At 40.7% G+C, this 282,312-nt stretch overlaps 25 protein-coding genes and 1 non-coding gene across 43 annotated transcripts; 14 read left to right on the top strand and 12 right to left on the bottom strand.

The window, feature by feature from the left end:
• Positions 1–6,593: 6,593 nt before the first annotated feature.
• Positions 6,594–20,003, bottom strand: trpv4 (transient receptor potential cation channel, subfamily V, member 4). The gene is made up of 17 exons (XM_018669749.2): positions 19,752–20,003; positions 18,430–18,511; positions 17,245–17,693; positions 16,546–16,721; positions 15,345–15,497; positions 14,456–14,596; positions 12,657–12,955; positions 12,374–12,553; positions 11,993–12,151; positions 10,987–11,079; positions 10,773–10,846; positions 10,270–10,435; positions 10,111–10,177; positions 9,412–9,716; positions 8,413–8,540; positions 8,198–8,319; positions 6,594–8,070 (listed from the first exon to the last, which is right to left on the bottom strand). The coding sequence occupies exons 2-17, from the start codon at positions 18,436–18,438 to the stop codon at positions 7,997–7,999; spliced, it is 2,595 nt and encodes an 864-aa protein (XP_018525265.1). The 5' UTR covers positions 18,439–18,511; positions 19,752–20,003; the 3' UTR covers positions 6,594–7,996.
• A 730-nt stretch (positions 20,004–20,733) lies between these two features.
• Positions 20,734–26,233, bottom strand: gltpa (glycolipid transfer protein a). The gene is made up of 6 exons (XM_018668348.2): positions 26,057–26,233; positions 25,649–25,778; positions 22,965–23,023; positions 22,725–22,858; positions 22,487–22,637; positions 20,734–22,364 (listed from the first exon to the last, which is right to left on the bottom strand). Exons 2-6 carry the CDS (start codon positions 25,749–25,751, stop codon positions 22,182–22,184), a joined length of 630 nt encoding a protein of 209 aa, XP_018523864.1. The 5' UTR covers positions 25,752–25,778; positions 26,057–26,233; the 3' UTR covers positions 20,734–22,181.
• Positions 26,234–27,107: 874 nt separating this feature from the next.
• tchp (trichoplein, keratin filament binding) lies at positions 27,108–32,404 on the top strand. Its single transcript, XM_018668925.2, has 13 exons — positions 27,108–27,278; positions 27,643–27,837; positions 28,954–29,164; positions 29,251–29,307; positions 29,655–29,723; positions 30,058–30,231; positions 30,317–30,429; positions 30,524–30,590; positions 30,688–30,860; positions 30,952–31,033; positions 31,125–31,310; positions 31,504–31,647; positions 31,762–32,404. The coding sequence occupies exons 2-13, from the start codon at positions 27,647–27,649 to the stop codon at positions 31,792–31,794; spliced, it is 1,500 nt and encodes a 499-aa protein (XP_018524441.1). The 5' UTR covers positions 27,108–27,278; positions 27,643–27,646; the 3' UTR covers positions 31,795–32,404.
• A 137-nt stretch (positions 32,405–32,541) lies between these two features.
• On the bottom strand, positions 32,542–47,370 carry git2a (G protein-coupled receptor kinase interacting ArfGAP 2a). 8 transcript variants are annotated; one of them, XM_018668918.2, is made up of 20 exons: positions 46,943–47,370; positions 43,874–44,007; positions 43,437–43,549; positions 43,183–43,288; positions 42,977–43,063; positions 42,754–42,884; positions 42,550–42,644; positions 42,218–42,263; positions 41,684–41,732; positions 41,515–41,587; positions 41,265–41,362; positions 41,055–41,166; positions 40,814–40,956; positions 40,570–40,719; positions 38,197–38,445; positions 37,225–37,314; positions 35,545–35,627; positions 35,154–35,345; positions 34,200–34,263; positions 32,542–33,944 (listed from the first exon to the last, which is right to left on the bottom strand). In XM_018668918.2, exons 1-20 carry the CDS (start codon positions 46,992–46,994, stop codon positions 33,732–33,734), a joined length of 2,280 nt encoding a protein of 759 aa, XP_018524434.1. In that variant the 5' UTR covers positions 46,995–47,370; the 3' UTR covers positions 32,542–33,731. The 8 variants fall into 8 exon arrangements, with proteins under 8 accessions (XP_018524434.1, XP_018524433.1, XP_018524431.1 ...); XM_018668917.2 differs by having other exon boundaries at positions 41,684–41,735; positions 46,943–47,362; XM_018668915.2 differs by lacking the exon at positions 46,943–47,370 and adding an exon at positions 46,002–46,889.
• An 849-nt stretch (positions 47,371–48,219) lies between these two features.
• Positions 48,220–55,467, top strand: ankrd13a (ankyrin repeat domain 13A). Of its 2 annotated transcripts, XM_018668924.2 has the most exons (15): positions 48,228–48,782; positions 49,692–49,827; positions 50,144–50,268; positions 50,380–50,425; positions 50,690–50,833; positions 50,948–51,137; positions 51,834–51,900; positions 52,017–52,098; positions 52,228–52,289; positions 52,377–52,507; positions 52,608–52,765; positions 52,853–52,984; positions 53,091–53,251; positions 53,399–53,463; positions 53,661–55,467. In XM_018668924.2, exons 1-15 carry the CDS (start codon positions 48,675–48,677, stop codon positions 53,857–53,859), a joined length of 1,806 nt encoding a protein of 601 aa, XP_018524440.1. In that variant the 5' UTR covers positions 48,228–48,674; the 3' UTR covers positions 53,860–55,467. The 2 variants fall into 2 exon arrangements, with proteins under 2 accessions (XP_050931289.1, XP_018524440.1); XM_051075332.1 differs by having other exon boundaries at positions 48,220–48,782; positions 52,608–52,984.
• A 4,924-nt stretch (positions 55,468–60,391) lies between these two features.
• slc6a4b (solute carrier family 6 member 4b) lies at positions 60,392–68,310 on the bottom strand. The gene is made up of 13 exons (XM_018668639.2): positions 68,085–68,310; positions 66,935–67,069; positions 66,487–66,706; positions 66,206–66,344; positions 65,965–66,099; positions 64,596–64,699; positions 63,907–64,034; positions 63,703–63,815; positions 63,198–63,329; positions 62,903–63,002; positions 62,649–62,749; positions 61,933–62,100; positions 60,392–61,827 (listed from the first exon to the last, which is right to left on the bottom strand). The coding sequence occupies exons 1-13, from the start codon at positions 68,308–68,310 to the stop codon at positions 61,747–61,749; spliced, it is 1,782 nt and encodes a 593-aa protein (XP_018524155.1). The 3' UTR covers positions 60,392–61,746.
• A 4,707-nt stretch (positions 68,311–73,017) lies between these two features.
• On the top strand, positions 73,018–99,348 carry sgsm1a (small G protein signaling modulator 1a). 2 transcript variants are annotated; one of them, XM_018668638.2, is made up of 25 exons: positions 73,018–73,096; positions 73,225–73,268; positions 80,162–80,237; positions 84,837–84,999; positions 85,302–85,454; positions 85,550–85,617; positions 86,482–86,627; positions 87,148–87,285; positions 88,040–88,164; positions 88,783–88,850; positions 88,986–89,149; positions 89,602–89,737; positions 90,569–90,698; positions 91,230–91,294; positions 91,378–91,523; positions 92,389–92,517; positions 92,609–92,791; positions 93,191–93,262; positions 93,513–94,697; positions 94,799–94,923; positions 95,472–95,554; positions 95,702–95,811; positions 95,974–96,070; positions 96,442–96,609; positions 97,591–99,348. In XM_018668638.2, exons 1-25 carry the CDS (start codon positions 73,078–73,080, stop codon positions 97,677–97,679), a joined length of 3,882 nt encoding a protein of 1,293 aa, XP_018524154.1. In that variant the 5' UTR covers positions 73,018–73,077; the 3' UTR covers positions 97,680–99,348. The 2 variants fall into 2 exon arrangements, with proteins under 2 accessions (XP_018524154.1, XP_018524153.1); XM_018668637.2 differs by having other exon boundaries at positions 93,450–94,697.
• Positions 99,349–100,049: 701 nt separating this feature from the next.
• trnak-uuu (transfer RNA lysine (anticodon UUU)) lies at positions 100,050–100,122 on the bottom strand. The gene has a single exon. It is a non-coding gene; the product is annotated as a tRNA-Lys (tRNA).
• A 352-nt stretch (positions 100,123–100,474) lies between these two features.
• Positions 100,475–102,809, top strand: gatc (glutamyl-tRNA amidotransferase subunit C). The gene is made up of 5 exons (XM_018668649.2): positions 100,475–100,860; positions 100,950–101,000; positions 101,808–101,977; positions 102,153–102,256; positions 102,365–102,809. The coding sequence occupies exons 1-5, from the start codon at positions 100,660–100,662 to the stop codon at positions 102,424–102,426; spliced, it is 588 nt and encodes a 195-aa protein (XP_018524165.1). The 5' UTR covers positions 100,475–100,659; the 3' UTR covers positions 102,427–102,809.
• Positions 102,810–103,150: 341 nt separating this feature from the next.
• LOC127138921 (polyubiquitin) lies at positions 103,151–104,618 on the top strand. Its single transcript, XM_018668654.2, has 2 exons — positions 103,151–103,316; positions 103,417–104,618. Exon 2 carries the CDS (start codon positions 103,429–103,431, stop codon positions 103,900–103,902), a length of 474 nt encoding a protein of 157 aa, XP_018524170.1. The 5' UTR covers positions 103,151–103,316; positions 103,417–103,428; the 3' UTR covers positions 103,903–104,618.
• A 2,212-nt stretch (positions 104,619–106,830) lies between these two features.
• On the top strand, positions 106,831–107,885 carry isg15 (ISG15 ubiquitin like modifier). Its single transcript, XM_018668653.2, has 2 exons — positions 106,831–106,965; positions 107,081–107,885. The coding sequence occupies exon 2, from the start codon at positions 107,093–107,095 to the stop codon at positions 107,588–107,590; it is 498 nt and encodes a 165-aa protein (XP_018524169.1). The 5' UTR covers positions 106,831–106,965; positions 107,081–107,092; the 3' UTR covers positions 107,591–107,885.
• On the bottom strand, positions 107,665–110,783 carry pxmp2 (peroxisomal membrane protein 2). The gene is made up of 5 exons (XM_018668650.2): positions 110,581–110,783; positions 110,095–110,217; positions 109,668–109,830; positions 108,474–108,593; positions 107,665–108,383 (listed from the first exon to the last, which is right to left on the bottom strand). Exons 1-5 carry the CDS (start codon positions 110,688–110,690, stop codon positions 108,315–108,317), a joined length of 585 nt encoding a protein of 194 aa, XP_018524166.1. The 5' UTR covers positions 110,691–110,783; the 3' UTR covers positions 107,665–108,314.
• Positions 110,784–112,098: 1,315 nt separating this feature from the next.
• Positions 112,099–114,838, bottom strand: unga (uracil DNA glycosylase a). Of its 2 annotated transcripts, XM_018668647.2 has the most exons (7): positions 114,581–114,838; positions 114,047–114,247; positions 113,869–113,964; positions 113,140–113,237; positions 112,934–113,022; positions 112,651–112,829; positions 112,099–112,556 (listed from the first exon to the last, which is right to left on the bottom strand). In XM_018668647.2, exons 1-7 carry the CDS (start codon positions 114,677–114,679, stop codon positions 112,416–112,418), a joined length of 903 nt encoding a protein of 300 aa, XP_018524163.1. In that variant the 5' UTR covers positions 114,680–114,838; the 3' UTR covers positions 112,099–112,415. The 2 variants fall into 2 exon arrangements, with proteins under 2 accessions (XP_018524163.1, XP_018524161.1); XM_018668645.2 differs by lacking the exon at positions 114,581–114,838 and having other exon boundaries at positions 114,047–114,404.
• Positions 114,148–116,965, top strand: alkbh2 (alkB homolog 2, alpha-ketoglutarate dependent dioxygenase). Its single transcript, XM_018668648.2, has 4 exons — positions 114,148–114,285; positions 115,392–115,726; positions 115,809–116,007; positions 116,087–116,965. The coding sequence occupies exons 2-4, from the start codon at positions 115,447–115,449 to the stop codon at positions 116,394–116,396; spliced, it is 789 nt and encodes a 262-aa protein (XP_018524164.1). The 5' UTR covers positions 114,148–114,285; positions 115,392–115,446; the 3' UTR covers positions 116,397–116,965.
• A 414-nt stretch (positions 116,966–117,379) lies between these two features.
• Positions 117,380–123,586, bottom strand: usp30 (ubiquitin specific peptidase 30). 3 transcript variants are annotated; one of them, XM_018668641.2, is made up of 13 exons: positions 123,455–123,586; positions 121,426–121,535; positions 121,161–121,334; positions 120,959–121,062; positions 120,745–120,843; positions 120,459–120,504; positions 120,273–120,367; positions 120,115–120,174; positions 119,920–120,006; positions 119,615–119,695; positions 119,199–119,421; positions 118,993–119,101; positions 117,380–118,771 (listed from the first exon to the last, which is right to left on the bottom strand). In XM_018668641.2, exons 1-13 carry the CDS (start codon positions 123,523–123,525, stop codon positions 118,504–118,506), a joined length of 1,527 nt encoding a protein of 508 aa, XP_018524157.1. In that variant the 5' UTR covers positions 123,526–123,586; the 3' UTR covers positions 117,380–118,503. The 3 variants fall into 3 exon arrangements, with proteins under 3 accessions (XP_018524157.1, XP_018524159.1, XP_018524158.1); XM_018668643.2 differs by lacking the exon at positions 123,455–123,586 and adding an exon at positions 123,117–123,408; XM_018668642.2 differs by lacking the exon at positions 123,455–123,586 and adding an exon at positions 123,176–123,408.
• Positions 123,587–123,662: 76 nt separating this feature from the next.
• Positions 123,663–131,871, top strand: svopa (SV2 related protein a). The gene is made up of 16 exons (XM_018668640.2): positions 123,663–124,582; positions 125,833–125,990; positions 126,128–126,213; positions 126,314–126,412; positions 126,911–126,982; positions 127,227–127,351; positions 127,438–127,501; positions 127,631–127,756; positions 127,845–127,973; positions 128,086–128,159; positions 128,256–128,332; positions 128,906–129,010; positions 129,571–129,682; positions 129,764–129,845; positions 129,980–130,069; positions 130,154–131,871. Exons 1-16 carry the CDS (start codon positions 124,548–124,550, stop codon positions 130,364–130,366), a joined length of 1,647 nt encoding a protein of 548 aa, XP_018524156.1. The 5' UTR covers positions 123,663–124,547; the 3' UTR covers positions 130,367–131,871.
• Positions 131,184–136,237, bottom strand: LOC108878198 (D-amino-acid oxidase). Its single transcript, XM_018668644.2, has 11 exons — positions 136,127–136,237; positions 135,399–135,594; positions 135,192–135,306; positions 134,746–134,822; positions 134,447–134,512; positions 133,913–133,967; positions 133,653–133,757; positions 133,469–133,551; positions 133,045–133,162; positions 132,621–132,719; positions 131,184–132,280 (listed from the first exon to the last, which is right to left on the bottom strand). The coding sequence occupies exons 2-11, from the start codon at positions 135,590–135,592 to the stop codon at positions 132,155–132,157; spliced, it is 1,038 nt and encodes a 345-aa protein (XP_018524160.1). The 5' UTR covers positions 135,593–135,594; positions 136,127–136,237; the 3' UTR covers positions 131,184–132,154.
• A 713-nt stretch (positions 136,238–136,950) lies between these two features.
• Positions 136,951–156,765, top strand: ssh1a (slingshot protein phosphatase 1a). Of its 2 annotated transcripts, XM_018668866.2 has the most exons (15): positions 136,951–137,164; positions 139,613–139,650; positions 146,417–146,517; positions 149,246–149,310; positions 150,025–150,146; positions 150,640–150,708; positions 150,921–150,986; positions 151,240–151,434; positions 151,555–151,648; positions 151,915–152,043; positions 152,284–152,330; positions 152,448–152,594; positions 152,849–153,049; positions 153,164–153,866; positions 153,986–156,765. In XM_018668866.2, the coding sequence occupies exons 1-15, from the start codon at positions 137,084–137,086 to the stop codon at positions 155,093–155,095; spliced, it is 3,168 nt and encodes a 1,055-aa protein (XP_018524382.1). In that variant the 5' UTR covers positions 136,951–137,083; the 3' UTR covers positions 155,096–156,765. The 2 variants fall into 2 exon arrangements, with proteins under 2 accessions (XP_018524382.1, XP_018524385.1); XM_018668869.2 differs by lacking the exons at positions 136,951–137,164; positions 139,613–139,650 and adding an exon at positions 143,900–144,210.
• Positions 156,766–163,609: 6,844 nt separating this feature from the next.
• coro1ca (coronin, actin binding protein, 1Ca) lies at positions 163,610–197,344 on the top strand. Its single transcript, XM_018668872.2, has 11 exons — positions 163,610–163,769; positions 178,659–178,855; positions 189,941–190,063; positions 191,443–191,572; positions 191,756–191,937; positions 192,254–192,373; positions 192,716–192,820; positions 192,944–193,089; positions 193,303–193,360; positions 193,503–193,745; positions 194,500–197,344. Exons 2-11 carry the CDS (start codon positions 178,661–178,663, stop codon positions 194,617–194,619), a joined length of 1,422 nt encoding a protein of 473 aa, XP_018524388.1. The 5' UTR covers positions 163,610–163,769; positions 178,659–178,660; the 3' UTR covers positions 194,620–197,344.
• Positions 197,345–199,253: 1,909 nt separating this feature from the next.
• Positions 199,254–204,551, top strand: tmem119a (transmembrane protein 119a). 2 transcript variants are annotated; one of them, XR_007814475.1, is made up of 3 exons: positions 199,254–199,387; positions 202,266–203,073; positions 203,643–204,551. XR_007814475.1 is itself a non-coding variant. In XM_018668310.2 (2 exons), exon 2 carries the CDS (start codon positions 202,275–202,277, stop codon positions 203,016–203,018), a length of 744 nt encoding a protein of 247 aa, XP_018523826.1. In that variant the 5' UTR covers positions 199,254–199,387; positions 202,266–202,274; the 3' UTR covers positions 203,019–204,551. The 2 variants fall into 2 exon arrangements, 1 of the variants encoding a protein (XP_018523826.1); XM_018668310.2 differs by having other exon boundaries at positions 202,266–204,551.
• Positions 204,552–206,724: 2,173 nt separating this feature from the next.
• LOC108878483 (leucine-rich repeat transmembrane protein FLRT3) lies at positions 206,725–208,074 on the top strand. Its single transcript, XM_018669233.2, has one exon. It carries the CDS (start codon positions 206,725–206,727, stop codon positions 208,072–208,074), a length of 1,350 nt encoding a protein of 449 aa, XP_018524749.2.
• Positions 208,075–208,097: 23 nt separating this feature from the next.
• On the bottom strand, positions 208,098–209,813 carry iscu (iron-sulfur cluster assembly enzyme). Its single transcript, XM_018669236.2, has 5 exons — positions 209,655–209,813; positions 209,365–209,478; positions 209,152–209,262; positions 208,977–209,055; positions 208,098–208,805 (listed from the first exon to the last, which is right to left on the bottom strand). Exons 1-5 carry the CDS (start codon positions 209,754–209,756, stop codon positions 208,714–208,716), a joined length of 498 nt encoding a protein of 165 aa, XP_018524752.1. The 5' UTR covers positions 209,757–209,813; the 3' UTR covers positions 208,098–208,713.
• On the top strand, positions 209,778–217,915 carry sart3 (spliceosome associated factor 3, U4/U6 recycling protein). The gene is made up of 19 exons (XM_018669232.2): positions 209,778–210,194; positions 211,704–211,830; positions 211,932–212,036; positions 212,127–212,311; positions 212,517–212,622; positions 213,165–213,289; positions 213,390–213,545; positions 214,152–214,290; positions 214,543–214,650; positions 214,745–214,822; positions 214,904–214,962; positions 215,274–215,383; positions 215,486–215,598; positions 215,687–215,763; positions 215,850–216,021; positions 216,123–216,577; positions 216,813–216,965; positions 217,115–217,302; positions 217,399–217,915. The coding sequence occupies exons 1-19, from the start codon at positions 209,778–209,780 to the stop codon at positions 217,589–217,591; spliced, it is 3,066 nt and encodes a 1,021-aa protein (XP_018524748.1). The 3' UTR covers positions 217,592–217,915.
• Positions 217,916–219,969: 2,054 nt separating this feature from the next.
• On the bottom strand, positions 219,970–222,675 carry ficd (FIC domain protein adenylyltransferase). The gene is made up of 2 exons (XM_018669234.2): positions 222,084–222,675; positions 219,970–221,601 (listed from the first exon to the last, which is right to left on the bottom strand). Exons 1-2 carry the CDS (start codon positions 222,352–222,354, stop codon positions 220,520–220,522), a joined length of 1,353 nt encoding a protein of 450 aa, XP_018524750.1. The 5' UTR covers positions 222,355–222,675; the 3' UTR covers positions 219,970–220,519.
• A 16,780-nt stretch (positions 222,676–239,455) lies between these two features.
• cmklr1 (chemokine-like receptor 1) lies at positions 239,456–242,006 on the top strand. Of its 2 annotated transcripts, none has more exons than XM_018669680.2 (2): positions 239,456–239,621; positions 239,752–242,006. In XM_018669680.2, exon 2 carries the CDS (start codon positions 239,771–239,773, stop codon positions 240,803–240,805), a length of 1,035 nt encoding a protein of 344 aa, XP_018525196.1. In that variant the 5' UTR covers positions 239,456–239,621; positions 239,752–239,770; the 3' UTR covers positions 240,806–242,006. The 2 variants fall into 2 exon arrangements, with proteins under 2 accessions (XP_018525196.1, XP_018525197.1); XM_018669681.2 differs by having other exon boundaries at positions 239,465–239,608.
• A 1,436-nt stretch (positions 242,007–243,442) lies between these two features.
• wscd2 (WSC domain containing 2) lies at positions 243,443–280,027 on the bottom strand. Of its 3 annotated transcripts, none has more exons than XM_018669541.2 (10): positions 279,372–280,027; positions 261,506–261,814; positions 260,882–261,367; positions 256,791–256,905; positions 253,678–253,862; positions 251,367–251,488; positions 251,097–251,271; positions 249,001–249,165; positions 248,695–248,895; positions 243,443–245,321 (listed from the first exon to the last, which is right to left on the bottom strand). In XM_018669541.2, exons 3-10 carry the CDS (start codon positions 261,264–261,266, stop codon positions 244,969–244,971), a joined length of 1,701 nt encoding a protein of 566 aa, XP_018525057.1. In that variant the 5' UTR covers positions 261,267–261,367; positions 261,506–261,814; positions 279,372–280,027; the 3' UTR covers positions 243,443–244,968. The 3 variants fall into 3 exon arrangements, with proteins under 3 accessions (XP_018525057.1, XP_018525056.1, XP_050930941.1); XM_018669540.2 differs by having other exon boundaries at positions 260,882–261,814; positions 279,372–279,529; positions 279,793–280,027; XM_051074984.1 differs by having other exon boundaries at positions 260,882–261,814.
• Positions 280,028–282,312: the final 2,285 nt, after the last annotated feature.

Here is a 282,312-nt window from a genome sequence, read left to right as displayed (position 1 = left end):
CTGGTTTTTGACTCCTTACTATTCTATGACATTTTTTGGTGGTTTTTCATGCCCTAATATACTATGACATTTTTGCTGGTTTTTGACTCCTTACTATTCTATGACATTTTTTGGTGGTTTTTGACTCCTTACTATACTATGATATTTTTGACCATTTTTCATGCCTCACTATACTATGACATTTTTTGGTGGTTTTTCATGCCTTACTATACTATGACATTTTCTGACCATTTTTCATGCCTTAATATACTATGACATTTTTTGGTGGTTTTTGACTCCTTACTATTCTATGACATTTTTTGGTGGTTTTTCATGCCCTAATATACTATGACATTTTTGCTAGTTTTTCACTCCTTACTATACTATGACATTTTTTAACCATTTTTCATGCCTCACTATACTATGACATTTCTGGTGGTTTTTGAGTCCTTACTATACTATGACATTTTTTGGTAGTTTTTCATGCCTCACTATACGATGACATTTTTGGTGGTTTTTTACTCCTTACTATACTATGACATTTTTAAACTATTTTTCATGCCTTACTATACTATGATATTTTTGACCATTTTTCATGCCTTAATATACTATGACATTTTTGCTGGTTTTTGACTCCTTACTATACTATGACATTTTCTGACCATTTTTCATGCCTTAATATACTATGACATTTTTTGGTGGTTTTTGACTCCTTACTATTCTATGACATTTTTTGGTGGTTTTTCATGCCCTAATATACTATGACATTTTTGCTGGTTTTTGACTCCTTACTATACTATGACATTTTTTGACCATTTTTCATGCCTTACTATACTATGACATTTTTGCTAGTTTTTCACTCCTTACTATACTATGACATTTTTTAACCATTTTTCATGCCTTACTATACTATGACATTTCTGGTGGTTTTTGAGTCCTTACTATACTATGACATTTTTTGGTAGTTTTTCATGCCTTACTATACTATGACTTTTTTGGTGGTTTTTCATGCCTCACTATACTATGACATTTTTGGTGGTTTTTGACTCCTTACTATACTATGACATTTTTTGGTGGTTTTTCATGCCTCACTATACGATGACATTTTTGGTGGTTTTTTACTCCTTACTATACTATGACATTTTTAAACTATTTTTCATGCCTTACTATACTATGATATTTTTGACCATTTTTCATGCCTTAATATACTATGACATTTTTGCTGGTTTTTGACTCCTTACTATACTATGACATTTTCTGACCATTTTTCATGCCTTACTATACTATGACATTTTCTGACCATTTTTCATGCCTTAATATACTATGACATTTCTGGTGGTTTTTGACTCCTTACTATACTATGACATTTTTTGACCATTTTTAATGCCTTACTATACTATGACATTTTCTGACCATTTTTAATGCCTTACTATACTATGACATTTTCTGACCATTTTTCATGCCTCACTATACTATGACATTTTTTGGTGGTTTTTCATGCCTTACTATACTATGACATTTTTGCTGGTTTTTTACTCCTTACTATACTATGACATTTTTTAACCATTTTTATGCCTTACTATACTATATTTTTGACCATTTTTCATGCCTTAATATACTATGACATTTTTGCTGGTTTTTGACTCCTTACTATACTATGACATTTTTAAACCATTTTTCATGCCCTACTATACTATGATATTTTTTGACCATTTTTCATACCTTACTATACTATGACATTTTCTTACCATTTTTCATGCCTTACTATACTTTGACATTTTTGGTGGTTTTTCATGCCTTACTATCCTATGATATTTTTTGACCATTTTTCATACCTTACTATACTTTGACATTTTTTGGTGGTTTTTGACCCCTTGGTATTCTATGACCTTTTTTGCTGTTTTGGACATCTTACTATATAATGACATTTTTGATGGTTTTTGACATTTTACTATACTATAATATTTTTTGAAAATTTTCAATTCCTTATTATACCAGCAATATCATAGTATAATAGGGAATTGAAAATTTTCAAAAAATATCATAGTATAGTAAAACATCAAAAAATGACATTGGTGGTTTTCAATATCTTACTATACTATAACATCTGATACCTAAGTATACTATGACAATTTTTGGCAAATTTTATGCCTCTCTATAGTATTGACCATTTTTGTTAACTTACTGTAGTATGACATTTTTTGTTGCATTATCTTACTACGACATATTTTTGACTTCATTTTGATGCCTTTGACATTTTTTTTCTACATTCATGTGTCTTATTATGATATGCATTATTTTTTTAATTTTGATTCCTTACCAAGTAATTTTTTTGGTTAAATGTTTTATGCCTTACTATACTGTCACATTTTCATCTTTCTTTGAGATTACTATTACTATTAATTCTTATATTATATATATATATATATATTACCTATACATTATCTTTATATTGGAGATTACTTCTATCATTACACTTTTCTGATATACTGAATACTGAACAGAAACAGTTTAATGTCAGTGCTTTGTGTTGGACAGTTGATGTAAAGCTGCTTGTGAATTACCTGGAGGCCTCTGTCCTGGTCTCAAAGAACTTCTTCATTGTACGAAGACTCTCTGTGATCGTGGACTATGTCTCTGTGATCGCGGACAATGTCTCTGAGATTATGGACAAAGTCTCTGTGATCATGGACAATGTCTGTGTGATCGTGGACGATGTCTCTGAGATCATAGACGCCGTCTCTGTGATCATCGACAATGTCTCCATGATCGCGGGCAATGCCGTCAAATCGGTGACCCCCGTCTCCGCCGATTCTATCGCAAGGTCTCTACGAAGCATGGGACAATGTCTCTGATCATGGACAATGTCTCTCTCGTCTTTGACAAGGTCGCTCCGATCATGGACTAGGTCTCTGATCATGGACGATGTCTCCCTCATCCTCAACAATGTCTCTCCAATCATGGACGAAGTCTCTGTGATCGTGGACGATGTCGTGGACAAAACAAAGTGGTGTCATCTGGAGGAAATCAAAGAGAAACATACAAAGGAAAATGATCAACACACTACTAGCTATTCCTCATCAACAGTTTAACCATGAAAACACAGATAAATATTCAACATTACAGCTGAAACTGAACATTTGATGGCTTTACATGCCTTACTATACCATGACATTTTAGTGTAGTAAGAAACATATCATGGCCTTTTTAAATGATATTTTTAACAACATACTATTGTACTTTTTTAACAACATACTATTGTATATACTATGTTATGACATTTTTTGACATTTTTATGACTTACAAACTACTTCTAGTAATAGATTACATTGACCATTACATCTTACTTCTGATATTGCTAATTACTTTTACATTTCTTCTATTAATATATATTACTTATACATTATCTTTATATTGCAGATTACCTCTATCATTACACTTGTCTGATATACTGAATACTGAACAGAAACAATTTAATGTCAATGCTCTGTCTTGGACAGTTGATGTAAAGCTGCTTGTGAATTACCTGGAGGTCTCTGTCCTGGTCTCAAAGAACTTCTTCATTGTACGAAGACTCTCTGTGATCGTGGACTATGTCTCTGTAATCGCGGACAATGTCTCTGAGATTATGGACAAAGTCTCTGTGATCATGGACAATATCTGTGTGATCGTGGACGATGTCTGTGAGATCATAGACGCCGTCTCTGTGATCATCGACAATGTCTCCATGATCGCGGGCAATGCCGTCAAATCGGTGACCCCCGTCTCCGCCGATTCTATCGCAAGGTCTCTACGAAGCATGGGACAATGTCTCTGATCATGGACAATGTCTCTCTCATCTTTGACAAGGTCGCTCCGATCATGGACTAGGTCTCTGATCATGGACAATGTCTCCCTCATCCTCAACAATGTCTCTCCAATCATGGACGAAGTCTCTGCGATCGTGGACGATGTCGTGGACAAAGTGGTGTCATCTGGAGGAAATCAAAGAGAAACATACAAAGGAAAATGATCAATACACTACTAGCTATTCCTCGTCAACATGAAAACACAGATAAATATTCAACATAACAGCTGAACCAGGGTATTTAACAAACATTAGAGGGCTGTGTCAGAAAATGAACAGTTGACTGTCATCACCTACTGAAGAACCAATAGCAACACATATTTGGGTAAAAGTAAAATGATTATTAATTTTTATTTAATCACTGAGGCAATCATGTATGTTACTGTGAACTGCACAACAATAATCAGTTAAGTACATTTTTGAATGCAGGATTTTAACTTGTGTTGATTATTCTTCTTCAGTAAAACGTTTAAAATGTCTCTGTTTTGTGTTGTTTTCATTTAATGAATAATAATCAAGTTTACAAAGGTCTTAGCAGCAGCTTATGTGAACATTTTTAAGTAAAAAGTAAGTGTAGAACTGGTTGTTTCATACTGTAAAGATATTGTCAAAATCACTTTCTGACCAACAGTTAAAATTAACACACTTACAAACAACTCACTCCAATATGGTATTTGTAGAATTGATATTGTTTTGTACAGTGTAGTATAGTGTGTCTAGCACATACACATAATCAAGAATTTGTTATCATGTACAATCAAACTGAAATTAAGATATTTTTCAGTCCCAGTTTGACTGATCCTTAACAATAACATTTGTTAATGTTGAAAATTTTTCTACCTTCCAATATAAAAACATTTTTTTTTACATTTTTGATGCTTTACTATACTGGCATTTGATATTTTTGACAACATACTATACTGTGATAGTTCTGATGCCTTACTATAAAGTGACATTTTTCCTTTTATTTTGGATTACTATTACTTTTGCATTGTTTTTATATTACAGATTACTTTTTTTACTGTTACCTCTAATATTAGATTACTTTTCCCATTACATATTACTTTTCTTATTACATATTAATTCTAAATTTACAGATAATGTTTACTGTTGCGAATTACATCTAGTAACAGATTACTTTGACTATTACATTTATCTTCTGATATTGCTAATTACTTTTACATTACTTCTATACAGACAGCCTGAAGTCAGGGATGGGTATCATTAGGGTTTCATCTTTGTCCATCCAGACCCTTATCAGTCCAGCTCATCCTCGTTCTTTTTCATTACTAAATGATTGTGAAAATGATTTCTTAATTTTTCATTTTTTTAAAGAATAAATTCAGAGCAGTAGTAGAGTTGAGTCATATTTTAAACACAACGAAATAATGTTTCTAGAGCAGCAACAGCAAAATCACTGTAAATTCAGTATATCACTGAAAAGAAATCTAAAATGTCGAGAGGCTAGTTTATCTTATCAAGTGAAGTTTACAGGAGTTTGCCAACTTTTCAGATTAGTGCCAAACTAACCAGTTAGACTACATACAGATACCTTTCGTTAAGACAATTCGCCATTAGCTTAACCAGCACACTGTGGTTGTGTTAAACATTTCGTGAGACTGCGAACAACTGTTGAATATATCGCTTTTCTAAGGGCTTGTTGAACATGTGATTTGATAAAGAAAAGATAACGGTCAGTGGCTTTACTTTTTAATGCACTTAAGAGTAACGGGCATAGTCATCGTTAATGCGAGCTGCCTAAATTCACCCGGTTCACTTCCGCTCCGTGTGTCCATGTCCATGCAGCCTCGCCCCGGGCAGCGTGGTCAGAAAAGCAGCGTGAACATAAATGATATAGGCCGCCACAAATAAAATATTGTTTAGGAAACAAGGAAATAAGGTCAAAAAAGTAATTACAAGAGAAGGCTACTGCTAACGCCCGCCGCTAACGCAAATGCTAACGCTAGCTGCTAGCTAGCTCCTTAGCCTTACCTTTGCGCCGCAGGTGTGCTCGGCGTCCAGCCACACTCGTGTTAGACAAAAAGGCAGCTTCAAAGCTTGGTTCAGCATCCAGGCTTCTTCAGCAAATAAGTTTTCTCACAGTACTGACAAACCGAGACGACGGCTCAAACGTTGGTTTACATCTGTTTTCCAACTTACTTTCTCCGCCTCTCTGCGCACCCCCGTGGCCAATGACAACACACACAAACCAACAACGACAAAAAAAAAAAGTTGCCCTCCTGATTGTGTTCCGCCTAGCAACCGCCTCTGATTGCTCTCATAATACATCTACGGGGAGGGTAGGATAGGAGGTCTGGACCGTCAATGTATTAACTTCTAAAATTTTGATTTGAGGGGACAAGACATTTGTTTGGGGGAGCGCTGCTGGTAGAGCCGGCCCCGTTCTTGATTGTAAGTATGGTAATAGAAGATTAGTGTTTTTCACCCAAAGCATTACAAAATTGTGGTGATAGCTAAATGCTATGACCATAACTGTATATGTTAAAAGGCTTGTCCATCTATACCATTATCACTCTTATTAAAGCAACGGAAACATCATACAAAACCATACTAACAAAAAATGTTCTTTCTTTCATTCTTCTTTCACTCTGCCTATTCATTGTAGAATGGATATGCTCCTCCATGTCTGGTTGATTAGTATCAAATATTCTCAGATAAAATAATTTAATCAGTGATTCAAACACTGATTGGAAAACATCTTATGCAGAGAAAAATCTATGCAGGAACTGCAAGACAGACTACTCTGTGCTTTACAAAATAAATTCAGTGTTTATTGTTCTGTGCAGCAATGTACAGACCATATAAAAATGCATAGACACGTCTCTTTATAAAAGCAATGTAAACATAGTGAACAATGACCTGTGACCTTCAACGGCAATGAATCAGTGGAAATAGACTGCATGGTCTATCTGCTCTTAATCAAACCCTGTCATGTAGTGCAATAACACAAATACATGCATACGTACAGTAGAGGCGCATAAACAAGACGCTGTATAGGGCAAGGAGCCAATTGCAATGAAAACACTGCAGCAAATAGAGGGAAGTACATAATGGCAAGGCCTGAGACTTGATTATGCAAATACCCCAGCTGCAAAGGAACAATAACTCTAGAAATTCAAAGACAAACCATAATACAGAAGGCTATTGTCTCATATTTGCACATTTGCTTGACAACTACAACCTGCTCATCATGCCCATCTTGTTCAGAACAATGTCTTTGTATTCATATAATAATGCACACATCAGAAATTGGCACAGTGCATTGTTTCAGTTCAAATGAAAGCTGTGCTGCCTGAGTTGGCATTCCAAGCCTGAGACTTTCATAGTTTGGAAACTATTTGATTGATACAAAATAGAAAATGGAAAGAAAATATATACTGTATAAAGTAGATATGTCCTGTTTCTATACACTCCCCCAACCCTAACAGCCTGAAAAATAAACATTCAAATCAGCATATACAGTTTACTCTTTATGAACACATCATTGAGGATCTTTTTAAATATTAATCAAGCAACTAAAAGCTGAATTCTATTCACTCTATAAATATGTATTGCAATTATATTCATAAATGGCATTTTTATCAAAACTTTTGTTTACACTGCTGATGCAATAATACAGTAATTGTGCTTCTACTTGCTATTAGAGAAGCCATGATTCTCTTCTCTGTAAAACTGTAATGAGACTGGAAATGCTGAAATACTTTGACTCTTCAATCCCTGAGTGATCAGCTTCTGATGTCTAAAATGTAGAAATACAGTACATTTTCATGACATGTTCCCTATTCTTTGTGAGTAAAAAACTGATTATACAGCTTACTGTTTCATTAATGCCACCTTTTCCTCCTTTTTTTTTTTTTTTTTTTTAAATGTCAGGGCTGGTGTTTTTTACTCTCTTTATTTTTTTTCAGATCATGGGTTGAGTTATTTTCCAGACACTGAACATTCCAGTGTTTCGGTGTGGGCACAGACCTATTACACTGACTGTCTTACTGTAATATTTACAATACGTTATGTGAACAAAAGGCACATGAGATTTGTGCAAATTAGTGCACTTATTGGCCAAACTGTCCCCAGCAGAGTGATGTCACTGATGCTGATGGCTCTCTACTGTCTCTTTACAAGAAGGACTGCCCTAGTCATCTGCAGGCGTCAGCACACCTCTATCACTGCCTCACGTCCCTTACTTAACTCCACCACTCGTGGGACCACTGTGGACCAGCGATCTGGAGGGGTATAAAAAGAGGAAGGAATTTCTTTAATCAGTGTGAAACTCAATGAGCGTGTGGTCCATTTGAATATACACCATATTTGTCTATGCATTTATTCATGAGAGCACAGCAAGAATCTCACCTCTCCTCAAGACTCCAACACCCTGCTGCAACACATTGGCTTGGCTGGTTTCGCTCTTGCCTGGATCCTCGTTGATTATCGCCAGGTTCTGATTCCAGTGACACCAGTGAACCTCATCCACCCTGATATAACAAGACACGGCCAGGATTGACAGTTTGCTTTGAAGTGGCATTGGTACCGCTGAGTGACGGTGACTATGAATCATGCAGAAATACCTGAAGCACCAGCGTCGGTCAGGTGTGCCATCCCAGTTCTTCCCTACAGTCACTATCTCCCCAGCTCGAAAAGACTTGCGGAGGCAGACTGGGAATGAGCGCTCGATGTCCAAGATGGTCGTTGCCCACTGTGAGTATACATTATTATTATGTTTAATTAGAGTATTTATTCCACTCAAACTACAGAAACATATTTCCTCACTAACCTCTTGTGGTATCCAGATAGCTTTGTCCTTATTTGTCCTGGCTATGAGATATCTACCTCCACCCAAAATACAATGGAGGTGAATGGAATTTGTTCTTGAGTTTGTACTGCTCAGTGAAAATGAAAAGGAATTTCGTACAGAAATCATGGTCCCCACAGGATGAATCCCTATGACTACAGTGGTCCTGTGATTGTTCCTCTAGTGCCACCATGACATTCATATTTGTGTTTTTGAGGGTAGTAACTCAACATCTATTAAATGGATTGCCTGGAAATTCAGTGTACACTTTCACAGTACCCACAGTATTAATTGTAAAAACTTTGGGGATTCCTTACTTTTGATAAACCTGCACCATTATCAGGTCGAAATTTCAATTTGATTTATGACCAAATACCTGCAAAACTAATGACAGTCCCATCAGCCTCAGCTGCAGTTTGTGTTTAGAGCTAATTAGCTAATGTTAGCGTGCTAGTATGCTAAACTAAGATGGCACACATGATAAACATTATATCTGCTAAACAAAAGCATGTTATCATTGTCTGTCTGAGCATGTTAGCATGCAGTCTCACAAAGCCACTAATGTGGTTGTAAACTCTTAGTCTCGTTTAAATGTCATTGTTCAAAACTGCAAGCAAAACAAAAGAAATGTGATTCTCCCTATATGAGACACTGACATTAACACTAACCCCTTTTGATAATCAGAGTGAACTGGCCCTTTAGTATTGAATCAGACTAAATGCTGATGTTTAGGATTGACTCCTCAGTCACTGCCCACCACAAGCAACCAGCTCACCTGAAGCTTCCAGATCTTCTTGCTCTCCTTCGACACCTGCCCCACTGTCTCCCCCATCAAAGCGATTAACATGTTGAGCAGCAGCACAAAAGTGAGGATGATATAAGTAACCAACAGGATGAGGAAGACTGCTGGATACTGTGCGCTGTGGATCATATCCAGCTCTCCCATCCCAATGGTCAGCTTGAAAAGGTCCAGTAGGAAGGTACTAAAAGTATCTGGGTCCCTGCAATGGGGGTAGGTGGGGCAATCCCCATCACACACAGCGTCTGATGGAGGACACACCGGCAACAAGGACACCAGGGCTGTGGGGTGGGAACAGAGGAGGCTGGGTTACGCATCTCTAAGCACTTAAAGGAATATACAACACTCTGATAAATACACTAATTCACTCTCTTGAGTGAATTAGCTGAGAGTTAGGTGATAAAATCCAAACCACTCTCATATCTGTCCACTAAATATGAAGCTACAGTCTGGAGAAGGTACACTTGGTGTGAAGACTTCAAGCAGGATGAAATAGTCAGACACAGGTACAACCCCAATAAAACCACACAGTTACACCACAGTTTTTGTAAGGATCAAAAAGAAATAACACCAACTTTAGAGGTACTAGAGTTTATTTTCTTTCTTTCTTTACCTTTGAAGTGAGGCTAGGATAGTAAGTAAAATAGTAAGTAATAACACATCCTGTAAGCCTACCTGATGCATATCCAATCATGAAGAGCACATACACCAGCAGAAATCTGAAAAGGTCTTTGAAAAGAATCTGAGAACAAAAAATAAAAAGTAGTGTTAAGACTCTTGAGTGGTGATACTTAAGGTTAATTAATTTTCTGTTAGTTTCCTCCTGTGTCTAACCTTCTGTATCATAATGCTGTAGGTGCCAGTGAGCTTCAGGCCTCTGGTGAAGTAAAGTGTGTTCATCCAGCCCAGGACAAGTGCAAACACCATCACAGACACATAGGCTTTAATGCCAGACAGGTAGAGAGCAGCTGTGACTACAATCAGTACAGAGTAGATGAAACTAGAGAGGACAGAGAAAAACTTTGTCAAACAACCAGCTCCAATGCTAAAGTCTGTGATACTGAAGTAATACATGACAACAGAATATAGACATCACAGCCATGTTGCTAATGATTTAAATCAACATGGTTCAGAGAGGTGCTCGACATCCTCTGCTCTTTGTTTGGATCATGGGTTTAATTAAAGATGTAAACTATAAAACATGCCAAGGAGGGGGTTGAGATATTAATTAGATGACTCAATTAAGAGGATGCAAAATTTGCCTCAGGTAAAAATCAGCGAGAGCTGCGGCAGACATGAGGAAGAGGGGGAGGAAAGGACCGAGGATGGGGACTTACTACAGCAGCTGAAAGGATCCATCAATAAATAAAGACTTCACCCCAGGACACTTCTTGAGGAAGACGTCTTTAATCTGCAAAGAGCAGGAGAAACATTTCCATACTGACAACAACACTATCGTTACAGTTTAGAGTTTGCTGCAAGAGACTGAGAACTGGGGGTGAAACAACCAGTGATCAGTCCGTAAAGATGCGTCAGAACTTGTTTACCCACATTGGTGAGGAAAAAGAAGATTCCTGATGCCAAGGTCACAATCTCCCCCGCCATCCGCAGGTAGTCTGAGGATGTTTTGTAGGGGTACGGGGGCTGGATGGAGAGAAGACGAGACTTAGCGATGACATTCATTTGATTTAGATTCAACTCAATCTGAATGTCTTAGCAATAAAACGTGATTTACTGTAGCCTATATAGGCTCACAATTCACCATATACAGGAATACTAGTTGATAAAACCAAACTATACATCATCAAATTAGTTAAACTTTTTAGGGAACCACATCTATTCACTATCATGCAGACAGTTAGATAAGAAGATTGTTATTAATATTTGTCTATTAAGATTAAAGCTGGAGCCAGCTGCCTGTTAGTTTGGTTTAGTATTAGCATGTCACCCTCCATCCATATTCACATTTCAGTTCGCATGCAGATTAAACTATTAGAATATAATGTGTTAATTAGAAACATTTATAATTGATAGTAGGTGGATTTTGGTTGATTTATTTGAAGTTTGGATTCCTGCTTCTGGCTTTTATGCTAAGCTAAGCTAACCAGCTGCTGGCTGTAGCTCCATAGTTAGCATACAGATATGAGAGTGGTATCAGTCTTTTCATCTACATCTTGGGAAAAGAGGACATATGTGTATTTCCCAAAATCCTTAAATATTCCTTTAATATAGTGCAGCAAAAGGTCACTTGATGCAAAATTCAGGAAATTGAGAATATAAATTTGCTGCTCTGGTATATAAGGAAATTAGAATTTGCTGTGAAAACAGTATTAAGCTCTCTGATGTGCAGCACATGAGGCCTACATTAAAAAAAAAACAGAACATACATTTTGAAAGAAAGAAAATATTGAAAACCTGCTATGGTATAAATGTTCATGTGGCGTATTGAAAATTCAGTGCTGCATTGGTACATTTAACAATTTCACATTATGAATCACTGGTTTGTTCCCATGCAATCTAGCCACTCTGTGAGAACAATCTACATTGCCGTGCCCACCGTTCCCTGTGTTGGGTGGTAATAGGCCACCAGGGTGAAGATGATCATGGTGATGAGGTAGGAAACCACGCTGATGTAAAAGGTGACAGCACCAAACTTCTGCCATTTTGCCCTCAGCAGCTCATTTATGGGCTCTACTGCCAGCATCTCATGGCGGTTCTGACAACGGGAACAGAAACATGACAGAGATACAATGTAATAAAAATAAAATAAAGAAATTCTGGTCTTTGTACACACACAGAAGCTTTTATTGGACATTTTCATATTTTGTTTTGATGTTTTTTATATTAAGCCTGGTGTTATATTGCTCTTCATACTCTGATCTTGAAAAACATCTCATTTCATTTCAGCTGTTGGAATGACAAAATTGTCTATATTCACCTCATTGCGACTGTTGTAGACAAGGATTTCCAGCACAGACGGTTCCTCTCCACATGTGTCCAATGAAGACAGATCATAGAGGGAGGAGTACACCGGACCATACGCCCAGTCCTTAAACTTTCGCGACAGATGACGAACTTCCTCGTCTTTGATCTCACGTCTGATAATGTGCTGAAAAACCTAGGGGAATATACAGAAGCTCACCTTATGCAGAAATGTGATGATAAGTACTTTTTATTACACTGATGCCGCTTGACACACTGATTTGACACATTATCCCTACCCCTATCTTGCCCAGCTTGGCAGCCATCATGAGGGGTGACATGCCATCACTGTTGAACACTGTCTCCAGGCTGCATTCTGGGTAGAGCTTGGCGCTCTTGATTAACAGCAGGTCGTACATCTTTGTGAGGAAACGTGTGTTGTCCTTGGTGTTGTCCGCGATGTGCACTAGGGCATGCAGCACCGTGTTCCCACGTGAATCCTGGCGCCGCAGGTCGGCTTTCTTGTGCGGATTCTCAGTCAGGTAGTGCACTATGTCAGGCTGGTTTGTGCATGCAGCCAGTGAGAGAGGCAGCTCACCTGGGCAAACAGAAAGAGAGAGAGAGAGAGAGAGAGAGAGAGCACTCATTTCATACTGAATTCACAGGAGATTAAGAGAACTGCATTTCAGATTAAAAATAAGCAAATCAACAGGAGGGTTAATTAAGAACTGTAGCTGGCGTCTGTATATTTTTGCAAAGCATGCTAAACATGGATCAAAGATTTGACTTAAATCCCCGCTATGAAAACAGCACAATTAGCAGTTGTTTGAGGGAGGGGCGCAATGGGGCCAGGGTGCCAAAAGCAGCTGCTGAAAATGAGCCGTTGCCATGGGTGACAGATTACTTTGTCACCTCACATAGAAACGCTCCTCTTCATGGATTTGCACGGGTGCATGCAGAGTGTTAGCGTGAGTCTAAATCCCATTAGCCATCAGCCCTGCCAGGTTCCTGTTCACCTCACTGCAAAGCTCCGCAGCAAATTACTCACACTGTGCCCGGACACGCTGGGATTTGGGAATGACAACCGTGCTAAGTGCAAATAGAAATCATCTCCTCTGTGATGGGTGAGGAATATAACACTTGAATGTAATCAAATAAACAATTCTTAAAATTGGGTTGGGTAAAAAATAAAACAGAGTCCATAACAAGCCATTTCTACCTTTCTTTTAATGTGTTTGGAGAGTGACATTAAAATCAATTATACCTGCTATAATCATCATCAAAAGGTTAAGATGACATGGTGTTATAAATAAAAACATATTTTTCTGTGGGTGCCATACAGTATACTATGATGGAGGAGGTAGGGCCCTGACAGACGCCAGCAGAGGGCAGTGTTGAGTTTAGTTTACAGGCTCTGATTTATTTATCCTCCTTGTCTTAGAGGTCAGTGAAGTCCTTCCCACCAGCAGAGGAAGTTTACTTTTCTTCACTGCAGAACACAGACACCTTTGACTGGTCGCCCCTCTTGAACATATGACATAATGCTTTGCTTTTCATGTGTTTTTGGAGCATTACTAATGATGGTTTCTCATATGATACTTCAGAAAACACTTGGGTGTAAGGTGGAGTTCACCGCTGGACCACAGGAGTATCCTGACTACATTAGTCCAGCCAAAAACTGCCACGTTAAGAAGAGAAAGGGTGGGGTCTAATGTCAATTCATTTCTGCATGGAGATTTCTCTGCCAGGAAAATGTACCATGCGTTAACTATTTTATCTTGGCAGTTGCTATAGTACACATTACAAGACTTTGATGTCAACTCCAGGTTGTAAAAGACACAACAGCCACTTGTGGGTGAAGCAGAAACTTAGAGCCAATATGGAAATTGAAAAAGTGACCAGTGAAGTCACAGAAACCTCAGACATCATTATAACCACATGAGGCAGAAAATACAGTAACAGCTTTCCAGGCTTTCCCCTAAGTCTGAATGTGTGTGTGTGTGTGTGTTTTATCACCTAAGGTCAGAGTATAAATAGATACAGCACAATGAACTCCTTTGTTCAGAAACAAGATTTACATCCTGACAAAGGTCATTACCGAAGTAGAAGTAGCCCCCCTCATCTTTGGGCTGGAAGAAGCGTCCCCTCGCCTGGGCGTGAACATCAGCCCCCTTCTCCACCAGCAGCTCGACATACTGCTTACAGCGCCGCTCTATAGCAATGTGGAGCGCCGTCTGGCCTGACAAAACACAGCACAGAAACATTATTTCATACACTGCTTTGTGTGCTGTTTTTAAATGAAAAACAGTTTTCCAAGAAGCAAACTGACTTGTATGGAGTTCATTATGTTGACAGGCATTGTGTAATCAAATACAACAGGGAGAGAGAATGTTTTTCAGAATTTTTTTCTTTTGCGAAACTGTTGCCCAATTATGAACTTGAGGGCGGAGGTCATAAAAGCTGTGAGGGGTTAGGGCTACATTTATGTGCAGGTGGCGTCTACAGGATCAGCACCCACAGAAACTGAGCACTTAAACATTTTTATGTCGTCACATAAAAAGCGTTTCCTGCATGAGCGAAAAAAAAAAAAACTTGCTTCAAACTAACATACTTGTGAAAAATACACAAATTGAGAAATATGCAAGCTAACAATGAATAGTAACGTCACATTTTTTGGTGTGTTACAAGGTGAGAAGGCTTCTGTCACTGTTATCCCACAACCAAGAACGTGAAGAATGAAATCCAAACAAAGCTGTTTATCAGAGCTGTATACAGTCAGTGCAAATACATTCCTTCTCCCTGTAACTGGGCCTTTGCCACCGGCAGGCAGAGTAACAAGCCACTATCTCTGTCAGCTTCAACTCAGCTCAGAGATGAGCGGATTGTAGTCCTCTATATGAGAAGCTTATTTCTTTAAACAACTCCTGACTAAATTACTAATGAGTTTTATGTAACTGCATGTTTTCATTTTTGGGTTATTTCCATACCTCTGTAGTAAAGATCCCTGAAGGGAGAGTTTATGAACTCTCTGAGGTTTCCAGTCTTCTCCGCGATGTCAACCAGCAGTGGGATGGTGTTGTTCTGTCCACCGTAAAGGTTCATCAGGGCTTTGGACAGACACGTCTTACCTGTGGATGGCTCTGGTAGAAAAATTTGATAAAAAATAAAGAATATTTTTGATTTACATAGGCTTGTTTAGTTTATGATTTTTTTTTTTTTATAGTCCTATGTTGTCCTACAGTAGTTCCCAACATTTTTTCTTTCAGACACACCCTCACAGTCATGTCAGATGAACTCAAGTACACCCTTATCAACACTGCTCTTCATGTTTCAAAGATGTTCATTTGAATTGATTTTGATGTTATATATATGAATAAACTATAGAAAGGTGGATGCTGTTGTTATAGCTTATTTGAACCATTCATTCAGTATTCTTTCTGCTATTTAAGCAATATTCAAAGTGTTTGTCGTTACTTAGCTATCTGTTATTTAAACCGTATATTAATTAGCTTTACGCATCTCAATTATCTATTACTTTTAGCTAACTTGTGCTGAGCTACTCCACAATCTTTCCAGGTAACTTGTGGAAAAAAATTGGGTGCCCTGGTTAAGATCTACTATCATGTAAAACATGTTCCTTGAAATGTACTGTGAATTAGTACATATCAAAATAAGATACCCAGAGTTTTGGGAATTGCATTGGCATGCAGTTAAATGCAGTTAAAAACAAACTGTTTAAGACAGGGGTCAGGCCAACCCCTCACTATTTTTAGTCTCTCAGTTTTGAAACGAAGACCATAAACCCCCATTTAAATCAGGGGGACGACGGTTTGCTGTGATTTTTCTCTGCTCCCTGTTACAAGCCTGGAAAAACTCCTCAGACAGACAGGAAGCTGTCTTTGGGCCTGCCTCTGGTGGGACAAAGACTCTGACATCACTCCACATTTTCCCTCTCACATCCTCTGAACTGAAAACAGCAGAGAAAGGGGAGCAGAGGAAAATAAAAGGTCAAAGGTAAAACCGTCAGACCGTCGGCAGAGTTGAGACTTAAGAGCAGGGTGAAAGAGCGAGGATTGAACCAGTGTTTTAGTGTCTTAAGCCCTTTTTATTCCCTTGTTGTAATTTTCTGTGGTTGGTTTAGAACAATACAGATATATAAATATATATCTCCACTCATTTTAGTCTCACCTCTAAACTCCTCATCAGTCAACCGCTTTTCCTGACTTTGCAGGTACTCCAATAGTCCCTCGAGGGCCCCAGGGTCGCCACGTGACACACAGTCAAAGAGCAGAGAGCGGTTGAATGTTTTCACTACCTTTGGTGGATCTGAGCTCTGGCCGTCATCACATGATGTCTCAGTTTTACTGTGGAGACACAAAAACACTAATCCAGGAATTCTTTTTTTTTTTTGACATTTCATTGAGAGAACATTTTGATCCACAAACCATCACCCACACCCTTCAGTGCTTCAATAAATGGACCTCTGTGTACAGTACATGGGACAGGTATGGCAGCCAGAAACAGGCAGCAGCCTAAATATTACCTCAACGGCTGCAGAGGAACCAACAACATGCTCTCTGTTAGATCAGTGAATGAGCTGAAAGACTGCAGTATGTGTGTGTGTGTGTCTATGTGTGTGTACATAGTTCCTTATGTGGCACACCTCTGTATACAGAGTGGCAGTTGTGGGAGGCTTTTGTTTTTATGACAACATTTTTCCAAACCAGCCCTTTTGTTCCTGGAAAAAAAAACATCCAGTCTAGGTTTACTACTGTTAAGACAAAAAAATGTAAACCCCTAAACCAAGAAGTGTAACGGAACACAAAATTATTAGATCCTGGAAACACAGATGAATTATAGTTTAGATACAGTGAGGCCCCTTCTCACCCTCTTGGAAGCTTCTTCCTGCGTCTCTTCTGGTTGCTCATGTTGCCGTAGGTACCATAGTCAAAGAGGGAGTCCATGGGCGCTTTCTTGGGGCCTGGAACCACATTTGACTCATATATGGTAGATTCCAGCAGGTCCATGGGGTTAGAAATGCCCTTCTTGAAAGCGCCCTGGAACTTCATCCGCAGGTTCTGTCTGCTGTCCGCGGGCTGGCCAGGCTGTACCACCTCCAGGGCTGAAACCTGACTCGTGTCTTGAGTTGACGGTGAGCCATCCTCGCTCTCGAACAGGTGAGAGAGCTCAGACAGGGGGAACGCCGCCTCGCTCTCAGGCTGAGCGGCCGCGGGGTCGCCCGCATCCACAGAGAGAGCAGCTCTGGCAGGATCAGAACTGAGGGTGTTGGCCTTGGACAAGGCAAGGTGGCACCTTCTGAAGCGAGCAGAACGGCCCTGGAATAAAAACCATTACAAAATCTTCTCAGTGAGCTGCATGGCCTTTAGGTAGTTGGGAAAGTCTTGTACAAACAGAAAAAGAAGTCTGTTCACATTCAGATGCAGCCCAATTTTTATCATTTCTATCCTTTCTTTCCTTGTGTATGTGCTCTTGCTTAAGCAGCATTAAGAGAATTGAGATGTCCCTGATGATGTTCAATCTCCAGGCCATGAGGAAGGAGGATGTACAGAATAGAGGAGGGAGATAGGCAGGACAGGAGAGATATACAGCAGGATATACAAATAAGAGATGAGAAGTGCAATAGGTTGTTATTGCCAAAAGGCCAAATTGCATACTGAAGGATATGACCAACAGCTCAGTATGAAGAACTATGACACCTTCTTTACCTTTCAGAGTTAATCTTATTATATTGTTGGTAAGATTTTAGATGAGGTTTTCAAAAAGAGAGAAGTATAAGCTCAAAAAAAAATCAGCTAAGGTGGAAAACCACCCAGATCCTGATCCAGATTCAAGCCTAAAAAACAGCCACACTTTTTTTATTTAATAAAAATCTGTGAATATTCAGGATCTCAGAAGGTGTGGTCTCTGCTATAGATGATGGCCAAAAAAAATAAAATAAATAAATAAATAAATAAATAAAACACACAATTTAGCTAATGAGAAACCATTTTAAGACAAGAATCACCAAAAGGACCCTGGAAATTGTACAATTGACATTTAACCCCTCTGTACCTCATTCATCCCTTTTATCACAATGATGTGCCAAATTCCTCTTCAGGGGAAACTGGAAATGACGCTGAAGCATGTGGGCACGCTGAGGAAACAGGAAAGAGTAACCATCATATACAAAAGCAATCTGTACGTTCTAAGTGTTGTAAAAACAGCTCTGGCGTTTGGGGTTGGGATCTGTGGAAAACATAGCAAAGGACTGATGCCAAAGCTAATATGAGTCTGTCCACTCATTGGTCAGAAGGACATGTTTTCTCTAGCAGACAGATCACACCACCTGTCTGTTTAACACAGGACACACACAAAAACTAAATCAATGCCCTACCCATGTAGTCATTACAAGCTGTACAGCCATACATTTTCCAGCCTCTCTGCGTACCACCACTTCACTGCTACAGCACGCTATCACAAGGGAATTAGTACAACATGACATCTTCACATGTCTCTCCACAGACTTTGTTCATGACATTGTCAACTTATCTCTTCCAGACTCTGCTGTAAGGGGGCAACACAAACAGTGGAGCTGGGGTCCCGCTAAAGGGAAGAGGAATGACTAATAACCCCGTCTGACACATGGGATTACCATACCTTTACACTTCAACAGGCATTTGATAGTAAAAAGATAGAGGACCAAAGAGAGGCTGCCCTTGCTAAACTATTACAACAGACTAGGAGCAAAGGATTAAGTTGTGTAGTGGAGAAAGGACCCACTGTGTGTTAAACCTGTCAGAGTGATAGAATGGGATCATAAAATATCAAGTAGACCCAAAGCTCACATATTATCCACTTATTGGGTCAGGAAGTTTAAATCCACTTGAGAAAGTTCATAAATGTGGATGAATCTAATGTCCCCTCGGAGATGTGGGACTTCCTGTTCTGTCATTGCTGATGTGACATTATCCAGAGCCAGAGAGGCTGGAGGTCTCTACATGGAGCCCAGTGTCTGCTGGGAATGATATAAGCAACGTTTTTCCGCTAAAACATAAGATATTAAGGCTCTAAAGGCAATAGACTAGATTTACTAAAAAGACTTCATGCATTTATGGATTAAGCGGGCATATATAAAAATAAGCATAATGCCAACCTTTTAAAAACGCAAAGTGATATTAAAGTTATAAAGAAAACCATTAAACATTAAAAACGTGCTAACGAAACTTAATTTTGGCAGTATTCCTAAACGTGAGTAATTATTAAAAAGTTCAGACTTCGTTCTCAGTAATTATTGAACTAATTCCAAAGTAAGATACAGCAAACTATTTTTGTTAAACACAAACCTTTAAGAAGAAAGCATCTAAAGAAGGATGGGAATCAGATGTGTTGCTTACCTTGATCTAGTAAGCGAATCTTATACTTCAAAAAAAAAAAAAAAAAAGTCTATTGGAGCACAGTTTTTCCAACTCTTGAAAGAACTAAAACTCAAATGTAATTTCTCTCTCGGTCGTTGAGCGCTTCTCTGCTGCCTCTGTAGGTTTGATGTGACTCCAGCCAGATGACTCAAAGCGCTTTTACTAAACTGCAGCTTCTCTCTGCCTCATGTGTCCGATTAAGTCCAGCAGAACAACAGATGCTTTCACTGATTTTGGGTGGGACAAGCTCATTACCTTGCGTGCAGTCAACGCGGAAGTTTAACACGCAGTACCGGAATGGCCGCTAGGTGCTGGTTCCAAGAAAAACCTTGAAGGCTCTCGCTTATACCTGGAAGTAAAAAAACAAGTTTGCACAGGTGACATGTCATTACATAACATTAAGGTCTCAACACGATATTTCTCATCTTCTCGTGGGTGTTGGTATAGTCATTAAAAAAGTAAAAAACTCTCACCTGAATATCCATTTAGTAGCAATTTGCCTAGTTGTAGTCAAGCCCTACCTCTTTATATACAGTCTATGAGTCCTACACACATTTATATTTTTATTTTACCGAGAAAAGCTGAGAGTTAAGGTTAATTCTTTTCCTTTCTCTCTATCCCAGAGTGCCCTTCACTGGTGGCTGCACTGCTGAACCTTCACACCTACAGAGTAATATTGAATAAATACTGAACCATTTCTCAGCTATTCAAAATTACACAATGAGGTAGAGTACTGTTATAAATAAATCACCTGGGGGAGGGTGCGGCGAGCATGAGCAAAGAGAGCATGAAGAGGCACGCACAAAAAGAAAAAATAAGAATCCTTGTTACTTGCTGTAAATACTCAATTAAAGGTAAAATTCCAGCATTTATAATTCTAGTCAAGCAGATGTTTTAGCAGCAAAATGTCCTTAAATTTAGTAAGTAAAGCACTCATTAGACAGCAGAATGGTCACATGAATTGTTGCACTTATGTTTTATTGCAAATTATGGTTTAACATAAGTTGAAAATACAAGATTTGTTATTTTTTCAGCCACAAGAGACATCAGACAAGTATTCCAGCGCATGAACTCAGAACAGAACAGACTAACCAGGGCCCATCAACATAAGATATATCCAAGCTTATTGCATTTGACATCTGGCTTAACTTTGCCAGTCAGCTAAAATTTTCCATCTATCTATGTCCAACCATGTAGGAGGTAAGCACCTGAGAGCAGAGTGGACTGAAAAAAAAAAAAAAAACATTGGATGAAGCTTTGCTTTGGACAAACAGTAAAGCAAGTCCTTCATTACAATGACGTGACCAGAGCCTCAGGAATAATTGACATTTTGTTCTTAATTGGCCAACCTGGTTTACATACGGTGACATTTATAAAAATATATATGAAGGCAGGAAATCTGATGTGGTCTCTTTAATGATCTGCACTTCCACTTCAAGGCACAAACAGATGTGCAATATTAAAAGCCATTTACAACAATGCACAGACATCCTCTAAGTAATGTAGGGCGTTTTAAAAAAAAAAAATCTATCCAGTATGTGATGAGGGGAATCAAACACTACAGGTTTATGATACTGATTAAACTGGCTATGCTTTGCACAACTGGTGGTAAAGGTAATAATTAGCTCAGTGCAATGTAATAACTTAGTAATAACAACTGTACAAAACAGCATATGTTGCATAAGATAAAACATATGGCTTCTTCTCTGAAATATGTGGGATGTGTTCTGGATTTTCCTTTGCTTTATTCAAAATAAACCATAGCCCTATATTTTAATATGAGATATTTTAATTTTGAACCACTGCTTAAAAGTACCATTGTTAATGTTTTCTTCAGTATATACAACATTAAAAAACATTAGATACAATATCACTATAAAGTACCAACTACTGTAACAAAGATTATATTTCTGCATCGTGTTCAATTTGATAGTTGTGTGGCTTAAATCTGTCAACATCAAACACGTCACTTGTGTACTTGATGCGTTTGTAACAGTCCTGTTGCTGGTTTAAAAACATTTGTCCAGTAAGTAGTGCTTTGATTCTTGGATAACTTTCTTAAATATCTGACAGTTATTTTAAGCATATATGTTTGTCCTATAAAGAGACATGACTCTTCAAATAGAGAATAAAAATGTAATGTTTAAATTTGCTGATGCATTGGAAATTTTTCCCCAGAATCAAAAACAACAGTGAGAAAAAGGCATACCAAGAAATCAGAGCAGGCACACAGATAATTAAATGTTTGACATGTAATGACAATGAGTATTATAATACACTCTCACAGTTAGCTGTCAGGTGACCTGAAGGGAGTCAAGTCAGGATGTAGACTGCACAAATGTAGACTACATAATGTAGATGAGGCTGTAAACTAAGTGAATCACTGGAGAAAAGAGAAGCATCCAGCAGTCACACTGTGTAGTCAAGGTCAGCATTCATCTTATTGTACATCTCATAAATAGCATTGACAGTGGCAGTGAAGTTGATGAGGAATTTTTTGATTTTCTCCAAGCATTCCTCCTCCTTGACGTCCCGACCCTTGGAGAGGGCCTTCAGGAAATCTGACTTGTATGGAGCAGCAAAAAGAGCTGCCTAAAAGCAAACGAAAATGCCAAATTTATACATCACTACCTGCATTTTTTTTTTTTTTTTTTTTTTACAAATTATTAAATTGCAATACAAATTTCCGATAAAATAAATTTCAGACAACTTACCTTGAAAAGCTGTTGTACCAACCAGCCATGGTGCCTCTTCAGGGCTATTTCATAGGCTTTGGTGACATTGACTCGAATGAGGTTTGGGTTGTTATCATCCTTCTCACCATCCACCAGGCTCTGAAGGAAGATTTGGATAAATCGTAGACCCCTGTTGAAAAAGAAGACATGCAGAGTGATTATACAGATACAGAGCTTGCCAACAATAAAAAAATAAACCCCACAAAGTTTCTCAAACCTTTTCAGCCACATGAGAGCCAATGTTGCTCCAACTTTGGGCCATTCTGCTCCATGCATTTCCTTCTCTGCCTCCAAAATCTGCTGGAGTGTCTTGAACCGCCCTGGGTTGGTATCATAAACTGCCTTGATTTTCTAGTAGTTAAAACAATATATTTCAAAGTATTACAAAATTAATGAGCCTTATAAGAGCAGAGTGACATATTTGACTCAAGTCACTTTACAAAGCAGTCGTACTTACTGTGATGTTCCCACATATGTCAGCTTTAATTGGTGCAAAAATTGTAGAGCCAAGGCAGTCTGAGGAGAAATATTTACAAAGGGTATGGCTGAGAACTGTAAAGAAAAACTGTTTCCATTTTAGGAATATCAGCATTCTTCTAACAACCTTGCTAACAAATGTTTTGCCGGGTTTTACTCTCATTTCACTCATCACATCAGTACATAATTTACAGAATCTAGAGAAGGTTCTTGGGGTCCTTTACAAGGTTGTAGTGATTACTGAGGAGGTACACAGGATCGTTTAGGATGTTTTGGTGGTTGATGGGAAGGTTCTTGAGGTCCTTTAGGTTGTTCTAGGGTTTTTTAAGATTTAAGTAGTCACTGAAGAGGTTCTACGAAGGGGTTTTAAGCAGCTTTAGAAGGTTTAAGGTTTAAGAAGGGTCTAATGGTTCTTTAGGGAGGTTATGGAGGTTGTAGTGGTTCGTGGTGGGGTTCTAGAGATCCTCTAAGAGTTGTTAGGGGTCTTATAGAGGTTCTAATGGTCACTGAGTAGTGTCAGTGGTAAATGACAAGGTTCTAGGTAGTTCAAAACATTTGAAGAATTAATGACAAGGAACACTGTAGATGGTTCAATGCTCGTGGTGAAACATCACATTACTACTAATACACTTTGGTTTCTTTTTCTTTTATGTGTCCCCCATCTGTAATTCAGAAGTGACTGTCGAAGCTCGACTTAAGTATAGGTCTATATCTATACATGGCTTTTGTTGGAAATCATGAGAAAGTTTTGGATTTCTGTTACTAGGTTGTGACCAAGACAAATGCCAAATATCTAAACTTGTAATTGACTCACACATATTTTGATGCACTACTGAAAAATGTCACATTTTCGGTTGTAATAGCTTTCCTTCATTATTCTTTGGTGGGTCAGTTTTCAAAAAAAATTTTAATCAAAATTCCAGTGCATCAACAAATCCAAAATACCTTACATACAGGCTACATTAAAGGGACATATTTATAAAGTGATGTCCAAAATGTGAAGAGGTGCAGTTACTAAGTTGGTGTCTTTTAATTCTGTTCAACATATTTATGGTGTGGCTGCAGCAAAGTGCTAGACCAATCAGATACAGACTCTTGCAGCCTACAGTGGCGCTAGAGGGTAAAGCCAATGTACCTTATTAGGCCTTATCAGGCCAAATACATCATCACAGTATTATCATTAGGTGTCTTTTAATTAGGCTGCCAGAGGATCTGAGTATTTGGTGACAGGACTGTGAACAATGAGACATCTCGAGTCCTGACCACACACGGCTCCTGGTTGACCCACTGACACAACAGACAGCTTTCAGCTCCTGAGCTGATAGTGGAAACTACTCATGACAAAGTCCACTCTGTTGTGCTGATGTGATGGATTGCCACAACACTGATGGCAACATATCTTGTTTCGGAGAGACATCCTCATGGTCTGTGGTTCTTTCTGTATTTTCCACTCAATTCACAAAATAAGGATTTTTCACTATGGATTCAGTGCTTCTGGAAGCTGCAGAGAACAAAAATGAGCCCTTGAATAATTTTGTTTTAACAAACAGCATCATTTGTTCAGCTCTTGGCTCATGAACAGCTCTGCACACCCACACAGTTGTTAATTATTCTGGGTAATTAGCCCTCTTCTCAGGTTGAATTTGGAGAGAACCACAGTGGGAGTTTGCTGATGTCCCTGAACCTCATAGACTTAAAACAATCATAAAAATATATGTTGAACTGCTATGATAGGCACAACAAAACACAGAATAGTGAGGAAGTTGTCAATCAAGTATCATCCACACAACCAAGAAGAAGGTAAAAGGCAAAATCATTTAAAATACATGTGTGACTGTACTATGAGTGTGCAGGACTTTAATGGCTTGAGGGAAAGTTGGCCAAGAAATTTCTAGGTCAGGAAAAACAATGGTGGCAAGGAGGAAAGAGCTTAATATCGACATCAGACTTGGTTCCTCTCAAGGGTTTCACGTGGCAAATTCAATAGAGGACCTTTGGCATATTAATACAGAATGAAGTCACACAAAGATGCCCTGGTGCACCATGCCACCAGTGAATGGGCAAGGGGAACTCAACACCGTACTAATCAATTTTCACAACTTAAAATCCAGGCCAGTGGATTAAATTATGCATGCTAAAGGATTGTGGACAGCTTGATGGGGAGAAATACGATCCAAAAAAAAAAAAAAAAAAGATTATCTCTTGGAAAGAGGAAGATCGTTTAAAGTGTTGTGACAGATTTCCCTCACAACAAGTTTTATGTTTATTAATCAAAGTTGAACAAATCCCACATAAAAAATGTACAATGGTAGAAAAATGTTTCATTGCATCGAGCTTTTAAAATAAAATCTCACATTTTTTGTGCCTATTCAGCCAATTTAACAGTCAGTAGCACTTTAATTATACAGCTCTATAAATCTACATGCTTAAAACTAATTATGACTTGGTCAGTGCCATCAATCTGGCCTGTACTGTGACTATAAGTCTCTGACAACTCAATCATAATAAGCCGAGTAGAAATAAATTTGTGTATAGAGGAGCACGATTTCTCTGCAGGCAGTGACATCTGAGAATAGCTTTCTCACATTTATTTCCACATAACTGCATATCCAGGACTGTCACTACATGGTCTCTACTGTGTCACACTGTGGAAACTTCACTTACCAAAGAATGGTGGAAGGTATGACACAGCCTCCAAAAACGGTCTTGTTTCCACCTGTCTGTCAGCTGGCAGCTGTCTGAACTGGTGCTCCATTAGCAGAGCCATCTCTTTAGTCCGGACACACTCTTACCACTGAAATGATAGCAACAGGCTGTCAACTCTCCACTGCAGATTTACAATGACACCAGGAGAAACGGTGTATGTGTGTGTGTGTGTGTGTGTGTGTGTGTTGGTTCTCCCAGGGTGAGATATGGCCCACACACACACACACACAACACACACAAAACCTCTCTCTCTCTCTCTCTCTCCTCTCTCTCTCTCTCTCTCTCTCTCTCTCTCTCTCTCTCTCTCTCAAACACACACACACACACACACACACACACACACACACACACACACAAGTCACCTACACTGAACCCAGGTGATGGTGGAATATCCAGCCGTCGGCTCATGTGATCGACTTGTTACTGATAGATCCGGGTCATCGCTACCTGTCGGGTAAACGTGCGGATAAACGGCGCTTAGACAGAAGTCTAGAAGAAACACAAGAACAGCACCTGATGTGCTCCAATCAGCTGACACTAGTGTTCCTCTGCGTTTAATCACATATGCAGCTTTACTGCCAACTAACGGAGTTTTGTGGAACATCTCTTGTACAGTCTAACTAGAACAGTAAATTGTCAGCCAGATACACTTCAGTAATTGGATTTATTTATTTACACACACAAGGTCATATATATATATATATAATTGTTAAATTCGTTTTATTTGAATACCTGAATAAATGTGATTCAAAAGTCTGGAACCATATAATGTATTACTATTAGGCTATCATGTATAATTCTAAAACAACAGCTCACAAACAGAGAGAGAAAAGAGTAGCGAACACTTTCTGATTAGGCACCATTTAGAGTTTATAAGATGTAATTTATTAATTCTTAATATTATTCTATTCTATTCTAATATTATATATGGTTAATATTATTAACGCTTTAAAGATCAGTTTTAAGTCATTGATTAGAACAACTTAAGGTGCCAGGTTGTTTGTTTGACTTTTTTAGCTTAGCTTAGAGACCCCTCCAACAGGCGTATCCTCTGAAAAAGAGCTGCACAATCTGGCAACCCAAAGTTGTTCCTGTTGTTTGTTTATAATTATATATAGCATTAGTACATTTTTATATACATTTAACTATTGTTAAAGCCATTCGTTACGTCTTATAAACTCAAAAAGTCGCATCGAAAGTTAATAATGGTACATAGACATTCAATCAATAGTTATAGTATACTTATAACAGCTACACCTCTTTCGTGACGTTTATTGGAAATACAGGCTATATAAACTAACCAGCAATACATTTATACTAAAAGAATAACTTTGGACTTATGAAGCTCATAAAAACAAAGAAAACAGAGAGAATGAGAAATTCGTTTTCGCGTTTTCGTCTACGAGTATCTTTGACCTTTGCTTCGTTCCGTAGCGTCGGAGTAACCAGGAAGTGTATCTGTAACTAAGGGAAATTGGAGGGTTACATCTATGGGTTAAGTAAAGGCGAGTTTTCTCTGTGGAAATGCAAAACATCCACTGAATACCACAAATATCGAGAGAAGATAGCTTTCTTCACTATCGAAAGGGTGAGTACTTATTATTTATCGAGCTGTGGAGGTTTTTTAACTAAGTGAGTGTTGCTGGGTAATCAGAGGTATATCAACGCTTTGTTCATATGGTTTTGATTTGCTATCGAGTATAAAACGTTACATACACATCAACACATGTAACATTAGTAGCAGGGTATAGGCAGCTGCGTTCGTGTAAATGAACACAGAGTGTATCCAGAATGTGAATGGTCTTTAGCGTCGACTTAACACACAATTAGCTGGTGTTTGGCTAAGGCAGTGTTAAGTTGGCCAGGTAACTAATCAATTCTAAAACAAGCAACGTTAGTCAGGATTAGGTCCTAGTTATTTCTGCCGATGCTGTATGTTTTTTATGATCCAGGTTTATGGCTCTGCCGACCCTCTCGGCCCATGTACCCAGCCGGTCCCGGGTGCTGGCTGGACAGCTGGCCCGGCAGCGGGAACAGGAGGCCCGGTGGCGGCAGCAGTGGGAGCTGCATGCTCGGTACTTCAGAGAGCAAAACGTCTACAGCCAGAGACAGGCGGCGTGGAGCTCCCGTCACTCCTACCAGCAGAGGTAACTTGTCACATAATTTCTCAATTTGACAGCTGTTTTGATAATCATTTAACTAATATTTCATGCAAAAATACCAAACATTTCATGGTTCCTGCTCCTGAAATATGAGGATTTGCTGCTTCAATAAGTTTTGATTGATTTTAATAAGTTTGACTTTTGGTTTTACAAAACAAAACATTATGAAAGGTTACACTAAATTATTATTACTTTTACCTAAGTAAAGGTATCTGAATACTTCCTCCACCACTGATGCAATCGAATTTAAATAATTAAGTGACAGTTATTGCTTTATATTGTTTTTGGTGATGTTTTCTGTTGTCTTCAGTCTTCATGTTTGTAATTAATATAATTGGTAGGGGCCATCTACACTATTTTTACAGTTTCTCTTTCACTGCCCCTCCTTAGATGAATCTGTAAGTAATCATCCTATACATACACAAGGTCTTTGTATTATGAAGGTAACAAAGCAATTTTAAAAGAGGCAATGATTTTTTCAATTTAAGAGGAAAGAAATTAGTTAGAATTTTCCCTCATGTGAAACAAATCACCAGAAGAGTGATCTTCAGGTATTTACCATGAATAAATACTTACACCGTACATGTGGTGAGACACACTAAATACATGTAATCAACTAAAAGTAGTATAATTTTAGATGTACAGTTCATTTTGTTTAAGGTGTGGTTTCTCTGCCTATTATGTCTATAAATATTGCTGCCCAATATAGTCACTCTCTTCCTTACTCATGTGTGTAAACAAAATTTACTGTGCACTGACGAATACAAAAAATATCTTAAACACTAATTATATACTGAAAGTAATAATGCACAAGTCACTGCCTCTTTTAAAGCATGTAGTTGCTTGTTAATTACTCTGTAGCCATACAGAATATCAGTGTCTTCCCTTAAATCTATGCTCTATTAATGTGCAATGGTAAAATGTGTGTGTGTGTGTGAATAATATAAAGACACTGTGAAGGCATAGTCTTGTAGTACTTTGTCTCCAGTGTGTTCACAGCCTGTCAGTTTCATCAGTAGATGCAACTCAAAGACAAAGATAGCAGAAAAAGGCAGCCTAAGTATTTTGTTGTTGTTGTTGTTTTTTTCATTGTTTTGTCAGTATGTCAGCGTACCATAAACAGAGACTGAAGGAGGAAAAGAAGGCCAGCCTGGAGCAGCGCAGGAATCGGCTCCGAGCCATGCTTCAAGAGGAGCAAGACCGGCTGGAGGCGGAGCTCAGGGAAGTGGTCCCAGACAGGAGCACGCTGGCAAGTCAACTGGTACAAAAAACTGAAGAGCTTCGTACAGCAAGAGAGGAAAGAAGAAAAAAGGTAGTGGCATTGAATTAGTTGCATATTTCCTTTTCAGTACAGAGTGCAGTTTATAATCCCTGTTATTTCTGTTTTTTTATCCCTAGCTTGCACAAGAGCTGTTGAGAGAGCACTGGAAGAAAAACAACCCAGATTTGCGAGAGGTAGCCAAGTTTAAACTATTAATGCAAAAGTTAGACAAGTTGGCAAACCTCTTACTTCAAAGTCTGACTGTTGATGAAGCGATAAATGGCCTAAGGAATCTGGTGACCATCCCGTATGTCTGAAGAGCCCAGCAAGTAAAGAAAACAGAGTCTTTTTGTCAAGACGTCCATCTGATCTGGAAACAAATAGGGCTTGTGATGCAGATATTCCATGACTTTCTGTTAACCTGAGTCCAGTGTTGACATAAGAGAATAAAATGTTCTGGTATCCCTTCCGCTAGGGCTCAGTTCCATCGGTATCTCTGTCTCTGTCTGTGTCACAACTCACCCTTTTAATCTGTCTACAGGTCGAGTCGGCATTACATAAAGATCATGTTGTCAGCCAGTGGCAGGAGCAGATATCTGAGAAGAAACAGGTAGGAAATTCATCACGGCTATCACATTTTTTTTTTTTACCTGTAGGAGTTAGCGTATGATTCTCAAATTTAATCAAACCATACAGTGGAGAAGTTACTCCCCAGCACTGTGAAGTATTACCTCCTTCAAGCCTGTGAAGATACATAGATTATCAAAATTTTTGCCATTATCCTTTTATTTGACTTTTTTTTAAATGTAACAAATCCATTTTTTATTTAACAGTGCTCATGTCATCTGTGAGCACAGTATCAAGTCTGAAATCTACTCGACGTGGTACATTATTTAGAAAGTTTAGACACCTACTGTAAGTGACCCATCTCTTCAAACATGCAGCACGAAGTGGCAGAGCAGGAGGAGAAGAGGCGCTTCGAAAATGAGTATGAAAGAACTCGAAAAGAGGCTCTGGAGAGGATGAGGCAGGCGGAGGAGACGAGAAAAGCAGAGGAGCGCCAGAGGGCAGAAGAACTTCGCAAACAGATGGAAGAACTGAAGCTGAGGGAAGAAGAGGTACAAAGATCTTGGATAAAGTTTTTCTACTTTGAGGAATGATCTTGCAGATTTAAGCATTTCTCATCTCTTTTTATTCTCTCAGGCCACTCGTCTTAAGAAGGAGCAAGAGGCTCTGCTGGTCCAGCAGTGGGAGCTGGAGAAGATAGAAGGGGACAGGAGGAAGGTGGAGGAAAGGCGGAAGAAGTCTGAGATGGGGTAAGGGAAGCTGTCTCTGCAGATCAGTGATTACAAGTGAGATGATACTTGATGCTGGTGAGGTACTGGGCTAATCAGATTTGTGTTCAACCAGGCATTTCTTGATCCGTCAATATCGAGCTCAGCTGAAGAGGAGAGCCCAGCAAGTGCAGGAGGAACTGGTAAGTCTGCTTTTTCCATGCTGATACTAGAGTGTATTACTCCTGATGTAATCCATCTTTTTTGGTTTTGACGTTTGAATTCCTCTGTGCCCACCAGGAGGCCGACCATAAGATCCTGGCAGCCTTGCTGGAAGGAGAGCAGGAGGACAGAAGGTTGGAGACTGCACGAAGGGAAAGGGCCATCGCTGACGCTGCCTGGATGAAACGAGTGATTGAAGAGCAGCTGCAGTTGGAGCGGGAACGGGAGGCCGAGTTTGACATCCTACACAGGTGGGCACCAAGATTCATGTAAACTCTGACTCTGCAGGAGGGGGCTCCTGCTTCTCCTCAAACAAAAAACAACATATCTCTTCCATTCTAGAGAGGAAGCTCAGCAGGTGTGGGAGAAACGAGAAGCGCAGTGGGAGAAGGAGAGAAAAGCCAGAGAGCGGCTCATGCATGAGGTAAATTTGTTTCAAATGACTGACACTTTTGAGTGGAATTTAAACAATCTGATTGCAGAGTAACAGCTTTCCTGTTTTTTTTCTTTGAAAGGTGCTTGCAGGGAGACAGCAGCAGCTGGAGCTGAAGATGCAGAAAAACCGTGAGGCTCAGGAGGAGTCCCTGAAGAGACGAGAAGAGCTGATCCAGGAGCTGGAGCTGGAGAAAGAGATGAGACGGCGGGAGAAGGAGCAAGAGGAGGGCCGCAGGACAGCACGGATACAAGAGTTAAATGCTCAGGTTGGCACATGGCAGCAGTGTTTTATCTTTGAGATCTTAGAAAAACTTATTTTGAGCTGCCACAGTCGCAACTTACTTATGTACCATTTGAGTAAATTGTCAGACATTTAAATTCACAGCACAGCAGCAGACTATATGCTTTTTATAGTACAGTATAACAGGCCCTAAAGCTGTTTGCATGTATGCACTGTAGGTGGAGCAGCAGCACCAAGAGCACTGGGAGGAGCAACGCAGGATAGAGCAGGAGGAGGAGGAGGAGAGGGAGGCTCTTCAAATCCAGGAGGAGGATCTGAGGCTGGAGATGCAGAGGATGACCAAAAAAGGGTACCAGGAGAAGGTAAAGGATGAAAGTCAAGCTGCAGGAGACTGATAATCCTGAACGTTGATATTCCAAGTTCCCAAATGCTCAAATCCCAAAGTATTAAAACATGCTTGAAACCGTCCTTTACAGATTCACAGCAGACCTCGATCAGCCTGGACATGAGCAACCTGCAAGACTGAAGTCAAAACAGAATCGTGAGATGTATATTTTTCTAGATGTGATTAGCCTTGAAGGATAGGTTAACATTTTTTCAAATGTGTCTTAAAACAATACTCACACACCCATATGTTCCTCCTGTCCATACTGGTCCTGAAGAGATTCCTTCCTAACATGATTGCAGTGTAACATTCACGGGACAACATTCACAGTCTTGATTCAGTGTAAAAATAGAGAGAATTTCATATCAAAAAGCAATTAAATTCTGAAGCACGATATCATTGTTGGTTACACTTTAAAACTCATTTTTACACAGATTGAGGGCTGTAAATTTTGTCCCTGAACTCTTTTCATTAGAATCACATTGTTCAGGGATCTTTTCATTGCCAGTATGAAGAAGATGAGCAATTTCATCAACCTTTACCTCTTTCAATAACTATGTGGACGTCTGAGTATAAAAAAATGTATGAATCTATCCTTTAATGCCTTTTAAAGAAATGAAGCATTCATGTAGGTTATGAGGCCATACATTTTGCCATCTTGATATTTCAATGCTCGTTTGTGTAGAGAGGAACTGACAGATTTTTTTTTTTTTTTTTGCACTTTTAGAGGTGTTCAAGGAATCTATTTTATATCTTGAATTTTTTGGACTGTTTTCAATAAATTTGTTCCAATCAAATCAATTCAGTGTTTTGTATCCAGGCATCAAAAATTGAACATGATAAGTACAGAATCTGGTAAACCACAACAGGCTATAGTTATAAATTAAGTTTATTTAGAAAATAATTATTTTTCCAAAGTGCAGCTTAACAGCTGCATCACCTACATTACCTTGACCAGATTTCAAAATGACAGATGAACTCTGAAACACTTGGTGAAGATGAACATTGGGGTTGTACAATAATACAGGAGATGTCTACGGTTCTATCCCACATGTTGCACATTAAATACAAAACTAGCAGCAACGGAACAGGGCACGAAACACATGGACGTACGTACAGAATGGCTCTTAGCTCTAAATATCATGTAACATCACCAACACTGCAATGGCACACAAAACCACAGGATACAGTGCAGTGTGGAGCCTGTTTGAAAAAAACACACCAAATCATGACAACCTAATACAACAACACTTGGTGCTGGTGAAAAATATAACTTGCCCCCTGAACAAGTGTTATTTGTATTCACTGACTTGGCAAATGGACATATACAAATAGCTGCAATAGGTGTACTGCAGACTGGATTACACTGGGACAGGGGATAAACCATATAAATAGCTTTCTCGAACAAACATTAGCATTGCAGAGCTACAAAGAGTGCATAAATGACATTCCCAACATTTGATGAAGGTTAACTAAACCATTTGTTGTTGAGGATTAAACTTTACAGGATGATCATGCTTGCACAGTGCAATTAATGAGAGGAAGCTCCTTTAGCTACAAGAGTGTTTACAATAGCATTCAATGACAGTGGTCTCATGAATCATTTATGGCTTTTCAGCATCTGTGCCCAGCTTTGGCCTGATAACATTTACCTGTGTCACCATATAGGTTTACTGTACTGTGCTCAATTCCTTCTCTCAATGAAAGATATTTACATTGTGGACTGATTAAAGATTTACTGTAAGTAAGAGCGAGTTGTACTCTAATTCTTGAAGAGTAATCTAGAAACCATCATATTTCCCTGGCCTGCTAGCTGCTGCATGTTGTCTTTACATCAAGTGTAATTGTGCTATTACAACAGCTGAATATCCCTAAGTAAAGCTGCTGACTTTTTCCCTTGACATTGTCCAGAGTTGGCTTTAAATATTGTCGATACTTATTCATAAATTAAAAAAACAAATGCATGCATATACCACAAATACAAAAAAATGACAAAATGATTTTAAAAAAATATAAGAATAAAACTGAGATGCTAACGGCTCAGCAGCCTCGTAAGTGCTGTTAGTTGGTATTCTCCTTTGTGGTGATGGTGACAAGCTGCTTGGCGGCCTTGGCAATGTCATAAGCACATTGGATGACCTGCTGCGTGACCAGCTGCATGTCCGGTCCCGGGCAGCCCTCCGAAGGCACCGCCTTTCTGCACTCGCTCTGAAGCCGGTACGCGCTAGAGGTCAACAAGCGCAGAGAGCCTCTCACAGTCTCTGAGCGTGGCCTCTGCAGAGGAAGGTTAAAATATCTTGATACTCATAGTAAGTGAATGTTAAAAAGTCAGCAGATTTGTTTAATGCAGACCATTTAGAACCGCATTGACCTCTGCTGGCCAGGGGCTACTTTGACCCTGGTCACCAAACCCTTCTTTGAGTACACACCTAAGAATATGTATATTTAACCCAAAAGATCATATATATTTAGCAGCACCTCACCTTGAAGATTTCTGCAAGCAAAATGTATAGAAGGTTGTTTCCTCACCTTAGGGAAGAGGGCAGCCATTTCTGTTACAGCCACATGTATTCTTTCTGAGCAGGGTATGAAGCTGTGAGGAGAAGAGATTTGTCGATTAGTTCAACATACTGATGTTACAGTCACACAGTTGCAAAGTTATAGAACAAATATTGACCACATATCAATTACATGCAGGACAATTTACAGAGTAAGGCGCTATATTGTGTTCACAACACACCATGCGTCATCATCTTCAGCCTTAGGTTAACATCAACTAAAAACATGCTGTCAAACAGACATTTTCAGCACTGTAAGTACAATTTTGCATTTAAAAACTTTGGTTACATAGTAAAAACAACATCAACCTGAGAAACATGTTACATTTAATAAACTGTTGGCTATATCTATCAATGCTTAAAGAGGAACAATTAAATTAGGGTAAGTTTTAAACAGAGACAATTCAAGCATTTAGTAGCACGTCAAAGAAAAAGCTCATTAACAGGTGAGAGAGGAAAAAGGGTAGCAAGGTAGGGAAGCAGAAACTGTGAGGGAGAGGAAAATGAAACTGTGCCTGGGAGGCAGGGACAGAAGCCAGAGTACCAGGAGGTGGGGTCAGGGGACCGGAGGCTGAGCGGCTGAAGGGGAGGGGGGGCCTTCTCAGCCCAGGGTACCAGAGTGCTGAAACATCCCAGGCTGTGCCTGAGCCGACGCACACCTTCACGCTCACATGGTCTGCTCACAGGAGTGAGGATGGGGGGGGACACACACACCGTGACACCGAAACAACATGATAACAGCAGAGTGGAAGTAGAATGAGGGAAGAAGAGTGAAGATTACAGAAACAAAAAGGGAAATGATAGAAGGTAAACGCAACTAAGCATAACAGAATAATAATGAGGAAGAGGAACTTAGGGCTTAAAATGGCAGTAAGAAACTGAAAGCTAAAAACAAGATTTAAATAGATCTTTTTCAGACTCTGACCTCTCATGTTTGTTCTCCTGAGCAGCTCGCAGCAGCTCTTGGATATTCTTGGTGATCTGCTCGGTTTTGCGGATGACGTCCTCTGTGCTGGGAAGAGTGGGGTCTGACTCCATCTCCAGATCATCCAGCTCAGGGATGGAGCTGCCCTCCCCCAGCCAGCCACTGCTCCTCAGCCTCCCTCTCCTACACAAACTGCAGGGGTAAAAAAAAAAAAAAAAAAAAAAAAAGAAAATCAAGAAATTATGTCTACTGCCAAAACCCCTGTTTTTTGTTTTTAGCCTTAAGGGGAAAAAAAACTGCCCACAATTTTACTTAAAAACCCTTTTAAACAGTATTTAGGAGCCAGAAAACACAGTTATTATTTTTCACTCGTCAACTAGTATAAACGTACCCTGAATCATCCATCTCAGAGTCATAAAACGTGTTGTCATAGTCACTTTCTGGCATGCTGCTTTGCTTCTCTAACTTTGAGGCCTAGAGGGAAGAGAAAAGACAAAAAACTGATATTGTGTCTCATGCAAGACGTCCCACATCACTGATGATATACAAATCAGAGACAGCTGTGGCAAAATCACAGTTTCAATGCTACATGTCAAATTCACAGACAAAAAACAAAAACATGTTGTAAATGTAGACATTTCGGTTTGTTCATCAAACAGTGTGACAATGTCAAATTGGAAGATAAACATGTAAAAGTGACGCAGATGACGGAAACAAGCCGATAAAGCTGTGAAGCAAGAGCACATAATCAATTTACAGCATTCATTATAGGATTAGTAAAACAGATTATGTGGAGTTCAGACAGTTTATTTATGGCTTAATGCTGACTTGCTTGAAACTGACTTGATCTTCATCAAATGTGGCAATATCTTAATTCGTGTGTGAAAACTTTTGAACTTCTTAAGTAAGGGCGGATTCTTGGATGGTGATTATCAAAACAGTCAAACAATAATCAGCAACACAAGGCTAGAAACATTACATCAGAACCATGACACACCAGTTCTACTTAATCTACAGATTAAAGAGAACTAAACCCCCAGAGGGTCATTATTTGAAGATGGGACGTCAGGGTTCAGATGAGTTCATAAATAAAATGAAATCACACTCAGCACAACTATTAAGTGTATCACACAGAATAGGGATGTCTCATCTTCCCACAAGATAGGCTTCACTGTGTTCATTGTAACTTCATGCACATTCAGACCGAAAGTTACATTTCTAAACAGGAAGCAGAGACAAACAAGTACACTCATGCCGCTACATAGGCCCAGCGTACAACATGTTCAGATCCTTTCAATCCAATCACGTCCAAAGAATCTAAACAAAACCCTCCGCTTGTATGTAGTATGAAATGCAATGCAGCACGTGTAAGCTTGCCTCAGGGGGGAGAGCGATTTGTTCATACAAGTTTGGATAAGTCTTTGCTGTGCCTTAAGAGATGTTCAATCCTTTTAGACTGTAAACAACTTCTTACAGTGTTGAGAGCATGCTGTTGGAAGCTGATAGTGCAAAATGGCCAAGCATTTGTTAGAAACAGAGTGAAAAGGACTTCTCTTTATACTGAGAGCATGTGAAATGAAAAAACATGATGAGTTTAACAACTTAATATTTGTGAAATATACATTTAACAATTCACCAAATGCTCACTTAATTTCCCTAAATAAAAATGGAACAAGTGCTACTAACAAACTTGCACAATCAAACTTTTTCAGCATCATCTGCTATGCAGTTTTCTGGAGCAAAGAAAGGAAGCGTTAGATTTAGCAGATGCTGTATCAACAAGCGCAACTTTCTGCTCAACGTTCAGGCAGAGGTTTTGCCTCCACAAAACCACACAATCCTGCTTGTTCAGCCGCGCAGTGATGGTGCTGCTGACGAAAGGCAGGTGTCTGGTGGTGAGGGCAGCCGGTGGAGGGTTGGCTCATGCAGCAGGACAGATAAAAGGGGGGGGGCATATGGAGGACAGAAGGTGAGTGAGTGAGGAGGAAGAGGTAGAAATGGTAAAGGGGCTCCGAGTGGATTTGCCGTGTTTCCCCCCGCAAGGTGTGGACCGAGCAAGGATGTACTTAACCTTTTGGCCACTTTCGTCCTTCGACCAAGACAGGGTGGATGGAAATGAGGGGAGGGATGAAGAGGTGGTCACAAAAGCGCCCCTTTCCGTCTAAAGACAGGGTTCAAATCACATTTTAAGGACATTTCTTAAATTTAAAAAAGAAAACAAACGACAACGCGAGATTGATGAGATTAGATGTCCCACAAGCTTCTTCAAGCCAGCTGTGACTTAACCAGACACTGAATATTGAGAACAGAGCTAATGGAAAATTATATCATGACCATGAAGTTCAGGATTTAAAAATTTCAATTATTCTAGAAGAGTTAACCGTAAGATTAATCAATGTTAGGCAGACAATTTAAAAGAGTTTAGTTGTATTTACAGATCATCCTCCTGGAGAAAAACATGACTGGAAAGCCTGGAAGTTAATTCATCAAGAGAAAAATACCAGAAAACTATTATTCAGAGGCTCAAGTTTAACTGCGTAAACATATTATCTGAATCAAAGAGAATTAAAACAGATGAGAAGGTAGAGTGGAGTGAGTGTGTGAATTTATCATGCATTACAAAAACACAGAGTATTTGTATGGTAGTTTTAATGCTTCATCAACATAAAACACAGTACAAACCTTCAATGCTTATCATAATAACAGCATCTCCTTGCTTGTACAACTAAGTTTTGTCTAACAAACAAGCAGCACTCCAGTAAACAACAGATATATGCAGATAATGGTCTTGTGTATGTTTCAAAACTGGACAATGTAAGGATGTGGCTGGCTGTATCTAAATGCATGGTGTTGTGCTTTATGATGACTCAGTCTCTGGTGCAGCAGAAAACTACCTAGTGGCAAAAGAGTAAGGAAAAATGTGGGGGAAAAAAAGAAGAAACAGGTTTGCAGACATGGTGAAGACATGAGGGAAAGTCATGGAAACAGGGCAGTGGAGAGGAGAGGAAATGGCAAAGGAGAGCAGGGAACAGGTCTTACTTACATGAGGCGGGAAGGGTTGCAGGGTGGGGATACCCTCCTCTGGGTAGGGAGTTTCCCCTTTAGGGAGATAGGGCTTCAGGCCCGAGCCGGTCTCATACATAGACATGGGCCGACTGGCCCGCGCAGACTGCCGGCGTTTCAGGGCTGAGGGACTGGAGGGGTCAGGGTAGTCTGAACCGCTGGGGATCTGATAGATATTGGTTGTGACCTGCCGCCTGAGAGAGGTGTTCTCGCTTTGCAGAGATTGCAGCTGGAAGAGACGGTCAGCAATACACTAAGAGGTGCTCTCAGCAAAGCAAGCTTTGTTCCCTGTCCTGATCTATTCTGCCTTTACAGCATACCATTACCACCTCAGCTTTTCTCCTGTTGTTCCTCTAAAAGTTTATCATACTGTCTGCCACTGTCAGCATGTTAAAAGTCACTAAATTATGCCAAAGTCTGAATTCGGCAGGAATAAAACACGTCTTTGTGGATACTGTATTAAAGAATTTAAAAACCTATCCTTTGATATACACACACATATATACATTTGTTTTGTTATTCCCATGATATAGAAAGTAGTCAATATTTGGATACTGTGCTCACAAAGAAGCAGCCAAAGTTTCAAAACCTGAAGTTGCTTCAATCATAATATATTACAGCGAGACTTAGGTCTACTGGCTATGTATTTATAGCATGCTTGCTTAAGCTTCAGGGAAATATTTTATCAGGTATTAGCTGAGAATGCTCCTATAGGAAAATGTAACTGTGTACATTATCCTATAAGAAAGTTGTTCGCAAAGAAAAGCTTCCAGTTTTCCTGATGACACAGTCCTATAAACATGGTCTCATCTGAACCACCTAACATCACAGGAATAAAATTAATTTTGCTTTGAGAGAGGGAATTTTCCCTGAGTCTAAAAATGCAAAGCAAGTGATAAGCAAGCAAAAGATTGTTGCACAGGTAAGCAACACAGGTGCAGTTTAAGTCAAAGGTGTAGCTACAGTACAGACAGATTGAGAGGCATTAAAGAACGAACAAAATCAAGGAGATTTTGTCAAAGATAAACTGGCCTTAATTAATGCAACTACTTGCATTCAATGCAGAGAAAATGGGAGATCTTGTGTACGTGGTCTGTTAAAGTGGGGAAGTGAAACTATTAAGATGTAGAATGTCTAAGTTACTAACATCTGCTGGTTTGTTAAAGGTTTTGCTTCCCATTAAAGTGAAGACTGTGCTGATTTGTTCATGAAAGTGTGTTTAAATATGACAGAAAGCTGCATTTGAAATATGGTGTACATCTGTGCTGTGAAATGATTGGTAAGGACTTCCACAATATGTCACAACAAGCCGCAGGTCCTGCGTGTTATCTCCACCACACCTTTATCTGAATGTGGTCTTTGTTGAGAATCCATAAGTTAACACAATATAAGCTACAGTGCTGTGTCTCTCCTGCAGGGGGGTGAGAGAGTGACCTCAAGTGCAAACAAGAGAGTCACCCCCCCAAAAACATGAGGGGACAAATGATCTGCATCCTCCTTCCAAACAGCAAAATTAAAGCAATTTTAAACATAAGTAAACACAAATGTAACCTCACTGTAAGGGGTTCATTTTCAAAAAATACGTAGCTAAAACATGTTTAGAACCTCTATGGCCAAAAATATATAATATTTAAATATATCATATAAGTCAGCAGAGTAACACTATTCCAGGTTTGTATTGACTCAGGAGTACGCTTTCTATGAAATTTCTATGAAATGTGACCACTTAGAAAACATGTCAAATGATAAATCCACATGTACTAAAGGTTGTTACCAAAATCAACAGCTGGAAATTATCTAAAAACATTCTATGACGTAAACACAGTATATGTGATGAAGCAAGGCACACACATACAATTTAAGTTAGTTACTATGTTCTATGAAGGGATTAAAAGTCACTGTCAATTGTCATGCTTAAAAACATGCTTGTTAGTAACATTAGACAGCATAGCTTTAACTATAATTTATACATAACAAAAAAGGTGACTAAACTGTGTTTGTTACTAACTGGAGCAAGGGTGCATTTGTTCTTCTCAACTCTACAAAACAAACCAACACAAACAAAACAAAAAAAAAAAAAAAAAAAAAATCTCCAGTTTACATTCAAGCTTTGAAATTGAACATGCTGGCCAAAACAGAGGGTGGACCAGCAGGGTGTCACAGCAGCCTCGTCTTGCAACAGAGTATCCCTGTTCAGGTAGCTCGGCCCTCATTACAACCCACAGGCTGGGCCTCCACACCAGAGAGCGATCACACTAGGCAGGAGAAGAGCTCTGCTGACCGACCCGCTGTGGCCCCCCCTCAGTCTGGCCCCCCGGTGTTAGTGATCTTATTGATGGAGCTCGGTGGATACCTTTTTCTGCATCAGCCTCAGCTCATCGCTCAGGTTGTTGTTGGCTTTCATGAGCTGCTGGATCTTGGCTTCAGAGGCAGAGAGCGCATTTTTCACCTCCAAGTATTCTTGCATAGTAATAGGGCCATCTGAGAGGTCAGAGTCCAGACTCTGCGGGGTTAAAAACAAAACAGTAAAGGCACCTAGAGAGATGGGGGGTGGTGTTCGTCAGGGGTTTAATTTGTGGTCAGGGATGCTAGGATACCTTGGTCCTATCTCCTTTGCTTGAGGGCAGCTCTTGATCTGTATCCTCATCAGACGCCACACTGTCATAGTCAGGCTGATCATTGTCCTGGCTATCACTACAATGCCTGACAGCCACACTCTTCAAGATAAGTTCGACATTGTCTGGAATGAAGGAACACAGAGTGGAATACTTACATCTGTGCTCACAATCAACAAATGTCCACTAAGACCTTAGAATAAAGTAACAATTAGACACTGACCTTTGGGACTGGCTACTGAATTCCCTTGTTGTCTGCGCTTTGCATCACTTAGTATGTCGATCACAAGAGTTGCAAATTCATGTGCGTTAAATCTTGCAAGCTTCTGTCGTCCCTAATTTGAGAAAACCAAAAACAATCTAATGTCAAAATGAATATGTAAAAAGAGAAACAATAAAGCGTTAGCATGGGAGCTCTGTAAAGCTAACGTGCCTGGTTTCGTGTCGATGAATACTCTGGATTCACAGGGAGGAAAGGCACCACGGTTGTCTCCGTCACCAGTGTGCTGTGATTCTGCGTGGCCAACCACACTACGAGTAATACAATGAAATCAATATTGACCAGTGCAGATTTCTGAATTTAGCACAAGAACAACTGCAATCTTATTTTCAAAGCACCAGTGTAAGCTACCACCACCACCACAAATGTGCTCTCAGGATAAGACACAAAAAAAAACTTTTACCTGCATCCGTCTCTCGTCTGTCCACCTCATCATACACATCCATGGCCAGCTCCTCGAATAAATGATTACTGAGCTGCATTACAATCAGGAAATTAGTGAACATTAGTCAAGGGAGGGAAAAAGCTCAGTACAATGAAATTCTAACATTTAACACTACAACAATACTCACAGACTGTAGTTTCTTCTTTGCTGCTTTTGCCAGTTCTGATAAATCTAAACTGCTACAAACAGGAAAAAAGTCTCATAATTACATGCTGTTGAAATGTTAGGTCAACATGATGCATACTTCATTCTGATTAATACTTACATATTCCTTATTCATCACAAGAGAGCAATAAAAGAGACCAAACGTCAACATTTCAGTATAAGAGGAACACTGGTTGCTCTGCCACAATACACTTCTTTGGAGTTCAAGTTGAAAATTAAAAGTTGTATGATGAATTATTCACAGCAATTACAGAGCTTCTGGGTATATCAACTACCTCACTGGGTCTGTTCTCTCCAGCTCAGATAATAAATGCTGCACGGAGCTCAACAGCGTGTCAGAACAGGCCTCAGAGCAAAAAAATACAACCATAAACAACTGCCTGGCTGCACTTAACTCTGCTGGCTCTATTCAAGTTAAACCCAATCACTTAGGCGCACGTTACTACAAAGACATATCACTTACATCATGCTGACTTACAGCTTATGCCTTCCTTACCTGTCGGCCATTTGCGGAACGATGAAGTGCTGGCCGTTTTTATGATCTGAAAGGAACAATAAGAGAGTTCTGGATGACTGCCAAAATCACAGTCGATACTTATGGGAAGAGTAAACATTTTTTATTAAGCATAGTGCACGGTCAGTATTTACAAGGCAAATTAAATACTATCTGTGGTTGTTTATATTTGCTTTGAGCGCCACATGGATGAAGTTTTCCATCAGGTTTCAGGTGAATTTATAATCATGCTGAATTACAGGCATGTATTCTTTGTCCTATTTCCTTTTAAATACATATTCATTTCAATTGCAGATCTTTCTCTCACTGCATACCTGGTTTCCTCCCGCACAGGTAGAACGCCAGTCGATCGGTTAGTTCATACTGAATCTCCACCAGTCTATCTGCCAGGTCATGGTGGCCAGCTTCCCTACAAAGGCACAAAAAAAAAAAAAACACTTCAAAAAGAACAGAATTACTCAAATTGGGCCCATAGTATTTTGTGTTTGAATTTTAAAATATTACTGAAAATAGCGCACCTTGCATAGTCAATGGGAGTTTTGCCATTGCTGTCAGGGGCTCCAGGATCGGCCCCGTAAACAGTTAATAGTTCAGCCTGAGATACTTGCCCTGCCTTTGCAGCTACATGCAAGGGAGTGTTTCCTTTTTCCTGGAGGAGAAGCAGATTGAAGAGCTCAAATCAACAGAAAGGCCAAAGCACAGATTAAAATGAAGGTTTTATTTAAAGCAGGTGAATCTTACAGGGTGAAAAAAATTAGCTTGTGCTCCAAGGGATAGCAACCTCAAACAAGTCTCGAGATTCCCGGTGCGTACACTAGAGTGAAGTTGCTGAAAAAAAAAAAAAAAAAACACTATTAATATAAACTGATCAAATTCAACAATGAAGCTTTGTAAACAATCATGTTTCAGTTTTCTCCTAATCATGGAGAGCAGCTATTTTTCTTCACCTTGCTTAAATCCTTGGCTGTCGAGCTGTCATCCTCCCGGCAAGGCATGCGGTGGACAAATGCCAGCATTTGATATTTGGCTCTTATAAACTCTGATTTGTTTGGGCTTTTGGGGCAAAATGAAACATTGAGGTTCAAAAAGGAAAAAAGAGAGAGCAGCACATATTAACACTGGAAGATCAACAATCAATTTTGTGTTTATTAAATGAACACACACAAAAAGTATTCTGTAATTATTTTCAATCATGACTCACTGCAGTTTGTCCTGAGGGTTGGCCTTGCGTTTTCCACTCATCACAGATGCAGGGTCCAGAAGGGAGTGCTCCCATATTGAATTAGCACCATTGCTGTATAACGTCTGGACCATCTAGATGAAATCGAAAAGAACCCCATAAAATGTGTCTCATTGATTTAGACTGTACAATGCTGACTGGTTGTTAACAGCTCCCTTCCTGTACAAACGCTTTCTATATTTGGACAAAATCAATACACCTCAGTGGGATCTGATGCACAGCTGCTGTCAACAGATTTATCTTGAGCAAGGAGACAGGGCTGCTGGATTTAAAACTGCAGCAGTACAGATTGTGTGCAAGGATAACGTGACCTTAAGGCACTTCAGGCGACAACCGGTGACAAGAAGTAAAGGTTGATATTAATCTAAATCAAAATTTTTCCTGGGTGGGGTTATTACCTGTAGCTGTGTGGGGGGCCATGGTGTGTGCGTCAGGTGACGGACCTGGGAGCTATGTCTTCCCAGACTTCGATGAACACTGCAGCACTCATCGCAAATCAACACACCTCTGTTCACAGAGGCCCAGCGAGGTTCTGAGAGGGAAGAGAAAGAGAAATGTGTCACAAGACATCTCCTCTCTTCACATTCAGTACCATTATTCAAATCTCTTACATGCTGAACTTAACATCTCACTTCTCCATTTTTTTCAGCAATACATTGGACCCCTATAATCTACTATTAATCATGCTCTAAACTGACTATTACAGATGGACGCTTAAAGGATAACCAACAATTAACAGGTCCTATAAACAAGTATTGTCTGTGTAGCCAAATCATGATACCACATATTGTTCTGTACCATACGTACATTGTCCAAAATGATCATTGTCATTGTCCAAAAGTAATTAAAAAGACATTAGTGAGCTACATTGTTGCTCTATATTCCTTCATTATGACGTAGTTCATTTTTAGTCAATCCCACGTACACCACTCTGCTGCCACAAATACTCACTAGAGCACCAAATGTGTATTAATCCACAGCTGAAAATAGTCCCTAACAAATGCACTATTTATACCTGCTTGAGTAACATTTGCTGAAAACTACATTGTCCAGCTGTTCTAGGAAATAACTGAGCCTTAAATGAAATTTCATATTTTGACCCATTAGGATTTTTAAGATTACCTCCCCATTCAAATCAAATGGGCTTGGAGTTGAGTGCCATAGACAGGGAAGGAAAACAGAAAGTCTTCAAGGATGGACTGACAAATTGTTGGTTTTGGTCTTTTGATGAGATTTGTTGACAGTAAGAATAACACAGAATGATGCTGGTCTTATTCTTTAAAGCCTGTTAAGTGCCAAGCTCACATCAATGGAAGCATAATTGAAGCTAATTTGACATGAACAGTTAACACAAAGTAGAGTGCAAATAGTGCAGACTGTGAAATTCAGGTTAGACTGACACAGAAGCAAAAGGCCAAATCCCCAACAGGCAGTAATACAAGGGGACATAATAGGCATAGAAGGTGTTTTTTTGACCCTAGGTTTAGGTGAGGCCTTGCATTGTGAAAAAAGGAAGTGAAGACTAGCAGTTGTAGGCTGAAGCACCTCAACTTTATTGTTGAGTAACAGCGCAGCTTCCTCTTTCAAAACACTGTAAGAGAGACAGACATATGTTATCAAGAATTTTAGTGCTGCATATTCAGGTACTGCGTGGTGTTATAAATTGAGACCGAGTGCACTTACAAGATAGAATATACCAAAATAAACATATGTACTTAACCTTGACCTATTTAGCACACTTCTTCTAACACATATGTCACAGAGTTATGTTGTCTTCCGCCTGTACCGAGACTCATCTGGCAGCAAGCATCTCATGACCAAAAATACTGTAAATTCATATGCCGCTCCGATAGCCAATAAACTGTTGAGCAGACCGAGTGGCTGGCACTGTGACAGGACAGACAGTGAAGACAGTTAAGTGTCTTAGCAGCAGCTGAGGTGTAGGAGGAACAGCTGCAGGAGCTGCTGATCAGATTCTGGCACCTGGTCCTCGTTTTCAGTCTTCTCCTAACACACTCTCCAGCAAGACCTGAATATTAGTGCTGACATGCCTCTTTTACCCTTTCTTCAACAAGTGCTGCTAAATTTAATCCCACATCTTTGTAACTCTAAATATATTCACACCCAACAACTGGTGTCAGTCGTGTGGAAGGGCAATCCAGGCCAGCTGCTGCAGAGACCTGGGGGGGGGGGGGTAACTAGTTCAAATGACGTGATGAGAAACAAGGTACTAAAATGGTACATTGGTTAACAATACACCTCTAAGAACAATGTATGATCTGTTCTCATAGTATGTCACTTTTACAATACATTGTGGTGCCACTGTAGAAAAAAATTCTTCTGCATCGAAAGCATGCGGTCAATTCACTCAGCATCCTGTTTTGCTTCCTGTGCCTGCTGAAAAACATCACGTCACTTCTATATAAATGGGACTTCTGAAAGTACCTCAGACACAATGCAGCTTTTAGTTGTTCAGCTTTCACAGAAACATTTTACTGTAAAGGCTCAATTCCATTTTTCACTCACCCCTGATACTGTTTAGATCTGTTAGACGATGCCAGTGTTGTTCTGGTGGAATATAATGGACACAGTGTTGCCAATCACTACAGATAGTACGTAGATACCATAGATACCAGTTCAATCTGATAAACATTTTTAGATTTGGATTCAGGATGTAAAAATGTAATTCTTTGTTATATCTTTTCACCAAGCAATGTTTTAAAAAGCAGACTCTAATTCAAGTAGTGGAGTGGAGGAAGAAGCCATTCCTTTACGAGTCCTTTCACACAGGCAATCCTCATCAACACAATTAGTTTAGTCCAGTTACACATTTTTTCACCATGGGACACGCCTTTCTTTTACTACCAATATGACTGTGTGGTGTACAGAAAGCACCATGGCAGCAGACCACAGCACCCACTGCCTTTTTTATGAACGATGCAGTCATCCTAGATATACTTCAAACATGACAGAGAGCTTACAAAGCAGTTTCCTGCTGATCTAGAATGAGATTTCATAAAGGAAAGATTCAATTTCAGATTTGTTAGAAACCTCTGAATGTCGCATACGCAACACACATATACACCTGTCACAAACCTTCGTAAAACAACTGTGCGAGTACGTTGGTACACATCAACGTAGAATGATTTTTAAATTCAAGCTAGCAACACCGGATGGAAACAGTTAAAAAGACAGCTGCTACAGGTCTAATTGCATCCTCAACCCGGGGAGCTGTAACGTTAGTGACCTGTCAACAACACTGACAACTTGCCCTGTCAAAATAACAGTAAACTGCATGCCTACATTACTGCAAATAAGAAAGCAGCGTGAGCCACTACCGATAATCTGCTTTAAGTCAGAAGAGTGAAGTGCAAGGCTTTGGCTTTACTGAGCTTGGAGGACCAAACGTCAGTAGATAGATAGTGGCTAACAGCTAAACCCTGCAGGAATGGTCTAAATTTGCTTACCTGGAACATTGCAATCGGCGCAGACCTCAGTGTTTCGCAGGCGTTTAGACATCCTTAACTCAGGAGGAAATGCCTTTTAAAATGAGCCGAGGGTTGAGTCCGTTAAGCTAATCATTGATTACTATGTGCGGACACCTTCCGCGTTAGCTACACCTAAGTTAGCTGATTTTAAAAAAACAATCCAAACAACGACCGGCTACTTCATTTAACTTTGGGCTAGCGTTTGCGTTACGACCATTATAACGTTACCCTACGGGAGTAAGGTACAACACTGCCGCCTGCAACTTAGCTGACTTAGCACCTGACTAGCTAACTAGCCTATGGCCGTTTGGTAGTTTACTCTTATCTGTGGTAGACGGCAGGGCAACATAGAGCTACAGCAAACCCAGTGGCAGCTGCTGCCACTGTGACCTATTGTGGTTGTAGTATAATTGTGCCCTCAGTTTAGCCTCTCAGGAAACATACGTCAAGAAATAGTTACATACTAGAAATAACCATGGATGTGTTAAACCCTCCTTGACTCTGATTTTTACAGCTACAGTTAAGAATAAAATCTATACATATCAATATATTTGGTTAAGTTTACTGTGGGTTTGGAAGATGTACACCCTGACAGACCTAACTGAGGGTGATTAAATACAAAGATTAAAAAAGGCGCTGGAGGTGAGTTCGATCTATGCACCATTTGACACGGTAGTTTATTTAAAAAGTACAATTTACAGTTAATAATGACGACGACACTCGCTGGATTCCGATCCACCGGCGATCACCTTTTAAAACACACCTTCCATATCAATATCATTCTTACACTTTAAATAAAATTAGTACAAATCAATAAGTCCATTGTATTACACAACTGAGATAAGCCTTAAAACAGAATGGGAGAATAATAGACCCGTGACAAAAGCAACTCGCACCAAAAATACGGTGATAAAATAGACCACCACGGGTTATTCAATATAACCTGTGACTATATGGTTAAAAAATATAGTTTTAAACTACCGTGCGTCGTTATGTACATCCAGTCCACGTTAGTACGCTGGCGGTAAAGTTTTAGATTTTTAACCAACCTCTCCGTAAAAGAGTCGAACTCATTTAGATGTTTTAGATATCATTTAATGTCAACATGCAGTATTTACAGCGTTTGTTCTGTTAATGTTTGCAGGATAAAGTTGCGTTAAAAATCCTTTATTTAACATATCGAAGTGTGACCCGGAGTCAAGTTTAAACAGGCACCACACTCAGATTAAATGTTTTTCAACCCCCGTGCGGCCATGATGAATGGTTGCGTCCAAATTGGAACTGACTATTCCTTCTGTTTTTTCTAAAAGCGATTATTTTATCAACAAATCATACTGCTTTTGTGAATTTACCAAACACACAAAGGTCCGTATACATAGGTGAAGTACCGTTTTGAAGGGTCCTGGCAAGCTGTCTTAATTAGATGTTATTAGTAAGATTGTGAGTCTGTTTTCATGTGAGACACCCCTGCCATTATTGGGCACTGCTCCTGGCACTTCCTTGTTCAAAAGTTTTATTTAGGGGAAGGCTTGGCCGAAAGTTGGTCACCGGTTTGGATATTTTCGACGTCGTTGTTGTCAGATATTAAGGATATGGATTACATTTAAAGTACATTTGCCATCACTAGCGTGTAGCTGCAGCAGTTTTTTCCCATGGCTGTAATTATTAGAAGCTGGCTAACGTTGCACTGAGAGGCTCCGTAAAGAGGAAGATGTCCACGGCTAACGTTAGCGAAGACATCCAAGTGAAGTTTCCCCTGCACTCCGCAGTGTGGGAGAATGATTTCAGGAAACTGGAAGAACAAATAACGCTACCACAGGTTGGTAAATACACTGAACATGCTGCTAACATGACACGCTCACGTTTGCTAGCAAGATGAAGCCAGGAGTGAGCTGTTAAATCTCCGTAGCTGTGCGGTTAAAGTAGGCCAGTCGTGTTTACAGATGCTCGGTAATATCACACACACACATAACGTTTAAAATGTTTATGAAGACAAAAGGTTAGCTGCTCACCGATCAACATGTTTGCAAGTTTACTTTAAAAAAACATATTCCAGTACAGACCGATTGTCTGTTTCCAGTTATAATCTATAAGCACAATTTAGTCGATTATAGTCAAACGCAGTGTATATCTGAGTAAATGTTAAAGCCTAAGAACTGCTTTACCTAAATATGTATATAAAATGGATACATTTGTGGTACATTGTGCACCTGACTATTACACGAATAGTGTCATTATTATCTTCAGGTGTTTATAAAGGTGATTAAATCTTCACAGTCTCACACCTGTCAAACATGCCACTGACTTATCTAACAAGTTTTTACTAAGAAGTACACATTTCTCAAACGCATCTCTAATGTCGTGGTTTTCCTCACAGTAACTCATCACAGTTAATGTGTATTGTTGCTGTATAGTTACTATGATCCAGTCTAACTGTTCCTGCTCAACAATGCTGATCAATACCACATTTACCTCAGCACCATGACGCATATGAAGATCAGACATGATGTTCAGTCTTGTCACTGTACCAACTACTGTGCTGCAGTCCTGTATTATTATCACTGTTGACCTAAATGCAAATGAGTTCAAGCCCACAGTTACCAGCAACACGCTCTTTTGTTCATATAACAGGTTGTCAGGTCCTTACTACATTATTTAGTCTAACTAGGTGCCTAGATTTTATTACACAAATAAAAGTTTTTTGTTTTTTTTCCTTTGATTTTCTCAGAATGACATCGAGGCTGTGGATCCCAGAGGTCGGACACCTCTGCACTTGGCTGTGTCACTTGGACACCTGGAGTCAGTCAGAGTCCTTCTGAGACACGGTGCTGCAGTGACTAAAGAAAATGCCAATAACTGGACAGGTTAGTTATAAAACTGGTTACAGAACAAACACGAATTTGCCCCTCACAGTTCTTGCGTGTATGCTTCCTGAGGATTTATGGGTTGTTTGATCACTTAGATCCCTTCGCTCATAAACCTACACATCATCTGCTGTTAATGGGGTTTCTGGTAAAAAATGAGTATCCACTCCTCCAGCTGCAGTAAAATAGTTTCACTTTCCTCGGGTATTACCGTCACTGTTGAGGTTTTTTAATGGATAGTTGCCACTCCTGGGGAACAGATGCGGTTACCTTAAAAGGTTTTGTGGTTTGTTTATACTCGTCTGTCTCTGTGTAGTGCTGCAGGAGGCAGTCAGCACCGGAGATCCAGAGATGGTTCAGTTAGTGCTTCAACGCAGAGACTACCTCAAAGCCTCCACTGCTCTGGGAGGAGTGCCTGAGCTGCTGTCAAAGATCCGAGAGGTTTTTACCTGATATATTTTCTAATAGTCTTGTAATTCATCTGCATGTGTGAATGGAAACATTAACTGGCAAAATAAATAATTGGTCCATTGTCTATTGTTCCATCCACAGTCTCCAGACTTCTATATGGAAATGAAGTGGGAATTCACCAGTTGGAGTAAGTTATTGTGTGTAAATGTATGGATATATATCATAAAATGAAAGTAGAAGTGTGTATGCATAGTAAACTGTACAGACTGGTTATGAGGTCATATAGCTACACAAGATACAACATTTTTCCCAGCAAGGAGGTTGCATCAGGTCATACAGGAAAAACTACATACCTGCCTCTTGGTGAACTATTTGCTTTGGTTTAGCAACATGTTACATTGTTTGTCAAGTGTTTTTCATTGTGGGAGATTGACATGTTGTTGCTTCACAGTCCCTCTACTGTCCCGGGTTTGTCCAAGTGATGTTTGTCGCATTTGGAAAAGTGGCGCCAGCCTGCGAGTGGATGCCACTCTTCTAGGCTTTGAGAACATGACCTGGATCAGAGGACGTAGAAGCTACATCTTCAAAGGAGATGGTGTGTGTTTTAACTCTCTTACACACAAAAAACTCTCTTGATGATTTGTACTATTTGTGTTAAATCATTTTATTTTGTTATATATCTATCCCTGACTGCTTTTTTTTTTCCCAGATTCATGTGCGGAGTTGATGGAGGTGAATCATGATGATGAAGTAGTGGACACTGAACGCTTCAACATCTCCCAGGAAATGGAGGATGTCACACTAGAGTCAATGCAGCCAGCTGAGCAGGAAGTTGCTAAAAGGCTGACTACTCCTATTGTCAACACCTACTTGGATACCAAGGACATTGCTTTTGAGAGGTAAGAGTCACATCTTTTTCTGTTATTTCTCACAACATGCACAGATTTAACGTCATTGGATAAGCAGTATAGATAATGGATCAAACCCTGCAGTGCTAGTATTGCATGAGAGTTGACCTCTCAAGGCATTTTCACACTTGTTTTTAATGTCCTCACTCACTGAGGGAGGTTACTGTGTAAACAGTGTTTCTATTAGGCTTATGAATCATCATTTTGCACTGAACTCTGGATGATGTTTTCAGTGTCACTCTATTATCTCATCGTCTAAAATCCAATATTTACACTGACTTATTCATTAAAAGGGTATCTCACAGTCAATCTTCTCTTTTTAAATAAGCATCCTGTGTAACCCTACAAACTTAAAACTTCAAGATACAATAAATATTAACAAAGTAAATTTAATTAATGTGTTAGTTCTCTCTCATGTAATTAGCATGAGATTTTATAGTGATATCATTTTGTCTTGCTAATCTTCATCCGGATGACTTCCTGAAACACGGGTGACGGTTTTTCTCCACAGAAAACTGTGATGATAGTTGTCTTTGATAATAAGCCTTTCTTACAATGGACGTTTTGACTTGTCAGATACATAAAACATCAGTGACTGGCTGCATGCCATATTTGTGTTAATCCTTATCCCAAACTGAAGGATGTGATAGTGAACTTTGCCTGTCATGATAATTTGTGTTCTCACAGGAACAAGTCTGGGATATGGGGCTGGAGAACTGACAAGACTGAAGTGGTCAATGGATTTGAAGCAAAGGTTTGCAGAAGTTACACATTTTATTTTTTTTTATTTATTTTTTAATTAAAGTTTATCTTCAGTGAGAACCAGTTTAGTTTTTAGTATCTGACATTAGATTCTGGTTGTTTTCTCAGGTTTTCAGTGTGAACAATGTAAATGTTGTGATCAGGACAAGGACAGAGCATCTTACAGACGAGGAGAAAGCCAGGATAAAAAGTAAGTGTACCATATTCTTCATGTGTTACTTTACTTATATATATTCATGTTCATATATATTTAATTATTGATTTCAGCTTTGATTGAGAGAACTAAAGCTAGGCTTTTTTTTTTTTTTTTTTTTCAAAGGTGAGAGGAACATCCTGGAGTCTCTGTTGGGGACTGTGGAGCAGCACATAAGCGCACAAGGGGTAAGACATGTATTCAGGAGTTACATTTAAATTATGTATTTTGCTCCCACCTGGCAGTTCAGTTGACATGTCTGCTCGACTTCGTAGGACCTTACTCTTGAGTATGCAACTGCTACCAATCCCACTGCCATCACTCCAGAGGAATATTTCGATCCCGACTTTGACCTTGGGAACAGAGACATCGGCAGACCCATTGAACTAAGCATTCGTACACAGAAGTAAGACTCACCGTTACAAGGTTACAATAATCTCATACTTTATTCCTCATAGCTGTGTTTTATCTGTATCATACATTTTCTGTAATCGTCTCTCACACAGGTTCAAAGGTACGTTGTGGATGAGTGAGGAACATCCCCTGTCCCTGGTGGAGCAGGTAACCCCCATTATCGACCTCATGGCCCGGACAAGTTCCCATTTTGCGCGGCTACGAGACTTTGTGACCTTAAAGTTTCCTCCTGGATTTCCTGTTAAAATAGGTATGCAAGGTTTTCATAGACACTGCACTTTAGCATTTTCATTCCTCTTGTGTCTGTTTTTACATCTTACGTGTTATTATCTTCCAGAGATTCCCCTATTTCATGTACTGAATGCCAAGATTACATTTGGTAATGTAAATAAATGCAGTACTGCAGAAGAAGTGAACACAACGCCAGCAGCCACACCAACATCCTCAGGAGAGGATGAAGAAGCTGCCGGTAGGAATGCATCCAGTGTGTTGACCACTGTGTTACAATACAACTTGAAAGTCTGTGAATTTTTTTTACACTGTTTTTTTTTTTCTTTTGGTTTCCTCCCGTCCAGCACCACCTCCATTTCAGGTGTGTCCCTCAGTGTTCGTGGTGCCTGCCAGTTACCACCGCCGAGGAGGCAGCCGCCACACACCCATGTCCAATAATGACGAGGAGCTTTTGCAGTATGCCATCCATCAGAGTCTCCTGGAGTCTCGCAGAGTCCCAGGCCAGGTCAGAACAGCTATCACTCAGCTCCCTTGAAAATACCTTTCCACACACAAATCTGGTCTTACAATTTTCCCATGCTTTCCTTGATTTTGCAGCCCATTGCATCGTTTAAACACCCCCCACCCCCCCATTATGCTTGTGTCATTGTAGGAGGGGATCTTGGATGATGCTGATGGGGAATTTAGTGATGTAATCCCCAGTAGCCAGAGTGACAGGTAGGAACACAGGTCAAGGTTGCTTGCATAGCGACTGCATAATTACATGTGGTAAAAGCAACAGTCCTTGCTACTTTCAACTCCCACAGGGATTTAGATGACACTGTGTATCTGTTCACCGCCTGCATGTGTCAGTAAAAGCCACAGAACAGAGGTGGATCTCACTTCCCCCCCTCCCCCCCTCAATGTCATTCTAGGAGCATCCCAGAGGGGGTGCTAGTGGAGTATGGAGACACCTCCAGCCCCGCCAGCTCCATCTCTGCCTCCAGCCCCGACTCAGACCTCCGCCTAGCCATGGAGCTCTCGGCACGAGCTCAGGAGGAAGAGGAGAGGATGAGGAAGCAAGAGGAAGAGGAGCTGGAGAGGATATTGCAGCTGTCTCTCACAGAGAAGTAAAAGGAATAAGAGGGAATAATAATAATACAACTTTTTCCAGATCCAGAAGCAACCACCACACCTCAATTTTCCTTCCTAACCACTGTAGTCATCTATGCAACCGCAGATTTCTTTCTGTACCAGATCATTCTTGCACAGGCAATATCAAACTCTCAGTATCCAATATTTTCCAAAAGGTATTTTTGGTAAGAGCATACTACTTTATATATTTCTATCTCAGCATAACTGCTCCATCCTCAAGCTTGTTTCAAGGACTCTTTGAGATTATTTCTGGTGGGTTTTACTTTTTATTTATTTATTTTCTTTTCCAATTCAGTATCACAGCAGCAACCCACATGTGTTGATCGTATTGTCATCTTGGAGTGCGGTCGAATCAGTGTAATTAAGGTTCTGTGAACAAAAGTAATTGACTACTCAAGGAGACTTCATATAGTGTTGGTGCGGTAGTGATGTGGTACTGAAGTCGTCCTGTAGAGTCACTTTGTTTAGGACCATGGGCTCACTGAATAACAGAAATCTCAGGGTTCCAATTTTACACATTTTCACTTTGGAATTAGTTTTTTAATCAGTTGTAAAAACTATTGGAAATTGTAGCCTGGTAAATGTTTCTTTGGTGCAAAATGGTATCATTCATACATATCATCTATGCCATACCAATATTAATTCAGAAAGTTGGAATCATTGAGTCTAAAAGGTCATAAGTAAATGCAAGTTCCTTGTACCAAGTGAATGTACACTCTACAGATGGGTAAACAAAAGCATGTTGCTGTGAGAGAAACTTTAAATCGGCTGCATGGTAGCATAATATCTTTAAATTTCCTGGCCTGTTTTTTTTTCCTGTTCTAATTGAACATTTTCTCCGATTTCATGGTGAGAAAGAACATATTTGTGTTAACTGTCACCAAGCAACTTTAAGCACTATCACCTCAGTTCAAAAACGCAATAGTAGAGACCAGTCCGTCTGTGGATTTACAGCCGACATGCAGTATAGAAGCAGCCGCACAACCAAGTGTTGCAGAGATTTTTTCTGATTCCTAAGGGCAATCTGCCTTTTGTAGCCACGAACAACTCTAGACCTCTGAGCAAAAGAAAAGACAGCACAGGTTCAAAGTGTCAAGCATGTCCGCCATACGTAGGATTAGTTTCTTCAGCATGTGCCAACGGATTGCTTTGCTCCGGTAACGCTTGGTGGGAGCGAGGGGTGGTGACAGTTGTATGTTGTGTCACTCGGACTAAACTTTCTGAACAGATTTCTTAAACATTTTGTAACTTAAAGACAGGCTGAAGAGGGTGATGCTGAGTAACATGCATTAACCACTATAGTTGATTTCACTGACAACCAACCACTTATCTAAGGTTTCTCTGTGCGTTCCTGCTTCTGACTTTCAGGGGCTTCAGCTGAAAAACTACTAATTATAATGATCAAATTGCCAAACTGCTGAACAGTCGACTTAAAAAAACAAAAACAAAAGGCTAGCTTTGGTTAATTTAATGCAGATCTTTGTAATGCACCGTTCAAGCTGCAAAGTTTTTTTTAATATGTTTAAATTTTAAGAAATTGTGTTGGTTTCAAAATGTTGTTTCTAAAATAAAAGCACTTTATTTCCATGAGGACTAAATGTTGAGTTTGCTGAAACAGGTTTACATTGTCAGGTGACCAGTGTCTACTGTTGGGCAAATGGACCGTCCAGGACACAGTGCAGCCAACAGAACAGATGCTATTGTTTACATAGTGAGTTTGAATGGGTGCCAATTTCAATGGGAAGATTTCTAAATTTACTCTGCCTCTATCTCCTGTTATTGTGTATTCATGTTGTTGTTGTTTGTTCAATCAACCTAATCACTGATGGCAGTTCATTTGTAAACCGCCTTTACCACACAATCAAGTATAGAGCGAGAAACTGCCTCATTGACTAATCAGTTACAGAGCATGATGATGATGAGATGATGATGATGATGATATCTTTCACGATAGCGTTTCATTTTAACACAAACAGGAGCCCCTTTTTAAATACTTGAAGGACATGCTTGTTAACAACTTCCCTTTTAAAAAGGTCAATAAGAGCAAACAAATTACACCTACCTACAGCATGTGTTATACAATCAAATACATAAAGAAAGGAACAGGGCTGCAGTTAATTTCAGTTTCAGCTATTTTTTTGCATTTAGACAAGAAACTATGAGTAAACTCTGGTTTAACTGATGAAGCTCTAAGCAAAGACAACTCTCACTTTGTAATCCTACTTCAGTTTATTTTTAAGAGTGTGGGTCTCCAGGTTTATTGACCAAATTTCCTTCAAATGAGCTAACAAAACAAAATACTCCTACTTACAGCATTTCCTTTAAATGTGAAATTTTAATTTTAAAAAAATCAAAATAAAATGTGACAGGTAGTATACTCTAGTAGCCCATGTTACTGAGTGTAAAATTAGGTAAATAAGTTATGGCCTGTCAATCGCATATTACGCAGGTCATTTCAAATTAAACAAAGAAATTGCAGCGTATCAAAAACATGCGTAAACATTTCAAACACAGTCATTTTTAAATGACCTGATTTTATGACTTAAATAAACCCCAGGTGATATGGGATAGTTGTGCAGCCTGGGTGTTTTCAGTGAGACTTCTTGGCAGGTGGGTGGCAGAGCTTGCGGCTCTCTTCTCAATTACCTCCCGTCAGGAGGTGGCTGTTGTACCGGGGCTCATCTGAGGAGCTGCTCGGTGCAGGTGTCACTTTGCACCGGGTGGGTCTTTGTCTCCTCCAGGATTCGGGACAGTGTCACCGACGAGACAGCGGCTTGTAGACACAGACAGCCATGATGATCATGAGCAGCAGCAGGACAGCGAAGACACTCCCTAATGTGACTGTGAGGACGAAAACACAAGCTGGTCACAGCCTGTAACGACAGATAAACAGGCTGGCAGGCTACTGGTTTAATTCTCCTCTTTCTTTAGCAAGTAAGTGTCTGTAAACACCTCACAGGAGCCTGTGTGTCAGCTGCATCAGTGTCTGCTCTGAAAGGCCTGACATCAGTCCAACATCAAGTCTTACCTAAATTCTGCTTCTGTAAAACCACATACGCTCTCTCGGTCAGTTTGGAGTCCTCGGTTTGTCCGTTTACAAGCACACTAAAACACATTATTAGGGCTTGTGAGATGAGATGCAGCATCATAGCGGTGGAGTCTGGGGGATGATGGTGATGATGATGATGATGATGATGAGCGTGAGGTGTTTCTTCTTCCGCTGTAGGATCTGGGTCCTAAAGCCGTTGTATTATTGTACTGACTGTACTGAATTGTAATGAAGCCGATTAATCGATTTGTCAACAGACTGAAAGTTATTCTAATTAGTCATTTTTGGAAACGCTTTCATTAACCTTTTTTTCCTGGAAGTATTGTATTAAGTATACATTAAATATACATCAGTCTATTTGTGTGTTATTTGTGTGTTATTATTCATGAATTTTAAATTGTCATGAATTTTAAATTGTTGCTTGTTGCTTGTTGTCTTCAGCTGCTCTTAATGTAGCACTTAGGTGGAGTGAATCAGTTACAATATCAACAAGTGAACACAGTCTCTGTTAATCCTGTATTTAGTATATTATTTAGTATATGTTTCCAGGAAACATTTTAGGAAATTATTCTGAAATAAGGGAAAAAATAAAATGTTGCCCATTTTATTTAAGCAAAACTACCTACATCTAGCTGGACTTCTCAAATGTGAATATTTACCAGTTTCATAGTTCACTTTAATGGTAAATTGAATTTTTGCAGAAACTGTTGTCATGACAGCTTGTGTGAATGTTTGCTAACTTTTTATGGAACAACCAATTTATGATTTTATCTAGTAATTAAATATGAGCATGCAGTTAGTGTGTACTCATATTTAATTACCTGTTGTAGGGCTGTGATCATTTCTGAATTCTCAGTTGACTGATTGATCATTTAGTCTATAAAAAAAGAGAATAATTCCCATCAGATTTTCCTAGAGCCCAGAGTGACACCTGCAAAATTGTTTGTTTTGTCCAACCAACAGTCAAGAACCCAAAGATATTCAGCTTACTATCATGGAGGACTAAGAAAAACAGGAAATATACATTTCTTTGGCATTTTTCCTTAAGAAATGACTAAATGGATTATCACAATGATTGCCAATTTAATGGATTAATGGATCAATCATCTCATCTCCAGCTGGTAGATTATTATATAACTGCATGGAGCTTTCTGCAACTGTGACAGCACCAGGGTGCTGAAAGCTCCTGGTGTTTCCAGGTAATTTGACTGTGGAAGTCCAAAGGATATGAAATTTCTTCTCTTACTGGTAACCATCAAACAAGTGTGAGACCTCCATCACATTTCCCATTTCTGAAATGTCAAAGAGCAATGAAAAATAGATAGAAAGGTCAAGCTCCTTGGGGTTATATCCTTATATAATCTCTCTGCATGACTGATGTATATGGCCTTTAGCTTCATCCTCTATAGAATTTAAAGAGTGCACACCATTACAAACATGTATAGCTTTTAATTAGCCTATATGCCAGAAAAGCTTAATGAGCATTAGGAAATGTCACTCACGGTGGCCTGAAATTAAAACTGGAGGCTTCCTGGATAAATTCATCACAACAAGAAAACATTTCATTACAGCATGAACTCTGAGGTCCTGTTTTAATATGGTTGATTGAAGGCATTAAACTGAATTAAACTGTTTTTAATATGTTATGACGTGAATGGACACTTGATAGGCTTAATAAGCTTAATAAGAAAATACACTCTTTTTAGTTATAAACTTAATATGTGCATGAATCTGTGACTGTCTTCTTTTTTAAATCTGTTCCTGTTGATTCATCATTGGATTTGAATATTGTCATGACAGCAGACATAAGGAAACATTACAACCTCTGGAGTCATGTTGAGGTGAATATGTAAGATAAATTAATCCTTTATTAGTCCCACAGTGGGGAAATTTATGTGTATTAAAATCAGATATTGATCCAAAGTAAAATATTGCTGTTGGCTTTGGTTTAAATGTCCTTTTTACCAGCAGCATGACTCCAGTGATGGCAGTGTCAGTCAGTAGGTCCTGTGACTTTGGTGATCCGCTGACTTTTCATAGCACCATGAGTCGGTCAAAGTTTCATTGTTTTACAGTAATATACCATGTCTCAGCATCTACTGATCGTAATGGCACAAAATGATTTTTTAGTGATCCTATGACTTTCTAGTGAAAGTATCAGATCATAGCATTTATTTGTCCAATACTTACTGTATACTTACTGTATGCTTTTGCTGTATACTCATACTAACTGTAGACTCCTAGATCCTAATTGATTAGCTGATCCCAAAAGAGTACTAATTTCAAGGTGTGCGTGACCTCCACTTTTCTGCATGGAGAGTCCTCTCAAGTGATTTTGTTTCTCTCCACTGCTCACACACATTTGTCGGGCCTTAAAGACTCCAAGAGGCCCATGGAAGTTGGATATAATTCTTCATCATGATCTGTTTTTTTCTAGAAAACCTGTGTTTGTGAATGCCTGACAAATCACAACACTGATGCAAAGAACATATATGGATCCAGTATTGGCATAAATCAGTCCTGCTCACTGATGTATAACATAACTCTTTAAGGCACCCAAGGAGGGATACCAAAATCTCTGACGGCCGTCAAAGTTGTTTTGTCTCATGGTAAATATGATCATGTTGCCCCAGCATGTTAGTGCTGTAACAGATCAGTAACCAAAAATTACACCTGGCAACTGTTTGCAAGTGGAGGTGTAAATGTGGGGTTTTAAAAAATCTGATCTCAGCATGTAAACTAAACTGCACAAAACCTGTAATTCCTCCTTTTCTGTCCCTGTATCCTTCAGAAACTAATTTCTGTTTCACTGTATTTAGTCTGAACTGATCTATTCACTGCAGCAGATCGAGTCAAAACATCTACAGTAGTAGTAATTTTTCCCTTAATATACTGTTTGTCAAGCTGTTCGTGTCAGGTAGAGGAGAAACCATCTATTTAGCAGTGTCTCTTTTATCAGTCTCCTGTGCTTGCCTGTTCTCTACTTCAATAGCAGTCACTGACACAAAAGGGCTTTGATCTGCACGTCCATCAACCAGCAGCTCAGTGGGAAATCACATGTTTCAAACCACTTTCTACTCTCGTATACGTTCATACGTCTTCCTTGAAGTGGTCGGGCCTTAACCAGAAAAAAAAAACAGTTGAATAAGTAAAGATCTAAAGGGCGCTGTGAGCATTTGAAGGTAGAGGCTGCTCTATTCCCTTGTATGTTGATGGACTCTGGATATTGCAAATTAGCTTGTTAATTAGAAAATCTAATGGAGGTGAGCAGCAACAGCCAACAGCCTTTACAAAGACATGACAATCACCATATGGAGATTTACAAGAGCAAATCTCATATGTGGTCTCCTGCACATTTACAATTCAGTATCTGTATGTTTTGTGTGTTTGTTTAATCTCCAGGAATGAAAAGAGGCACAAACATGAAATATGTAATTTATACTGTTATTAATTTATGCACATCTTACTACAGAAACCATGACTGAAATCACACAACAATCATCACCTTGCTCATCACACTCTCTGAATATAAACAAAGTATAAAGCGCTTTTTTAGGTAAGTTAACACGTGTGACTAAGACATATTATACTGTATAGCTGCAAAAACATTTGAACAGTCTTCAATGAGAGAGTGAAAACATTGTCTGGAGAGGCACAATATCAATAAATATCAATACAACCTTTACAAGTATTGTACATACAGTGTAATATTCAGGCAAATTAAGGCAAAACAGGCTATCTGGAGATAAATGAAGCCATCAGATGAAGACCAAAAAGTTCATTTTGACTTGGAAAAACTACAGTGATACACAAACATCTGCACATATTTCAATCGATTCTTACATTTCACATGAAAGTACAAAGCATCTTCTTTCTATGTGAACTGCTACTCTATGATCGTAATGAGAAGATTATCATTGTAATGTGGTCTTTCTCTGAGCGCCTCACTTACCTCCATTACAAACACTTGTAGGGAAAAACAAAACATTTTTAGCAGATATATCCAGCAGCTGGCATGAAATCCTATACAAGCAATGAATTACAGATCTATTGTATGAATATAAAATACAGCATTGACCAAAAATAAAGAGGAGACTGCCCCTGGACAGTCACTTCTTCATCTGACGAATCTAACATGCCGTACAGTATGTTGGTGATTGAAGAAAGTTTTTTTTTGTTACATGCAATTATATGCAAAATGATTAGTTTAGTGGGGGAAAACTTTGTTAACCACACTGTTGCTGCAGGTGCAGCACTGGTGTTTGCATTGTTGCTATAGCTGAGCATGCAGAGGTGATTTCATGGATCTTTCCCAATGTATAGGAAATATAGTATAAGTATAGAGAAAATGGCCCCATGCAATACAAATGATGTGCTGATGTTACATACAGAAATACATGTTTTTATTTTCCTTGGCTTTATGTTCTTGTGAGATGAACACAGCTGATTAAGGGAAGAGACAGACCATTGAATTTACTACTGACTCCCACGACCACAGGAATGCAACACTTGAAAATGGCAATATGTGAAAGCTACAAACTGTCCTGGTGATGTACTGCAGGTAAATCTGATTGACAAAGATCATACAGGTAAAATATGAGTATTGCTATCTCAGTTCCTCTTGAAATTACAAATTTAGCAGCATTTTACCATTTTACAGAGTGTGCATGTGCAGTGAAAGTTGACATGTTTGACATCATTGACAGGAAACTGTCATAATGTCACGAAATCAGTTCAGTCACAAGTAACTTAAAACTGTGGTTTGAATGGGCATCTACAAGTGTGTTCTTCATGTGTTAAGGTGTTTTTTTTTCCCTCTATGGCACAGTAGCCATGTTGAGGCTGTCGGCGTGGATGTCTGGTATGGTCCTCTCAGGTCTCAGACACACCGCCAACCTCTGCAGAGAACAAGACAGTCATGGAGGAAAGGCAGAAAAACACGTGAGAAAATTCATGTTTCCATCATTTTGCACACTACTTCCTTCCACCCTTCATCCACCGACCTGTTTGAGAGATCCAGGGGTCCATACCAGCTTGTAGACCATATAGATGGGGATCCACATGAAGGATGAGAAGCCAATGATGTATCCCACTGTGATGCTCCAGTCTGGGTACTTGTAATCAAACAGTGCGAGGGGCGGTGCTTTCAGCAGGGAGCTCACGATGATATACTGAGGAGAGTTGGAATATGCAACATTCCTGCATGTGTTAATGTAACTTTTATATTCTTGCATCAGAAATAATACTGGGGATGTGTAATATATCTGTCACACTTCCATGCATTATAAAAGAGATATGTAAAGGAAGTCATCATAGTGTAATAATACAAAATGTCAACAGGAACACAGCCAGGGAGATGGATGCAAATAAGAGCCAAGGATATTAGACTGTATGTAGATGAGGGAAACTGACATTTGCCCAAGTGTTTTGCAATAAACATGCCGTGGAAAAAAATTTGAGGAGAATATTTCATCTAGAGGAGGTTTAATCTACAGACAAGGGTTCAGCTATTAGATCTCTACAGCCTTCAAAGGCCACAGGTTCGGTATTCTTTCAATCTTACCCTGAGCTTTCACTCAGATCATGGTCTACTACTGCCCACTGATTTCTGCGTGACTTAACTGGACCAGAGTTATTTGACTGAAACGGCAAAATGTTAAAATATTCCCAGATGTTGTGCATTTTCTGTGAATGCAGATCAGAAAATTCTATTTCTTACCGCCAGAAATGCTGGACTGATTGCGACCCAGCACACCTTCCAGAATAAACCTGGAGCTTTGCCCAACATGGCCTGAACATCATTGCTAAATCTTTTGATGCCTGAGAGCAACAAAAGTAACATAAAACAAAGTCACTAACAGTTTATGTTTTTTTTTTCATGTGCTTCAATATATTTGATTCTGCAGATAATCCATTTAAGTTGCAGATAAAATAAAGTGAATGCCAGTAAATCCACAATAATCTCTCACTCACCGTAGAACCAGGAAACCGCAATGGCCTCAAGGAAACCCACAGCAATAATGGAGCACCCAACTCCAAATTCCTCCAGCAGCTTCACCACATATGCACCACCCTGTCAATAACATTTACATTTGCATCATCACTCATCACTTATTTCCTTCAATTTGAGCACCAGATTTCAAATCTCAATTTTTTTTTTTTACTACTCTGAATCTAGAACTAATCTGCTTGAAGATCAATGTTTGAACCATTGAGTTCAGTTTTATTCTCTTTGGTTAACTAATATTTAAATTGTGGAAAAACTTACATTTGTAAGGGTGCTTAGAGAACCCAAAAAGCAGACGACAACCAGGCACAGAACGAAGAGTTCACGTCTGTGGGAGAAATGATCTGGGTATTCATCCAACACGGCAGTGATGATCGCCTCCAGCCCACCAAACTGAGACACACAGGAACATTTCTTACTGTTAGAAAATCACTAAAAGTTGATTTATACTGCAACATATACATATTCAAATCTGCCATGAAATTGATTTGGATACTTCATGTCTGGGGAAAATGCAAATTTCAGTAAAATTAACATTGCTGCAGCACTGCTTCTAAGCCTATATTTGAATATTAGAAGTCAATGAAGAAAGGAGAATAACATTGTTTTGTAAATAAATAATAAGACAGCCTCAGTAGTATCTAAAACTATGTAATGTAATTTGATTTGTAACCTATGAACATCAAAATTAGGTATTTAATGACAAAAAATATGTCATAATTTTCTGTAATACGTAAAGTGAACACTCAGATTTCACAGCTCGTACAGTACTGTCCAGTCCCAGCGTGATCATCATCACAAAAAAGATGATTGCAAAAAAGGTTGAGCCCATCATGTTTGCAATGGCCTCTGGGTACGTGATGAAGAGTAAACTTGGTCCTGGAAAGCAACAAGAGATCAGGGTGAGTGCTTGGTTTTTGTAATTGAGTTCTTCCTTTTTGTGATTTTATTTTACTTTTTACTTCCCGACCTTTATCCCTGGCTACATCCTCGACCTCCACCTTCCTCATCTCTGCCATGTAGCCCAGCACCGTAAATATTACAAACCCCGACACAAAGCTGGTCAGACAATTCACCAAACTTGTCACGATGGCGTCACTGTTGAGGAAGAAATGAAACTATGTTCAGGGACATGCTGCATGATGTTGCTTGTACTCCTAAAATGTTTCATTTCTATGAGAGATTTTGTTTTATTTCAGTGTATTGCTGTCTGTGTTGAAAGCCAGTCAGCACTTTGCTGACCTTTGTGACCTTTGTTTAATGGGTTCCTTTATATACTCTCTTCAGCTTTGTTATGTTTCTGAGACATGAAGATGCTCCTGGTTAGCAACCAGCCTGCAACAATACTAATGAGGGATATTGAGCTGAAGGATGTATGATGTGTGTTTATTAGAGACATAAAACTATCTCACCAAACATTTATCAGATGTAAACAGCCTTGGAGTAATTACCAAGTGTCAATCAACAGCAAGGCGCCACAGAACTAGTCATTATATGAAAGGTTTTATCAAATGAGCATCTGTGTGGAAAAACTCAAGTGCATCTGAGTCTACCAACTGAAACCGTGAACATCATCACTGGCCTCTGCTTAGCAGGCAGTATTTCAGCCACAAACATTCATGTCCATAACTTAGTATGTAACAGGTCCACAGTTCTTACCGATAGCAGTTATTTGTGAAAGGGTTGTAGCTGGACAGAGCCAGGAGAACCCCAAACCCTGGCCCCAGAGAGAAGAATATCTGAGCAGCAGCATCCACCCACACCTAAAAAAACAAAAAGATAAAGCCCTCGTGATATCTGGGACTCTGACTGTACAACTCAGATTGCCATGGGTTTATAAAGCCATTTCCACACAGATCAGAACCAGTGTCTGCCTCTCCTCTCTGTGATTTAATGTCATCAAATGACCATTTCCTTGTTTTTCAGTGCTCTGAACCCTCAGTTATAATTTACCAAGCAGAGAAGGTGTTGTGTCAGCCGTATAGAAATCTAGTCACTGCGCAGCTGTACGCAGGGAGATCTGAAGAGCAGCTCGCATTCGGCATTAAAAAGAAGGGGACAGCGTTGGATATCGGTGAGTGAGACAGAATGGGAGGCCTTTGTTAATGGGCAGAAAATCTAAACCAATTATGCATCTTATTATCCTGCTCTGTGGCTTATTTATGCATCTCATTTCATCTCATCCATATTCCCTTCCAACCAAAGCACTCACACATGTTTAGCAAACAACCACAGCGAGCTGAAGAGGAGGATGAGGATGTTTCATAGATCTGAGAAAAAAATATAGGCAGATTCTAAAGGGAGCAGTTTGTAGAAATGAATGAAGGTATATATTAAGCTACTGACTCTTGCTAGATCCAGATGTGCTATTTCATTACACCAGTCCAGCAAGTAAAATATTCAGGACAAATATCAGGACTCCAAAACGTTGACAGTGGAGAAACTAATACCTATTTTAATAATATGCCCAGAGTGCTTCCTTTTGGGAAATCATACAAAATGAAATAAAGCATATTATTAAATTTTCATTTTGCATTAATCATAGAGTTGTACAACTGGGAAAAATTGCTGAGAGAAATGGTGGAGAAAAGAGATGAGTATCTGTTAAGAATATTAAGAGTAACTGTTTAATAACTAAGATTTGGCTCCAAAAAACGTGTCCATATCCATCAAATCAAATTCAGCATATGGAAGTAATAACAGAAACTAAAAAGCAGCATTTCTTTGCTGTTAAATAAACATGCAGTGATGGACTTTTTCACACTACCTGGGGTGAACCAAGCTTGCTCAGTATATGTATATCTGTCTGTGCACATTTTTAAGGTTTTTTCGTTATCCTCTCTTCTTCTTCCTCTATTCTTTTCTCCCTTCTCTTTGATGGAACTTTTCTCTAGCTTCACTAAATAATTGCTTTTAAATTGACGATGTGGATAATTGAAATTAAGAGTATAAAATAAGTAAATAAGTAAATTCTCAAGGGACCAAACATATGGGTCCTTTTCTGATCGACCACCTGTGTAAAACTCACACTGGTTTCCAGCAGCTTCTCCCACTGTGGTTTTAGGTAAAATACAACACCTCTCCAGGCTCCCGGCAGAGTGGCGCCTCGAATTAGGAGGATGAAAAGCACAATGTAGGGTAAGGTGGCGGTCACCCACACTACCTGATGTGGATGAAAGAGGTAAATCAGGAGGAGATCAGATGATTAAAGTAAAGAAGAATAATCTTCGTTATTATTTTGGTGGCAGAGCAAATAGGTAATTTTCTACCTTCCCTGATGTCTTCACTCCCTTCCACAGGCTGAAGTATACTATGGTGAAAATGAGAAAAAGGCAGAGCATCAGCTGCCAGCGAACACCCCCGACGTTTTTTAGCCCTGATGACTTGTGGATCTCAAGAACATTCCTCCTGTTGGGATAAAACACATAAATCATCACGTTGAAACAACATTTCCCGTACAAAATCACAAGCTGACAGGTATCTGTGTAGAGCATTACTGTAAAGCTATTTATATATGTGGCTTCTGTTACTCACACTTACATGCACTTACGTGTAAAATTCCTCTGCCGGAGACCTGGAGGAATTCGTCCAGGTGACGTTGTCCATGCCAAAATAGTTGGTGCAGTCGGGGGTATTCCACACATTGTCGCAGTTTGTCCAAGGCAAGATGCTGGAGAAAGAGGAGTAGAAGTAGAAGAGGGCCCAGGCGATGATGGTGTTGTAGTAGAAGGACACATACAGAGCGATGATACAAATGGCGTATCCTATACCTGAGAAAGAACAGAGGGATGTGAAAAGAAGAAGTCACCTGTGAAATGTCACTATAATGAGTCACTGGCTTGATCTGAAACTTACTTTCGGACAAAATAGGGATAGAAGATTAGAGTAAGAATAACACTGTCACTGTACTGAGTTGAGTTTTAGCCACAGATTTGCCAAGGTAACTGGATTCCTGGATGTGAATATCTGCTGTTGAGCAGTGCAGTGGGAGGTCTTACCTTTGAAAATGGGACAGATGTGTTTCCATATGGATATGGCTCCCGTTCTGTGGAACTGTCCCAGCGCCAGCTCCATGTAAAAGAGCGGCACGCCACCGAAGATGGCCATCAAAATGTAGGGAATAAGGAAAGCACCTGTACAGAGATGCATGAGGTTACATGCTATGAAGGTTTTTTTTTTCATCAAGGTCATCATAACTTGTACTAGTGCTGTCACATTTGCAGTGACAAACTGAGGACATTCATCATCTTAACAGTGCTTAAAAGAGGACTTAACAGTGCTTAAATCTGAATTTAGATATGAAATTTTACATTTGTTATGAGACTGGATAAACTAACTGTGCTTTACACAATATTTCATTTCAATAGGAGGCATTTATGAGAATCTAATTTTGTATTTTAACAAACTATAGACAAGGAAATATTATGAGGCTTTGACAAAAAAAAAAAATGAAATTTGCTCACTTCTGCAACACTAACTGTATAAAATGATGAAGTCTACACAATCTTCTATTTATCTATCTATTATTCTATTTAATATTTTGTATCTTCTATTCATGCTTTTTCAGTCCTAGACATATTTGTTTTTCAATTAGCTTTTGTTCCTTTTTAAATATTGTCTTGATGCCATTTTCTATCTTATGTGCAGCACTTTGAATTACCTTGCCGTACAACCCGATTGGCTGCAGCTACAATGTAACGAGCCTTAGTTTCTGATGTAAAAGTACTGAGTAAAGTACAGTCTATTCCCAATAAAATACATATTTACTTCCAATTATGACCAATCTGTGCAGGAAAAAAAGATTCACACTGAATATAAATGGGCTATAAATAATGATAGATTTATCGTAAAAATCAATGATAAATATGTCATAAGAAAAGTGTAAAAACTTTTTGTTGAACTTTGATGGTGGTGTGAAGACTACAGATGCGCACTTCAGCACCATGGACAGTTTCTGCTGCCGGATGCGTCAGCAGCCTGTTTTCTGAATCATCTTTAACCTTTTCGAGCAGAAACTCTACAATTTAATCGATTTGAAGTCTCTGAAAACATACTACGTTTGCCAAGTGGACCCACACACAAGATTTCAAGTTACACAAATCCTTAATCAAGCTCAACGGCCTTGTTTAAAAGCTCTAAGCCACTTACCACCGCCGTTTTGATAACATACGTACGGAAATCTCCAAACATTTCCCAAATCCACCGCAAAACCAATGACAGACAAGAGAAAATCCATCTTTTTGCTCCATTTGTCCCTGGAGTCCGTCTGTGTAATGACCGGCACCGGGACAGCGTTGTTGGAGCTGTAGCCGGGGTTCGGGGAGCCGTGGTGGGTCAGACTGCCGGCCATGACCGTTGAGTCCTGTCGGGGCATCGGACTGTGAAAAGTCAGTCAGAGGACCAGCTCCACAGAGAAGAGGAGGATGTTTCTCCTGTAATGATGACAGGGCCGAGTGGGAGGAGTTGGTGGAGCTCCAGCGGACACTTAGGGGATACCTGTTAGTGGAGACAGACTCAGAGAGGTTGTTTTTTGTTTTTGTTTTTTTTTTTGTTTTTTTTTTAAACTAAATCCAGCTTCTAACACTCTTTCAATTAAGAAGCTCAAGCTGATTTAGAGGCTCTAAATCAATGCCTGATCAATATGATGGATCTCTTTATAGATAGTGTATTTGTAGTCTTTGAAGCAGCTTGAGCTAATGACATTTTTCACTTTAAAACCAGTGTGTTATCCAGCAGCAGGGACTCTGCTCACTCTTCTTTACTCACTTCATCTGTTGAAATATGAGCTTTTGGCAAAAACATCATGTCCATTCACGTTAAAGCATCAGCAACAGGTTGTCCAGTGATGTAAATGCTGCTTGTATCTGTCAAGATTTATATCTACTGTTTATCACCCTTCAAGAACAATAATGAGAGATGCAGATCATGTGCTTTATTTTGCTGAAAGCAAGTCACATTTACAAGATGATGCTTTTAGACTTTCCACAAGCCAGAGGTGGAAAGTACATCAACTCAACTATTGTACTTAAGTACAGTTTTAAGTTACTTGTGCCTTACTTGAGTATTTTTTTATTTTACTACATTATAGTGTGCCCCATTACATTAGTTTTCAGATGAAGTAAAATAAATTACATTAAAGTGCATACTTCCAACATATTCCAATATTCAGCAATACATCTTTTTTTTTCAGCACTAGATCAACTCACATGATAAACTCATTCCTATGAAGCAGTAAAAGAGTATGTATCAGGAGAACAGTCCTTCAACTTTCCAACTCTGAAGGAGGCATGGCCTTGCCAAATTTCCACCAATACTACTGAGCCTGTGACATCAACAAACTTCTCCTTTGGAGCACTAATATCTGGAAAACTGGAGTCTGTTTTTCCAGACCCAGTCAATCAAAGGTCTGCTGACCATCAATGACCTTTACGTTAAAGGTCTTTTTTCCTCATTCGCAGATTTCCCTGCGCACTTCCCCGCACTTAATTTAACTGAGGGAGTCATCCCAAAGGGATAATTAAAGTCTAGTCTAAGTCTAGTCTAAGTCTATTTAGCAGCCAAATTTAACCCTCACAATACTCACCTGTTCAGCTTTTTCCAGATTAGGCTTTTCATGCAAAATCAATTCCCCAGTTTCCTGACCACCCTCCGGATTCTACGATTAACTCTATGACTGACTCTTAAAACTAGGACAAAGGGGCTGACTTTAATTATTTATGATCACATTTTCAAAGTCAACCCAACTTGCTTAGACTCCCTAAGGACCATTTGGGACCAGGTCCTAGGTAAAACAAAAGACACAGACTCCCTCACTGTCCTTTTAGGAATCCATTCTATTGCCATCTCACCCAAAGCCACACAACAAGTTGCTGCATTTGCCACTCTCCTAGCCAGGAGGTTTATTCTCCTTAAATGGACACATCCCTCCCCACCTACTCATAATGGATGGATTCATGAGAGACTGCTGTACATCAAGCTTGGGAGGGTTAGGTTTTCTCTGAGAGGTTCCCTAAAGACCTTCTGTAAAACCTGGCAAACCTTTTTGAGCAATTGATACCCTGGCTATCAAAGAAGAAATCAATGAGTAATAAGTGAGCTGAGCTGAAATAAAATAAAGGTCGAAGAAATAAAACAATGTAAAGGCAATGAGGAAGTGGATCAAAACTGGAAAAAACTAGTTAAAAAAAAAAAAAAGTCAAGACCCTGTTGAAACCAATGAGTAGACCAGTCCATTTGAACTTCCTAAAGTTTGATACAGAGAGTTATAAATAGCACCTTGAGTCATCTTGATTTCCTGATCCTATGTTAATATAGTTTGGTGGAGACAGCAGAATAGAATCACAGCAGCTTAACTGCGCTCATTAGGAAAACCTAATAAAAAGACTTTGTAATCAAATCCACCGCTTTTAGCACGGAGCGGTTTGAATAGGCCGTTAACTGGATATTCAGAGAGCAGCAGTCACGCACGCCTGCAAGCAGAGAGAGTGCGTCAAATGAAGTTACTTTGGGGAAATGGATATGACATGGAGATGGGACAAAAGACATCCAGCGCCATCATAAAATTGTCACTTAAAAGCCAAAGTGGTGGCCAAACTGTCTGGCCTGGTGTCACATGACTTGTTGTCTGGCTGAGGCTGGAGGATGGTGAATTGCTGATGGTTTGTTTGCTATTGTGCATTATAGATAGATAGATAGATAGATAGATAGATAGATAGATGCTCTTCTTTCATAGTTCAGATTCCTTCAGAGTCAACATTTCCTCTCACTCCCAGAGCTGGTGAGGAGTAAACAATCAGCCAGGGGAAAGAGGCTGTGGTTGTTCAGCCGAGGTGCGGGGGGGGTCCCCAAGGGCCAAAAGCATAACAACATGACAAGAAATCATATAGCACTGGCCTTCTCTAACATACAATCCTGTCAATCTGCATTGGCACACATGGGCAGAAGAACATCAGACTGACAGGAGCCTCTATCACATGCCTGAGTGCCTGTTAGAGCACGTCGACTCCAATCACACATGGACATGTGCATGTTGGCCCTGCCCAGCGACTTTGCTGAGAGGCAAACGGACATGGATATGACACAGCATTGTTTCTTCTAAAATGGAAGCTGTTTTGATTTGAAATACCTTTGAAAATTTTGGTAATAATCTCTTTCCCTCTTTTTATTGGTCCCAGCTTGCATTATTGTCTCCTGAACATAACACATAATCAGCATTCTCAGGAATGACCAGGGACTTGTCTTCCTAATTTGGGATATCTCCATGTGAGAGCATCACCTCAAAGAGTCATGTTTTTGTGGTGAATATTGACTCGTCTCATGGCTGTAAGCAAACGCTGTTGTTTGTGAGTGTTCAACGGACAAGTATGCACGTACACAAGTAATGTGTGGGTTTGCTTTTGCTGGTTAACCAAGGGCAAGCTGGTGAGGAGCACTGGTGTGCTGCTTACTCAGGCAGAAGTCCTGGTATGGCATTTAACAAGGCATGCTATTAGTTCATATTATCTAAAGCCACTGCAAGGTGTGAGTCATCTCAGTGAGGGAATCCTGGGTTGAAAAGGCGAGTGTGTGAAGACGGAAAAAAAAGGGACCAAGACATAGCCATTACAATGAAGCCATTGCAGGAAGAAAGTTCAAAGACACATAAATAAACTGCTGCTTTTTATTTTCTATTCATATTTTAAAAATTGCACCATCCCCAAATCCCAATCAGATGTCTGAATATTCTAGTAACTGTTGTTTGGTCTGGTATTATCATGTAACATTGTAAGATTACAGGTTTCAACATGTGATTAGGACTCAGGGTTTAGGGACCAGGACTAGGAATCATATCTTGATGTGTTTTACCACAGAGGGAATCCAGGGATTTCACTGGTACTGAAACTATGAAGGGAGCTTTGTGGGGCCTTGCTCCTCTCAGTCTGTCATCTTGTGTTATCACTCCATCCTTTCACCACCTGATCTACCTGACAGCTCAGTCCTCCGGGCAAAACTGGACTTAACGGCCCCAAGACTCTGGTGCACTGAAGCCTACTGACTTCCTCCAGCTCATTTTCTGACTCAGATGGTGTTTTTTCCTGAACATGATCACACTCATATGCTACACATAAGCATGTAAACTGTAGCCATGTTTGAGTAAAACCTGAAAAACCATAATCCTTATGGACTTACTGGTTCTGTGGCATCAAAGATGACAGTCGCCATCTCCTGGACAGTATGAGTTAAACCTTTGTGTAAGGGTTTTGATCTGCTTTAGAGGAATAATTACAATTATGCATAAAAAGGATTAAATGCTTTTGAAGATTTGTTTGTGCCTTTTATACAACCCAATGATTGTACTGTAAGCACCCATAATGTGTGGAAGCATCATTTAGCTTTCTACAAGTTAAAACACATATTTACAATGCTTTACTCTTACTTAGTGTTGATATTAAGCCAGAAATTTGTCCTGATATGTTTCGAACCCCAGACATTTTTTCCCCTGAATATATCAAGCAACAGGTGCCTTGAAGACAAAATGACAGCTCCTATATGGTTTGCAGTATTAAGGTTAAGGTTTGGGTCAGAATGGATGCATATTCGCATTTTGATTAAAAAAAAAAGAAATGTGTGGGATTTGCAGAAATAGTATCAGGTACTCCATAAGGTTTATGTCCCCAACAGCCTTTCTATATCTTGACCACAAGATGGCATGAGGACAAAACTTTTCCACGTTAGAGAAATTTTCAAGCACAAACTCAAACCTCCACGTCTTACATGTCCCTGTTAAGTATCAGCTCAGGAATATTAATATTTCCATCTACTGTCAATGTCTTGATAAAATGATTTCTGCAGAAAGGTAACACCATTACACTGCAGATCACATTATTATTGACTGGCTTAAAGTGAAATGTAAATTCAAATCTAATTTAAGTTAATAACAGCATACTTGTGAGACAATGTTGTGGTTGCAGGAAGCTATAATTAAAGTAGAACATACTCAGATTTAATACTAATATCCTGGGCTCTTCTGCCCAATGAAAGCTCTGCGTGTGTCTTTAAGAGGCGTGTGTAAGAGGGAGGTGGAGTCGTGAGGCACATCGCAGTGTACAAGCGGCACACAGCCCATGGGAGGGGTGCTGCTTGCAGACAGGAGGCAGGATCCATGGCAACAATCATGGCAGGTGGGAGCAAATAAAGGAAGATAAATATCTTAAAATCCTGTTTGTGTTGTTCTGATAATACAGAGTAAGTTAAGTCTTGACAAATTGTAAAAAATGTCCCGTGTTGGACTGTTTGTTCTGTGTTGTAGAAGCAGAGACCCGTCAGAGGCTGCTGCGCACCGTGAAGAAGGAGGTGGGTGTTTTCAGCTCAGCAGTTATCGAGTCGGAAAAACAAACACGTTGGTTTTTATGAACCTGTACAGTTGATCCTGTACACAGGGAGGATACTGTCAGATGATCCCTGCCTGCTCATCTGTATCACAGCCTATTAGAAAACATTAGAAAACAAGCTCAATACAAAAATACAAGAATACTAATAATAGTCATTAAAGTACAGTTGGTTGTTTTTTCTTAAAATCTATAATGTTCATTGTTCCCTGTGAGTGTTCGTGCTGCAGCTCAGTGATTATTTGGGTGGAGAAGCAGCATGAAGGAAACAGATTGTCTGTAGTCAGTGTTTGTGGTGTTTATGGCAGAGCAAACCATCAGCCTTCTGGCAAGCCATTTGGTGGTTTCAGTTAGACACACACTCTGTGTGTGTGTGTGTGTGTGTGTGTGTGTGTGTGTGTGTTTGTGTAGTGCATGTAATGAGTTATCTGGTGTTGAGTGGAAACAACAATTATGGAAGCAGCTCCTGTGGTTTGTTCAGCTGGTTTTCCGACACTTCGTGTCACTCATCATCATTTGAGGTTGCTGCAATAACACAGATGACCCGAGTTCAGCAGAGATGAAATGAAACGTCACTACCATTTAGTCTGTCTGACGTTCAAACCCTGAACGAGGTTTCTTCATGGAGCTCTGTTTCATCATTCATGTGAATGATCTGCCACGGTCGCATGCAGAAGCTTTTTGCAAGAAGATTTTAGACTGTAAGACTGAGCTGACATGTTACTTACTGTTAAGAAATGTCACATAAAGCCTGTCATCATTTCACATGAAGGCTGATGAAGGTGCTGATACTGAAATAAGATGCAAAAGTCAAAGTTGCAGGAGCATCCATTTGGAGGAAGAAGAATGAATGAATGAACTTTCTATGTCCATTTTCATTGGGTTTTTACAGAAAACTGCTTAAGATACTGAATGTTAAGAGCAGAGTCTTGCCAACTAAATAACCACTTCACTGAACCTTCTTATTATGGGTTAATATTCTGGTATTCTGCTGAGACTGCCCTACAGCGGTCATCTGATATGAAGGGTTGAAGTCCAGACTGTAGCTGTCAAAAATTGCAAACACTGACAAGTATTCAGTGGTTTTTATTCTTGGTAAACCTCTGAAACTACATTGAGACCACAGTATGAGGGTGCACCTCTATTTGTTCATAATTAAGTCCATAATTAAGTTTGTATGTAATGTCCTTAAGTTCTTAAAACTTGCTATTTTCAAACTAAATCGGATTGTATCATTAAAATTTAAGAAATGCCTCAGCTAGTGATGGCATGTTATTATGTCATTAGAAATCAGTTCAGTTTTCATTTTGACTTAGAGCTATTGGTCATTTCTGCCACCTATGATAAATCCCACTTGGTGAAAAGAACTGCAGACAAGTCAACAAACTGTTGGCAGACTGGTCGTAAATATACCACTGCTGGCAGATATGTCAAGATCAAATCCAACATTAACACAAATGCAATTGCTTCAGCTAATTTTATAGGAGCAATAATTGTTTGTTTGGATCTGGTTTCACTAGGTTACAAACTGCTACAAATACGTAGGCAGTTAGCACTGAGCTAACACCCTGTAGTAATGCGGGAACAGTCAAGTTGGAATAACAGGTGTTTTTCTTGTTTTTCCTGTTTTTCCCAGCATTAAATAATGGGTCAGTTGGTTGCTAAGAAACATCTTTGGGACCGTCCAATCAAAAGCAATCAATTAGGCAAACAAGAATTCTCTGTGTGTCACTGGCATAATGTTTTGTAATTTGAAGCACATTGTCTTATTTTACAAAGTGTTTATGCCATTTTTAAAGAGTGTTTAGACAAGAATTAATCAACCCCAGCTATTTTTGTTTAAGTATAAACTGGCTAACTTAATGCTAGCTCTGTAATATATTAGCAAGCTAAAGTTGGTTGAGATAGCTAACTTAAATAGTACCTGACAGTTACTTCATGTAAATAGTAATCATTTCTATGTAGTAACTAGTTTGTGTGATGAAGTCTGTTTTTATCTGGGATCAGTAAATTTCCCTCAGTAAACATTTTTGCCAACAAGTCAGGCTAACTTTAAACTTGGCTAACTGGTTGCAGTGGTACAGCTGCTGCATTAATGCATTAATGGTGATTGAAATATTAAATATTAATAGTTGAGCCAATCCAGCCTCAGCCACTGTATTGGAGATGGATGACAGTTAATTAATTGTTTAAGCCGAATATCAGCTTGACCTATCAGCAAACAGATGCGTGTGTCGCTCCATTGTGTCCCCATTGTCCCATAGTGGTGTGTACTTTGTACTGTTGAGGTTTTTGTTTCCCTTTATTTGTTTAAGGAAGGTTTCCTTAATATCACCAACACCTCACTTAACATGTACACACTTTCAGGAAAAACACCTTCAACTCTGGGAGCTTTCCAATGCAACCCTCCTCTTCTGCTGTTTCAATCACTAAAAAGCTCAACTGAAGCAGAGGATCATTAATACTAGTTTTAATGGAGCAGAGAGTGTTATTCATTGCCTTTTCCTGGCCAGATTCCTCTCAGACCAAACCATTTTCTAACCCCCTTCTGTTAACAAGTGATAGATATTTTTTATTAGTTTCATCTCTGATTGCCTCATAAATAACAAGACTTTATTTCTGCCAAACAAACAAAGATAAAAATCACATCCTGGATCTTGTGAAAGGAGGAGTGGAGAGATTTTAGTCTGATTTGTTTTCCTCAGAGTCTTGTTTGCAGTCTTATCAGCCGAGACCAGACCCTTCCCATGATTAAACCTGCTTCCTGTGTGCTAATATGTGTGCTAACATCGCCGAGATTCATTCACAGTGGCTCTTTCACTGTTTACCACAAATGCAGCCCAATGGACTCTGTCGATGCACCAACAGCACAGTTTGTTAGTGTGATATCTCACTTTATTCACAGATAGTGCTTCATGAAAATCAACAATAATCTAGAGGAGTTTACAAAGAATTTTCATTTACTTCAGTTATATCTATGCCCCCAAGTGGAAAGATAGATATTGATGTTGTTGTTGTTGTACTGTTTTCCCACTAGTTTATGATTATTATTACTCTGTGTGGGTTATACCATATGGTGTCTCTATGCTGCGTGTTCTCACGCTCTCCTTGTCCAGCTGGTTGTGTGCCACCAGTCTGCTCAAATATACCTGGATGTGGGCCATTATCCAGAGAGCGCAGGACGTCTGTGGCAGCAGAATTACCTTCTGGCACAAAATTGGTTTGAATGAGATCTCTTATTTGCCTTAGCTTTGTTACAGAACCCATCTCTGTCTGCCTCTGTCCTCCGATCGTGCTCCTCTCTCCGTCTTTTTGTACTGTATATCAAGCGTGCACACAAACGCAAATACACATTTGTTGTTTGCCAAAGGAGAGAGCAGGGGGTGGGGTTGGGGGGGCTGTTAGAAAACACACAGGCCACAGGGATCTCTACCATTTACCTCCTTGTCTTGCTTTTTTCCCCCATTTGCTTACTCAGGATAAGGTTTGTGACAGAGGAGTGTGAGATAATCCACCAGTCTTGTTCTGTGCATTATACTTAATAGGATTGTCTGATTCCCAGTAGCTTGTTGATAGAAAACATTAATACATGGCTGATTCATACTCCAGGAAAAAAGCTGCAGGGAAATCATCAAGACTGTTATACAGCTTTTGACCTTTCTGGATGAATATATTCATAATCAGCTTTTGGTATGGATGAGCTATACTGAGAGAGATGCATTCCTGGCTCAAGTGTGATACACATCACAGCTTGTGTGACTTTGGACACCACTTACTAATCAAATGAATTACAAGGTGCAGTTGACAGTTAAGGTAATGCTTAATAAACCGGACGACCTTGCATGACTGAAGTCTCTCTATTTACTTCAGAGATTATGCAGCAGCTTTATGGACCACCTCAGCCTCAAGTGATAGTGTGTGTGTGTTTGTGTGTGTGTGATTTAAAATTATTTCTGTTTGAGACTAAATGTTCACTCAAATTGTCTAATCAGAAGTTTAAGCCAACATGAACAAGAAGTGCTCAGAGAAACTGTAAATTTGAACATCTACACTTCCATGACAGATGGGCAGCTTCATCTGCTGAAGAAGTTCATGTAGTATGATCAAAAGTTCCAGAACAGCCACTGAGTGGACCTTGTGGCGAGGGTGGCTCGTCAGCTATCTCAGGCTGTGTTGTGGTTGCATTGATTTTGAGTAGGAATCATGTTCCATGCCTTTTAATACTTGCTCATTTATTATTAAATAATAAATCAAATAATGGCATCATTATTCAAATACATAGACTTACATCAAAACTGTAGCTGTGTGTGCATGGATTAACATGAAGAACTGATGATTTTTCTTCTTCTTTGCATTGTGCGCTCCCTTCATTCATTAGTGGCCACAGAGATGATGAATAATGAAGGGTGGATGTTAATGGATGGGGCTTTCTCTCTGGCTCTTATTTCTCAGCTTTGCTGTTGCAGGAGTTAATTGGAATACTCTGAAGATCTTTTATCACTCTGGCTGATGCCTCCAAGCTACAGTGGCTAGTTAGAGCAGATTCATCAGGCTTTGCTGCTGCCACAGTGACACTTAATGACTGTTGTCACGTCACGCACATTGTTTTATCCATTAATTCTCATGAAAATGTATTTTGTGGTTGCATTTTAGTAGATAGGGCTGTTATAAATGGCCAGTTTTGGGTGGTTTTGTGCGTAAATGATACCAAATTAAACACATGAGGTCTCTATGAGGCTGGATGATCTTTGAAATGATGAATGCACAGCTCAAGTAGATATTATTAGTGACTGTAGTTGGGGAGCTGCAGTCGTTTTTGTTTATTTCAGAGATGAATGAATGTTGTTGACGCATCTTCTTAGGCGGAAGTGATCCACTGTGCAACACGTGCCGTCTCCATAGAAACCTGCAGGTTGTCTGTGCTTAGACTCTTCACCATACAAATTCCTCAGAGGCCTGATCTGTAGCCCAGATGAGCGAGATGAGAAAACACAAGGAGGAGTCGGCGCCCTCAAGTTGGCAAATCAATCAGTTTTCTGTAGGTCAGGTGCTCTCAGAAAGAAAACTGGTGCATACAAGTCCCCTGCGCTTTCTATTTGTGTGTGTGTGTGTTTCTGTATATAGGTCTGATCATAAGCGGAGCGGGTGCGCATCACATCAGAGTGGCACTGTCTCTGTAGTGTTGGCAGCATGAATCATTTCTGTTGATGCTGAGGATAACAATGCCACTGATGCGAACAGGCCAAATTTGCATAATGACTGTTGTCTAATTAGTCAATGTTTTTTTATTCATTTGAATGTTTTTTGTTTTGTTTTGTTTTGGTTTTTTGGGGGGGCTGTGGGCACATTTGTTGTGAAAACCTTTTTTAGCCTCTTCATGAGTTATAGATTAGTCACTTTGAGGTCCTCATCTTTCATTAACAGTGAGGGTGCAATCAGTGCTCAGTGGGTTGATCTTTCTCTACACCATCGCTGAAAAACAAGTTGTTTTGTGTGTCTCAGTTAAATCTGAAATCTTAGTTTGGTTTGCTGTTTCTGTCTTTGTTCAGGAGAAGAAAGAACTCCATATGGACTGATGCATGTGTATGTCTTTGCGTGTGTGTTTAATCTCTTAATATTAAAAGTAGGGATGGGCAAAATAAGTTACATACTATGAGATAATATTGTTTATACTGAGGCACAGAACCATTTCAAAATCTTTGGTTCTACAGGATTTTAATATCGATTTGATGAACTTGCTTGTCTTTTTCTTTTCCTTTCTTTCAGGTATTGTTTACTCATGAATTTTTTGATTGTTTTCATCTAATTTTTCATAAAAGCTATTACGTCATGATATATTGACAACGCAATAGAAAATTACCAGTGGCAGAAAATACTTTTAAAAGTACAATCTTGAGATCATAATCAGAAATTTACAGGTATTATAATCCATCTGTGAACAGAAAGTAAAGTACATATCAGAATTATTGGTCCATAAAACTGAGCCGTGGTGGAAAATCTAACCCGAATGCAGAACTTTATCTCCCGGAAAAATTTAATGATGAAGCTGTAAATATCAGACCATGAAAACTAATATTGTTTGACAGCTGGCTGCTTCTTGACCACTGAACTGCCTCACAGGGAAAAGACTTGTTCACGCCACCGAAGTACTGAATCAGTGTGTAGACCGGGAGGGAAAAAAGTTTAAAACCGAGCAGAGGGAACGTCAACCGCTGGAACGAGTAGTTGTGTGTACGTGAGTGTGTCAGGCAGTGTCTGTCTGTGTTTGTGTAGAGGATGAACTTGGCAGCAGTGTAGCATGGCTGTTGTGAACAGACTCATTTCAGCAGGAAATTACAGCTGTCTGCACGGCTGTGTCCGGAGGTTGATATTCCCCGTGCAGATTGCAGAACGGTGCCCACACAGGGGGGATGTCTCCATAGCCACTGGAGGGATTGATTTATCAGTCATCTTTAACTATTGGTGTGAAGCATCACCCCCACCAGCATGCACACACACACACATACACTCACCCATCAAATGTACCACCTCCATTTCCCAGTAGAGGTCCTTGGGATGAGAGCTGGTGACTCATCCACCAACTTAACATGCACTCTCCCCACTGTGTTTTTCTGCCTCTTAACTTTTCAACCCCAGTCCACCTGTGAGCCCTGATCCATCCTCCCATCCTTTCACCCTCATTTATTTATACACAGGTGTGCATTAGCCTCATAAACACTTCTAATTATTCTCTGAAATACATTTATCACTCTCAGTCAAACTCTCACCATCTACCCCCCCTCACAGACTGTGTAGTGTGTGTACCGGTTGTGGCATATTAATGAATGAGTCATCCAGCATCTGCCATGTCATTGACAGGTGAAGCAGATTATGGAGGAAGCCGTCACCAGGAAATTTGTTCATGAAGACAGCAGCCATATTGTGTCCTTTTGTGGTAAGTGAACAAACAAATGAATCTCAAAGCTTTTGCTCACATAACATTTTCAAGTTCAACAACACTGAAAAGGGTCTGAGTGGGTTTTTTTTTTTTATTGAAATCATTCCTAATGTTGTCTCTTATTTAATTTAAATCACTGTGAACTTTTTCAAGCCTTATTATTGGATTACTGTTTATATAATAGTCCAAGAGCAAGAATATATTTGCTTCATCAAACCTCTTTAACGGGGAAAGAAGTTCAGATTTTAGCTGCTATATTAAAAACAGGCAGTTTTCCTCAGTGAAGTAAAAAGCCCCATCATCGGCATAACTTTTTATAGCTGTATTTTTAGTGTGAAATCAAAAATAAAGGACATTTAAAGTTCAGTATTTCACCAAATGTTATTGTTCTTGCCTCCAAATGGCACTAATAAAGTGCAGCGTGATTTATTGTGAAAAACACACTGCCCACATGCAGGCGCTCACACTCATCAGATGTCTGGCTCAGTCCAGAGCTGTAATCAGTAACAAGATATATTTGGGGTTTTCAGTGTGAATAAAATGACTCTCAGCTTGCAGACAATGTGATATTTATATTAGCTGGAAGCCATGTGTGCAGACAAAGATGGTTCTTAACTCATGCCATGAAAAAGCAGGAAAATGTATTTATGGTATAAACAAGTGAGCAGCGATGGAGACCTTCCCTTGACACAGGCTCTTATTACTGTGCAGAGAAACTGTGAATAAATGAGTTGTCCTCATCGTACCGCTGGGTAAATATGTGCAAAGAGAACAACAATATGGAGAAGCCGTCAGGTCTCTAGGCCTGATGTCTGCTCTGTAGTGATGAGAAAATGTAATTGCACACTTACATGGCATAGACTTGCAGACAGACGATTGCTACCACTATATTTAGTAACAAAATTAAAATCTGTCTTAGTATGAGTCACAGTTTCACTGACTATTGTCAGGATGACAGTTAAGACGGACACACACAAATAGACACAACAGCTACACTGACCCATAACTTAATATCAGCATTTCACACACATATCAGCTCAGTGAAGTCAAAAGAAAATGAAACAAAATGGTGTGAAGAGGAAAGAGAATGTCCCACATTTCTTGCTGGAGTCAAGATAATGTACAATACACGATCAGTGTTGTGTGCTTCTTAGTTCCGTAGAGGTCGCTGCCTTATGATGTCCAAGTAGCCTACAGCTGATTTGGATTTTATAGTGTGAGAAGAATTTGCAGCACAGCTTGAGAACCTATTAAACCAGCATAAGTGAATGATGTTGAACATCCTTCCCACCCAATAATCAGCTTACCCCAAATCTCTCTGTATAGTTTTATTTTTCTCTTGGAGCCTTATGAAAATGATTTGTCACAGAACACAGGTTTTTATTACAATTTGATAGAAAGTCTTTTTAAACTCATGTCAGTGCTGTGGGTATGTGCTTTATGTGTTTCCTTTAGTGATTTCATGTCCACATGGCATCAGATTTCTTGGCCTGCGGTGTGAACATTATCCGTCTGATCATCTGCAGTAAAATCCTGTTTTAATAGCTGCTTCTGAGTCTGGGCCGTATCTTTTCCCTCTTTCTAACATAAATCCCAGTGGACACGTAGCCGACCAGGATAACCCTCTCATCCTCTCTGTTCTGTTGTCAGTCAGCTGACCTCCTCCACCCGACTCCTCCTGTGATCCTTATATTGGCTCTTATTACTACGCGTCCTCTTTCAGCTGTGGTCTGTTCCGAGATGAGAGCGAGTGGAGGATGGGAGAGAGTAGCTCGGCCAGCTCACCAGGGAGCAATTAGTCTCCACCATCATGGCTACTTTGATAAGCTGCCCAGGCAGAGTCTAAAATGCTGTGGAGGGAATGTGTGTCTAAACGCAACTGTTGACTTTAGTTATGAAGCATGGTTAAAAACCATAGTTTTATTGATGAAGCTCTGTTCGTTTGCTTAATTGATTTTCTTTTAATCCTCTTTCTTCCACCGATCCTGTCCATTGAAGTCCTCGCTTCTTACAGCATATCCATCGTGACAGGTCAAAACACTTCTTCTAAATGGCTCAGACACCCCGGCTAATTTGATAGCAGTGAACAGATTTGAATCACTTTGTTTGATTTTTGCCTTTAGAAATGCACCCTGGAGCTACAGCGACCTTTTCAAAAAGTCACCTTGACTTTTGCCTAATGGTGACATGAGAAGTACTGATGTGAATTTGCAAACAGGTGTTTTGAAAACTTATATCTACTTTTAATTTTGGCCAGGAAAGTACAGCTCACATCCTTCTACAAAAATCAACCCTACATGACATATTTAACATGTTTTCATGTTTTAAGTGCAACACATTTGATTTTAATAGAAATATACAATAATATTAAATAATAGGAAACAAGATTATTATAGATGAATGAACTTGATAAGGAAATCTAGTGATCGATTTAGTAATTAAGTGACAAGTAATTTTTTCTCTAAAATGTAAAATAAGAACTTGATACACAGGATAGTAGAAACTTTTTTTTTTTATCTGACCAGTATGTGGTTTTATGAAGCAAAAGCAAATGTTCAGAAGCTGTGATAAGCAAATGTCATGCAAATGATAGTTTGATCTGAAATTTACTGAATTATTGACTAATCATTTCAGAACTGTCCATATTAGGACCCTTTAGGAGCCTTTTACTGCACAGAGTGAAGTGTTGGTCAGGTCTGTGTGACCATCCAAGAGTCTCTTAATGCACTCAGTTGCCACAGATACAGGATGATTAGAGGCAATTTACTGTGTTGGCTGTTTTTTACTAAGAGAACTGCACAAAGGACTGATCCGACTGACACGATGAGCATTTTCTTCATCACAGATTAAACAGCTGTTTGTCATAGAGAAAACATCTAATCTCACTTAATATGTTCATGGTCTCGTCTGGTTATGTCTCCGCCTGGCGTCTCATCCGAACCCTTTGTGTCTTTATTTATATGTACACTATGACAATAAGCAAATCTATCTGTGTCTATCTGTATCTTATCTGTGATAATCAAAGTATTGTCTGTACCACTGATGCTGTCGTTCATTTATGATTTATTTATTGTCGCTGCACAGACTGTGGTACGCTGGGAATTTTAGTCGTTCTTAGTGGGCAGACAGTAGCTCTCAAACAGTGTAAAGGTTTGGGAGCTGCTCTCTTTGCATGATGAGAGGATAAAGAGGATGAACTATACCTGGAGACCTTTTAATGTTATACTTTGTTCTGACATTTAGCTTCTTGATCTTATAACTATGCAGGGTTTAAAAAAAAAAGCAGCACAGAGAGATGAGGAGAAAAAAATACAGGAAGAGAGAGAGTTGAAAAGATAATGAGGACATATTTTAAAAGGAAAAAAAACCAATACCTGAAAGTTGGTGGCTTTGATGACACTTTTATTGGCTAGGTTGAAGTGAAACCCTGCTATCAGTTTTCGTAGTAACAGCAGTGACAGATTTACAGAGCGACAGGACAGAGAAGGCTGTGTGTTTGAAGGAGTGAGGATGATGGAAAGAGAGAGCGATCGTGATGCTGATGAGCCGCCCGCCGCCCCTCCTTCCGCTCGTCTCTCTCCTAGAGCTCGATCGCTCCATCAACAGGGGTTGCCATGGCAACCCCAACCTTCCCCCTGACCCCATGTGAACAGAGCCACAGGATTAGTCCTGAAAGAGAAACTCAAATGTCAACACAGCTCCAGGCACTGCCACGTAGGCCTGAGAGAGAAGAGGGGTGCCTGTTTTTCTGCACAGTCGAGTGATTGTGCAAGTGTGTCATCATGTCATTGACTGTGTCCACTACAGCTCATTGGATAAACTTAGTCTGTGTAAAATGATTACGTGAAGATATGAATTAATTAAAATTATGCACATAGAGAAACCATTTAGGAAATATTCTGTCACTTTTCCTAAACCCACAGTTGAATGGTTTGGTTATATACAGTAACTGAAACATGCTATAGTTCATACATAAATGCACTGTGTGTCATGGTATGTTTGTGAACATACACACATAAAATAGATGTTTAGATATGCACTGAGTTTAGGGTCTGACATGCTGTGTACAAATACACTGTTGCTATTATTTCTTTTTTAATATATGTACCCAAGACTTCCTGGAAATCACTATTGTCACTGAGTGAATTATCCTAGCAATATGACTTAAACTGGATTGTGAAGTGGCCATAGGTCATGTTATTATGCAAATATTTTTCTGTATGTACAGTAACTGTCAGTGACAAAGTCGCAGAATTGCATTTTTGGCATTTTAAGTGTCAATTGTTACAATAAAGCTGCATTAATTTATATTTTTATGTTAATGGGTGAAATTACTGTGTGTAATGCGAAAGCTCTTGTTTATCCGCCTCATAAATTTATTGTGTCAGAAGCTACACATTTGTCTTGAGAAACAAGAAACAAAAACAGAGCTAAAAGGAGAGAAAATATTGGACTTGAATTTATCAGGTGTTCAGAAAAATGACTTCAAATTGCTAATGTTGCCCTGTCTCTGTTGGATGTGTAAATAAGCAACTGTATATATAACAATGTTATATGTCAGTCTTGTGTTGATTGCTTGTGTGTGTGTCTGAACAGCTGCAGTGGAGGCATGTGTACTGCATGGGCTGAAACGACGAGCAGCAGGCTTTCTGCGTAGCAACAAGATAGCAGCACTCTTCATGAAGGTGGGGAAAAGCTTCGCCCCAGCCGAGGAGCTGTGTAGGAAGGCCCAGGAGCTCGAACAGATCATCGAGACAAAGTGAGAGACGCACACATCACAGCTCATTCTCACACATCACAACAGACTTCAAAGCTTACATCAAAGCCTATTTGATTGTACCTGCGAAAGCGCTGAAACAAATGGCTGTCTGCTTCCTTGAAGGGCTTTTTTAAATTATTATTATGAAACACTTCTAAATAATTCATGTTTATATTCCTTTATGAAACATGAATCACTGGTGTCACTAGCCTCACACAGATGCAGGTTTACTTAATGTAATTTTCCAAACATGTCACACTTGTTTGCTTCAAAGTAAAATTTGTGAGTCTCTCCTTCTGCAGACGAAGTCAAAGCTTGCAAAGTCAGGACAGCCTCCGCAAGATGCCCCGTCTGCCCAGCCTCACCCCACAGGGAGTCAAGAACTTGTGGATCCGGACGGCTCTGTTTGAGAAAGTGCTGGACAAGATTGTCCTCTACCTGGTGGAGAACAGCAGGTACATTGAGAAGGGCCAATGACATGCTGTTCAGCTGTTTGTGTTGCAAGAACTCTTTGTCCCCTCAAAATCCCCTTTTCACATTTGTCTTCCAGTAAATACTACGAGAAAGAGGCCTTTCTGATGGACCCTGTAGATGGACCTATCCTTGCCTCTTTGTTAGGTAATTATATGTGACATTGTAAGTATTTTGTGTTATTTAATGTGATCATCTAACATTATGTGCGAAACTCTGGTGTGGGCTCATGTTTACATGAAAATGTGAGATCATGGCAGTCTTAGAAACAAGCAGAATTTGGCTTTTTTCCAGTACAAAAACTTGTAGCTGGACCAGTACCCTATACAGGGATATTATGGTATGGCTTTCTTTCAAAGCAATTTTAGCACCCCTACTATTTGTCAAGTCAAGAGTAGAGTTATGTGCCCCAAAAATATTCTTTTAAACAATGGTATAATCATTAATTTTTTTTAATAGCCATCTCCCCCTGTACTGCTGTCTTTATTCTTGCCAACCTCAACTCTTGACCAAAGGAGGTTGTAGACTGAATAAAATAGTGCTAACAGGCTACCCAGCAGAAATCTGTGTAGTAGCAGCAGGGAAATGATCCCCCACTGGCTTCCCACAACTGACAATTTTTTTTCAACGGAGCCCGAGCCAGAAGCACAGCTGCTCAGGACTGAATCTGGGTAGCAGCAGGCACCTTAAGCAATGTACCAGTAGCTATACCTTTACATTAGACTGTGTTGGTATAAATGCAGCAGTTCCCAACCAAGAGAATCACAAGATACATCTACGGGGGCATGGATTGGGAACCACATCCCTAAATGTTCATAAACTTCTTTGGTAGGTAGATCATCTGAAGCCTATGACTGTACATTTCTCGAATCTGTTTTTTAGTATAAAATCATACTGTTTCTATCCTTCTATTTTTATTGTGATATTTAAGATAATCAGCTGCTGATCAATGGTTAACAAAGCCTACAGCTGGTGTCTGCAGTATCTAACTGTGCTGCCTCATTCTGACAGTTGGACCTTGTGCTTTGGAGTACACAAAGATGAAGACAGCTGATCACTTCTGGACAGATCCATCTGCTGACGAGCTGGTGCAGAGACATCGCATCCATGGTGGCCACTGCAGGCAGGATTCTCCCACCAAGAGGCCTGCACTGTGTGTAAGTAATGATCTAGAAATATAGTATATGACTATGCAGAATTAGTTTCAGGGTCATTTTATTTCTTATATACAGTACATGCTTATTCTGATATAGTATATTGCATTCAGCTGTGAGCATCTGCAAAGAGTACAGTGTGTCCTCAGAGAAAGAACAGAGTGTATTTGAGACCTTCACACTCATTCAGTCTCCAAGATATCAGTGTAACGGGTCAACTCGGCCTATCTTAAAACATCATAGTACTCCTTACAGGTTTTTGGTTTGGATTTTTACATGTGTAATTTTTACATGTGTAAAAATCCAAACAAAGGTAGACTGGTCTTTGGTATCAAGAACAAGGGAGGATGCACTAGTGTAGATTTATGAATTGAAATATTTCTCTTATCTTAATTTATTTGAAAAGGAGGTTTTTGAAAAATGGCTTCCCTGCGTCTGACCAGCTGTAATTCATTCTGCAAAGATAGTCATCAGTGTAGCACAGTGTATCTGATTTGATATATTTTGTGTCTGTATTGGGCAGATCCAGAAGCGGCACTCCAGCAGCAGCATGGATGAACGCCCTTCCCCCTCACCGTCGGCTCGTGAATATGTGGAGTCGCTGCATCAAAACAGCAGGGCGACACTACTGTTCGGCAAAAACAATGTGCTCGTGCAACCGGTAACTGACTGAGTCCTCGTAATCACTCATACATGTAGAGATGTGGCAATAACCAGAAATGATATCAAATGCTTCACATAAGAGAAAATCTGATTTTTGCACGCTGTCAAAATCTGCAGGAAGAACATTATAGTAACAGACTGGCAACATTTCTGTCTGACATTTTGCAGTAATGTCACAGCTAAATAGCATCATTAAAACCAGAAGAATATTTTATTTTGAGTTAAAGCCCTGAACAAATGGTAGTCTGCATATTATGTTGTCATCCCATACATCTCAGAACAATGTAAAAGAGCCTAATATGGTGTCTGGATAATAAGAGGAAAATCCTATCAGACAGAATATTTTCTGAACTAGAAATTTATGTATGTTGCAGCAAAATATTGACTTTCTCTATACTATACTGTCTTAATGTACAGTATACTGTATACACCTAATGTGTATGTGCAAGGAAATAGTTGATTTTAAGTTGATGAAATTGCCTCACACCTCTCTTAAGCTAATTGTAATTCATGTCCAAAAGCCAAAAGTCTTCTTTTTCTTCATCATTTTCTTTTTTTTACATACACAACAAGCTGTTTCTTCGTTCATGTGTGTTATCTGTGCCAGTACAAGGATGTGATTGTTTTACTTGCCATTTTCCTCCCCACCATCAACACAGTCTGCTTCAGGCTGACACATTCTGACTTATGCTTTTCATATTCACGCTGTTCTTGCATGAGATGACAAGCATTCATCTTCGTGGTTGTTTCAGAGGGATGATATGGAGGCTATCCCAGGCTACCTCTCCCTGCACCAGACTGCTGACATCATGACACTGAAGTGGACACCCAATCAGCTCATGAACGGCTCCGTTGGAGACCTGGACTACGAACGCAGGTGCAAAATTATCCAGCTGCAGATGGATTATGAATATGCTGATTGTGTCTGCCAGCAAAGCCCGTGTTTGATATTATTAGTAATCCCTCTCATACCAAGAATATCTAACGTGTAATGTGCTTCCTCAGAGATGTGGAAAAACACTCTGCATTATTTCTTCACCTTTTCTCTCTGCTGTTTGTGCAGCACCCGGGTGTTGCTGAATAATGCAGTGTGTTTGTGTGTGGCTCAGGGGCTCAGTATGTAGAGTAAATGCTGCTGATCTGATGAGGCTTATTTTCAGCACACGGACAGCCAGCAGATGGTTTATTGACTGAGACACTGTCAGGCATCTTTCAACCTAGCAAACCGTGTTATGTTCCTGTGCCTGCACACATGGTTTCTCTCACCAAAAAAAATCATTCAAGATCATTGCATTAGGCAACCCTGCACCCACTGTGCACACACTCCTGAATACTTTTTTTATTAGCCCTAAAATTAATGTTCCTTGAGTTTTTGTTTCATACAGATAATATGTAAACGTTCCCTATGGATTTTTATCTCACTGTTGGCAAGTGATCTTAAGTCTAGTGTGGGTTGTTATTTTACTCCCTGTGTTTTTGATTTTATGTTTTTCAGTGTATACTGGGACTATGCCATGACAATCCCTCTAGAGGAAATAGTTTACTTGCACTGTCATCAACAAGGTGGGTCCACACCAAACTTTAGTCTTAAAACTACACTTCACACACACAACTTTAATCACTGAGCTGTCAGCTGTCATACAAAACATCAGCATGAATGATTTGATATAGAAATCATCTCCTGTACATCTCCTGTAGTGGACAGCGGGGGGACGGTGGTGCTGGTCAGTCAGGATGGGATCCAACGACCTCCGCTTCGCTTCCCTAGAGGAGGCCACTTGCTCCAGTTCCTCTCCTGCCTAGAGAACGGCCTCCTTCCCCACGGCCAGCTGGACCCTCCGCTCTGGTCCCAGAGGGGAAAGGTCAGGACAGGTGGTCTTTGTCAGGGGGCTGCTCTCTGGCTTCAGATCCAGAGCACAAATTACACATATGAGGCATTCTTCCAGAAAACAGCACTAAATCAGCCTCATCTGATCAATAGGTCATAGACATTGGGATTTGGGAATAGATGCACTGCCTCATTGTAATGTTGGTTGCATGATACTGATGAATGTGTGGCTTAATGTTCTCTCTGCACCGCCACACAAGAAGTGTCGTCTTAAAAACTGATGTTTTTTGTTAGACTGTTAAGAGCTGTGTATCTGCAGCTAAACTGAATAATGAAAACCACCCACGCATGTTCAGCCACTATTAATAGGCTTAAGCATTCAGACACCCATCATCTTTAATTGACATGAATGGCTTAGCTGGGCTGTAATGGTTAAGCAGTTTTTTTGTTGGCATTAGCTTAATGACAGTTATTTTCTTGTTGCAGGGAAAAGTGTTTCCCAAGCTGCGGAAGAGGGTTCCTCAGGGATCTGGATCCTCGGAATCGGTCTCAGATAAGGAGGAGGACGAGGCCACAGACTATGTCTTCCGCATCCTCTTTCCAAACAGCCAGTCAGAGTTTGGTGAGTTTCGTTCCAGAGAAGCAAATTAACATGAGCGGCGCCCACGGGGAGGGGACCTCCACCAGATTTTGACATTTTTTTATGAAAATGTTACTCGTTGTTTGTTACAGTGACTGTAACTCATCCTCCCCGTCTGACTTCTTCCCTCTCCCTTCAACCGAGTGGACAGCCCCCCTCCAAAACAGGGACCCTGGTTGTCCCCAAGAGGTCCTGCAGCTGTCCTGAAGAATCCCCCTCACTCACAGGAAGCAGCTGTAACACTGTCACACCTCGGCTCGTCTGTCCGTCTGTCAGCTTGCCTTGCTTTTAATTCCCTGCGTCTAATACCCTCCTATGCCTCTGGCAAAGTTTATTGATGTGTCCGGTTATTAAAGCCCCTCCCACTCCCTGCCACCTTGTGTCACACCTATTTTACCGCAGTACAACGCAGTAACCTTTTAACAGACAATGGGTGGACAAATGATTGATTGAATATGGCTGCTGAGCTGAGAAAGGCTCTTGCTCACTTGATCTTTCTCTCTGTAATAGTGTAATTAAATATGATAGCTTTGTGGTTTCAAACTGTGCATCAGATCCAGATCGCATAAATGTTTTTGCTAATACACTTTATCTTTGCTCTAACAGGAATCACGCACAAACTGTCCTCTGAAGCGCTTTCAGCAAATCACAATTTATCAGCATAATTATGCTTATGCAAAAGTGTCTCCAGCTGTGTTCTTGAAAGCCTGAGCACCATAATGCTTTTAGGTGACTGGTGTGTGTGTGTGTGTGTGTGTGTGTGTGTGTGTGTGTGTGTGTGTGTGTGTGTGTGTGTGTGTGTGGATGTTGCAGTGACTCCTCCAGATTTGATGGATCAAGGAGCTACAATGTGGCATCCCACTCTCAGGAAGTCCTCGTGCTCCTCTTGTTCTCAGGGGAGCTTCTCTGATGGTGCAATGCCCAAGGGGTGCAACCACGAGAGGTGAGAGATAAACACTCTCCAAGCTAGACTGAGTTGTGTTAGATCGTGACAGGGAAAAACCGCCGAAGGCTGCAGAGACGCACCCCTGCTCACTTGATATCACTTAGCGCCTACCAGAAATCCTCAGCAACACTGAGGAAACTGGGAAAGCAGCAAAGATGCAAGAACCCAGCAATTACCCAGCAGACAATTATGTGACATTTACCTCGCTGGCATGACAATGTGTTGGAGAAATGAGGTGATAAGCAAGGCAGATAAAATGGTTGAAGGCTATTAAAAAAGGCAAGCCGCTGGGCTAATTTGTATATATGGCAGCACAACAGGTTAACATTTGAATGACAAAAGGTTAGCCTCAGCACTGTAATAACCTCTACATGAGATACAGTATCTCACACATTTGGAACAATATGAATAACTTTTCATGCACCAGATGATTCGTTATGTGATAGATTAGTGATAGCCTATTAAGGAAAGAGAGTGGAGTAATCAATAATGTCAAAGTAAAATAATCTGTGCTTTATCTTCTTACAGGACCCCACTGAAGCTGCTGTGCGACAACATGAAGTATCAGATCATCTCTCGGGCATTTTATGGCTGTATGTGACTTAAATATCAGTATCTATTTAATCAGCACTGTCTTCTGGAGAGGCATTAATTAATTAACTGTGTTGTGAACCAGGGTTGGCATACTGCCGTCACCTGTCTACTGTGCGCACACACCTCTCTGCTCTCGTCAATCACACCATTGTGGCGCCCGACGTGCCATGTGATGCCTACAAAGGGCTCACCACAGAAGTGTGGCAGACGTTCCTCCAGGACTGCACAGTAAGCATCACTGTTGTCACCACGCTGCAACACAAACTTCACGTTAACTGCTGACAGAGCGCTGTCCACACACACACACACACACACACACACACACACGCATGTCCACTCCTAGCATCTCTTTTCACTCTGTCACTCTTCTGTCTCATCCATATTCATCCTCTACTAACCATGCGGCTCACACCATTAGTCTCACGACAGTGTGCATGAAGCACAACTAATGTAATGGCTCCATCAGTCTCAAAGTCCACATCCACAGTTTATTTGGACATTAGTTACATTTGCCTGGAGTCACGGAGAGTTTAACTCAAGAATGAAAAATATTTTAGAACCAAATGCTTTTCTGATTCGTTCTTTGTAAATTATACATGTGCAATATTTGATAATGACTGTGGTAGTCACTTATTATTATGACCAGAGCTTTCAGCTGTGTGTCACAGACGGGGTTTGGTCAGTTGTCATGGAGATGGCTCAGTTGTCATTACATGACCTAGAGCATAAAAGATAAGTAATTAAATGGGATTACTGGATTTATTATTTATTTAAACCAATTATGCTAATTCATTTACCTCTGAGTTACCTTATGAAGTCCATACAAATCTTTTCAAAATTGAACATATATGGAGGGACACAATCTGGACTTAACTTACATCTAATGGTGATTTTTATTTATCTTCCTGTGAAGTAAATTCAAAATAATGAGCACGTACATACTGCAGCAGTGACAGTTGGGAGATGCTCCAGGGTTAATGCTGTTGTTGTTGAAGCACTGTTGAATGTTAGAGATAATAAAATAATAAACATACACAAAGATTGAGCTGAAAGCAAGCACTTAGGTGACTGAAGACACGTCTTGTGTCCGCAGGCCTTCGAGGAGGAAGAGCTGCTTCGTCTGGTCTACTTCGGTGGAGTGGACCCTTCGCTGCGTAAAGAGGTGTGGCCTTTCCTGCTGGGTCATTACCAGTTTGGAATGTCAGAAGCTGAGAGGAAGGAGGTTTGTCATTTTCCACTATTTTTTTTGGATTTGCCTCCGAAGCATTTTCCTCCCAAACCACTGACCCTTGACCCTTCACCCCTCACCCCAGGTAGACGAACAGGTCCGGGTGTGCTACCAAGAGACCATGCGTGAGTGGCTCGGCTGTGAGGAGATTGTCCGCCAGCGGGAGAAGGAGCAGCACGCTGCAGCTTTAGCGAAGTGCTCCTCCGGTGCGAGCATTGACAGTTCCAGTCAGAAAATGATCCATCATGACTCCACTGTGAGCAACGAGGTAAGTTGTGCACACAGAAATGTTGATTCATAGTGTAGCCTGTGAAAAGGAGGGCTGTTTATGTTGTTATATTGTGTTATCAGTTGGTGTGCGTGTGGCTAGATTACTGAAAGTAGAAGGTCCTGTATTTCTTGTGAAAATAGTGGCCTTTTACTATGCTCAGGAGGTGTAAAGAGAAGTTATTGATTGCACTGTAGCATTTTTGGACCTAGAACTTTGAATTGGGATATCTAGGCCTCTACTGCTTTTTCCTGCGACTTTACAAAAGTGCAATACCAAATCACCATAGTATCCCTTTAATATGAGCACAGCACACAAGGAAACATACAGTAAAACTGTATATCAATTAAAATGTTGTTATATATTGATATCTTGGACTGAATGTCTTTTATTATCTAGTCTCAGTCCTCCCAGAGCTCAGACAGGCAGAGTCTGGCTCGCCTGCAGAGTGACTCCAGCAGCAGCACACAGGTATCAAATTCTCATTATAATACACCTTACAAAAAAAATTTCTTTATTCACACAAAAGGTAGATACTAAATATTTTCGAAATCCTGATCTTTTACAACACGTTTCTCAATACATAACTAAAGTAATGCACGATGATCTCAACATTTTGAACCAATATTCCTCATCCCTGCATTCTCTCTCCTGCTAGTTCTTCACATCCTCCCATCCCTTCCCCTGGAGTAGCCTGCTTCCCTTTGGCTTGTTCTTTCAGGTGTTTGAGTCCGTCGAGGAGGTGGACCAGATCGAGACGGAGCCCAAGACCGAAGAGGCCAAACAGGTGCCGAAGATGCCCAACGGAGCGCTGCAGAACGGGACGAGCTCCCCCGATTCCGGGCACCCCTCATCCCGCAACTTCTCGGTCACCTCCGGCCTGTCAGACGGCTCACTCAGCACGGAGGACAGCGCAGCGGCCGTCCCTCAGGTATCACAGAGCCCTGCCAAACCTGCAGGGGTAGAGGGCGAAGGTCTGACGGAGGAAACGCACAGGCAGGAGAAAGCTGAGGTGAAGGACAAAGAAGAGGAGGCACCTGATGTGACCAAAACTGCAGAAAATGCCAAGACTGAGGTGATAGATGATAACGTGATTCAACCGTTGGAAGAGGGGCAGGTGAAGGCCAACAAAGAGACATGTTTGCAACCTGAAATGGAGAAAAATCTTGAGGAGCCAGAAGCTGCTAAAACAGAGGGAACCGAGTTTGAACATAAAGGCCTAGAATCAGACGTTAAAGGAATTAAATCTTCAGAGTCAGGAGAACCAGGAAGTGAAGTGGCCGATGAAGATACTATGACGGCATCAGCAGCTGCCACAGAATCCAAAGGAGACCTCGTCAAACAAAGTCTCAAAAAAGAAGTAGAAGTGAGAATTGAGGAAACATCAAAGCTCGAAGAAAGGAACGTGGAAAAGATGAAGGAGCTGGACGAATCAAAGACGAGGAAACCGCAAGAGGTTGTTTCGACCGAAGGGAAAGAAAAAATATTCAAAGATCCCGTGGCTCCCGAAGTGGAGAAGAACCTCCTCTTCTCGACAGACACCAGGGTCTCGAGAGCCTACTGCACCTCTCAGAAAGAGGATGCTCAGGTCATGACCGAATCTGATGAGTCTCCCTCAGCCATAGAGATGGAGGAGATCCCCAAAGCCAAAGTTTCCATGGTGCCTTGGAGCAGGAAGGGACGCTGTGAACCCTCGTCTTCCTCTGAGGACTCGGCCCCTCACGTGGAGCACAGGCAGGAGGAGGAGGATGAGGAGCAGGGAAAGCCCAGTCCAGAGGGCACCGAGTCCATCCTGTCTGAGGAGCCAGAGATGGAGAGCCTGTACCCTCACTTTGACTCTCTGGCTGGGTCCGAAGACGCCAAGATTGAGGCAGCCTCTCAAGAATCTGCTGGGAGTACCTTCTCTGTATGCTCACATTCTTTTTTATTTAAGATTTCAGATTCATTTGTCTTCAAACTCCATTATGAGCGTATTTTATTCATATGTCATCATCTTGTTTGTTTTAGCAAGAGCTGTTGGACTTGTATACGTTAAACTTGCACCGCATTGAAAAGGACGTCCAACGCTGTGACAGGAACTACTGGTACTTCACTCCTGCCAACCTGGAGAAACTGCGCAACATTATGTGCAGGTAAAACACATAGTGGTGATAAAAGGCAAAACATACACATCTTTTTACTGACTGAAAATTGTTCCTCTACAGTGCTTTTAAAGGCTGATGGCATTAGTATGAAACTGATCGATAAGAGAGCATGGATTCATATTTTTGGAAAGGTGTCAACGGATGGATTATAATAATGCTCCAACCCCAAAAAATAAATGAAATAAATGCTCCATTAATTAAATTTAGATACTAACTTTTTTCAAGTTTTTGTTTTGTTTTAAGGGAAATTATATTAAACCAAGGACACCTAATAAGCACAGAAAGAGCCATCCATAATCAGAAAAATAAGTACCCCCTTACCCCTACAGAGGACAAAAAAAGCTATTATATTTTACACCCCACAGAAACCTAGGCATGCAATCGTGATTTGTAGAGATTTTGAAAAACTTATCTTCAGCATTGAGGAAAAAATTGTGGAAATACCTCTAAATCTGGACAGCAGAGTGTGACTCAGACTGTCAGATGAAAACAGCAGAGTGCACTCTAAGTTCACGTCTCTTTGTTGTTATTTCCAGCTATATCTGGAGGCACCTCGACATCGGTTACGTACAGGGCATGTGTGATCTGCTGGCTCCGCTTCTAGTCATTCTGGATGACGGTGAGACAACATGCTGATTCACTTCTTTTTTTTTTCCCTCCTCTCTGACATTTGGTATATTTTTACACTTATTGATGGAACAACAGAGGAGAGTTTTCCCACTTACTTTCTCACTCGACCTTCCTCTTTTCTGCTTCCTCCTTTCAGAGGCCATGGCCTTCAGCTGTTTCACTGAACTCATGAAGAGAATGAATCAAAACTTTCCACACGGAGGAGCTATGGATACTCACTTTGCCAACATGCGCTCTCTAATCCAGGTGAAACAGCAACAGTAAAGCCATTACACATACTGTAGCAGTTGGGCACCATTAAATCCATTCATTACTTATAAAATCACTTCTTTTTCCACATTTTTCTCCCACAACCAGCCCTATTATTTATTTTCCTGAATCTCCTCCTCTGATCCCCTTTCTGCACAGATCCTGGATTCTGAGCTGTTTGAGCTAATGCACCAAAATGGAGACTATACCCATTTCTACTTCTGCTACCGCTGGTTTCTCCTGGACTTCAAGCGAGGTAAATTGGCAGCACAGCGTAAAAGGGTTTGCGCCAATTAGAGGAAGAGGAGATTCACTCCTCTTCAAGTTCTGTTTATGGAAGAAATGCCAAACCACTTGGCAGCTTGTTAACAACACCAGCAGTTATTTTAACTTGGAAAGGATTTGGAAGTCGGTTTTATTTTTTGGAAAACCTTTCTTGGGAGTTGCTGAAATAATTGTCATGAACTGAGAGCGCATAAATACATTTTATAATTCACTGTGCTTTTTACCAAAGGTTAAACCACAGGCTGTAATAGTATATCCCCGCTTTCTTTTAACTTTCTCACCCACCTTTCTCATTATATTTGCTTCCTTTTTTTTTTTTTTTTTTTTTCCTTCATCTTCCAGAGCTGGTGTATGAGGACGTGTTTGCAGTCTGGGAAACCATCTGGGCGGCCAAGTATGTCTCCTCTAGTCACTTTGTCCTCTTCATTGCCCTGGCACTGGTCGAGCTCTACAGGGACATCATCCTGGAGAACAACATGGACTTCACTGACATCATTAAATTCTTCAATGGTAAAACGTACCAGCCGATAATCTCCACATATGTATCCTCCAAAAAAAAAAGAGATAAAGAAAAATAAAGATTTTTCTAAAGAGAGATTCGATCAAGTTGCTTAAGGGAAATTGTAGAATCCAGTGTTTTTAGACCTGAACTCATAGTAGGGACTAAAAGCTAGGATACCTCGCCCTCTGCTGCACTATTTTACCCTCCATTCTGAAGTAGTCTTAAATATATGAAAGCAGGCTTTTACAGGCAGAACAGGAATCCAAAAACAGAAAACAAGAACCAAGGTTAATGTACAGGAACAGATAATCTGACAAAAGCACTGGTGCAAATGGCAGGTGTACTGTATATACTGACTGGGGTAATGAGCAAACCAGGAACAGGTGTGTGAGTGGGCGGGGAAACTCTGGTGGCAGCACATCATCTACAGGTGAGTAGGTGGGCGAAGAAAAACATCCAGGGACATCTGGTGGACAGAAGGAGAAATGGCAGGTCTGAGAGGTAGGGTGGGGGCGGGAAAAGAGCAGATCACGATGTCTATACTTATTCATGTTGTGGCGTGCATGCACTGTAGTCTAATTTTCAGTTCAACAGCTTTGAACTGGATTTTGAAGCAGAGAAATGTCAGCAGTTGTGCAGTAATTTACCATGACTCACTGATTGTATCTGTTTTGAGATGCAATCTTAAAACCTCCCAGGATTTATCACGTCCTCACAAACTTTAAGCTAAAATGTAGTTTCTGTATTTTGCTTTAAATATGCATCTAAACTTGAGAAAAACATGTCACAGTGATCATATTGCACGACTTTTTGTTTCCCAAATAGACACATTTATGTAAAGTTTATGGGTCCATCCACTCAGTTCACAGACTATTGATGGACTGACACGTCTGTTCAAATGTTCTCTAAAGATTTAAGGAAATATAATCTGCTTTGTTGAAACAGCTGAAGTTATTTTTGATATTCAGTGGCTTATTTTTGTGTTTCAGAAATGGCTGAGCACCACAGCATAAAGCAGATTTTGACGCTGGCCAGAGATCTCGTGTGCAAGGTGCAGATGCTGATTGAGAACAAGTGATGGTGCTGTTTGTCTTCTTTTCCTTCCAAGTAAAGTGTGAACGGCTGTAGCAGCACAAGAGAAAAATACATAATGAGTGCACACACATACACACATACATAACACACTACACAAAGCCTTTACAATCACATTTTGCTGCTATGAGCCTTATTGACTGTATCCACTATGTTATTTGTGTTGTCAACAGGTGTATGAGAATATTACGCTTAATATTTGTCAGTATGTTCAAGTGAAAACAAACGTAACTGAAAATCTGTTCAATTTCAAAATATTTTTGTCTGAAATCCCTTATAAGTGTCGATATCTCAGTCCGAGTGCACTTAATATTTTAAGATAAGATGGGAAGTTTTAGTCGTGCATTTCAAACCAAAATGCAGAGCAGAATTCAACCAGAGACTATATTTATTAGAAAAATACATTGTGATAATAGTTTATATTATTTATTTTAATAAACAAAGTCTACAAGATAACATTTTTTTGGATATATCAGGAAGTTGTCCCCATATTCCAGCCCCTTAATGAAGGAAAGAATGTAAGCAGACTTTTAATTTTATTTTAGTAAACACCCCAAAACCAAATTAATTTCCACTGATGACCCAAACTCCAGTTATGTTTAACCCACGACGTCAAGAATAATTTAGCTGTTAGCACCATTGCCAGTGATTTAGCATCCAACAGTGTTTTCAATGTTCTTGAACTGCCTTGTCTGCCAAATAGTATGTCTTTATTTGTTTGTGAATTGTACTGTACTGAGAGAAAAATGTGTTTAAATTATGAGGATTATATTATGTTAACACTTGTTGAATCATAACCTGCTATCTAAGTGACTTATGGATGTCTGAGCAAAGATTTATATAAAGAAACAAGCCTGATTTGATAGTAGTCTACACAAGTTATTTTATCCAGTGAACCATTGTATGTTTTGTAAATTGTGCGGTTTACTCACCTTGATTTTTTTTTTTTTTTTTTTTTAATTGTCTTGTATTGTCTGGCGCCCATTTGTTGAATCAAATCTTAATTTCAGCTTGGATATGACTATGAATAGGGAAGTTCAGACAAGGCAGTGATAATATTTAATCACAGAGACCTAATGAAAAGTGTTGTTGTCTGACACGTTAATAAGATTCTTTAATGTAAGAGGTGAAAATGAAAGGTAAAGTATAACAGGTTTTCTAAATGAACTGCAAGTGAACTGATGCCAGGAATGAAACTGTTTTAATGTTTTTGCAGATTTGCGGATTTTGATCATTTAAACCCTTAAATTAATACTAACGTTGGTCTCATTTACCAACATTCATGCTTATCATTAACTGCCTAAAACTTCACTCAGTTGTTCTTCAAGTGTTGTTTCATGAATGTGGTAATTAAGGTAAATTGCATTTAATATTGGTGTTTCTTTGTGAACGCTAACTGCTGTCAGAAAAACCTATTTTAAGTCACTGTAACATTTATTTGCCAGAGTATTTATTTATTTATTTATTTATTTATTCTTTCATTTTCTCATTCAAATGCTGCTTTGTTTGTAAAGCTATTATTTTTATTTTGTGGCCAGTTCTACATGTGTATTGTAAAACAATCAAATTCTATACCAAGAGTTCCTAAAATATATATATATACAGTACATATATATATATATTAAATGGTATATGTTCTTATAATAAAAATAAAAATGGAATTATCATTATTTTTCCAAAACATCTTGTAATGTGTATTTCACTGAATTTGTTCAAACTGAGTTGAGAGTGTCAGAAACATGTCATCAAGGTAGCGGGTTGATAAACATCAAGAGATCAGTACATGCACTAGTTTTACCACTCAATGCAAACTATTTTATAATAGTGCAAAGTATAGTTTTATCACACACACACATATTTTTACAAGGTTGTCAGTTGATTGGGTCACTACTTTGGTCAAGGTGTAGTAGCCTTAATATCCCATGACAATTACTGAATGTATTGCTTTGAAATTCTCTAAATTTGTGAATTTTGTACAGACATTTGTGGTCCTTTTAGCATTCTGACTTTGGTTCTGAGGATTCACATCTGGGATTTGGAGTGAAATGTCTCAACAACTCCTTCAGCTTGACGGAGAACTTGAAGATTAAATAATATAAATAAAAATAACTTTGTTGACGCTCTGACAAAATACCTCTAAAACTAATAACATTCCCATCAACCGGATGAACTTTTTGTTTAGTCCCAAACAGCAGATCTTAGCACGCTAAAGGTGCTTTAGTTTGTAGCCATTAGATATGTTAAACACAAATATATGTGCACTGTTATTGTAACCATATTAACATGCAAATGTTGGTATGAAGTTTAGAGCCTCGGTACTTTAATATGAATCTCGATTAGGGGCAAAAAATGTTATCGCCCGAACAGGGACTTGAACCCTGGACCCTCAGATTAAAAGTCTGATGCTCTACCGACTGAGCTATCCGGGCGCTCAGAAGAGTGAACTATTAACATTGGTGATATCTTTGTACATTGACACTTTGTAAAGGTGATTTTATTTATAATGTTGAAGAGGTGCCACGACTTGTAAACTACTTAAACTAATTTGTACAAGAACCGATATCACTTATTACAGTAGTGCGCCTGCGCTAACAGCAACAACCGACACATTTACGCCCCTCTTCATACCCTAATGCTACCAATGTTTCATATATGTTTTGCTTCACGAAATTTTGCTATCAAATATTTAACAGAGCAATGTTGCCCCATATTTAAGACACCTTCAGTGTATTCCAACTAAAACGAATAAGTCGGTTGCCTGCTCTGAACGTAAGCGAAGAAGGAAGTACGCGGAAGTTAAGCCCCTTGTTTCCTCTGGGTTAGCTACCGCAGGACGTTAGCTACAGCCATGTTAAGCTAGTTCAGAGCCCAGTGGTGACCTTCCTGGTAAGTTAGTAAAGACTAAGAAAATGTGACGCTCCTCTATCTACGTTTCGGACATAGGAGGCTGGCTAATTGTGCTGAAAATGTCAGTGTTTAGCTTCACTGCTACGCGCACATGCCGTGTTGTGTCACTGAAAATCATCCGGGCTCCATTTAACCTGTTAAGAAACGATGGACACTCGGTACCAAACGTGGTAAACTTCAACAGAAGAAACAGCAGCTGTCTGCAGAGCCGCAGCACTAATGTATCACGTCTGTTCAGCTCTCAACTTCACAACCCAAAGGTAAATTGAAGGTCACTGAGTTGGTTTATTCAGCAGCCAGTGCAGCACATTAGCTTGTCTGTGTTGTTACCTGGTTGTCTCTGCTACAGGTACCCGAGGTTCCAACATGGGAACCAGTGCCAGAGGACCAACTGCCCCCGGTAATATCCTCATGACTGGGTGAATGTGATGGTGGAAAGATGTATTCAGCGGTTTATCTGTAGCTAATATGATGCCTCAGCAGTCTGAGTTATACAGATCAAGTGGATATCTGCCAGTTACCGACCTCATTTTGTTATTGAGCTGTGGCAAAGGATTAGTAACACAAAGGGAAAATGTCTCACTAAAAAGCCTGTAATTTTTTAAAGTTCCACATTTTTAAGGACACTAAGACAAAAAGCATACACAGTGCTGTCAACAAAACTAAAAAAAATTTAATGAAACCGCAAAACACCAAGGGCCAAAGGTCAAACATGGTGGGAGCATGAGTAATGACATCAATTTAGTGATTTTATTCATTGGTTTAACTGTTGCCTCACAGCAAGAAGGTTCCGGGTTCAAGCCCTGGTTTGAGCCTGGGGCTTTTCTGTGTGGAGTTTGCATGTTCTCCCTGTGCCTGCGTGGGTTCTCTTTGGGTACTCCGGCTTCCTCCCACTGTCCAAAGACATGCGCGTTAGGTTAATTGATAACTCTAAATTGGCTGTAGGTGTGAATGTGAGTGTGAGTGGTCGTTTGTCTGTATATGTTGGCCCTGCAATGGACTGGCGATCCGTACAGGGTGTACCCTGCCTCTCGACTCCACCTAGGCTCTGGCCCCCCCGCGACCCTTAACGGATAAGCGGTATAGATAATGGATGGATTCAGTGGTTTAATAGTAGTTCAATAGTTATCTACAGTTAAAGGCCTTTTCACAGTGGAATGAAACTGTCACACATACATTTATTACCAATGCCTCTTTGATTTTACAGCCTTCAGAAATCCCTGCAGACCTGGTGGACAAACTGGAGCGACTGGCCTTGGTTGATTTCCGAACCAAACAGGGACTGGACTGTTTGGAGAAAGCCATACGATTTGCAGATCAGCTTCACGTTGTTGACACGTCCAGCGTTGAACCAATGGATTCAGTTCTAGAGGACAGGTACGGTACAGACGGTCATGGAGGGCCCATGTGCAAAAAGCTTATTTGCACGTGCACCTTCTCATCACAGTTAAAACAAAATGGCAAAAGAAATGAGCAACAACCACAGCTCAGTTTGAAACTTTTGTGTCATGTATTGTATGAACTTGGTTATGTTTTATCCATGCACATTCAGGGCTCTATACCTGAGGGACGATGCAGTGAAAGAAGGAGACTGTGCTGAAAAACTGCTTCAGCTCTCTAAAAACACAGTGGAAGAATATTTTGTGGCACCACCAGGTGAGAAAAAAGCCTGAATATAACAATATCGCTGATTTAGTGATTTATTGTTCACACCTGTTTCTGTAACTGTGAGGATTCTTAACTAAGATTTTTTTTTTACCACAGGAAATATTCCTTTACCAAAGAGGGAGGAGAGGGCTGCCATACTGAAACACTCAGAGCTCTGATATTTATGAATTTGTCCTCTGAATTTCTTACCAGTGCTTTTATTTACAGACTGGATGTGTCTTAGAAGAAAGTATGTGTCAGATCTGTTGGCTGAGGACAAGACTTGGTCACTTCACTGCTGATCTGTCAGGAAGCTTTGTCAGACAGTACAGGAAAAATAAAAAAGCTGCAGGTCATTTATGTTCATTTTTCAGTTTCACTTAACACCTGTGGTTAAATGTTTTTGTTTAGTTTCACTACCAGTTCATAAAAATGGGGAGTGAACAGTGTGCCAGGGCAGAGGCTGTGGTCAGGCTATTCAGTGCAATTGTTTTGATTTGTGATTTCCATTATTATTTTCATGTGTCTTGTTTTTTTAACTAATAAAAAAAGAAATCCTTAATCTGTTCTGTGTGTGTGTGTCTGTATTGTTACCATAACGTTTTTTGAAGGATACACAGTCGCAGTTCATCTGATGAAATAGTTACCTCTGTGCGTGTAATGTTGGGGGAGCGTTTCTTTGACGGCCCAGTGTTCAAACCGTTCATTCTTTCCTTACTCGAACTACACAGCCCTTGTTTGACCTTTTCATTTTCTGTTTCCCTGTTTGTTTGTATCATTAGCTAATAAATTCATAAACCTGCCGCGGGGTTTGCCATTATCAAAACATTACAAGCCTGCATTACAGCAGAGTCATGTTCGAGAGGAAACCGAAAGTTATGAAGGCAGCGGAGGGAAAACGAATCTTACGTGAGTGGGAGGGAGTCGATCAGCTGAGACAGCAGCTGTATATAAACTGCACTGAGCTCAGACCTAAAACACAGCTGCTGCAGAGCATCGTCTGTTTGCCTTTCGCCGTTTGAAGACTTAAAATTTCCGGAGAAGTTTGTTGTTGTTTAGTGTCAAAAAGGTAAGAAACTCTCTTAAACAACAGTGTGGTGCGATACACTGTATTCTGCGAGTTTTTCTACAGTAGACTAAATCTAAAAATGTTTTGAATTGTCTTTCAGACCACTTTCAACATGGATATAATCATCACTATGCTGAGTGAGACCCGGACAGTGAGGGTTCACGCACAGGCGACAGTTGGAGATCTGAAAAAAATCATCCACGAGAAGCTGGGAGTCCCCCCTCAGAGACAGAAGCTGGTTTTTGTCAACGGTCAGAGGACGGATCTCAGCAACGATTCACAGCCCATCACCTACTACGGCGTTCAGTCTGGATCCAGGGTGTCCCTGCTGGTGACCGAGCCGACCCAGCCGGCGACCATCCAGGTGTTCCTGAGGAACGAAAAGGGGCAGTTAAACACCTACGACATCAAACCTGACGAGACAGTCAGTAACTTCAAGAGCAAGGTCCAGTGCAGAGAGGGGGTGCAGGTGAGCCAGCAGAGGCTCGTTTTCCAAGGCCGGGAGATGAGTGGAGGTTACCTGTCTGACTACAACGTCCAGGCGCTGAGCACCATCGACTTGTGTCTCCGTCTGAGAGGAGGCTGAGGACCCTGTCACACGGTCACTGTTAGAAACTAATGGAGACGCTTATCTAATTTAAATACTGATCAAATCATCCCTCGAATAAAATGTTTGAATCTTTAAGCTTCACTGTATAGCCCATGTGGAGAGTTTGACGATATATTTACTGATCAAAGTGTACATTTTCTCTGTGCTCAGTGAAAATCTGACTTTAAGAGGCGGACCCATGATGTCTTGAAAGAGAGTCCTGCTCCAGTGTTGAGCGAGTATGAGTTTGAAGTTGAAGTCTACACTGAGGTTGGACTTTACAGTGAAGTATGAGTCACCTGGTTTCCGGAAGTTAAACCTGTCAGATGAAAAATACTTTACACAAAAGTAAAACATATTAGAGTATTTATGTATGTCTTGTGGAGGGGACCTTTTAATGTCCTATTTATTTTTTAGCTTTATTTTGAGAAGAAAAAAAACAAGCAATGCATTCCTCACTGTGTAGCACTGCCATATGTCAAAAACTAATGATGCTAATTTTGTTTTGACCCTACAGATATATCATATACACAGCACAACAGATTTTGATAAATACATGTTTCAATCATGGTATGGCAGATTTTGTTTTGGTTTGATATGTAATTTTTTATTCTGGAAATACAGGTATAATTGTTGAGTATTGAATAGACAAATACAACACTGTGTTAACAGTTCACTGTAAAAACTGAAATAAAGTCACAAATGTGAATTTACATGTTTCCTCTCATTTCCTGTTCTTGTTTTGAGCTCAGCAGTGGCGCTGACACCCTGTACAAACCACAACATCTCAGGTCTCTGGCATTAACAAGTAGACACTTTAGTCATCATTAAGTCAAACAAACATGACTGTACTGTTACTTTTGAATTTGTGTGAGCGCAACAGGAAAGTCATGACAAAATTACCTTTAGATGTTTAGTAAACATCATGATTTTAAATCGAGGCTCCTACTAAACAACTGAGAAACACTAACAAACTGAATTATTTCACAGTGGTTTATTAGAGCATGGTAAGTAAAATATTTAGCACAACTCAGCATGAAATATCACATGTACATAGTCAAACATGTTTTATAAGACACTCAAAGAAGCTTGACTACACAATATTTTCAGTCTGCCTCCCTTTTCTTGCATAGCCTGTGAAAAAACTAATACATACTCCTTGTCAGAGGACCCCCATAGAAGACAGTGGTTGAATAAATATCAAATACAAATTATATTTTAAATTATGTGGCTAATTGAGAGCCTCACTACCTCAGATGTTATGGTTCACTTAATTCAGTCTGAACAACAACATGCCATTAGCTATCAAGGTTTGCGTTTATCTTTGGTTGGGGCATTTCCTTGTCGGACAGCCAAAATAAAAAGTTGTGTGTGTCCTGTTACTCTCACACACATGCATATGAATGATAGAGTCACAGCAGCTTTAACACATTTGTGTCTCTGTCTCTTGCTCAGGCTGCTCCTAGCGGGATTTTCAGAATAAAATGATGCCTAATAATAACAAACAAAACCTGGACAAGCTGTGGTTAATTCACCTTATAAATGTAATAATATGTTCATGTCTTAATGACCTATATGCAGTAGGCTAATAAATCTGTCCCTGATCCAGGGATGGCATTAAATAGTAAATATTTCTCCCACTAGTTTTGGAGAAGATATATCTTCTATGGCCTTGGATTTTAATAATACAGATGTCCTGCACAGAGGAAGAGTAAAAATCATCAGGTGTCCAGTCTGACTATGTGTTCGTGTTTTCACTGGTCAGGCTGCATAATAAATGGATGATTCATCAGCAGGTCCTGTATAACATTATCTCAGGAGTTTCATGAAGCTGCAGGTGTAGAGTCCCAGGGGTGTTGGTTTGTTGTGTCTTTAATGAGTTGTGTTTCTGTACGTCATAGTGTGCTTAGTCAATCATTTAGTTATCAGCAGTGATTGTAATGTGAAATGGACTGTCAAAATTTGTTTGGCAAGAAATTCTGTGAATCATGATGCAACAGGTACGGCATCTCCTCACGACATTTAAAATCAGTTAATGCCTGAATCCTGCCCAGAGCATTGTGCTGAAATAAAACAGAAATAGCACTTTTAATCAGTAATGTATACCTTAATTGGAAGAGCTGAAAAAAATCATGGACTTCCTGGGGTGGGGGTATGTTAGGGTTTGTAAACAGTGATGCTGCTAGATGAAAGAACAGGAAGAGAGAAACAAAACTCTCTAGGAGCAGAGCAGAGTTTCACTGTAAATAAATAAAGCTCAGCACATTCAGGCCTTTACAGCCGAGGGTTAGCTGAGGTCAACACTTGGTCACTTCTCTGCTGATCTGCAGCCTAAAACAGCTGTCAAAACACTTTGTCAGATATAAAGAACAGGAAAAATAAAAAGCTGCTTGTCATTTATATTCACTTTTCAGTTTCATTTAGCACCTGTGGTCAAAGCTTTTGTTTCAGTATCAGTTCATAAAAATGGTGAATGAGCAGTGTGCTGATGCAAGAGAATGTAGTGCAGTGGCAGTACATTGTTTTGAATGGTGATTAACATCATTGCTTTTCACTGACTTTAATAAAATTTTATTCTCTCTCTTTCTGTTTTGTTTCCGTAGCAAAACGAATAGTTAAAAATAGGCTCTGACGTGCCTGTGCTGTCAGTCACATGCATCTGATGAAATGATTGTCTTTTCTTATTGACAGCCCTGATTATGATCTTACATAACTATGTAAACGTCCCGTCCTGTAATGTTTCTTGCAATTCCCACTAACAACTCTCTGTGCTCTGACTCGTCTGTTTGTTTAAAACTGTGCTACTAGGTGGTAAATTCCTACATACGCCTCGGGCAGTGTTATGCTGATCACAACATTACAAGCCTTCATGACAGCACAGTTATGTCAGAATAGAAACCGAAAGTTATCAAGGCAGAGAAGGGAAAACGAATCTGTAAGTGGGGTGGGAGGGAGTTGATCAGCTGAGACAGCCTGGATATAAACAGCCGAGTCAACCTTCAAGCGCAGCATTGCCTGAGCTGAAGACTTGAAGAGGAGTTTGCTGTTTAGTATCAGAAGGTAGGAAACTCTCAAAACACACACACACACACAGAGGGACACCGAGATAATTCATTGCAAATGTTTTTTTTTCTACAGTAGACTTATTCTAAAAATGTTTTGAATTGTCTTTCAGACCACTTTCAACATGGATATAATCATCACTATGCTGAGTGAGACCCGGACAGTGAGGGTTCACGCACAGGCCACAGTTGGAGATCTGAAAAAAATCATCCACGAGAAGCTGGGAGTCCCCCCTCAGAGACAGAAGCTGGTTTTTGTCAACGGTCAGAGGACGGATCTCAGCAACGATTCACAGCCCATCACCTACTACGGCGTTCAGTCTGGATCCAGGGTGTCCCTGCTGGTGACCGAGCCGCAAGTCGTCCAGGTGTTCCTCAAAAACGACAAAGGGAATATTAATACCTATGATATCAAACCCGATGAGGCAGTCAGTAACTTCAAGCGCAGGGTCCAGAGCAGAGAGGGGGTGCCGACGGACCAGTTCTATCTGACTTATGAAGGCAAGCAGCTGATGGATGGTAGTAAACTGTCTGACTACAACATCGGGGAGATGAGCACCATCAACATGTGTCTGCGTCTGAGAGGAGGCTGGGGACACTCTGACATGGCTGAGATATCATAGTAATAAGCACTAAATCAAGTTAATACCTATTGTTTTATTTAAGTTACGTGAACACAAAGCACTCTGATCGTTAGTTTATTTTTATATTTATTTTATTATTTCGAAAAATGAACAGCCTACTTTACTTAGGCTTTATGTGGTGTGATTCAGTTATGTGTTAAAAACATGTTTTGGTTCACTGTGTTACTTTGTATTCTGGCAATACAAGTGTGACTCTTAACATTTTTAACTGACAGCATGACATAACTATGTTAGCTGGGCACTGTAAAAACTGAAATAAAGCCACTAATGTCAATTAACTGTCTCCTGTACCTTTCTTAAGCTCAGTGGTGGAGCTCTACCCTGTACCACAACCACAGGAAGCAACCAAAAGAAGGCTTACTTAAGAATTGCATATTCAAAACAGACATTATTTCAATATTTAAAAAGAATTACTATAACATCTTAGAAGATTTTGGCAGTGCTCTATAAAAGAATACATTTATTATAAACATTTATTATGTTCTGGTATTATAAACACAGTCATGTTTGAAACATATCATAGCAGCATGATATAATGGCTTAAACTCATCGTAGAGGTTTGTTAATCAGAAGAGCTACTGTGTGTGAAAATTATTTTCCAAATTAGGAACAGGTTTTCAGTTGTGCATTAAACACTCTGGCATTCACAGGTGTGCAACAAAGCTGCTGTGAAGAAGGTAATTCCTCCAGATTTGTTGGAACATCATTTCCTCACTGACGCAAGGTAGGCATACCAAAACAAGGCGATCACGTTGGCAAACAGCACCCTGAACTGTAAGCAAAAACAAACAGGAGCGTTTGAAGTGTGGTTGGCATGGGACTCATCATTTGTTCAACAACAGGATGTTGGTGAAATGCATACCTGAACAGGCACAAAGTTGACATTGACGAATTGGAAGGGAGTCCAAACTTTCCAATTCATCTTCAAAGCAGTCCAGTAACTTCTCTTCATCTTCTTTTCAAAGTCTTCCCACCCTTTGGCCTGAAAACAGATTGAAACCACCTTATATTTAGATGAAGCCAGTGGACTAAATATTATGGCCGTATCCAGGTTGAAGCATTACATGAATGGTAATAAATCATATTTAAAGGGGCATATTTAAAGTCAGAATCAATTTACTGGTCACAGGAGTGGAGTTTACATTGCGTTTGAAAGACGTGGGCATTCAGGCAAGGAGAGTATAATCTAAAAGGGAGAAATGCTATCACAATGCATTATGGGAAGTGTAGGATCGAGCATGTCCAAACACCCACACTTTTCCTATTGCCACTTCAAAGTGGCATTCAGAGCTCAGTGCAACCCACAATTCCCCTCTGTCTGCTGTGCCACATCCATCCAGCTGGTGGCAGTGATGCGCCTACAGGCTCATTTTAGGATCAACAATAATCAATAAATATAAATAAGCTTAAATTCATGACGTGTTTGATTCAGTGTGAATATTATCAATTTCCAAACACTACAAAGTCAGTACATAACTTCCACACATAATTTTATCTGTTCTTCTTAATGGGACTGGTAAGAAAAATATTGCATATCTGACACTATCAATAACAATATCAAATATGACATACTTTCATCAAAGATTGTGAGAAATATGGTCCACACTTAAAAATGTAATCCAACATAAGTCATTCAGAATAATATCATGGTGCATCTCTTTTATGCACAGGAGACCCTCATGCTTCTGGATGACTTGATTACTTTATCAACTGTATTCCTTCTCTCAGCTTCTCAATGTGTGTTTTCTACTGTCATCTGACTGGAAATGTACCAATATATTAATATGTATAATAACGCTCAATCCTACTTATCTGTTCCCACAAATCACCTGGTCTTAACTGCTCTATATATGTATTTGTATTAGTGATTGGATTTCTTTATAGTGTATCCCAGTGAGCTCTGATAAACCAACACATACTTGAGGTTTTAACGGGCTACTACCAGATATACGTCACACAAAGAGGCAAATACTGCGAGAGTGGGTGCTGGGACAGTACTTGCTGGAGTCCCCCTTTAAAGAGATGATAATGAGGCACGGCTTCTGAGATGACCCACCTCCAAGATATTCATGACAAAGTAGAAAAGGAGCAGGAAGCCAGGGGCAAAAATAAGTCGATCCAGTAGCAGCCGTTTGACTATACAGTACGGGTCTGTGGTGGGCATCCACACCTCCATCAGCTGGTAGAAGTAATGGCTCACTGGTCCTGTAATAAACAACCTGCAACAAGTGACAAGGTAGAATATGACTACCAAGGAAATGAAAAATACATAGATGTAGAGAGGGGAGGGTGATTTTAAGACACAAATATTATAACGGGGAACAGTATACTCTCTCTGCAAACACTCTGCTATCACTAACTGTAATTATGTTACACCATGGCAGACCTATATAGTGTAACTGGAACACAAAACCATTATAATGATTTATTTGTAACTTTAGAAGCATGTCAGAGCTCAGTTTTCTGTCTCTATAAAGTCTCACCCATAAACGGCATAGCGTGCAGCTCCAGCTGTGTCAATCTCATTGACTGGAACTCCATTTTTGGCCTTTTTTCTTGCTTCCAAAATCTGAGACAGAAGATTTCCTAAAGCTGAGAGGATGCCACTGAAAATATTAAACACACACACACACACACACTTCTATCAATATGTAACAGGTGCAGTAATAACAAAGCACTCTGATGATAGAGTGTCATAGTGTCATAATAAATTGTTAGGGGAGGTTCTCCGGGCAGCTGCTGATTGGCTAAAGCCAGAGTCCAGTCTGTGTCCAGCACAGAGAAAGCGGCCAAAATGATCCACACTGACAAAATAAGAAGTGTTAACAGTAACTATGTATACTACTCAAGTGTAATAGTTTGACAGTTCTTTGTCAGTTCTCTGTGAATTTTTCATTTTTGACTGTTAAACTGAGGAAACGCGGTAGAAAACTGCAGCAGCAGAGAAGTGAACAAACACAGCTACTGACCTCGTCACAGACTTAGTGAGAATGGGATATTTCTTCAGGAGTATCAGATACTGCTGTAGTAAACGGAAATGTACGGACGCTTCCCGGACTGGCACACTCTGAACAGGCATTGTCACTTCAGTAACTGCTCAAACATTACCACTGCAAACAAAAGTGTCAGGGGCGAAGTTGAAAAGGAACTCCGCTGCGGTCTTCCTGTCAACGTCATTGCGTCACCGGTGGCGCCACGCCTTTACGTCAACGTCCTAAACAGCCAACACAGACACGTTTCTTAATGAACGTTAATCACCTGTAAAAACAACTTGACTATTATGGTAATAATAGAAAGACATTTTCTTATAACAGCTAAATATTGTATAATGGTCCAATTGCTTGGTAAACACAAAAGTGTAACAGTAACAATAAGTAATAACCTATTTTTTATTATTTATTTAATTGATAAGAAAGAAACACATAAAGTTACAGCACAGTATAATAAAAGGTTGGGGCTCCAGCAGAAAGTAATTTTCATTATCAAGTAATCTGCTGATTGTCTCCTCCATTAATCAGTTAATGTTTTGTCTAAACATGTCAATTCCATCATAGATCCCCACAGCCCAAAGAAATACATCCAAATTGTTCATTTTGTTCCACCATTAATCCAAAACCCGAAGATATTCGGTTTATACAGTCTATGTGACAACCTGTAGCATCAAATCTTCATATTTGAGAAGCTGGACTAATTGTTGCAACCCAGTGAAACACACTGTGTGCTGGCACAGAAACTGTTAAATGCAACAAGCATAATGTAATTTTTAGGTTTATAGCCTTCGCTGTAACATGAATATTCTATTATAATGGAGAATAAAAGATTTTGCCTGAATGTGAACTGATGATGTTAACTCTATCTACTTGTTTACAGAAAACCTGTGCTGTACTTATGCACAGATATTGAGGTCATTTTTACTTGAGTGTTTCATTTTCCTGCTACTGCTCTCTATACTTCAGGGGAAAGTATTGTTCGTTTGTCTCCACTGCATTTATTTGACACCTGAAGTTACAAGTTATTTTACAAAGCATACATAGCTTGTTGAATAATTTTAGTCTTTAATCAAGTCCTTAAATGTTCACTCTCTCAACAATAACAAACATTAAATACTTCCACCACTGCCTAAAAGTGTCTTTATAGTTGGCTTACCTTTGATATTACTGAGGTGATGGTTTAACTGACTTCTAAAAAACTCCAGACCTTTCTCATGGCGGACATTTTGTTTTGTTACAGGAAGAAAAGCACAGGTGGAACCAATAACATTAATTAATAACACTTTGCTTCATTTAGGTGTGTAACTAGGCTGACATGCATGACAGCAGGGCTCTAGCACCCACACAGAGTGAGGATGTTGTCATTAATCACATATCCATTTTAAAAAAGCCCTGTTGAATATAGTGGGGTCATAAGGTCTGTGAAGTGGTCATCTCTGGGATGGGATCTCATTCAGAAGCCAAAAACTCTGTAAATTCACAAAACTGACGCTGAAATTCTGCAGTAGGAACCACTTTAATGGAACCAACATTTCAGTAGAAAAGTAAAAAAGTTGGAAAAAAGCTAACTTTAATGTGCAAACTAAAAAGGCCACTAGTGTACACAAACATATTTACAATGTTGAAACTGAAAGTGCAGATGATACAAATATGCACTATAGAAGTAAGGCTTTTAAGAAATACAGTGTATACAACAAACATGAACTGTGAAACACTGCACATACTATTGCTGAAAAAGAAAACTAAGAAAGCTTATGGGCGGATTTTGGTCCGTAGTTAATGTTGTGCATATTAAAGCTGACATGCATAACAACTTAAAGTGCCTTCCAGTCTATGGGAGACTTTCCAGATTTCTTCAGCAGCTCATTGGCCTTTGAGAAATGCCTGCATCCAAAGAACCCACGATGAGCAGACAAGGGAGAGGGATGCACAGCCTGCAGCACATGGTGCCGTTTCTATAAACAGAGAGTGTGAAAACTTAATACGCGTGAACATAATAAAAAGCTTCTGTTTGAAAGTGTTTGCATTAAAACGACAGCGTAGACCCACCCTGTTAATAGCAGCTCCTTTCTTCTGAGCATACGACCCCCACAGCATGAAGACGAGGCCCTCCAGGTTGTCGCTGAGCCACTGCACCACAGCGTCGGTGAACGTCTCCCAGCCTTTGTCTTTGTGGGAGTTGGCCTGGTGCGCTCGGACGGTCAACACAGCGTTGAGCAACAACACACCTGATGAGCAAGGTGTAGAAGATGGTGGGTTTGTTGATGGTTGACACCTCTCTTGCGTGTGTAACTGTGTGTAAACATTCAACAGACTGCTTTTTAGAAAGTACCTTGTTTGGCCCATCCGGTCAGATCTCCGTGTTTGGGGTGCTGGAAGCCTTCGATGTCTGAAATCAGTTCTTTGTACATGTTCTCCAAACTGGACATGAGAAGAAACAAAGACGTTATAGAAGACTCATTCATTAGCTCTGTTTGATTTTGAGCTTTTAAGAAAAGAGTTGAAAAACTAATGAGAGAGACTGAAAAGGCTTCAAACCTGGGTGGAGGAGGCACTGGTCTTTTGACACTAAAGCACAGTCCATGGGCTTGGTTAGGACCGTGATATGGATCCTGGCCAAGGATCACCACTTTGACCTGGAGATAGAGACAGTTTTCACATTTTTAAAATGCTGCTGCAAAGCTTTACTGTATTTCATCCATTTGACCTACAGCCCCAAGCAGCCACTGGTTTCTGTTCATTTCTCTGCAGTAATAAAATCAATCTGCACACATTTAAAACTTGCTCGAGTAGTGTAATCCACCACAGAGAACAAAAAGTCTGCCCTAATTTTTCTCAATATTGTTATGAGATAATTCAGTTTAAGAGCAGATTGATTTATTTGAAAGGTTTACACTGCTTTACTTAATATCAATGAGGTAACTTTAGGCCAAATTAATGCAGACTACAATTAAACTGACTCTGGCAATTTTGAGGTTTCTGTTGCTACATTTTAACACTATATATAAATTAATAGAAGTCTCTGGATGCCTGCAATTAATATTCAGTGGTTATGATGTGATTTGTCTCCTGACTGATCTGTTTTAAGTGCTTGCCTTTGTGTTTGTCGTTAGTGCAACTTTTTGTCAAGAGATCTTTTGCTTTTGTTGAGCTAGGCCTGAAAACTGCAGCCTTGGAGGTTTACTTCATAACTCCCATAAAAACCATTTATACAGCTGAGCAGCATAAAGTGCCTTATGCTTCAGTGTCACGAGCTCTGTCGCTTACATCTTTGATGTCACACATCTGCGTCCAGGTGAAGACATGTTCAGCAGGTGGGTACACAGTGTGGCGTTTCCTCTCTTCAGCAACAAAGCTCATCAGCTGTGACAGAGACATGAAGCTATTAAAACTGTTCAAAACAACAGAGAGACACCGCGTGCAGCGTGATAACTAATCCTCTCACTTGTTTAAAATAAGGCTTTCCAAACTCTGCTGACAGCCCCCTTCTCCAGCTCTCCCCGAAACCTGGAGGCGTCTGAGCGGAAGTGAGTTTGTCCAGCGCTGCCCTCTTGTTGCGGGCGATCCTCTCCAGCTGCTCCGGGGACAGAGGGCTAAGAGGTGGGCTGGTCGGCTCCGACTCCACCGCCGAGGGCTTCAGCTTCTTCTGCACAATTTTGGTGTATTGAGCAAAGTACAGAGCAGGTAAGAAACGAGCAGCTGGAGGTGAAACTGGCTTAAGAAACCGTCCACAGTGGAGTACAAACATGCTCATGCCGTGGCAGCTCATAGCACCACGTTTCACAACAAGCAGGAGCACCGCGGTGGCTGTGAACGCAGCTTGGATTACGCTTAATATGTCGCGGGAAACGACAAGCACTTTGAAATGCTGCTGCAAGTACACTGTAAATGAAGTTTAAATACAAATAACTTTGTGTTTTAACATTACAAGCCACGCAGGTAGTTAATGATAGTTACATGAAGCAGGAGTGACACTCACCGGGTCCTTAGCATCCTCCTCGTTTTCGTTTAACTCCTTAGAAATCCTCTTTTTCGAGACGGGCGAAAAAAATGAATGAATAGTCTTCTGTCCAATCATTTTTAAAAACCTACGTTGGCTGTCAGCTGCAGTAAAGCAATTAAGTTCACAAAATAGTTAATAAAAAGGCAAAACTGCGATGGGCTCCTCGGAAAACTAAAAACTCCCCGACCAGGATTAAGACTAGTTCGCGCCAACACAGAGTGACGAAAGCAGAGTTATGATAATGAGCTGAGCGCTGTTCAAGACAAACTGCTGCCAGCTGTTCTCTAGCGTTTGTGGTTGGTACAGAACCTAGCATTCATCTGACAGGAAGGTAATGCATGTTTACAGTCATAGACGTATTTTGGTCACAATTTCGATCGGAAGTCTGTTATTGACCCTGTTTTGTAGAAACTGATGGATTAATTGAGTCATTCAACATAAACGTATTGTCAGTTATGATGATATTCAGCTAATCATTTGAGTCATTTTTCAAGTAAAAATACCCAATTTTTTGGGTTCCATCTTCTTATTTTTGAGAATTTGCAGCTTTTCTTCATCACATATGATAGTAAATTGAATATGTTTTGAACTGATATATCACCTGGACACTCATTCAACATTTTAAAAACACATTAATGATTAGATTAATCAAGTAACTTGTTTTAATATGAATTTCACAAATATAACTCAACTGAATGCAGACCCACACTCAAGATGCATTTTTCACATTTTTTCTTAAAACTAAAAATCAGTGTTAATGTGTTTCAGTCTTTTTTGCATCCTGCAGGCCTCAAAAACTAAAAGTAAACTCCAGGGAGCACCAAAGACAACAGGTTACTACAATGGAAAAGTTTGTGGTTCGGGGACCAAATAAACGCTCCTGCACCAATGATGCCCTAATAAGAAGTCCTAGGAAGAAGGTTAAACTGGAGGAAGATGAGAGGCTGAAGGAAGAGGAGGATGAAGAGGATGAAGATGAAGCTTTAGCAGAGTTCTCTAACCCTGTCCCCTGGCAAAAAATAGAAGCAGAGGGACTAGACTGTGATTATGCTCAACTCTTCTCCAAGGAGGAGGCAGACAAACTTTTTAAACAGCTGGAAGAGGAGGTGGTGTACTCAACAGGTACAAAATCAACCCCCCTTTTTCTTGTAATATGACCAGAGGTTGAAATGCTGTTGAACATTTGTGGTTGTTTCTGTTCCAGGGGAAGAAGCAAAGGTCCAGGTGTTTGGAAAGGTGTACAATATACCCAGAAAGCAGGCAACATACGGAGATGCAGGTCTAACCTACACTTATTCTGGTGTGAGACGTTCAGCCTGCCCATGGACTCCAACCTTGAAATCCATTCGGGATGCCGTCACAAAAACAACAGCACAGACATTCAACTTTGTCTTGGTGAACAGGTGGGGAATTACTGAACACAAGCTGTAAAGATCACAGTTTGCTGTGTCTCCCTGCTGAAAGTGTTCTTTGCTCTATTAGGTACAAAGACGGGCAGGATCACATGGGCGAGCATCGTGATGACGAGAAGGAGCTGGACCCCCTCTGTCCCATCGCCTCTGTCTCTCTGGGAGCAGCTCGAGACTTCATCTTCAGGCACAGAGACGCTCGGGGAAAACAGAGCCGCCGACAGATCGAGCCCGTGAGGCTGGAGCTCGCTCACGGTAGCCTGCTCCTCATGAACCCACCAACTAACACTTTTTGGTACCACAGCCTTCCTGTTCGCAAGAAGGTCCTCCTGCCCCGCATCAACCTCACCTTTAGACGCATCATACTGGACAGAAAGAAATGAGGCAGCCATGGCCAAGTGTGGATTATCAGCTGGGGGGGAACTCACTTGTCAACACACGGACAAATATCACAAATCTTTATGTGATTCTTAATGGAGCAAATGAATCTGAGTGGTAACTGTAAATGGCAGCACAGAGGTGGCACAAGTTCAAAGTACCACTTTTTCAGTAATTTTCATCAGGTGACATTCTGTATAGCAGCTGGCAATGTTCCTGAAGACATGAACACTCTCAAATGAACAATTATAAACAATTCAGTCTTTTTTAAATTACAGGTTCTCACTGAGTGCAGACCATGTAGGCTACATTTAGTCAGAACACTGTTCATGAATAAAGACTTCACTATTCATGTACTATACACTGATAGCAGATTAGGCCTGTAACATATGTTGTGGAAGGAAAGTTGAAAGTTGTGTACTGTTCCAAAGTGCAAGTGTAAGTGTGTAAAAATGTAACTTTTTTGAATTACAGTCAGTGAATTATGTGATTGGTTGAGATGTCATCTGGTAGTGATTCCACTACTGGATTTAAAATTAAAAGTGGAGGAAGCCTGTGGTCCTCTTGGCCAAGAGCAACTATTGTAAATTGATAGTGCAATTTGAAGGATTTCAAAAAGTCAATTGAACGTTAATGTTTATTATTGATCTTGGGAGGGGGGGATCTTAACCCTGTGTTAAAGCTTTCAACTCCATCTCATGGTCTTTACAAGCCAATGGAGTAAAGATCTATCTGAGTAAACAATGTTTTGTCAGTCTCTGCCTATGGCACTAAAGAGCGTCTGCCCTTTTAAATGACTTATTTTATTTATTCATTTGAAAACCTCACTGCTTATTTCTACAGAGAAAATAGTTTATTTCCTCTATGAGGATCTCATGCTCACAATAAGTGCTTTATCTCAGGCATGACCACTGGAAGATGATGTCTGTTGACTAAAAACTGACAAATAATTATCCTTTTAAAAAAAAAAAAAACTCTGAAGTGTACATTCATTTTATTTTTTTAATATATGAAAACAATCACCTTTACAGATTGCACACAAATACACACAATCTCACGTGAATATACATTAGTGCAAATCGCAAACATTAACAAGGGGTTTTCGCACCAGGCCATTTCTCAGTTTGACTCGATTGGTCGGGTCGGAGCAAACTGGCAGTTATCAGTTACACGCAGTTAAAAAATATTCAGGATAACTTGCCAAGTAACCTGTAGTCGTACTCTGGCTTTATTAACTGAGAGCCGATCATTATTAATCTGCTGATCATCAACACCGTTTTTGAGGAGATGTTATTGTACGTTCACACCAGTCGCAGCAGACGTGCTTTCATGTGTTAAAAATCTCGAGCATTCAAGACACCATGGCACTTTTACTTCAACTGTGCAGCTCTGCAAATCATGACAGTGTAAGGATTATTGGAAACATAGAAAAATATCAAATTCAACATCTTATGAACTGTGTCAGTCGAAACATTATTTCCATTTCAGTTAACATTCACTGCTAGGAATGATTAGGCAAATTAGACCAGACGACAGAGAACCAGAGTTAAAGAATTACCTGTTTGACTTTTCATAATACATAACAAATAATATCTCTATGTAGTCCTACTCAGCTACTTCTGTTGAGCCTCAACAGCCTCAATAAAAATAAACTTCACACATGAATAATGTATTGCAGGGCTATTACCTTAGAAACCACTATACTGTCAGGTGTTCCTGTATTTTTGTCCTGTAGAAGTGTTACATGAAAGAAACTGTTATATGGATCAAAGAATAGTGGTTTACGTGATCAAAGATATTTGACTAAAAATCCTGCAGGTCCATAATCTTTGGGATTAAGAGCATCCTATTCTGGATCAGAGCAGCAGGCAAAGTGTCCACTCATGGATTTAATATCAGAAAACATCATACAATGATCTTCAACATGTTGCCACGATCCATGATGCAAAATTATCTCTAAAATAACTCCGGGATGGCTTTCGTCTCTGGTCTCATCATCACAAAGTCATAATCCACCCGTTGGTAACCGTGTTGTAACTGGCACATACAGCTGTGACGGTCTTGACTGGAAAGCCGGAGGTTGGTCAGGCTTTTGAGGTCGTAAGTTTCTGGTCACTCCTCTGAGCGCAGAGTGAGGTTCAGCCTCTGGACTCTCTCATAGAAGAGCATGTAAGCGTTGGAAGACAGCACCTCGTGCAGGCTGGCTTTTCGTACGGAGTCGTCCGACACCCAAAGCCACTGGGAGCTGAAGGCTGAGGAGCTGAAGGCTGAGGAGCTGCGTGGTGAAGGAGGGCTGCGGCGGTACGTGACAAAATGTCCCGAGTGCATGTCACCATGGTGAACCAGCACGGCTGTGAGCTGGAAAAGGTACTCTGTAGAACTGGAAGGAGAGACGTTGCGATCAAAAACACACAGGGATGGGTGTGAAATTAAAGAGAAAACAATGCAAGTTTCTAGTCAGGTGTCGGGCCAACAAAAGCCGGCAGCTGGGATCTGGTGACTGTGAAGGCCGCGGCATACGATTCACGCAGATTTTGGAGCCATATGCATGTGTTACTTTTCTATTCAGGTTTTTCCTTTAAATTTTATTGTTGAGTTTACCTGTAGTCATATGTGAGGCCGAGCTGCGGGTTCACACCAGGAGAGTGAAGAAATAAAGATGAACAGGTTCCATTGGAAAAAGGTTTGTTGTTGTTGTGATGTTCTGCATCTGGCAAACAAAACACAACAAATATATGATACATTACACACAAAAAAAAAAAAGCTGAATGTGAAGCAGAATTGATATTTTGACAAATCCAACATACCCGTGCCATTGGCTGTGGGCTTTTCAATAACATCATCTGAATTTTCTGCCTTCACAGGCTTTGGAGCACACATGATCCGCTGACTTCTCTGCGTGGAAATGTTGTGTTTGTAGCGGTCCATTGATAGATACTCTGTAAACTGCACATGCTCCTGTCTTTTGATGGGGGTCCCTTCACTGGACCACGTCAGTCTTTGTAAGTGGATGCAGAGGCACTGGGGGAGCTACGAGAGGGAGGAAAACATTAGACACAGAAAAAACGAACTTTGGAACAAACTTAAAAAATAAGGGGAACTCTTTTGATCTACCTAACATTTTATTGGATAAAAACAAACTTTAGCTGTCTAACCAGGGGTTAGCATCTTAGGCTATTAATATTTAGGTAATAATGACATTATAAATACAAATGACAGTCACCTTTCCCAGTTTTAGCTGTTTAACAAATGTTGTTCTCTGACTTTCCAGAACTTGCCCATTTACTGTCGTTTCTTGTTGAAGCTGAGGATCAAAAACAGAAATTAAACAAAATCAGTCAAAATTGTCTTTGTAAAGTAGATGTAGACCCTTCTGCTGTAAAATATACCAGTCATATACATGCAAATGGAGGTACCTCGAAGCTAGCTTTGCCACAAGGGTTCCCTGTCTGTGGTTTTCAGTGAATTACATATTTAACAAAATGATGACCACAACTTGGCAAGACACCGATACTACAGTGAATGTACCTTGGTGCAGTTTTCACACTCCACTTCTTTGATGGTCTCTGAGGAGATGAAATGCTGAAGACACTGATCGAGAGAGATAGGCCGACCCTGAGGACAAAGACAGATCAAATGACGACAAACACAACAACAAACTATATTAATTAGTGATGGTATAACAACCTTTAACATGTTTGTCTCCTGATTATTTTTACTCACCCACTGAGGTAAAGGGATGGACAGGGAGAGGCTCTCAAATGAATCATACCGCACTGGACTCTATTAAAAAAAGAAAGCAAAGCAGTGTCACCTCAAGAAGATAAAAAAAAAAGTCAAATAACACAAACTAACTTGCTATTCACATTAAAATTACTCACTTGCTGTTCGCAGCGTTTGCATGACATGTTGCTCGTTAGACGACCATGAAAAGGATGCTGAAACTTCCATGGACTTGGTATTGGATGAAGAGGAGCTGCAAAACATGAAATTAATACAGATGATTTTTTTCTTCTCTTTTTTTCTAGTTTGATATTGTAGGTGTCATAATTCTTTTGTATTCTCACCTCGACTTCTGCAGGTCATAGTTTTCTCATCTTGATCAGGGAGGCTCTGGTATAAAATAAACCCATAACACAGAATAACTGAGGGTGCACTACCAGATTTGAGACACATTCTAAGACCAGCTGATATTTTACAAAGGTTTAGGAGACAGAGTTTGGATCTAGACTGTATGTGTGTTCCTAAGTGCTGGACTGAACTGAGAAACAAACAGTATGGAAGGCATGCAGCATGCAAAAGAAAACTGTGTCCAGTTTTAGGGGAAACACAGGTTGGGAGATGACAACTTGCCTCGAGAGACTGCATGTCAAACAAGTGAGTGACTTTGGGTTGGCGATCCCGTTCCTCCTCCAGAGAAGATGTAAGGACATGAAAAAGTTCATGTGCATCCTAGAGGTAATAAGGCAACGCAAACAGACAACTGTTAAGAATTTGATGAAACACTGCTTCATTCATTATATAAAGACATACCAAAGAAATGCCACTCAACATCATGATGACAAACCTGCTCTTCAAATGAACTGATGTGCCACCGGTACAGTCTGAGAACATCCAGGAGGCATCCAGCATCCAGCACATCTTCCTCCCCAGGCTCATCACTGGACAGAGCTGTCGGTGCACAAACAGTTTCAACGTCAGAAATATGAATGAAACACCAGGTGTCCACTACGCTCCAGCAGTTCATCTGACAGACTGGTTTTACATACCTTTGAGAAGCTGAAGCAAAGTTGTGGACAGCTGGTTGTCTTTGCATGACTGGATCGTAGGCGAACCAGAAAATTTCTCCAGCCACCTGATGAAGGACGGACACGCTGCCAGCCCCTGAAGCAAAGAGTTCAGGAAGCAGGTGTTGCCTAGGTTCAACAGACCAGGAACCATACCTGAAAGAAAACAGGAATCATTATAGATTACTGCTTTATAATCAGTGCCCTATGTATAATCTGTAGATTACACTGTCATACCCAGTCTTACCTCTCTTTCTCTTCTTTCTCTCTGTAATTGGGCCCCACAAAACATATACTCCAGCTGCAATCGCAGCAGCTATCCCACCAATGACACCCCAGTTTTTAATCATTTTGTTTCTGAAAAGAGAATATATGTTAATGAAACACAACCATACTGGACAGAGAGGAGCAAAACAGAAGACAGGTAAAAACAGTAGGGTAGGCAGGAAGGTAATAAATGAATATCACCTCTGTCGATGACAAAGCAATAATGATATTGACATGTGTATGTGTTCACTGGGCACTATCCTTGACAAAAAGCTGATTTTGGCAGTATCATGATTTGTAAGCCAATTGTGTCTTTTTTTGTGACAGGAAGAATGAGTGAGTAAGTTTCATGTCAACAGGTTCCTGCTGACATTATTGTAGCTCTTTTATGCAGTCAGTTTTTTTTTTTTAATATTTCTGCATATTTCTGTCACTGTCAAACAGAAAACGTTACTAACTAGAGTGGTCAAGATCGGCAGCAAAAGCAGCAGTACTCCACAGAAATGTAATCTGTCTGACAAAAAGTTGCTAAATACTGTGTCTACCCTGTGCTACATCATTTACATCAGCCCTTCAGACGCTGCCTTTAAATTCCAAAGTATAGTCCCTTTAGTCTAAACCAACTCACATAGAATCTCTTCGAAACCCAATTCCACACCTTCTCACCACAGCGAGCGGTGCTGATAAAACTTCATGATCGTTTTGGAAGGGACTGTTTGTGGCAATGTCCAACTGCATTGTGTTATACTGAGATGTATTTCCAATATTTCTTCTAGCCTCACTGTGCAGTTGACAAAATGACAGATAGAACCTTTGATAATGCAATACAATTCAAGCGTACCAAACCAAAATAACCAGAGTTTAATCAACACGTTGTTAAACATGAACTGAACATTATAAACTTCATGACAGAGCATTTTGTGCAGGAACGTTGTATTAGAATATGTTTTAGCTGGGTGTATCTAGCAAATTGAGTGCAAGTTGTGCCTTTGTTTTTTTTTTTTGTTTTTTTTTAATCCTGCATATTTTACCCTCCCAGGTCATATTGTTGATACACGTTTACAATCTAATTAATCTGTCACTGCGATTGTCCATACAATTAATTAACTATGTTGCTCTGTTCTGTAATATGTTTTGTATGTCTGTTGGTCGTGGAAAAAGAAAGCCTTCTCTATTGCTCTCCCTGAGGTTTCTTCCATTTTCCCCCATTAAAGAGATTTTTCCCTATCCACACAGAGCCCCCTGTGGCAAATATGTGATGGTGGTCTATATAAATAAACCTGATTTGCTGAGTTGATTTCATCAGTCTTTCTCTGTGCGGGTTGGTAAATGTTTTTGGTTTTAAGAAATTTTAAGAAACCCATGTGGGTCATAATCATTAGGTTTTCTTTGAGAATTTGTTATGGTTGAATAAGGCCCTGCTCTGGAAACACAGACAAAACAACGTAATGCAAACTAAATGAATTATTGACGCGACCTACTGACCCGTGATCCAATTAGTTTATCTGTCGTAAAAACAACAGCCTCTACACACACACTTTAGTCTACTAGTGGTCCAGTTAGAAAGCTTGAGAGTGTTAGTTAATGTTAGTTAATGTTATTTAACGACATATACGTGATATAATCTAGTTAGTACCAACACTAACCCCCCAACCAATATCCCCCTCTCACCTTATCGATGTGTAACCATCGACCAGCTCACACCACCATTAGCATACAGCTTAGCTTACCGACAACAAAACCGAGGTCAGGCTGCCCTCAGTGAACTATGTCGCCTCCATGAATAAATATCCAAGCTTCTATCTTGAAACACAGGTAAAACATCTCATTGCTACGCGTGTTCGTCGGCAGGTTTGGTAATGGTTACATTAAACCGGACTCTGTGTCTGTCTGCGCATGTTGCACTTCGGGTCCAACGTACGTGCGGCGGCGTCGTGACCCGCATTTACTCCTGCCCCAGTGAACCAACTAAGCTTTGGTTGGTGTTTTGCCAGATGAAGAGGTTTTACCTGACTACGGGTCCAGTGCCAAGGAACTCTCCAACAAGCTTATCGGAGGTCTCGGGTCTGTAGCGCAACATCCTGCTTTCATTGCGGAACTCCCGTCTGTAGCGCCGTGTTTCAGCACGGACCCACGGAAGAGCGTTCGGACGTGTTCACTGTTTACACTCCGGACAATACAGAGTTTATTACGCACACTACTACAGACGCGTGAAACATTTGCGACCGCAAACTTCTCAGGGGAATAAATGACAATATTCAAACGGTTCAAATCAGATCTGACCGAAAACTTTTCCTTCTTTAAAGTCAAAAGTTTTGCTCTCACTGGAGAAAAGTTTGGCGAGACAGTTTCTAAATTTGCTTATGATATTTGTACAGATTTCTGACCGTATAATGTGCTGTTAATGCTTAGAAATAAACTGTGTTACTTTCTAAATAATATAAAATATCAGTAGCCAAATATCCTATACATGCCAACTTTATTAATGCAAACCTATTTTCTTGAATTCAATAGGCTAGAAGACCTGAATCCTCAACTGAACCAAAAAGGATTCCTCTCTCTGTAACACCTAACATGTATTTATTTAATTGGTCAAAATCAACAACCTTGGCACACTAATTTTCTTTTCATTGTTGAAATAATTGTCATGGACTGTCACCCCTTAGTTTTGTTTCCATTAGGTTTCTTTTTAAAAACATATTTATATCATAATTTATTGTGATCTTACAGCTACAGACGATGAAACAGTAACCCCAAAACAACATGGGGAATAAATATAATACTGTCACTGTTACACTGTATTTGCATCATCTGGACTCAGCCACTGTAATAATGTCCCATCACTAACGAAGTCTTTGTGTGAGTGTTGATAGGTCGTGTGTGGACCATAGCAATCCTGCAGTCTGATCCTCCTGAGCTCATCTTATCCATGCTCCCTCTCAGTGTCTCGTGCTGCCTGTGACTCGCTCACGGCGGCCTCTCATTGGCTGCTGTCGGCGGACGCCGGAGCGGGTCGCTCTCCTCGGTGCTGAAATCGCTGCTCGTCGTGATAATGTGGAACGGCGATGAGGCCAAACGGAGCGTCGGCCAATAGACACCAAAATGGACGATGATCTGTTCCAACTGAGACAGCTGCCGTGAGTAAACCACAATCTGCGCACCAACGCCTTTCGTTGTTATTCGGGCCATTTTTTTTTTTTTTTTGAACCACGACAGCATGTTTGTCCGACGCGTCGCCCTCTGACAGCTTCGCATCGTGTTTGTGTGATTAGCTCGCTGGACCACAAACAACCTGACATTCCTGAAAAGCAGCAGTCAATTCTTTAACGACATGTATCCAGTTATATCACCGAGACACGCTCCCAGATTGAAGAAAAAATAAAAACAACCTGGCATGTCCAGACACCGCTGGTGGTGCAGTTTGTTTACAGTCGCACCATTTCCCCTAAGAAGACCAATCTGGCTTTATTCAGTCATAGGAAGTATCTTTACTGTGATTTATTGCTGATAAGTTTTCCATCTTAACTTGTAATTGTGTTTGCTGTCATGACTCAGTACCTAACGTGATTTATTTCAACCCCGCTGCACGAGCAATAAGCTCAGCGCTGGCCCATACAAGTCTAGCCCACTCGTCATAAGGAATATTTCTCAAACACACACAGTAAAACAGTGAGATATCGTCTTTTTGAGGAATTACGTGACAATAATGACACATGTAAAATAAAATAGTTTGTTAAACAGGAAAAGCACTTTCAAGTCTATTCCAATCAGTAAACGGCGAGAAAGAATAAGCATAGCTGTATGTTCATGGGGTTTCCACACTATTGCTGGAAATTATTCACTAATATGGATTTTCTGGTGAGCCTGAAAATGATAGTGACTTACAGTAAAAAAGGGTATTCCTGGACATCTCACATACTCGTCTGCAGCTCTGACACTTCCTATTGCAAGTAGGCTATGTTATGTAATTACAGTGATTAAGGCATCACTGGCACTCTTCAACTTCGCTCACAGTGTTCAAGCCTCAAGGAACTATCCATTATCTGCACGTGGGAGAAGATTATACCTTCCATCTGTAGAACATGCATATCTCTGGGTGTTTAGCTTTTATAAGCTTGCCAAGCTCTGCAAAGTAGAGTGTGCAGAGCTGTCAGTTGGCCTGACATGGTTCGCCCCATAGGATGCTATTACCACCCATTCACAAAATCACAGCCAGAAAAAGCTCACATCACCTAGGCAACAGCCTCCAACTCTCATTTGTACTCAGCTTTGCCCTGGCACTAGTCTTCTGATACCCCCATGCCCAGCCATATTGTAGATATGTTAATCCTCCAGGACTTCTAAAAATATTAGATTTTTTATTTATTTATTTTTTTATTTTTTGTAGTGTTGTCCGCTTCCGTCGCACAGGGGAGAGCACACGCTCAGAGGATGATGGCGAGAATAGAGAACAGGTTGTCAGGATTGCAGAGCAGACTGATCTGGAGTCTGTGGCGCTTGCGGATGGAGCTCCAGTGCCTCGGGAGTTTGCCAATCCAACTGATGGTACAGTATGGCAGGGCTCCATTTTTTCTCAGACAATTTTTTTTTGACTTCTTGTTCCTACACTTCCCTGTTAGGCTCAGGCTCAAGTAATATCTTGCACATGGCCCTCAAGATTGCCACATTTCTCATTCCGTCAGACACATTCATGGTAGAAGATGCCGTAGAGGCCATAGGCTTTGGGACATTTCAGTGGAAACTCTCCATCCTCACTGGTCTGTCCTGGGTGAGAAATGCTCTTTAATTTAAAACATAACATCCTTCATGGAACTGTGCCTACTAAGAGACTGATTTATTGTGTCTCTGGGTGTTTTTTGTTTGCTCAGATGGCTGATGCCATGGAGATGATGATCCTTAGCATCTTAGCGCCACAGCTACACTGTGAATGGAGACTGCCCAGCCTCGAGGTGGCACTGCTTACATCGGTACGATGTCCATAAAGTGCTCCTGATTTCAATGCCATATGTCTGTGCTGATAGTTATTGATTAAAAGCTCAGGGATTGTTTTTGAAATAATCGCCTGTCACAATCATGTAACACCTGGAAAACAGTTGAGACCCTAATGGTTTTTAATGTTATCAGATATTTGTTGCAATATATTATAGATTTGAATTTCCTGTGCAGATTAATAAAGTATCTATCTATCTATCTATCTATCTATCTATCTATCTATCTATATTTACTTTTCTTGAACAGTATGTATTTTTAATGAAACCACTTAATTAATACAATTAATACAACATTCACTGTTCACAAGAAGATGCTAAGTTCACATTCAGTCACTTCTTGTGGCCCACACTAAAACAGAAAGCTACAGTTCTGTTTGCAGTATGAAAGTATGCATGAGAGGTTGTGCATTATATCAGCCATGTGTAGTGAAACCCTAGTGAAGCCCAGTTTCATTGTTTCTTTCACTGATGCAGGCCGTGTTTATTGGGATGATGATCAGCTCCTCTCTATGGGGAAACATATCCGACAAATACGGCAGAAAGACAGTAAGTTCTTGTGACGCTTCTGTTTGACGTAGAGTTCATTTATATTTCAGCTTCCTGTAAGACAAACTTTATCTTGAGTTTATGGGCTGTTCGAAGTTTAGCTTCTGTGTTTCTGAAGGAGAGAAAGCGATCGATATCAGACGCTTGTATTGTACACAGTGAAAACCTGCTCTTCTCAAGAGCCTTATCGGATCACCATGATTTATTTAGCAGCTTGTTATGTTTTCATTGTATGCACACACAGGGTCTGAAGATGAGCGTGCTGTGGACCATGTTCTACGGCCTGATGAGTGCATTTGCACCTATTTATGGGTGGATCCTCGTCCTCCGAGCGCTGGTGGGCTTCGGTATTGGAGGAGCCCCACAGTCGTGAGTGACCCCAGTTTTTCTCTCTGAAAACAATGCTAATTAATGATTTGAGTTTGGATTGACAGCAAAATGTTCCTTCTTATAAGGGTGACACTGTATGCTGAATTTCTGCCCATGAAGTCTAGAGCCACATGCATCTTGCTGATTGAGGTACAAACCAGCATCCAGAAATGACAACACATGCAACCATAACTACAAAGAGCTGAAAGCCTCTGTTTTATTGGCAGGATTTAATATAATTTTTGACACTAAATCTCCTGCATTGCTGTTGCTTTGCAGATATTTTGGGCTCTGGGCACTGTGTTCGAGGTCCTCTTGGCGATCCTGGTGATGCCCACTCTGGGCTGGCGCTGGCTGCTTGGCCTCTCCACCATTCCTCTCTTCATCTTTGCCTTCCTGTGTTTTGTAAGTATCATGTTATTAGTCTTGAAATGTTCACAAATTACAGCTTCATCAGCTGACATGCCTGTTTTTTTGGGCTGGGTGGGAGCAGTGGCTACCAGAGAGCGCTCGATATGATGTGCTGACAGGGAATCAGGAAAAAGCTCTGGCCACGCTGAAGCGCATCGCCACGGAGAACGGAGCGCCCATGCCGCTGGGAAAACTTATCGCTGCCAGACAGGTGCAGTCTGTTTCTGCAGGACACAAATGCTCTGAATGCAATTTAGACATTAGTCATGTATGGCCAGCTATTATGTTGTAATCTGTGCATTCATGTCTCTTCTTTTAATTAGGAGGATCGTGGGAAGATTCAAGACTTATTTTCATCACACTTTCGCTGCACCACGGTTCTGCTGTGGTTTATTTGGTAAATGGAGTGAATGAAAGAGCAAATTAATCTGTGCTTTAGTTGGATTTTCTCACCTCATGTGAATTCACATTGTTTCATCCTCCGTCCCCTCAGGTTTGCAAACGCCTTCTCCTACTATGGACTGGTGCTCCTGACCACAGAGCTGTTTCAGGAGGGAGGCGCATGCGGAAGTGAGTCAGTGCTCCTCAAACACCGACAGAAGCCCACACACACTCAAGGACACACATACATTTTAATTTGGCACACTGATGAAGAGACGTGGTAGTTTAGTGACCTGTGTGTCTATCCATCCATTATCTATACTGCTTATCTGTTAAGCATCATAGGGGGAGCTGGAGCCTGTCCCAGCTGTCATTGGGCAAGAGGCGGGGTACACCCTGTATGGATCGCCAGTGACTTGTGCGTCTATGTTTAGTAAAACTGAATTTTGGATAAATAAACATGAAATAAATCGTGCTTCTCAAAGTCAAAGCACAGATTGCTCATTATCATTATCAATGGCCTAAAGGGACAGTTGATGGAGCTGAGGCATCCTTAATGTTCTACCTGCGCTGTTGCTGATATGACAAGTCAGACTGATGCTGTGAAAAACATCGATACATGAACGCCTTAATCTGTGCATACCGGTCTTGTGATACAGCTGTGTTTTTGCAAAAAGCACTCCAAAGGTATTACAGACAGTAGCAGACTGAGTCAGCGCTGGGTGTGTACTATCCTGTTTGTTGTTTTATACCTCCCTCTAGTGTCCAAAGGTAATAAGATGGAGCTCCGCTGCAGCTTGGAGTGTAAATATCTAAACTCTGACGACTACAAAGACCTACTGTGGACGACGTTATCTGAATTCCCAGGTACACATCACTGAATTCTCTTCAAAATGTCATTCAATATGTATTTTTTTTACAAATTATTCTGGTTATGTTCGGTAGCTAGCTTTCCACTGTACAGTATTTACTACAGTGATTTCTTCAAAGGTGCACTGATATGTCACTGTTTTGTAATGTAATTATTATGTATATCTAATGAAAACTTATTAGTTGCTCCAAATATCTCTTTTGACACTAACAATAATATCTATAATAACAATGTTATATACTATGTACATGTTTTACTTGTTACTATGTTACATGGTACTTTACAACAGACCAGTTAAACAGAAAGATAACTGTGAGAGAGCAGTAATAACTTAAGTAAAATCATCAGAATAATAATGTTTATAAATCTGTCTCATAGAGCTTTTGCAAGCTGTTCAAACTTAAACACTAATGGTGGCTTCAGTTTAGGTGCAGTGGCATGTTGGAGCCACATATTAACAATAAACAACATTAATCTGGTCAATTAATATAAATTAAAAGTCAAACCATTTTTGCAGACATGCAGGCTTAGTAAAGTAACTGATTATGTTGAACAGGACTGCTGGTGACACTGTGGGCTATTGATCGACTGGGAAGGAGGAAGACCATGGCATTGTGTTTCCTCGTCTTCTCTCTGTGCATCATTCCACTCTATGGTTGTGTTGGGAGGTAAGGGTCATAGTTCGACTTTTAATGAATCGTGGATCCCATGTTTTTCCACTCTAATTGGCGTTGCTTGATCTTTTGCAGAGCGTCCATGACAGTATTAATATTCATCGCCAGAGCTTTTATTGCAGGGGGGTTCCAGGCTGCTTATGTGTACACTCCAGAGGTAAGATATCCAACCAGGCTGTAGCTTGTATCCAGTTTTTGCTTGTATCACGGAAAGTGCAAACAACTCAGATCAAATCAATAGCTGAGGGAGCCAGAGAGGCAGCCTCATCAGTATTTTCTGAAACTCTGCAGGTGTACCCAACAGCGACCAGAGCTTTAGGTCTGGGAACAAGCAGTGGAATGGCCAGAGTTGGCGCCCTCATTACACCTTTTGTTGCACAGGTAACACACTGCTACCACTCTCCTCTTATAGCACAAATTGAGAAAGAGTAAAGATAAATGTTTGTTGCTGTGCTTCACCTGCAGGTGATGTTGGAGTCCTCGGTATACCTAGCTCTCTCAGTGTACTGCTGCTGCTGCCTCCTGGCAGCCGTCGCCTCCTGCGCGCTGCCAATTGAGACGACTGGCCGGGGCCTGCAAGAGTCCAGCCACCGTGAGTGGGGCCAGGAGATGATGGGCCGGGCCTCCTCCCACAGCTCGGGAGGAATCCCTCATTCTAGCTCCGGCTCCCAGGGTTGAGGACGACGCCGGCCGAGGGTGGGGGGAGGGAGGGCGAGCACAGTGGAGAAAATAGGCGAGGAGAGGCAAGAAAGCTAAACTGGCTTTCTGTGTCCATCTCCAGTCCCACCCTATGACTCTTCAGTTTAGACACCACAGTGGCTTCAGAGAGCCAGGCAGCACAATATTTTTACATGTCACTGTACTTGTAGTCGTCAACCACCATCGCTGTCACAATTTTGCCACTGTGTAAGTGCACACAGGGTGACTGGAAAGACCAAAATGACCTACAAGAGTGCAAGAACAAAATGGTGGACACAGTGGGAAAATGAGAATTCAAATACTTAAAAGTATGTGAATCCTGCTTTGCTATTGGGAAAGACGCACAGGGGAAATAGAGACGGCTGAAGTGTTAGAAGTTCTTCTTTTCAAAGAGCCTTAAAACTACCTATTCAGTTTGTGGTTGAGAGACCTGCTCTCAACCTTATGAAAAAGCTGCTTCTATTCACATACTGGATATAGATGCGTAGATAAGAGAGAACAATATCTTGTGCACACAAATTGCCTGTTAAAAATACACTAATTACAAACTCAGCTTTATTAAAACTGCTTCGCAGGAGCGAGTTCCACATCATAAAATTAACAGACCATTCGATTAAACAAAGTCTGGAGTTATTTAAGATTCACTTCGGTCCAGGCATACAGTCACTGACTTTCTTTCATACATTTAAATGCTTTGATAAATTATTCAAGTATTATTTCTCATTTTGACATGGACGATATTTGTTCTCTGAGGAAAAGGCAGTTATTACTCTAGTAATGAAAACACCACCTCATGTCTTGATCATTATGTGGCCATTTATTTATAACAAGCTGTCAAATCCGCCAAAGTCGTCATCAGCTGACAATATCTCATAATCATAGCATAAAAGGAGCAAATCCACAGATCCTGGCTTGCATTTGAAGACAGCATTACGTAAGTTAATGTTAAAGTATTAGGGAATTTAAATCTGAATATTATCACCACCCAAACCTGACTCAGCCCAAGTTAAAAAATGATTTTAAATGATTTGATTTAAAAAAATGAAAAACATTAACACGAGTATACAGTGTTATTATCTATAAACCATGCTATGTCTCTTGCTCTACTTTACCAGACTTTCATACTGTGTTCATGTAAGACCTACACATGCATATTCAATCATTTAGTGGGATGTTACTTTCTGTCTCTCTGTAAATAATGTATCGATCCCTGGTTTAGTTGTTGTCTTTGCTTTTGTTTGTAACAAAGGTGATGTGGAGACAGACTTTGCCCAGTCTGCTTCGACGAGCAACACGCTGAGAAAAGTTTTGTTTGCAAAAAAGAAAAGAAAAAAAGATTAAAACTAGCACAGGTCCACCAAGCTGACTCTTACCTGCCAGTGTTTGAGATTTAGTGCTGCGTTAAGTGTCTGTGTGCACAGATTCTTGTCAATGCACTGGATGTAAATGTGTATGATACTATAGTAAATAATCTTTCCAAAAGAGCAGTGGATTCGTGTTGTTATTTCTTACTAAAAAAATCACATTTTTGTGATTTCAGTATTTATTTTCAGTAGGTTCATCTACTTTTTCTACATTTACTCTTTCGCATCACATATACAGTACATGACATTGTTTTAAAGTGATGTAATAACCCCCAAAGACGGAATATCTGTTTGCTTTCAATGTAGGTAGAGACAAGAGGAGTTAGCGCACCACTGTATACAAGGCTCTGACAGTGAAACCTGAAAAAGGAGTGCACCAATCACAGCTGCATGATGCAAAAATTTACAAGTGAGCTTTTGGACCTTTGCCTTTTTGTTGAGCGATCTGACCGAAGAGCCTTGCTGCCTCCTGGGCACAGCCTCGGTGAATGGTGAGCCCGAAACCTCCGTGGCCGTAGTTGTGTATCACCTGAATGATGAGAGACACAGTATTTGAGAAGTTCCTATAATCTTATTCCTGTTTAGAGTCCTGATCAACAATTCAATTCAATTCAATTTTATTTATATAGCGCCATATCACAACAACAGTCATCTCAAGGCACTTTTCATATAGAGCAGGTCTAGACCGTACTCTTTAAAATAGGTATTTACAGAGAGAGACCCAACAGATCCCACCATGAGCAAGCACTAGGCGACAGTGGCAAGGAAAAACTTCCTTTAAGAGGCAGAAACCTCGAGCAGAACCAGACTCAGGGTGGGCGGCCATCTGCCTGGACCAGTTGGGTTAACGGTTACAGTTAACGGTTTACCTCTATTGTAGATGCACCAGACTGTATGGTCTCCCTCTCCAGTCGGACTTTACTGCGAACAGGTCTGAGGCCGGACCAGTCCTCCACTATCCTGGCATGCTGCAGTTAGACAACAGCAGAGACATAAGCTGCCCCACATTTGAACCTTGAAAATGCGTTTAAACATTTAAAAAAATGTCTAAATTAAAGTTGTGTCGCGTGTTACAATATCTTAATGTGAGTGGTTGAAAATCAGAGTTCCCTCTGTCAGAGCCATCTTGTTCTCTATTACTAACATTTTACAGAATGAATTTTCTAAATATATCAAATGAAAAATGTTAAATATTTAGCTCTACAGAAGACTCAAAGTTAATAATTAATCACTGTTGAGACAGAAAGTCTTTTTATGGCCTCTTTGCCAAACAACATTTTCATATCACCTTACCTTGAGGCTGGGTTCCAGCCGGCAGGCGCTTTCCCAGATTGTCTTATGGTCAACAGAGTTGTTCTGTTCACTCCAGTTTCCTAGCTGGAAAATCCCACCAACTGTCACAAGACGACTCCTGCAGACACAGATGTTCTTTTCAGCTATGAACGCAGCTCTGGTTTTCTGGAGCTACAATCTCAAATGAACCCCTCCAAAAAAACAGACAGGGCTGTGACAGCAAGCATCACCATGGTGACTAAACAACAGTGTGTAACTAATGCTGGAATGAATGTGATGTTAAAAAAAACACATAGTTTAGCCAAGCTTCACACGGAGCAATGTTTGGACCTGGTGAAATAAGTTAAAACTGCACAGCAACATGTATTATGTATAAGATACTGTATATCCAGAAGTAGAGACACTAGAGACTAGAGACAATTACCCTGGAATGATGTATGGTGAACTGTAGACTCCTGTTGTAAAGTTGTGGGTGATAATCCAATGTTTCAACCATGGAGCATCCACCTGAAACACAGGAACAACAGGGTTCAACCCCTACTTCCTCTGTGCATTTATACTCGATGAAATGAACTACAAAATCGACACATAAACCTGTTCATTATCACCTTAACTATCTGACCGCGGCCTGGTTTCAGGTCTGGGTCCGGCTGCAGCTCTCCCGATCTTATCCCAGTACAGTTTATGATCACATCTGCCCCGGTTTCTGCCAGCTAAAAACAGGCATGCACGATAAGAAATAACAAATATGACAAGAGATAACACTTTGGAAATCTAAATATAGTAATAGATGGGTCTAAAAAGCATTCTTAAAATTGCATTAAAACATAAGTATATGCAACTATCATTCTGAAAAGCCCTCACTAACCTCCTTGAAGGACTCTATTTTCCTGTGGTAAAATTTCACCCCCCTTTTTTGCAGCCTGGAAAAAACACAAAACCAGATGTAATGCGATAAGATATTAAGAGCGCTAGAAACCTTTCTCTTAAACATAACAGGACATCTGGTCGGTGGATGTACAATCTGGGCCTAACACTGTGTCCAAAATGATTCTCTTATCCACCGCACACTGTGGTGAATTTTCTGAGGACTATATTGAGTGTCAGATGGAGAAGTTACAAAAAAACAGTCTCAGGTTGTTTCTTTCATCCATCAGCTGTCTAAACTATGTATAGGTATGTATACATGTCAGACATTGCTATATAATTTTAGATAGACAAGGTTAACCAAGATAAGATAAAACTTTATTCCTTTCATCTTTTTATTGGGTAATAAATGTTGTTGCAAACTGGTGCTATACCAAGATAAACTGAGTTCAACTCAGGATGTGTTAAAATCTGGATAAAAAGAAAATGCTGATACAACATGGGAAGTTACTCAAGAAATAAGTTAATCACTCACCAATCCATCAGCCAAGGTAAGTATGATTTACCTTCCACCATGAGAGCAGTGTTGAACCACCCATAACTGGATATTATTGGAAAAGATAAATATATGTAAGAGCTGGTAACACAAAATTTTTTTGTTTTAAAGTTTAACATGCAGGAATTTGGTTGGGTAATTATATGTACCTTTTTTTTTGCAAGTTACTAAGAAATTAGTGTTAGCACTTTCTTTCTTTCTTTATTTCTGACGATTTGTGGCTCTCCTTTATGTTCTCTAAGTGTTTTCCTTTCATGGCAGTTTCAGCAAGAACCTACGTGAATCCAGGGAACATCTTCAGCTCTCGTTCTGTGAGCTGTCTGAAGCCCAGGACGGCGTCTTTAAATGAGGGATCCTGCAATCAAATACAAGACACTTGCTATGAGACCACAAAGAATACAGAATCCCAATAAACCCCTGAGTCTGAGTCTAATCCCAACCCTTAGCAAGGCCTCTCTGTTGATGTTTTCCAAGCACTGCAGGCCACCATTCTTTGTGCGTCTGAACAAAGCTCTACTCTCAGTGCAGCTGAACACTAATGGACTGTGTTCATGATGGATATTGCACTGGTATTAGGTAAATTTATGAAATGAGTTACTTGAGATTACATTGTGTCTACATTTATCATTGCACAGGACCTTTGTTCTTGGTTGTAAAAGGCTCCTTAGAAAAGGTCAGATCTTATCTTTGAGGTCAGATTTACTGTGCAGTCTCCAGTACTCACTGGGGCTGGTTCAGTGCAGAGGTTGTAGCCAGACTGAAGGAATATGCCCATTTTTATGGATTCTGATGAACTGAGGAAGCTCAGCAAGTAGTCAAATGTCTCTTTATTCCATTTTCTGAGGGTGAGGACAAATACAGCATTTAAGTGGCTGTCACTTTGTGTAGATAAATAGGAGTATCAAAAGACAGTTTAAGAGACTGCACTTACGTCTCCTGGACGTTGCCCTTATCGTACAGGTACGGCTGCCAGAAACCAGCAGCTCCATCACTGGTGGTCAACGGAGTGAAGCGGTCTGCATACACCTCAATGGTCAGCGGACTGATGATTGAGTGATACTGCTCATAGATGCTCTGAGCAGTTGACAGACCAATGACTCCAGCTCCAATCACTGCTACCCGCATGTCTGGAGTAACATGAGACACAACACATTTTAGACCTGAGACTTAAAGACATCCTATACATGTAAACTGACAATCTGGGTCACTGAATTGTACTCTGATACACCAGAAATCTTTCCTTTCTATATCATTAAACAATGTATTATTTAAAATGTGGAGCTATTATTATTAGAGAGCTGGAGAACAGGGGAAAAAAGAAAAGCACAAAAGACACAACTGTAACTGTACTGTGACAGAAACTTGATGATGATATCTTCGAAAATAAAGTTTACCCGCTGTGCAAACCTGCTGGATAACTATCTCACATTGAGTGAATCACAACAATTTTGTATAACTTTTGCAATTTGCAGAGCTTATAATGGGAAAGTAGATTATTATGTAACACAGCGGACGACGTGTCGAATAAAATGCATCTGGGTTTAGAGAAGCAGCATTTCATAGCAAATCGTTGATCTTGAAAACTAAAGACTACATGCTACATGATGTTATACAGATAATTTACTCGATCTGTATTTTTTCGAGAAAGTTTGGCTTTACCTTCAGACTCGAGTTCGGTAACCGCTGCAAAAGCTGTTAAAGTCTGTTACAACTCACAAGCGGTCAGTCACTGGTCCAGGGCTGAGGGGCGGAGACAGCAGAGGCGGAGCACGTGGTATTCATTTTTATATATAGTCAACAACTATAAAGTCAAGGTGACTGGGTGTTATGCATATACACAACCGGACTGTAACATGCCAAAAACAATGCGATCAACCAGTTTATATACGTGGGAGTGTGCCTTTGTGCATGTGTGTGTATGCGCTGCCTTCATGGCCACATCCAGGCTACTGTTACAAATGCTGAAACTGGTGCAACAAGCGCACACAAGACTGCCTGCAATGATAAGCTATCATTGCCTCAAATAGCTTACTACAAGTACAACAGCAAGTTTGGTGCTGTCACATGCTGTGCCAAGGCAAATACCCAGAGGCAAAACACAGATTTCCTGCGACACACTTTCAAGCAGCATCAGACTTAAGCTTTATTTTGTTTTCCCTGGTTACAACAACAACAACAACAACAACAATAATAATAATAATAATAATAATAATAATAATAATAATAATAGTAGTAGTAGTAGTAATAGTAGTAGTAGTAGTAGTAGTAGTAGTAATTGGTTTACCTTTCTCTTTGTCACTGTATTTTATCAAATCAAATTTGTGGTTATTTATTCATATCTTGCATTGAATTGCACTGCCTGGCACTGCATTGCTTTATTTTGTTTTTGGTCAGTAATTATTATTTTATTACTATGTAATTACATATGCCATCAGACTGGACAGGGCCTTGAAGGCAGCACCTCCTGCAGAGAGAGCACTCCTGCAGGACACCAAAGCTCCTCTCCTCTCCCTCCATCCGTCAGCTGTATGCATCGTTAGCCCCGCAGCTAGCAGCAGCAGCAGCAGCTCACCAGGCCACAGCGGCCGGCCGGTGCATCATCCTCAGCTTCCAGCCATGGCGTTGGTTACTCTGCAGCGGTCCCCGACCCCGAGCGCCGCTTCCACCGCCAGCACAGCAACCACGACCGCGGGGGAGGTCAGTTTGGTCCCCGGGCGAATTGAGACAATGTCCCGGTGTGGGGAGGTGTTGGTGGACGGGCTGGGGGATGAGGGAGATGTTGCCGGAGACGGGCCCGCTGATTGAAGCTACATTAGCACCGTTAGTTTAATGTGTTATGCTAGGGTGTTAGCTAACGGTAGCTAGCAAACGTCTTCGTTACTGATAGCCAGATATATCTGGCCAACACATTTGCCAATTACGTCTGTCAGATTTCTCGTTTTATAACATGTAGATAAATTATAATAACCCTCACAACTTATACATTTGTTAGACGTTTATTTTAAAGCGCTAGCTTAGTCTGACAAGTGCCTTATGAATGATATAAGATGTAGCTAACGTTAGCTGTTTCATGATGTGGTTGGCTGACATTGAAAAATTTTCAGTTCTTAGACATTGACTGTATCACAGTATGTTTGGCATAACATCAGCACAACGATAGCAGGAATTTTCCTCCACAAGTAGTGCTAAATTCACATTAACTTAGTAATGCTAAAACTGAGATTATTACGTTTTATTCTGGTGGTTTAAGATCTTTAATAGACAACATGTTACAGACAGTCAACTACCCAGGGTATTTCTATCACAGTCTCAGTTGTGTTGATTTGTTGGTGCTTCCAGTAAGTATAGAAAGAAAATATGCGATTTCCAGGCTGTTACATAGCCTCATGGGGTTGAAAGACTAAACTTTAAGGCTTGCTTTTACTTCTCTATAGCAGCAGAGAGTCAGACTTTGAGCTTCCTGGTTTTCTGGGGACTAACAGCAATAAAAAGTGATTAACTATGCCACAAAACTATATTATCATTCAAACTTCCTCTTGGCCATTTTCAAGCACAGTTATCAGTTGCCAGATGGGGGCGCTAACTGCCAGCTAGAGACAGAAAAGCTCACCTTGTTCTGCTCTGTATTACCACATCAGAAGAACCAGGATTGACATCCATGGGCTGCGTTTATTTACAACCAAAAGTATCTTAGCTACAGCTGTGCTCAGTCATAACAAAGTAGAGCAAAATATTCCTTATTTTTACAGCATGTTCAAAACCATGCAACTCTCAAATGTCATAACACAGTAGTTGTTTATTGCAGATCGATTACTTCCTTCAAAATAACCAGTTTTGCTTGTTTGACCAAGGCTCGTCCATGTATTTCAGCATCCTGCTGGAGCCAGTGGTGTAGTCCAGCAGCATCATGGTGAGGTGTGACAGATAAAGCTGGCAGGAAGCTGCTGCAGCAATGATGTCATCTACTCATGAGGGGTGGGTGGGGTGGAGGAATACTACTATAGGAAGGGGTGGAAAAGAGCGGAGGTAGACAGGGATTTACGAGATGCTGGCACGAGGCAGTTAATGTGTGAGATTATTTCACCTAATACACAGCTACGGAGAATTACCTTGTTATGCGTTATTGCCTGCTTGCAGAATAATTTTCTTCAGTCCTTCCTAGAAATGGTACTCTGCATTGTATATTTCAGTTGCACATTGGTGGCTGTAGAACACCATGTCCTTCAGCCCTTAAACTTTTCTGTCACTTGTTTCAGTGGTTTTTTGTAGGTTTTTGGGGTTTTGTTCCTAAATGATTGAGTCTGTTCATTAATACATAAACTATTTGAGGTTTAGTATTTAGTGTTTTTAATTTATCATGCAAAAAAAAGAAAATCCACCACTTTATAGTGTAACGCAGATTTAGAATTTCTAAAAATGAATCAAAGAGCACTTTGAGATTTAGACAAACCTAATCATGATTAATGGATTGCAGTCTCCATAAAAATCAAGTAAGACTGATATCACTGTCATATTTGGGTGCAAAACTACCAGACATAGTACACCTACTGACATTCTCCTCTATTTTCTGGCCTCGTACATTGAATTATACTTATATTTTACTGGATTAAACCCCAAACAATGTTGTTGTTCGTTTTATGCAAGTAGCTGGTCAGATGAACTAGTCTAAATTTTCTCGCAGCCTTGTCACCAACCCCTCAGCACATCTTCGCTATAATTTTCTTACCATTTAATTGTTAGCGATGGTGTTATCATCTATGGAGTCAAATGTATTTATTTATATGCTTACCTCCTGTGCTGATGAAGCTGGCTCTGTTCTCACAGCTTGCAAGCCTCTCTATCTTATGTAGCTGCTGTTAGATGAGTGCTGTAAAAAGTATAACAACATAAAAATTTTACTTCTTTATTTTTGGAGTTGTGCTTTCAAGAACTTGCTATATTTAGATACTGTTAAACATTAGCACACAGTATGTAGTGTATCTCCGTTTTGGGTTACTTTGTCAATTTCATTTATCAGTTTATGTTCAGTAAAATATAGACAAGCCTGTAGCTTCTGTCTGCGTAGCAGGCTGTGACTGTTTGTTAATAATGCCATCAAAATCGATGCAGTGTGTCGTTTATTTTCTCCTGTTATCTGTGTTGCAGGATTTTGGGAGTGAAGATGAACGGCGAATAAATCAGAGGTAAGTTTATTTTACGTTTAGCCCTCCTTTTGCATAGTACATGGTGAAGCAGGTCAGATGTTATTTCACACACAGGTGTTGTTGACTGAATGGCTGTCTTTGAGTCATTTAGTGAAATCTGGAGTGGCGGCAGACTAGCTGGCATCAACAAATGAGAACAACTGAGCGTCAGTGTGTAATAAAAAAACACCTGTCTGTCTGTATTGTTGGCAGAGTCATCAATTCCTAATAACCAACTGTAAAAACCTTTTTATTGCCAGTAGTCTCTCAAGTTATATGTTGACAGATGTGTCCGTATTTTTATCAGCACTTAGACTGATGAACCTGCTCTTGAACTGTGCATCATCACTTGAGTCACTTGGCGTTAATCCAGCTTTTAAATGTATTTTTTCTGTCGAGTGCATGTATCGTATGGATTAACAGAGAGCTGAAAATTTTTGTTGCCTGATTGTTTTAGTCAATTACACCAATTATTTGCTGGTTAAAAATGAAGATTTACTTTGTTCTTTTCCTCTATTCCTTTGAATAAATTAAACACTGTCGCCCAACAAAAGATGAAATGTCGCACCGTGCTGTGTTTAGGCTTTGATGACAGTAAGAAGAAAGACAGAGAAATTATGAAGCAGCAGCAAGAGTGTTCACACCATGGACCTTTCTCACCCTGCAAGGCAGCCTTTATTTCACTTTGTGGATGAGTGCAGACATAAAATGTTAATTTTTACATTTACAAGGACAGATCAAATAAGTCACAGTATTTTCTCATTGTCTTGCCAGCTCATGGTAAAGTGCGTGGTGAGAACTGCCATAGATATCCAGTCAGTGCATCACAGCACTTGATGATGCAATTGATGCTTTCTTAGTCTGAAATTTTTGCTTTACAGATTGTGACAGGGTGTCTCTGTTGTGTCAAAACCGTATAAAGTCAGTGGAGTCAGTAAAAATCTGTAGCAGAGTCCCTGGGACAGTTTTATAGTAAAGAGAGCTATTTTGAAATAAGAAGAACTGACAGTTTGGCTTTGTAGTTTTAGTAAGTAAATGTGTATTAATAGCATGTTAATGGTACAATTTGGACAGTTTGAATTTAATATGATGTAAGTATGTTTCTCATAGAAAAGTTGTTCACTGAACTCCACGCTTTTTAGTTTATTGCAAACTAAAAGGTAACAACCAGTAACATACAGACTTAGATTAATCTACTGTTATACAATGCCTGTGTAACAACTATGGTGTGGACAAACACCCACAAGTGCTGCTGCTTTACTTTGTATCTGTTCTACTTGTGACTGTCTGCTAAGAGTGAATGTTCTGGTCTTACACATCAGTTTTGGAAGCATCTGTTTCTAAAATTGAACTGAACTGGATTTGATAGAAAGCAAGTAAGTAAGCCAACTGCAGTTAACTGGAGAGATTTCAGATGGATCAATACAGTCTACACATTTTTTGGCCCCACATACAGTATTGACTTGTCAAGATATTGACATTGATCACGTCTTAATGTGTCTCTCATATTGGTTGAATCCTCCGTTCTAATGTGAATGTGTGTTCTTGTTGTGAATTTGAGACTTGTTATTTTTGAAAAATGTATGAACTGTGAACTAGAGGATAAGATAAGTGAATGCGTCATTTAGTTTGGTTTCTTTGCGCTTATGCAACAGCCTGTGTAATGTCCCTAAGCAATGCGTGTGTGTAAGAATGATCTATGCATAATGCGAGTCCTGTCTTGCCTCAAGATAGCTTCCATTTTTGAGGGCCCCCGTAAGCCATGTTATGCAATTAAATTGCCAGCAAATTCATGTTTTATAATATTATGGCACATTAAATTGTCCTTTATTTGACAGACTTATTCCTCTTCAGATCAGTGTGCACTGATCTACTAGACTTTGTAGCTACAAGTGTTGATGGACAGCTATTGAGACCGCCAAGTGGGAGTATTTGCACTTGCTGTTCCCAGCTGACCCTGATAACGATGACAAGCCTAGGGGGTTGATGGAGGCCAACATAAACACTATGCAGGTGTCGGTGGCTCTGTACCAAGGAGTGAAGTCATCTTACCAACGTGTTCGCAGCAGAGTTTGGCAAGAAGCAGAATTGAGTAAAAATGTGTGTGTGTGTGTGTGTGTGTGTTTGCACCTAGATTCAGGGAGCAGTGTTTGGAATGAGAAGGAGGGATTCAGTGTGTGGGTAAGATGAAGGATCAGCAGATGATGAGCTCCACCAACATCAGAAAAGCATACGGAGCACTATTATTTCTGATGTCAAGTTAATTTATGCCACTTTTTAAAACTGGCGGTGATTTAAAGACCATAACGTGGCAAAATGCTCCGTCTGAATTTCGAATTTGTGTGGATAGGAGAAACATAGGTAGACAAACTGCAACAGATACAGCAGCTCTGGTTATTTATTGTGGGTTAATGTTTCCTCAGTAACATGATGATGTCATGTGTTTCCTGCTCAGGGCCTCCATGTCTCCTCTGACACCTGAGGAGGTTTGTTCCTCCCTGTACTGCCTCCCCTCCCTCTCTGTCTCTACCCCCTTTCAGTGGTGTAAGTGGGAAAATGCCAGCATTATGCAACTGGCAGCCCCAAGAGGAGGTTCTTTTGCTTCATTGTGTCGATGTGTGCAAAACACTCTGAGAGCATGAATAAACCAGCCTGGTTACTGCCTCCGTGGAGCCTCTTTGTAGCGAGTCCTTGGTGTAATCCAGTGCACCTCTCTCACATACTGGTACACCTGGTGACTCAGAGCCGTGGCTTAGAGGACATCTGGTCCTGTTTGGCCCCGTCCATGTCCATCTGGCTACTGTTGCAGCAGGAAACTATACCTTAACCCTGTGACATGCCATCCACTCCTGCCTGCTGCTTCTAAATCTTGTCATGCAGAGAGGGAGCTCCTGTATCCAGTCAGGTCCCTCCACTTCTGCATGCACCTGACGCTTTGAGCTGTCCAAGTTTCCACCTGGAACAGACCGAACATGCGTCAGCTTGTAGTGTACAGTATCTGCTTGTGACCAGGTGTTACAGACGTTTTCCTATTGTGGAGAAGAATAGAAGGGCTATCTTGTTATCTGTGTCACAGAGCTATTGTTAATGTCTGTCAGCAAATCCTCCCAGATTAACAGCGTCGTGCCACTTCTTTGTGTACTTGTTGGGGGTTTCAGTGCTTAGTGAAAGAGGGAAAGTGAGCCAGAAAGTTGTAGCCTACATTAGTTTTCATCCCCCCAGACATACTACAGGCTCAAGTTCAACTTATTTTAGACTGGAATTTCATGATTATACTCCTTAGTTGCTTTTCATAATCTCTGTATTTTCCCCTCCTCTTTTGCATCAGTCACTGATGTTCCAGATGCAATAGACATATATGATATTTTGTCCTTAACATGCCATTGTACTCTAATAATCTAACACATTATGGTTTGTTTTTAGTCCATGCAAGTGAGTGGCAGTCAGCGCTGGCCACTTGAAGGAGAGAGAGACAAGATAATCCCTCCCTTATAAGCCTGGCCTATAATGAGATTGGGGAGTTTTGGGAGATTGCCAGTTCTCACTGCCCTTTCCACCCGTGCTCGGCCCATGCGTTAAGCTCCCTGGATGCATTACCTTGGAATGCTGTTGACCCCTAAAGGTGGCATGCTCATGGAAACATCCCATTAGGAAGTTTTGTGCCAAAATTCCTCCGCCTCCTTTTTAAAAAAATCTTCCTCCAATTGTGCAAGTGGTCTTCTTTTCCCCAGGAAGACTGACAGAGAAAGCGGTACTCTCAGTAGGCTTTGGAGAGAAGGTTTCTGTTAGACAAGTGGGCATGTTTTGCTCTGGCTAAAGAGGAAACCTGTTGTTCACTTTGTACTGAGTCAGACCTGGTGGATGAGGAAAGGAAAGAGTCACAGAGTTCATGCAGAATTACTGGGAAATCCATCTCTTGACTTCCACTAGATTCATTGTCCTCTGTAAACTTCTGGGGTTTTTTGTTCTAGCGATTGTTGAGAGGCAAGAGAAAGCTTGTGATTCTGTCTCTTTAGGAAACTGCACAAGTTCTTCTGGTGAATGAAAGAGTGAATTGGATGGGGGCCCCACAGAGTACTGTAAAAGAGTGTGACACAGACAAAACAGAGTGAGGGATGGGGGAGACAGGCACAGTTGCATGTGCCTGAGGCAGCGGGTGGAGGCTACAGCATATCCCTCCAGGCGGGAGTCTGACTCGCACTCTGAGACGCTCAGATGAGGGAGGAGGAGGAGGAGGAGGAGGAGGAGAAGGCAGCAGAGGGAGTGGCGTCTGAGCAGACGGCACTTCTTCACTGAGCAGTACAGATGAGTGCAGACTGTCACTCAGTCTGTCACTCAGAACCTTCGGGGCCAACACCTGAACCCGTCGTCCGCCTCTTTCCACTCTGCTCCGTCACTGTTTCTGGAGGCTGATGAAGAGGAGGTAGCTGGAGAGGCCCTAGTTTCATTTTGATTCAGCAGGATGCATCTGGTTGTAGAACCCATTCAGGAGGCCATGATGAAGATTCTACCTTATTTTGTGGAGAACGCTGTGTTGACCCAGAGTGAGATAAACCGCATGTGAGTCCAGTTTATCTTTTAAAAACTGGGTTTGATCTGGAGGGAACACACATCCTTCACTGATGAGATTTGACATCAGACACTTGAGTATGATTTGGACTAATTTGCTCTAAACTCAGTGGTTATGTTTCTGAGAAGTACTGAAAGAAATTTTAATTTGTTGTTATATTGTTGTAACTTCATTAGTTCAGTGTGAGATTTTGAACGTTTGCTTGGTGATTTTGTAACAGATACTATGATATCATAGTACCTCATCAAAACTTATCCAGCTCATATGAGATAACAAACCTGAATCAGAGTAAGTCATCATTCACCAGCAGCTGAGATTCAGTGCACAAATCACTGAATCAGAGATATCTCTGTGACCTGATGTGTTGGCTTTTTTTGTCTCCCGGGCTGTAAAGGAGGTATAGGTACTGTAGGTTGTAATCATGTGGAATCATTGAGGCTATCTGGCGAGCTTTTCTGTCATAGTCTTTGTTTGCTTTGATACCAGATGTATTTTTAGCCCTAGTGTTTGTGGAGAAGCTGATAGCAGGGTGCCGCGGGGCAAGAGACAGTAGAGCTAAGGCTGTTTAATTAGGATGTCTGAGTACAGCCTGTGAAGCAGTGGGACAGCTCTTGATTTACACATACGGACAAGTTTCACACATCCTCAAATTTCACTAAAGTGCACCTTTAAGGGTTTTCTTTTTTCTCTGGGAAGCTATCAGGTATCACAGGCTAAGACCTGTGGACTTTAAGTTGGGTTACTAGCTGAAACAGGCAAAGTGAACAGCAGGGATTTGTACACAGTGCTGAGCAGTGATGAGGCTGTACCCCTCTTCTTGTTCTTGGTATTGCCACTTTTGTCTCATATTATCCATCATCCCCTGACAGTGGACCCTCCTGATAGCCTCATGAATCTCAGACAGAGAACGGACTGGAACAAAAATCCGTCAAAGTGAGACAAAAGCTCTTGTTGAGAAGTGTCCACCCCCGTGCTTAGTCACTGTGGAACTTTGTTTCTGCAGTGCTGGGGGCGGAGGGAATTTATTGTGAGGTGCACAAAACGAAGTCCATTGTTCCCACAAAATCATCTGTTTGGCCCAGGCTTGCTCTTCTGTATGTGGGTTTTGAAAGTGTGATCATAGGGAGCTTAGTGAGGGAGTGGATTCAGAGCAGGATATAAAAATGTGATGGTGAAACTTATGTAATTTAGATGAAGGATTTTTATTAATACCTGTTTAAACCAAAGGCATTCGGTCAGTGGTGTGTGTTTATTTGGAGAAGTTTGAGATATGTCAGTTATTAAATATCTTATGAACCAGTTATCAGCTTTTTCCCAGTACCAGGCTTCACTGATTTTATGTATTACAGGACTGCAGATGCAAAACAGTTTAGGTTTTTACTGATACATCTATCGTTAGGTGCCATTAATAAAAATGATATTAGACTGATACTAGTATTGCTCCTTTAAGCTGTCATGAGGCAGTAATACTGACACTGTACCAATACACTGAATACACTGCACACACAGAATACATGGTGCATGTGTCCCACCCTGCTGCCAGGTAGATTTATGAATGTGCTCACATTGTTTTTCAATGAAAAAATGGAATGATTGAATTCAGCCTGGAGGAAACACCTCACTGTGTTTTTTTTATTGCAGCTTCTTACGTGTCATCTGTTGACAGCTCCAAAGCCCAACCTGAAAAAGTCAAGAGTTTTACGGGCAGGTGTGAACTGATAATTACTGCGTTTCAGTCACTGTGAAAGTTAAGCATCACAAACAGCCGCAGTTTGGTCAATTATTTAGGTCTGTGTTGCATTACACCAAGCCAGCGGAGACCTGACAAGTCAAGTCTGAGTGCAGCCCATGCAGCAGAAAAAAGACAGATAAGCATTCAGGATCAAAGCTTGATTCATGGCTGCTGCAGACTTGAGTTCTGCCTCTGTAACGTGGCAGCTGAGCTTTTCCACTCAGCTGTTGAGGTAATTCACCAGCAGTGGACAAACCTGATCTATGCTCATCTCATTGGCTGTGTCTACTGAACTGTACTGTACTGTTAAAACTGAATATTTCATTTGTCCCACTTCTCTCAACATCGCTCTCGAGTGAACAAGCTGAAACAGTTGTGCTGAGCTGTTGCTCTGCAGCGTGGTGTCTGATGTACAGTGTCTGTGTTTCAATACTTGTAACTCCTCTCTTCCATTTGTTCTGCAGCCTGAGTGAGAGCTTCTTCATGGTGAAGGGTGCTGCTCTTTTCCTGCAGCAGGGGAGCAGTCAACAGGGCCAGAAAGCACATCCCCACCACAAACATGCAGGTGAGAGCCACAAGAACACCCCGAAAAGCCTCACACCCTGTTATCCAAATATTTTACCCAAACTGTAGTTTCAGTCTCATCAGATGTCTTATCCATTTTATGGCAGTGCATTTGTGTCATGAGTTCATGTGCTGCATTTGCTAACACTAACACTGCAGCAGATGTTTGTAGCTGAGGTGTGGAGGATGGAGGCTGCCTCTTTGATAAGCATGTTCCAGACGTATAGCTTAGGCAGATTAGTGCTTAAATCCAGCGCACAGTAGCTCTGCGGGCAAAACTTCAGCTGATGATTAAGGGAGGCCCTTATTGTTTGTATTACCTTGTGCTCTCCATTTTAGTCAACTTGAGTCAGTAGGAGAACACATGGTAAATGTAAATGACTATTCTCAGCAAAACCTCTGTGACTTTGTGTTGTAGATTATGTAAAAAAATGAACAGGTATGTAGGATCCTGTTTGTTTTATTGATTGTCTGAAGTCTGAGGTCAAGTGACAAGTTGGACTGAACAGTGAACTGGCTGGTGTCTTTAATCAGCAGCTGTTTTTAAAATGTCACAATTGAGAGCCACAATTAATTGCTTTAAAGACATAAGGCTGACCTGACAGTCCACCGGCATGATGGGAATTCAGCACCAGCCAACAAACAATATGCTGCCAAGTCATTTGGCAAAGTCATGGCTGTGGTTGGCAGCTTTGTCCACTCTACCAGCCACTTTGTCAGGTAACCCACATATTTGCTGGTCCCACTTTGTTCTCAAAAACATTTTGTAGGGGGGAAATAGTTGTGTCAATTCCCAGTAACTGTGGCTTTTAGGAAAAAGAGATGGTGTGGTGACTTAGGCAAAGTGCTTGGTAAAAGTGTTCCTGCTCTAAAAAGTGGTGCTCTACCATCAGTGATTTTAAAATAAGCACAGCTTCTCAGAGAAATCAGCTAGCCAAAAGAAATGTGAAAATGAATATCACAGCACCAACCGTAAAAAACACAGATATCCTATTTAAATGTAGACTGACTTTGTGAATGTCTCTTATACTCACTAATATAGACTAAACTGTTGCAGGACATACAGTGGCCTATTTAGACGCTGAAACGTAGCGGTGTCCATTAAGGCTGCCAGTTGAACTGTTTGACCTATTCACATCAACATGGACACATGATGCATAATTGTCTGTGGATATATTTATGTTTCTGTGTATGACTCTCAGATCTTGCAGCTGTTATTATTCAGAACAGATGCCAACTTGGCTGCCACAGAGCGATGTGAACTAAGGCCATGAACTCAATTGCCTGTTCTCAGTTAACAGTATGATCCACGTGTCCATCAGGACCATCAAAGAAGAGTTATTGCCAGATTTTCCCTCTAGCAACTATGGACAGAAGTTGACAGCACTTGTGGCGCTCATCAAATATGCTAAAATAGGCTTTAGGAGGTCAGTATATTCAGACAATAACACAGAGGAGGAGCACTGGGAGTACAAGGTATATATTTTCTAAAAACTAATCCTTTTTAATGATATTTTATTGGTTAATGAACAGCACTTGAAATCAGTTCCCAACATTTCTGGAAGAGAATAACGTCATCTGCTGAGTTACAGCCATGAAACTATCAGCTGTAACCACTGGACATTATAGGAAATATGTTTGAAGGCATCAGGGAATAATTCATATACTGTATACACTGTTTGTTGACAGTGGAGTGGTAACACTTCAACAAGTCTGATGCCAAAACTTTGAATATTTTCTTAGATTTAATCTTAGAAGATCATTTGGGCCCAGTGTGACAAAACAATGATAGTTATTGTTTTTACATTTTCACCTTTATCCATGTTACACTCCACAAAAAACATATTTTGATTAGTATGCCAAACCTCTTGGGCTCATTCTCAATTGACTCTAAATGTAAAGTTAAAAATTGGCAAAGTTTTGTCAAAACAATGATTACCAGGCTATGAATACTGACATTTTGACAGAAGTTCTGGTATTAATTTGTGTGTTTTGGAAATGAGCTGTCTGGGAACTTTCTCTTCCCAGTGAAGTTATATTCAGTGTTCCTTTCCATATGGTTGTCAAAGAACCAGTCATTCAATGTTTTGTCAGTTTGCTGCAAGTTGATTTTAGTTTGTAAGGTTAGCTGTCTTAATTCTGATTCATTCATCTGTGAATCATGAGATATACGAGAGTCGACCACTTTCTGTTTAATGCCTGTAGCTGCAGTTAAAACCTGTCAGGTCATCATGGTTTGCTTGTTTGAACTGTTGTGACATATTTCAACATAGTCATCTGCTACTTTGCATTTCTGTTGGTCCATCTCCACACCCTCTTTTATAATCCAGCTTCACTGACATGTCTTGGCACAGGGAGCAATGAGGGATGTAAAATGAACAAAGACAAGGTCTTGAATTGTGGTTTTGTGGATATATCTGCTCTCATGCGAAGATGGAAAATTTACAGTCAATTCATTTCTCATCAATCAGTTAACAACACGTCAGCTGATAAAAATCACTGAACAGGTTGTATGTTGTTTCCTGGAGGAGGCCCTATTTTTTCACTTCGGTGTTAATGCACCTGCACTTCACTCACTGTTGTCATAGTAAAATAGACTTTATCATCCTTGTATCTTCTCTTTCAAGTCAAAATGTATCTGTATGTATGATACAGTAGAAACATAACCACTGACATCAAACAACCACTGTTCGTCATGGATCAATTTTCTTTATAATCCTCCTCAACAGGTGACTTACCTCAACACCTGCAGGTGATGATAAACATTCTTCGCTCAGAGGACAGAATCAAACTGGTAAGAGACGGCACAAGTATGTGCATACATGAAAACAAAAACATGCACACACACATACCCTTGTCTAAAGGCCACTGACTAACAATCTGGCATAGCAAACCCTCTAGAACGCATTTTATTGTGCACTTAAGATGCTTATTTGCTCACTGTAATTATTAGCTCATGAGAGCGCACTTTGGAGAGCATTACCAAATGTTTCCATGGTGTGTCTATGTGTTGGTGTGAGTTATTTCATTTTCTATTCACCAGCTCTGTACTCTCACACATACTGAGGACTCGGTTACCCTATTACATCAAGTTTGTATCCCGGTTTTCTTTGCACATCCGTCTGTGACACTCTGTTAGACACAGATTTAAGCAGGAGGGTCAGCGAACTCCATCAGCAGTTTGTTGCCTCTCTAGAACATTTGCTGTTCTGCACAATCAGAGTTTTGTACTCGTGTAAAGGAAGCATGCTTTTAACACAGGCATGCCTCCCTAGATTTGTTTGAATTAATTGTGGTTCAACCCATAAGTTTTAAGTTTTAAGGCCGATACAAACACTGAAATTGTCAATCTTACATTTAATATATTTAAAAGTAAGCATTTGTATGCCAAAAGTAATTGTACTCTGGACAAAATCTCCATTTAATAGTAAGGAAATTTATTTTGGCTCTTAGGCACTACTTCAGAAACAGGAAACATTTTGACTTTAATTGCCTCTACTCTGTGCAGGCGGTGCGGCTGGAGAGTGCATGGTCAGATCGTGTGCGGTACATGGTGGTGGTGTACACCAGTGGACGACAGGACACAGAAGAAAACATCCTACTGGGAATTGACTTCACCAACAAAGACTGGTACGAATAGGCCCAGTGTGTAGGTCACTGTTTGTTGTTTAACTGTTAAAGGTTAAGAGAGCTCCATTTATGAATTCATATTTTTGGTTAGTTTATGTTACTTGTAGAGAAAATATACAAACTGTTTATGACAGATATTTATGAATGCACATACTCACCCATGGAGCTATGCCTCAGACTGGAGCTGTTATATATGCACTAATGTCACACATGGTTTATTTGCTGCAGGGCTGCTCTAGACTTTATACTGTAGCTAAAAATAATAGACATTTAAAATGTAATCTTGCCATCTCTGGGTTTGTAGTTGTAATTGTTCAGATTCACAGATATTCACTGAGTTATCCTAGAATGTAGCAATTAATTAAAACATAGGTTTTTAATGTGGAATATCACATTTATGTTACCCACTTTGAGCAGTAGCCACTACAAAGAAAAGTCGATTTTTCTTCTATTTGCCAGGTTTTAATTTTCATTCTCAATTTCACTCTGCCAGCAAAAGCTGTTCGATCGGCATGGTGCTACCTCTGTGGAGTGATACAAAGATCCATCTCGATGGAGATGGGTGAGTTTTTTGGGTTTTTTTCTTCTGTCAGTGTGACCTCTGCGGTAAGGACAGAGAACATAGCTGCAGCATTTAACCCAGTGATACTTCTCTGCTTTTTACCCAACACTGCATCTACACCTGACACTTGGGATGAACTTGATACACACGCACTGCAGCTTCACAGTGTTTCAGCTCAGGGCATGACCATCTGTTTCGTTTTTTTACCCCAGGGGCTTTACTGTGAACACAGCAGGTCGGACTCATGTCTTCAAACCCGTGTCGGTGCAGGCAATGTGGTGAGTAATAAACAACCTCTGGAGCCACAGTGGCTGTCTACAGCATGATACACCACTATAAACGTCCTGACAGACTCTCTGCTGTACTGAGGCACCAGTTTGAGGCAGTGCTGATTCATCCTGCCACCTGCTGGCATGAAGATGCATGCACACATGCCGACACAGCATAAAGCCAGAGTGTAAATACTTAAGTCAGATTTAAATCAGTCATTGACAACTTTAATCTTTATTTTCCCAAACATCAACAATCTAGGTCAGCTCTGCAGGTGCTGCACAAGGCGTGTGAGGTGTCACGCAGGTATAACTACTTCCCCGGAGGCATGGCTCTCACCTGGATGGGATACTACGAGAGCTGCATTGCTTCAGATCAGAGCTGCATCAACGAGTGGAACGCCATGAAGGACTTGGAGACCACGCGGCCAGACTCACCCACCATGTTTGTCGACAAGTCAGTAAACACAAAGCAACTTGAATCGGATTCCTCATGTAAAGATTGAAACTCCTGTACCTGTCGTTAAAATAGGAGTGACTGTTTCTGAAGAAGTACTGAGATTTTAATCATTTGTAGGCCTTCAGAGAGAGAGAGGACAGAGTGCCTTATTAAAGCCAAACTCAGAAGCATCATGACGTGCCAGGACCTTGAGAACGTCACCTGCAAACAGGTAAATATACAGTAACGAACACGGAAATACCTCTGTTTTTCTTGGATGGGGACAAAACTCAGTTGTCTGTGTGTTAACTTAAAAAAGAATTACCCACCCAAACTCTGGAACTGTTGTGTTTCTGTCAGTTACAGAACATTTTTCTGGTGTTCGGGGAGAGAATTCAAAGTAAACTTATGCCAGTGATTGTGACACAGTATCTTACAACAGCACAAAAACCTCCTCCACAGACAAATCAAATTATGCCATATAATTGTTTTTGTCAGATCCGTACAGAGTTGGAGCAACACATGAACTGCAACCTGAAGGAGTACAAAGAGTTCATTGACAATGAGATGCTGCTGATCCTGGGCCAGATGGACAAGGCCACTCTCATCTTTGACCACGTCTACCTGGTGGGACAACTGATACAGTCTCTTACATTCACAAAAACATCTGTTGCATCTGTTGTTTCCTGTGAATGACTGAGATAACTGAGATAAAATCATTCCCTTTTCCATCCCAAAGGAAGACTAGTGTTTGAGTAATCCTCCCTGTGAAATAATTGTTTTTGGAAAAAGAACAATCTCACAAAGATGTGAAAATACACTCCACACTACATAGACTAAACGGTATTTTCTCTCATTTGTTTTTAGGGATCCGAATGGAATGCGTCTAATTTGGAGGAGCTGCAAGAGACAGGGTGATTTATTTTACATTATGGAGGAGCTAAGATAAGCACACAGAAAAACATATTTTTTATTATGATTTGAGCAAGAAAGAATGTTGTTGATGAGCTAACATTATCCTTCCTTCCCAGGGTTGGCTATATCCTCAACGTTACCAGGGAGATAGATAACTTCTTTCCAGGCACATTCAGTTATCACAACATACGCGTCTATGATGAGGAGGCCACTGACCTGCTGGCTCACTGGAACGACACATACAACTTCATTGTTAAAGCAAAGTGAGTCCTGAGTGGAACAGAACACATGTTTCTCATGTATTCATCAGTTAACTATGAAGATATCTTATCATCACAGAAGTGTTAAGATCTAGTTTCGCGCATTTACGTATTATCTGAGGGATCTGCTCTTGACAGAGAAAACAAAGATTACATAGGAGGGTTCATGAAAAAGATAGAGCCAAGCCAATATCTAGTAAAGTATAATTACTCTTGCATTCATACTGTGCATATATATATATAATTCTTGCCCACAGAAAGAACCACTCCAAGTGTCTAGTTCACTGCAAGATGGGTGTCAGTCGTTCTGCCTCCACCGTTATTGCTTACGCCATGAAGGAGTACGGCTGGTCACTGGAGAAGGCCTACAACTTCGTCAAGCAGAAAAGGAGCATCACACGACCAAACCCAGGTTTCATGAGACAGCTGGCAGAGTATGAGGGAATCCTGGATGCCAGGTACAGTCCCTCACTTTATGTATGTGTGTGTGTGTGTGTACTGTTGTCTTTTCTCAGTTGTCCTGTTTTCTGACTTCTGCTCTCCTTTTGAACACTGTGTTTCTGTATTTCCAGCAAGCAGCGACACAACAAGCTGTGGCATCCAGATGCAGACTGTGAGATGGCAGAGGGACAGCAGGGGCTGGCTCAGTGTTGTGGGGGGGGTGAGGGAGGCCACGTGACTCCTGAGCCAGGGATGTCTCCCTGCTGTGAGGAGGCGCTCTCTGATAAAGGTGCGGCGTGCCCCTCCCCGTGCAGGACCGTTGCATTGGAGATTGACCCCGCCTACAACAACTATTACTTCCGCCGGCTCTCCGACTCTGCGCTGGACAGCGAACCATCGACACCTGTGCGCGGCCCCCCGCTTCTCGCCATGGAGAAAGTATTTATAGAAATCGAGGACGTGGAGCGTGACGCTCTGCTGGATGATGAGGCCTTTGATGGGCGTGAAGGCCTGCCCCTCCCCCACTTCGGGCCTACGGCAGAGGGAACTGCTGCCCAGACCTGCAGTCGTGGCCCTGAGCCGCTGGAAGAGCTGCGTCTTAGGCTGGAGTTCAGCACAGTGGAGGAAGAGGATGAGGAGGAGGTGCAAAAGGAGGAGGCAGAGATGGAGGTACTAATGCAGCCAGATGATGGAGGGGGTGGGGAAGGAGGCGGAGGAGAGGAAACGCAAGATGTGGAGGTTGAGGGGGATACAGAGGGTAATGGGATGGACCTGGCATCCCTGAATGAAAATTCCAACAACAACAACCATCTGAGCCCTCCATGTAACCACAATGTAAGTTTAATTATGGTGATTAATCTGCATTTTAGGATGAAAATACTGTTACTCACTTCATCCCATTCACAGAAATAACAACGTGACATCTGACATTTTTTCCCCCTGTCTTCATTTAGGAAAAAGCTTCCTCCATCATTCCTCAAGCCAATGCTTCTACAGTGTCTTGGTGGGATTCAAAGTCCAATCAGAAAGAAGACTCTCCAACCCTTGCTTCTAAACTTTGCCTTAACCCCAGTCCTCTTGAAGTCCCAAGTGCTCCATTCCCAGAGTCCCATACCTCTTCTGAAGACCTTGTGTCTTCAGTGGGACTGCTGTGCCCCTGTGGCCCTCTGTGTGACTGTGCCAACTGTGCTGCCTCGCCACCCACAGCTCTGCTCGACAGAGAGGAGCAGCCAGGAGAATCACTGGGCTTAGTGGAGCCTGAGGACAGTGGTGATCTGTCGGAAGTAAAGACTGAGCTTTACAAAAGTCAATCTGCAGCTACCTCCGAGGCTCTCCCTGAGCTGGTGAGAATGGATTTGGAGGAAGAGAAGCCTGCAGTGGCTTGCTACCTTAGCCAACAACAGGAGACGCTTGTACAGCTGCGGAGATCTGGGCTGGTCCGCCGGCGTGCAGAGAGACTAGAGAGACTTTCAGGTTCATCTCAGGAGAGCCTGCACTCTCTGAAAACTTTGCACGCATGCCAAAGGTCCAAGAGGAGCCCCTTTCACACCGATGAGGAAGAGGAGTTCTCGGGCTGTACTGGGGACTTCACTAAATCTTCGACACCATGCCAAGTGCGGTTAGAGCCACTGGTGATGCCACTGACCAATGAAGCCTTGTTGGGGGTGGTGGGGTCTGGGCTGCTCACACCCACCTCCTCGCCTCACGGCTCCACCCTGACTCGCAGCTCCAGCAGCGACAGCCTGCGCAGCGTGAGGGGGAAACCCGGTCTCGTGCGCCAGAGGGCGCAGGAGATCGAGACCCGCATGAGGCTGGCAGGTCTGACCGTGCCCTCGAGGCTGAAGCGGTCCAACTCGCTGGCCAAGTTGGGCAGCCTCAACTTCTCCTCCGAGGACCTGTGTTCAGCCTGCTCCTCGGACGCAGGAACGCTGCTGCTCCTCTCACTGTCCCCAGAGCCAGACACTGGCCTGGAGTGGGACTCCCCCACTGCCTCCGCTCTGCACCGGCCCTACAAGGACCTGCGCACTCCAGAGAAAGCACTACCAGGTGAGCCCAGAAGCTGACACATCAAGTGGAGGTTATATACACTCCTCCCTCCCCCTCACCTGCTCCCCTGCTGAGCTGGAGAGGAGTTGTACAGATTCTGGAAACGGGAGAGAGCAGAGTCTGAGGAAAGAAATTAAAACAACAACAAAAAAAAAAAAACAAAACAAAACATACAAACAAAAAAAAAAAAACAATGCCAACTGTTGTTATAAGGATTGTACACTCTCCTTTGCCACATTGTTTCTCAAACTGCTGTTCACAGTGATGAAAGTCATATTGCTGTATCTGACAAGTACAAGTGTAAAGCCATCAGTTCACCTCTAAGTTGGTTTGATTCATGGACAAACAAGTGCCTTACGTATGAGACCAGAGGCACAGAGCTGTGTGTTAGACTGAAGGATGAGACGGTACAAGACGCTCTATAACCTTTAACTTCACAGCTGTTAGTACCTGATAATGTACCAAATTATGGTCTCCATTGGCACTTAGATGATTTTTACCTGTCTGGTACAAAGTAGTAGCCTACATTGATGAACTTGAGTCCCTCAGTGGAGCTTGACAGAAAGCAAAGTGTTAAATAAATGTATAGTTGTTTACCGCACAGTTTATGTTTTAGATGCTAGAGGGTTGTAAAATTAATGGTTACCTCATGTTGCATTCATGAAGCTCTTTCTCAGATGAACACTGGGCCAGAGTTTAATTCAGTTTGTTTGCTGATGTGGAGTCAAAGTGAGGAAATTAGTTTTGAACTCATTTTTAATGCAGAGGTGTATGTAAGCGCATTGATGCTTAACTGCGTGTGAGTCTCCAAGTGAGTGAGAGGGATGAACGTGGAGAGAAAAGGTCGTGGCTTTGTTTTGCCAGAGGCATGCTCACTGTTTTCAACAAACACAACAGAAACACTTCTGAGTTTGTTGTTCCTTTGCACTGCTTTTTTTATTGAGTGAATACTGGTACACAGCAAGCTATCTTCCAAAATAACATTAGAGTAATGTTATTGACCTCATCATTCCCTGCAATGTACAATGTTCTCGGGAGAGCAGAGTGAGGAGTCACGCTGCACGGCTTAAAATCATAACACAAACGCCAAGTGTGACAGGAACTGAGGATTTATGGCAGTCAAATCATATAATGTATGTCGGGTATATCCCCAAACTAAAGTTATCGGAATGTGTTTGACAAGAAAACACTAAAACATTTCACATCCGAACCTTCTTCACCTTAAATTCATTCTCAAGGGTTGCCAACATTTTAAACTCATTTGTGCTTTTTAAAATGTGAAAGACCAAAGTTGTTTGGCTGTCTTGACAAATTGGAAACACCATCGAAGCTGTACAAAATATGTGAATCATAATGTCAATCATTAACGTATTTAAATGCTGTCACATCTTTTTGCACCTTTTTGGGAGAAACGACAGAGACTCAGTGGAGTCATCAGGCTCATAGCTGTTAAGCTTTTTATGCTCATATCATCAATGAGTTTTAAAGCTTTTGTCACACTGACGTGACAACGATCACAATAGGTTACTTCACAGTTTTGTAACCATTTTCTTTTTATATTTAAGTATGCAGTAACTTTTGTACTGTACATTGCTGTAGTTTGAATGCATATTGCACTTTTTATGTTGGTCAAAAACAATGTACTGTATGTGTTAATTATGGAAATAAACATTTCTTTTACATAATATACCATGGATGCTGTTTTGTTCTTACTTTATCTGAGCATAATCCATTCAAAATTAATAGTACTGGATATTTGAAATAATTTTCTCTGTACTCTGAAGTAGTAGATTTGTTAAATAATGTAGAAAAATATTCACGAATCAGACAGGAACAGAGGCGGGATTATGTACTGTTCCACCCTGTATGCTCCAGATGCTGTGTTCTTCCTAAATGCGGGTAAACCAACAGACTCAGATATTTAGGCAAAAACCAAATGTCTGTGTGCTGACTTGAGCATGATGATGTGTGTATCCTGACATTACATCATTGTGCCCCCATCTGTATGCTTTGGCAGGAGAGACGTTTTCTAACAGCCAGCTTATATAACATTTGGCTTCCCGTCACTGTTTGCATGACATCAGTGAATTACTTAAGTTACACACTCTTGTTCCTCCAGGCCTATATGACCGTGTATGTCTGTATAGTGAATGGTAGGCCCTGTGTGCCATATAAGCCTGTGGTGGGGAGGGGAGGGGGGTGCTGAGGCAGCAAAGATGTAATTTAGTGTTTGTTCGAGTGTGTATTGATGCTGGTATAAAGCATTTCAGCTTTTGTAAATGTACATGAAACCTGAGACTGCTATTTCCAGAGATGTGAAATGGAAAACCACTGCTGTATAACTACTGTAAACTTGTAAACATTTAAATGACAGAGGGACTAAAGAAGCGTCGTAAAACCCATCATTAGCGTGCCATGAAGCCTGTGGGGTGTTTTGACCTAATGATGATCCCAAATTAAAGACAGATCAGCTTTTGTCTGGACAGTTTTTGAGAGTGACCTGTAACACTTTTCAAACACTGGTTGGCAAGAACACAGGGACTCCTAGCTGCTTGTCTGTCAACACAGCAGCCTTCAGTCTGCAGTCCCTGGGTGTGGGCCGGCCCCTCTTCCCCTTCTTCTGCCGGTGAATTCTTGGCTGCCGTGCCTCCACTTTTGTTTTATTATCTGAGGACGTATCCTGTTTTGGATGTTACTATAGAGACCAAGAGAAACAAAAGAAAAAAAAAACTGAGTTATTTTTCAGATAATTTCCCACACTCCTGGACATACCCAGGTTGGCTACAATTACTCACCATTTATCCCAGACATGAGCATGCTTTTACCATCTCCTCCTTATCTTAAGTAGGTTTCTGGAGTGAAATAGTATGAACTGTGTAAGCCATAGACATTCTTTATATCCACTCAGGATCTGCACCGACTGTGTACCATGACATCCACTTACATCCCCATGTCTTTCAATTGGATACAAGGTGAAAAAGTTACCACTTATGTATCTACAATCTAAGCACAGGATCACACTCTCTGTGTACCTGAAATCACACGTGCAAACAAGGAGAAATGAAAAATAACTTCTTTCCTTTCTCAAGACAGCAGAAAGGCAGAGTTCCCCCTGATTGTATTAGTCAAATGTGCTGTGACATCACATGGATGTAATATAAGGCTCCCATTGCTTGTGCATTTGAGGGAGGACTGAGCATCACCAAACAACCAACAAAGAGCACTCTGTCGGTCCTGAGGGAGAGAGAGGGAGCGATCGACTCGGCTACAACGTCTAACTGGTAAGTGTCAGCTGCAACATATGATAGGAGATCAATATTATATCCATCGCACTGTAAGAGTAGCGAGCTGTCGTGAGCACGGCCTGTGGCGAGTGTGTTGTGTTGTACCAATCAGAGGTAAGGGCTGGTAGGAAAGATAGGTTCGCTGTTTTCCCAGATGCTGGAACTTTAGTTTGTGAGAGGTTCACTGGTTTGAATTCCTGTATGTCTGAGTATGTTTAGGCAGCAGAGCACATGGTGATCAAGTGATCAGCTTCGGGCATTCAGGGAGGATAAGATAGGATAATGGACCAGTTGTTAACAGGGACAGACTGCCTTAAGGGAAGGGGTTCCCCACACTGACTGACAGAGTAGGTGGAAGATAATCAATGAACGCACATTCCACTGTGGCTTTAACCTGACGAGCCCACATGATCTGAAGACAAGAAGAGAAAAGGCAGCTCCTCACCTTGTTTTGATGATGTCCTCACATGTTATCTTCTTATCATCTCTGCGCTCTCATAATGTCCCAGCATGCAAAAAAAAAAACATGTTTGTATCTTTGCCACACAGCTATGCCACCATTGTAGTGTGATAACATTAGCTCCCTTTTGCCGTGTGTCTGGCCAATGTGCAGGCCTGTCAGATGATAAGACAACAGCAGTCATATGCAGTCACACACAGACAGAGGGATGAGGCCATAGACAGGAAACAGACTCATGGTCCAGATCATTGTTCATTGTGCTTGGCCATCTTCTCTGCTTACTGCTGCAGTTTAGTGGGTGAAAACCTATTAAACAATTAGACAATCTCATGGAAAAGATGGTTTCTGCAGCATGTTTACATGGGTCTCACTATATACTCTGCTTTCTTTAACAATAACTTCTCACATTCATCGTCCTCCTGCTGCTACTAATACACTCACTATTATTCACCATCATCACCATAAACATTAAGATAATTATCATAAGAGCAGTAACCACAGTCAACAGCCCAGGATAATGCTGCTCAGTGAGGCCTAAATAAATACAAAACCATACTTAGATTAATGTGATGCAGGGCTTTCTGGATTTATTTATTTATTTGATTATTTATAATTCTGTGAAACATCAGTACAGTTTCACAACTTCCTCATACACGAAACATGTGGGAACATGAAAAGCCCGGACTGACTGGCGCCTAATCAATGAATTGGATCACATGAAACCAAATCAACAAAATAGATCTGACGCCAAGAAGTATGACAAAACAAGCTGAGTTTTAAAATGCGGGAAAAAGACATGCCGACAGGCTGTCATAAGACTTTGTGAACCTTCAGTACTAACAGAGAGGGATTAATCAATTTGTCAGACTCAGTGTTCCTTTTCTTCCCTGGCTCCTGTGATGCTCATCATCCCAAAACACTGATTACAGATGTCAAATGTCAACACTGTTATTCTAATGATGAATCGTCATGTCTTAAGTTTAAATGATAAATTCAATTTGCATGAGTGAAACATTACACAGAGTGTGTGAGGAAAATAATGCTGCACACATCACTTATCAGTCCAAAACAAAGGGTTCAAATTCACAATTCAGATTGTAGCAATATCTTGTGACTGTAATTTGTCTTAAAGTTGAGCCGGTGGGGACATTGCGAGTGCATGAATAACCCAACAGAGGGTATACTATAGCAGTTTAAGTCATAAGATACATTGATTCACCACTTCCATGAAAATGGCTCCTGTGTGACTGTGTGAATGAATTGTTTGCTACATGCTACATGGACTCTTCCCAAGGCTAAAACCATTTCTAATGTGTAGATTGTGATGTTAATCCCAGCTGTCTGCTCCTTTTTCCCCCTCTCCCAGTGTTACTCAACTGATCAGTCATGGTCCTCAGGCAAAAGAAAATACTTCTGTGTTGGCATTCCTACCACTTGTCATGATTTGGGAGGATTTGTTTTTTTTTGTTGTGAGGTTAACACCGCGTTGTTCTTCACAGACCAGTATGGGACAGAACCAGGACAAACCAGAAGGAGGAGAACAGGCCCTCGGCGAAGAATCAGAGGAGACGGGGCCGTGCCCTGACTCTGGAGGTGCAGGCAGTCAGGCAGGTGATGTCATGGAAGGAGGAAGCTCCTGCGAGGAGGAGGCTGGTAACAGCAGGGAAAATTCAGGAGAACCAGACGCTCGGGATCTGGACGGGAGCCCCGGCCAGGAGCCAACAACACCTTCTAGCGAGAAGCACATAAATTTGTGGGTGAGTCCTTTCGCTGCAAGGGAGGTGAGACAGGGAGGGGCTGCAGGAAAGGAGGGAGGAGACGGAGGCAGGATCGCTCCAGTGGTTCCACAGGAGACGGGCAAGAACCAAAAGAGTAGTGCGAGGATTGAGGAAAGAGCCACAGCGTACAAGTTGTGCAATCAAGCCAAGAGAGAGGGAAGGAAGACCGAGGAGGAGCTTCGAACATCCTCGAAGTTCAAGATGGAGAATCGGGATGAGGGAACCTTCCCACGTGAGGAGAAACAAGATGAAAACTTGTCAGTTGGAGTTTCACGTGAAAAGCATGACCTTGTTACCTCAGAGGATGTAAACTCTTTTGACAACACTGAAGATGGCCGTGTAATGATGAAGACTGGCAGATGTGGCGCTCATGCGGGAAGTGAGTCGCTGTCTGTTCAAGATCAGAATGAGACCATAATGGCTGAAGTTGAAGATATTATGCTCTGTGCAGGAACAGTGTGCTGCTTGAGTGAGAGGAAGGAACCGCCTCCAGCTCAACCCCAACATCCTTTGAAAAACAGTCTGCAGAAAGAGTCTCTATTAGACATGAGTGATACCATTCATTGTAGACCTCCAAAGGAGAGAACAGAGGATAACACAAAAGAGGAAACACTTACATACGAGGTGAGGCCACTGCTGAATGACTACTCTTCAAGAAAACCAAAGGTCACTGACACCGATGATCAAAGGGAGTCAGTGAGACTTTATCTGCAAACGGACACAATCAAAACAAACATGAATCAAAAGATAGACTCAGATTCATCATCAAGTCCAGTCTCACCCATTGAACCCAGTTCTATTTTGGAGAAGCTATTGAAGAGAAATAGAAAGGAGGCCACCCCAGCTCTTTCAAACATAAAAGAGGTTGACTTTGAAGACAAGAACACCATGGATGTCACGGTAGAGATGAACACAAATAAGATCCTTGACTGCGCGGCAATGGAGATATCCAGCGATAAGATAGATCAGTCAGAGTGTGACGTAAGTGGGATTTTACCCTCCTCCACAGATTCAAAAAAGAAACCATCTAAACCAAACCTTGTAACAAAGGATCACTGCATTGAGAACTTGGACGTGAAACATACAGACACTGCTGACGGTGCGGCCTCAGAAGGTCTTTGTATCAAGCCTGGAGTAAGTGGAAATGCAATGTGTGAGAGGGAACTTGCAAAATTACATTATTCCAAAACTGACCATCAGAGTTCAGAGAGGAACGCTGACACAACAGATGCCTCTGCAGATACAGGCCCCTCTAAAAACCTGTCCTCAGATAACTTGCAATCAGCTGTTTCACATGAAAGAATGTCATGTGACGTGAGTGGTGTGATCGCAGAGGAATCTGCACCTTCCTCAGTGTCTGATCCAAAGTCTCCACCCACAAAAAGTGATGGGCTAATTGCAGAGTCATGCCGTTTACTTACTGCTGAGAAGACAGGCACCAGTACTGCAAGACCACCTCTACAAATAAAGTCTGACAGTGAGAGTACAACTGATCCACAGTTGTCTGGCCCTGAGAGGGAAGATACTAAGTCTGTGAGGAGAAAGCAGGTGAAAAACTCCACAGAGGACACTGCTGTGCCAGCTGCGGATACTGGCCCAGTTTTTGCTGCAGAGGTCACAACCAGCATGAAGCAGGATCTTCATATGAAACTTAACACAGAAAACACAATACAGGACCAACCTCATAAAAAACCTGAGAATGAGAGAGATGACAGTGTCACAATGAGAGACAAATCCCAGAGCACTCCCAAATCTAGGCCTGTGTCAGAACTCATAAAGGAGACAATTCAATTGCACGAAAAGCTGCAGCACCAAGACCGGCCAAAGCCAGCTGAAGTCAAGTCTGATGAGCAGGGCCAGTCTGTGAAGGTGGCACAGATAAAGGCGGCTTTCGACTCACCTCAGAAATCCCCAGACAAGGCGATCGAGCGGAAACCATCGATGAGAAAAGGTAAGAACATTTAAATCTAGATAACTGCTATATATAAACTATAGGATTAAATACTTATAAACTGCTGGTTGTGTAGACAAAACACGCTGGGGATAACAGTGAGTCATTTGTGATTTAACAAACAATTAACCAATGAAGTATGCTTTCCTGGTTCATGGACTCTGAGATGTTGGGCTGCCAGAGACACCACAAATGCATCAACCCTAATCTACAAGACTGAAGGAGGGTGAAGAAAAATAGATTGGATGATGGGACACAGATGTTTTCTGCTGTCAAAAACCTGCATCACTCTGGATTTGTGAAATAACGCCATCTTGTGGTGCTGTAATACAATTGGGGTACATTGTGTTCTTCAGGAGAAATGAAATATATTTTCTATATTGTAAAATGATATCCAGAGCAGTGATAATGTATAAGCTTGTCCTATTGTTTCACTGTCTATAATATATTTACTGTTACAGCTGGGGCATTGGAAGCAGCCTTTTTTTGTAGGAAGTGGAATCTAGGAATCACTTTCTAACACAGAACAGCCTTATACACTTGTGTGCATATCCCTTATATTTAGAAACCATAAATTTACCACAATCGGTCATAATTTCACATGTATACATATAGCCACACACTATCAGTCCAATTATTGTTGTTTCATCCTGATTTATATGTTAAATTATGGATCCTCCTGGCTCATTAAATTGCCCCCAAATGCTGTAACATAAATTGGTAAGATGTTTTTGTCTGTCCCTCAAAGAAAGAACAACATAAATCCTATTAATTGATAAATAAATTGCCAAATGATGCTTTTCTAAAACGTTTGACCATGACATATAAGCAGATAATAATAGAAAGACAGTTAACAGATAATAGGGATGTCACATTAATATCACGGGAGATTAAAAGGCCTCAATAAACACAACATTGAGGGTGATTTTTTTGTGACTGGGAACCTGAAGAGGGGAGGCGTTGAGTCCTGCTCCCAATAAGTCACTCCGATTGGCCGTTGGAGCTGTCCGTCAAAGGCCGCTGATCCAGTCAGGGCTCGCCAAGCCAAAGGAGGGGGCGGGGTTAGTGTCGGAGTGGGGAAAGAGCACAGAGAGCGAGTGGTGTCAGCACAGCGGCGGCTCCGGCACAGTCAGGGAGGAATCAATTGGGATACGCGTTGGGCTGTGTTACATATATATCATTCGGTTTTCAGGAATACATTCATTTTCCTCTCAGAAGGTACGTTACATATTATGTGCTTTGTTTAAAGTGTTTCAAGTTGTTTTTTGGTTGCAGCGGACTTCGTTTGTCCACCTACAGCAATCCAGATAGGAAAGTGCATGCGCTAGCTAAAATGAATCAGGATATATTGTGAAGTGTTTTTAAGCTAGCACTGCACTAGCTTTCAACGGCAGTTAACTAACTGACAATGCCAGAAAAGTTTTGACCCATAACTGAAGAAAAACCTGTTTTTCAAACAATGGTTTTTGTTCCCTTTTGACGTTGGATGGGTTTCGTGGACAATTCACGACATGAAATGTGCTGTTGTACGTTATTGAGCGGGGTGGGGTAGCTAACCATGGTGCGGCAGGAAAAACTTATCTCCGGAACGATAGATTCACACAGACGGAGGTGCAGGCAGCACAACCGCGCCCTGGCCCCTGGCATCCTGTACTGGCATTAATATGATCTCTTCAGTCTGAAGAATTATCTCTGAATATCATAAAAATCCTAGATTTATCTCTTTCATGTATGCAGGCAGTTATTTATTATCAGGTTACCTCCTTTGATTTAAATCCACTATCCGCAATATCCATTCAGATGCCAGGTTAAGATTTGACCCACTAACACACTGGTAAGATAGATGGAAAAGGGTCATAGCTAAGAAGTGGTCGCTGCCTCCGTGCTTGCGACCACAAATGTTACTGCTTACTGCGTCCTCCACCGACCCTGCTTGTTTGGTGGTTATATATAAAACACGTGGAGATTTGTTGGCACGATTTAGGCAGAATCTGTGCATGTAATGCCTCATCCCTCTCTAGTAGTTAGTTATAGTCAGTTATGGCAGACAGAAAAACACCATGTTGCTGCACCTGACTGTATTCCTGCTTATAAATGGCGGAGTCCACCAGCTTCATGTTGACAGCTGTTTTTAATTACAGTCCATTCAAATGAACACAAGGGTTTGGTTTAATTATGTTCAAGTCAAATTGAGATATAGGGCATATTATTTACTTGTATGCATGACTCCTATTCAAAGGCACTTTTATTACCAGATTAGTTTGATCTGCCTCAATAATAAAAACCTTAATTATAAAATAATACATTTTATAATTAAGGTTTTCACAACTGGACCACATGTGTTGTAATTAAAATGGTTTGCACATTAATAAGTGCTTTGACAGGGATGTTTAATCCTGGAGTGTGTCACAAAGAGGGCTGTGACAAAGAGTGAAGATTATTTTCATTACTGACTGAACTGTCTGTTATTTATTTATTTATTTTTATTTGTTATAGTCTATTAAAAGTGAAAATGAAATGAAGATGATGCCTCGAAATGTCCCAGTTTGTCCAACAGTCTAGTCTAGAGTCCATACATATGCATTTCACAATGACATAAAATGAAAAGAAAAGAAAAGCAGCAAAGCTTCATATTTGGGTAGCTGGAAACAGAGAATTTGGCATTTTTGGTCATTTTCTTCTTCTCAGCTTAGCTGATTAATTGTTTCAGTCCTACTCACAGGTATTATGAATTTGGCTCAGTAGTGCCTTGGGTCTGCAAGTAATGTGATTCTCAAATACCAACACCATTCTGTTTGGAAATTGATCCAAAACTGAAGGTTGTAGGGAGATCATTAAAGACTTGATGGCACTCCCCACCTCACTTGGCAGTCATAAGAAGTCTCTGAAGTCGAGCCTAGTGGGTGATGATCCAAATAGTCTTCTGTGTGACCCCTCTGTCTGTATGCCACCACTAGCTCATTTGCTAGCTCATGACAATAGGGCAGTTTGATTTGTAATGGTTGTGGTTGGTGTGCCAGAAGGGCAGCATGATTTGCATATTTGGCCCCTGTCTTGAACTAGGTTACTTAGCTCCCATATGTAATCAGCTTTGGAGATGAAGGAATTTCCCTCGGCGAGTCTAGCTATAGGATGCAGAGCGGGTGAAGGCTGACGGGGCGACCCTGGGGTCGACAGTCAGCAGCACTACAGCTGTGTTTGGGCTTGTTACCAATTCCAGACGCATCAACCTCTGCCGGTTGTGCCGCAGTACAAGGTCTTTAGAAGTGCGTAGCTTGCCTTCCTATGGCTGGGCTGAGAGAGGAAGTGGGTCAGGAAGCAGAGGGAAACTAAGCGTGAGATGTGAGGGAGTGTTTGGTTCCTATCAGCTGTGGCAAGGCGCTCTTGTGTGGGCTGTGGTGAACTCTTGAGTGCATTTTTAACATTTTGAATTGGTTTCAGGAAGATCAGGAAGATTTATATCCAATATCCAGCATATCTATTATGTTTATTTCATCAGTGTTGAGTGAAGTCTGGCTAAGTCCAGCTGTTCCCTGTTGGCCATCTCAAGCCACTGTTCATTATTGTGCTGAAGTTGTTTGGACTGAGGAACATTAGCCATTAGGTAGGAAGTAGCTCAGTTGTAGTTTTATATCCCCTTGTTACAGTTAGCTCTTATATCACCCTGCTCAGCCACTGCTGAGATTACATTCTTTTAACATGTCTGACATACCTCAGTTTGTGTCCAGTCCTGTCTGTGCAAGATGCTACCTCACTGCCCTCTTTCATGAGGACTTTCTGCCAGAAACTTTCAGAATGAAATACACATCCAGTAAATTTAACTGACTTGATTTTGATATTTTAGGTTGATTTCTTTCTCCCACACAAGATGTATGCTAGACAGGTGGGAAGAAACATCTCATTATCTAACCACCTGCTTGGTATATTAGTGTGTGTGTTTTTTTGGACCAGCCTATTAGATGAAGCGGATAACATGGCTAGATCTGTGCTGCTGATTGTTTACACAGTAGAAAACATATACTGACAGAGCCCACTACCACTAGATTGATTGCAGAGACATCTTCATTTAATAATCCCATATCATATTAAATGCATATAAATATAGCATCTTTGGGCTTGTTACTTCATTAAGTCGTCCTCATTTCTTTTTACATGTTGAATAATCTAAATTATCTGTTGACATCATTTTGCTAGTTTTGCTTAGAATCTCAGTCATAAATTAAGTTCAGGTGCCCTCTCTGTTTTGTTGAACTCCTCTTTTAGCTTTGTAACACTTTGTAGCTTAGCAATTCTTGCAAATGCACGTAGACTAATACTGTTTCTTCCACTGGTCATTCCCAACACAGCTGACAACATCTGTTGAAATGGAGCAGTGGTTTGTGCTTTGCTCACTGGGGGAGGGGGAAGTAGCTGATCAGGAAGAGGAAGGATCATGCTTTGTACTCTAAGGCTGTAATATTTAGGAGTTCAGCTTTTTTTAGATTTGAGAAATAAGCAGATTTTGGCTTTTGTTCTCTTTTCCTTAGGTCTGTTTTCACAACAGTCTTACAGGAAAGGTGCTTAAAAAACCTCAGGCAGATGTTATATGTTTGATTTGTATGGTGGCATGTACAAAAGTAACCCCACACACAAACACTCATAAAAACTAGAGCTTTTCCTGTTGTGAGTAATTTTATGGGATTTTAATGCGGCCTCTTTTTAAACCTTGACTTTTAAGTAGGATAAGAAGTTTAGGATTTAGCCTTTTAAGTCTCACAGCAGAGAAAGTGATAGAGAGTTGGAAAAGGGGCTAGTGCTTGAGTACAGTTCAAGGCGTGCTCAGCTGCCTCACACTAAACAGACATTTTCTGACACGTTTATGCTTCCCATGTCTGAATCTAAGGAGTCTGTTTTTCCTGTTTTGGAATGAGGAAGTTGGCAAAACCCTAATAATTTGCCCTCTGGTGTTGCGATTCTTTCAGAAATGTCTGACACACTTCATGCTATTGATACATGTACGTAACCTTTATCTAGTGTGAGGAATTTGATTGGAGCTGGTGATTGGTTCTGTCTGAGTTTCTGTCTGAGCTGGACTTTCAGCCACATTGCTCTTGTGTCTGCAAATCTCATTTCCTCTACAAAGTATAAAAGAATACAATAGCATTCCTTGAAACAGTGGTGCATAATGTATTGCGTTCCAGTTGCATTTAAACTGAGCAGACCGCAGACTGCGTGGTCACTTGGGGTTGGAGAGAGGTGAAAAAACAACACCTTATCTCATTGTTGCAAAAAGCACTGGAATGTAGCTGGAATCTGATTACAATGGTGGTCCGTGGCCTTGGTTACAGGAAGGGGATTTAGGTGGCGTCTCATGCGGTCTTGGTGACAAAAGGCAAAAGGCAGCCAGTGTATGGAGAGCACTGAGGCGACATCGCTGGTGTGTGTGTGTGTAGTGGGGGCGAGGGGTGACAGGGGATAGCAAAGTGTGGGAAAGAAAAATATGTGAGCATCATTGGCTGTCATGTTTCTAATGTTACAATATGAAACATTCTGATGATAATATGCCAATAATTTAGAGTTTGTATACATTTATCACCTGCTATACCCCCCTACCCTCCACCCCACCACCCCGTGACCTGGGCTGTGGCTTCCAATATGATGCTAGTAGTCACACTGCAGGGAAGTCGGCAATAACAACAATGATGAAAAGCACCAACAACCAAAGGAACTGCTAAACTAAACATGTAGAAGATAAGACCTGTTGAGAAACATGGTTGAGCCTTGTTTTATTTGCAGATTGTGTTTATCCACAGAGGACTTAATGCATGCCAGTGAGCCCTCGACCACATGCCATTTTCAAGATAAACGGCTCCAGATGAGACAGACTGTTGGGTTGTGATGAATTTGACAAATGAGATAATAGACTAACACAAGAATACACGTCTGCTTTGTAGTCATATGATGCTTATTGTAGTTTTAAGTGTCTTTGCACATGTAGCAGCTGCTATGTTTGTGTATTTTCTAGTGCCGAAAGTCTAGTGTAGTTAAACAGTGGTGGACTGAAAATCTGTGGTTTCAGTCTGTTACCAAGATAAAATACCATCCTTTCTTCCTATAATCTCAAAATTCTTATTTGTTTTTTTTACTTAATGTCTGTTTGGGAAGTGGCTGTATGTTAAGGTTGTGGGAGGACTACTGGGCTTTTGCTGCCTAGTTAGAATCAACCTGTCATGAAAAACAGGCCAATTTTCTGTCACCATTACAGTTGATACCCTTTCAGATCAGCAACTAGAAAGAACCATATCAGAAATATTTGTACAGGTCATGTTTGATGATAGATGCTCGCTGAGAAGTGATAGAGATACTTTCATATGCATATATTGTAGTAGACACTAGTACAGACAGTGTACAGTAGTTTTCTAAAATAACTGCACTGAGAACACTGTCTAGGCTTTGTCATAATTCTGCTCTAATTCTGCTGCCCCTCCCTCTCTTACATCAGCTCATCCTGATTTGTGGCTGGGATTTTCATGTTATGTCACATCTCACCAAGCAAGCACACAATGAAAACACAGAACATCAGAGACAGTTTTGCACCCTAACAACACAGTGGCGAAAATATACAAAGGCTGTCTGTAAAGTTTTCATTGACAAACACTGCTCACTTTTGTTTTTACATTGCCCATTGTCCAGAATAAGCTATTACCTCTGGGTTTTGGCAGTGAGTTTTAATCCAGGTTAGGCTGGTTATCTGCTGTAGCAGGGATCTGATTGTCCAAGTGTTGTAGGTAAGCAGTTTAGTAAATGTCATCCTTGTCCAGAGTTTTCTCTTGGAAGTGAAGACCAAGGTTTGTCTTCTGAGATAAATTGCTTTACAATTGGTGTGTCTTTATTATCAGGGTGGGGCAATAATATGTAATAATATTATTGTGCAAGAGCCCTGTCAATGAAAAAACAGTTCAAGTGCAAATAGCTGTTGACAGAATGGGGTGGCCCCATGTTTTAATTGGAATGTGTGAACATAATTGAATGTGGCAGGAAGAGGCAGCATTAAATGTCTCCCGTCTCAGAGGATGTGCCATAATATTTCATGTTTATGCACATGCTCCAAAATCTATATGCAGTTGCTTCCCAAAGGGTGGATGCCCCAGTTTTAAGGACTTCTGATGACTCAGTAGCACAAAATAAGGGGAGAAATGTAGATTTTCCCCGATCATGGTCACCTTCAAGTGCTTCATTGATCTTGGTGTTGAGTTACTGAGATGCATCTTGGATCATGTGGCAGAAAAAAGTGTTTTTTTTTCTTCCAGTAATAACAAATGTTTTAGGAATCACATTCTGGCACCCAGGCCAAACATGAGCCTTTGCTAAGCTTTCTTTTTTTACTTGTTTCCTCTCTGTAGCAGTTTTGCAGTCTTATGTCAGAGCAAAACAATTTCCCTTTGGTTTAATGGAGGGCAGCAGTTTATAGTGTAAGTCGGAGGTGGAGATGAGAGGGAAACCCTCCATGGCCTAACACTGTGAGATCAAACATGAGCATGAAAGGCCTAAATTCTTCTATTATCACCATCGTTTTCATGCAGTTTCCTAAAGTGTAGGATTGTCTTTTATTTGATAGTGCTGACAAATGACAAGACTGCAATCTACAGCACTCTCAGCACGTTTCCTCAACAGAGTTGTCAGATGTAAGGATGCCAAAATCTGTGTCATACTGGTCCCACTTCCTGTTGGCCATTTCCTCAGGCTGTGGGGCCCTCCTTCTGTCTCTGTACATCAGGGTCAGCTCTGCTGGCTCAGGAGGCAATAAGGTACATAGCTCTCCTTTCATCTTATTTGCCCAACAGATACTTGGGGTCATTTTGCTTGAATTAGGGCTGGATCAGTGAGCTGTAAATCTCAGGAGATTGTCACAGACTAGCAAAGCACTCCCCCAAGGTGTGTCTCTATGTCTCTGGTTTATGTCTGAGGCTGTTAGACTGGTGCCAACCCTCCACTGCCTCCCCTGCTGACATCATCACATGCAAATGTAATGATCATTATGACAATGATGTTTGGGAATGGGGACGGGTCATAAAAACTGAATATTAAATGACTGTGTGCTTCACGGAATGAGGAAAACCTATGCTCTAATAGTTGCTTTTTTCCATAGATATTGTACCCTTTGCATTGAGACTGTTTTTACTATTAGTTCCCAGGATTTTTCTGGAAGCCACAGGAGTCTAACAGGAAGTGGCTCGTTTGGAGAGGGCCTCTGCTAGTTTCAAGCAGAATGACCCTGCCCTCCTGGTTCCTGTGTGCTGTCCTTTAAATCCCACCTCTTTCCACAAAACCCTCTGACCAAGCTTTTCAGCAAGTATATTCAGTGTAGTATAGTGGAGATTTTAAAACTGCCCAGAATCATTTAGACGCAAACATTTTTAAATAGAACCGTCGTGTCAATTTTCTGCTTTTTTTGAAATCGAAAATTACATTACTTCCAGTAAGGTGATTCACTTCATCTGAGCTATAGCTGCTTTTCCTCTCCTCTCACACCTGAGCCAGGTTCTGCTTTGCCTCACCTATTTTATTTACCATTGTTTGGCATTTTATTTACAAAACAATCAACTGATTGATCTGGCAGATTAATCAGTGAAAAAAATTGGTAGCTGTTGCCTTAGTTACCACCATGTACCCAGGCTCCACAAGCATTTATTCGCTGCCTCGGGGCTCTTTGTAGACTTTCTTGTTTCAGGCTCAGCTCATCAGGTGAAAAGTAAGGGATAATGACATTCTTACATAAGAGTGCTGTTGGATAAGGGAGTTTTTGGTTTGGCATTTGCCCCTGGCAGAGTTGGAAACTACCTTTGCGAGAGAGGGAGGTGAGATTTGTTTGAAACCATGGAGGAAGTTCTGCATGGGAGGCTTAAAACAAGTCCTGTCATGTATAGCTCTGAAGTCTGATTTCAGAAAATGATTTCACCTCTGTGTTAAGCCTGAAATCATCAGCATAAAAACTTGAATCTAATTTGAGTCCTATTCCAGGACTTGAGCAGTATAGTAGTTGTTTTATGTGCAGGTGCCATGCTCCTGACATAAATGTAGCCATTGCCACATGGGAAATTCGAAAATGTCAGTTTTCTAAAAATAAATGCTCTCTCTTCACAAGTAAACCCCAATGTTATTTTTTTCTCCTCTGTCTTACCAAATGTATCAATGGGAATGGCTATTAAATCTAACCATAGTGAGCTTCTTGTGACTAAGAAATGGTGATTTGGTCCTGGAAAGGATTATCAGGATACACCACCACCACACAACAAAGCTTACTCACCAAGATCCAGCATTGCATAATCAGCTGTAACCCCACCCAGTTTGCTCTGACCTGCAGCGTGTACACTGATACAGCCCAACCCTCACCATAAACCTTTCATACCCAGCGTCTGCAATCTAGGTTATCCAAGACGACTTTTACATGTTGTACCAAAAAAACACAGTCATTGAATGACAAGTCAGTCTGGTGAACATTGATTCAGCTTTGGTAGTGTTTTGGTAGTTATTGAAAATATTTTAAACTTTTCAGGAAACTGTAAGAAAATGATATTCACAGGACTAATCAATGTCTTTTTTTTCTGCAACATAGGACATTTTTAGGTATTCTTCTGAGCATACTGGGCAGAACTAGCCCCAGGTTGTTGTCTTCAGAGTGGTTTCTTATTACAACAGTAATGATATTGAACATTTCCTGCTGTTTGTAGAGCTAAAGGATAGTATGACTGGGGATCTTTTTGTAAGCCCAGACTAACCTCAAGAATGCAGTGATTGTTTTGTCTGGGCTAGTCACACTATTGTGGTGATAAAACAACACATTTTATAAAGCTCTCCTGCTTAAAACAATGTACTGCTCTGCTCCAAATTAACAGAGCCAAGCGCAGCGGGACAGTTTCACTGCTCGTTCTGTATTAAAAATGGGGAAGGCTCAGTAATATTTACTAGGTGCAATTAGAAAGCTCAGACTATAATCAGAATCAGGATACTTTATTAATCACTTGTGGGAAATTGTTGTGTTGCAGTGTTCCAATTCACATATACAAATAAAATAAAGTAATAACAGAAATATTTACAGCGAGTTCAAAGAATAAATGTGCAAAACTGGCAGTGAAATATGTAAAATATGTTAAAAGAAAAAATATGTGCAGTATTCCAACTTGAGAACAAACGTGTAACTGGTAGTAAATAAATAAATAAATACAGTCCCAGTATATTCTAAAACAGAACTATGTACAGGTGGCAGTGTTCACCTGCCACACAGGTGAGTTGTTGTACAGTGCTATGGAGAACGGCAGGAATAATTTCCTGTAGCGTTCCTTGTGACAGCAGAGCTGAATGAGTCTGTTGGAGAATGAGCTCTGCTGTCTCTGTGCTGGATCACGGAGGGGGTGGGATGATTGTCCATGATGGAGAGCAGCTTTTTCGTGATCTCTTGTCTCTCGCTGACTCAAACGTCTCCGTGTTGTGTCCAATGACAGTTCCAGTGTTGCGGATGAGTTATTTTATTCTGTTGCCATCCCTAACACTGATGCTGCTCCCCCAGCAGACTACAGCAGAGTAGATGGCACTTGCAACCACAGACTGGTAGAAGATCTCCAACAATTTGTTGTATACATATAGGGATCTGGGCTTCCTCTGGAAATAGTCTGCTCATCCCCCCTTTGTACACAGCATCAGTGTTGGTACTCTTGTCCAAACAGGTAAATAGGTAAAAACCATACCTAATTTAAATTGTGCAGCGATACACCACTCCCAGTGCTCCTGCCATGCTTCCTGCCAACACTATCTAGAAGTCCCATTCGGTAAGATCATCAACTCCTCTGCTGTGTCAAAACAGCAACACCTCACCCTGAATTTCATTTTGGGGAAGAGGCAGCAGAGCAGGTGGGGAGCAAGGATTGTGTTGGTGTGGTCATAAACTTGCGTGTAAAAACATGCTGCAAGTGGGCGTGTTGTCAGGATGCATCTAATTGCCACTGCGCCAACGCTCAGGTCATTTGTGGTGAATGTCCTCCCTCAGACATCTCAGTGCAGTAGAACTTGGCATCAACAGTTTGACCCTGGAGGACAAATTCACAGTGCACAACCTCATGAATGTTGAAGAAAACAATAAGCACACTCTCGGATGTACTCCTGTCTTTTTCGTCTTGGCAACTACGGGCTCCTCCACAGTTTTGTCTCTGGGTTTTGTCTCATGGTGAAATTGCAAATACACACCTACTGTGGTTCCATGTAACGTAAAGGTGCAGATGTTGATTGCACGACGTAACATAGAATATTGATAAACCAGTATTGCTCACTCCCGCTCTCGCATTACTGTGCCGTGCTCCATTTTTTCTCTACAGGAACAGTCTTGGAGTTTTCTCTTCTTTTGATTGCACCTTGTATGTGGTTTAGAGGTATCATCATTAGAAATCAACCTGCAGATGATTAAATCAGCCTTTATCCAACAAATGAGATGATTGAAAAGTTTTCTCCTCAGTGACACAATTGTGAAACTGTACTGCACCTGATCTAATAAATTGCCCTTGGGTTTAGCCTTAGGTTTTGAAACAGGAAAGACATGGTGGCTGCTTTAGACATTTGATTTAAATAGTCCAGCAAAACCAGTTTACATTATAGGTGAGAAATAGACCACACAGTCATGCCTCATTTTATATCTACAATGCCAAAGTAATTCTTCACAAGGTTCAGAAGTTGAGAGGCAGCACATCAGTGCTCAGTTGAAACTCCAAATGCAGCTCTTCTTGTTCTCATCATCGTCATAACCTCTTCCCATGCTTTTCTGGTTGGTCTGGCTTCCAGCTGCTCAACACAGCCCACTGTCAGTGTCAATGTGTTCCAGACTAAAGTCATGTTTCGGAGCCTGAGCTCATTACACTTCGCCTGGTTTTGAAAGGCGCAGAATAATTCCAAATGTGTAGATATAATTAAGTTTAACAGTTGTTTTCATTTTGGCGTTATAAGTAAACTTTTAAGACATTGGTTTGTATTTCTTACTATTTTATTGTGTTTTTGCCTGGGTTGGTATTTCCCTGATGTTGCTAAGCAGCATGTCTGTGTTACTAAGCATGTCTTGGAAACAGATTACAGCCAAACAAACACCCATGCAGTTGCCAACAGCATATAGTGGGTTTTTGCTCCACTATTTTTTATTTACCTTTGACACAACTATGACTCTTGCTGCCTGAGGATAAATTTACTGTTGCACTTACATGTTGCAGACAAGACTAAGCTTATTATCCAACGTAAAATTCAGCACGCCTAACTGATGCAACACCAGAGGTCAGCATCACTGATGGGCAGGACACTGACTACCCACTCACCATGTTTATACTGGCCTACTTCCACATGTAGGGATGTCACATTACCAGATAATAGATGGGTCTGATGGGACAGAATGGTAATGACAATAGCCTACTAACCCAGCTCAAGTTCTGAGCTATCACTACATTAGCCAAACAAGATAACATCATTCTTTGTGAACATGCTGTTCCTTTACTGTCATTCACTGCCACCATTCCATGTGTTGTTATTGTTTGTGTTGTTTACTGTGTATACCTTCCTGATTCTTCTTCCCGTCATGTCTGACGTTAGTCTAGAACTCTTGTAGGGTTTTTAATGCTGTCCAGTCTCAGAATAATGACGTCTCCAGTACCTACAATATCTGCGATGCTTTTTGTACCAACGGCAGTTTAAAAAATCCAAGTGCAGTTACGTTTTCAGAATTTGGACTCTGACCTGGTATTATATTATGGGTGCTTATGACAATCTTAGCCACATCCTTAGTCTATCTCATCAAGTTATGTAACTGTAAATCACTGTTGAGGAACTTTGTCAAAGGCATGCTTTCACATTATATCCCAAATTCAATTTAGCTACAACATTCTTAGGATCAAAAATAGATTACCTTTCTTTCCTCTGCCCAATGAATTGCCAATGAACTTGCAATGGCCTCATAAGTCAGTGATTGCTTTGCTCCCCCCCTTTTTTTCACTCCCTCCCCTTCAGGAAAGGCCACTCATTCCTACCAAGAGAGCATATGGTTCCATTAGACAACCAGTAGGGACCAGCTGTAATTGGCCCTTTAGTGGCAAACAATTAGTCTGTCAAACACTCAGCAGTCATTCAGTTTAAAAGATATGCCATATTCAACTTTATTCCAATTCCATACGATAATTTTCCTCAAAATCTTATTTTTAAAGTGTTTATTTTCCTATATTTGCTTAATTGAATAATGAAAAGAAATGTGAGATGAGGAAGGTGAGCTCATCAAGCTAAATTTCCACTGTGTGAAATTTCTGTTCCTCAAGGAAATTGAATACAGTATAGACCGTTGCACCTCGGGTCACACCTGGAGTTGTGAACTGTAGTTTCTAAGTTGTGCTTAAGTTGCATTTATGGCTCTGATGACCACAGAATTAGATAATTATATAACATATAAGTTATTCTTTGACAATGCATTGTTTAAAACTATATAAGCAGAATGGAATAATGGAGGTGATCAAGCAAGTGGCTCAGCATAAAGCCTGAAGTCACAAGAAGCCAAATTTGTATTCTTCTTAGTGGTGTCTAACGAGGCTATATGGCAGGCTTGCTAAAGTCCCAGTCTACTCTGTCTTGCTAACTGCAGTAGAGTTATACATTTGGCAGGAGAATCAGTAGATTGTTAAATAGCCTAGGGCTTTTCACCTCTGCATAAGTTTATGTAGTATACAAGTGCACCAGCAACAACATATTGCATAGAGGGGAATATCTGCTTGAGGGCAGAAATACCATTACGTCTAACTCGCCTCATGCATATTATACACACAGTACCTCATTTAGAATTGCTGATATTTTCTGCACATTCAGTACATACTGCACATGTTGAAAGCTGCCTTGTGTATGTCAGTAGGACACTTATGTAAGAGTTATATTACATATTGTAAATATTCACTATATTAGCTGTAAATAAAACAATGGTCAATCAACAGGGACAAAATGCAAACCTCCAGTAAAAGAAGGCAGCAGCAGAAGTTTCTGCTCACATTGTAACAAAAAGTTTTTTGACATGGCCGTTATTAAGTCCACAGCTAGACAGGTAGCTGATTTAGGTGTCCGTTCACATGTAGCTTCTATTTCAACCAAGCTATGTGACTAATCTACAGCTCTAAAGGTAGCACACAAACTTCACTCCTCCATGACAAAGTTGTCCTTGTTGAGTGTTGCCCCAGACTACCATAACATCACAGTAAGGAAGAACGACTTCTTTTCTTTTCATTTCCCATTTTTGACATACTTGAAAAGTAATTGTAAGTGATTATGTAAAGTTTTCTCAGCAGTGACAAAAAACTGATTCCTGGCTGCCAATGACATACTGTGTTTTTAGAAATTAGAGAATAAAATATCTTGGACAGAGTATCCATGTCTTGCCTTCAAAATAAATGTAGTACTACTTTAACTTGAATATATCTACCAGCGTTTCTGGAGACTGTTCATAATTGGAAGTCAGTCAGCTGCTCTTGGTCTGCGTCAGCCTTTCCCGGAGTAATCAAATTTAGTTTCCTAGACAAATGCACTTCTGATCCAGATAAATTTAGGGGAGGATTTACCGAATCTGACGTAACTCCTCCTCAGCTGAAGGAAGATTAACACTTAAGTGTCATTAACTGTTTGATCTAATTTGAACAAATTTGTCTTTCAGCCCATCGGGTTTGAAGATCTAAAAAATAAACAGTTGTAATGACTGACATGTTTTACAGAAGAGTTGGGCTGGGACACTCCCACATCCCTACAGGAAGAACTTCCTGCTTGTGTTGCGATCCTTGTCCTGTCGGAAACATGCCATACGAGTCTTTCTCGCTTATTCTTTCCCTCTCTCTCTCTTTTGCAAACACTCATGCATATACGCACACACACAATGGAAAACCACCTCCAAAACATGTCCCACATCCTGTGCTGTGCTTTGGTCATGATGGTGATTCAGGCTGGGAAACTGTTACCATGTGCTGTGTCAAAAAAAAAAAGATTTGAAGAGGTTCACAAAACCAAAAAGGGCTTTCGTCTTTGTCTAGGTTGTAGGTAAGATTGGACCTTGGTTCTGGTCGTTTATCTGGACCTGGCCAGCTTTCCATTATCTTTGGAAGTGGTCTGTTATTGTAAGCAGAGCAGTGGGACTTGTAGCTTTTGAATGGGCTTGTTTTCCAAAGCTCTCTTGTCTGCCAACAGATTCTTGTCTTGGTGAAGATTTTAGCTGAACCAGCTACAAAGTCTGTTTGTGTTTGGATTGGGTATGTCTTATTTTCCTTTGGAAGAGGCTCTTTCTAAGTGTGCCACAGATGCGTCTTAGTGTTTCAGATGTTTAATATTGGGCACAACAGAAGATGAAAAGAATGAAAAGAAACATTTTGAAGCCATTTGAAATATCATCAAGCACTTTTGTTTGCTGTTATATGCTGTATCTTTATGAAATCTCAAAATTGTTAACTCCTTTAGATTTTTTTTTTTAGTTTGAAGGTTAGTAATGAGTCAGTCAACACTTGAGAATCAATACCTTGTTGGAGGTATGTAACAAAAATACAGTGTCAAACACAATAATAGATGTTACCAGTGGATGGGGCGTATTGTAGTGTTTAATAAAGGTTAATGAAACAAAATGTAGAAAGGTCTGTATCAAAGTAGCAGGGCTTTTCTCAAAGGAACAATGAAGCTGTGCCACTGTAGTATCGTCATCTCTCATTTCCAAAATAGTGCGTAAATGTTAATTCCATATTCACAATCTACAACATGTGTTAGTAAAACTAATTCTTTGAAATTGTCAGCACCATGATGCCCAGAAATCCCAGGGAGACCCATGGAGTAGCAGCGTGGTTACAAAACACCCTCAGAGTGAGAGAGTCAAACACATCTGCAGAGGGAATGTGTTATGGAAAATAAGCTCACACATGATCTCAGTCTGTTCCAACAGCTTTGCTGCAGTGTGTGGATGGGATGTTTCATTTGACTAGCTCAAGTAGTCGATGTGTTGGTGGTGGATGGTTCATATTGCAGGCCTCTATCCTGTATACCTGCTCTCTTGTGACTGTTGGTGATCGTAAGCCTTAATCTCTGCTCTCTCCACAGATATGAGACGAGTTGTACGGCAGAGCAAATTCCGTCACGTCTTTGGCCAGGCGGTGAAGAATGACCAATGCTACGATGATATCCGGGTTTCAAGGGTCACATGGGACAGCGCCTTCTGTGCAGTCAATCCCAAATTTGTTGCCATAATCATTGAGGCCAGTGGTGGTGGAGCTTTCCTCGTTCTCCCTCTTCACAAGGTAAGTTTATGGTGCATCGTGAATGAAGACTGTGCATGAGTCAGGGCTGGCCTCTGATAGCACAATGGTTAATCTGTGTTTTTAGGAAGTTTTTATCACTTCTGTAGTTCTGTAGTGGAGTCAGCCACTTTGTTTGGTTTACTTTGGTGCACATTTTGTACTTTCACATCACTATTTTTGGTCACCAGCTGGGTGAAGACAGCAGATTGCTGTGATATATTCATTGCACATTAAGGCCCCTTGGATTGTAGTGACCATTAGCAGGGAAGGCTGCACATTTAACACCTCTAAATTTACGGCTTTAACAATGTAAAAATCTCAGTCTTGTGTCTGTTCTGTCAAACACTTGAGCAGTGAAATGAACATGTATGTTCAGAAACTAGATTTTGAGATTACATTCTTCAGCTACACACATAATAGAATAGAAGACTGGTTTGAAGGTAACGTGTTTTGTCTTCACTCTGAGAAAAATGGTGCATTGAATGGTGTAATATTAACCTTTAAAGGCATTGTGTGCCTTTTGAGAGCTGTTAGGCATGTGATGTTTTTGTTACAGATGATTTAAGTGGATCAAATTACTTTTTTTTTTTAGACGCGGGTGTGGGGGAATCTTGATATTGTCTTCACGTCATTGATTACATTAAGAGAAGGAAAAGCTGAGGAAATCCAAGGGATTATATTTGAATGGACATGAATATAAACATAAATCACATAAAAGGTAGCAAGTACTGAACAAAAAATCAAATGGATTCTTTTCTCTTTTTGTGAGAGCAACAAACCTATTTCCAGTGTTTTGCATTGAAGGGTTAACCTCTTACCAGCAGGACTGCTGTCTCTACATGTCCATGTACCTTGGGATTAATGTTTAGCAGCGGTCTGTTTCACACACCCTCATGTGTACAACAGAAACTACTCTAAAGCCCTGCAGTGAACAGTCTCCTGAGTCTAGCCTCCATATAAGGAGTCGCTCCACTTCAACTAGAATTACTGTTGGGTTGGGCAAGACAGCATTTGAAGAGTGTTTGGCTGTAAACAAGTTGCTAGTTGCTAGCTGGGTGACTATGTCCCTCCCTTTTGTTTTAACCCTGCTGTCATAATTGGTCTAATTAAGGTGCTATAGAGGTCAGACTGAATCCATCAGGGGTCTCTGGCATGTACCCCAGAGAGCCCTCGGGTGCCATTTTGGTTGATAGTGGGGAATTGCTGGCTGCTGCTGTTTCTGTTTGGCAGCTCCAAGCAGTGGCCTTAGTGGCAGGTCCTGACACTGTGAGTGACATAAGTACTGCAATACTGTTGACAGATCTAACCTGGGCCTGTAATTAGCGTACACCAGTACACTACCATGTCATCTGAGAAGGCTCTGGCACAGGGGACCGATCCCTTAGGCCTGTCATCACACAGCTTACACCTCTCAGCACCTCATTGAATACAGAGCTTGTACTGGAGGTGGGCTGCGGGCTCGACTGGTTTCACACTCCTCCTGCCCTCTCTCTCTGTGTCTGTGTTTGAATGAGCTGCCCTCTGCATGCCATGTCCCAGTACAGTAATGGTGTGTCTGCTGAACAAAGTCTACTTTCACTACTGAATTAAAAAGTGGTGGGAGACTGAGGTCTTTATGTACAGAGCAAACCTCAGGCAATTTCCTCAAGTGAGAGATTAAAAAAAGCTCTCTTGATTTTTAGATCTTCCCACATTCAAGCTGGCAGGCGTGACACAGACTAATCCTTCAGATATAATGTTTTCCTCATTTCAACAGGCCATTTTTTGGGAAGCTGGAGTTGAAAAGGAAATACCATGTTATTCAAGAATTGTGCTGTGTATGTATGTTATGACTTAGGACAGTGTGACCAGTATGTGTTGCCACCAAACCAGTTTTATAGCTTCTCATAAAGGAGAGAGTCAGCTACTGAGACATAGGAACAGCATTATTTCCATATCTTCAATTAATGGGCATTCCTTTTCTTTTTTTTTTTTTTAACTTATTTGTGATTTTTCTATCACACATCTATTTTTGGGTTTTATAGCTATGCTATTCTCAAATGAATTTTTCTGACAAAGCAGGTCCATCTGGAAATCTCAGTATAGCCTCAGCTGGCAATGCAGGTCTCAAAAGTGGGGCGAGTCTGTTCTTGCAAACAGTATGACTACACCGCACTGCAGTGGATCAGTATTGCACAGTTGCTCTCAGCACCTGAGATCATCTCTAATAAACTGAATAAATAATATTATGATGTTGTCGCTTAATTAGAAATTGGTTAACCTCATTTGCAAGCATGCTTTTCTTTGTGCTATTGTGGCAACTGCAAAGTGTCTGCTTTACTTTATGAGATCTGCCTTGTGGTGGTGATAAAACTCTCTGCTTGATTGAAGGACAGTTGCAGTTTAAATCAGTCGGGTTTCATTGCATTATGTTGCAAGGACACACATCCCCTAAACACCCCCACCCTCCAACCCCTTCCCGTCCCTAATGTGAGGGTGCATCTGTCCGGCTAACCCATCTGCCTATGCTGTGTTGCTCGCAGTCTCTGTGGGCAGCCAGCTGCTCAGGGCCTTTGTCCTACACTTACTCCCAGCGCAGCCCTTTGTCATCACCACACTTTGACTGGGGGGAGGCAGAAGTGTGATGATGCTCCTTCCCCCTTCACAATTAAACCATATGCAACTGAGCAACGTCTTTGTTGTAGCAATGTTTCATCAGTAGGAGAATAAATGACTCAGATTATGAGCCCTCAAAAAAGCATTGTACTCCCTCTGCTTATATTCAGGAAAAACATGACTGTATATATCTGGAAATGGATGGAAAAACATCTCCTGGAGTTCAGAGGTTGGTGTTGTGGATCTGTGACCTGACCTGAGGTCTGAGCCTCATTTTGAGTACTCAACCGATAGAGCTGGGCCTTTGTGTGACTCAGTAGGGTGAGGTTAGTGCGGCAGGCCGCCGTGACTCAGCACAGCCGTGAGTATTGTTGCTTCCTCCTGTCAGAACACAGGGATTTATAGAGAGGGCATCAGATGTCCAGCTCAACACATGTCATTCCCTTCCCTCATGCTTTCAATCTCCCCCTTTCTTTTTCTTAGCTGGATGCCTGCTAATTTATTCCCTGATTTCCATATGAAGGAAGCTGTGGAGTGAATGCAGCAGCTACCAAGTATTCAGTGAAAAAATCCTGATAATTCCTTTCTGTCTGCTCAGCATAAGAGAAGGAAAGTCTCGGTAAATCATTACATTGGTTGTGATTTATGTTCTATGTCTAGAAATCCCATATTTGATTTATCAAAGTATGCCACTGTTAAAAGTTCCATGCTTTCTGTCCTGTTTTAGCCATCAGCATCTTGATTTTCCATGTGTGTTAGTCACTTTGTCAACTGTTAGCATCTGTAGATTCCTCTTTTGTCTATTTCTGTGTAAGCTTGACCTAAACTCCAGCCTTAACACCACATAGTGTATTGCCTAATGTAGAAAGCATGTTCCACGTTAGTGCTTCAAACGCTGCCTCTGTGCAGAAAGGACGATCAGATGTGGAGTGTGTGTTTAATTTGGATTCAATCCCTCAATGCACCATTCATCCAGTGCTCAACCTTTGCTGTTAGTAATCCCTGGGTGTGTGCACAGTGACACATTATTTCTGCTTTGTCTCTTATACACCAGTTTGGCTGCTAAGTAAGCTGCACTCTGTGTCTTCACACAGAAATACTCTGCATGTGCCTGAAATCCAGGGTCTTTCCCCATACTTTGGTCAGTTTGTGTTCCAAGACCTCTACACTACTCAGTCGCCTCTGCCTTCGCCGCTTCTGCCGCTCAGTCCTGCTGACTGCAGATTTTACCATATATGGTCATTCACTGCTCCCTGCCTGACAGCCTTCCAAGACCATTTCCTCCCTGCCCTGCTATTGGCTGCTTCATGCAGTGTCGGTACACATGTGAATTCTGGGATAGGCCGAAATATGAAGAGCGGCCAAGATGAGAGAACTGGGTTGAAGTCAGATGTTGTCTCTGTCACAGAGTCATTCACTGTATCCAAGTGCCGTTATTAGATAATTATTTTAATGTAATAATAAGTATAACTGCAGGATTGCTGAATCATATTTCTAATTTATTAATATAGAACTGTGAACCCTGATAGCTTTTATAAATTAATCAGACATTATTTTTTAGCTGTGCACCTTAGAACAAAGCTATGATACTTTTTAATAACGGATGGTGTGTACAATGCCATTTTCAGCCATTTGATGCATTAGCTGCCAGCTGCAAAAGAGCAGAAGAGTAATTCACAAACTAACTGGTTGCACATGAATACACTGATCTGGCAGACAAAATCACAAAATAATCTTTTTGGGTGGTCCACCTTTGATACGTTTCATGTTTGTTCTAAAAATATCTTCTTTCATATGCTGTCTCTTCCTCCAGTTCATCATTTTTTCACGCCACAGGTGCTGGACTGTATCACAGCAGGCACTGGGGAGACAGTAGGAAGATGTGGAGACACTGTGGACAGAGGCCATCCTTCATAGAGAATACAATATCTATTCAGAGCAGTCTCATCAAAGAGATGACTGAAGTTAATAACCCTCCTGATTCTTTTTAAATGTCCTCTCATAGTGGATAGTCTAGTCTAGTAATTGCTATGATCCTAGACATACCGGAAAATACTTTTTTCTGCCATCAGTAGCCACCCACTAACTAACAATGCCTTTTGACTATGAGGAAACCCATTTTTGTACAGTTAGCAAATACCTTGTGCTGCAGGATCTTGTGCTGCAGGAGCATTTGGATACTGATAACAGATGTGGTTCATAATTTCAGCAGCCCCAAATACTTCCCACTGGCAATAGAGCAAACAGGTCTCTAATGTTTTCAGAAATTGTGGACTTGTCTCTGACACTGTTTGGAATTAATCCTATGACCGGGACAGTTTCACTAGCCATGTACCAGAAATGTACTGTGCTAGAGCATATCTACAGTCTGTCTCTGTATAGGTATGTCTACCTAATCTCCTCAGCTATATATAGCTCAGGTTTCCACTCAGTCTGTAGTGTGCTGCTTTGTATTGTTCCTGCCCTATCATTCAGAGGTTGTAAATCTTAAGAAAAAGTTCCGAGTGTGACAGCGCTGCCGCTGCTGCTGCTACTGCTTCAGCTGTTTGTCTCAACCATACAGATGCAGAGACTTGTAAAAGGAAATTTCCATGGAGCTCTGAGAAGCACAGGACACCAGACACGGAAGACCCTTTTAGTGATGTGCATGTGTGAATCACATGTTGGGCTGCAAGGAAACGAAGTGTGCAGGCCTCTTGTGTGAATGAAAAGAATGTCCCCTCTTGCCTTGAGGGAATCTTCATCCATTTTTTTGTGTTTCAGTGTTGTGCTTTGTATCTATCGCTGTGTGATTCACTCTCGTTTTCTGCAGTCTTACTTGTTGCTATGCAACCGGTTGTTTTCTAGGCGTCAGACATTCCTCTCGAAGGATACAAACGTTGGTAGTGTAGTTATGGACATGTTAGGTATTCAGCTGCTGAGTTTTGCCCCTTGCTATTGATGTGGGTGTTTTTTGTTTAGTTTTTTGTTGTTTTTATTAGTTTCCCCCCTTTTTGTTCTGGACAAAATGATGCTCACTTCTGCACTGCATGTCTCAGAAGCATGTTTCCTGTACCTGTAGGCTGGTTGCCTTGGAGATGTTTTTCTTGCTTGGCTGGTTTAGTCTGTTAGAGCCCATTTTTTAGCGGTGTTGTGAAAGTGTGATGTTACCAGCAGTCCTACATAACTGTTCACCTGTCTGCCAAGGTGTAAGCTCTTCATATATTTTGCAAACCCTGCATCTGATTACATATTTCATGATTGGATTAATCAAAGCACTGAGTAAATATTTATGGCAGCTTAAATCTGCTGAATGTACAGGTGATTTTCCTTTAAACTGTTGACATCTGGTTTTGATAAAACTTTTAAAGAGAATTAGAGTTGATAAAATCTTAATGCCTGCTCCCCTCCGTCTTGCTGTTAGTTTGCTAGCTGGCTTCACTGTAGGTAGCTCTTTCATAATTCTAATATTTATACAACGAAAGGTTGCTTTTTGACAGCTTTATCTTGCAGTTTTCCTGTGCTCTAATAAGATGGGAGGTGAGCAGCAGCGGATTCTGCACAGGTGCGCAACAATGTGCTGTCAAAAACCTATTCACTGGCAAATAACTGTAGGACAAGATGTTTAATATTCTGCTAAAGGTTCAAATTACTATAGATAGGAAATGCACTGCAACTGTTACTCACCTCTGATGATGGATGGATGTGTCTTCAATTCAATAGCATCAAGATAGTTTTAGATATGTTATACCCTCATGTAAAACTGAAAAGTTTGTGATGAAAACAAGTGGAGGATTCCCTTTCTTCTTCTGTTTTACATTTATACTGATTTGCAGTTGCAAGGATTGCTGTAAGATTTCTGTCTGTGAATCTTTTGCCTTTTGACATAAATAGACCTCTTATACAGGCCTCATTAACCGCATATAAGATTCCTGTTTCAAGATAATCTCTGGTCATCACTTTTCAGAGTTTGAACTTTTCCATACACGCCACTGGTTAGCCACTGAATTACACTGAACTGCATTACATAAAATTTCTATCAAATTAAGTTTCAGTTTAGTTTGGTCTGACACCTCTCTCATGCTCTCTTTCTTTAGTAAGCGCTTACATAAATCGCCTCTAAAATGTCTGACCTGGCTCAAAGACTGGGATTAATTACTGTCTGATTTATTACCTTGTATCTGCCTCTCCTGAGTGACACCTCATTAAGCTTGTGGTTAGTACATGACGTTCTCACGTCAAATTTTAAGACAAATACAGATGTGCAGATGAGCCTGAAGCTCTGTTTTTCCAGAGGGACAGGGGGGTGAGTGCAACAAGTTGCCACAGGTTAACCTATCTACACTGAGCTGCACAGGTGATCCCACTGCACCAAGCTTGTGTAATGAGCTACCTTATGTGCAACTTTGGTTGTTGTTTTCAGTTAAACTGTTAATTGGCAGTGCTAACAATTACAGTGATCTCACTCCATGCAAACAGCATTCCTGTCTTGTGTATCATGTTATCAGATGTTTATGCAGGCTTGAGGCAAGATCCACTTGTGTTCGCTCTTCAGACTCTGGAATTCCTAATCACGTATATCAGACACAACCACCATTAACACCTCAAAGGGTGCCATATTTGACACCCTAGCGGCCCTCTTGCTCTCATTAGTCATACCCATACCAGAGCTCCCCGGGGCCAAGGTGTGGAATGTAAAGAACGCGTCTCTCTCTCTGGTCGCATTGTCGTCTCCTCTGCCTTGCCCGGGTTGATCAGGAGGTCGAGCTCCACAGCTTAACTCAAGTGTTACTGGTGCTTCATGGTTCATTTCTACAAGTCAACCGAAGCAGCTTCAGGTATCCATAAAGTACAGAATTCTTTTTTTAGTTTATGCTACTGAAGTGTTGATGGAAAATTGTGGAGTGAATCTAATAGTTGATGTAGGAGTCTTTGTAGCACATCTGAATTGGAATTAACACGTGAGATGTACTGAGAAGTCTCTTGAGTGTTGAGGTCTAAGTGCTGATCACTCCTGTAGGTGGTCTTAATCTTTGTGGACTCTGACAACCAGGCCTGTGCAAGGACAGACATGAAACATGTATGTATGCTTATCAGAAATGTTCTGTTTACATGCTTCTAATTACATGCAAGAAAAGTCTCCTCACTGGTAATGAAATGTTCACTGCACCACATTGTCTGCCTGAAGTCTGAGGTTCAGATAAATGAGAGTTTGCTGTGCATTTGCAGTAAACAGTGATAATATAGTAACATGCCCCAGTCATCATCTACTCCCTTTTTGTCATACATAAACTATAACATCTGCTGTAATTCTTCAGCTCAGTTGTGTCTGTCAGTTTAAAGCATAAAAGCAGCCGAGTGAGCATAAAATGACAATGTAATTATTAAGTGTTAATGAATAGTACAACATCTCTGTGGATAATGTACCATATTAGTACACATACGCTTCCTGTTCCTGCAGTAAAGATAAAAGGGCATGGCGCCAAAGTGTTTTGAAATGGTAGTAACTGTTTTACATGACAGAACTGATTTGACAGTGGCATGCTTGTTTTTGTGGGTGTGCAAAATTTTGAACTACACTGAACATGATTCATAATACTTCTTATCTGGTTAATCTTGTGTGAAGTCATTACTGTAAGCATAATAGCATTATTAAAGAAAAGTCAGTGCAGTGGCACATAACTTTGAATTGTTAGCTCATCTTATCCCCGTGATTAGTTTGTTTATGATGTTTCTGTTGCTATACCTGGTCATCAGTCTGGGTGCTTCCTGCTTTGTATCCTGTTTCTGCTGACTTCAGGAAATCATGTGCAGGAATAGTTTTAACTAAGCTGTAATACACGTCTCTATGTGGTTAAATGCATATGCACAGATACAATGGCGTATTTGTCATTGTGATTTACTAAATGAAGGTGGGATTTTATAAGACTCAGCTGCATATGAGAGGTCGCCCGTCTCATATTTAATGGTAATGTTATCTGATACCTGATGGTGGCTCATATACCCCTATTGACAGCAGTGTCAAAGTCTGCTTTCTTTACAGTCTCTGCTTCAGGGTAGATTTCAGGGTGTGTTCAGCTGCAGTCAGGGTGAGGTTTAGACAAGATCTTGTGATTTTCACATACTACACGTACACACGCACACAGAGTCCACTCTCACATACTCTGGACTTTGATCACTAAACTTGAAGCTGGAGTATGTGTCACAGCCCAACTGTGTGTCAGTCAGGTGACCGCATGGTTACAGGCCTAATATTTTCATACTGTGATTTGTATGGATGCCCAGCCTCTATAGAGAACTGTACTGACCTAATAATCTTATGCATCTGTTCAGTCTCACTGAATATGAGACCTCTGAGATATGAATCATGTTACTTGGTGATATCAGCCACACCATTGTGGATAGTGTCCTCTGCTAGGCTGCATTATCTGCTATAGCAGAGGAATGCCTGAGCAACATGACACTCATATCCTGGACTGGACTGTCCTTCCAAGGCCCAGACCAGCATCCTCTGCTTGCCTCCGGGTTTTTGTTTGTCACTGTGTCATGCACCAAAATTAAAAATGTGATGGATCTGTTCGCTGCACATCAGGATACCTTTCTTAGTAAACTGCAAAAGGTCATTATTTACTGCTTTCTGTATATATCTCTTTGACAGTTCAGTCTTTTGAAAGCTTTAAGTCATGTGTAATCATTTGGCTACAAAAGCCATAATTTACAATTTGTGGTGAGCTTGGTCTGTTTGGGACTTTGAGACTGTCACTTAACTCACATCAGTAACCAGGACTCAGTGTCATAAGTTAGATGCAGTTGTAGCTAGTTCACCGTGTGTCTGTTTTAAAAATGCACTTAAATGTGTCTTATTGTTAAACTGCTGTTGAATACAGCACTGCAGGTAAATACTGCTATACTCAAGATCTGTGACATCAAGTTTGTTTGACGTCCACACCAGATGGAGGATCTGTAAGTTGCAGTGGGTGAACACATGATTCAGAATTACCTTTTTAAAACAAGAAATAGACTGGAAAAATTGTGTCCCTGGGGCCACTAAAAAAACGCAAACAATTACATAACATGCAGTTGCAGGTAACAGTGTGTTGTGGGTGGTAGAAAAATGTTGGTTAAAGATTTAAAGCTCATCTGGCCAGTCTGGACATTGATGTCAAATGCAGTGCTTCTTATTAGTCAAAACATGTCATTTTGCTTGTGTGGACTATAATGTGTTTGGAGTATACTGTCATTGTAAATCCCTTGAGCATACTGTGTGGATGTGCATGATACTGGTGCTTACATCTGTTGTTTGGATTAACTTCAGTAATTGCTTCAAGTTATGTTCTCATGAGGTTTAATCTTAGTTTTTATTGTACCTTTTACTCATTACTGAACATAGAGTTCTTAGAGTTTGTAGTAGTTCTCAAGCAATTCTTGTTGCTATTCTCAGTATAATGGCAGAATAGCTGTGGGCAGTGAGTGATTCTTTTCTCTTTTTTTATATATCAGGGAAGCCATCGTGCTTTAAATAGGGCTGCAGCAGCACGACTCTTTCCACAGCAAGTGACATCATTTCTCCAGCCCTGCGGTGGTACTTGGAGTCATCACAGACTCGGGTGTGTCTCAGACACCTCAGACTCTACAGCCTGGGTTTGCTAAGTCACCTCAGCATGTAGAGAAACCACCTGCTTCTCCGGATCCAGAGGTCAAGTTTAGCTGCCGGCTGGTTTTAGGAGGATAGAGGAGGATGCACAGTATAATTGAATGCCCTTTGTGTGCATGCGTGTGTGTTTGCGTCAGAAATTCATTTGCAGGCTTTTAGTCTGAGTTGTATAAATAGGTTACATAAAGGGCACAGTCTAGTGTCTGATTCAGGGTTATCATTTTAAATTAAAGAGATGGTGTGGAAAACTAAGCATCTGTTGGCATGTGTCTGCTGTATAATGACGTCACCACTAATAACTTTCTTTAATTACAGTGGGTGGTCAAATAGGAGCTAAATCTAATCTCACTTTGCTCCTGCGTAGCCACAACAAAACCGAAGCCTCGTTTTTTGTTGGGTTTTTTTTTTTGTTTTTTTTGGCTGAGTGATGGGGTGACAAGCCAAGGCTGATGATTCTCTGGTTTTAGACAGTAAGGTTGTTGAGTTTGCGACTCCATGTAGTTGATGTTATTGAAACAATGTTCTGACCCAGCTGTGGATAAGCTATACCAGAGTCTGCCTCCACTATGATCTTTGGTGACCTGTAGTAGTTCCTCTCAGTCTGCATCACTCACATGTAATTTCATTTTGCCTGTAGAATAAATCCATTTAAGCGCCTTTTCTTAGATTTTGTCTGTGTGTGTGTGTGTGTGTGTGTGTGTGTGTGTGAGCTTAATTTTGCAGGTGGGATTTAGGATTATACTGTAATTGTCCTGTTTCAAAACATGCTCACTCCTCCAGCATGGACAATGTTCTCTAAGCAGGACCAGACTAAGACTAATCTCATTACTCTGTGTTGTTTATCTTTGTCTTTACAGACGGGACGCATTGACAAATCCTACCCAACAGTGTGTGGTCACACAGGCCCGGTGTTAGACATCGACTGGTGTCCCCACAATGATCAGGTCATTGCCAGCGGCTCCGAGGACTGCTCAGTGATGGTAAGGTTTGCCCGTACACCTGAACTCAGATATTTTAATTGAAGGAAAACGTCATCACATTTTCTTGATTTAAAAAATGACAAGAGACTACACACTTTTATTGCGAAAGGCCAGACTGTTTTAACTCGGGGATGGGTGCAGGCCTCACCCTCTGGATTAGATTAGGCTCAAATATGTGTTGTAGGAATCAGAGCTGGGGAATGATTTAGCTGTTTATTGAGCTGAGGTCACTGACTTTTTTTGAGACTGTAGTTGTACTCCCCTCTATATGTCCTTATTTGGGCTATGAAAGTGTGCTGCCTGTTTAGGTGGCTACCACTTCCTCACCTGAAAATCCTAACTTCCTGTTACACACACCCTGACTCAGTGCCATATTTATTTCATGTTTGCAGAAGTATAAGCCATATAATGGAGATAGGAACTATGAATGGTTCTGCTCTTTGTAACATTTGATCTTCAAAGGGAAAGTTCAAAGCCTAAAGACTGGTAGAGTTATGCACCATAATGTGTGCGTGGCTGTACCATTTTTTACAATAAGAATGGATTTCAGTTGTCACATTACATACTGATGATAGGCCAAGCAAAGCATGTCAGCATGCACTTCCCTCTTTAGCTGTAAACAAAAACTTATCAGAATGCTAAGAAAAAGCTGTGATTAAATAAAGACAGATCCTACAGAGGTAGCACTTAAAATTGAAGCAGTATTGTGGCAGATCCTAGTCATAGTTTGTACGTGGGTTGTTTTTAAAGAAGTGTGGTTTGTAGAGCAAAAATTTATTATCAGTAAGGCATGTAAGGCAACAGTTAATGCCAGAGATGGCATCTGTTTTAACTGAATTAAAAGCATAATTTTAATTTATAATGCCTTAAACGCTAAGCAATCAGTAATTACCAACCCAAAGTATGTACTGCATTTAAAAAACGTTGATGAAATGAAATTGCAGTCATATACATTTTTAGTCTTATCTTCCAGCCTGTTGATCAGACTTTTCCTCAGAACCACTGCATGTGTCAGCAGCAGACCTCAAAGTTAACTCAGTCATTATCAACTAACTGCAGCCTGCACACTCATTATTTTATTGGGAGAGGGACCATTATTGTACCAGTGGGTCTGATAATGACAAAACCTTACTGTGCTCTTTTAAATTTGACCTATGTCCCATCTGTCACTGAACGATATCCTGGTGTTGGCCACTGAATTTTTAGTTGCTGCTGCCCCCCTCAGGTTCATTTTGGTAACTACAATCTATTGGTGTTTGTTGTGCAAAGTGCTTCTCAAAAGGCTGAAACGATAAAACAACAATAGAACAAATAAATAAAGTCCCTTGTTCTTGTCTGTTCTTTGTTCCTGACCTCCGGGGTGTTGATGTTCTCCACAGGTGTGGCAGATTCCTGAGAATGGCCTCGTCACTTCTATGTCTGAGCCAGTGGTAGTACTGGAGGGCCACTCCAAGCGGGTTGGCATCATCACATGGCATCCAACAGCACGCAATGTCCTCCTCAGTGCTGGTAAGAACTGTTTCTGTGTCCTTGAACCTGAGACTTAAAGCCAAGGATTCAAAACTGGCTGAAATTCAGTTTGAACACAGATTTTCAAACTATAACACATCACCATGGCTTCAGCTGACACTAAAACAAAATATTGTGTGTAACTTTGATGTGCTGCTCACATTGACTTCACTCTGTTACCAGGTTGTGACAACCAGATCTTCATCTGGAACGTGGGCACCGGTGAGGCCATGATCACCTTGGAGGACATGCACCCCGATGTCATTTACAACGTGTGCTGGAACCGCAACGGTAGCCTCATCTGCACCGCCTGCAAGGACAAGTCTATCCGTGTCATCGACCCCCGAAAGGAGATGATTGTTGCTGTAAGCAAATTTCTTTCTTGTAGCATTTTATCTTGTTTACATGCGTATCCACATTATGTTAGAGATAAATATTAATCTAGATTCTGACTGTCAGAAGGAAACAAATGAAAACTGTTTCGTTAAAGCAGTGATTTGAATACGACAGCAAAACAAGAATAGTTATGTCTAAAAACATTAACACAGGAATTGCAGTAAAATACGAACTGACAGAGTGTCAGATTAGCAATAAGAAACGAAACTAAAGTAATAAGTGAACACAATTAACTGTTCAGGAAAAAGCGACGTGTCGTGTTGACCTACAAACTATATTTCACAGGAGAAGGAGAAGGCACATGAGGGCGCTCGACCCATGAGGGCCATTTTCCTGGCTGATGGCAACGTCCTCACCACAGGTTTCAGTCGCATGAGTGAGAGACAGCTTGCCCTCTGGAACATTGTAAGTTGCTCCATGAGTGCTGAGTACACTACATCTGTTCGGCATTTATGGTTTCTAGATTTCACACTTGCATTATTCAATTTATGTAGAGCTTACAGTTGGCTGAGGACGAGTTCCACCTCAGTCTTTACATTTTTTTAAATTTACATCAACTGTATATGTGAAACCACACACACACAACAAAGATAAACGTCATATTAACAACTTTATGACCATCACAGCTATTGAGAGTACAACCACTTCTTCCTATTTTTTGAGAGTATTTTGAGGGTTTTTAAGTCCTACCTTTCTGCATCTGTAGTCTCTTACAGAATCCTGATTTATCATTATGCTTTTTCCCAGCAAAGCATGGATGAGCCCATGACTGTTAATGAGATGGACACCAGCAACGGGGTGCTGTTGCCGTTCTATGACCCAGACACCAACGTTGTTTACCTCTGTGGGAAGGTAAGTTCCCCTTTAAGCAGACAGTAATTAAATCAAGCATTATTATAACAGCACAAAGTTTCCTGTCTAAATTTGATTTTCGCTTAACTGAATGCAGAAATAAAACACTTTATTTCCTGGCAGGGTGACAGCAGCATCCGTTACTTTGAAATCACAGATGAGGCTCCATATGTTCACTACCTCAACACCTTCGCCACCAAGGAGCCCCAGAGGGGCATGGGCTACATGACCAAGAGGGGCCTTGATGTCAATAAGTGCGAAATTGCAAGGTAAGTTAAGCTAAGATGGATGGCTAATTATCATCTATAACAGCAGAATTTGAGATGAGCTAAGATTTTTAGTCAGCCACATCTAATGTGGAATTCCTAACTTCACCACTAGGAGGCAGAACATAATCACTAATCTCAGAGGACAGTTGTGTTTATTTTTGTTTAATAATGCACTGACTTGTGGGTAATTGTTTTATATTTGTGTGTTTCTAGGTTCTATAAACTGCATGAAAGGAAGTGTGAGCCTATCGTGATGACTGTACCCAGAAAGGTGAGTCCTCATCCAAAGTGACCACTTCACACACAGCCACTACTCCACTGTTGAATCACAGGCAGTGTAGTGAGGCCTTGTCTCATAATGTGCTGGTTATAGACTTTTCCTCACAGCTTGTCATTCTTCCCATCCCCCTCAGTCGGACCTGTTCCAGGACGACTTGTACCCCGACACGGCTGGACCAGACCCTGCCCTGGAGGCTGAGGAGTGGTTTGAGGGCAAGAACGGAGACCCCATACTCATCTCCCTCAAGAACGGCTACGTCCCAGGCAAGAACCGTGAATTCAAGGTGGTCAAAAAGAACATTCTGGACTGCAAGGCGACCAAGAACACAGAGAACTCAAGCCCTGCCAACAAGTCTGCCTCCCCGACTCCATCGATTGTGAGTATTTTCCTAAGCTCTCCAGGGTGTCTGATAAATGTAGCCCAGTGAACATGTCATGTTTTCCAGGTTTGTTTTTATATACATTGTAGTGTTTATTTAGATAAATATTTGTCTAAGGCTCAAAATTCCTCAGTAAAAATCGATCACGTGATCAGGATGGGAACTAAACGGCTCAGACATCATCAGACATCAGAGTCTGTCCTGTCTCAGTCACTAATGCCCCTTACTGCTGGCCTTGTCTCTTTGTAGTCGATTCACTGAAGCTTCTTGTAGTATTAGGCAGACAAATTGTATGTGGGGCAGATTGCTGGCTGTCTTCATGAGGTGGTTTGTAGATGTTGTTCAACCCACTCTCTGACCCACAAACTGAGGGGTCTGCTGCTGCTCCGGGCGCCTGCTGCTGGGCGTCCTGCCGCACCTCACCCACAACACAGCCACCCGCCTGGGACCCAGCCCATGTGTCTCTCTCCAGTTCTGCTCTGTAATCACAACCCACTTGGCTCCAGTGCTGGCGAAACACGTTAACCCTCAGAGTACCAGGCCCTGCCACTTGGCAGCCCATGACTGTAGGGAGCGCTTTTGACACAGGCAGAGACTTGTGTACTATTGAGACATAAGCTAGGTTTGAAATTGATTCAGATGTGACTGGTTTTGTGTGTTTGTTTCACAGCAGGGTGGCTGCAGCAGCATTGTGATAGAAATATGTACAAACACGCCAAATAGTCTCACATCTCTCTTGTGTCTCCCACAGAAATCTGAAGCCAAGCTGGAGGAGATCTTGAAAGAAATCAAATCCCTCAAGGACCTGGTCAGCAGTCAGGAGAAGCGAATCATCAAACTTGAAGAGCAAATGTCCAAAATTGCCATTTAAAGACCCTTTACCCAACCCGCTACAATTCAGGACGTTCCATTGGCTGGGGGAGGGGGTGGGCGGGACCAGTCACTGCCTATCTCAATGACAGTGGTGCGTCTGAGTCCTGCCCAGCAACGATCCCCAGCAACATTCCAGACGAACTTTTTCTTAGCCAGCCCCTGACCCTCAGTTTAACACAGGTGGAATAAGAAGGAGGTGTGGCAAATTTAGCAGAAAATATTCTTGCTTTTCGGTGACAAAGGACTCTACTCCTTTTATTCTGTGGCAGTCATTTTTTTATTTTGTCTACTTGTATAAAAAGGTCTTACATAATTCTTTTTGTTTCAGAATAATGACCAAGAAAATTCAAACGTCAGCAGTTCCCATTTACTATTGTATACCCAAATATTTTTTTAAGTAGGGATCAGTGTTTCATGTTACCGTACCCCAAAATTATAATGTTGCCAAAATGTAAATTTTGTTTACACCTCCTTAACAGTATTTCTTTCTTAATCTTGTGGGAATATTCAAAATGCAAACAGGGAAGCTCAATGCAGTAGACTGCTTATACAAGGAGAAGAATTTCATCAACAATTGAAATTTAAAATGATTTGAATAGTTATGAACAGACATTTCAGTACTCTGTAAAGAAATACATTCTGATTGAATTCACATTTAGCTGCCACAGTCTACACCAAACACTCAGATAAATCATAAATGACAAATTCTTGCTGGCTGTGCTGAAGCTGCACAAATCAATGCCTGCTTACTGCTGTTTCTTTTCATTCCTGTTGCTTTCCATCATTCTGACTGTGGACACAATAGTCCACATAAACATGCATTCCTTTCTTGCTTGCTTGCTTCATTAACATGCACTGTGTGCTTATCAGAGACATACATTCCACAAATCCGATTGATTGGCACTTCTTGGTGTGGGGAAAAAATACTCCTAGAATGTTCCTCTTTCTGTAAACACTCTACTGTAGTGACTCGGTTACACTGGTTGGTGGTGGTTGTGACATTTTCTGTGCTGCCCATGGAAAGACCAGCTTTGTGGATTTTCGACCTTTCTGCAGAAAAACCATCTCGTCAGCCCTGCTTTGTTTTTGTGAGAGGTTCAGTCACTGACCTCAGTGTTTAGTATTCACGGGTTAGCTCAACACACAAGTGTAGTCAAGTGTAGTGGGATTATTTTTTGTCACTGTTCCTTTGCAGCGTCTGCCATCTCAGATCTGTATTTTCTGTACAAATGACACCAAGTAATCACACACTGTCTTGACTTGTTTAAAACCATCTGGTGTTAAAACTGGAGTTTGCTGCAGAAACTGTTCGTGATCGACCTTTAAGGCCTAGATTGTGTGTGAATATGTGCCTCATGTCTTTGGCCTTTTTGGATGCCCATCACTATGGATGTTCCTGCTTTGTTTCTTCTTGGGGAGTGGGTGTTGTGAAAAGAACTCAGTAGATCCAAGACTTGCCTCAAACCTGAATGAATTGAATAGTCCACTGTTAATTTTAGCCTGTTTCTTGTTCCAGCTGTGCTTATATCCCTCTTAGCACTTCCACTTCTTGGGTTTTTTAATGGTTATTTCTCAGATGCCCCCATTCAGTGTGGTTATTACCAAAATGATGAATGATGAAAATGATGAATTGTCCAATCCGAGCTGTTTTGATAAAAGCTCTATTTTCTTGGCGTTGTAGATTGGTTTCCCAGTGGGAAGCTGAGACGGGTAATGGTTCAGTCTGTTGTTTGCCTTCAATAATTGTTACCACTGTAAAGACCTGAAAGTGCCATAGAGGTGACCATGGAAGTGTTTGTAGGGGACTGTTGTGTGAATAGATTTGTGTAGTAAATGGAAGAGTTGATAGGTGCCCGGATTTAAAACCACTTTGAGGTGCTATACTTCGTGCAAATGCTATGTTCAAAGGACCCTGTTCCTAAAGTACTGTATGTCAGCCCACCTGGATGACATCATGAAGTCCTGCCAACCCATCCCACAATACACCAGGCAGCGTTACAGGTCGGGGGGGTTTGTTAAACACATTGTCGCCCGCCCCCCCCCCCCCTTCACTCGGCATTTTGACACTTTCCAACTCGGTACGGGTATTCAAAACTTCGTAAGTAAAAATGATGTCAAACCGAGAACGCTCAGTTTTTTCAGTCATCGTGGCTTCAAGACACAATATGAGCAGCGAGTCTTAGAATATCAGTGACAGGAAAACTACAGAGTGCTGACACAAATTATACTGCCCTATCTTGTATATCAGACTGCCACTCTATGGATTCTTTATAGCACTGTCGGCACGAGAGCTAAATTCTGAGGAGTAGCGAATAGCGATCCAAAGGGACACTGTAGGTTGGAGAAATGTGCAGTTGAAAGATAGATGTATGTTTGTAATTAAGGTCTAGAGAAACGAGTGAAAGCTGTGTAAATAACATGACCATATTTTCTTTTTTTTTTAAGTCATTTTTGTTTTGTGGTTGTGCTGAAGAGGGTATTTGTAAGGGAGGTGGGTTATAAATGTTTCCCCTTGTCTGTGTTCCCTGCACCTTGCCATAAATGCATCACGAGAACCTCGGTTATATTGAAGGTCATATGAATATCAAGAAAGAAAATCAGAAACAAAAACGAACCAGGATGAAGCCTCACGTGGAGGTCTGCTCAGCATTTTTGTTCATTATTCTTGCTTCAAGTATCAAACATTGATTATAAGAAAAATTAATAAAGAATTTTTAAAATGGGCTCATTGTGCAGTTTTGAATTTGTGAATGTACTGATTTGTTGTTGTATCTTTTGCATTCAGTCATTACCATGTTTGGATATGTTCACTGAAAACCTTTTGAATGATAAGGCTGGCTTTATCCTATGTTTTTCTTGTCAACAAACCCCATAAAAAGACCAAAACCAAAGATATGTTAGTCCGTCTCTCGATACTTCACATCTTCATCAGTCTGTCTGTGGCTGTCAGCCGCAAGTTGTTCCTCAGAAGACATCAATCTGTAAAAACTTTACAAATATACAAACAAGTGTAATTTTGAAAACAGGCTCAGCAATTTCCCAGTGCCCATTTTCATCATAAAGAAGGAACATGTCAGTCAGTGCAAATGTGGCTCATGAATGTGTCTTTGGAGCCGTATGGCACAGAGTAATATGATATATCAAGTTTATGCTACACAGAAAATACTTGTTAGTAACATTGCTTCATGTTTGGTATTTTCATGGCCTTATTTTTTAATGGTTAAACTACAGTTTGTGTTCTGAAACGTCAGCGTGTATCTTATGTTGTATTGACACACCCCAGCTGTCTCCATATTAACACACACAACCATCCAAAAGCAGATCGTCAAAAAGACAAGTACTGGTAGTCTTGTACAGATAAATCTGTTATTTTATTATCAGATAAAACTGATAATGAAGAAACAGATAATAAATGAATGTACAGTTCCCTGAGTCAAAGCTAGAAGTTAGAAATGAATAGTTTTCTGTATTTTCACTACATTAAAATGACTTGTTGTATAACTGGGAGCAGAGATGACACTTTGTTTTGCCTTTTTTGATTCATTGTGTTTGGTTCTATTTGTTATTGTGTCTGAGCCACCAAAAATAACCCAACACACTATTTCAGCACATGCTCCTTAGGTTGTGATACTTGATGACAAGCCTCTGCTACAACACTAGTTAGAAATACAAAACTACTGAGTCACAAAGTTATTTGATGTGTTACAATGGGAGGTAAAACAATGTGTGAAGCATATAAATAGCACATTGGTATGAAGCATCACTCCATAGTTTTTCATCAGAAACCATGAAGCTCTAAACTAGAAGATTTTACAAACAAATATTTAAAGAGATGTGGAGTTAATCTTGATGAAATCCCCCCAAACCTTTTGAAAGTCTTTTATGTCCTCTGGTCTTGTAAACTATCATGTTCGTCACAGCTGACCAGCTATGATACGAACATCTCACACCATCCGTTTAAGTAACTGGATGAAATAAAAAAGGAGGCATGAGCAGCCTTAAATAGATCCCCGGCATATTTAGAGACGTACCCAGAGATAAATGCTCCTAAAAGACCATGAAGTTTATATGTTCGTTCTGTACATGTGTTTTGGGATGAAAGGGGTGCTTTCTCTCAGCACTGGTCTTGTATGCCCTGTAGAGACAGGCTGTAATCAACAAGGACGTAATTAGAGAGGACTCAGTGGGAGGCAGAGAAGTCTTGGGACTCGCCCCGCCAAGTACAGAAATACCCATTTCCTTGAAACATGGAACTGCTGTACCAACTGCAGAGTCTCTGTAGGTCCTTCTTGCAGTCAGTTTTTATGCGGAAATCTCAGGTTGAGTTGCACTTATACAATGAGGCAAGCTTTGAATTAATCAACACATATTCTGGTATTACACTTTCATTCAAAATTCATTCAGAAAACATGTACTATAAAATGTTATCATGCACAGTGTCACTTCTACATGGTTGTTGCATCTATAATAATTCCCAAAAACTGTCTATCTGCTGGATAAAGTGCAGGAGGATGAAGACTAAGGATGGGAGGTTGAGAAAGAGGGAGGAGAGGCTGAAAAGAGAGGGCTGGACATCAATTTGCAGTGAGGAGACTTTTTAGAGCTCAGTAAAAAAACCACTCAGTACAACATAGCAGGGAGGGCGACTGCTCGGGAACTCTCTTTCACTCTTACTTTCCTCTTGTTACTCTGTCTCCCCCCTTTTTCTCTCTGTCTTCTGCACTGCGTTGTGCTGTCTAAAAGATAAACCAAGGACAACACTTTCTGTGAGTATATATATTTATATTTGTTATGAATTGAAATTGCATGTTGTCAAGAGAGAAAGAATATCCAAAGATTTCAGTTACTTCAGGGCAGTCTGTGTATCCAAACTGACAATGTGTTGAGCAAAATGTCAGATCTGATGAATCATGTGGTTCATATTTTAAAAATTCTGCTTCTTATTGTAACTTACATCAAGCAGAGGAAAATAATTAAGTACATGTACTCAGTTACTGCACTTAAGTCCAGTGCAGTTTTGAGGAACTTACACTTCACTTGAGTATTTCCAGTTACTTTGATTTTATACCTCTACTCAACCAGATTGTGGATGGAAATATTGTACTTTTTACTCCATTACATTTATTTAACAGTAGTAGTTCATTTGCAGATAATGATTTTACATGTAAAATATGATCAGTTTATGAAATATGCAGCATTGTTATAGATTTCTACAGCAAAGTAAATAAAATTTGTCTCATCTCCACAGCTGTAATCAAATAATCAGTATCAGTTAACGTGACATATAACAATACAACACAAGGGCTGTTTTTCTGCATAATGAGTCCTTTGTCTTTTGATATTTTAGTATATTTTTCTTATGTCTAATTTTACATGAATAAGATTTTTAATGTTGAAATTTTACTTGTTATGAAATATATTTTACATTGTGTTATTGCTCCTTTGACCTGAGTAAAAAAAATTAATGCTTATTTATAAGAGTTATAACTCTCAGTGCCATGACCTGTAGTTCAGAATGTTGGACGTGATTAGGTTTTATGTAAGAAACTGTTGTTGACACGGTCTAATCTCTGCCAGTGACTCCACCTTTGTAAATATGCGTTGTCTGGCCAGCCATTGTTAAGACTCGCTCACTTGCTTTTATTTTAATCTTTAGTTGAGACTCCAACATTTACATAACTACCACGTAAGTCAGATTGAATTTGGGGTTGTAAATGTATGTAAATGTGTTATAAATGACGGCCAATGACATCCAGGATATTTCCATTTGGAAGATGCAGGTGTAATAACATGGTGTTTGAATATTTCACTCAGTGTCAGCTTTACTGAACCAGCTCATGTATGATACCATCACACAGTGTGGTAAAAGCTTAATGTGAAGGGGATGTCTTGAAATGGATTAATTGCATATCTACGTCTGGACAGCCTTCAGTCGAAGGTAACGCCGACCCTCTGGTAAAATACAGGAAATGTAATTATGGCTGTAATTATGGGGATTCAAGGGGCAGTGCTGTCCTATAGCTGTACATCCAATGATGAAGACCCAGCCTAACATCTGGTCCAGCAGAGTACGTGGTGTATGTTCGACCACACAGGGACACAGGGAGGGGGAGTGGTGGGGGTTCACACTATACAGTGTAAAACAGGGCAGCAGCAGGTTCAAGATAGCATGATGCTGATTAGAAACCTGTCTTTACAGCTTAGCACTGTGTAATTATACACTGTGTTAAAGGTTAGACAGGTTTTAAATGGGAACAGACTGAGATCTGCACTAAAGGTTTTAATTTTCTTTGTTAAAGCTCGTCTTAACGTTGAGATGGAGAGAGACAGATGGAGAGAGAATAATGGAAGAAAAGTAATATTGGGTCAGGCAGTTTATTCAGTCGGTTGCACTGTACGTAAATGCAGGTTTCCCTGGAGGCAGAAATATCCTCATCAGGTCTGTGCTGCTGTGGGCTGGTGTACAGCAGCTGCTGCCCAGTGTAAATATAGAGGCCACAGCCGCAGGTCTCCCACGCCTCTGTGCGCCCTCTGGAATATAGCTTCCTCCTGGCTTTGGTGTGGTGGATGGGTGGCCTCCCTCTTCTTTACAAATTATAAGGCCTCTAGCACCAAACTCACTGTCTCCACCCCAAATAAGTAATGGCTGCTCTGCTGCCCGTTAAAATAGATCTGGTGCAGGACGGGGAACAGCAGAAAACCTAGAAAAACCTGAGTCAAGATGGAAACTGGAGTCACATTTCAGATGGAAACAGCCTTTAAAACATTGTGTTATTTTATCAGTATATGTCTGATGCAGGAAGCCTGCTTAACACTAGTTTGTTTAGTCATTATAACAGGTAGCAAGAAAATTAAAAGATCAGAAATAAGTAAAACAATGTCTGCAACACAAATCATGCTTATTCCCTCCGACCTTTCTCTAAATTTTGTTTAATACATCTGTGAAGTACTGGACAGGTTAAGCTCTCCAGGCCTCTAAAAACCTTTCAACTCTAAATAACAATCTGGACAAGGAACAACCTCCTCAGTCAAACCGCTAGAAACTCACATATGTGACATTGCTTCATTTTAAATAAACAGTTTGACATTTTGGGAAATACATTTGCTCCTTTTCTTGGCAAGACTTAAATGAGACCTCCCTCAGGCCTGTCAGTGAAGCTAGAGCCAGGAGGCAGTTAGCTTAGCATAGCATAAAGACTGTAAGTAGGGGGACACATTAAGCCTGCTGTAATTAAAAAAAAAAAAAAAAGCTGTCGTCTTGTCTGTGCTGTGAGGTAGCTGCCAAGGAAATAGTTAAAACCACGTATTTCCCCATATAACAGCAACTTGTCATTTTTACTTTTCTCTTTGTGTGTGGATTAAACAAACAGGACACAATGTGTTAGTTAATTACTGAATTTAAGAGGAGCTGGTGGGCAGATTTAGTTACCCTCAACCAAAGCCAGGCTAGCTGTTTCCAGTCCTTACGCTAAGCTAAGCTAATCACCTCCTGACTCCCCACATGAAACTTCCCTTATGAAAACAAATAAGAGTATTTCCCAAATTGCATTTCTTTAAGGTGCATCAAATAGGTGGATCCTACAAGATCAGGATTGAACTTTCTTCTAATCCTTAATTAAAAACAGCTTTTTGTTGTCATTGCAGGAAAATAAGATGAAGTCTCTTTTGGTTCTTCATGTCACCTGTGTGACCTTGCTCTCGCTGTGGTGCAGTGTGTGTCACTCCACGCCTATGTTTTACAACATTTCCATGGATGGTAGCGGTGACGAAGCCGAGCTGGAGCTCCTTTTCCCAACCTCCACCCGAGCACCTGTTCACATCACCACTGCTACTGGAGCTCCCACCCTCACCAACACCATCACCACCACCATGATCCGACTGAAGGACTTTGTCCTGAGCCGAGTGGTGGACTTCCTGCAGGAGAATTTGCTCATCATCATCGTCGTGACCTCCCTTCTCATCGTCATGGTCTTCATCATCTGCTGTGCCTCCGCCATGAGTCATAAGCGCAAGCTGGAGGCCTACAAGCCCCCCCCCAATCCACCCAGGAAGTACATGGCAGATAAAACGGGCGGGCGCAAGAATTCAGGCGATCTCCAGGAGAGGCCTTACGCCGTCGACCACGTCAAGAGGGTCCAGACTCAGAGCATGGCGTCTCCCAAGAACCTGCGCACGCCCTCCAAGGCTCTGGTGGGAGAGAGGGGGAGAGACGTCAGGTTGTCGCCTCGCCAGGAGGTCAGAAAGGTCAGGTCGGCAGAGGAGGCGGAAAAGCGGAGAGAGGAGCCCAAGCACAAAGAGCAGTCTAAGCACAGGGAGGAGGTGCAGCAGAGCTCTGGCCCCAGCACCAGCTCCAGTCAGCCGGTCTGTACCTGCCATCTGAAAAAGGCCCACCACTAGGCCATGATCAAGGATCTTGATGACAAAAGAGGTGAAATGATTGAACGGAAAACAGGTTGGTTATTCCATATATATAGGGAAAATGTCTCAAAAATGTTTTAATTAGAACGAGTGAAATATGTTTAAGTGAGGCTCATGTCTCATGAAAAATCATAGATCTTTGAAACACTAAAATCTAAACTCTTATAGAAATATGAAGTGCTACATTAAGAAGAGAAAGAAAGCACAACAGAGGGAAAGATACGTGGTCAGAAAGCAAACACTAAAATGTGTATTCACAAGTCTACAAATGTTACTCATATCTCCAAGCACATCTCTATAAGCTTCTGATTCACATCAGAATTAAAAGACCAGCAACTCATACCAGGAGATGTGGGCAAAGATTGTTGATTTGTTGAACTGGTCAGTCTCTTGGTTTTATCAATGGTTGCAGTAGCACCAGTTCTCAACAGCTTAAGATCAAACCACCAGCTATTGAGGTCGGTTGTATGGATAAGATTTATTATAGAGGAGAAAGACAGGAATATATATATAAAAAAAAAAAAAAGAATGGGCAGTCTGTTTTTCCTCATGTTTGAAATGACAAGAATCACAAGTATGATGTATCATGTGTTTTTAATACAGAGATGGTATTACTCCATATGCCTGCCAAGACAGAGGAATCTCCTCAGTCTGTCCTGCTGTACGCCACGACATCTTTTTAGCAGCTAAGAGCCTCGGCTGAATCTGAGTCTGTCATTTAGAGAGAAATCTTTGGTGCTGTAAATAAAGCAAAGTGAGATGCCAGTAAACCTGACTTGTTGGACTTGATAAGAAAGCATTCTCTTTATATTTACATTCATATTTACCTAATTTTGTTTGCATAATGTTATTATATGTCATATCATATTATATTTTACTTTAAGAACCTATTTCACAAAGCTTTAAATACCAAAAGCACACTTTGTAACTGTGTTATTTCTGGGTTGCTGCAGTAAAAACATACACATATCTTTTATTTGTTTGTCTACATATTTATTTGGTTGATAATTTTCATCTGCCTTTAACAGGCTTTTTTGGTATAAAATCTTTGTGAATAAGGTTTTGAGTTTTTTCAATAAGCAACTTCTGTATAAGATAAATTATGGGTTTTTATTTTTAATGTAATGAGTTGTAATGAGTCAAAAACTTGAGTATGGGGATAGATGTTTGGCCTGTTTTGCTGGTGTTATAGTATTTAAAAATCAAAAGCAGAAAAGTGTGTATTTGTCATAGTTATCTGATTTTATTTGATTAAAATTTCTAATTACACTGGAGGAGATCATCTGGAAGAAAACTCTCCAACTCACTGTCTCATTACTTAAATTAGTGCTTCTGAGGATTAGGATGTGATAAACATTTTGTATGATTGATGGGCCAGAATACTCTTTTCCACTGAACCTCAGATTTGATTTTTGTCTTCAGATATTTCCAGACAGATGCCTCCTCTGTAAGTGACAGTTTTATTGTTTACAAAATGGCAATTGTTATGTTTAATAAAGGTGTTGATAATGATGTTTCTGTCATTTTCTAAAATGTAGCAGTAGGGATGGTAAAGGCAGTGCCATGATGAAACACAAATAAAGCACTGAAGAAACCTAACATTAGCAAAGACGAGGAATGTCTAAAAAAGAGAGCGCTGGCTACATGCACATTATGTTCAACTTGGGAATCTGTAATTTTGAGCTGCATCCACTCAAGAATGTCAGATCTGTGACAACCACCCTGTGAAGACAATCTGTATTCAAACTGAACATTTCAGGTCCAAGATGTTCACACACAGCACGCCAGTAAACACCAACACCTCCACAGCTTTCTGATTGGCCTTAGCGAGGGAGCTGGCACCATCACACCCAAATACAAGGACTGAAGGAGGTATCAGAGCCTGGAGATGACGAGAGCCCCCTTTGTCCTTCACTGGCTACTGTACAAGATTGTTTAAATATTTCAACAGCGGTAAACCAGATACATACAGAGCCCTTTGCTCCAAAACAAGAGCTCATGTATTGTCTATACAGATCTCAGAGGCACTGATTTGTTCCAGTGAAGTTAAAAAAAAGGTCTTATAACTTTTGCATCCATATTTTGATCAAGCAGTGAAATACTGCCCTCGTGTGAACAGTGTAAATATTGATTAATCAGTTATGTATGTATCAGTATGTTGATGCTTTTCTTTCTCTATTACATCTACAACATCCATCTTCATTCGGCTACTTACAGCCCATATCTAAATTAAAAATGTATTAAAATTTAATCAAATATAACTAAAATGGCTGAAGCACAAACCATTTTTTAGAATTAAGAAAAATCATATGTGGCGTTAACTAGCCAAAGGTCGAACATCAAAGATGAAAGCACTCTAGCTGAAAAGCAAAGGTAACCCTGTGGAGGCTGAAACGCGAGCCCCGACAGAGCCTTGCACTGGGGTCAGATTCCCTGCTCTTTTGTCGACGAGGTGCTAAATAATTCGAGAAAATACTACCCCTTTACTTTCACTCTTCCCACCAGGTGATGGGAAGACACATGTCCACAGGAGCACCCGGCAACGCTCTCTCTCACAGTCCACAGGACACATTCACCAGATTCACCTCTGTTTTAGGTTCTTCGACCTTTGGTAACCTCAGTCAGGGTAATATCTGGGACACCTGTCTTGCTTCCTTTTTTCCTTTTATTTTTTCACACAACATCTCTTGCGGCACTTCCTGATGTGTGTATTTTGACCCTCTTCACTGTCTGCCACTGACAAACAATAGGACCTCTCAATCAATTTGAATGGTGAAGAGGATCCAGAATAGGTAATACAGCACCTTAAGGCTGTCGTTAAACTTTGATGAGCATCTGCCTGGAATTCTCAGCGGCAGCAGTGGTTATCTTTAGAGAGACGTGGATCACATAAGGACCATGGGGAGACATGCTTGCCCATCTCTTCGGAGGAGCAGATAATACAGGACTAGAAGAATGGTAAGTGCTCAGGTCTTTATTTATTCCTTTTTTAGCGCCACTTTCTCCTAAGTTGCCCTTTACAAGTTGTTATTAAATCATTTAGTGATGAGAACAACTTCTGGGTTGCCAGGTTGTGGGAAAATCTTTCTAGGCTGGAAATCAACAATAGCTAGGTCATTGTAATATAGTTTTATTTTCTAGTAACCCATCAGTTATAAATATTACATCATCGTATATTGATTAATAAAAGTTCTACAGTTCTGCAGCTACAAATGAAGTTAACTCAAGTTAAATTAACTCATCATTTAGGGGTCACAGGTCTTTCACATCTACTAAGCAAACAATACAAGGTAGTCAGTCACTGGCAATTATAAATGTTACTAAGTCATGAAACAATCCATGAAGTCTCTAGTTGTAAATGTTAATGAGTTGCTAATAAATGGATTTTGGTCCAAATGTCCTGCAGCTCTCTTCCAAAAAGTCAGAGGTCAAACAGTCCATGTATAATGTTTTATATCTCATCTGTCAAACATTAGTAATATATTTATTAACCAATCATAATCACAACTTTGTAAAGGGTGCCTTATTGTAAAGTGGTACCCCTTTTCTAGTTAAAGTAAGCGGGGCATCAGATTACTGCCTAATGTGGTCTTCTCTCCTCTGTTATCCCTCACAGTGAGTCATGCTTTGGTGCAGATGTGGTTTCCTACTGGTTCTCTGCATCTGTCCTCTAGCCTGCCTCACAATGTCTCCCTGTCCTCCTGGCTGCTGTTGTCTTCACCCAGGGCTTCTGGTTCTGTGCGAGTCCCTGGGTCTCAGGTCACTCCCCCGCTCCGTCCCCCTCAGCACCTCAGCTCTGTCCGTGGCCAGGAACCAGCTCTGCAACGTGGACCACCTGCTCCGGCCTTTCTCCAGCCTCCAGGAGCTCAGTCTCAGTCACAACCTGTTGGCCCGCTTCCCTCGTGGCCTGCCTCCCAGTCTGGAGTCCCTGCTGCTGCAAGAGAACCGTATCACTTACATCACTGCAGGCGCCCTGAGGCAGCTCGGAAACCTCACCCGCCTGGATCTGGAGGACAACAGAATCCGTTCCATCCAGCCCGGGGCGCTCCGGGGTCTCAGCAAGCTGCGGGTCCTGACGCTGAAAGGGAACGAGCTCACGAGCCTCCCCCTGAACCTCCCTCCATCGCTCACCCACCTGGACCTCTCAGCCAACTGCATATCCACCCTGGACCTGCCCTCACTCTCTGTCCTGGTCAACCTGCAGGTCCTGAGGATCAACAGCAACTGCCTGCGCTCAGTCCCAGAGAGTGCCTTTGACGGCCTGCCGCGTCTCAGATCTGTGGACCTCGCCAACAACCTGTGGGTGTGCGAGTGTGACATTCTGTATCTTTACCGCTGGCTGCTGAGCGACAGGCTGAAGATGGCCACAGACTTGGTGTGCACAGAGCCAGTGCACCTTGCTCACCGTCTGCTTCTGAACCTCTCTGTCGTGGCTATCTGTCCCCGTGTCCTGACGCCAAATGAGAAGCCGCGCAAAAGGGACCTTAACTCTGCACTGGAGAGGAAGCTGGAGACTCTGACAGTGAAAGCAACAGCACAAAGCTCATTTGAAAACAAGGGGAATTTAGGAGACTTGCCAGAGCGAATATCAACAGAAACAACAGCTGCACTCTTTTCCAAAGATGTTCCCAAGACGCGTGTGTTAATTGAACACTACACTTTAGAGACCCTCACCTATCAGGAGTGTTTATCCTTAAATGAAACACAATCTGTGAGCCCAGTCCATTTAAAAACTACTACTCCCCTTCCTAGTGAGGAACAGAAATGCAGAGACAACGTGACAAGCCGTTACCCTCAGGGCAACGCAACCTCTGCTGAAGGGACATGGTCTTTGCTTCCTACAAACAGGGACGCACCCTGGCCAACTCCCAACCCACGACCGTTCGCACAACAAGACTCTGCAATGGTCGTCCCTCTGCTCGCCGTGTTATGTGTATTAGTAGTCCTCCTAACACTGGCAGTGCTGCTCGTACTGAAACAGGTACTCCTGCGGCGACAGAGGGTGGCTCCGCTTGGTGCAGGGTCTGGTGGATGACATCAGCACAGACACACTGATGATGTTTTTAATCGTTTAATTCACAATAAGCACAGCCTCATACAATATTCTTTGTTATGTTTTTGTATGTGTACTTAAGCTGTTGTTGACCTACATGCATTTTCATATTGAATCCTCCACAACGGAGCAATGGTTTTTATAGTCAAGCCAAAAATAAAGCCTTACTGCCAAAAATTATACATAACAAAAATTCAGCTTGATCTATACTTTCTGATTTATTATACATCTCTGTTGTGTTGTGTGTAGAAAAGCACTGAAGAGTAGGGAACAGCACTGAGCTCCCTTAAAGATCAGAATTGTCTTGATATATTCACCATGGACTTCCCACACCGGCACCAATTAAAAAACATTTCTGATCATCTGACGGAATTAATCCATAGACATCGTTAACATCTGGCACTTGAACATATGGGTACCCTGACTTCAATTCAAGAGACTGACCCCACAACCACGGAGATTTCTAAAGGCTATAAAACTCCCAGAATTCCCAGAAGGGTGCAAGACCTGATGTATGATTATAGCAACTCATCTTCCATACAGCACTGTGCTGCTGCGAGACATTAGCTGGTGCTGAGATATCAATGCGATACCCCATTCTGGACAGTTAATAACAACATATTAACTGGTGGCTTTAACACGCTCCTCCTTCTTGTCCTGTTGTTTCAGTCTGTAGTCTGACAGCGCTGCTTTTATGGCATCTTCTGCAAGCACTTAAAGGAAAAAAGGGTGAGGAGAGTTTAGAAACATTATGAGCATGAATTTAACTGCAGAAAAACATTTGAAACATTTGGTTTCACTCATATGTGTGTGTATATATATATATACATATACAATTAACAGTGTTATAGCAGGCTAATGTGTCTGCTTTGAATTGAACTTACTAGAGCAATGAAGCTTGACTGGAGGAAGGCAGAGTTCTTTAGCAATATCTGTGTTTTTTATCTTCAGAGCTTCATCAACCTGCAGCGTGAAAGCAGAAAAACAAGCTTATCAACAAACTAACCAAAATGGAAACTTATCAAGCCTCTGCTTTACTTCTGTGTTGTTCCAACTTACCGACTTCCCCTTGACCCACTCTGTTGCTAGAGAACTGGAGGCGATGGCTGATCCACAGCCAAATGTCTTGAATTTTGCATCCACAATCTTCCCATTTTCATCCACCTCGATCTGCAAACAGCAGATCAAACACCTGGTAATACAGTGGGAAGTTCAAGGTCATGCCGGCAGCAACTGGTCTGTGACCCCTGCTGTTGACCTTAGTCAACTTACCTGAAGTTTCATTACATCACCACAGGCTGGTGCACCCACCAACCCTGTCCCCACGTTCTTGGAGTTTTTGTCTAGAGAGCCCACATTTCTTGGGTTTTCATAGTGGTCTACCACCTTCAGGAGAGTCACAGATATAGAAAGCAATGAATTACTGCTCTGATGTTGTAGGTAATGAGTTTAAAAGGTAATTAGCTGTACTCACTGACAGAAAACACACACACGACGCTAGCTAACTGTCAGCGCACTGGTTACACTTACAGTTTTAACACATTATTTTTTTAGTCGGTTACCTTTTTGTGATATGAACAGAGAGCAGTCAGCTCCGGCTTCAATAACCTTCTGCTAAATAACAACAACGAGGTCGCAGACTTTCGTAAGGAGACAGTCGCCATGTTCACGATCTGATACCGACGATGAACGGAAATCAACGAGTGCGCACGAGCGGGGAGGATGGGGTTTTTGTTGACAAACAAGCGAAGAAGGGAGGTTTCACCGACGAAGGAGCCCCCACTAGCGGCCAACAACAGTCGTTACACGTTAGGGGATCCTCTGCGAGTTCAGCGACGGGCTCCGCCTCTTACCGTGCCGCTGCTGGCTTGTTAGGTTGTTACCAGGCAGACAGCCTTTCCAACATGGCAGCGTCAAGCAACGCAGAGCAAACGCAGTTGCAAGATATGGAGGAAGAAGATGCAGGGATGGAGGAGAGAGAGATGGAATCGGACGAAGAAGAGGAGGAAGGCATGGGAGTAGAAAATTCAGACGACGATGAGGACGATTCGTCTGAAGACGAGAAGGAAAACGAAGCCGAAATCCAGCGGCTGGAGGAGCAGGTAATTAGCCAACAAACCAAGCCAAAGCTCAGTTAACTAACGTTAGCCGAAGAGCTAATGAGAATGAATGGGCGGTAAATACAGTCAAGACAAGAAGTCAGCAGCTTTCAAACTGTGAGCTGCTCTGTCCTGCTCTGGTCTGACAGAAACTGATAATATAGCAGTGTTAGCTGCTGTTACACAAAACAATTAAATGGGCGCGTATGATACGACGCCATTCAGATAGCTGTCGTGATTAGCAGTCCTGCTAATCTGTGATGCTAATGGCTCGGCTGGTGTCACCACATGCGTCTCGGTGCAGAGTGACATTACAGCTTCCAGTGTGGTCAGACAAGATGTACTCACATAAACAGAATGTACACACTGTCCCAACTTTATCGACTGTCACGTTTAAGGTATTAAATATGTCATTGCATGGAATAAGGGCTGTATATCTGCTCCCACGATAACCAAACCACAGCTATAACGTTACTGCAGCATTACTTAGGTTAGGCTCAGTCTCCAGGTTATTCGTTACGCCTTGTTAAAACTAATGTAATTTAATACTGAAGCCCTGCAACAAATCCTACCACCATTTAAGTTTATAGTGTTAATTCTTTGGTCATACTGTGTCAGAGAGGTGGTGATTCAACTTTGCATCATTTTAGAGGCTGTAGCTTGTGTATTGTTTTTTTGTTGCATTAAGCTGAAAGGTGTTGATATGTAGTCTGACACCACTGCTTCAAAGGTAACATATCTTTGTATAACATAATACACGTCAACATCACCATAAACCGCAGCCTCCATAAATGACCATAATGAAACAGCTTCTGCAAAGTGAGTCTGAAAATGTATTATTCTTATGAAGATAGAGGTAAGAGGTCAGAAAATGGTGACAAATACCCAAGGCGATGTCTAAAACAACAGCTTGTTTTGTCTGATAATTAAAATATACATCTATTGATTTGCAGAAGTAAGAGAAAAACCACAAATCCTCAGAATTAAGATGTTGGAACTAAGGATTGTTTGGTGTTTTTGCTCAAAAAAATCACTTCAGCGATTACTTGAATATCAAAATAGCTCCCTGATTGCTTAATCAACGAATCATTTCAGCTCTAGTACAATTTATAGCAGCTTTGTTAGATAATAAATAATTAAACTGCATTGGTTTTAGCAAGCCACACCTAATAAACAACTGAGTGAATTTGCATCCATGCTTCCCAAGGTGGTCTTTCTAGTTTTTATTCAGTATTTGTTGCTGTTAGTATCTTAGTTCAGGTTTCAAGTTGTGATTGTAATGCTGAAACTGCAGTGATCAAAATCTCTGAAGTTATTGCTGCTTAAATGTTTTGCGGTATAAAGTTACCTCCGTGATTAAGACAGCACCACGATCAAATTATTATTTCAATTTAGTATTGTCTTAGGCAGCGGTAATAAATCGCTGCTAAATAAACACAGAAGAAGCATGAATTAATTAGGATATGTTTAATTGTATTATCTATCTAATCTTATCTTTGTGTGATTTTTCAGCTGTCAATCAATGCTTTTGACTACAACTGCCATGTGGATCTCATCAAACTGCTGAAGCAGGAGGGAGAACTTTTCCGACTGCGGAAGGCAAGGCAGAAGATGAGCGAGCTTTTCCCTCTCACTGAAGGTTGGTGCATGTCTAATACTCTTGTGGGGTCAGAAAAAATCAGTTGACAGCAGCCGTGCTTTATTTGTGTATCTGAAATCTCATTTTATTTAATCCTGCAGAGATCTGGCTGGATTGGCTCAAGGATGAGATCCGTCTGACTGAGGAAGAGCCAAACCGGGAGAAAGTATATGACCTTTTTGAGAGAGCTGTAAAAGACTATATCTGTGAGTGCATCGCAGCATTGCCACTGCATTTGATTTGACATTCAGTTATTAGACATATCTTAATGTTCAACTCTGTGTCTTTATACCCAGGTCCAGATATCTGGCTTGAATATGCTCAGTATTCAATTGGTGGCATGGGCTCACCAGGTGGGATAGACAAGGTGAGATCCATTTTTGAGAGAGCCGTGACAGCTGTGGGGCTTCACATGACCAAGGGACAGACGGTGTGGGAGGCATACAGAGAGTTTGAGAACGCCATCCTATCCACAGTACAGGTTTGTGTTTCCATCACTGGGAGAGATCTTATTTGTGGTCAGGCACACTGTTTCCATCTGCCTCTGTCAGATTATCAAATCATGCTTTTGAATGATGTAACTCAGAATAAATAAAAACTCTTTAAATGTCGAATTCCTTTGATGTTGGACGAAATGGGCCTTTGCTAAATTTTGACACAGTTCTTTCTGCTGCCTTTCCTCTCAGCCTCCCCCTGGCAGGATTCCCAGTCGCGAGGAGCAGGAGCTGCTGAACACTCAGCTTGAGCGAATCCATACACTGTTCCGCCGCCAGCTGGCCGTCCCCTTAATGGGTAAGCATGACGCCTCTTCTGTCCAGACGGGTTGCTGTAAAATAGGCATGATTCCTGTTGCGAGGGCTGTGTGTCATGGCCCACCTGAGAAACTGTGAATTACCGCATTTAAAGAGATAACGCTGCCTTGTGGGATAAGTTGAAAGCGGAGCTACTGTGATGTAGCTCTTGAAATACCGTACAGATTTAGAAAGAGAGCCCCCGCTTCAGGCTCTGACCGTGCTCTCAGTTGGATTCAGGAGTGGACGAGAGTTAACCAGAAGGTCTAATGTTGTGTTGTTTTCTTATTCTGGCCCAACTGAATAGAGACTAGAGGCATTTATGTCGTGTTTGAAACCCTTTCTTATCTGAAAATCCCACCCGTTGAATTGTACATTAAAGTATGTGACTCAGGTTAAGCAGTATACTTAAAAACATTTGCAAAAAATCAATACTTTGTTGTTACCCTTTTACATTTGGTATATACTGCATGTGGTGTGTCTGTCTTTTGATAATGTTTAAAAAAATAACAATTAAACTAATTGTGCTTCGTTGCTTTGTAGACATGGAAGCCACCTACGCAGAGTATGAGGAGTGGTCTGAACATGGGGTGCCTGACACGGTCATACATCAATACAAAAAAGCTTTGCAGCAGATGGAGAAGTGCAAATCTTTTGAAGAGTCACTGGTAACTGGCTAAACATTATAGTTATCCTCCTAATACACTTTAAATAATGTGCCTAGATTTTTTTAGTGGATAACATCTGCACACTGTTGTCTTGCTGCAGCTTGTGGCAGAGCCTCCCAAGCTGGCAGAATATCAGGCCTACATCGACTTTGAACTAAAGGAGGGCGACCCAGCACGGATCCAGATAACCTTTGAGCGGACTCTGGCTGAGAACTGCCTAGTACCAGACATGTGGGCAAAATACACCACCTATCTTGTGAGTATTGGCCAGCGTTTGGCACGACAATGTGTTTTAACAGGCTCCCAGTCAGGCTGTGATGTTTGGACCCGTTTCACACGCCATTACCTTCCAGTCTGACCAATCTTATTTGGCGTCTAAAACTTGCCAGTTCTGTCGGCTGCCAGCAAGGGGCTAAACAACTATGATCAAAGTGTTGCAGCTTGTGTTGAGCAGCCAGGATCTTTTAACTGTAATATAGTTTCTGACACTTTGAACACTAAACTTGGACAACAACCAGTGATACATCAGGTTGATAATCGTTTGAAAACAATTCTATTAAAATGGCTCTTATTTTTGTTGTATTGGATTTCCCTCTGGCCACAATGTCGTTAAAGCAGCCATGTCTTGTTTGGTTTAATGTGATTCTGTCCTAGTCATATTTCAGTGTTAGGGGTTTGGCTGGTTTCTTCAATGTTTAGTAGGGTGTAAATGTTTGTAATGGCACAAACAAGCAGTTTATATCTTTAACTCTCAGAAGGAAAACGTGGTTTCTGATAAAAGTGGTTCTTTACATTCTCTGTAATAAATCTTTCAGCTTGTTCAAGATTATTTTAACCACTCTGTTATTTGTTGGTTCTTTAGGATCGTCAGCTGAAGGTCAGAGACTTGGTTCTTTCTACTCATGAACGTGCCGTAAGGAACTGCCCCTGGACCATGGGTCTGTGGAAGAGTTACCTGCTGGCTCTGGAGAGGCATGGAGCTGATCATCAGGTTGTCTCAGGTAACAACTACAGCGCAGCATGAAGCTGTATTTTGTGTGTATATGTTGTGTTGTCATGTATATATCACAAAAATAACTAAAATGGACTTCTATATTTAGTTACACTGGGGCGTGAAAGATGTTGGAGAGTCGTACCCATCATGAAAATGTTTTTAAATACTGGTGCACTAACGGGGAAATATCCTAGACGTTTATAGTGGTATGTGTGATCTTGTTTCATATCATCACCCCATTTCTTTTTCTTTCACACAGATGTTTTTGAGAAGGCTCTGAATGCAGGTTTCATTCAGGCTACAGATTATGTGGAAATTTGGCAGGCGTACCTCGACTACCTGAGGAGACGTGTGGATTTCAGTAAAGGTGAGAGCAGCTTTGTGTCAAAAACAACTAGAAAAACATCTAATTCAGTTCGTGTTTTTGGTGATGTTTTTTTTTTTTTTTTTTTTTTTTTCAGAATCAAGTAAAGAGTTGGAGGAGTTACGAGGAGCCTTCTCTCGATCTCTAGACTACATGAAGCAGGATGTGGAAGAGAGTGAGTGGATTTTGCTGAAATTGATTTTTGTGGTGTACGAGGTTTGGTTTTCACATAATTCATTGTTTTGTGGCTCTCTAGGATTTGGTGAAAGTGGAGATCCCTCTTGTATAATAATGCAGATCTGGGCAAGGATAGAGGTAAGCATTGTTACTATGACGACCATTTTCGAGAGCTTCATGTTCAGTTGTGTTAAACCCAGTATTAATCTGTTGTTGCGTGTGTTCTTTTGACTTTTTTTAATTTATAAATATCTTATTTGTGTGGGTTTTAGTAAAATTTAGTAAAAGCTCAAGTGTGTACAAATTCTCTATGACATATTAAGCTTACTAAATTACCTTGAAGCATAATGAAATGATGACTAAAGGCCCACTGAGATACACGGTGAAGGTCTAAAAGACCAGTTACTAAACTATGGCAGCACTTAATTTTTCTTTTTTCTCACCGTCAGGCCCTCCACTGCAAGAACATGCAAAAAGCCAGAGAACTGTGGGACAGTATCATGACAAAAGGGAACGCCAAATATGCCAACATGTGGCTGGAGTACTACAACCTTGAAAGGTCCATGTCTGAGAGGAGAATAAGATAGTTGAAGTCAAGTACTGATGACTTTTTGACTGATCATTTAGCCTAAATGTGTATGTGTTTTTACTCCATCCGTAGGTCTTATGGAGACTCTGTTCACTGTCGGAAAGCTCTTCACAGAGCAGTTCAGTGCACCTCAGACTATCCAGAGCACGTCTGTGAAGTCCTGCTCACCTTTGAGAGGGTGGAAGGTGAGTATAAAAACCAAAGTTAACATAGAAATAAATAAGATTTTCACAAATTACAACGTGGCTCTATATTTTGCGTCCTTGCCTGCAGGTTCTCTGGAGGACTGGGATGTTGCAGTGCAGAAGACAGAGACCCGGCTGAACAGGATTAATGAGCAGCGAGCAAAGGTACGAGTACATATCAGCATTGTGCTGCATGGGGGTATCATTTGCCTGCTTTTGGCTATTGTTACCATGTTGTGCCCATCTGTTAGGTGGCTGAGAAAGAAGCCAACCTGGCTCGCCAAGAGGAGGAGAGAGCTGAGCAGCGGCGGAAAGCCAAGTCGGACAAGAAGGCTCAGAAGAAAGTCCAGAAGGGAACTCGATTCGGGGAGAAGAGGAAAGCGGAGCAGGATGATTATCAGGACGAATGGAATGACGATTCAGGTAAGATAGACTACTTGGTTTGACTGATAGAACTTTTTTTTTTTTTTGCTTTTTAGCAAAACTAAGTGTGATGTTATTCGTGACATGTTTCTCTTTGACAGAACAAGCCCCTAAAAGGCACAGAGGAAATGGGGACCAAACCACAGAGGAGTACATGGAGACCGAGACAGGACTTTTTGGGAGAAATGCTCCTCCAGGCTATAAGCCTGCTCCACCTGGCACTAAGAAAGACCAGGCGGCGGCGGCGGCTGCCCAGAGGCACAACGATGACAAGCCTGAGCTTCGAAATGATAACAGCAGCGTTTTCATCAGCAACTTGGCATACACCCTGGAGGAGCCAGAGACAAAGCTCAGGACACTGTTCGAGACCTGTGGTCCCATCAAACAGATTCGCCCTGTCTTCAGCAACAGAGGCAGCTTCAAAGGTTACTGCTATGTACAGTTTGAATCCCCAGTGTCGGTCGCTGAAGCCCTGAAGCTGGACAGACGCGAGGTGGAGGGCAGGCCCATGTTTGTGTCACCTTGTGTGGATAAAAACAAAAACCCTGACTTTAAGGTAAATATGACGGAGACATGTTTTTAGCTATTTATTTATTTATTTTATTATGGCCTGGGGATTTGAAGGTCTTGAACAGTCTTAAAAATAATTGACAAACGGCTTTAGAAGACATTAATCTTTCATTTCATTGTATTGTCCTTACTGGATTTCATACTTCATCATACTTTGTCCACTGTCTTGAATTCAATTTAGGGAACCCAGTATAAACCTCTTCACATTAATGTCTTTGTAGGTGTTTAAATACAACACATCAATGGAGAAACACAAAATCTTCATCTCTGGGCTGCCGTTTTCGTGCACTAAAGAGCAGCTGGAGGAAATCTGCAAAATTCACGGCACCATCAAAGAAGTTCGTCTGGTCACATATCGCTCAGGGAAACCCAAGGTGAGTTATAAAGGTGGAGGACAGTGTCCAGATGCTTGGCTAAAAATGGCGTTCTTGATGAAGCTAATGATTACCACCTTTGACCACGCAGATGCTGAGCAGAGTCTGGTGTCTGAGTGTTGTTAACCTCTTGCTGCGTGTCTCTGCAGGGTCTGGCATATGTTGAGTTTGGAGATGAAACCCAGGCGTCTCAGGCAGTACTGAAAATGGACGGGATGGAAGTAGGGGACAACAAAATCTCTGTGGCTATAAGTAACCCTCCTCGCAGAAACCTGATGGATAAACCAGGGTCCAGCAGAACCACGACAGACATGATGCCTCGCCAGGTCTTCGGATCGTAAGTTTTAGTGACCCATTTCTCAGCCGTTCTGAAAATCTGCCTTTCGCAGACTTGTAAGTGCACAGATACAGAGCTGTTTCTTTCTTTTTCCAGGAGAGGAAGAGGACGCACCCAGCTGTCACTGCTCCCTCGTTCCCTGCACCGACAAAGCGGGGCTGTGAGCAAGGTTGAGAACGGAACCGCGGCCGAGCAGGTGCCGGCGGCAGCCAGCGTGTCAGTGAACGCGCCCTCAGAGACGAAACCTTTGTCAAATTCAGACTTTGCCAAGATGCTTCTCAACAAGTGAGAGGACGAGCGAGATAAACTACGACCGCCTTCACACTGAAAGCCATCTTGTGTCCTTACAAATTAGTGTTGGTGATTTATTTCTGTAATTGGTTACCTGACTTCCCTTTAATCTCAGTCTTGTTCTCATCGTCCGTTCTGCGAGATTTGCCTTAATCGCCGAGCTCCTGCCCTCCATCACAAACCCTTTTCAACCGAGACTTCTCACCATTGTGACGGATTGTTTTTGTTGGGTGTTTGAAGGTGGCTGGCAGGCTATTTTATATTTAAAAAAAGTGTATCATATTTGTGTGTAAATATACTGTATCTAAAATTGTAAGCCTTTTGTTGCGAGGTGTCTTCTTTTGTTGTGTAATGTGAAGGGGATCTGACAGAAGCATATGGGAGAGTATTTTTTTAAATTGCCAAACTTGTGAATGTTGTTTTAAAAGGGTATATGCAAACGTTTGAGTTCAGATGTGTAATATAGTTGGTGTGTATGTGTGTGTACGTAAGTTGAATGTGCTACAGTGATGATAAGACATATTCTCCAGATGTTTTTAGGGAACGTAGAACTTTTGTTGTGTAACTTATTTTGACCTCTAAGGACACAGCTAACAAGGCTAGCAAGATTTTTTTTCTGACTATACTAAGACTAAATTGTATTTTTGCATACCACCATCTGAGTTACCATCTGCTTATAATCATCAGTATTTCGATGCTATGGAGAACCTCTAGAGGCTCCAGCAATTTAGTATTACTTAATTGGCTTTATCTTGACCTGAGGGCATGTTATTACATAATGAGAATTGCCCTTATGTCATGTCACACCGCTAACGCTTGTTATGGAGTTATAGTATTTACAGAGTATACTGTCTTACATCACTTCTATCACTGATAATGTGGCCTGTCTGTTCATGGTAAAAACATCCATCATCAAGTCACTTCAGCTGTTTTCTACATCAGTCTTGATTCATGTGCTGTGGACTGAAAGCGATATTGAGAGAGAAATGAACCCTATTCCCTTCATCTGTTTGAAATTCAAAGAGCACACATCAAAGTAGGGTGTTAATGATGTTGGAGAAATGTGTCTTAATTGGCTGCTTTGGTGGCTGGACACATCCCCGACTAATGTGTCTGCTCTTAAGTTTGGTTTATAAAAAAAAAAAAAAAGTGTTCCCAGCACTTTTTGATCTTTAATATTGCATGAAAACTAATTAGCCTGACAGCCTGGAGCTGCAACTGTTAGACAGAAAATTAATTGGCAACTATTTTGATAATGAGTCATTTTAAGACAATTTTTAAGGAAAATTTAAAAAATATCACATTTCTGGTGTCAAATGTGAGACTTATTTTCTCTTCCTTTTCTTACATTATGGTGAATTTAGTGCATTCATGATTGAGACTGTTGATACAACAGACCCAAGACATTCAATGATCTGGGGCTATAGGAGATTGTGATAGGTCATTGTTCACAGTTTTGTAGAATTAAACAATTAATTGAGAAAATAATCAGTAGATTAATCAATAATAAAGTAATCATCATCAGCTCATTGACGTAAGAGAAAACATGAATTAGTTTTAGGTGTTGAAAAGAGTTAGACTTAAACCATTAATGTTAGAAAGTACATGTGGACGGTAGTAGTACAGTTAAAGTACAGTTTTATAAATGTGGTTTGGACCTGGTTTTCTTCATGTGTTCAGTATCGTCAACTTCACCCTCTGAATGAACTTGTTAGCAGACAGCTAAGAGGCTCCACGTCTGTAGCTTCTCTCAACACCAGAGAAGAGAATCTATGCAGTTTTTCCATTTCTGTTTTCCTGTGTTAGGAGTCAACCATTTGTCCACTGGTCCACCTGCCTTGTTTGGATAGTAACAAATGTGTACGTAATGTTCAGTATGCTAATTTCAAAAATGGTCACCATAGTTTGTAATAAATATAAATCTAAGTTCTCTAAACAGATGGAATACAAGCTATATGTATTGCTCTCACCAAAGTGGCCTAATCTTTAAAAAAAAAAAAAAAAAGAAAAAAGAAAAAAATCTATGTTGGTCTCTAGAAGTCACCTTCCACCTTCCTAAAGGTGGTATGTGTGGATTGCTGTTGTTTTGTATAATTTCTATAGTCAATGTTTTGAATTTGGTATAGAGGTGATAATAAATGGCTTTTTTTGTTCTATCACTATATTTATTTCCCTGCTTATTTCATTATCTAGCATTTTCTACCCTTGTGTTTTTGTGTCCTGTAAAACAAACAAACAAACAAAAAAAAAAGTCATGTCAATTTTTTTGTCCTCTGGTCTAAAACTTGTTTTAATAAAGTCATATAAATCATCTTTGATCGCAGTATGACACTCACAGCGTTGCTTATTCTAAAAGCTTATAATCTAAAGACATAATAAAAGTTAATACAACTTTTATTTTAAAATAAAAATAAATAATCAAATACATGAAAGTGCTTTACAGTGTTACGAGACATCATCTCTATGCCAAAGATAGTGAACTAAATGTTCACATACTGTACACGTCTGCAGTGGAAATCACTGAAGCATCTCAAGTCAAATGACATGAAAGGAAAGCCTCGTTTCCTCCTCACATCACCAGTAGTCAAACTTTAGGTTGGATTCTGATGGGAATCAAAATGCATTCAACTCCTATGAGAATGGTTACAAACTAAAAATAGGGGGTGGGATTCTGTTCATTCTGCAGGAGAAGGATTTGTACTAGAGCAAACCTAAACACAGCAAAATCAGCTTTCAATTCAACATCCTGCTTCAGTTTCAATGAATTCAGCAGAACCCAAACTGAGGCACAGGGACAGTAAGGTAGGAAATGACCTAGGGACAAGGCAAGTTAACACATTTTATGATAGGAATGAATTTTTAGATCAAGCAAAACCTATCTCTGCATGCTAGTGTCTCATGCTTCTTTTCTCCTCCTGTCTTGCCCTCAGTTGTGGATGGGGATGGTCTGTTTGCAGTCGAGACAGGCCTGGTCCTGGCCGGCTCCGGGCAGGCCCACAGCGTGCTCTGTTGTAGAAATCAACAATGTGTCCAATGTTATCTCTGTACATTTGGCTATAAAGCGAATGAAAGGTCGTACATCACCCTCGTTGGCTGTGTCTAGAGCTGCGTAATATTCAGCCCTTTGCTCTTTCCGGATTGTAATTGGTGGGTAACGCGCTTGCATGAGGACAAGGTTCATGAGCAGGCGTGACGTGCGCCCGTTGCCGTCTACAAACGGGTGCACGTATACCAGTTTGTAGTGGGCCAGAGCCGCGTACTCCACAGGGTGGAGCTGCAGGGCTTCGTCGGAGTTGAGCCACTGGACCAGCTCCTGCATGTGCCTCTGCAGGTCCTGAGGGTGGGGTGGGATGTGGTGGCCCACAAACACCTGGCTGGTGCGCAGCCTCCCTCCCTCCACAGGGTCCACGTAGCCGAGCACCCGCCGGTGAATCTCCAGGATGTCACTGACGGTGATGGCTCCTGATCTGGACAGCAGCGTGGTGTTGATGTACTTCATGGCCGCATCCACGCCAATGGCCTCGTTCTGTTCCTGCAGGCTCTTCCCGGGGACGGCGTAACGCGTCTCGATGATGTGGCGGATTTCAGACAGAGTGAGTGTGCTGCCTTCGATGGCCACCGTGTGGTAGATGTGGTGGTAGTAGGTCTCCTCCATCACCCGGCGGAGTGCGGAGTTGCCTTTGGGAATGGACATAAGCCTGCGCACTTTACTGTCAATGATGCCAAAGTGACGCTGGTCGATCTCCTCCACCAGGGGAAGAGTTCGGTCTCGGCTGACCAGAGCCCGCTCGTTACATGGAGAGATGGCCAGGGCCTTGGTGTAGAGGTGGTCTGCCTGGACGACATCCTTCTCTTCCTCCAGGATGGTCCCCAGCTCCGTCAGGGCGTCCACAAAGTCAGGGTTCATACTCAATGCGTGCACCAGCAGCTTGTGAGCCTTCTCCCTCTTCCCCAGTTTCTTCATCTCTAGAGCCTGTTGCAGCGCTGCTTTGGCCTCCAGCTCCATCTCTGCAAACAACATGTTAGATGCAGTCAACTCCTTGATACAGGTGGAAACATTACAGTGGTCATAACATATATACACATATAAAATCACCTTTTATTTACAACAAATCGCAGTGAGAGAAAAACTAGAACTGACATTTTCAGGAACCAGAAATATTTCAGAAAACTAAATAAAAATCCCCAAACGAGACGAAACGAGATGATGAGCCTGCAACATAGGCCTTACAAACCAGTTTCTTACTTTGCTAATAACTGATGTGTCATTTGACCTACAAAATGTCACATAAAATAAGTCTTCAAATTGCTTTTTCACCATTCAGCCAGAAATAGCAAAACACAAAGAAAATCCTTAACTGTGAATGTTAGGAAATTATGCTTGATAAATAAATCGAAAGACACATGTATACACTTGTAAGACGCCATAACATATGGCACTACGTAGAGCTGTGAAGTTGATGGATCAGTACACCTGCTCTTGTTTGTACCTTTGCTGGGCTTGGACCTCTGAGGCAGTAGATCAAGGGCGGTGAAGGGGACGGTGAGGCTGGTGGACTGCACAGCTGGAGGCTGCTGGGAGCTTCCCCACAGCTGGCAGCGGAGCTGAGCGATGCCCTTGAGGGTGGCGCAGCACTGATCCTCCACCCCGACCAGAGGCATCAGGAGGGCGACGAGAGAGCCGAGGAGGACACACAGCAGCGGGCCCCATCCTCCGAGGACACGGCCGCTGGTGTAACGCCACACCGTCACAGCAGCCATGATGATCCCGGGCTAAATGCTCCATTCTCCGGCGATACGGTCCCCCATGTGTGGTCAAACCCGGCTAGGAGAGCCGGGGGGCGGCTGTCAGGTCGGAGCAAGCCGCCAACATGACACCGCCGAGGAAATTCAGCTCAGGAAACTTTTACAGCTCGTAACTTCGCTCCCTGTCGCCTGCGTGTGACTGCCAGCTGAAATTAAAAACAAAATAAACGACTCGTTGCTTCAAGTAACGACTTGTTTTCGGCGTCAGTTCAGTTGTGTACAAAATATACACATCATCGACTTCCTCGGGCCCAGCGTGTGAACATTCTCGAATATCATTGGTCAGAGTTTCATTAAAGGACGTTGCCGATTGGCTGACAATGTAGCAATACAACAGATGGTTCGTAGTTGTCTCTGATTGGATGACTTATGGGACATTTTGCCCTAAGTCTATCCTTCCAGGCAATATTTACTCCCATTAAATGTTCCACTGCAGTAGAGCAAGATAATGTACATTATTGAAAACTATCTAAAACATCTGTATTTAGTACTTTCTATTCTTAGCTGATAGGATTTCTTTTTGGGGAAAAAAATGTCTCCACACTCTTATGTTTTGGTTTGTACTGTGACCCTCTTTTACAAAGAAAAGGAGGGGAGGGGGGTATGCTCTTTAGCAGTCAAATGGTTAGGCCTGAGTTAAGGTTATAGTTGGTTGGCTCTGAGGGTGTGTTAATACTGTGTCAGAAAACTATTATATATTTTTTTATTTTTTATATCATATATTATATATTATAATATTTATCACCAGCAGGGACATAGTTTGGTGGCTCATGCACAATAACAAAAGATACATAAATCAGACAGTTCACAGCAGACAACCTACAAATGGCTCAACCTACAATAGCTGTAGTCCTAGAGACCAGATTTGTGCACAGTTCATAGGAAGAATTACCTAAGAGCCTGAGCTCAAGGCAAAAAGTCCTATTTCCAGCAACAGCACTTCAGAGGTAAAATACTGAAACAGACTGCTCCAAATTTGTCTCTTCTCCACTCCTAGAGTTGTGATGACTAAACACACCAGGTGACCCAGTTTGTTGTGCTAATAAACAGAAATTCATTGGAATTAAATAATTAATTTGTTAAGTCATAAACAGGTGGTGCAATTGCTCATGAGGCTTAACTGGTCTGATATTTTGGAGCTGATATTTACTTTATTTATGTCATTTTAAGCACAAAACCTGCCAGTCTGACACTGCTTGTACTGGAGATGGTCATCACAGGTAGCTATAAGTCAGTATGACAATAGAAAATGAATTGATCAGTACTTAATTTTACCTATCATGGTTTTCTTTCATTTAGTATTAAAAGAAAGGAGGAAAATACAAATTAGAATAGTTATTGCATCTTTATGACATTTTCTGGGGGCGGAAAATTGTACATAATTTGCATGAACATCCTGGAAACAAATTAGTTTTGCCATGGCATCTTTAATTGCTTTAATTTTTGATCATGCAGATATTGGCACCTCCAGCTTTGCTACCAATTTTAATGCCAACTAAACAGAAGAGGGCAGCATTGTTCTGTTATGCAAATATCAGTCATAGTGCAGCATATCCTCTGAAGATAGCAGTAGCACTCTTGGCTTCAAAATCACAAAATTTATTCGACCATGATCCAGTTTTTGAATGCAATAAAAATCAATTTGTATTTGTGTGAAGTAAGATTCATATCTGCCTCCTCAGCCTCATATTCTATGTCTAGTAACATTTACGAATCTTTCAGTGCTATAATACTTGTCTTTCATGTCCTTAGTATTCAATTTTCTTAGGTTTCATGTATTTTTCCAAAAGCTTTTATACTTCAATATGCATCATCTATGTCTAGTGAAACTGCCTTTGAAGAAATAACCACCAGCTGTGAACAGCCTGTGGTGATGAGGACTGATTCATGGCTGTGTGCCAAACACTATCACTTTTAGACACTATCAGCTCTAAATAGCCCATATTCATACGCAGGCTGAGACTCTGCAGCAATGCACTGTCGCCACAGATAGTGCAGGGAAAGTTATGAATGAACAACCATGCAGATGATTCTGTGTGCAGTTAGGGATTCGGTAGGTCTGTCTGAAATTTGGTCCTCTGAATTTGTCTAGTCATGTCGCAAACTGTACTGCACACTGAGACCCGGAGCTGCACACTAACACCATTTACCACCACCAGAGTCCCTCTGTGCAGCTCTGACCTACAGCAATTTCACCTTGGAGGATAATGGAGCTGTGAGTGTGCTTGAGTGGCATTATTTCTTTATTCCTGTTATTCATGCGCTTGGTCACACACTTCTCAACGCAAAGAGGCTGTAGCAAGCTATAGCGTCTGAGAGCACGTTTACAGTGAATTCTCATTCCCTGAGAGAAAGAAAGAAAGAAAGAAATCTCAGGGGAATATTTAATCAGCATGCTGCCAATGATTAACTGTGGAAAGGTGATTGTTGCCAGTGGGACATTTTGTGTATCCATGGCTCAAATCGGACTCAGTACTGTATAATTTGCCACTGAACTAAGATACCTTTATTATTGCTCTTTGTCTTGGAAGCAGCTTTCACTCAATGACACATGAATCCAGGCCTAAAGTAGTTGGTTACAGCGAGAGGGAAGAAGACAAATCATTCACAGATTTGTTGTTTCCCCTCACAACAAAAATGACCATAAAATAATAGATCTCCCACATAAAAGACAGATAAATATGCAGAGTAGAATATGTAGTTGCAGTAGAATACAAGATGACCAACGCTCCACTGATGATTTTTCAAATTAAATAGAAAAGAAAGAGTAAATAGCTCCCAGCAAGTAGAGACAAACAACACTTGTGAATGGTGGCACAACAAAACCAAAGCTGTTTTGTTGTGAGGTTTATAATTTGTCAGTGGCGAACAGCATGTGGGCTTGTGGACGTGCACTGAAAACAAAACCATGCATCTGGATGAAATATTATTGTGAAATTTGTAATGCAAATAACATGGTCAGAGGGTGTCAGTATGACTATGTGCATCAGTAATGTAAGCAGGTCTAGTGAAAAGGCACAATGTGTTGCATTGTGGGAAATGTAGGATTCAGTGTTATTGGAGTTTAGCTAACGGCACGTTATTAAAATCAGCATAGCTCTGCCTCTTCGCTTTGATTTTAACCATTTACATTTAAATCTGATGAATAAATCACCCTGATTATAGAAGTGCAAAGCTGTTGAGCGAGTGCCCCTTTAAAAAAGTTGCAGTGTTACTGAATGATGTATCCTCAGATCAGGCTGAGACTTGTAGATGTCTTTGATTTTTCCTTGTGTTGTTTTGAAAAAGTTAATTGGCATTTAGCTTAATAAGGTTTTATGTGAAGCTGACTTTGCGATGGTGATTTAGTGTGTTCAAAGTGAGAGCCCCTAATCCCCCCTCTTTTTTTTTTTTAATGGTTTGCTGTTCACAAAACAGTAGTCATGAGGAAATTAATTAGGATGTTTTTCTTCCTTCAATTGATGGTTAACAGAATAAGCGGATGCTGAACTAGTGTGAGACATAAATTTCGTTCCTTTCTTGGAGCCTGTTATCTGGCTGCGGTCCAGTTGCTTACACCACAAACAAGAATTAAAGCCAGAGGCATCTTGGACAGTCCACAACAATCAGGTTTGGCTTCTGCTTTAGTTGAAAAGCAAGGACAAATATGGCAGAATGCGTGACTGATCAAGGAGAATGATGGCATGAAATGAATGGCCTTCTGGTCATATTGTGGACTAATTCTATGCCCATCTGGCATATGCTCACACGAGCTAAAACCCCTTCAGCTGTGGAAACAGATAAAACTGTATGAGCCTGAAGTTAAAATTATTGATGAGTATTAATTCTGTTTTTTGTGCTGATGCAATTAAATGCTTCATGTCACTTAGGGATTATTATCAGAACGGAACAGGCACCTGAAAAATGAGGTGTCTGTTATCTTTAATGCATTCAGTATGCTTTTATCTCCCGTATCAGTGTTGTTTAATAACTGTGATGCACGGAACATGAATTACAAGCTTTCTCATTAACTTGTGTGAAAAAAAAAAAAAAAAGTTGTTTTCACTGAATATTTCACGGATTTTGTAAAGTAATACACTGGTACATGCACCAGCATGATCCTCACATCGGCCGACATGTTAACTTTGAAGCACACTCCAGCGATGACCTGTCACAGTCTATTAAAATAACACCCTGTCTTTTTCACTACCTGCTGGAACTGAGCTTCAAGAGGTAGAAAATCCATCTGCCCACCTGGAAAAAAAGCAACCTGTCAGGGCAGGAAATAAATCCCTCCGGCACAGGCGCCTCGCCTCCTCCCCTAACGGCTCTCCTCTCTCCAGCCTCTGTGGAGCCGTCAGTCGGCTTGCCTTTCTGTCTGAGAAGAGGCTTTGTTCTGGGTGACAGAGCTGGGTGTCAGAGATAGAGGATCTCGTTAGACAGTTGGAGAGAGAGAGAGTGAGAGAGAGGGATGGGGGCTCTTGTTCCACTCTCTGAGTATGGATGGCTCAGAGAGCAGGGATGAGGGAGGCCGAAAAATGGATGTCAAAGTGAAGGAGAGCTGTGCTGTGAGCAGCAACTGTCCTCAACTGTCAGCATCCAAAATACCCATCTAAACGGTGCTCCAAAATGTGCTATCCACACGCTCATTGGCAGGCTGACAAACGCTGTTACAAGATGATTTGGAAGGTAAGGGTGTCTTGTGTCTCTCCTGTGAACAGAGGACAGAGGGTTGTCTTTGGTAGCCCTGAGCCTGACCAGGTGCTCCTTCATGAAATCAGAGGGTAAAACACCCACAACAGGTTACAGACTTTAAATTTCACTGCTTCACGAGAACAGTAATCTGATGCCCCCCCCCCCGTCTCCTTCCGATCCAGCAGCCCAGCGAGCCTGGCAGTGCATGCTCAGACTGCTCTCTGCTGTCTCTGCTTAAAAGAGCTCAGAGTAGGTCAGAGGAAATTGAAGGGATGCGGCACACCTGTGGTGGCCTCCCCAGGTGTCAAACAGGTAATTACGGGAGATCCATCCCTGTGGTTTTCACTGCACTGGCAGAGGGGCCACTGTCCACAGCACTGTCTCACTTTGATGATAAAGTTTCTTCTGCTGGCTCTTGAGGAAGGCATGACACATGATGGTGACTTCTAAAACTTTGCAGTTAACTGGTTCATTGTTTATCTGGATGCCCATCCAGTTGTTACCTTGGCAACAACAACTGTTCTGGTTATTATTAATATACAGTACGCACTATAATGAACAAATATTCATGCATACACTGTGTACAGTACAGAAAACAATGTCACCATTACACCCATAATACATATAACTCACTAACATTAAATACTTAATCACTGACAGCAAAACACAGAAATAAAAAACTCTGGTTTATCTGCACAATGGTGCAAAAAAAAAGTTTAATAATACTAATTTTGCTCACTTATTTTCAAAGGTTGTCTTCATAATTAAATGCTTTAGTGTTTCTTAAATTCAGATTCAGACCTTTTCCTAGATTTTTGAGATATGGCTTCATACATAACTATTTTGTTGTTCTGCATCTGTCATTGGTTGAGGGAGTGTTATGTGACACCTGGTTGGAGGCCCATTCTCAACAAAATGTGACACCTGACAGTCTGAATCATCCATACAGAGGTAAAAATGATGTATTTTGGGTTTAAATTTTTTCATGAGGGGAATGAAAATACCAGGTGTATTTAGATACCCTCTATAATGACCAAATATACACCCTTCTTCATATATAAAGTCATTATTATTGCATGAGGTTATTCTGACTTCAGAGTGTCTGATGTTACTTTCTTGGTTCCTACTGTAACATAACAAAGCCTTTGAGGCAGTTCAGGCAGACAGCTCAGGTTGGGCTGCTACACTCACAGATGAGAGGACTCTTGTGGTAACAAAGAATCATATATCTGACACACACTTTACAGTATGTTTTCCTGTTTAAGGTGTTAGTTCTCCACCCTCGCTCTTTTTCTCTGCTCCTTTGTGAACTCTCTGTGAACAATGTAAACACTTGCTGCTACCACTGCAGGCTTTTCCTTAGTAAGCTGTCCTACCAACAGTCTGTCACGCCCTCGAGCTTCATGAAAACTTTGTGCATGAATGTACCCGAGGTGGCTGATTGAATGCATCTCACAGAGTATATAAAATGTAGCCATACAGAAAGGAAGGGAAGCATGGATGATTAATTTTAGTGGATGACTGTGCAGTAAATACATCAACAATCAGGAAGATAGTGTGGATTCTTTTTGCCTAAAGCCTAGAGAGACTGGACATGATTTATTCAATTCATGCTCCTATCTGTCTGTCCTCTTTCTCACAGTCACAGTCTCCTGAAGAGAGTCATTTCACATAGAAACGTCCTTTATGAATGCACGAACAAAAGACGATGATTTGTTTTTGTGCCACAAGGGACATATTATTCATTTTGAGGCTGTGCAACAGAGCGGCAGGTTTTTGCATCTGATCTTTGCTCTTGGTGACTGACTTGATGTGTCATATTTGTTTGTCAGCTGTAGCACATAACCTCAGATCACAGTCCTTGTCCCTCAGGCCTCCCTATGTCCTGTGTTTCGTCAGGTCCTGCAGGCTGGTCACCAGCTCGAGGGCCTCAGCAGGGCCAACAGGTGAGTAAATGATCTGGTAGAAAGACAGGAGACAGAAATAATTAGCTCTCCACTGAGGGGCAGCCATTACCAGGGACCTCCCTCAGGCGCTTCTTGCTGTTTCACTTATTATCTCACTTCCACACTGGCTTGTGCCATTCAGAGGAGTGGGTGTGCAAGTCACTGGCTCTGTAAAATGTACCAATTCCAGCACTAACAGGCACATCTTACAACACACAGCGATGACTCAGCAACCGTGGGCGGCTCATTATTTTCTTCACCCACCAAGAGATGACTGGCTGGTGACTTTGTTCGGTTTCTTTGGTAACGTACAGGGGGAGTACAAAATAAAATTATAGCACCTTATAACGCGATTAAATACAACACAATACTACTGGATGACAATATTTGCTTATATGTACTCCCCTGAAATTTCTTGCCTTCAGCTCTTTTGTAACTTGTTTATGAGACTTAGCAAATGCAGACAGATGATTTTGTGGCGAGGGAAACTAATCACACTGTCTGAGTAGAACAGCTCTCACAGCCCCTGTTCTGATTGCTTTTTAAATGGGCCTGTCAGCAGTCAACCACGAGACACACACATATTATAAGTATATTGGTCGTGATTGCTCCATCAAACGCATTTTGTTTTTAAGTTACAAATCAATGATGAATTGTCTTTGCGCTTTTTAAACCTATGTAGTTTGAATGTTGGGTGGGTATAACGATGATTTTATTATATGTGCAGCAGCAAAGTTTTAATTTAAAAAGTCCACGTGAATTCGTAACACCTGTGTTTCATGTCGTTTTAGCAAGGCTAGCCATGTGGCTCAAATGATAGCATTGTCAGTCCACCACTTTGGTCCAGACTGAAATATTTCAACAACTACTGGACATATTACCAGGATGTTTTGTTCAGATATTCATGGTCCCCAGAGGAAGACTCCTAATGACTTTGATGATCGCCTGACTTTTCAGCTAGTACCACCATAGATCACATTTTTATTTGGTTTTAATTTGCACCTCTTTGTATGGCTTGTGTCCAGTACCTGCAGAACTAATGCCATCCACATCATCCTCAGTTGTACTCCATTTTTATTGCTAATTTGCACTGCTGTGTAAGTACAGCCTCACAGAGCTGCTGGCACGACTGTGGATTTCTCATTGCCTTTCACTCTGATCTTCAATTTTCTCCACGAAAGAGAGGTAAGAATGCCAGATAAAAAAATAAAAAAAATCTCTCACATGAAAACGAACATGCTCCTTCACATGACAGAATGATCAGTGTCGCTGGCAGGAGGTGGTATTTGTGCTCCAGAGGCATCTAACGCCAGCGACATCTAATTAATCATTGTGGACCCATATGGTAAATCATACAAGGATCCCATCTGGAGGCAGATTTCAACATATTAAATGAAAACAAATAGCCAGCGGCTCCTTCCTTTCCATCCTTTCCCTCCAGCTTCTCATTTACAAGTCCTGCATGTCAGAATGTGGGTTGCGGGAGAGCTTCACTATCTGCTCTCACAGCCCTGCATGCTTCAGAGGACTCGACCAAGCTGCGACTGAAGAAAGTTTCTCTTCCTATTAAAACTATATTTTACACACACTAGTCACTGTCACAAATGAACTGATTATTATCATTTAACTGATGTACACTACAATTGGAGAACCGCAACCTAATGTTGTAACACTGTGATTACAAGCAGAAATCCCATGATCATGAGCCAGGATCACTTTGAGGATTATAGTTGTTAATTGACTTTTTCAGTGCCATAGGATCTGTCTGATCACTTTAATAGGATTTAGATGGTTAAAAGCGGCACAGATGATCACATAAAACACAGATCCAAGGCCATATTGGATTATCATAGCTGCATAATTTATGATATTTCAGCTCTATCCCATTTTTTCAGTTTTCTTAATAAAAAAGCTACTTTTCTAACAAATGCCTCAGTATAAAATATTCATTTTGGGACACATGATAATCTGTAATAATACAGAAAATGTTTAGTAAAGGCACAGCTCTTTTTTTTTCTTTTTTTTAAAAAATTACCTAGAATTTACAATACATTTGTGGAGTTGCAGACAATCTTTTGCTTTGAATGCTATTTACTTATCAGTCCAGAAGAAATATTGCAAGTTCAACATAAAACTTTACTCAGCACGAGCTGTCTACAGCGGTGGAAAGTGATGCCAATGTTAATTCTTAATTTCCCTCTATTTTTATCATGTCTGCTCTTCACCTGAAGTTAGCATGCTAACCACCATCCCTGGCCTGTCTCATCTCATAATATCACTTTAGAATAGAGATGGCAGACGTATTCTAACTCCTCATCTTGTAACTGCAATGATGGCTGAAGTTCTTGGTAGGTAAAGAGCTGCTAGTAATAGCAGTAACTCACATATTGCCCCTTTAAAAGCAAAAAGGTCAAAGGGCACCCCATCAGTGAAGGAAACAGAAGCTACTCTTCCTCAGCCTTTCAAGCTCAACTTTTCTTTCAAGTGCTTTCTCACTCTGGAGTTCACAGGCAGTTGATCTCTGTCAGCTTCTTCTGGTATCTTAATATACAGTTTGTCACAATGACTGAACACTGCAGAAGAGACATGAAGTGCATCTCATTTTAACAGAGAACTATGAGTTTTGTGTATCACCAGCTGTAAACGTGGCAAAATCTGCCTTACCCTCCGGGTCCTACTGTCTCTTGTCTGAACAAGAGGCAGCTGCATCTCTGAACTCCTCTCCTCCCTCTGTGGTCGGCATTGATAAAAGCCTGTTAATGTAAAGGCTTAACATAGAGCCATGTTGGTCCATCTGTGCATATTGCTGTTGGCAAACAGCCAGCTCTAATTCTCCTGAGTGTGGTGTGTAAACGTGTGTGTGCACTCACATATGTGAATGCATATGTGTGTGTCCTCTTCAGTCTCCCTGTCTGTCTCTACAAAATCTAATCAACAGTAACAACAAATAAACAGTAATGAATGGAGCCCCTTTTGATCCCAACTCAATTTTCTGAGAGTGTATCATTTCCTCCTTCATGTTCTGTGTTGACAGATACTAAAATCAATGATGTATAGTGGGATTTACCTAGATTTATCACATCACAAACTAAATGTTAATGTCAACTCACAATAACATGCGTTAGCATGTTTAGTAGGTATAATGTTTTCCATGTTGGCCATCTTAGTTTAGCATGTTAGCGTGCTAACATTTGCCATTTAGCACTTTTAGCACACAAAGGGATGTGATTAGTTTTGTCGGTATTTGATCATAAACCAAAGCATTGGAGAAATTGAAATTTTGACCTGAATAGGGATCAAAGTTATTTCAATTCATCATCTGTGGACAATGAATGTACATCTAGTAGTTGTTGAAATATTTCAGTAACAACCAAAAATGTCAACCAGCTGGTGGCACTGGAGAAAAAGTCAAGAATTTCCACAGTGGTCATGAGGATTCATCCTCTTGGAACCATGAATGTAGTGCACAGTAACACAGCAGTCAATCCAGTAGTTGTTGAAATATTTCAGTCTGGATCAAGGTGGCGCACCAATCTACTAACTACCAACACGGTCAACATTATTTGTAGAGTCAGGTCATTAGCATGGCTAAAATTAATCCTATTTCCTATCCTTTTTTTCCCCATAGCAAGTGAAAGCTAATAAGAGTTCCATTCAGTTCAGTTCAATTTTATTTATATAGTGCTGAATCACAACAAAAGTCATCTCAAGTCACTTTTCATACAGAGCAGGTCTAGACCACAGAGAGACCCAACAAATCCCACCAAGAGCAAGCACTAGGCAACAGTGGCAAGGAAAATCTTCCTTTTAAGAGGCAGAAACCTCGAAGTTGCCAGAGCTTTAGAAGCTGACATTTTTCCATTCAACATATCAGCTATATCAGTTTCAAAGAGGTATGATTACTGTTGATGGCAGTCACGTCACAATCAATAATTCTACGGTCAGTACCAAACTGGGATCTGGTGATTGACTTGCATACTTAACCTGCAGCTGTGTTAATGACACTGGGGAGGTCAGTCAGTGCAGTATGCAAATAAATCTTGACATTTGTTTATTGTTGCTTGGTGCAACGGAAAGGTGGCGAAGGGTTTACCAACAGGGAAATTTAGATATCATTAATCACATTCAAATGACTTTCAGAAACTTTGATGCAAGTCTCTAAGCTCTCAGTCATTGTCAATCACTGTGCACCTATGAGGACGTTAAAACAAACAATATTATTTGAAAGGATTGTTTCACCCACTCATGATTAATTTACCTGCAGGAAATTCAGAACCTGAACACTCCATTACCATTTCAAAAGATAATTGCACCTTTCTGGTGTTATATGTGAAGAGATTAGTGACTGAGACAATTCTGTGTATGTGCAATGTTTGACTTTGACATTGAGAGGTCATCTGCACCTAAGATTATTTTTTTGTGCTCAGTTTTATTGTATCCTGAGACAAAATAAAACATGACAAAATAGCATATTTCATTTTCGTCTGCTACAGTTCATCATATCCATTTCCAGTGGTTCAAGTTTTGAAAATGAAAAATGAAAATAAAAATACAAAGCTAAACGCTAAACTATAAATAAAAAAAGTACTACATGCTGTATCTAATTTCCATTTCCTTTCATATTAAATTCTGTAAAAACCCCTGCAGTTCTAATAATAGGCAGAATTTAGACATATAAAATTACAACACCACTTCCTGAGGTTAATGCTGTTCCACAGATCATTTCAACCCATGATTGCTATCTATTTCTGATACTGTAATTCAAAAATTCAGCCCATTTTAATCTGCAATGTGAAGGTGGATTTTAGGGTAAGCAGATTTATGCTGTTGAGTGCTGCATCTCTGCTATACTAATATATATAATAGATTTCAAGGAGAAGACACTAATGTTGTGATAATGCTCAAGTTACTTTAAAATACAATTCAAATGGTGCACGGGCAGGAAGGAGTGGAACCTGATATACTAAAGCAGAGGACCCTCCATCAAACTACAGGGGAGGAAGGGGAGACCAGCCCTGATTGCTGGAATAAATATAAGTGCTCAGTGGCTTGTCTGATAGCTTTAAAAACAGACTGGCTGATTGGTATCGAGAGGTTTTTCACACAGGAATGGTTCATAAATGAGGACGCATCTATGCTCTATGCTGTTACTCTGTTGTTCTGACTGTCATGACCAAGCTTGAGGACAAATTGTTTGAAGCATAAAATCAGCCTATAGATGAGAAATACACTCTGTGGACCGTATATATTCATGGGCAGAGCAGAATTACTGGATTAGTATTAGTATTATTGTAAACTATGATCATGGGGACGCCATGGAAACAGCAGATTTGAAATCCTGATGTCAGAGGTTATAAAAATACAAAAAAATTATTTGAAGAAACACTGGATGGAAATGAACATAATCTATGAAAGACTGATAGGATTATTGATCAACTCATTTGTTCATGGAGGGAATTTCCTGCTGTGGGCTTAAGCATTGCTGATGGCCAAAAATAAACATCAGCACTTTGTTCTCATGTCAGCCATACGCATTTCCTGTCAACATGTCAGTGAGTTATGCAGCGATTGCTCAATGAATGCATCTCTGGGAAACGTCAGCTGAAAGCCTGAAAACGTACATTCCCAGTGTCTAAAGATCTCGTAGAAGGGAAGATGTTTTTGAAAAATGATTCATTTATTTAACAAAACTTGAGAGGCTTTGAAATCACAAAAAAAAGAAAAAAAATCAAATTCCATTTGAATCTGCATATGAACTTTTATTTTGGCATGTCACTCATTCAATTCCTGTGTCACAAGAAAATCTGTAGTACCATTACTATCTTTATGGGAAAGTAGATCAATATTAAACTGTGTGTTGTTGTATGTTATGTAAATTATTTAAAACTCTTAAATTTCAGAACCAGTAGATGTTGCAAAAAAAGGCATCACAAGTCCAAGTCCAAATAAATCACTTTTATAAATAACATTTCTATTTAATTTCTTACAGCAGTGTAGTTATAGAAAGCATGAAAAAATATGGACTGTATATTGCAGATGATATGCTGTTACATATCTGCTTTGTCGTAAAGTACCAAATATTTGTTATTCAGGGGTTTGCAGTTGAAAAATTTGATGTAAGGTTTTAACATACCTGAAACCGAGTTTTGTATTTTTCAGTATATGTTTGGATTTGCTGAAGATACACATCTGTAATTCACAGACCTGCAAAGGTACTCAAAGAAAAGGGAATTAAGGAAAATAGTGTAGCCTGAATCTTCATCTCTTCATGTATGGCTCATTTCAAATCAGAGAACTCTTTAACACATTATGACCCAGTAACACTAAACAGTCATGAGTCAACAGTCAAACAAGGTCATGGTTATTGTAGCACAGTGCTCCCCCCACTTTACACTAACATGCTGCAAATAAGAAAAACTAAATATAGTGCTTTAGTTATCCTCATAGACAGCTTTTCTTTTCAGCTTCCTCCTCTATAGAGAAGTCAGAGTGCAGCACAGCTTGAGTTTCTCAAGGACACTCCATCAGGATACAGAGGCTCCTTATTTTCACTGTGCCAACCTGCTGAACCGATGGTGTTACTATGATGCATTCAGCTCAGATACACTGGACAAAACATTTTATCTGTGTGTATGTTATAATGCAGAGTAGATTAAAGATAAATGTGAATTAATGCCTGCATGGATTGCTCCAACACAACTGAACTTTGGGTATTATATTTATTAAACCAACAACATATTGAGTGAAGTAAACTCAGATTTGATTTTTCCAAAGACTCTTTAAATCACTTCAATGCATCAGTCATCTGTATTTATTTTTAGCTCCTTAAAAATTGATTCACACTTTGATGCAAAATCATCTAGTGTGAATCATCTAGTGACATATGAAGCAGTTTCCTCAGAGGGTTTGCCATGCATTTCCCAGAGAAAGCCAATACCTGCTTATTGTGCGTGTGTTTGATTATTTATAACCTCAGCCTTCATTAGGTAATCCAATCTGCAGGGCACCGACAGGTCTGCGTGCCCTCCATGGTGAAAGTGATTTCGCTGAAATGCATCTAAATGGGTCAGGAAGGCATGCTGCTGCATGCAATTAAAAATGTCTTCATTTACCAGAGAGCTGCATGTGTTTCAGATTTATATGCATGAGATTGCTCCTCAAACATGCTGGGAAATTTTAAAACGGAGGCGCTGCAAGGTTCTTCATTTGCTTCTAAAAGCACAAATTTATCTAATCTAAGAATCTAATCGGAGAGAGTAATGCTCATTTTAACAGCAGCAACATCCTCACAGGGGAGTGATGAACAAACTGCCAACAACAATCCTGGAGCAAACTCCAATCTCAGCAGCACTGAGTTCAGATTCTGAATGTTAAGATACTCTCTCAGAATAAAACTAGAAGCTGTTTGTACTGTAATTAATTTGTTTCTCAGGCAGCACAGTAACAAACAGCAAAATGACCATTTTAGTGAAGCCCTTCTGTTGATTATTAATTATTATCTTCTAAGAGAGAAAAGGTATCTGTTTCAGTTTAAGTTTGCAGCTGCCACTTCCTAGATTAGATTCACTGCTTTTCTTTATTTGAGTGCTGTGAAAGACTGTTTTGAGAAGAAGATATACTGTGTATGGAAGAGACAAAAGGCGAACACATTAAGCATTGAGTGGCAGCAATATGGTGAAAAATGTTTTTGCTGTGCGAAAGAAATTTTTTCATAACATTACCATTACTTGCAATACCATAGAGACAGAAGATAAATTACATGATATGTCTAGAAGGGCTTGTTTATAAACACACACACACACACACACACACACACACACGTAGAATCCGTTATGAGTGGGGGATGTTGACTATGAAATAAACATTTGGTATAAACAGCATCTCAAATGGATTCACTTTTGCTCTGCACACCACACAAATGTTGTCAGTGACGCTGGCTGATTGAACCTCTGCTCAGGTTTAAAGTGAGCAGTGTAGTGTTGGAAATAATGTCACATCAGCAGACTCCATCTATCAGTAACATAATGATGAATTTGTCCCGAGAAAAGCCAGAGGAGATGTCAGTCAAATGCAGTCTTCACAGGCCTACATGGTCCTGAGAGCAGGTCTAAACAGCCTCAGTAGTTACATTCACATGTGAGATTTATCATGAGTCTGCAGGGCCTTCAGTGCTCTCACTGTGAAACACAGCAAGAACCTCTGCATTTACAGACACTGTGTCTGTACACATCACAGTGTCACAATCAGAGACTAGAGGACTTTTAGTGCTTTAGTTGTCACGGTCTGCCTGTCTGACCTCCCTTGTTGTGCCCATTATGGTTTTGCTCCCTGTTCTTTTGTGGTTTTTCCCTCCAGTGTTTCTCACCTGTTCCCACTTCCCCAATCAGCCCTGCAGTCACCTGGTCTCTCTCCACCTGAACCTAATTCCATGATCAACCTGGACCATCACACTGTAAACTAGTGTTTCCTTTGTTCCTTTGTCAGCTTGTTCAGTTTCCTTGAGTTGCCTCGTGCTTCTGCTTTAGTTCCTGTTCATGTTTTGGGTTTTGTTCATGTGAGTTTTCCCAGAGTTCCTGATTCCTTTGTGTGTCTTTATCTACTTGTAGGCTAGCTGCTTTTGTTATTATGTCTTTTTTTTTGTATAACTTGCCCAAACCATAACATTGGTATTATTATTATTATAAAGCAGGTTTTAGTTTCTAGATATAATTAATCTGTTTTTGTGCTTTTCTGACAACCATATTGTTTTCTCTGAAACAATTGAGACAGGGATGATGGTGGAACATCTAATTGACAAATATCACATTGTAATTATAAACATTGTTTCTCAAACTGGAATTAAATATTATAAATACAATACTATATGTCCACACTTTCGCTATATGTATTACAAATACAGTAAAAATCATGTATTATTTTGTATTATTTCAGAAATACCATTCAGGTCTTCAAAGCTGATGTCTGTTGTCACAAAGACTTTTGTAATGCTACCATACGTGTAACCTCACATCCATCTTAAAGCATAATAAAGTCAGGAATGTCAAGGGGAGGTGAACAGATAAAAACACAGAACAGTCCTGTTTCACTGTCGAGGGTAAAATAGATTTTTTACTTCAAGGTATTTCTGACTTTTTATGCCTCGGTGCTGGTGACAGCTGTGGCCGACATGAGACATTATGTTCTCAGGTTGTCTGTCTGTCCATCCACCCCGTTCCTGTGAACGTGAGCACAGTATCTCAGGAAGTCCTTGCAGGAACACCCTCAGATTTGGCACTGTTATCTACTCAAGAATGAACTGAGTAGAATTTGATGATCAAAGGTCAAAGGTCAAGGTCACTGTGACCTAAGAATTCATGCATTAACTGTGATAAAATTTAACACAACTGTCCAATAGGAAAAAATGATGATGTGATGACATTTTATTCATAATGTTCTGCAAAAACACTTTTCTGGCCATTATCCAATGGCAGAGGCATACAAGCCCAAAGAGGTTATTCTAATTATTCATTATTTCATCATCCCGCTGTACCTAATCAGCTTTTTATCGTCCAGAAAAGTGGGAGTTTCAGGTCAAGTCATAAATCCAGTGTTGGAATCAGTGCTGTCCCCCTCACTCACACCTCTTCAAAACAAAATAACTTGACTAAGTAACATCTGTGCTTCTTCCTGCAGCTGTTCTTGCTGCTGCTTCCTCGTGATCAGGGGAAACACAGAACATTGTGGACCGATTCATCTGCCTCGATGGTTATTATGACTCCACAAAACAGGACAACCATAGAAAGTGATTTAGTCAGTAATGATGGCAGCGCTGTGCTCTGGCCTGTGTTAACAACAGCTGTTGCTTTTTGTTTGTGTTATTAGAAGCATCTGCACCATGAGCTGGGGTTCAAATATCAAATCAGTGCCATTATTGCCTGAGATACTCATCATTTTGCCCAGTGCTTTATGGTTTTATGAACACTACAACCTAACACGCTTTCCTCCTCTCACTGTTTTGAATGGACACATCTGGCCAATAACATGCATCTGGCAGAGGAAAGAGAAACATCAGAGCCATATCACAAAATTTTGACAGAGGGGAGTGTATGTATGTGTGATAGTTAAGATACTCCTCCTTTTCACAGACCAGATGGACACTGTAATGGTCCATAGCACAAAGCACAAAAGTTTTACTTGTAACCAAAACAGCCCTGGAAATGACTCATTGTTTTTAAAATTACAATATTTTTTGTTTCCTGGTTTTATGGTCAAATAGAAAGTAGAAGAATTTCTAAGATCTTGAGTTTAATGGATTTTTTTCTGAATATGTTCTGCTTGCAATTATAACTTAAGTCTGCTACATATGATTTGCTACATGGGAGGTACAAACATTGCCTAAAATTATTTAATCATCACCCATGATTAAAAATAAAGTAGTTCAAGACCTCAGAATGCAGTACTGAAAGTGTACAGGGGGGATGGAAGTATTGGGAAACCACTGTCAGTCAGCTGATTTTGGGTTGTGGTGGTGTCTCTAACACATCTAGAGGAAATTGCTCAGCTGTGCATACTCTCAGCTCCAGACACCATCAAGTCAACAGCAGTGGAAGGTCTGTGCTGCAGGTATTGTTCAATAATCTGATTATACAGAAGTTCCTTTAGATTCAGAATTGTTTTAATTTCATAAACTGAAAAATTGTGTTGGATTTGATCAAACTGCTGGTCATTTAAAATGTTTTCTTTTTTTCTACAGAAATCTCTAAAACAGGAAAATGGATTTTGCAGAAGATTACCCAGATTACTCAAACTACTCTTATAATTATGACAATTTCACTCCATATGAGCAGCCAGTTTTTCAGCACCAATCGACATGTTTCAAGGAAGTCTTGTGTGTGTTTTTGCTGGTGGTCAGTGTGATCATTTTTCTGCTGGGCTTTTGTGGGAACGCGCTGGTCATCTGGATCTCTGGCTTCAAGATGAAGAAGACGGTCAACACTACCTGGTACCTGAGCCTTGCCGTGTCCGACTTCGTCTTCTGCGCCTTCCTCCCATTCAGCATCACCAACATGGTGATGGAGGAGTGGATCTTTGGCCTCTTCATGTGCAAGTTCACCTCCTCAGTCATGTTCCTCAACATGTTCAGTAGCATCTTCCTCCTGGTCATCATCAGCATTGACCGCTGCATCTCTGTCATGTTTCCAGTTTGGGCCCAGAACCAGCGCACTGTCAGAAAGGCATCCATTGTTGTTGTAATAGCCTGGATCCTCGCTATTGGCCTGAGCATCCCCTCTATGATCTTTAGGGATGTTAAAACTCACATGGGTAGGACTTTTTGCTTCAACAATTACACACTGCACCAACACAGCCACATGATAGTTGCATTGAGCCGCTTCTTTGCAGGGTTCGTTGCACCTTTCATCATCATCATCATTTGCTACTCAATCATCATCCTCAAGCTTCGCACCAACCGGATGACCAAGTCTTCCAAACCCTTCAAGGTGATGACCGCATTGGTCGCAGCTTTCTTTGTCTGCTGGCTGCCCTACCACGTGTTCGTCCTACTTGAGCTGAACCCCCATAACCACAGTATATTAATCATGGGACTCAAAGTGGGCACTTCTATGGCGGCGGCAAACAGCTTCCTCAACCCGGTGTTGTACGTTTTCATGGGCAATGACTTCAAGCAGAAGTTCAGGAGCTCTATGCTCTCAAAGATGGAGAACGCGTTGGGAGAGGAAGGTCGCACCACCAGTCGATACCTGTCCAGGTCCAGCTCTATGGACGGCAGAGCCTCCACACACATCTAGAGGTATCAGAGACCTTACTCCAAAATGGTTTTAAATACGCAAGTAATTAACAGAAGATGTAAAAACATATCTAATGAGAACACACTCTGTAAATGAGCATTTTTGTTGCTTTTTTTTGTCTTGGCACGATACAGAGATCTGCTTCCAAATTAAGCTCACAAACTCATAATGTAGCTTGAGCCAATATGTAAACATGTACTTAGCTCATGTTCCACTACAGAGTGGGTGGAATCAGTCTCATCCAGCAGAGCAAGTGTTTTCAGAGCAGTATTTGTTTAAAGTGTTGCAGGCAAGTTTTAACAGCAGCACATAGAGGAATTTTATTTGTAAAATAAAAGGACTGTAAAATATGAGGTAATGCAGACTGGTGACAAATTAAAAACCAACCTAATGTGCCTTGGAATTGACTCTCCAAGTCTCCCAAGTATTTCCTCATTTGGTGTTTTGATGATGGTGGTCAATGAGTCTAAAACCTGATTGAGATCTGGTGACTGCCAAGGCCATAGTGTATAAATTGCACAAACCATTCAGTGACCTCTCCTGCCCTATGGAGGCATTGTTATCTATTTTCTCCACTTTTCCAGAGTTTTTCTTTAATTTATCATTCAGCTGAATCTTCTGAGGCTTGACACATAAAAATGTGTTACCATTATTTTGCTCATTTGATATATAATTAATTGTTGTGAAGTTTTCATTTGATTGATCTCTGAATTAAAAAGGTAGGCACAAGGCTGAACTGACTATAACAGCTGCTTAAGCAAACAAGCAGAGAGCTGATGACTGGTATTTCTTTTTCAAATGAAGCCTCAACTCACTCTCCACCTGAAGAGTGAGATGTTCTGTGGTTTTCTTTACTGACACCACAGCACTCAACTATTTCTGTGTTGCAACATTTTTGCAAGTTATATTTGACTGACCCAAATACAATGTGCAAATGGGTGTAGGTCTGTTGTTGATATGTAAAGTGTAATTAGTTCTCAAAGTAGTAAGTACTCCACTGTTATTCACACTGTAAATTCTTTTGGACAGGAGTTTCTCATGTGAGACGAATGTATCTTTCTAATGACGAAGTATAGCAGTCATGAAATCATGATTCAGTTCAAGTAACACACAACAAGCTGTTGTTTTGAGTTGACAAAATCAGGTATATGAGAACTGTATAGTGAATGTGATTTGTCCAATAAATGTTTGAATGAAGTAATCTCTTCTTGAAAAATGAATTAATTTGTAATTTCTTCATAGTCATGATTGGAAAACATTGTGTAAAAAGATAATGAGAATTTTAATATTAGTTGAAAGAGTTAAGTCGGACAGAAGAATTAGAATATTTTATCTGTAGTTATTTGCAGTCAGAAGGGGCAGCATCAATTATTTCACTTGCAGTATTATACCGCATGCACATGTTTTGTATGCACCTCCGTCACTGCACAGCAGAAGTCAGTAGAGCAGAGTGACGTCTTTACACATGTTTTCATGTTCAATTTTACACACAATTTTGAAACAATAAAGGCTAAAGCTGAAATATGAGGTCTTCATATCATCTTTTGAAAAAGTAAAATGGTGCAGCATCTCTAGGGTCAAAATTAGTCTTCCCCTGCAGTTGTAAATACAGAGTAAATACAGAGTATTTACAACTGCAGTAGTATACAGATACGGTGAATGTGTATCTGATATGAACCCTTGAAAGTAATTTACTTCCTGCTCAGTAATCGCATAAGAGGAATCATAAGAAGAACGAGAGCGTCTGGTGATTTTTTCTTGATGACGAAACAATGGAGGGCACAGAGAAAGCCCAGACTCCAAAGGTTACATTAAACAGTAGCAATGAGTCACGGTGAAACTTTGGACCTTTAAAGCTGCGTTGTTCAGCGTTTTTACAGTAACAACTTGGCCATGCATCAACCTGAAAGGGCTCACTCGAAATGATCAACAGTACAAATCGACCTCATGTATGTTTCCATGAATTGAGTTTGAATTACAAGAACTGAGTTTGAATTGTGAGAACTAATGTCGAAGTACACTGAGAGTATACTACAGAGATAAAGTCCTCTTCTATCCTTGAGCGAGTATACCGAGAGTATACTTCTGCATTATTTCAAGAATATAATATAATATAGAATATAAATCAAATACAGAGAATATAAATTCAATTGCATAATATTAAATTCAGTTTCAAGTTTATTGGAATTCAGTTCCAAACTAATAAATTCAATTTCAAGAAGTTAAACTAAGTTTTTTTTAAATGAAATTATTAAAGATAAACAATACAAATTCAGTTTCTCATGACACACGCAGTATTTCTTCCCACAGTGTGGCTGTGGAGTTGTGGTCGTGTTCATTTCTTGGCTGCAACACCTTGTGTGACACAAGGTGCCATGTACACTCGACCACAAGTAGCAGTAGCAGTAATTTTGATTTTGATGTAGCATATTTACATATGTTACAGCATTAATTAGAAAATCTGAATATTAAATGCTGTTTTTATTCATTCTATGGTTTAACACGTTTAACGGAGGAGCATGTGGAGATCCAGATTTTCTTTGATCTTAAAAATATGCATCACCTTTATGTGAGTCATTTCAATTCCAACACTTCCTCTGAGGGCATTTTGCAGAAAGAGTGGGCCATCACAGCGACTTATTTAATGTACTCATTTATTGGGCCTTATCACGTTACATTCATTCCATAGAAAATACATTCAAATGTGACACTTATGTTCAGAAAGTGCCTGCTTGTCAATGAAAGCGAGAGCCAATAAAGTTTAAAGCATGTGTTAAAAATAGAAACAATTTCTCCCATTTGCTTGTTGCATTAGAAATATTTTTGATGTGTCAGCACTATAAAAATATATTTATATAATTACTGAAAATGGAAGTCAGTTAATGTTTTCTGTCTCAGTCACCAGTGTTTATATATATATAAATATATGTGTGTGTGTGTATATTCATGTATTTGTTTATTTGTTTATTTTTAAGCATATGGCATAGCACATTGAGTACCGTTATAAGACGTGCTGCTTATAAAATCTGAGCAGAATTTTTCACACTTTTGTGTAGATTTTTTTAAATTATCAAGAGTAAAATTATAACCAGCTTTAACTGCTCTTCTCACAACAAAGCAATAAAAAACAGTTTTCACATTCAGTATGATAAACTAAAAAATAAACTTATAATGATCACTACTGCTAAAGGTAACCTCCAATCTATTACATGATTGTAATGCCTAATCCCTCAGTGATCTTTGGGGCAAGTGTTGCACAGCAAAGTGCTTTTTGGATTTCTGCATCAAGTCCAGTGTTAAGAAAACGTCTTCATGACCAAATTAGTCAGCATGTGCATCGCACACCAGAGATAAATAAATGCTGCAGAGAAAAAAATCCTCTTCTCTCCTTGAATCAGTGCCTTCAAGAGGGATTATTCGTCGTCTTGAATACGAGGAGCTGAGAATTAAGTTCTTTACCTCTTCATCATCAAAAACATGATTTCTCTTACAAACAGTAAGTTGATTAACTTACAAAAACACACAGTATCATCATCAGGTAGTTAAAGCCTGTATATTGCATTTTTCCCTCTAACAAAGGGCTAAAAGTTTTAAAGTTTTCAGTGAAGTTCATGTATAAAATAGTATTATTCTGTAACTGTGATAGCAGCGGAAAATTTAATGTTTTGATTTCTCATAACAGTTTTTTCTTTTACGCAAAATAAGCTCATACAACAGACTTTGCAGTGCTGTATTATTTCTCTTGGGTCAAATGTTTTTCACTGGCAACAAATCACCCAGCACAGTCAGATCTCTGTAGTCACAGCTATTGTACCTTCTTTGTGTTAAGGCATGTGCACATGCCTACACAGCACATGTGCATAGAGCAGGATAAGAAGTGCTTTTCGTTCTTTTCGTTAAGCCAAAGAGAAAAAACAACCCTCCCCTGCTGAAGCTGTCTTTTCTATGAATGCATGAAGCTGCTGGAGTTCAGACAGAAAATGAAAAAAGATGAATAAAAAATCAAAAAGACACTGCTTTTTTTCTCACTACACCTATATGACTTCACAGAAATAATAATTGAAAAAACTACTTAAGTCATGTAATCCTACAAAACATGGTGCAGAACCTGTTGACAGAACAGTCAAGGAAAAGGGGGGGGGGGGGCAAGGGAATCACATGTATCATCTTGGCATATATTCCTCTGGAACCCCAGACATGTTCCTTTTCTTCAAGGTGGTGTCTACTGTTCTGATCAGTTCGTTGATGTTTGCTCGCATTTCACTTGTGTACGGGTCGTACTCGAGTTTTCGCAGGCCTGATCGTTTGAAATTTCCATCCTTCTGGCCCTCGACGCAGAGAAGGCGGTCCTCCGAAACCTTCAAGCCCAGGAACTGGACCATCCCCTTGAGCTGCGAAAACAGGTCCCTCTTCAGGTCCTCAAAGTGGACCACATGGACGTTCTTCCCGTAATTCAACCAGTCCAACGTGTGGGACGCCCACCAAGGGGCATAGTTCTTCACAAACTCGGGCCACTCTGAGGGACAAATGACAGCAAAGAAAATAATTTAACAAGGACTTACAGGTGCCAAACCTCTCAGCAAAGGCCATGATATTTTAAACAACCACTCAGTTTGTCTTACTGAGGAAATCTGAAGGGCCTCTGTTCAACTTTTAAAAATTACATGAAAATGTTCTCAAGAGCCAGCAAAATTATAAATACAGCACATTTAAATCATTTACCTAATACAGGAGTAACAGGAGTAACATTAAGAGCAGCTCAAAAGTAATCACATTATTAACTGCATCTACCCGATTGTTAGGCTTTTATATGTGTGAAACCTTTAATATTATCTGTCAATAAGTGTGTGAAATTAACAACTACTTTTATTTTTAAACTGAAGAGACTTTCAGAATTAGGTTTTATTTAAGTCTAAAATTTTGCTTTTAGCAGATTGATAAATACAGGCCCTTGAAATAAAGCATTAACAAAATGCAAAAATGAAGAAGTGACATATTTAAAGAAGTTAAAAACAATTAACGTGGTGACAGAATAAAGGAGAAGTGAGAGTCGTGATAGAAACACTGATGTCATTTAGCCCAAGAGGTCTGGTGCAAGTCGTGGTGGGCTACGTCCATTCTGAAAAGTTTGGACAGTTAAAGAGACATTCTTGGTTGTCTATCAAATTGCAGAGGTTCTGCAGGGAAAACCCTTTGCTTGCAACTTTTTACTCATTGATAATCTACTGACTGGCCCATAAAAGCAGCGGCTGGCAGAAACTGTGCTGCATTAGCGCGCATCTTTACTGTTCGGAGGGAGTTGTCGTTAAAGTTTAAAGCCTGCTGAGTTTGCAGTGCTGTCTCAGAAACCAATGAGAGAGGCAACTTTAGTATCAGAGTGGACAAGAATATTATATACTGCATCTAAAAGCACAAGCAGCTGCATAGAAATACTGAGAACTGCAACTCTTACCACACTGGGTTCACACAGTTCTCCTACTTATCAGGCTTTCTAGAGAAACAAAATAAGAAGCAACTAAAATAAACTGTAACTTGAACATCCTGTTCTGCTGATGTTTGACTGAATATCAGTTTAGTTAAGATACTCACTCTGTTTTTATTAGCAGGATTTGACTTGAGAAAGAAAAGTTTATGTAAGCCTTTGACTTAATCCACCAGAACACAGTGTAAAATAGCTTGCTGTGCTCTGTGATATGACATGCCCTTCAAAATAAGTTACACTTGCCCCCTGAGTTGACTTTATGGGGGCACACTGGAAGGCATCAGTGTCAGTAACATCATCTGAGCCCCTCAGTGTCCCTCTGCAGAGGTGAGTGCGTCAAATAGTACATGTGGACCTGAGCCTCTCCCTGTATTCGAAGTGGCAGCTGTCAAAAAGCCTTTCTCTTTACTGATGTCATCATGTTATTTTCCCCCTCGCACCGACACGAGGAATGAACGCTCATTGCAAATGGCAGGCCAAATGTGCTGATGTTTCCACAAAGGGAGACAACTGCTGGGTCGGCAACTCTCCAGCCTCTGGAAATTCGATTAAACCTCACAGAAAGTCAGAGAGACGATACGAGGACGAGACAAGACCAGTTGCCATGGTTACCGAGACACACTTGGGTAGATGGATGTAGTGAGAAAAGAAAAATAAAGGTATCTTAGCAAGGGGTATAGGGGGGTGTCTTTAACCTTATAAATAAAGATTTACCGGACCTAAAAGTATGAACAATGACGTTTTTCAGAACTGCTCTTAATCAGCAAGTAGACGCAAGTGGAATTTAACTTGACCAAACTGTGCTGACAAATCAATAAATGGTTCCACATAAGAGAGTGACACATTGTATGTAAGACAAAGTGTCCAAATCACAACAAAATGGATTAAAATGATTCAAAGTGTAATGTCACTGCATAAAGTACAGTCTTCATATAATATATCAACGTCAACTAGAATGTAAATGAAGTGACCAGTTATTTTAGAAACTTTAGAATGATTTGTTTTCACTTCTTGAGCTTGAGAAAAGTCTTAAAAGGAAGTTACTTGAGTACACTCTGCACGTTAACTGCTTTCTAAAAGAAAAAATTTGACATTTCCAGAATTGCACTCATTCTCGTTCTCATTTTATTATTTTTATTTTGTTAGATGAGTATAGTGGCCACTCTCACGTCTCATGTCTTCTAAATATGAAGCTTTTCCCGCTCTTACAGCAATTAAGCCACCCAGTTGGTGAAGGTTTGTTTGTACCTGCAGCCTGAGAGGAGGACGGGAGGCAAGAATCAGCGGATAATCATTAGGATATTCTTCTAGAAAGATGCTAAAACCAATCATTCAAAGATAAGGCAGTAAACAAAAACCATACTGTCTTTGTGCTCTTTGCTGTAAAGATTTTAAAATTAACTACAAAAACCAAATGTGATATTAATTGGCATTATTGGATTAATGAACACAATGAACATAACATTCCAACTACTTTCCAACAGTTCGCCGGGTGCTGTGCTGGATTATGGTTAAGCTAACCGGCTGTTAGTGATAGCACCGTATTTAATATTCAAACATGAGAGTGACATCGATCTTCTCATCAAACTCTCCCACAGGGAGCAAACAGATGTATTTCATAATAAATGCCAAACTACTGCTTAAGTGTTAAATCTATGGACAATGTATATATTTTTATACACATATGTACACATACATTTCCTCAGAGGGTCTGAGTAACACATTGGCTTTCAGCTGGTGACACATAGTCATGATCTCACAGTCACTGAGGCTGTGGTTTGCTGTTTCATTTCTCTTTTCTCAAAACAGACACTTAGATGTGTGCCTGAAATGGTTTTGTCTTATATTTCAAGTCGCCATATTAAAACACTCTGCTCAGCCACACTGGTTTCTAGGGTCAAGACCACATAAGCATTTCTACGTCACTAAAAATAATTTCCCAGTTCTTTGACCATGTCATTAAACAACCATTTTCCCCTTCTGCTTTCCTGAGTAAAGATTTACAATGAATTTAATGGAAAATTTAGTTTTCCATTTAACTGTTTTTAACTGGAACTGAAGTTTTATTTCTTTCTTTTGAAATGTATAGGTTGTGTTCAAGGGTCCATCTGTGAAATTTCAGTGTAAAGGATGCTAACTGGTGGGTGATGACTGAGATTAACACAGCGCTGAGAAACAAGACTCATTGAACTTTTAGTTGTGATTCATTTGTCCTTCGACTGGATGGATTTTGGCTGTATCCTCACAGATTCTTACATTTCACCTTTTAAATGAAAAAAAAGGATATGTTTGTTGCATGAAAGCTCTGAATATGTCTGTGCATGTTTGCACATCAAAATCTCATCAGTTAGTTTAAAATAAAACATGTCCTCAGCGGTGGTTTAGTCTGATCGAGGTCTTTGCTCACCTTTCCCTCTCCAGTGGGCCTGAGAGGCAAACCCAATGTGACCACCATATTTTCTGTTAAATTCCGCCATGAGAGCTTTGTAGGGGTTTCGGATCATGAGGATGCTGGAGTCAAAGGCTTCGATCTCCTTCTTGCCACTCTCATGTGTCTTAATGCAGATCGTCCTCCCGCTCCGCCAGTGGTCCCGCTCCCCTTTAAATCCTGTGAAACAATGGCATCCCACAGTGAGTATGTTTAACCCACAGAGGTGTATTCGTGAATTAATGTGTTTGTGAATCATGTCGGATAAATGTACTGAGGCTTTACCTTTATTGTAAAGTGAGCCATCGAAGTAGTAGCTGCCGGTGTAGAAGCCGGTGGCGAGCTCTATGAGGTGGCGGGCCCAGGTGTTGCCAGCTCCAGGGAAACTGGCGAGGGCCACCAGCTGCTTAGCACGAGTGGGGAGGAAGTGTCGGTCCATGCAGCGGTTATCTGACAAAACACAAAGACCAACAGGCTATATTATTGGTTTGCTATATGTATAAAATTACAGAAAATTCTGTAGTGATAAACATGGGCCTGATATGTGGTAGTGCTTCCAGATGTAGGGTGACTCTGCAAAATATTGGACAAGTTGCTCAACACAATCAAGCTTCAAATAGATACTGAAAGTTAGTCACTTCCTGCTTATTGACATAGTTTTGTAACAACAGGGGTTAAAGAAAAGAAAGAACAGCAATGTTGAAACAATGGAAGTTGGAGGCAAAGACATTTAAACATGATAGGAGAATGAGAAAAGGTCAAACCCAGACATATGGACATGTTATGGTGTTATTTCTTCTTGTGTGTGGGTTAGAGTGACTTATTCCTGTTCCCTAAAAATTGCATAATAATGCCCACATACTGACGTTCATGTGTTGGTTAAGACATTTGGTTATAAAAGGGTGGATGAACAGTAGTGCATGTTTCCAAATCTCCCACTGCAGCTTGTTTTTGTGTTTTGTTTTTTTTGCTTCCTTTTTTGTTTACTGGGCTCTGACTGTGGTTTTGCTGATCAAGTGTCTGGTGCACTGAGGAAATGCTGCTCAAATGAAATATATATATATATATATATATATATATATATATATATATATATATATATATATATATATATATATATATATAATGATATAGGATTTCATTCATATTGCCCCCCGACTTTATAGAAAATATATGATGAGAAAGTTGTAAATCAAAATTTAGCCTCTAAAACATAAAATATTATATACAGGATTTATAGCACTGCAGTTTGTTTTCAGTTAATGCTGCTGATATACACTGATACCAGCTCTGTATGTGTTCTGTATTCACATTGAATCATTGATATATAAAAGTCACATGCACATAAAAGTATGAAAAAAAGAAAAAGGGAAACATGGGGTAGAGCCACGTACTTGTTAATACGTGATTGTGTACACGTACAGTTGAGGACAAATTACCCTATGAAATTTAAAGTGCTTTTTAACAGAGCGAAGAATTTTCAACATAGCATTTCTAAACATACTAGCTTTCTTTAGAAAGCATAAATTATTTCTATGTGCACACAATAACAGAACTATTTAAGAAAAAACAAAAATTACCAGGGTCAATATTACTTTAATGCTTTAACTTGATTTTACAAGCTTTGTAATGCTCAAAGCTAAAATCAAGTTAAAATGTGGGTTACCTCCCAATTTACACACAGTATAAAAATTTCAGTAAGGGTTTGAGAAAGCACCATGCCAAAAACAAAAGAAATCAGTTCAGACTTGAGAAAAAGAATTAGAATTAAAAAAGAATTAAGGGAAAGGGATATAACCCAAAGAACACTGTCCCCACAGTGAAACACGGTAGTGGGCGTATTAGACCGTGGGGATGCTTCAGTGCGTCTGGAACTGGAAATCTCATCAAGGTGAAAGGAATCATGAAGAAAGAAGGATATGTGAAGATTTTGAAAGAAACCCTTAAGCAGACAGCAGCAAAATGGGGTCTGGGTCGTCCAACACGACAACGACCCAAAACATACATCACTCCTGGTGAAGAGCTACCTCCAGAAGACCAAAGTGAATGTTATTGACTGGCTTGCACAAAACCTTGACTTGAATCCCATTGAAAACCTGTGGGATGAACTGAAGACAAAGGTCCATGCCAGAGGGCCATCAAATCTGGAGGAGCTTGAGAGATTTGCCAAAGAAGAATGGGCTGGGATTCCTCAGGAAACTACTACTGAAAACTACAACAAACGACTGCAGGCTGTTATCCAGCAAAAAGGATACACCACTGACTATTAGCATCAGGGGGGGTAATAATTTCATCCTTATCTGTATGTATTCCCTGCAGACGGGAAGTGGCTCACGCTTGAGTTTCGATACTTCAAATGTCTGTGGTGGGGCAAACTTTACCTTGAACCTGCGTCTGGTACACCACAAAGTACTCCTCGTTCCCGCAGCTCTCAAACTCTTCCCCGTGGCACCGGTGGAGACACATGTCCTCGTTCTCCAGCTCGTGAAGGGAGAAGAGAGGTGTCGGGAAGCCGCAGTGACATCGATCTCCAGCCAGGACGGCCAGTGATTTCTCCTGAAACCCACAGCTGCCATTAAACACTGAAGATACACCTACGTCTACCAACGTGCATGAACACACACAGACACACACATCCAGAGTTCCCTCACCTTCTCTGTGCACATGTCCACGCACTTGTCTACAGACATGTTTTGGATGACCATGCTGACAGGGAGTGCCAGTGTGACATTGTCCGGCCGGTGGAAACACCCCTTGAAAATGGCGCTGCCATCTGAAACAGACAGAACAAACCAAAGTGTTATTCACCAACAGAAAAAAAACACAATTTATTCCAGTCTTATAGTTACTGAGCAAAACTTCCATTAGCTTGGCCTCTATCCACTGACCCCAGATGAAGAGATCCCACAGGGACTCTCCTCCAGTCTACTGCGGCCCTAACCCGCCAGCGGACTGAACCAATAGCAGCACTCGCAGCCCTGCAGCGTGATGATGACCTTTAACCTCGGGTCCTCTCTCCACTCTGACGGTTAGACCATAAATCACAACAGCAGAGGAGAGCTGCTCCTCTATTTCACTGGGAATTGTCTCATTTGTTGCTGCTTTATGCTCTGATTTTGTTATTTTAACTGCTTTTGATTTCCTATTAGTTGTATTAACATAATTACACAACTACAGGACAATAATTAGCTTTCAGCCTCCAGGCTTCTTAAAATAATTACTCAAACAAAACTGACTGAAAAAAGAAAGTGGTTTTTATTCGTGGTTGGACGTGTCTCTCACACTGCATCACAACTTTAAAGGTTGAGAACTTCTGTTTTAAATCTCTAAACTAAACATCTATTTCACATTTATTTCAGGCTGTCAGCATGTCAGCTGTGCCCATATACATATGAGGCTGCCTCGCTGTCAACACACTGGTATTAATAACAGAGGAGAGAAACCAAACACTTAGAGCTTTTTACTGTGACAGATGCCATGATAAAGACAGCTTGCAGGCTCAAACGCAGCTGAATGAAATATGCAAATGGAGCTGTGCGTCTGTGGTATTTCCTTCCTATTTAAGTTCGCACTGACAGTACCAGCACCTCACCAAGAGCGTTTGTATTAACTATCAGTGCTGTGGGGCATTAAAACAAGGTTTCACTCCTTGCAAATTAGCTCTAGCGATGTGTGCGGCCCCCATGTTTTATGTATTTTTGACCTTTTGTCTAAACAAAAGTTGCATTTTTAATGTCATGTCCATGTTTTCTTTAGTTCCCTGCAGTATATATTCAGTCAGTCTTCTTTCTGTTGCCCTCTCACGTGGAAGAGCTTTTCGAGTCAAACTGAAATGTTTGTTTTTGAGCTCTACTGACTTGCACATATGCAGCATCCAAACATATATCACAAACTAGGTCTTGAGAAGCAGACAATAGGTCACTGATGCAAACACACCACTGAGTCAAATCTAGAGGAGGCGACGATCTTCAGGAGGGCTGTATAGCAACAGCGATACACAGCAGTTGACTTATACTAAAAACAATCATTTGAGTGTTTTGGTGTCTAAGTGTAAAAAACAGCCACTTCAACATATTTCCTGCATTTCCTCTTTGATGTTCTGAGAAGGGCTCACATGACGGGGATCAGGGTTAGAGGTTAAGACGAAAACATGAAGAGCAGACTCAGCAGTTTGATGGATGGCAAACAAGATTAAAAGCAGAAATGAAAATAATAATAAACAAACAGCGCTGAACTGAACTACGATCAGTGCGACCATTTGACCATTTGCAGAGTTGCTTAAATGTTCTTTAGATATGTGCGGACTAATTCTCGATCCTCTCATATATACACATTATTTCTAAGAAGTAGTGGGCAGACGAGAAAATGAGAAAAAGGAAGAAAAAAGGGAAGAAGAAAAAGGTGTTACAAGTTAGATCACTTTGTGAAGGGGACTTTCTTGAATCTTGACAGAAAAAGTACCACAGGAAATCACAGTATCTTTCAACAATTTTTAACAAACTACCTCAACACACACAGATCTTTGTCACTTCTGATCATCAGCCCTCCCCTCCTTCACTTCACTTCAGTTTTTCCTGCTGGCAGGCAGTGAGTGTTTAGGATGCAGACCACGGCTGGCTGAGTTATGTAGGTAGCACAGCTCTCCGGGGAAAGAGGTAAACACAACAGAGCGGCCTGCTCCCAACTGTGGCATTAACCCAAAATAAAACAAATATTTTCCCTCAAAACAACCAGGCTTGTTACGTTTCTGATTCAGAAGTGCATCTTTGTGCCAGTTAGCCAGAAATCTTCGCTCTTCCTCAGTACATGGACATAAATTTCACATTTTTTTAATTGAAGTTTGAACAAATAATTCAAATATCAAATGTGCGTGGAGCAGCACATGGTTCTTATGGGGCCAGAGGGAGGGGAGAGTTTTTCTTTTTTCTCTCTCTCTCTTTTGTTGCTGAGTGTCAAACTCACAGCGGCGTGCTGACTCCTGGCTCAGCTCCAGCCTATAGATGGACAGTCTGTTGGCTCCTCCGCATAGGTTGCTCTTCTCTCCTTTGCACTCCATGTTGCATTCGCTCTCTGAAGCGTTGGGCGCCTGGATCTTGTGACCGCAGTAGCACTCAGCTCCGAACTCCAGGCCTGCGTACATGTAACCTCTGGAGGAAAGAGGGAGAGAAAAATGGGGATTAGCGTTGTTAGTGGAGGAAAACAGGGAGGGTTCAACTGATTTTTCTGAGCCCTCGTTATGTGTCTTAATCCTTCACATGCCAATACAGTTTATCGTTCTGAGAAACTGGATCAGCTGTAATCAATAAAAAAACATACAAATGATGCACAGAGGATGTTGAGGCAAAGATGAAAACACAAACATTACTCTGAAATAACATCCCTCTCTTTGGTGATTGAAGATGAGAGAAGTTACACATGCTGCAAGGCTCTAAAGCAAAGCCAATTATAAATGAGTGTAGTATACTTAGAAACTGAATCCATCACACAAGGCCTCTTCTCTCCTTTTTTTATTGCTTCATGGAGGATTTCACTCCCAAAACGCCTTTCGGATGCAATTAGACATCTAACACACCCCTCACATGGGACATATCCCCCAGGCTGTCAATCAAACCCAAACCTCTGTGCGCCGCTATGTGCTGTTGCCCCTCATTTGTTTGTCTGTTTTTATTAACCTGCTGCTCTGCCAGAGGAGACTGGCAGCCTGCGAGAGGAGAGAAGTAATAGGAGGAAGGAGATGAAAACGAGCAACATCTCTCTGCTCCTATATAACACCCCACCCACCCCACCCACCAAATTCGCTCTATGAATCAGTGATGGGTGTATTTCTATGCATTCGAGAGAGCCATCCCTGGTATTCCTCAGGGAGATAAAAAAGAGGTGAGAGGAAGATGGTGAGGTCGTAGAGAGGAGGGGGAGACAGGATGTGAGGAAACACGAGACAAAGCAGAGATAGACAGTGCTTTGCAAAGTAGAGCATACATAACTGTTTTTCATGTTTTAACCTCACACAAACACCAGGAACTGACAAACAATGTAGTTACAGAAACTATATGATGGTCTACTATAAAAACAAATGTATGCAGAACATTAAATCCTTATGTGCATGAGCATGTCATCCCAAAACATGGGTACAAAGATGCTGATCAAACAACCTCCACTCCTCTGGGGAAAGACTTTTGAAACATGGCTGCCGGTGTTTTGTCTCATTCAGCCACAAGTGTGTTAGTGATGTTAGTAAGCAGGGCTGTCAACATCAACACATTAACACTCCCAAATATTCATTTATTTATTTATTTATTTTTAACGCAAATTAACCATATCACCGACTTTGAACACAACTTCCTCCCATAATTCCAGCGCGAGTGTTTTCCTCTCGGGGTGAAAGCTGAAGCAAGCACAGCTACCGCGGTGAGTGTGAAGACGTCCACCTGTGTGCTAAACGGAAATTAACGGTTTTAAGATAAGCGTCTTAAGCATTAAGACAGAAGTTTAGATAAAACCAAAGATTTGTGAACACGATACAACGATGAACTGTCCTCCCACCGACGCACAGCGAGTCTGGAGTACACAGCACATCTTTACCGATGTTAGCAAAGACGCTAGCAACAAAACGAAAACAACTAAGCTAACTGATGCTATGGCTAAATGGATCGAAACAGACCTATCAACATTTTTGAAGACCAAGGACTTCAGGGTGTTATCCAGATCGCATCAGGTGAGTCATCACACAAAACACCTTCCAGGGGAACTACTGTCGTAATTCATAATTAATAATAATTCATAATATTGTAAACTTGCGATTTATCGTGATTAATCACAGCTTTTTATTGTGATTCGTTAAGTTAAAATGTTTAATCAATTGACAGCTCTAGTTATAAGACGTAGCTCGCGGTTTATACTCCGAACAAAAACTAAGAAAAAAAAACATCCTAAAGGTGTTAGCTGCCAGGCTGGATCCAGAAAAGTCTCCAGGTGTACCAAGTGTGGTTTATGCTGGCTTAACAGAATAATTACTTGTTCGTCTGCATCACTAAAATCCAATATTAGCTGACATATTGTGGGCCTTGAAGTGGGCTCTGTTTTATTATAGCATCTCGAGGCCCTGTCTTGAGGAGATTGTAGGATAGTGTCATAACCCAGCTTTAAAATCTCCTTTATTTCAGTTTTGTGCCTTGCATATTTACAAATTAATGTGTTTTATCAAATTGCAACACAGAAAATCTGCAACCAGGTAGAACTCTAGCATAGAAAAACCATTCACCATGCACAGAGAGTGAGAGGAATTGGAGGTTAATAGGGGCCCAGCAGCTCGTCTTTGCCCTGTGGCTCTGTAACAGGTTAATCTGACCATGGTTGAATAGTGTTTAGGCATTGGCTCTGCAGGCCAAGTCCAGTTCCTACACAACAAGCTCAAGAAACGACTTCTTCACCATGGGGGCATTGTCATGTTGAAACAGGAAAAGGGCTTTCCCTGAACTGTTGACATAAAGTTGGAAGCACTCTATTGTCTAAAATATCATTGTACCCTGTAGCATTTCCCTCCAGTGGATCTAAGGGGCCTGCTCCAGGCTAAGAAAAAAAAACCCAGACCGAAATTACCCTAAAAGTATGTTGACAGGAGTTCCCACATAGTTTTGATTTTAAACTGTATTTTAGTTGGACAGTTACTCTTTGGTGCAGTGTTTTCAACTGTGATAATACTATGATAAAACCAATAATTGATCACTTAGAGGCTGGTTTGGAGCTTTCTATCATATCACATTATCTTCATCAGCAGTTGATTCAGCCCAGTTGTCATGGTAGTGTGCATGTATTTCTTCAACTGCAAGTGCTTTTTTCTTTCTCTTATTTTTATTGCACATCAAGATATGCAGATGTTAATACCTGTGGCAACACTGTATCGGTCAATTCTGCATCTATAAAACACCGCAAATGAGGAAGTTCCTTGTAATCACCATCAAGTTTTAAAAAATTTCCATATCAGTTCATCTGTCCTACTCAGTGAGCAGAAAAAGATGGGAAAAAAAGAGGGGTATCTAATGGAGGAGTGTTTTTGTTGTTTGCTGCTGTCATACCTTTCTGCACAGTTGTCCTGGCAACGGAATACAGTCATTTTTTTGTAGTCAAAAAAGGAAACTCCTCTCAGCGCTCTTTTCTGTGTGTCATCAATGTAGCAGCCAATGTACTTTGCTGAAATAGAGAAAAAAATATGTTAGTCCTGTAAACATACAAAATACAAAAATACATACATAAAATACACACACACACACACCTCTCTCTCTCTTGCTCTCTTTCTCTCTCCCTACATATACATATATATATATATGTGTGTGTGTGTGTGTGTGTGTGTGTATAGTATATGTATAGGGTTCTAGCATTATAATGTGCTTATGCCACTATATAATAGTCAAAATATTTTTTGAAGCAGCTCTCTCTGATTATAAAAGTGTCCAGTGTGACTCTATCTAACAGTATCCTCTTCACACGGACACTCTGTGTAGTAACGCATGACGAGTCCAAACTGGGGCAGGATCTTTATTTATTTATAAAGTCACACACCCCCTTCTAGTGGCCTGTAACTGTAGTAGCAGTCATTTCTCTGCATTTTTCAGAAGTGTATGTGGGGGTTGGGCCTCGGCGAACCGCTGCAGAGGGATCCAGCAACACTTCACTTCGCTTGTTGCCTCTCATTAAAACACAGTTCCCCTAGTTTAACCGGGGCCCAACTGGGCTCTACTGTACCTTTAACAAACAAACCTCTCACCATCTGTGCTGTGCCATTACCCCTCTGAGCCTCTGTTAATAGCTAAATGGGGGGGGGTTGAGTCCTAGTCCCCTGCATTACTTTAATTGTTATGGTCTAACGGCCTGCATTTCAGCTGCATGTGGTGTGCTGCGGGACTCGGCTATAATCTTCCTCCTAACTATTGTTGAGCTGAAACATAATCTGCTTTATGATGAAGGGAAATGCTGATCTAAATGAAGCTGCGGCTCCATTTTGAATAGTACATTTCTACTTAGCATTACATGCGGCAACTGATGTATCCATATAGTTATTAGCTGGTCTGGTTTTCAACATACCATCTTCCACAATAACTTCACTATAGCTGGTAGATCATACTAATGTCAACAGTGTTTCAGGTATACTTTTTCTCCAGTCTACTTCTGTTTTCCCTTCAGTACAGTATGCTCCTGTGCTTTTGCACTACACGGTGCAAATCTGTTTATGTGCTGCAGTCTGCATCTTATGCTGCAATATTCCCCCCAAATGAAATTCAGTGCCAGAGAGAATGAGTGCATTTGCAGTGAGAGGAGGGTAAGAAGGGGGGTGGGGGAGTCTCTTAAGAAGATGGTTAAGACTGCAGAGTAATGAGTGGTGCTGGATGTATGAGAGCTAACAAATACTTTGAAGCTGTTAATTACGCTATCATCACGTTTAACTGCAGTCCTGTGAGGTTAGTGTTTCAGAAAAGAGGATGGTAGAGGAGAAGGAGGACTGAGACAGACAGAGACACCCTCATTTGATCAGATAACCCAAAGCTTGAATGTACATTGTAAACATGTTTGTTTTCCTGGTCTCGAATTGGAAAAACACAGCTCAACAGTGTAGTAGTTAGAAAAACATTGTTCTTTAAATTTCTACACTCTGATGTGCTGCAGTGTTTTTCTAATAGAAGCACTTATTTATTTCCTCTGTAGGTTCAGTTCTCTTCCAATCCTCTCACAGAGGTTAAAGTCTGCTTCAGAGCAGATTGAGTTAAAATCAGGGCAACGAGCCACCACATTCTGTCATAGCGGAGCAGCAGTCACTCACACTTAGTGCATGTTTCATATTTCTCCACCTGCCTGCGCTACGCTCTGGAGAGAAACCAGCGACCCACATAATCACAGTGGAGATATAGTAAAATCATGGAGTTATTTATGGCTGCTCAGTGTCTATTTTAATATGTTACGGATGAATACCCAGAAACTCCCAAACCGGTGGAGTACTATCTGGACCAGATGTTTATCACTGCGGAACGTTTCGGAATGGTGAAATAACAACGAGGAACATTAACTCAAGCACTGTATATGTACTTTATTTGTACTTTATATTTGTACTTTATTTGAGTATTTCCATTTTATGCTGTTGTATACTTCTACTCAGCCACATGCCAGAGAAAGATGTTTTACTTAGAACTCCACAACATCTCATCACAATATCTTATTGTTAAACTTCATAACAGTACATTAATTTAGCCACCTCCACCAGCTCCAGCATTTAAATGCTGCTTAATCATCAAATTTTGAGGAATAATAATTAGTCATGAGTGAATGCATTTTACTGATAATACTCCTGACAAAGATCTGGATACATGCTCCACAGTTGCTGGCTGAGTGACTCCCTGCTGTTCAACTGTACAAACATGAGATGAGGCTTGGGCCCAAAGCACAAATGTGCAACACATGGGAGAGAAAAAGCTTCTACCATTTTCTTCAGCTGTCCCACTGGAGGACACGTGAAGTTTTATATATTTCTTTTGGTGGATTTAATATCTGTGGCATCTTAAGATTCTCCTGACAGAGGAATGTTTTAGTTATCTGCATTATAGTATGTAAACATCAGTAGTGGAAAGTAACTAAGTGCTGACTGTACTTTGAGTATTTCCATTTTATGCTACTTTATATCTCTACTATATGCTACATTTGGTAGGAAAATATTGCACTTTTTGCTCATTCATTTGACAACTATTGTTAGTAGTTACTATTCAGAGTGAAATTTTATATAAATCATGATAAGCTTACACAATATATAAAATAGTTAAAATTAGATCCACCTCAACCACTAATATTATTATTATGCTGAATGCATTTTAATGTGTCAGTAATAATTTAACAATTTAATATATATAATATTTAACACTCTGTAGGGAGCCATTCTGCATCACTGCTAAACACTATTTTCTTCCTGGTGAGAGGGATGGGTGGACCTGCTGTGGCAAGATGACTTTGGTTGAACGTGGGGGTCCTCCTGAATACATGTTGGAAATATCCACTGGTGGCTTTGTCCTTAATAATTTATACTTTATCCAACAGAGCAGGAAGTGTTTGACAGGGAAAGAAAAGTAGGAGGAAGAGTGATGTGAGCCAGGAGTCGGTTCTATCTTCTAATTTGATCATGTTTCATTTGTAAAGGAAACAGTGCCTGAGGATATTTGAGGTGTTTTCAAAACATTCTGTGATTTGACAGGATGTCACATGCTAGTGAGAAGTTTATATGTAAACCTTTTCTGATGGAATCATGTACTTAATCATGTACTTTTCTGATGGAATCATGTACTTAATTAGTTTATGAAAAGACAGATAAAACTGTAAGTCCTGTGGTCATGAAATAATTTAGATATTGTGATTGTGGCTGAACCTGGGCTAGGCGACACAAAGCGAAGCCACAGCTGAGGCACAAAGGGTGAGATCCTTGAAGGATTCACTGTGAGAAAAGACAGGGGACTTAATCATAATCATCACTCTCCTCCCAGGAGAGTTCCTACGTGACCAATTAGAACCAGAAATTCTCAGTCATTAAAACGGTGCAGTTCGTAATGAGAGATTACTTCGGATCACTTTCATAATAGCGTGGCGTGACGGAAGGACAAAAGCTGCTTGTGTATTTGCCAGTGGATGTACACGGCAATCAGCCTGTACCACAAGGTTTCCAATTTGTAGAAAATTCTAATTAGCAACTATGACAAAAACAATGGGATATTATAGCCTATAATAATTGTTATAATAATTATTTATACAGGAACTCTGTATTACACACTGAGTTGTCATTAATGTTGCAACACTGCCATTATTTTTGCAATTGTTGGCACTCTTGTGATTATTCTCTCAGTTGAAACTCATGCTTTCTGCCAGTAAATTCTATTAATGCCTTTGTACAAATCTGCATTGCATTGTTTTATTGTACTTTTTAAAAAGATTTTATGTGTGGGAGAAGACCTGGACAAATTTCAACCACTGTGGGTATAAGCCTTTTTTTTTTGTTTGTTTTTTTTAATAGTTTACTAACTCATTTCAAATTTTGATGCATAAGAGGATCTGACAAGGCCTGGATGTTGAATTTGGGAAACTGAAAACAATCGCTCTGCAAAAGTATTGTATAGCATGTAGTCTCAGTTTAACCCACCTCTCCCATCGTCCATGTCTTTGGCATTGCGTCCTTTAAGTGCGCGGTTCCAGTTGCTGGTGTAGTCTCCCCCCCTGCCTTCTGTCTCGTGGCCCCCATGTGCGGTCTTCTTCATCCACGGAGGGCCATACCTCCGGCCAGACCTGCGTGTCTCCTTAAACACTCTGCTCATGATGCCAAGCCCCCGAGTATCTGAAACCCGGCTGCCCATCTCTGCAGCTGCTACAGAGTCCCGGCTCCTCCGGCCTCCAGGGCCACTGTCTCCGACAAAGCCAGAGTGCAGGAAGACGAAACTCCCGGCGGTCAGGTAGAGGAGGATGAGGGAAAAGAATCGGACAGGTTTCCTGCGGAAGTAGCGCTGTATCTTCAGCAGAGCCTTGGCCATGCTGGCTCCCCCTGCCACTCAGACACGCTCCTCCAGTGATGAAAACTCATAAAGCACAAGAATCAGCACTGGCTCTCCTTGCTCCCACTAAAACAGCCCCACTGGGCACCAAGAAAAAAAAAGGAAGAAAAAGTCAGTTAAGGTATAATAATCCTTAATCCTGTATGAAGGTCATCCAGACAATAGCATGACTTTTCCCTCATGTACGCCTCTTCAGTCTCATGAAAGATGCTTTAAACCTGTGCAGCTCTGTGTCCATGTGAGAGTCTCTCTGCCGATGCTTCCCGCTGACAGTCCAGCCCCGAGATCTGGCTCTGGGGCTACAGCATGAAAGGTGAGCACCTTGAAGTGAAAGATGATCGCTCAACACTGCTTTCACTCCAGTTATCAGCCTACAGAGATGCCACACCAGCACTGCTGTTGCACTTTCTCCCACGCTGTGCAGAAGGAAGAGGGTTTTATTTGCCGGCCAAGCTGAGATCCTTTCGTCTTTGTGAGGCCGGCTATTCACTGAGACGATCTGGGAGAGAGAGGGCGTGACTCACCATCTGCAGTGGAGACACACAGACACACACACACACACACACACATATATATATATATATTAAAGGATGATTAAATGCACACCTAAGTAAGCTTTATCACATGTGGAAAAAGAGAAATAACATGAGCATGTTACAGAAGGATGAAGTCAGAGCATCTCCTAAAAGGAAATACATCTCAAACTTCCTGCTTAAACTAATCAAAAAAAAACTCACCATCCAAACAAAATAACTGGTTTCTATTATAGTTGTTACTTTGTGAACCACAAGGGAAACTGTCCTCATTTTTTGTCTTCTGTAAGACTCACATTTATGAATGTGCAGAGAGATAAGCAAATAATAGGATTAGAAGCAATTAAGTATCTGGAAAACTTATTTCTGTTGCTGTGCACCAAACAGCCAGACATGTTTCACTTCAACAAGCTCAGAGTTCTACATTATCTGTAATAAATTAGGTTAAGCCGAGAGGGGAAAAACAGAAACAAAGTTCTACCCTGTGGCATTTTCACTGATGTCTTTGGGAACTAATGCATGTGGAGAATTGAAGGAAATTAAAAACATTATTCAAGATGATCTGAAGTGATGATCATTTGTGTGAATGTGTAACAGAAAGTGCAAAGAGGCTCAAGTGTTAAGTTTACTCATCCACCAAATCTAGATATACATACTGTAACGGTTCTGTTTTAAGATTTTAACTGATTATTGCATTTTTTGGTGGAGCGGCAGCTGAATCCCAACTTCCCAAATCGTCGGCAGCCTCTGTCAAAGGAGTCTCTGTTCTGAGACAAGCCCAGGTGGCTACAATTGGAAGGTGTAACGCAACACTCCTCAGGGTCAGGGAACTTTCCAGAACATTCAAGGGGACACTCGCCCTTGCAGCTTTCTGTCTGCCTCGGGACAAATCTGCAGAATACTTGTCACCTGAAACCTCAATGGCACCGCAGACCTCCCCTTCGGTTTTCCACCCCCTCTACTTTATCCCTCCGGTTAGTCTGGGAAGAGTCTGGGACCCTCAAGGAGAAATGGATCACATTCTGCTGATGTGCTTCAACCCACAGCATCCGGGCACAAAGACAACCCTCGTCCTGTCTAACTTTACAAAACTTTTGCCTCTGTATCCTGCTCAGTGACTTCCAAATACCTGCAGGACGGTTTTCATTACTGATGTCCTTGTTCGCATTTTAATTATTCAGTGTTTTGTTCATTTTACAATCAAATCCCTTTTCCCAGATCAAATGAAGTTCAAAAATGACAAACACTAAATGTTCTGAGGCATAAATGAAGGGTGTTGCTGCTAATAAATCAAAGTTAAAAGAAAACTAGATAAATCAGATCAGTGGGGTTCACACTCAGGACATAAAAGACATTTTAAAAAGTCTTATTTCAAAGTTTTGAAATAAGCAGGAAATAAGCAGAAAGCTAACCACTGGAATTGTGTAAAACCTTATGAATTACCCTCTAGAGCCAACAGCCAGTTAGCTTGACTGGAAACAGAGGGAAACAGCTAGCCTGTCTGTCCAAAGTTCAAATACATCTTGGTTATCTTGTTGGTTTTAACCCATGCACGGGTTGTGGGTTTACAGGTTGTTATTTAACTGACAACTTCTTGTCAGTCTGTATGCTAAGCTAAGCTAATCAGCTTCTTGCTGAAGGTTTGTATTTAGTGGACAGACACAAGAGTGGTATCAATCTCCTTATCTAACTCTCAATGAGAAAGCAAATAAGCCTATTTTGCAAACCATTCCTTTAAACATTTGTATCTGAAATGACACTGTATTTCAGTGTTTCTTTCTTCACTCCCATGAACATCATCTAATCTGCAGGGATTCATAAAGATGCAGTTACACAGTGTAATAATTCCTTATATTTGTTTCTACAGCTTAACAGCTGTATAAACAATATTGAAGAGTGACTCCTACACTCTATCTGTAACCATGACGATTTTTCAGCTCTGTGTCAGTGTTGTGCACCCTGTTGATGGAGAAATGATTCATATTTCAGGACGAATGAAATACAGTAACTCTCAAACAAGCACGTCTTTGTTTCAAAATGAATAATTTGTTTGCCTTAGAGAAACTGAATCATATCTAGGTTAGGTTTCCTATAGGGTTACATGGTCTAAGTAGAAAAATAAAACTGCATATTTCAACATGCCTCTTACTGCTAATGCACTGGAGGGAAACAGTATCTGGTATATGTGTAGTGGTCTCCGCTAAGATTTAGGTCTCGGAGGTCCTGAGCAAAGACGCACAAGTGCATTGTTACAGGGCTGTGTGTGCACACGTCATATGATAGATGTAGCTATAGCTAAAGAGCAGCTAGGTACTCCTGCTCTGAAAACTGAAGGTGAACAGATGGGAACATAAGGGTACAGTACATGTGACGCAGCCCATTCTGCCTCTCACAAATGCAACAGAGCCACACATACAGGGTAATTACTGGTGTTAATAATTCAGACACTCCCCCAGTTAGGATAATTAAATTGAACTCTACTCATGGCTAATTTCCAGGTTCAAATGACAGTAACAAGAGCGTGGATGGACTCTAGATGCAACTGCACTGTATGGATCCTTCATGCCAATCCATCCTATAGTTGTTAAAGGTATTTTACTAAAAACACAAATGTCAACCTCACAGTGGAAGTAGAGCAAAAGATAAGGGATTACTCATTAATTGTGATTTAACGTTTGTTGACTATAAATGTCTGTACAAAATTTAATGGCGATTCATTGGATAGTTGTTAAGATATTTCAGTCTGGATACAAGCTGAGGACCGAGAAACCGGCATTGCCAACCTAACAGCCACCCAGTTATTGTATGCATTGCATAAATCTGCAGTGCTGTTAATTACAGATTCACGTACTGTAAGTTTGTTCTCCCAGGAGAACTTATTATTTAAACCTAAAAGGTGTCGATAAAAATCAGACATGAGTCTTGTAAACAGTCAGACAGAGGAAGAAGAGGAAAAGCAACAGACAAGAGACCATGGCAATTACTTGGGTGGAGTGGACATGAACACGCTGGCTGACCATTAATTCGCATTCATATTAAATGAGCCAGCAAATATTTAATCAGAGTGGATTTAGGGGAGGAAATGTCTAACTTAATCTGTGGTGAGTGGGCTGACAGCCAGCTCTGCTTGCGCTGCAGGCAAATGGCTCCACAAGTCAGTCCATAAATATTCTTCATATCCATCATGGGACTCATTGACCAGGTTGAGGTTGAGCAAGACAGAGCTGTGGTCAACTCTGTGACACCTCTCCCAGCGTGCAGTTTCAGAGAGTGAGACAACACTTAACCGTGACTGTTAAACATTATGCTTATGTGTTATTTGTTCTGGTTTCAGCGAGAGAAATTGCCAAGAAATAGACAAACTGATAATGTGATATGAGGTTTAAACAAAAAAGAAAGAGGAAATGTTACATAAGGAGGAAAAAGACAATTGATGCATGCTTCTGATATTCATTTTTATCTCCTAAAAATGTCAACAAGATTTTAAATCCAGAGGCTGGATATTTAGGAGCTGGATGTTTTGTCATGATAGAATCAGATAAAATATTAACTTTCGTTACTTGGTTTTGCAGATGTGATCAATTTCCATTCCCCCGCCTTTAGATTGCCAGAGAGCATTCTTTTCACTAGAACGTGGGTGAGGTATTTTAACTGCTAGGCCTTCGAATCCCCAGTGCAAATTACACCAGCTGAATTAAATTATTGTTATGATATCCTCCCATAGTTTAAAATGGGGTTTTTGCTTGCTGTGTTTGCAGTATGGTAAAAGTTAGAGAAATACACAAAACCAACTGTATTGTCAAATGTCATTGAGGTTAAGCACAGTGTCGACAGTCATTAACTGTGGGCCTCTACAGGGAAGAGACAAACCTTATTGTGATAGAAACTGTCAGTAACAGTGGCAGGAAGAGAAGGTTATCTGGTGCACCAGTGCCATTTGTGGGAAAGGAAACCGCTTGTTTCTTCTCTCTCTGTCCTTTTTTATGACTCCCTGTTTGTTTTACACACACACACACACACAGAGTCAACTTTTAGCTGCATCCTGTGAAAGTACCATAGCGTAACAAGTAGGATGTTTTTTTCAGGTTGTTCGGCAGCAGAAGGGTTAAGAGCGTTAGCCACAGCAGCCATGACCCTCCCCTCACCCTGGGGCCTGTCTTTCCGCTCTCCTGGTGTGTTTGGCCTGCCAGTGCGCATTAGCTATGTTTGTCAAATCAAATCAAACTAAAGATCACATTCCTCCCCCGGTGATAACTCTGGCCATGCTCGCGTTCTAGTTTACACAGATTGTTACACACCATCCTGCTTGCAAAGTTGCCCAATGCCTCATTACAGGTCCAGCAGGAAACTCAAGACCACCAGAAGGCAGCCATGTTGTTGAGAACATCTTTGAATGAGGATTATTTAATAGACAATACAAGTCTCTCATATGCAAAATGTGTCAGTGTAGCAGGTGCAACAATAAGAAAAAGGTTTTTGAAGACATTTGCAGTCTTGAAAAAGACTGAAGTTTGAATGTAAAACTGAGAAAGCTCAGATAAACCAGTTAGATGCCAAACTTTTGCTGCTTTGCAGAACAGATTCAAGTGGCGTGCTCAGTGCAGATGGCAGCTCTATGGAGCGCATGACCCCTGAAAACTGGAGTGTGAACATGACTGCTTCCAATAACAACACGATCACACTGCCAAAGCACTTTTCTTTGCTTAGTGTTTGGCAAAAGTTACCACAGTATACGCCACAGTTCTGGCTTCCCATTTTCATGTCAGCCATTTTAATTAAATCCGTGTTTGATCTCAGTGTGCACCCACATTAGTGATTGGCTTATTGCCCAATACACTTAATTACTGGTGGCCACTCAAATATAAGCTCATCAGCAAAGATGTTTGCAAGAATCTCTGAACAGTGACAGATTATATGAAGCCATATGAAAGCAGCTTTAAAACTCTTGATGATTATTTTTGTTCCTTAATATACTTTCTTCCAAACCAACACAGTGACTATAAACCATTCATTACAGACAACATTCATCTCTGCCTTGGTGTTGACTCTTGAAGTGCCACTTCACATACTCTGTGATTAAGTTTCTAAAAACGTTTTCCATTACACACATCATCTTTCACTGTATGCTATTTATCAGTAGGTTATCTGTTACTAGAACCCCTGTCTGTAGTCTGTCAGAGACTCTTGAAAATGTGGAACATAATGATAAAACTACATACATTTCTGCTGTAATGATTGTGGACACACTGCAGATTGGTGGAAAATAAGATATCCAGTGCCAATACTCCTTTTCATTAACCTCTCATTAATGGCCTGTTGAGAGGTTAATGATACAGTGAAAATGTCATCATTTTAGATGACCTTTATGGTTTTATTTTTGTGTGGTTATTATATATGGATGTTTCAAGCTTGGCTACCAAACTGTTGACTGAAACTTTGTCTAATTTAATATACACAATACATCATAACAGCAGTTTGTACGTACATTAACAAACACAATTGTAATGTGAAGCTCTATTTTAACTCCCAAGCTACAAATCCTGCCAGTTCTGGCAAAATAGCCTGACTGCTGGCTGTAAAAAAAAAAGCACACAGACATATTTTTCCACAAACAAATGGTCTGACAGCAGAAGTTTTCGTATAAATTGTAAAATATGGGGTTTTAAACTCCCAATCCATCAAAGGTTTTGCAGCACAGCACCACTACATAGACAAAATATTGTTTTTGATATCCTCAGCAGCTGAGGAGCCAATCATCACTTTAGAATGGGACGTGAATGAGAATAGATCAGAGAACTTGAATAACACACACTGCAGGAATGCTACATCTATATCTGCATTCTTCTATTATTGTATGTAATAAAAGAGTACCTAGGTGGTCTTTTAGAGTCATTCTTTTTATATATTAATTTTAGAAAAGGTCATCACATGCTGACAGTGTTCAACCCATTGTTTTCCATGGAAGCTCACATTGCAGGAAAGAAGGGATAAGGATAAGCTACTGTCGTATTTCCTAGCGTCAACACCTCGAGACAGCAGCAGTTTTATCACATTTGCTCCCCCAGATCTGCACATGCCAGCTGCCATACCTGGAGAAAACTAGATTACAACCAGTACATCAGTATAGCTGATATTTATTGTTTGATCATTACCTTCTTACAGACATATCAGTGTCAGCATATATGTTGGCCAACAGGTGATAAGAATTTGCAGTGCAGACCCGACAAGACATGATTGGTTTCATTTACAAACAGTAATGGCATTACACAGTTATTCCACACACATTATGAACACTGACAAGTTTATCTGTCAACTCTAAAACGTCTCGCTGTAAACTGACATTCAGAAGGAATAGAGCATGTACCTCACAAAACGTATCTGCTGTTGCAGTTTGGTTGCACAAGAAAGTATTTTCTAGGAGTCAGGGTCGTTATTGCAGCCATGAAATAATTGCAGTGGTTAGCTGTGTTGGTTACACCCTCCCAAAGCCTTGGGGTAATTACAAATAACAATGCATTTGGCTTTGGAGAGATTGAACAGACCAATCACAGGAATAGTTTTAAGCACAACCTATGAAGCTTAAAAATTAAGCTCAGGATGGCAGGGAAAAAGCTCATTGTAATCCTGATAATACTCCATGGTCCATTAAGCTCAATGGTGACCTTTTACTCTGAAAGAGAAGAGGTAAATTAAAGGGTCTAAAAATAATGTAATCCTCTTCTTTGATTGGTGCACAGTAGTGTTAAGCCGCAGCACTGTAATGGAGTGACTCATGATCATGAACATTTCCGCCAGTATATGGTGATAAGCAACTGAAACAGTCAAAAAAGAAATTCTGAGTTGAGGAATAATAGCTGCATTATGATTGTGGACACAAAGCAGCAGAGTTCAATTAGGCTTCAGCAAAAAGACAAAGACTGGACAAATCATTTGCACAAAATCTGGATTAGCTACAATTGTACTATTTGTAGAATATAGTATAAAGTGCCTTTGTAAATCTGAAAGACTGGGGGAGAGATTGAAATGGAAAAAAGAGGCATTTGAATATTTTGGGGGAGTGAAACGCTGAAAAAAATCCTTGCCGACAGGAGAGACAGTCCTGGCACTAATGATGCATCACAAAGAGAGAGAAATATCCCAGATTCCTGTTGTGAGAGTTTCAGACCCACCCTCAGTAGCTGCCACTCCCAGATCCCAGTTGGCCACATAGATGGACATTTGAGAAACAATCACTTGAATCAGTCCTCTCTAATGGCTTCATAAAAGAAGCAATTATTCTGCAGTGGGGAGGCGCTGTCAATGGGAGATCAAATGATGTCTTCCACTATCCAACCTTAACAAAGCTCTTCATTCAGGGCCTTACAGAATATCTGCAGTTCAGTTTTTTTTTTCCAAAGAGGAAAAGGAGCTTTTTCTCCCTCTCCTCTCCCACCTTCACTAAGCACAGAGGATCTCTCTGCTTTAATTAAAAGCGAATTCTCCCAGCTCAGTTCTGCTGTGAATCTCAGTCCTCTCTGCTTGAATAGACTTAAGAGGGGATTGCAGAGGGTTTCAGCAAATGTTTAGTCGGCGAGGAGGAGGAAATAGGAAATGCCTCCGTATGGAACTTGAGGCAACAGCACATCATTAAATCATTTTAAACTGCACAACACAGGCAAACAGATCTTAACAACATGGAACTAAGAAATACAGTTATTTATTAACTGAAAACAAGGCACTTTCTTTTTCCATGTTGTGGACAATGAGAAAACCCACATTTCACTAAGGCAGCAGCACCAAACAGTGGGTGTTTGGCTCAGTTATATTTGGAACCACTTACTATTAAAGATATTCAATATTAATGCAACTCAGAATTTACTATTTGTAAGCTTGAACCACTCCTCTGGAAAACAAGAGGCTAGAAAAAGATATAATTCTGAGATATTCATGTGAGACCTGATAACGTCAGTAAATTTGTGGATGACATGCTCTGTGACATTACTGCTTCCTGTTTCCATCCAGCACCTCTGAGCGGTATCTGTGGGTATACAGCAGGTTACCAGTTATCACAGGTTTTAGTAAGAGTAAAGGTTGTAACAAACCTGGCAACCTCCCTGTGATACAACTCCAGAAAGCTGGTGTGCTGGTAGGTGAACTTCTGGTGTGGACTTTGGGTGCAACCAGGCTAGCATTTTCCACCTGCCTCCTGTCTTTATGCTAAGCTAAGCGAACCATATCCTGATTCAATTATAGCTGCTCCACTCAGTATTTGTCTATTAACAGTGAAATAGATGACTGTGAGTAATGTTAAAGGGCTAACCTGTAGTGAAAGATGTAAATAAGCGTACTTCCTAAAATGTTGAACTATTCCCTTAAATCCTCATACACAGCTCAGGAGGCCATAAATATTTTTAACAGTACTTTTTGGCCAGCAGCAAAATCACTAATATAGACCAAATGATTAGAGTATTTTCCTGAAAGAAGCATCTTTATTTTGCAACTTAATAGTACCCTCTCATAATCATGTAGACTTTGTTGGGTGGATGAATTCTCAGGTAAGATGTTGACACAGCTGTCCTTTAGTATCACATAGCCTCTTCTGGTGTGTTGGGCAGAGAAAGAACAGAAAAACAGCCGAGTGTTCCACAGTGCAGTGAGAGGGGAGACAGACCCACTACTGCAGAATGTGCATTCAAGCTCCTATGTTATCAAGTGCCTACTCTGCTCAAGTGTCCTTAAGCAAGAAGCTTTATCCTCCACCATTACTGTTCTGCAGCTAACCCTTCTCTCTGACCTCCAGCAGTGGGAGAGGAACAAAAAGAGCATTTTGTATTAATTTCAAAACAATGGAATGAATTATGGGTGAGTCTGGAATTGCTCTGCCAAACATACCAGCCATTAGAGTAAATGTGTGCTTCAGAGGCACCAAAGACATGGCTGTGTTTTGAAGTGATAAGCATTGCCAAATATCACTTCCCTCTTGCTAGAGTCCCTTTCTCCTTTTAGGAACCACAGTGCAGTCTCAGAGGCAAAGCCTATACAGCTGAGTCCATTTTCAGCCAGAAAAATCATTGCACTTGCCCTTTGCCTTGTTAATTCATCGCGGTTTTCAGCTCACTGTCAGCCAATTTAACGTACGATTTTGACCAGTGTATATCCCTGTGAGCTCAGTAAGTCTGCAACATTGAGAGCTGGGTGTGTGTGTGTGTGGGGGGGGGGATTAGAGAGGCTGCTAAAGATGTTGTCTGGAGTGAAGGGGTGATCCTGCTCACAGCACTACATACTGGGATCACTTCAGACAAATACAAGATCCTGAAACTGCAAGCTGCTGTCTCAGCATGAAGCACAGTTAACAGTAGGAAGCTCAGTAAAACAGTCAAGTCTTTTGTATATTCCAGAGAAGCAGAAAGGTAATCAAATTTATCCAACTGACTTGTCACTACATGCGATTTTCCCTCAGAATATTTGGTTATTTTCCACCACTGACTGTAAATTACACTATACACTGTAAGTGGAATCCATACGATAAAAGGATATCTTTACTCAGAAATCTGAACTCTATTAGTAATTTAAGACCGAATGCTGATTTGAATAAAGAACAACCCACCATGAGACACTTGTACAGCTAGTTCCTCACCAGTTTGCAGTCACAGTTGACAGTTCTATGAGGAGAAATCAAACACAAAAACAGCAAGATATTTCTATTTTCCCCCAGACTGCAGCCTCTGTAGATCAGCATAATGCAGCCAAAACATGTGCTTTGAGTCATGTCACAAACCATATTTTTCCTCCACTGGAAAAATATTCTCTTTCTATTAGTATGCAGCCTATATAACTGTCACCACCTACACATACAACCCACAGTAGAATGTTAAGCATTTGATGCCCATGCTCGTGGAGTTGTTCGAAGTTTGTCTGGGAAATTAACAAAAGGTGCAACAGAAAGAGCTTTATCACAAAAGAGCATCTGAATTGAACATCACAGACTTTCTGACTTTATTTTCCTTTAACAAAACGAGAATGAAAGGATCGCGTGAGAGCAGTCATTTGTTGCTCTGAGTGCTGTTGCGCGTGAACTGTTTAGCTGTTTTTGATGAGCTGTTCAATGTGCACGGTCACGTCAGGGCCAGCGAGCTGGGTGCATTGGTCTGGATGCATTCATTTGAGGAACATGATGCGCGTATGTAGCAGGGTGCTCTGTAAGCATGCCTTGCAAAATGTGTAGTGAACCATGGGCCTGCATCAGCATCACGCAAATCTGCCTGTAAAGGTCGTGCAGCACCAGAGGCCTGCTGTCAACATATCCTTTCCAATTAAATATGAACATCATTACAGGCCTTGTTGCTCATACATCCTATTTTTACTCAAATGTTGTTGTTGATAAGTTGCTGATGTCATTTTGTCCTCACTGTTGGTGCCATCTGCTTTATATAAAATGACAATACCATGACTGACAATAAACGAGCACATTTAAATCTGCACTGCTCTATTTGTAACTTAACTTTCTCTTGGGCATTAGTTACTAGTGTAGTGTGCTTTTTAAAATTGTATTTATTTATCATAATCCATAACATTGTATACATTATTCTTATATTCTCACTTGATACACTTACCATCACTTCCATCTTTAACCTGTTTTCTTGATATCAAAGCTAAGTAAGAGAGAAGACTGTTATACAGTTTTCAAGACAAGGATTTGTTAAAGTCTATATCTGTATGTAAATTTACACTACTCCAAATTTGTTTAAATACTGTTCTTGAATAGCATTAGACTCTAACGCTACAGTGTTAAAATTGTCGTCATTAGTTACAACATGAACCTAAATTTCAAAGGAAATTGAGAAAGGGTCACTTTTGCAATGATGGAAAGGTTACATGTATGTGTGTACACAGGGGAGAAAAGCTATTTAATGCACCTACATGTATGTGTGTGTGTGTGTGAGAGAAAGAGAGAGAGAGACTGTGTGTGTAGAAGCAGAAATAGGCAAAGTATCTGGGGATTCAGGCTTTCTGACGGCTGCCTGCTCACAGGAAGGAGCGAGCCTCAGCACCGCAGCCTCTCCTAAGATGAATAAAATATGACGCGCACATATAGTGGAGTTCCACTGTTGCTCTGATGCAACATAGAATAACATCTCTGAAGCAGAAAAAGAAAGAGGACGGCTTTGTGTGTTTGTGTACATGTTTACAATCACGTATGTATGTTAGTTATTTTCTTAAAAGAATACATGCACCCCAGTCCAGTGTGAATGTGATTGCATTTACTAAAATGGTTAGTTCACCCAATCCTCCAAAACATATTTTCTGATTTCCCTCTGGTGGCATCTTGCCACGCAGATAGTTTTGATTTTATGTGCCCGGGTTTTGAGTTTCTGCCTCTGAAACTTGAAGGGGGCTCTTTCTTCGGGCGAAAAACGGCTCCAGAGAAAACCGTTTCTCTGTGAGGTCTGTGGATTTTCCTGAGTAACTGGGACATTGTTTATGGAAAAACACGTTACTGCTGAATTTTTCAAATGTGATTTTTTTCAACACCACAAACAAAATTCCCTACACCGCTGGTTGTATTAGGGGTGGAGGCAGAAATCTCAGAGGAAGATATGTAAAAACCTCAGCAGATGAAACTGAAACTATCTGCATGAACAGATAGTAGTAATGGTAATTGGAATGCACTGAATGCACTCACAGAAGGAAACACACATAATTTGACAAAAACACACATCCAAACAAAGAAAATGTAGAAAATACATACCATCAGGATTATAGCTTGGTTTGGTGCTGATCTTTAGCATATTCATTGTCACAATTAGCAGTAAATGTCCAGTTACGATAGGCAGACTGTATAGGATGCAATTCCCACCAACTAGAATCAGTATTAAAACATGTTAACATGCAGCAAAATGAGAATGTGAGTAAACTCCAACAAGACCAGAAAAGTCAACTGAAAGTAATGGATAAATGGTAAAAATGCCATAGTACAAAAGCAACGAGCCTAATCATTAACGATTCCATGAGCAGCAGCTACTAAGTGTTTACTTTGCAGTGAAATATTATTGAACAGTTGCATGAAGACATACCAACTACACTGAAGAGATGCCTGATAGTTCTTCTGCACTAGCATGGCAGACAAAAAAAGAAATGGTTTAGAGCCACTACAGAGCAAATAACACAGCCTGTGTTTTGGCCCCAGTGTAACACTGGAGCCAGACCGTGTTTAAGTTGCCGCGGTTGACTGAGGAGAGGGACTGAACTGGGGGGGGGGTCAGTGAGGCGCTGAGTGAGAGAGCTGGAGCTGAGTCATCCTGCCCCTAAGCAACCTAGGAAAGACATCTGCACAGTCACAGAGAGAGAGCGGAGGTGATGGGGACTTGACACAGCGTTGGCGATGCGGGGGCTCGTGGCTGACCGGGCGTGCTTCATTTAGCGACGTGTGATAGTTCCCAACGTCGCAGCCAACTTGGGCGGCTTTACTGACAGATGGAGAATATTAGCAGCTGCAAGAGGAGCTTGTGTGTGTGTGTGTTCTGCTTACCGCCAGATTCAGAAAAGTAGCTGATAAGGGGGATCGACTTAGGCACTTATCCTGCTTGCTGCTGGAAATTAATGGAACAACATGTAAGGCTGAGTGTAAGAATAATAACCCCTTGCTGTAAGTGTGTATAAATAGACAGGGCTCGGGTACTGTTGCACATCTTTCAGCTGAAATCCCAGTAGATGCAATTACTGAGCACAGAACTATCGTGAGAGTCTCCCACTATATACCGTTTAATGACACATTCCCAAAAGGAAATAAGCAAAGTGCTTTATCTATTTTAAAAACCTGAGGATCCTGTTATTCCATGATAATCGCGGCGGTGGATGGGGATGGTGGTTTGGGGAGGAACACGGGATGTACTTCATGATTTGGCCTGAGAAGTTCATTTCACACAAACCTGACAAATTTCTCTTGAAAGTGTGACAGCCCAATTAGGGCCTAGCACACTGAAAGGAGATCTGAGGCCGCTGCTGACACTGACTGCACAGGCTGACAGACCCAGAGGGGGCTCCACTCCTTCTGATTCTTTATCACACTGGGGGCTCCTGCTGCCGTACTGCAGTATTGTTAGGACTTTTCTTTTTTAATCAAAATCTCCTGACATTCACCCCAAAAGCCTGTCTAATTCTTCACAGTTGCAGTCTGGATGTGGATGGATGTGTTTTCGCAGATAGAATAACACTGTTCGAAGAGAGGTTCACCACACCATGGGGTTGCTTGCTAATATGGTTGGAATATCTACTTCATCGACTTGATAAAGCTTAAAAAAGAATCCTTCGTGTGTTTGCTGTCATTAAATAATGTTTCCTGGCCAACATCCTTAAAATCACTGAAAATAATTTATGACTTGTTTAAACTTTGGGAACTCATTTAGGAGTATAAATGGAGCTTTAGTTTAGGGTTGGGAGCATTACCCAAAGATAAATGCCTCTCAGGCTAAAACACAGGCAGCACTCAGGACCATTTTGTCCTCCAGTTTCCTAAAAGTGGAGTTGGTAAACTGCATTTCTCTATTTAAGGGCTCAGCTAGTGCCAGGTCAGAGCTGTGTTGGTGCAGCAGGTACGGAAAACAGAGCCCAGCACTTTAACACTGACAAAGGCCTTTTTGTGAAGCAGGGCCCTGAACTGGAGAATGGACAAAGGGGGGTCTTGCTACTTGAGGTGAGCAATTACAGCGGTGATGTGCTAATCTTGGCCACTGGCACCGTCTCAAGGTCAGCGTTGGACCACGGAGAATGTGGTTTTTATATTCAGCGTTTCCTCCTTATCTTCTGCTCCTCATCTTCTTTTTCTTTACATTTTCTCAATCGCTCTCACACCCTCCTCACCCCTCTCTTCGTTGTCTCTCTCTCTCATGCACGCGCGTGCACATTGGCTGTCGAGCCCTCTGATTCCCCTGTGGATATTCACACAGTCTGACAGAATGGAGGAGTTTGGGTCAGACTGAGGGGAGCCAGAGCTGATGCCACAACTGGGATCCTGACCGACCTCGAGCTGAATGGCAAATGTTGTGATTATCTATGTTTGAGGACAAAGTCATAGAAGGGGAGAGATGTTCCTCTACATGTGATGGGAGGTGGGGGTGTAGGGCGGTATAAAAACACTGATTTAAGACATTAGATAGCACCACGGTAATTATGTACATAACACCCAGTGTAGATGATGCAAAATAATGCAATAATGATCTTATCTGATGACTCCATAGCAATAGTTTTACTCTCTCTTTCTCAGAGGAAAATACACTCAAAATAGCCTCGCATTTGCATCCCAGCATGTTTGGAGACGGGCGAGATGCACACAACATTGCGCTCTGACTTGAAACAGATACACACATACACAGACACACAATCTCATGTCTCATATTAGGCTCAGTTGGATTAAACAACATCCATGTCCTCAGCAGGGTGCCTGTCTCTGACTGAGAGAAAAGTACAAACAGCAGGTCTGAGTTCAAAAATATAATTGGCCATTAATCTTTTCTTCCCGCCAACTGCATGTAAGCAGTTTTCTTTATGTGCTGCACATTGGGATGGGAAGCAAAGGGCGATAAGAAAACGTAATACCACTACCATTTAGTTTATTCACTGGGTCGATGCTGGCTGTGCTGTGCCCACTCTGAATCTGTGCTTGAGTCATGTAGCATACTTTAAATAAATGCATATCTACAGTTAATATCTATCATCAGTTTATGTGTTTAGGTATCAAGTTTAGGTTTTGGGTTTCCCCAGCTTTGTCCGATGTCTGTCTCCCTGTATAATCTTACCACCTGTCTAGGCAGTGATTATCTGGATGCGTCTTACGGAAGAGGTCCAGTGTTGGGAATAATCCTCCTATAAGCTGGAAATCTGGCTAAGATGTACATGCAGCATGGTTGATCCACTCCTTGGGTCCATGTAACCGTAACACAGTTTTAAAGATGATCCTCTTTCTAAAATCATCTTTTCTTTTGAGGAAAAAGGAAAATGAGTCATTGGAAAATATAATAAATTAAGGCGAACTCTCTGTGTTTTGAATTCACATCAATAAAAACAGCTCAGTGTCACCGAGCGTGAAACCACTGCTCTGCCTTTGAATGTCAGACGCTATAAACAGCCTGAAAGTTTCAGCACGTCTTTGGCGAAGACAGCAGAGCATTTAATGCCAAGCTATTTTTGTATGAGCTCTAATGAGGATCTTGACATCCTTTCTTGATGGTGATATATCAGGAGTGAGTACACCATTCAACCTACACACACACACACACACACACACACACACACAGAGCTCGCGCTGTGCCACTGTTATGTCAGCGCAACGGCTAAAGCACAAGCATGCAAACCGTGGTGCCTGTCAGTTCTTCTGGCGATCTTCAAAGCTCACGGCCATTGGATATGATCCACGGCACGTCTCTGAGAGGTCGCCAAGAGGATGAAGAGATAAGCTCTGGAGGAATTCAAAGCCTTCTCACCCTACTGCCGGCTGCCCCGTCGCTACACAAAGGGCTTCATATCTGAGCCACTTTCAAGTTCTCCTCTACAGACACAGCTAAGCTTGCGTGTGAAAAACCTCTGAAATTCAACATCAAATTTACAGAAACATTCCTTTCTTTCAAGTTTCAGCCTTTATGGTGCAATCGTTGAGGCTGATGTTACACTTGAAGTACCAGAGGGGTCCCAGCTGATGCAAAACACTCTGACCATGACTGTTCCCTAAATCAACAACAGCAGCGGGAGCATTGTTCTCACATTCTCCAGTGTTCAAATATGAATTTCAGTTGTTGGCATATTTCTCTGACATCTGGTCACTTATGCCTCAGGGAGGACTGATTCAGGACAGTACAGCCACTGTTATCAACAATACAATACATGTGATTTTATTTTTTTAAATCAGTGCCCATGGATTCCTGTCCTGTACATAGAAATTCCATTTACCAGGGGTTTAAAAGGAGGATGGGAGGCTTTGGTTTTTATTTTACAGTGACATTAATGACATTGATCAATTCGGCCTGGTTTAGATTCAGGGTCTATGAACTGAGCGCCGTGTTCCCGCTGCCATAACAAGAGGTCTGTCATGCTCTATGCCAGTTATTTACTGTCATAGCGAGTGCTGAAATAGCAACAGCATGAGCAGTTACTGGCATTCATCAATTGATTTTAACTGCATTGTGATCAATCTTAACAACTGTTATGTTCATCCTCTTCAACACTTCACACTGAACAGTTCAATACAGTGATCTACAGTACACCGAGGTCATCAGAAACAATGAGTGGAGGTTATTGAATTTACATAATTTCATTAAAATAATTAGATGTTACCTTGTAAGTAATGAACTTGCAGAGTGGCAGTGTAGAGTGGTGAATAAAGATTAGTTTAATTATTGATTAATCTGCCAACTATATTCTTGATTAATTGTTTTCATCTACAAAATTTCTGGAAAATAAAGTATCTATCTAATCTAATCTAATCTAAATAGTGAAGCATGCCCTTTATAATTTCTCAGAGACAAAGGTGACATCTTCAGATGTCTTATTTTGTCTGACTGACCTCACAAAACCCAAAGACATTTTGGATTTTACAGTTATATAAAACAGAGCAAAGCATTTGAAAAGCTTGAATGGGGGTTTTTGTTTTTTGCTTAAAATGATTGAATAGATGAATTGAATTAAAAAAAAAATGCCACAAACACTCAAACAAATACAAAGAAAGTAGCTGATCTCTTGTAAAACGTTACAAATTAAATGGGGTCAGAGAGAAAAGACAGGGAGGTTCTGCCAGTGCTAGAGCCACAGACAGGAACAAAAACATCCAGAGAAACACTTGAATGAAATGAGTTTCCTGAAGAAATAAATGAGGGAAGGAAACGCAGGTTAGGTCCTGCTCTGTTGTCTGTGTCTGATTTACAGCCCTGGTTAAAAATAAGCAGGAGGGCTCTAATGAAAGTGAAGCGACTTCACACTTTGGGGGGGAAAAAAAGGTGAGGCTGTTCAGTCTATGGGCCACCAACCATGCACCTGGTTACAGACTAATGCATCCTCACTGGCCACTGAACATGACTGAGTGCTGAGCAGAGCGCAGAGACACCTGAACATCTGTCCCACAACAGCACACAAACACCACAGGTCAGAAAACACCACAGGTCAAAACAGCACAGAAAAGAGTAAGACGAGCCTCTAGACTGGATTGAAATAGAGACAGACTGGACAGATTGGGGTATTTTAATCACCTGAGGCTCAGTCTAATCAAAACATATGGCCTTTAATCGGACAAAGCCAACAGCTGCTACAGCACATTCTTAAATCATTCAGAATGATAGACTGATTCTGGAAAACAGTTTTCCTGCTTTGTGGGTTTCACTCTACTTCCATGGTGTTACCCAGCAGTGCTCATGTCTGTGTAGCTACACTGTGAGACCACCGTCCTGACTTCTGCAACACCAGCACAAATATGAGCAATCTCTGTACACATTTCACAGGACCGATCCCAAGCTGCTGTAGGAGAGAGAGATTTTCCTCTCGTTTTCTATCAGATCAGAGACCAATATGTTGGAAGTCTTCACCTTACCTCAAACATGAGCCAAGATCAGGCTGGAGCGGATGGTTTGATGTTGCAGTTCCTAGGACGCAACTCGGGATGGTCATCTCTCGGGCTCAGGCATGATGTTTCATCTCCACGATCGTTCAGCCAAACATGAACAGGAACAGCAGCAGCAGCAGCGCGCTCTGACACAAAAAAAGAAGCTGTTCTCACTGCGCTTTCATCCGCACACAACTAACGCTAGTTTATCAATCCCATTAGCTCGTGCGGCGCGGTCCCTCTCACTGCCGTTCAATAACTGTAGGCTGTTGTACCGCAGATGAACCTCTACTCGCTTCTGGCGTTCATTCGGGAGAAGGAGGGAGTACTGTTAATGCCCCGGTAGGCTCACCAGTTTACATCAGACAGTCCCCCCTCCCTCCTCTCTGTGTCACTCGCTTAAAGTCACCTGCTCAGGTCCAAACGTGGACGTGAGGCGTGCGGCGGCGGCGGCGGCGGGGGTCGACCTGTCTCTGCTCTGTCTGCCCGTCCGATGTTGAGGAAGCCAGTTTGACGCTGCGGAGAGGCAGCGCCGCACCGTGCGCCCTGCGCTCCCACAACGGACCAACAGCACTGCCTGCTGTACTTAAAGAGACACAGCAGAGCAGACGGAGGCGCGGTGGCCGCCGCACTCCGGCTCCGCGCTCTGCTGCTTTCTGGGCCACACGGGAGAGGTTTGGCGCGACCGTACACACTCACACAACCTCTATCTCTCTCTCTCTCTCTCTCTCTCTCTCTCTCTCACGCGCGCACACACACACACACTCCCCTGCGGATAGTTTGTTTTCGTGTTAGGAGCTCAGTCAGGATCAAATTCAGTATCAGATGTGGCGGTTCGCGCATGCAAGACATTTGGCTGGGTCGTTTGTTGCCATGCAGTATATGCCCCTTTAAACTCTAAATCATAAAACGTGTGTTAAGTATGCAGATAGTCTACTGTTGATTTGAAACAGCGGGTTGAACTCATATCAACCAGATCTATTATCAGCACAGTGTGTATGGCTCTGTGGTACTTACTGATTAGATGCAGTGGCCAGTGCTGATAAAAACACTGGTGATAATAGCAGTAACTGTGATATTAATAATTATAGCAGGTATCAGAGGATTCGTTTAAAGTGCAACTGAGCCCTGGTTATTTACACTGTGGCAAAAACATGCTGTCAGTTTACCAGCAGCATTTACATCTAATAAAGCACATTGCCATACCAATTCCTGGCAAAGTACAGATGTGCACAATGTGCACTAACCAAGTACAAAAAATAGCAGCTAAAGATTTTATTTACATAAGTTGCATCCCTCTTTGATGGTTCTTACACACAAAAAATGACTGGGTCAAAATAGCACCATGAGTTCTTCTGACACAGTGTTAATGTTTTCTTTTATATTATCATTGGTTTGCAGTTTTGAAATTCATATCTATATTGTTTTGTTAAACTAACAATATATTTATGACAGTTTTACAGTGAAACTTTGTTATGTCTAACACTGTGTCAGTGTACCGTCATTTAGTCTGGGTAAATAACAGTAATATGAAAAGTAGCACTGTTACTAGGTCAAAGCAGCAGATTGGTACTGGGTGAAATGAATAGGTTTGACTGTGTGTGTGTGCATGTGTGTGCGTGGTCTAGGTATTACTCACGTTGTGGGGACTACATCTGTTTACGCAACCACATCATGGAGACTTGTCTTCCTTATGGCAATAAAAAGTAAGTCCTCCCGACACGATAAATAGTAAGGTGGAGACATGTTAACATGTTTAAGGTCAGGGTAAGGTTAAGGTTAGGCAAGCAGTTGTTATGGTTAAGGTTAGAGTAAGTCTCCATGTGCTTTATATTTACAATACTCAGCCTTTTCTGCCTCTCTATGAGCCAAACAGTACACATTAATGAAACTATTACTGTCACATTCTGATTAACACTGAGAGTTTTTTTTTTTTTTTGCTACTTTGCATTCTGATTTTAATCCTGGCTTCACCCCTCTCCAGCCCACCTCCAGATGTTCAGCTGCTGTGTGTTTGCACGCAGGATTTCCAGCATCAGATCGGGGTGATCATCCATTCTGTTTAACTGCAAATCTCCTTGTGTGTAAACTGTGCTCTTCAATCAGTTTTATCGTTCTGTCCCTGACAGTCACGGCTGTTAAATCAATGGCTTAGAGCAACTGCATTACACAGATCTTTAAAGGGCATGTACACAAACAGATGCAAGCAGGGTGCCCATAGGAGCACAGACAGATAATATACAGGGGAGTTTAGAGTCTCAAATCCACACTGGCTGGTGTGTTTTCTGTTTGTTTCACCTGAGAAGTTAGTCAAACCCTACTTAGTCTCTTGCAGTCTCAGAATAAGCCACTCACTTATTACAAGCTTAACTCTGTTCTGTCCTCAAGGGATGGTGTGCTGACACAACAGATATGACTTTGCATATTTCAGCAGCATCAATTCATGGCTTGGTTGCTGTCTGTGCTGACGCCCGTAGCACTGTCACCTGCAATTACTCTCCTCTACATGGTGACTCAGCGACAGACTCCAACTCAGAGGGGCACTCTTGAAATCACCAGTGTGCGGCAGTGATATTACTCATGCTGAATCAGGCAGACAGAATGGGACAGCGGCCAAACAACAGAATCCTAAAACTCTCAGGCAGATGTTTGAGGAAGGGAAATGGATTTTGTGTGGATATGCGCTGCAGAGTTTTGCAGATAGATGCAAAAACATCTCTCCCTCGTCTTTTCTCTCTCGTCTTTTTCAAGGATATGCACACATGCATGCATTGTTAGAGGTCAGAAGTGGTGGGGAGTTAATCATGTGGTGCCAGAGATAAAACCCCAGGCCAGCTAACGCGGCGTCAAACCGGCATACGTCTGCATCACAAGCCAGCAGCCACTGCATTGTGCGCATAGCGAGTTGGCCTGTGTGTGACCATCACTG

The sequence above is a fragment of the Lates calcarifer genome, linkage group LG13 (genome assembly GCF_001640805.2).
Source record: "Lates calcarifer isolate ASB-BC8 linkage group LG13, TLL_Latcal_v3, whole genome shotgun sequence".
Taxonomy (NCBI): Eukaryota; Metazoa; Chordata; class Actinopteri; family Centropomidae; genus Lates; species Lates calcarifer.
This window is presented reverse-complemented; position numbering and strand designations above follow the sequence as displayed.

Coding starts and splice junctions, on each gene's coding strand:
- trpv4 (XM_018669749.2), bottom strand. Junction 15,498..16,545: donor GACTGATGAGGAGTTTAGAG/GTGAGACTAAAA, acceptor TTTTTCTACCAG/AGCCATCCACAGGTAAGACG. Junction 10,436..10,772: donor GGATCCTTTCAGCTGCTGTA/GTAAGTCCCCAT, acceptor TGTCCTCTCTAG/TTTCATCTACTCTGTACTGA.
- gltpa (XM_018668348.2), bottom strand. CDS start 25,751: ATGGCTCTGCTAATGGAGCACCAGTTCAGACAGCTGCCAGCTGACAGA. Junction 22,638..22,724: donor GCTCTCATGTGGCTGAAAAG/GTTTGAGAAACT, acceptor CTTTTTCAACAG/GGGTCTACGATTTATCCAAA. Junction 22,365..22,486: donor TGGTACAACAGCTTTTCAAG/GTAAGTTGTCTG, acceptor GTTTGCTTTTAG/GCAGCTCTTTTTGCTGCTCC.
- tchp (XM_018668925.2), top strand. CDS start 27,647: ATGGCTCTGCCGACCCTCTCGGCCCATGTACCCAGCCGGTCCCGGGTG. Junction 30,591..30,687: donor AGCAAGTGCAGGAGGAACTG/GTAAGTCTGCTT, acceptor TGTGCCCACCAG/GAGGCCGACCATAAGATCCT. Junction 30,861..30,951: donor GAGTTTGACATCCTACACAG/GTGGGCACCAAG, acceptor CTTCCATTCTAG/AGAGGAAGCTCAGCAGGTGT.
- git2a (XM_018668914.2), bottom strand. CDS start 46,128: ATGTTTATCAGATTGAACTGGTATCTATGGTATCTACGTACTATCTGT. Junction 42,264..42,549: donor CCTGTGCGGGAGGAAACCAG/GTATGCAGTGAG, acceptor TGTTCCTTTCAG/ATCATAAAAACGGCCAGCAC. Junction 34,264..35,153: donor CAGGAGAACAAACATGAGAG/GTCAGAGTCTGA, acceptor TTCTCCTCACAG/CTTCATACCCTGCTCAGAAA.
- ankrd13a (XM_051075332.1), top strand. CDS start 48,675: ATGTCCACGGCTAACGTTAGCGAAGACATCCAAGTGAAGTTTCCCCTG. Junction 52,985..53,090: donor AGAGGATGAAGAAGCTGCCG/GTAGGAATGCAT, acceptor CCTCCCGTCCAG/CACCACCTCCATTTCAGGTG. Junction 53,464..53,660: donor CCCAGTAGCCAGAGTGACAG/GTAGGAACACAG, acceptor ATGTCATTCTAG/GAGCATCCCAGAGGGGGTGC.
- slc6a4b (XM_018668639.2), bottom strand. CDS start 68,310: ATGCCCCGACAGGACTCAACGGTCATGGCCGGCAGTCTGACCCACCAC. Junction 66,345..66,486: donor CCGGCAGAGGAATTTTACAC/GTAAGTGCATGT, acceptor TTATCCCAACAG/GAGGAATGTTCTTGAGATCC. Junction 63,330..63,702: donor CGCTGGGACTGGACAGTACT/GTACGAGCTGTG, acceptor TGTGTGTCTCAG/TTTGGTGGGCTGGAGGCGAT.
- sgsm1a (XM_018668637.2), top strand. Junction 80,238..84,836: donor CCATATTGTGTCCTTTTGTG/GTAAGTGAACAA, acceptor GTGTCTGAACAG/CTGCAGTGGAGGCATGTGTA. Junction 96,610..97,590: donor CATCATTAAATTCTTCAATG/GTAAAACGTACC, acceptor TTTGTGTTTCAG/AAATGGCTGAGCACCACAGC.
- gatc (XM_018668649.2), top strand. CDS start 100,660: ATGTCAGTGTTTAGCTTCACTGCTACGCGCACATGCCGTGTTGTGTCA. Junction 101,001..101,807: donor CAGAGGACCAACTGCCCCCG/GTAATATCCTCA, acceptor TTGATTTTACAG/CCTTCAGAAATCCCTGCAGA. Junction 101,978..102,152: donor GATTCAGTTCTAGAGGACAG/GTACGGTACAGA, acceptor ATGCACATTCAG/GGCTCTATACCTGAGGGACG.
- LOC127138921 (XM_018668654.2), top strand. CDS start 103,429: ATGGATATAATCATCACTATGCTGAGTGAGACCCGGACAGTGAGGGTT.
- isg15 (XM_018668653.2), top strand. CDS start 107,093: ATGGATATAATCATCACTATGCTGAGTGAGACCCGGACAGTGAGGGTT.
- pxmp2 (XM_018668650.2), bottom strand. CDS start 110,690: ATGCCTGTTCAGAGTGTGCCAGTCCGGGAAGCGTCCGTACATTTCCGT. Junction 109,831..110,094: donor GCACGCTATGCCGTTTATGG/GTGAGACTTTAT, acceptor CACTTGTTGCAG/GTTGTTTATTACAGGACCAG. Junction 108,384..108,473: donor TCAACTTTGTGCCTGTTCAG/GTATGCATTTCA, acceptor TTTTGCTTACAG/TTCAGGGTGCTGTTTGCCAA.
- unga (XM_018668645.2), bottom strand. CDS start 114,370: ATGAGCTGCCACGGCATGAGCATGTTTGTACTCCACTGTGGACGGTTT. Junction 113,238..113,868: donor AGATGTGTGACATCAAAGAT/GTAAGCGACAGA, acceptor CTCTATCTCCAG/GTCAAAGTGGTGATCCTTGG. Junction 112,830..112,933: donor GACCGGATGGGCCAAACAAG/GTACTTTCTAAA, acceptor CTTGCTCATCAG/GTGTGTTGTTGCTCAACGCT.
- alkbh2 (XM_018668648.2), top strand. CDS start 115,447: ATGGAAAAGTTTGTGGTTCGGGGACCAAATAAACGCTCCTGCACCAAT. Junction 115,727..115,808: donor GGAGGTGGTGTACTCAACAG/GTACAAAATCAA, acceptor TTTCTGTTCCAG/GGGAAGAAGCAAAGGTCCAG. Junction 116,008..116,086: donor AACTTTGTCTTGGTGAACAG/GTGGGGAATTAC, acceptor TTGCTCTATTAG/GTACAAAGACGGGCAGGATC.
- usp30 (XM_018668641.2), bottom strand. CDS start 123,525: ATGTTGCGCTACAGACCCGAGACCTCCGATAAGCTTGTTGGAGAGTTC. Junction 120,368..120,458: donor TATGACCTGCAGAAGTCGAG/GTGAGAATACAA, acceptor CATGTTTTGCAG/CTCCTCTTCATCCAATACCA. Junction 120,175..120,272: donor GCAAACGCTGCGAACAGCAA/GTGAGTAATTTT, acceptor TTTTTTTAATAG/AGTCCAGTGCGGTATGATTC.
- svopa (XM_018668640.2), top strand. CDS start 124,548: ATGGACGATGATCTGTTCCAACTGAGACAGCTGCC. Junction 124,583..125,832: donor TTCCAACTGAGACAGCTGCC/GTGAGTAAACCA, acceptor TATTTTTTGTAG/TGTTGTCCGCTTCCGTCGCA. Junction 129,683..129,763: donor CTCTATGGTTGTGTTGGGAG/GTAAGGGTCATA, acceptor GATCTTTTGCAG/AGCGTCCATGACAGTATTAA.
- LOC108878198 (XM_018668644.2), bottom strand. CDS start 135,592: ATGCGGGTAGCAGTGATTGGAGCTGGAGTCATTGGTCTGTCAACTGCT. Junction 134,513..134,745: donor AAGATGTTCCCTGGATTCAC/GTAGGTTCTTGC, acceptor AATAATATCCAG/TTATGGGTGGTTCAACACTG. Junction 133,968..134,446: donor TTACCTTGGCTGATGGATTG/GTGAGTGATTAA, acceptor TGTTTTTTCCAG/GCTGCAAAAAAGGGGGGTGA.
- ssh1a (XM_018668866.2), top strand. CDS start 137,084: ATGGCGTTGGTTACTCTGCAGCGGTCCCCGACCCCGAGCGCCGCTTCC. Junction 151,649..151,914: donor AGAACGTCACCTGCAAACAG/GTAAATATACAG, acceptor TGTTTTTGTCAG/ATCCGTACAGAGTTGGAGCA. Junction 153,867..153,985: donor GCCCTCCATGTAACCACAAT/GTAAGTTTAATT, acceptor GTCTTCATTTAG/GAAAAAGCTTCCTCCATCAT.
- coro1ca (XM_018668872.2), top strand. CDS start 178,661: ATGAGACGAGTTGTACGGCAGAGCAAATTCCGTCACGTCTTTGGCCAG. Junction 178,856..189,940: donor TCGTTCTCCCTCTTCACAAG/GTAAGTTTATGG, acceptor TTGTCTTTACAG/ACGGGACGCATTGACAAATC. Junction 193,361..193,502: donor TGATGACTGTACCCAGAAAG/GTGAGTCCTCAT, acceptor CATCCCCCTCAG/TCGGACCTGTTCCAGGACGA.
- tmem119a (XM_018668310.2), top strand. CDS start 202,275: ATGAAGTCTCTTTTGGTTCTTCATGTCACCTGTGTGACCTTGCTCTCG.
- LOC108878483 (XM_018669233.2), top strand. CDS start 206,725: ATGTCTCCCTGTCCTCCTGGCTGCTGTTGTCTTCACCCAGGGCTTCTG.
- iscu (XM_018669236.2), bottom strand. CDS start 209,756: ATGGCGACTGTCTCCTTACGAAAGTCTGCGACCTCGTTGTTGTTATTT. Junction 209,056..209,151: donor AGTGGGTCAAGGGGAAGTCG/GTAAGTTGGAAC, acceptor TTCACGCTGCAG/GTTGATGAAGCTCTGAAGAT. Junction 208,806..208,976: donor AGTCAAGCTTCATTGCTCTA/GTAAGTTCAATT, acceptor TTTTCCTTTAAG/TGCTTGCAGAAGATGCCATA.
- sart3 (XM_018669232.2), top strand. CDS start 209,778: ATGAACGGAAATCAACGAGTGCGCACGAGCGGGGAGGATGGGGTTTTT. Junction 214,651..214,744: donor ACGTGTGGATTTCAGTAAAG/GTGAGAGCAGCT, acceptor TTTTTTTTTCAG/AATCAAGTAAAGAGTTGGAG. Junction 214,823..214,903: donor GAAGCAGGATGTGGAAGAGA/GTGAGTGGATTT, acceptor GTGGCTCTCTAG/GATTTGGTGAAAGTGGAGAT.
- ficd (XM_018669234.2), bottom strand. CDS start 222,354: ATGGCTGCTGTGACGGTGTGGCGTTACACCAGCGGCCGTGTCCTCGGA. Junction 221,602..222,083: donor GAGGTCCAAGCCCAGCAAAG/GTACAAACAAGA, acceptor TGTTGTTTGCAG/AGATGGAGCTGGAGGCCAAA.
- cmklr1 (XM_018669680.2), top strand. CDS start 239,771: ATGGATTTTGCAGAAGATTACCCAGATTACTCAAACTACTCTTATAAT.
- wscd2 (XM_051074984.1), bottom strand. CDS start 261,266: ATGGCCAAGGCTCTGCTGAAGATACAGCGCTACTTCCGCAGGAAACCT. Junction 251,489..253,677: donor CCAGGAGTCAGCACGCCGCT/GTGAGTTTGACA, acceptor TGTCTGTTTCAG/ATGGCAGCGCCATTTTCAAG. Junction 251,272..251,366: donor TGGACATGTGCACAGAGAAG/GTGAGGGAACTC, acceptor TGTGGGTTTCAG/GAGAAATCACTGGCCGTCCT.